General features: G+C 41.9%; 1 protein-coding gene and 1 long non-coding RNA gene across 6 annotated transcripts; one reads left to right on the plus strand and one right to left on the minus strand.

Annotated features, from left to right (window-relative positions):
• Window positions 1-75,760: 75,760 nt before the first annotated feature.
• Window positions 75,761-82,775, minus strand: LOC138763762 (uncharacterized). Its single transcript, XR_011357771.1, has 2 exons — window positions 82,554-82,775; window positions 75,761-78,837 (listed from the first exon to the last, which is right to left on the minus strand). It is a non-coding gene; the product is annotated as an uncharacterized lncRNA (long non-coding RNA).
• tent2 (terminal nucleotidyltransferase 2) lies at window positions 82,542-197,732 on the plus strand. Of its 5 annotated transcripts, none has more exons than XR_011357758.1 (16): window positions 82,546-82,773; window positions 113,480-113,611; window positions 115,779-115,892; window positions 120,726-120,918; window positions 131,928-132,042; window positions 142,302-142,393; window positions 142,495-142,558; window positions 143,515-143,581; window positions 150,703-150,779; window positions 160,296-160,424; window positions 163,439-163,482; window positions 173,652-173,788; window positions 179,618-179,709; window positions 192,460-192,539; window positions 195,445-195,833; window positions 197,177-197,731. XR_011357758.1 is itself a non-coding variant. In XM_069938458.1 (15 exons), exons 2-14 carry the CDS (start codon window positions 113,517-113,519, stop codon window positions 181,928-181,930), a joined length of 1,257 nt encoding a protein of 418 aa, XP_069794559.1. In that variant the 5' UTR covers window positions 82,542-82,773; window positions 113,480-113,516; the 3' UTR covers window positions 181,931-181,962; window positions 192,460-192,539. The 5 variants fall into 5 exon arrangements, 2 of the variants coding, with proteins under 2 accessions (XP_069794559.1, XP_069794553.1); XR_011357763.1 differs by lacking the exon at window positions 82,546-82,773 and adding an exon at window positions 86,303-86,423; XM_069938458.1 differs by lacking the exons at window positions 195,445-195,833; window positions 197,177-197,731 and adding an exon at window positions 181,893-181,962 and having other exon boundaries at window positions 82,542-82,773.
• Window positions 197,733-209,280: the final 11,548 nt, after the last annotated feature.

Raw genomic sequence — 209,280 nt, forward strand, 5'->3', positions numbered from 1 at the left:
CCAGGCTTTGGTGTTTGAAAGGTAAATGGTTATTGGTCAGGAAGGTTTTTGTCAGTTTTCAGAGAGAGATTTATTGTTCCAGGATACGCACAACTGATTTACTTCCATCAGCCACTTCAGTGTCTTGCTGATGAAAAACGTTCCCCCTCAAGGTTCTCCAGTTGATAACCTCTTTCTTTTAGATCACCACAGAGAGCCTTTTTGTTTCTCTTATTCCAAGTGAAACATTAGACAGCCAGTCCTCTCCTCTTGCATGGACCACAAGGGCTTTGACCAGGCTGAACTAAGCACTCACAACCCATCTTCCAAATGGGGTTTTCCACAAGCTTTCCAGCTTGTCCTGTCCCTGTTCCAGTTGCTCCTGCTGACTGTAAAACTGTAGAACTGATCTCTGTGTATGTGTGTCTGTGTGCGTCTCTCTCTGAGAGAAAAACCTGTTTGACTCTCTCTGCTTGCAAAACCACATGACCCTCTTAGAACAGCAAGTTCCTCTCCAGACTGTCTGTGACAAGCTCTTTTATGTGTTGCCTTTTTGTGAACAACAAGCCATTAGTGAAGTCACTTAGGCACTCTCCAAAGCTTTTGCAAAGGCTCTGAGGCCCTGACATGTCTAGCATGAGCAGAGCTCCAGTATTTTAAATAAATTCTGTTTTAAAGTGTTTGTATGTGACCTACACTAACAAACCTTGACCCAAAAACATATCTATATTTTGTCACACTACCATCAGGAAAAAGATACAGGAGTCGAAAGGCAAGCACTCAATGGCACAAGGACAGCTTCTTTATGCACTATTTTTAAAAATCTATTGCCACAAGGTAGTTTATATGTACGTTTGAACTATGACGCTGCCGCAAAGCACTGAATTTCGTGACAATAAATTCTGATTCTGATTCTGAACTTTGAACACTTGCAATTACAAAATGATACTGAAACAATTTTAAAACAAAACCGTTGAAAACAGAATGATGCCACTATATCTGTGGGGGAGAAAAGAAGGGAGTTTACCTGAAATTTCAACTTTCTAGAACATCAACGTTGCCAGTCTTTCATTGCATGCTGGAAAACTGTGCACAACTTCCCACCAGCCCACACTGCCATGGATGTGGATCTCATCCCCTTCTTCCCTCAATCTGCCATCAATTCTGAGATGGCTTTCAGTTTTGTTGAGCCCTTGTTTATTCTGTTGCTGGAAAAAAAATTATTTAACTATTTCACACACTCTTGGATATTTTTGACATATTTTGGAAAGCCAGAAAATTTAACAATGGTAAATGAAGAATAATAATATCAACGTCGCTCATAATTTTGTCAACTTCTATGAAGTCTACCCTCAGCCTCGGATACTCCAGAGAAAACAAGCCAAATTTATCCAGCTTTTCCCCATTACTCACATTGTTTAATCCAGGCAACATCCTGGTAAATTTCTTCAGTAGCCTTTCCAAATCCTCCACATCCTTCCTATAATGGTGCAGCCAGAATTGCACACGTTCTCCAATTGTGGTCCAAGCCAAGTTTAATATTGCAGCAGCATGAAGTCCTTACTTTGAATCTTGATTCAATTATCCCTTTAATCAACTTGAAATTATAAAAATGAACCTAATTTGCTATTCCTCAGACCTTATTTATGAATTTTCTTTTAATCTGATATTACAGCTACACATTGTGACTCACCAACCTTGAGGTTATATAATGGCCTGATGGCATCTCAAGAGATGAGTATGTTTGCAAAATTTCCTGATGCAGTTATAAAAAATGTCAAAAATGTGTTTTACTAGTAGGCGATGCAATTAAGCACAAATCCATTCCAAGCAGTTGCTGATACTCTGCTACTTACTGACTGGGACAAAGAAAACGTAGAGTTCTCAACCCTTATGCTGGCATTTTCATAAGAACAGTATTAGTCAACCTGGAGAGCTGCCAAGAAGCAGCTTTGCCTGACATTAATACATGTTACATTTTCAGCATCGATCTGTTAAATGACATACCTCCACACCCTGCATGCCAAAATAGATTACCCTGTGAGTATGCATTAATCTTCCATTCCCACCAAAGTGTTTTGAATGTTCAGGCTCAGGGTTGTTCACCAGAAATAAGATATACCCACTGAATATAGGGCTTCAGATACTCTATTTGAGAATTGATAATGCGGCTCAGAAAAGAAACAATGTACACAGTTGTGCCAAGCTTTGGAATGGAAGTTGATGTATTGAAGATGCATTCCTTGTTCCTGAATTAGTCCAGTGGAACCCTGCAATACTCACTCAGTGATAACCAGCATAGCTGTGATCTGTTGCATGCTGCAAAACTTCATACTCCAAAAATATCAGAGCTTTGGCTAAGTTGAAGAGATCCATGCTGTACTGTTTGGTGTAATGACCAACTGTGATGGTCATGGGAGGCAGGAGGATGTAACAACAGCACCTAGAATGGCCAGAGAGTGTTTGATAGTTGAGGATTTCAGATACTATGCATTGGTTCTGACGCACACAAGGCCCAGCCTAATGCAGGAAAACTGATCATTGCTGAGAGAAATATAATGCTTAATATTTGAATTTATTTGTAATGTTTATTGAGGAATAAACACTTCTACGATTGAAAATATGCAGATGCCATATAAATATACCTTTCGTGGCCCCTTTTTTATTATATCTGAATGGATCTGGAATTTTGATTGGAAATAGATGTTATTTTATGTACAAATGAAAGCAACTTGTCATAATGAACAGTTTAATGGACCTTTGTTGTGCATCCTTTATTGTCAAATGTAAATATAAAGTTTTTAAAAATGACTAATTTTAGAAAATGCTGAGCTAAGGATAACTTTCCAAACTTTCATGTTTTCTCTTTCCCTTCTTTTATAAGTAATGAGTTTACATTTGTTGTCCTCTCGCCCTTGTAATTTTGGAAAACGATAGTCAATGCTTTCTGTTAAATAGTTTTCCAATTTTTGGAAGCAGCTTTGTGGCCAAGTTTGCAGATGATACGAAGGTAGAGCAGGTGGTGTTGAGGAAACAGGGAGGTTGCAGAAGGATTTAGACTAATTAGGAGAATGGACAGAAAAGTGGCAAATGAAATATAATGTCAAAAAATGTACGGTTATGCACTTTGATGGAAAAAAATGGGCAGAACATTTTCTAAATGGGGAGAAAATTCAAAATACTCAGATGCAAAGTGGCCTGGGAGTCCTTGTGCAGGATAGCCTGAAGATAAACTTGCAGGTTGAGTCAGTGGTAAAGAAAACAAATGCAATGCTGGCATTCATTTCAAGAGGAATAGAATACAACAGCAGGGACATGATGTTGAGGCTTTATAAAGCACTAGTGAGACCTCACTTGAAGTATTGTCAGCAGTTTTGGGCTCCTCATTTAAGAAAGGATGTCTGACATTGGAGCGGGTTCAGAGGAGGTTAACAAGAATTCCAAGAATTAAATGGTTATTATTATTAGATTCCACATGGAAGGTTGGTAAAGAAAGTTCAGGCACTAGGTATTATTGTTGAGATAGTCAGATGGGTTCAACAGTGGCTAAAGGGTAGATCTCAAAGAGTCATGGTGGATAACTGTCTCAGGATGGAGGCTGGACGAGCGATGTGCCTCCGGGATCAGTGCTGTCATTTACATTAATGATTTGGATGATGGAGTGGTAAATTGGGTTAGTAAATATGTGGATGATACAAAAATAGGGGGAGTGGTGGATAGTGAAGATGGTTTTCAGAGACTGCAGAGGATTTGGACGCCTAGAAGAGTGGGCTGAGAGATGGCAGATGGAGTTTAATATTAATGTTTGAAGTGCATAATTTTAGGAAGAATAATCAAAACAGGACATAGGCAGTGAAGGGGAGGGCATCGAGGAATGCAGAGGAACAGAGAGATCTTGGAATAGCGGTTCATCATTCTTTGAAAGTGGAATCTCATGTGGATAGAGTGGTAAAGAAGGCTTTTGGTATGCTGGCCTTTATAAATCAAAACATAGAATATAGGAGTTCGGAAGTGATGTTGAGACTATTCAAGGCATTGGTGAGGCCAAATGTGGGATATCAATAAGTTAGAGAGGGTGCAGAGAAGATTTACTAAAATGTTGCCTGGATTACAGTATCAAAAATACAAAGAAAGATTGATTAGACTGGATCTTTATTTATTGGAACGTAGAAGGTTCAGGGGTAATTTGATAGAGGTATTTAAAATTATCAGGGGGATGGATAGAGTAGATGTGAATAGGCTCTTCCCCTGAGGGTAGGTGAGATTGGAACAGGGGTCATGAGTTAAGGGTTAGGGGCAAAAGTTTAGAAGTAGCATGAGAGGGAGCTTCTTCACTCAGAGAGTGGTGGCTGAGTGAAATGACCTTCCGGAAGAGGTGGTTGCAGCAAGGTCAATTTTGTCATTTAAGAAAAAGTTGGATAGGTGCATAGATGTGAGAGGATTGGAAGCAGGTACAATTGTTTTTTAAAATTGGATAGCTATACGGATGGAAATGGTATGGAGGGTTATGGGCAGAGTAGAGTGCAGGTCAGTAAGACTAGGAGAGTGTAAGAGTTTTGGCACAGACCAGAAGGGCCTTAATGGCCTGTTTCCATGCTGTAATTGTTATATGGTTATATTGTCCCATTCCAAAATTGTTTTTCAATCTTCTTATTTGACAGCTCAAATCTCTTCATTCCTATATTCTTGAAAATTCATTGATTATTTTCTGAGACATAAACCCTCAACATCACTGGGTAAATAATTGAATATTTAAAATTTTTGGAATGCTGTTGTCTCTTTACCTCATCAAATTCTTTTCTTTGACCAAGGCAGGGATAAAGTTCTGAAAAAACATTACTTTTTCATTGTCCACTACTAATGAGCTATTGTTATTTTATGCTGCTCTTAAGATTGCATCTCTCTCCCGGTAACTTAAAAGCCTTACCAGGACTGGTCGTGATCACTGTTCGCCAATTCTTCTGGGTCCAAGGGGCCAGTGAGCCCTTTCAATTTGCAGCTTTGCATTTAACTTGTTTTGTCCCAGCATTTGTAGGATCCATGTTTCAAAGAAACTCACCGAGTCTTTTCCCTCGATTCTTTCTCTCAGTCCAATGATTCTTACATTATTACGTCTGCTGAAATTTTCCATGTGATCGATCTTGTCCATCAGTCCTTTTCTGTCTATGTCCCATGTTTTTGCTTTTTCTTCTAGAGCCTTCAGCCTGTCTTTTGTCTAGCTCAGCCTCCACTTGAGTCATTTGTTTCATTAAATCTTCCACAATTTCCGATGTCTCTTATAGCTGATTCAACACTTGTAAAATGAATGCACAAAGTTTCCATCTTATTCGGGATGTTGGCTATATATTGGGCGAATCCCCTAGCTCTGCTGGATTCACCTGATCCCAAGGCCCTTCCTGTGCCGCATCTCATCGGGCTTTCACTCAATGTTCCTGGCTAAGCTGTGGCTTCTTCAGTTTTAGTTTTGGTTGCCTTGGTCATTTAGCACTAGTTTTATCCATTTTTGATGATGGAATTCTGATTTTTGTGTTTTCAAACTGTTTTTTTATTACTTTTTTATGGAGAGCTCTTTCAAAACACATCTGCTCAGATCCTCTGCATGGCCACGCTCCCTCCAATCAAAGTTAATTAATGCCAACATTGTGCTGTTCTACTTAGTGAAAGAATTCTGTCGGGGCTGTAAATACTTTAAGAGAAGTGAGGGGCCCCATGACATTAGTTGCTGGGCAATCCCAGCCGAGCAAGTTAATTTCCAACAGCCTGGAGTTCTCCAGATCAGGTGACTTGCAAGAACAATGCCCAAGGAAAGGGGGAACCTGGTTTCGTGATTGTTTCACAAAATGGCTCAATTTACAGATGAATAATGTGTAACTCAATGATGATCGGGTATTGCTTGTCACATGGGAGAAGACTGTTTTGTCATTGGTTAAGTCAGATTGAGGCGATGTATACAAACCAATGCATTCGTATGTTCAGGGAAATCCTTGATCCCCTACAGTGGTGATGGACCTCCCGCCAAGCTTATGTGTGTAATAAAGGAGTACAGAACTGGGAAACTTAAGTGGCTGAGTTCTCCATTCATTATGGTACATTTGATGAAGAAATAAACACCAGCCTGGACCTGGACATCAGGGGTTGAAAAGTGACCATCTAAGGGTAAGAGCACACTGTCTGACTGTTAGCATAGCGTAGGGAGGGAAGTAGGGAGGCACTGTCTTGGGAAAGGGTGATATCTCTGCTTGTATGTGAATATGGGGTAGAGTGTGACCTTGTGCCTGAAGTCATAATGTTGCAGTTAAAGCAATTATATATTAGTAACAAATGTTGTTGAGGGCTCTAATCTACATATTTCTGGTGAGGTCATGATATTTTGTCCTGCATGGCTTTCTCAGGCACAAAGGACTATTTCCTTGTTTGGATCACTTTTAGTTATATTTCAAGATTTTGCTCAGGAAAGCACAAAGCTTTCTCCCTCCCCTTTTGCCTTTCTCGCTGTCATTTGTACAAATGCAGCATTAACAGGACAGTATTGCAGGATCTAGAATTCACAGCTGCAATGCTGTTACCCAATCTCCATCTGGATGCACCTAACACAGAAAATTAGCACGCTGGTACGATTTTTAATAATAGACAAATTAATGCACGTCATTATTACAACGGAGTGCACATGTATTGAATGCCAGCTGCAACTACATGGGTTGTTGAGACCACACCAGGAATGCAATGTACAGCTTTGGTTTTCTTGTTCAGGAGGGCTATACTTGGGCGGCAATTCAGAGAGTGCTAACTTGCTGGATTCCTGTGATGAAGTAATCATCAAAAGGAGAACAATTTTGCTGGTTGAGTCTTGACTCATTTCAACAATGAATTTGGTAGAATGAGAGGTAACTTATCGAAACATATAAGCTTTCTTAGGTGCTGAAAGGATGTTTTTCCCTCATGGGGGAATTAAGAATCAAAAGGTATTGTTTCAGAATAAGGGGGTCAACTATTTAACACAGATAATGGCAAATTTCTCTTCTCAAGGGCCATGAATCTTTGGAATTCTCCATTACAGAGAGTTGTGGAGTTTGAGTCACTGAAATGCTAGATTTTTGGACTATAAGGATTTAAAAGGGTTTGGACGAGAAAGAATTACAGTTGAATATATTCAAAGTGGAACAGTCAGGACCTTATGAATGATGGAACAAGTTCCTACTTTGTATATTCTCACAGATATGCTGATCCTGACGTTAGAAAACCTGTTCTACTCTCAAACCTTCATTTTCTGACTTGGTGCCAGAAATGCTATCACCAAACCAAAGGCTCATTCAGTCAAAGTTCTTTAAGTAATCAAATAAAGCCTATCAATAGTGAGACTGTGCTCCAAATGCATAACACCTGTTAACCTTGGCTCAGAGGCAACATTCTTACCTCGGATTTTGAAGGTCACAACTACCGGCTCTATTCACAATACTTCATTCTGTAAGCAAATGGTGAAATACAACACTCTTAGAACTTTGAAATAAAAACCACAAAAAAAAGTTGATAACATACTCATCAAACTTGGGAATATCTGTGTAGAATAAGGGTAACGTTAACATTTTATGTCAAATGATCAGAATCTCGGTCAGACTAGCATATGGTTACCTATTTTAACTTACTGTTCCACTTTGAACTTCTGGATTTTGTCCTTCAACACCCTCCCAGTGGAGCTCAACATAAACCCAAATGACAGTGCAGGTACCTTGCAGCCTTCAGGGTTTTAGCATTGACTTTAACAACCCATGACTCACATATTTTTCTGACACAACAACAGCTAGTTATTTAGGTTAGGTACATCAGGTCACTGGCTGGGGTGGCGGGGTGGAGAGATGTAAGCTGGTGTTTCGGAGGTGGATCACATAATGGTACACAGCTCATGAAGTTGTTTCCATCACTGTCTATTTGGTTTTCTTCCATCACATTCTTGAGTAAATTGAGAGTTCATCTCACAATATGTTTATTCTCTTTCCTCATTACAATTATGTTACGAGTTGAGGATTCCAACGATTTTGAATAATGACCTGGAGATATGAATTTAAATATCATCGGAATTAATTGGGACTTCAAATTCAATTTGATAAATAATAGGAAACAATCCAATTATTAGTAGAAGTGATAGAAATATTTACAATAAGAGTTCATCTGTTTCATGATTGTCTAGACATTCACAAACATGCCTTTTTTTTTGTTCAGTATTCTGTTTCTAAAAATGTTATTTCCGGAGAAGAGCATGATTGTAATGAATTCCATGTTAAATTATAACACTTTAAAAATCAATAAAACTATCCTGTTTCTCTTGGTGTTTAGAATGGAAATCCCTTAATGGTACACAGCTGACTAAGTCATCTATGTGATGCTCTGCAGTGCGAACAAGCAGGCTCCAACCACAAAGGCTGTACTACAGGCTTTAATTAGCTTAAAATTGGCACTCAAGTTTCAGTATCTCTTCTGGCTCTATGTGCTCTACTTCTTACACAAGGGCTAGTGTGAGCCTTTATATTGGGGTGGTGATTGGCAGGGAGCAGGTGGAGCCAGCCTCCCAGATTACCTCCTTGCAGGTACGGTGGGTTTCCCCCTCAGTAGGCAGGCAGGAATGCAGACAGGAACAGACAGTCACAATCACCCCATTCACCACATTCACCTCCTTCTTAAAATGAGTACCTGGGTGGGGGAGAGAAATAGTGTCCGCCAACATCATCATGCCAAATATCCGCCAGATACAGAGTAGTTGGGGGAGGAAAAACATATTTACAGATTTACAAATTCAGGCAATCTGGTAATCACCATTGCCTTTGGGACTGTCACAGGACAGGTTCCTGGTCAATGGTCAATGGGGACAGGGCCTCATGATTTTTTTCTGGGTCAGGGGTGGTCAGCATTGCCGGGGGTGTGGGCAGATTGGTGGATGGCAGTGAGGGGGTATAGGTCTGGGGTGGGTCAGTGGGCAGTGCGGTCCTGTGATTGATTGTGGGTGGGGAGAAGATGTTGGCCTCAGGAGGGTTCCAGAGGTGCAAGGGGTAGGGGACGGCTGGATTGGGGGGGGGGGCTGGGCTCCTGCTGGTGCCAGGTTCCGAGTCAAATGGAGTGTTTTTTTCCACGGCATACATCATCACTTTGGTGATATCCTTTCTGGCATGGGTAAAGGCTGCTAGTGCCTCGGCGGGGAGTGGAAAGGTGGTGGTTTGGGCCAGTGGGCGGGCCTTGTCTGAGAACCGGGGACCCACTGGGAATAGTAAGAAAACAGCCCAGGCACCTGTGCAGGGCCTTGAACGTGTTGGGGAGGGGAAGTTCCATCAGGTGGTGCATCCATTCAGGATCAGGATCGATGACACCATGTTCCATGATGCACCCAAGGATGGCAAGGTGGGTGGTGCTGAACACGCCCTTCTCCCTATTGTAGGTGAGATTTAATCTCTCTGCCATCTGGAGGAACTTCTCCAGGTTAGTATTGTAGTCATGGCCGCAGATGGTGACATTGTCCAGGCATGGGAAGGTCCCTCTTGGATAATGTTGGTCTATCATATGATCCATCTCCCTCTGGAACACAGAGATGCTATTTGTGACCCTGAAAGGGACCCGGGAGAACTGATAAAGACTTCCATCAGCCTTGAAGGCGGTATAGGGCTTATCCCGGGCACAGATGAGGATCTGGGGTTAGGCCGACTTCAGGTCAGTGGCTGAGAAGACCCTGTACTGGGCTATCTCGTTGACCATAGAGGCAATACGGGGTAGTTGGTAGGCATCCAGCTGGGTGTACCAGTTGATGGTCTGAATTGATGACCTCAGCCTGAGTGTGGAGGACTGTCCTGATCGCATGCTTCCAGATCTCAAAGTGGGCTGGAGCTTCCAGGTGTTGGGGGTCGATGTCCAGTTTTACCATGCTGAGAAACCTTTCCACGGTTCTTTAAAATTAAGCTAATTAAATTGTGATGCACTGCAGTGCAAACAAACATGCTCAAACTACAAAGGCTGTACTACAGGCTTAAATTGGCTTAAAATTGGCACTCAAGGTTCAGTATCTCTTCTGACTCCATGTGCTCTACTGCCTACCGAAGGGACAGTGTGAGCCTTTATATGGCTCTGGTGATTGGCAGGGAGTAGGTGGAGCCAGCCTCCCAGCTTACCTTCCTGCAGGTACAGTGGGTTGCCCCCTGCAGTAGGCAGGCAGGAATGCGGAAAGGCGCAGGCAGTCGCAGACTGTCTAGTGGTTGTATCACCATAGTTTACATTACTATTACCTACCCTTCTGCTCTTCCATCATATTCCTGGATACAGAAGAGCATAACAACTCACTACTGACCTGCTAGTGCTAAGACCTTATCCTTATAATTTCAGATTTCCTGCATGTACAGTATAAATAGTAGCGAACAACATCAGAAATGGCCTAGCAAACCACTTAGTTGTACCAACACTGCAGAACATCATAACAATAAAAGGAATAAATTGGATGAACCACTTTGTATTGAGCTAGAAACACAAAACAACAATATGGCCTTCAGCGTTGTAATCCTATGTTTAGTTTAGTTTATTTATATAGTTTAGCAGCTACTTCTGTACAGCTACTAAAGCAATACACACACACCAGGTTAGTCAACACAAGACTACTTTATTCAGACTTTTCAGACTTCTTTTATATACCTCAGATCCGGGTTCCAAGGGACGAGCTGGGACATCATGATGAGCTTGTTGCTGATCCATGGGAACGGCAGGTTTAAATTAAGCCCTGTGGGTGTCCCGCACCTTCCGACAGGAGACTCCGTTAACCAATGTACCCTTAGTCGGCGTGCAGCGCCGCGTGCGTGCGGTCCATTAAATGGGTGAGTACCCAGCTGTCTGTCTTATGGGCGTAGATAACTTTGTCAAGGTCTTTCAGTGACAGGAATAATTTAATTTTGGCAAATAGTGTGGAGCAGGAAAAAGCTAGCTTTTACTACTGCATTGACTTGTTTGCCAAACTTGAAGGTGAAATCGACTATCACACCAAGGGATATGACGTGCGGTTTAATGAGTGTTGTTTACAAAAAGGCAACAGATGAAAGAACTTGTCGGAGCTGCAGACTGTCTGGAGGGGAACTTGCTGTTCTAAGAGGGTCATATGGTTTTGCAAATAGCGAGAAAAACAGGCTTTCCCTATGTGTGTGTGTGTGTGTGAGAGAGAGAGACAGAAATCAGTTTTACAGTCAGCAGCAGCAGCTGGGACTGGAACAGGACAAGCTGGAAAGCTTGTGGAAAACCCCATTTGGAAGATGGGTTGTGAGTGCTTGATTCAGCCTGGTCAAAATCCTTATAGTTCATGCAAGAGGAGAGGACTAGCTGTCTAATGTTTTACTTGAAATAAGAAAAACAAAAAGGAACTCTGTGGTGACCTGGAAGAAAGAGGATATCACCTGGAGAACCCTGAGGGGGCAGGTCTCTTCGGTAAGACACTGAAGTGGCTGATTAAAAAGGAATCAGTTGCGGATGCCCAGCGTACAACAAATCTCTCTTTGAAAACGAACAAGACCCTTCCTGAGCAGTAACTATTTACCTTTCAAGCACCAAAACGTAAATGTTAAATTCTGTGCACAGAACAAGAATTGCCTACAACCAGTGCACTTGGAGGAGTGAGAAGTGAGATTGGACTGTGAATCAAATAATTTTTCTGAACTTACACACACATTACATACACGTACACTTAGAATTAGAAGGGGGTTAAGTTAGGTTAGTTAAGTCAATAGTGATAAGTTAAAGTGTGATTCTGTTTTCATGTTTAAAGATAATTAAAAGCAACTTTTGTTTAAGTAACCATTTGTCTTGGTGAATATCTATTGCTGCTGGGTTTTGGGGTCCTCTGGGCTCATAATACTACAGCTTGGGAATAACAACCTGAGGGAATAGTTCTGACTCCAGATGAGGTGGCGTAAGTAGCTTGGTTAAAAGGGGGAAGTACACAGCCTCTAATGCTTAACCAGTGGAGGTCTGTGGCTGCTCTGCTGGTGACCACCCGGTTGGTGGTGACACCCTGGACAGTGTGGAGGATTTTTATCCCTTATCTATGTTTCCCTCCAGATGGCATCCAGCTGTAGTGACAGTGACCCAGACTGAGTGCAGGAGTTGACCACAAGGCAGAGAGAGCGAGGACAATGGGGGCTGTGGTTTAAATAACCCGTGCTGTGAGAAACAGAGGCTCCCATTGTATGGGGCCTAGCCAAATGCCAGTGCATGCTCTGGCTGGTGGGCAGGTATGCAACTGGTTGGCCAGGTGGAGAGGTTAGATGGTGCTTGACAGTTTTGTGTGGCTTCTGAACTCCAGCAGGCTGCAAATGCCAGCATAACATCTACAAAGTTTTCTCACAAAATCAGAGCACAAAAGTGAAAGGGTTGCACAATAGACTGGTCAAACTGCAGCCTAAGAGTTGACCACATCTCAGATTTCTCCACACAGAAGCAAGGGATCCTGCTGATTTCCAACTAATGTCTGCTCTGGACCGATGACTTCGTAATTCTCAATGTTATATAGAAGTGCAGCAAAAGAAAAGGCACAAATGGTTGCAAAGCCAGAGATTTACATTTACAGGTATGACGAAGAGCCCAGGTATGACGAAGGGCCCAGGTATGACGAAGGATCCAGGTATGACGAAGGGCCCAGGTATGACGAAGAGCCCAGGTATGACGAAGGGCCCAGGTATGACGAAGGGCCCAGGTATGACGAAGGGCCCAGGTATGACGAAGGGCCCAGGTATGACGAAGGATCCAGGTATGACGAAGGGCCCAGGTATGACGAAGGATCCAGGTATGACGAAGGGCCCAGGTATGACGAAGGATCCAGGTATGACGAAGTTCCCAGGTATGACGAAGGATCCAGGTATGACGAAGGGCCCAGGTATGACGAAGGGCCCAGGTATGACGAAGGATCCAGGTATGACGAAGGATCCAGGTATGACGAAGGGCCCAGGCCCAAAACATTCAGAGTCAGAATCAGAATTTATTGTCATGAACATGTCATGAAATTTGTTGTTTTTCTTCAGCATCATGGGTGTAAATATTGCTATCAATTCCATGAGAAAACGTGCAAAAAGAAGTTAATGTGTCTGTGATTCATTGTCCGTTCAGAAATCTGATAGCAGACGGGAAAGAAGCTGTTTTTGTACAGTTGGGTGTTTGTCTTCAGGCTCCTGTACCTCCTTCCAGATGGTAGCAGTGGAACCATGCCTCGGTGGTGGGGGCCCTTGAGGATAGAAACTGCTTTCTTGAGACATCTCCTCTTGTAGATGTCCTCATTGGAGTGAAGACTGATGCCCGTGATGGTGCTGGCCGAGTTCACAACTCTGTTGTCTTTTCCTGTCCTGTGCATTGGCACCTCCATACCAGACAGTGATGTAACCAGTCAGAAAGCTTTCCACAGTACAACTGAAGAAATTTGTAAGTCTTTCGTGACATTAGTTACCTTTTAATTTATATATATACTGGGGGTTGCTGAGTTTCTCCAGCACATTTGTGTATTAATTCTCTCCAGTGGCTGGATTTATACATGAGTGATTGTAATTGTGCAGGGAAATCATCTGGGTATTCCAATAAATTCATGGGAAGCATTTCACATGAATGTCTTCAGCTCACTAGTATTCAGCAAGTTCATCAATAATCTGTCCTCAATTAAAATGTTTGTTAATGATTTCAAATGTTCAATTCATTTATAAACCCCTGAGAAATGAAGGATTCTGTATGTATGCGTATCAAGGCTAGGAAAACAGACAGCATTGATACCTGGAAGTTTTTGTTTATGCCTATATGTGCCAAACAATTCTAATTTTGCCCAAAGGAGTATCTAAACACTTTCACTTGGCCAAAAAAAAAACAAGAGCAATAAATGAGTCTGTAGTGTGGATTGTAGAGGGTCACGTAACCCATCTGTCTGGGAATATGGATTGCAGAAGGGCATGTGACCTCTCCATCTGGAACCTGATTGGAAGTCACATAACCTTCCAATCAAGCTCCAGCCTTGCCCAAAGGTCAATGGCCTAGTCACACCTAGTCAATGGCCCCTTTAATTGGCTTATCAATACCTGGGCTAGCCTTCTAGCTGGTGATAATATAAAGTCCACTGCACACAAGCCATCTTCCTCTTCTTCTGGGATGAATCGGAGCTCCAGTACACTTCTGTTCAATCAGCTGCATTCAGACTCATTATCCTTGGACCCATCAAACCAGTCTTACACACATAACAGTAACACAATAAACATCTTTTATCATAATTGACCAGGAACTTGCATGGACAAAAATACTTGAGTCTTGCTGGACAAGGAGGCCAGGAACTGGATGGTCTTCATGAACATTTCCACTATTTGCAAAGCATAAGTCAGTAATATGAAGGAATATTCTGTATTGACCTAAGTGAATGTTGCTCCAGAAATATAATGTATCCTGAATGGAACTCCACTCAACACTATTCACACTTCCTTCACTTCAAGCCCACCAGTTTGTGCAATCAGTATGATATCAAGCAGCAGCTCCTCAGGGTAGCTTTGCTAACTTCTCCAAAGCCACCACCTTTATCACCAGGAAGGAAAAAGACACCAGTTATACTGGAACTTCATGATCTCCAACTTCTCCTCCTTGTCATGCGACAACGTGACTCGGAGATATATCACTGCCCTGTCAATGTTGTTTCGTCAGAACTCTAGATAGCTCTACTATAAGGCAGCAGCTTCAATTAATACAAAAAAAATCTAATTATGTAATGTCACTAAAGACTCTCATAAATTTCTACAAGTGTACCATGATGAAGAGCATTCTGCTGGTTGCATCACTGCCTGGTATGGAGGCGCCAACTCTCAGGACAAGAATAAACTCCAGAAAGTTGTTAACTCAGCCTGTGACATCACAGGCACCAGACTTCACTCCTTCAAGGACATCTACATGAGGCGGTTCTTAAAAAAGCAGCCTCTATCCTCAAAGACCCCCCCACCACCTAGATTATGCCCTCTTCACTCAGCTACCATCAGGAGAAAGGTACAGGAACCTAAAGACGAACACTCAACAGCCCAAGGACAGCTTCTTCCCCGCTGCCATCAGATTCTTGAATAATCAATAAACCAAGGACACTGCCTTACTTTTTCTGGACTTTTAAAAATTTTTTATAGAACTGTTGTAAGTAATCCTTATGCTCTGTGATCAGTAAGGGATTGCTAAGGTGGTATGTGAGTAGCAAGGGAAGGGAAGAATCACAGCTCTAGACTCAATTGTTGCTGAAATATTTTGCTTGAGAAAAATTGTCATTGGCCCATTTCCTTTGGAGTTCTGAAACCGTGCACATCATGAGTCAATGAGGGATGATTACAAACATGGTTCTCAACCTTTTTCTTTCCACCCATGTCCCACCTGAAGCAATTCCTTACTATTCACAGAGCACCTATGGCACAGGGCTTACTTAAAGTGGAATGTGAGTGGAACGGAAAAGGGTGAGAACTACTGGGTTAGAAAATGTCAAAAAAAAAGGACATAGATCATTTTGAAGAAAAGCTTGGGCAAAATTAAATGAACGTGTGTATTTTTATAAAGGCAAGTGTAAGGAACATGTAAGGAACAAATAAAAGGAACATCTGTATTTTTACAAAGGCAAGTGTAAGAATTAATATGAAAAGATCAAATGAAAGAAGAGGTTTTTTTTACATTCTGGAATGGAAAGAAAGATATCAAAGGAAAGACTATTAGAAGCCTGTGTTGCCTTTATTTTGAAACAGAAGACCTTTATAATTCTAAATGAAAACTTAGCATTTGATTTATTGCGATCATTGACATTAAAGAGTATGTAACGTAGTGCAAATGCTAAGATTTTAGATCGAGAACGTACTTAAATAGATCTTTAAAAGCAGGGGAGGAAGAAGCATGGGTTTTAAGCATAATTTTCCAATGCTCTTTGGCTGTTGATTTGAAGAGACATAGATTAATAAATACATGCAGTTGGGTCTCCATGGATTGGTACAATACAGCTTATTTCTATATTAATGACTTGATGCAAATCTATAGGTCATGATAAAGAGGTTTGCGAATTATTTTGAAAATGGTGGTATGGTTGAAATTGAGGAAGAGACGTCTTAGTTGGACGACCAATGAACTGATCAAGGATCTTCACCCACCACGTGCTCTGTTCTCACTGTTACCATCAGGAAAGAGGTCTAGGTGCCACAAGACTTGTACCTCCGGGTTCAGGAACAGCTGCTACCCCTCCAACATCATACTCCTCAACAACAAATTCAATCAGGGACTTATTTAAGAACACCGAAATGCTGGAGAAGCTCAGTCTGTCTCTTCAGCATTTACAAGAGACAAAAGATTTATTGCTAACATTTTGGGCCTGAGCCCTTCTCCAAGGAATAAGCCAGAAGCAGGAAATCTCAGAAAGTCTCAGAATTCCGACAATGCTGGCTGGGGAGGAATCCAGTGAGGTGCTCAACAAAGCGATCTCCCAGTCTGCGACCAGACTCTCTAATGTAGTGGAGAGCACAATGGGAGCACCGGATGCAGTAGATCATTCATGCATCACAACAGGAGCATCAGATGGCCCCTCACGGATCAAGGACAGGGTTTCTTTGGTCCTCCCCTACCATCCCACCAGCCTCCGCATCCAACGCATCCATTTCCACCACCTACTACAAGATCCTACCACTAGACACATATTCCCCTCTCCTCCTTCCACAGGGATTGCTCCCTCTGTGACTCCCTTGTCTACTCTTCCCTCCCCATCAATCATTCCCTAGGGACCTACCCCTCTGACTGCAGGAGATGTTTCACACGCCATACCTCCTCCCTCACCACTATTTGGGGCCCCAAACAGTCCTTCCAAAAGAAGCAACATTTCACTTGTGAATCTGTAGGGGACATCTTCCCATTGTGATCTCTTCTACATTGGAGAGACTGGATGCAGACTAGGAGATCATTTTGTTGAGCACCTCGACTCTGTCTTTTGCCGCAATAGCATGGCTTGCCCAGTGGCCATGCATTTCAATTCTCCATCCCATTCCCTTGCTGTCATGTCTGTCCATGGTCTCATTCACTGCCAGACTGAGACCACCTGCAAATTGGAGGAACAACACCTCATCTTCTGACTGGAAACCCTCCAAACTTATAGCATTAATATTGATTTCTCTGCTTTTGTTAAACCTCGCTCCCTTCCCCGTCACCTTTTCCTATCTCTCTCTCTCCATTCCATCTCCTTTTGCACAAACAAGACAAATTCCTACCTTATCCCTTATCGTATCCAATTAACACATTTTGTTGGTCTGGATTCTTCCCCAACTAGCATTGTCTGAATTCTGAGATTTCCAGCTTCTGGCTTATTCCTTGAAGAAGGGCTCAGGCCCAAAATGTTAGCCATATATGTTTGTCTCCTATAGATGCTGAAAAGACCAGCTGAGTTCCTCTAGCATTTCGATGTGTTTTTACTCATTTAAGGTCTTTTACTTTTGCACTTTATTGATTTTACTTTCTCTCTGCATTGTACAGTCAGTTTGTTTACATTTCCTTATATGTTTACACGTGTATGCATTTTCTTGCATACATTTTTTTTCATGACCACTAAGTGGTAATTCTGTCTTGCCTGCAGGATAAAGAATCTCAGGCTTGAGTGTGATGTCATGTGTGTACTCTGATAATCTGATTAGGTAGCCACATAAATGCCACATAAATTCCAAATGGAATTAAATCCAGGAAACTGTGAAGGAAAGGCTTTGAGGAAGGGAAAAAGTCAAGGAATTACATGATAAACTTTAAGATGCCCACCAAGAGACCAGGAACAGAAAGATCTTGGAATATGTTAGGATTAGTGTAGATGAATGCTTGTTAGATGACGCACACACCAGGGAGAAGGGCCTGTTTGTCTGCTGTATAAAACCCTGGATAGGGTACAGCTAGTATGCAAAGTGTGGTTCCAGTCATCTCATTGATAAAATAATATAATTACACTAGAATGGGTGCAAAGCATTTCTTGAGAAGACAGAAGCAGGCAAGGCTACCATTTGCCCTCATGTCATCCTTCTGCAGGAGCTCCATCGAGAGTGTCCTGGCCGACTGCATCACAGTGAGGTACAGTTGCTGCAGATAAATGAATCGGAGATCAATCCACAGGACCATAGGAGTGGCAGGGAGGATCACTGGACTGTCCCTCCCCCCATATCAACATGATCTACCGGGATTGATGTCTGAGGAGGGTGCAAAAATCATTGGGGACTCCTTCCATCCCACACACAGTATCTTTAAGCTGCTCCCGTTGGGGAAGAGATACAGCAGTATCAGAGCCAACACCACCAGGCCGAGGAACAACTTCTTTCCACAGGCAGTGAGAATTCTGAACGACCAAAGGAACTGCTCACACTAACATCTGAGACTCTCATACTGATGAAACAATATTTATTTATTTATGTATGAATGCTTGTCTTGCATATATATTGTACGTCTAGCTATCTGCCTGTATGCTTTGCATCGAAGACTGGAGGATGCTGTTTGGTCAGGTTGTGCTTGTGCAATCAGATGACAACAAATTTGAATTGACTTCTTTGAAGTCATCAGAGCCCCCCAAAAAACGTTGTGATTGTGAGCCCTGGGTATCGGTGCTCCTGACTGAAGTATGAGTCGCTGGTTAGTGCAGCAATTAATTGATCAGAAGTCCAGACAGCAGTAGTTGATCTTAATGCAGCAGTAACCAATTTAACAACAAAATTAATGCAAGAAAGGAAACACTGATCTGCCAAATAATTGAAAAGGCTGGATGCACAAAGGAGGCTTGAACACAGCTGTCATTCTAATGAGTCTAAACACAATTTAGACATAAAGCATGGTTGCAGGTCATTTTGACCCATGAGTCTGTTCCGCCCAATTTACAGCCAATTAACCTACAACCCCACTACGTTTTGAATGGTGGAAGGAATCCAGAGCCCACGGGGAAAACCCTCGCAACCACAGGGAGAATGTACAAACTCCTGAAAGAAAGCGTGGGATTGGAACCCTGGTCCCAATCGCTGGTGCTGTAAAGGTATGGTGCTGACTGCTGCGCCGACCGCGCCACCCCAGTGAAAAAGATTGTGGCTGAAGGTCAGACAAGTTATATTGCACAGAAACAGACCCCCCTGGCCTAATGAGTATTCATGGACTGGCAAACAACCATTTACGATAATCCCATGTTATTCTCATCACATTCCCATTAACTCCTGGCAGTTTCTACCACGACACTCGGGGTAATTTATTGTGACAAATTAACTACCAATCCAAACAGATTTTGGAGGAATCAACCTTGATTACAAGGTTTTAGAATAATTCACTTCTTAACTAAGGAGTACAGAAATTAATTTCATAGCCAATGGTATTCCAGAGACGGTGGTCATTGAGAATGCAGACACTGCTGTGAGAGAATGAAAGAAGTCGATTTTAAACAGCCAAGTCAATTTTGCACAGATACTAACTGAACATCTCTATAGAAAGCTCGACATTCTCTTTGAAGAGATAGTATTGAAAGCAGTACCAATGTTTCAAAAGTGCATATTCTCTTGTCAGTTTGAAATAGTGGAGATGCATTGAAATGATGTTTTCAATCAGAAAATGTGAGAAACATGAATGGTCCAACCAGGGCACTGCAACTTGTTGCTGTGGATTTCCGGATCACAGCCATTGATATTGCTCAGACAACTCGGCAAGATTACACCTGAAGCAAGCCTAGAACATGCTCGGAGTGGATGGGTCAGCCTGCTCAGCTGTTCAAATAGTCTGTCAGCCATTCAACGGTAAACTGGAGGAGGTGCACACCACAGAAAATTTACCAGGATGTTTCCAGGACCAGAGCATTTGAGTTATAGGGAGAAGTTGAATAGGGTAGGTCTTTATTCTCTTGAATTCAAGAGCTTGAGGGCTGATCTTATAGAAGTTTATAAAATCATGAAGGGCATGGATAAAGAGAATGCTCATTGTTTTTTTTTCCCCCAAGGTAGATGATTTTAGAGGGCATGTTTAAGGAAAGAGGGGAGAAATCTAAGGGGCACCTGAGGGGCAATCTTTTCACTCAGGAGGAGGTCTGTATCTAGAACGAGCCACCAGAGAAAGTTATAGAAATGAGTACAATCATGTCATAGAAAAGTCATTTAAACAGATACACAGATAGGGAGGGCTTAGAAGAACATGGACCAAATGCAGATAAGTGGGATGAGTGAAAATGAAGGTCTGCAGACACTGCGGTTGAAGTAAAAAAACACAATGCTGGAGAAATTCAGAAGGTCAAACAGTGTGCCTTATGGAGCAAAGATAAAGATACATGATCAACGTTTCAGGCTTGAACACTTCATAAAGGTATGGAAAATGTCGGCAGGCATCTGAACAAAAAGGTAGGGGTTAGGTGTGTGGGTCGGGGAGCATGGTCCCAAAGGCAGGAGGTAATAGGTGGAGAAGGGAGGGAGGTCACAGCAGCAAGTAGGGTGAGGAGGGATGGCTTGGTAATTAGAGAGGGAAGGGGGTGGAGAGCTGAGGGAAAGAAGACAGGGGAAAGGGAAGAGAGGAAAAATGGAGAGTAGGTTAGCAGAAACCAGTGAAGTCAATGTAAACACCATCCAACTGCAGGGTGGCCCAGATGGAAAATCAAGTGTTGTTCCTCCAATTTACAAATGGTCTTGGAGGGATAGAACATGAGACCATGGACAGACATATGAGTATGGGAGTGGGATGCAGAATTGAAGTGGTTGGTCACTGGGAGATCTCTGTCACTGATGTGGATAGGGCAAAGATGCTCAGAGAACCGATCTCCCAATCTGTGCTCAGTCTCTCCGATGTAGAGATGACCACAAAGTGAGCACCGCGGGCAGTAGATACAAAAGTGAAGTGTTACTTCACTTGAAAGGCCTGTTTGGGGCCCCGAACTGTGGTGAGGGAGGAGGTGTGGGTGCAAATGTTGCAATTCCTGCATCCACAGGGGAAGAGCAAGAATGTCAACTTGGCCAGTGTGATGAGTTAGGACAAAGGCTCAGTTCTATGTTGCATGATTCTATGAAATGGGAGGTCAGACAACATCTGGGAAAAGAAAAATTTTACAATTGATCTTTCATTGGAACTTGGAAAATTAGAAATCAAAGATGTTTTAAGTTATATTGAAGGAGAAGGTTGAGGATAATAAAGGAAACATCTATGAATAGAATGGAGATCAAGAGCATCGGAATGATACTTGGAGTAGTGATACTCACTGAGAAAGTGTGGTGAATGCTTTTTAGATCTGTCAAAAAGGTGAGATGAGGTGAATGAGAACATAGAAAAGAGAGAGAAAAAAAACAATGTTGTTGCTGTATGTATGATTTCTAACTTTTCTGAGGAAAGTCATCAACTTAAAGCATTAACTACCTTTCTCCATCCAAAAATTGCTGCCAGGGGATTGCAGTTTTTACTGCTTTGGTTTATTTTAGTTTCTAGCACCTACAGTTTTTTGTTTTTTGCCTGAAACCATGGGAATTCCTGACTTTCCAAAGAGTGTCAAAAAATAAACAATAATTTCCTCTTGAGCAGACAAAGAAATTTGCTAGAGGAACACAGCAGGTCACAGCATCCATGGATAGAAATGGTCAGTCAGTGTTTCAAGACTAGAGGGAAGGGGACGATATAGCCTATATCAGTGGTTCCCAACCTTTTTTATGCCCCGCACCCCTAAAAAATTTTAATGCGTTCTCGCACCCCTTAAAGTCATAATTTATTTAAGAATAAAGGTGAAGGTGACCAAAACAAATTTGTATAATCAATTTTTAATAATATATAAACAAAAATGAAACATATGGAAAAGAAAAAATATTACAATAAATTAAAAGTTGCATAAACCCTTCAAAAAAATTAAATTTTCATCCATGCATGAAATTTCTTTAAAAAAAATTAAACTAATGTTCATAAGCCAATTTAAATTGTTCTTTTGTTCCTGTTCATTGCTCAGAGTTTTTCAAAACGTGGCACTTTGTTGCTGACAGCAATCCGCGTGTCTGCCTGTGCACCCAAGCGATTTCTAGATTTTGTCTTGATTAACAAAAGGGCCCTAAATCCAGACTCGCATAAGTATGTCATCACGAATGGGATGAGCACAGTTAGTGCTTTTTCACAAAGTCTTGGAAACATGTCCACCGGCTGCGTCGTCACGTCACCACCAATGCAGGGGCGGGACTTGATGGCTGCCTTATAAGGCACAGCGCGGGCTTTTTGAAACAAAAAAAACTGTTGGAAATGAAACTGACTCCAGTGTGCAGTTCTGTCCTTGTTTCCTCCTGGTAGCTACCACTATACCATGGCCATTTCCAGTAGCAGAGAAGGTTTAAAAAAAATCATATATCTAATCCTGTTTTTATGTTAGTGTTTATACATTCTTGGCTGATATCCAACTGCTCTGATTTGAATTGTGTTAAGTCAAGCCCTCTCTGGTGTCTAAGCTTTTGTACTGTGGTAAACCATTGCAATATATAATCTGGTCAAGCACACCTATTAGCTGATTGTACCTGTGGCCCCTCCCCACAGGCTCCTGTATAAAGGTGACTGCTCTACAGCTCCCTGCAACTCAGTGCAGGACATTTGAACAGTAGGGATATGCTAATATTCTCAAGTGAATTAAAACCTATTGATTTATCCGCAATAGTCTCCTGAGTGATTGATGGTGTATCATGTACTATTTGAAAAAAAATCAAGAAAGTACCTTCAGGATCCTAGCCAAAATGTATCCATCAGCTACAATCACAAAGTGTATTTGATCTTTTTTTTTAATCACTGTTTTGGAATTCTATTGCACACAAACAGGTATTTTAATTGATGTTACTTCAAAAATAGTTTTCAAAAAAAGTGGCACAGTTGAATGCCTTGTCCCAGGTCAATGTAGCCACTTCAGACTTGCAAATGGTCCCAGGAATTAACAGCCAATCGGCCTAAAAAGGATCTTGTGTGGAATGAAAATCTTCTCAATGCAAGTGTCAGATGATGTCTTCTCATGCCAGGGCTAGACTGTCTCGACCCTTAGTACAAGTGTAGAATGGGCAATTGCATTCTGGGTTAGAAACGACCCAAGTTTTTGCATGAGTGCAGGAATGTAAATAAAGAATTTTTTAAAAACTTTGCCATGGGAAATTCTCAGTGGGAGAAAGGGAGGAAATAAATACCAATAGCAAACAATTTTTAAACGGCGTGGGAAAGTTTGTAATGCTATAGCACACAATTTATAAAGACAGTGGAGAAAGCGATGGTGGACCTGACTTCCCAGAATGCCATGTGGAAGAGAAACCCCTTTATGAGTGCTCCAGGCATTCAACCATGCATACAGACCTTTCTCTGCTGCACAGAATTCTGGGAGGACAGGTCTGCTATTGCTTTTTCCCACAGTATTTATAAATTATACACGATAGCGTTTCCAACTTTCCCATGCTGTATAAATTGTATGTGATAGCCCTACCAATTTTCACAGACTGTTTATAAATTGGTATTTATTGCTAGTACTTTCCCTCGATCTCTTATAAAGGTTTATATAGGTCAGCAAAATAACAACATGGCCTGAAGGGCTCATTCTGTGCTGTACATAAAGCTTAATTATGTTACAATTAATTTTGTTCAAATACAAGATCATTAATACATTGAGGGTTGGTGCAAGAACGCAGCCTTGCTTCACGCCATTGTTAAGGGAGAAGGGTTCAGAGAGCTCAATGCTGTATCTGACCCGACCTTGTTGGTTTTCGTGCAGTTGGATAACCATGCTGAGGAACTTTGGGGGGCATCCGAGGCGCTCTAGTATTTGCCAAAGCCCTTTCCTGCTCACGGTGTCGAAGGCTTTGGTGAGGTCAACAAAGGTGATGTTGAAACAAGCCATGAAAGACCTCAAAAATGAAGACATTGTTTACATCCGGTACCACACGGATGGCAGTCTCTTTAATCTGAGGCGCCTGCAAGCTCACACCAAGACACAAGAGCAACTTGTCCGTGAACTACTCTTTGCAGACGATGCCACTTTAGTTGCCCATTCAGAGCCAGCTCTTCAGCGCTTGACGTCCTGTTTTGCGGAAACTGCCAAAATGTTTGGCCTGGAAGTCAGCCTGAAGAAAACTGAGGTCCTCCATTAGCCAGCTCCCCACCATGACTACCAGCACCCCCACATCTCCATCGGGCACACAAAACTCAAAACGGTCAACCAGTTTACCTATCTCGGTTGCACCATTTCATTGGATGCAAGGATCGACAATGAGATAGACAACAGACTCGCCAAGGCAAATAGCGCCTTAGGAAGACTACACAAAAGAGTCTGGAAAAATAACCAACTGAAAAACCTCACAAAGATTAGCATATACAGAGCCGTTGTCATACCCACACTCCTGTTCGGCTCCGAATCATGGGTCCTCTACCGGCATCACCTATGGCTCCTAGAACGCTTCCACCAGCGTTGTCTCCACTCCATCCTCAACATTCATTGGAGCGACTTCATCCCTAACATCGAAGTACTCGAGATGGCAGAGGCCGACAGCATCGAATCCACGCTGCTGAAGATCCAACTGCGCTGGGTAGGTCACGTCTCCAGAATGGAGGACCATCGCCTTCCCAAGATCGTTTTATATGGCAAGCTCTCCACTGGCCACCATGACAGAGGTGCACCAAAGAAGAGGTACAAGGACTGCCTAAAGAAATCTCTTGGTGCCTGCCACATTGACCACCGCCAGTGGGCTGATAACGCCTCAAACCGTGCATCTTGGCGCCTCACAGTTCAGCGGGCAGCAACCTCCTTTGAAGAAGACCGCAGAGCCCACCTCACTGACAAAAGATAAAGGAGGAAAAACCCAACACCCAACCCCAACCCACCAATTTTCCCTTGCAACCGCTGCAACCATGTCTGCCTGTCCCGCATCGGCTTGTCAGCCACAAACGAGCCTGCAGCTGACCTGGACATTACCCCTCCATAAATCTTCGTCCGCGAAGCCAAGCCAAAGAAAGAAAGAATACATTGATCAGGATTTAGAGCAGGTCCATCATTGCTCAATGTGTCATGACATCACCAGTAGAAGGTAGAATAATCCTAACCCTGGGAATGGCTCCTTGCAAATGTGAATGTGTGCTGTGTCCCAGTTAAGAGTGGTCAAGTGTGAACAGCAGAAACGACATTTCTATCCTGAGACCCTGAATGGCTAATTTAGTGGGACGCAAGTGTAAAAGGGGCTTGTGAGCAGGGTCTGAACCTAGTGTACACAGGTACTGCCCTATGCATATTGGCACTTTATCCCAGTAATTAACAGCCAGTCTACCAGTTAACATGCCAATGTGAACACTCGCATATCTGCACATAGGCATCAGATAACTCTGGGGATGGACTGCCTAGGTAAGTTGTGTCATTGCTGGGGCGATCTGATGCCTGCATACCGGTTAGCCTAGTGTGAAAGGGTCTTGGGGTATCATGGAAGAAATTAGTGACACGTTGACGATGTATTTGAGGGAGTGCATGTGATAGCATGGTGAATCAGTCTGCTGGAGTCACTGGAGGAGGTACAGGCAGGCCCAACCTCTCCCATTCCTGCACTATAATAAATTTGGTGTTACTACATAAAACATGGTCTCAAACTGGGGGGATAGGGAGGTGCGGGAGCTCCTCTCACTATGGGTTCAGGAGGCCTGCCTCGGGCCATTTTACAAAAGGATTTCAGCCAGGCTCAAAGACATGGGGTTTGCTAGGGACAAGCCCAGATGATCAATAAATTGGACTCTTCGGAGGAAGTTTCTTCAGATTGTTGATCATAATGGCAGGAGTGAGACGGACTGGCTGTACTGCCATATTACGTCCTGGCCTACAATATCTGGGGCACCAACCACTCACCAAGCCCCATGTCTCTGATTGTTTCCCAGACTCACCTGAATCCAGTTTGTGACTGCAGAAGGAGGAGTTAGAGGATATAAATGCCCCCAGTCCCTCATCCACCCCCAGTCCCTCATTCACCCCCAGTCCCTCATCTGCCCTCAGTCCCTCATCCATTCCAGTACCTTAAATGCCCCCAGAACCTCAGCTTCCCCCAGGACCTCCACTGCCCAAGGACAGCAAGTGGCCCCAGCACATTATCTGATGCTACACCAGAAGCAGGTAAGAACTGCTTTTTTGATCTGTCCAATTAATCTAATGTGTTTTGTGTGTTCCTTCCCATTATGTCCCATCTTTCTAATCTCCTATGTGTTCCATTGCTCTCCAGGAACCAAGGGGAGGAGGTAAAGGAGGAAGCCTACAAACAGGAACAGGAGGCTGACCAGCAGGAGTGCCAGGTAAACACCATGAATAATCATGGACATACATCAGGAGATGCAGGCCTGATGAAGGACCTCATCTTCTCGCTTGGCATTCCATGCCTCCAGCCTTCGTTCTCCACCCTCCAGCCTTCGCCCTTCAGCCTCATTCTTCCTCCCTGCAGCCTCATTCCTCCAGCCTCCTCCCTCCTCCATCAGCCTTCCTCCTTCCATTCTCCTCATTCCTACTGGCGCCATCAGTTTTCACCCCTTCCAGCCTCCTTCCTCCACCCCAAACATCAGTCCTTCACCCTCCAGGATCAACTCACCCTCCCCTCCAACCTCGTCTCTCCCCCATCCACTATCCGCCCTCCTCCCACCACCATCTACCCACCCCAATGGACCACCCCACTTACATTCTTATTCCAAAAACTCCCTCAGCACCTGGACACTCATCACTGGGGAGTGGCAATCCTCCTGTGTTTACTGATAATTTTTATTAAATACTTTGTACATAGTTTTGGAAGAAGAACAGGTTTATTTTGAAAATATGTATTTTTAGCAGTTGTACATTGTTTGATTTATTAAAGTTAACAGTTAAGAGGTTTTTAAAATGTTATGCAACCCCACCCCCCCCCAATATTCATTCCAAAACATTAAAAATTTAAAAATGCATTACTGTGTGCAATGTGCAATAAACTTTTTATTGAATTTTCAGTTAAAGGCTTGAGTTGTTTGCTTGATGGGCACATATTAGCCTCATTATAAGTCTGGTGACTCCGCGCTGTTGCACCCCGATAAGGAACTCTATCTGGCAGAGGGAGATCTGTCACCTTGGTCATCCACTCTTCCAAGAAGTGCTCCTTGTTAATCTCACTTATATTATGCAGGACACAACAGGCAACAACAACCTCAGATACAAAGGTGGTACTAATATCCAGTCGTTTGGCAAGGCGCCTCCAACAACCTTTGAGACATCCAAAAGTATTCTACCAGCTCAGCTGGTAGTTGAATTTGTGCTTCCATTGATCGAACACATGGTGTTTTGTGAACCCCTTCATCAGCCAATTCCTGAGTGGGTAAGCAGGGTCCCTGATCAAATGTCCAGGGATTTCCACTCAGTTAACAATCTTGGATACCCCTGGGCAAAGCAATGCAGAAGTATAGGTTTCTCATACAACCTCTGACAGCACATATAAACATAGAAATACATATAAATATTAATATATGTAACTGCATATACATACATAAAATATAAATATGCACACACACATATATATACATACATAGATACTGAACATGTTGGAAGCATCAGAATGAGGCATATTCATTTACTTCATGCGGGAATAGATAACTGCCTACATCCTCAGCCTTTCTGTAAATTGGTGGGTTGGCAAGAATTCGAGCATCATGGGTGCATTAAGGCCAAGCCACATACACATCTGTGAAGCTGGAACCACAAAAGCCCAATGTATTGACTGGCATTTGGAAGCACTGATAGGTGAAGACAAATGATTGTAACTCAGGCCATGATCCTTACCAGCCGTTGTGGTCAACAACAGCCTGAAGAACAATGGAGTGCCACCCTTTCAATTGTAGTCAGTTGAAGCATCATTATGTGGGGCAATGATGGGAATATGTGTGGCAGTGATGGCACCAGCATACATTGGACAGTCAAAGATTTTGAGTGATGGATGGTATAGATCCTCAATAATTCTTTCTAGCCTATTTAAGCAAAGCTCCTGGTGAATGTTGTCAGAGGAAATGGAGTCCCAAGTAATCTTCTCGAACATTTTAATGATCCTCTCTATGACTTTTGGACTAATGTTTTGCAGCTGCCATGGTACACAATAATATAGCCAGATTGGACACTCTCAATGGCATTCCTGTAAAATATTCTCAAGATGGGGGTCACCAAAACTAATACTGACGCAAAATCAGTTAATCCCTTTTACAATAGATAACCTTTCCTTTAGAGAATGGGAGAAAAAAGGGATCAAAAGAATAGAAAATTGTTTTTCAAGAAATAGATTATTATCCTTTGAACAAATGAAAGAGAAATACAATATAACTCAAGATACAGTGCTGGCATATTACCAATTGAGATCCTATTTGAAGGACAAATTAGTAAGCAGTCTGAGTTTACCAGAGAGAAGTAACTTTGAATATGTGATTACAGATACAATGATAATCAAAAGATTTATAACAAATATGTATGTTAAACTGCAAGAAAAGGAGAATGAGGAAACAAATGGTAAAACTAAACAAAAATGGGAACAAGATTTAAATATGAAGATAAAAAAGGAAACATGGGAGAAGTTATGTTCTGGAACGATGAGAAATACAATAAATAAGAGGTTACGTATGATACAATATAACTGGATACACAGGCTATACATTACACCTCAAAAGTTAAATAAATGGGACCCAACAGTATCTGATAGATGTTTTCGATGTAAAAAAGAAATGGGAATAACAATTCATGCAATCTGGACATGTGAGAAAGTAGAAAAATTTTGGGAAGATCTAAACCAAATATTAAATAAAATTACAGAAAACAATATACCAAAGAATCCAGAGATCTTCCTCCTAAGTAACATAAAAAACAAAGAATTTGGAATTGATTTGGAGGATGCACAAAAAAGATTTGTTCAGATAGCTCTAGCCATAGCAAAAAAATGTATTATGTCAACCTGGAAATCGGAAGATAATTTGAAAATACTACAATGGTATATAGAAATGAATAAATGTATTCCATTAGAAAAAATAACATATAGTTTAAGAAATAATATTGAAATATTTGAACAAATATGGGAGCCTTACATGAAACACAATAGCGAAAACCTACCGGGGACATTCACTACCTAAATTAACGAAAGGAGAAGGAAATGAAAAGAATTGACTCAGTGGAATTTCTTGTTTATTTTTATTGAATGACAACATTGTTTGACTGGTTTAATGTATCCTAGATTTTGTACTTTAAATGGACGGGAGGGGGGAGGTAGGGAGGGTGGGATGGGAGGGGGGGGGGAGAAAATGGCACTGTATATATTTGAAAAGGAAAAAGTATGTATCATGGTTAATGTGGTTTATGGTGTGAAAAATAAAAAAAATTTAAAAAAAAGATGGGGGTCAATAGCCTCATCCACCTCTTTAGGAAGTGTAGGAGCTGCTGTGCTTTCCTGACTAATGAGAAGGCATTGTGGGTCTAGGATAGGTCATCCATTATATGCACACCATGAAACTTCAATCAAGCCATTGATGTGGAGAGTGGTTGACCTTCTGTAGTGTGGGTTGTTGAGGGTCATGTGGTCTCTCCGTCTGGAACCTGGTGTGAAGGTGGATTGTGAAGTCATGTGATTTCTCCATCTGGAAACTAGTTGGAAGTTGCCCACTCATTGGTACACATATGACCATTGGGCCCCTTTAATCACTTTGTGGTTACCTTGGCCAGACCCTCCAGATGTGTTTGTATGAGTGTAAGAATTTGCTGGTGTAGGTAACATTAAGTCCAATGTGACTGATTATACTGGGCTTTGTGATTGAGAACATCAGTGTGTCATATCCCTGTTGTGTACCCCCTTACATATATTTAAATAAAGATCCTTCCTGTGTTCAGTCTGTGTCCAGACTCATTGCTCTTTCATTGAACTTTTCCCTTTCCCACACACCTTCGTTCCCCTTATGCCCAAAATCATCTCCTTTCTCTCATTTACATTGAAATTCAGATGGTTCTTTACGCACCATTTGAGGAGCTGCCCAACCTTCTCTCGTTGATGCCGATGAAGCAGATTTTACTGTTGTAAAATCTGCATATTTGATGATTCTGTTTAAACTGTATTTGGCTGTCCAGTCATGAGCCGGCTACATAAGCAGTATTGGGCTGAGCACACAGGCCTGAGGTTTTATCAGTGTTTAGCGTGATAGGACTTGAGAGGTTTTTTTTAAATTTTTTTATTTTTCACACTATGAACCATACTAACCAAAATACACACAAACATTTCCCTCTTGAATATACACAGTGTCATTTTCTCCCCTTTTTCCCCTTCCCTTCCCTCCCTCCTTTACTCCCCCTCCCCTGCATTCACTCAACATTCAACCTATATGATACATTTAACCCATTAAACAATGTCATCACACAATGAAAATAAACAAGAAATTTGTGTCTTCTACTTTTACATACTGGGTCAGTTCATTTCGTCTTCTTCTCTTTCTGTCATTTTAGGGGGTGGAGGTCCGCGGTAGGACTTCTCTGTTATGTTCCATGTACGATTCCCAAATTTGTTTGAATACTGTGATGTTATTTCTTAAATTATATGTTATTTTTTCCAATGGAATACATTTATTCATTTCTATGTACCATTGCTGTATTCTCAGGCTATCTTCTAATTTCCAGATTGACATAATACATTTTTTTGCTACAGCTAAGAGTTTGATGCAAATCCACACTGACTGCTGTCTTCCCACAGCAAGTCCAGGATCCAGTTGCAGAGAGTGGTGTTGAGTCCTAGTAATGACATTTTATCCACCAGCCTCATAAAACTCTGGAAAAACTGAGCTTTTCCTTGTATCTTTGTACACTTGACATGAACAATTTCAATAGTCCTTTGGTTCTGAAGAAATTTGGTGTATGTGAAAACCAAAATGTTTTTTTTCTTTTCAGGTGATGGCAGAATAAAAGAATGTAAAATTCTGGTATAGTTCACCTGTAATTTAGGCTGTTTAGAGGGAAAATTATGATTTAAGCCAATTGAAGAGGTTGAGGAATGCAGAGAAATGTTAATTTTCTCATATTACTATTATTGGGCTCTACAATTGTAGCAGGAAGCTCTTTAACCTCAACATAAAATGTGAAGAGCAGGCATTAATGTTTCGGTTATTGTGCATAATTTCAAGATTTAGTGCTGGATTTTTAAAAATAATTTGGATTTATAGAATTTTCAGGACTAGCAAATTGGAAATGTGTTCAGAAATTCTGGAGTCTCCAGGTGGCGCTCATGGAGTGAACACGTTTTGGTTTTTGCTCCATAAAATATACTATTTTTAACCTGTATCCACCTTTGAACTAACTTCACAGAAGTCAGAAAGATCTTTATTATTTCTCTAATTATACTTGAGTCTGAAAATTTTGAAGAAATGACTGAAGGAAAAGCTACACGAGCTAAAACCCGGGCAGAAGAAGGTGACGGCCGAGAGAAGAAACATCCAGACATTAAACTAAGTGAGAAATTCTGGCTGTAGTAGAAAGATGCCCATTGGCATATTTTTACTAACTCATTTGAAGACTATAATGATATTCCAATGAATGACAAGTCTTCAGAAATGTTAAGGCAATTCATCAGGAGAGATACAAAGTATCACATAAAATATCACATTTGCAAAAAAAATATATCACAGCATGTTCTCTTAGTATTTAGCCAATAACACCTTTCAGTGAGAATTAACATCTAAATGAAAGTTCTATCGCTTTCTCCTAGGGGGAAAAATACTTCTGTAAAATGCCACTAATGGATAACCTTCTTGGAATTGAACATACACATTTTGTCAAAAATATAATCTTTAGATTCAGAAAAATTTTGGAATGTGGTTCCCTCCAACAATATAGTATCTCATGAGAATTTGACCAATGCAAACTAGAGATTCTATATTTGAGTCTGTGCCTATGTTGAGTTAGTTGACCTCTATTAGCTAATTCATTGTTGGGGTCTTTCATGGCTTGGTTCAGCATCATGCTGAAGAAGATTGAAAAGAGGGTTGGTGCGAGAACACAGCCTTGCTTCACGCCATTGTAATGGAGAAGGGTTCAGAGAGCTCATTGCTGTATCTGACCCGACCTTGTTGATTTTCGTGCAGTTGGATAATCATTTTCCCCTGCAGCCGCTGCAACCGTGTCTGCCTGTCCCGCATCGGACTTGTCAGCCACAAACGAGCCTGCAGCTGACGTGGACTTTTACCCCCTCCATAAATCTTCGTCCGCGAAGCCAAGCCAAAGAAGAAAGAAGAAGATTAGCTAATTGAAGCAATGCAAAAAATTGAGTCCAGTTGCCAAAGGCTGTGGAGAAAAAAAATTAACTACTTCTCCCACTTTTGATTGTTATTCAGCAAGACATTCTGAAAGTAGCTGCCCGAGACTCGCTGATTAAAATCAGTTGTCAATAATGATGTACAAAAAACTTCTGAAGGGCAACATGACACACCTATCCCCTGGTCAAAGTTAGTGGATGTGCAACCTTGTGAGATGAATGTTACATTTTCCAGCCACAATTGCTTTGCAATTGGATGAATAAGTTACTTATATCAATTCTGTCACACTGTAAGCTCTTAAATGTTGTGGTTACGTTCACATTCCATTCCATATTTCTCATACCACTGAGCATCCAAAAAAATCTTTATCCAAATAATACCACAATGCATCCTTATTGATCAACCATCTTTGAATTTTTTTTTCCCAGCAGAAGCCTTAGAAGCACAATGTAAAGATCCACACAATAGTGAAGAAATAGTGAGTCTCAGATAGCTGATTACAACATTGAATAATTCATCCAGGGTGTTAATTGTGTTACAAGATCAAACCAGCAACCAGAAAGAAGATGACCGCAGAGCCCACCTCACTGACAAAAGACAAAGGGGGAAAAAATCCAACACCCAACCCCAACCAACCAATTTTCCCTTGCAACCGCTGCAACCGTGTCTGCCTGTCCCGCATCGGACTTGTCAGCCACAAACGAGCCTGCAGCTGACCTGGACATTACCCCTCCATAAATCTTCGTCCGTGAAGCCAAGCCAAAGAAAGAAAAGAAAGAGGAACAATTACTTTATTAACAAAAATTTACCGTCAAACTTTAATTCAAAATCCCCCCTTTTATAACAATGTCCACTGGTTACTATGCAAATTTCTATAACAGTGTAAAACTAATAAGTTCCCCAGCCTAAATATAACATGCGATTAAAGTCTAAGTTATATTTCCAACCAGCCCACAGAAAAACTTAGACACAAAACACACAAGACTCACAAAATTTAGATCTCAACCAAAGAAAAGATCAAAAATAAAATTCAGATCTTTGAGAGAGAGAGAGAGAGAGCACAAAATTCAAAGTTGTCTTGTGTTACTTGCAGAGAGAGGAACCACTGGCTTGGGATCCTTCTGGCTGCCTTTGGAATGTTCATCCTTTTTGAAATCCCAACATTCTAAACTGTCCTCCAGACCATGACTCATGCTCTGGGCCTTCTTCCACTCCACAGCACCCCCAGAGGTGGTTTAGCGTCCAAGTCCAGAAATTTTTAGATCATTTTCTGCACATGCCAAGTCCATCTCCCATTCTCTCAGCAGTCCACCTTCACCTTGGCTCTTAAAGGCAAACTATCACTTTTAACATAAAATCAGACAACACATAGATCAACAGACAACACAAAATGCTGTAACACCTCACCTGCTTAAAATAAGAACAGATTTTTAACAATTAATGGAAGCATTACATAAATAAAATAAACACTCAATTTTTTACAATAAGTATGTGATTAGATTCAAATCTACCCAGATTAACATCTTGACAAATAATCTGCTATTACATTATCGGTACCTTTATGTGTGTAATAATTAAATCATACTCTTGTAACATTAAGCTCCAGTTCGCTAATAGTCTGTTTTTATTTTTCATTTTAGACAGAAAAACTAATGGATTATGATTAGTATATATTATTAACAGTTTTTGAGCAGTACAAATATACACATCAAAATGTTGCAATGCTAAAACAAGCGTTAATAACTCCTTCTCAATGGTCGAGTAATTTCGTTAATGGTTGTTAAACTTTTTTGAGAAATACGAAATAGGATGTTCTACTCCATCACCATCCTTCTTCTGTAACAGTACAGCACCAACCGCTTCATCATTGGCGTCCACGGCAAAAGAGAATAGCTTTTTAAAGTTAGGGGACACAAGTACAGGCTGATGGCATAAAATGGCCTTTAACCTCAGAAAAGTGTCCTGGCATGCATCTGACCAGATAAATTTTTCTTTCTTTCCAAGTAGTTTTGTTAATGGGAGTGCAATTTCTGCAAAGTCATTACAAAATCTACGATAGTAGCCAATCCAGTGTGATTTGGATAAATTGGGGGACTGGGCAGATATATGGCAAATGCACTACAATGTCGATAAATGTGAGGTTATCCACTTTGGTAATACAAACTGGAGGGCAGATTACTATTTGAATGGAAATAGATTGGGAGATGGGGATTGCAGAGAGACCTAGGGGTTCTTGTGCACCAGTCACTGAAGGCGAGCATGCAGGTGCAGTAGGCAGTTAAAAGGCAAATGGTATGTTGGCCTTCATATCAAGAGGGTTTGAGTATAGGAATAAGGATACCTTACTGCAGCTGTAGAGAGCCTTGGGGAGATCCCACCTGGAGTATTGTGTGCAGTTTTGGTCACCTTATCTAAGGAAGGATGTTCTTGCAATGGAGGGAGTGCAGAGGTGATTCACCAGGCTGATACCTGGAATGGCAGGAATGACTTATGAGGAAAGATTGTGCAATTTGGGATTTTACTCTCTGGAGTTTAGAAGATTGAGAGGGGATCTCATAGAGACATATAAAATTCTGGCAGGACTGGACAGAATGGATGCGGAAGGGATGTTTCCAATGGTGGGGAGTCCAGAACTCGGGGCCATGGTTCGAGGATAATAGGCAAACCATTTAGGACCGAGATGAGGAGGAATTTCACTACCCAGAGGGTGGTGAATCTGTGGAATTCATTGCCACAGAGGGTAGAAGAAGCAGGTTCATTGAATACATTTAAGAGGGAATTCGATATATTTCTTCAGTATAAGGGAATTAGGGGTTATGGAGAGAAGGCAGGGGCGGGGTACTGAACTTTAAGATCAGCCATGATCTCATTGAATGGCGGAGCAGGCTCGAAGGACCGAATGACCTACTCCTGCTTCTATCTTCTATGTTTCTATGTTTTATCCATTGTTCCTTCAACAATAGTAATGGACCCCTGACTTCATGACCAAACACCAACTCAACTGGACTAAAGCCAAGAGACTCCTGAGTTGCCTCTCTAACAGCAAACAATAAAAAAATGGATTCCTTCATCCCAATCCTTTTTATTTTCCATGCAATAAGCCCTCATCATATTTTTCACAGTTAAATGGAACCTTTCCAAGGCCCCTTGACTTTCAGGATGATAGGCAGATGACACAATTTGATGGGCTCCCAATTTATACACTACCTGTTGAAATATTCCAGACATAAAATTACTCCCTTGGTCCAAATGAATTTTCCTTGAGAGGCCAAACAGTGTGAAAAATTTTAGCAAATACAATCGTCTTTACTTTAATGTTTCTCAGGAGAATAGCCTCTGGAAACCTTGAAGCTGTGCACATGAGTGTTAACAAATATTTATTTCCTGCTTTGGTTTTTGACAATGGACCAACACAATCAACTATCACTTTTGAGAAGGGCTCCCCAGAAGCAGGGATGGGTTGTAAAGGTACCACTGGTGGTCTTTGATTAGGCTTGCCTACCAGATGACAAGTGTGACAGGTTCTACAAAAGTTCACAACATCCTTTCTTAATTTTGGCCAATAAAACTGTTTCCTTATCTTTTCTACCATCTTCTTCACTCCAAGATGACCTCCTAAAGGTGTACTATGAGCCAACTTTAATATTTCATTCCTGTAAGTTTTGGGAATTACAATTTGCCTTATTCCTGCCCAGTTTTCACTGGTAGGGATCACTTGTGGTCTCCACTTTCTCATCAATATTCCATCCTGAACAAAGTAACCTACTGGCACAGTTTCAATTTCTTGGTTAGACAGAATCTTATCTCTTATCCCAGCAAGATGAGGATCATGCTTTTGTCTAGCTATTAATTCTTCTCTTGACAACAGCAAAGCTGGATCCTTCGGTTTGTCCTCAATGCTTGCCTCCTCTACAGGATCATCACAAACTTTATCTACTTCTACCTTTTTTTCTAGACATGGCTCTAGTAATGGCACTCGCAGGGTAGATTTCCAAATCCTTTTCAGACTCGTAAACCAATGGCTTACTTGTGAGTTTCACTGCAGGTATGACTTTACCCTCTGCTAAATCATTCCCTAACAAAAGAGAAACTCCATCCATCGACAGACTTGATCTTATCCCTATTGTAACCGGGCCATTAACTAAGTCTGATTTCATCACTATTCTATGCAAAGGTATAGGCTCTGCTTCATCACCAATGCCTTTAATTAAATTCACATCTCCAGTGTCGGTCTCCTCACCAAAATTCAAAACGTTACTTAATACAAGCGATTGGGCTGCTCCAGTATCCCGCAGGATTTTAACTGGCACTTGATTGGATCCTTCTTTAACCAAAATGAAACCTTCAGTCACAAATGGTTTAAAAATATCCCTAACTTTTTCACTCTGAACACAGGCAGTTGGTACCACCCCTTACTCTTTCTTCCTTTTCAGTACAGGACAATTTGCTATTATGAGCCCTGCCTTCTTACAATAGTGGCAAATATATAACCCTTTAAATTTTTCCTTCACCCATTTCTCTTCCTCTCTTCCTTTAACCTCACTTCTAGGTTTACTTTCTACTCTACTTGGATTATCAGCAGTATTCCTTTGAAAGGTTTTCCCTGGTGTCCACTTAGGCTTGTGGGTTAAAGCATATTCCTCTGCAAATTTAGCCAATTCTTGCCAAGTACACGTGAATATCGTCAGGAACACAATTTTTAATCTCCTCAATCAGAATGATTTCCCTCAATAAATCAAATTTATTTTCTACTTCCATTGCGACACACCACCGATCAAAATACACAACCTTCCTATAAGTAAAATCCAGGTAAGATTGGGCTGCTGCTTTTTTTAAACTCCTGAACTTTTGTCTATAAGCCTCTGCAACTAGTTCATAACATCGGACAAATTCGTAATCAGCTGCTTGTTGTACCGTGAGACATGAATACACCTTGTTGGGTTTTCCTTTTAAGAACACTTTGTAGCCAGAGTGACCACTGGTCTGGTGGCCATTTAAAATTTACAGCTACTTTCTCAAAATGCTGAAAATACTGGTCTATTTCAGCTTCTTCAAATGGAGGAATTAACCTCACTTCTCTACTGACCAGAAACCTTTCCTCCTGACCAGCAGGTGTGTTTTGGGCTTCTCCCTTTCCTAGCGTTAGGATCAGTTTTAATTTAGCTAGTTTTAGCTCATGCTTTTGCTCTTTCTCTCTCTCCTCCATTTCTGCCTGCCTTACTGGTTCCCGTTCGGCTTTCCTTTCTGCCTCTCTTTTTTTCCTCTAACTCGAGTTTTCTCAAAGCCAAATTTACTTCTTCTGAAGTTTTCTCCTTTGGAAACTGTTCTAATGCAGCTTCTTCAAATACCCCCTTTGGGGGGGAGTCACGTGATGGAGTAGTGGCCGGACGGTGAACTCCAGCCCTCTCCAGAAAAGTCGGAAAAAACAAAGGAAAACACAAAGGCACAGAAATAAAAGTTAAAGAAAAGTGAGTATAAAGGTGGAAAGAAGATGGCGACAAAAAGAGAAAAATCGAAAGCAACGGTAAGAAGAGAGGAAGAGAAGACAACGGAGGAAGAAGGAGAAGGCCTTACCTGTTCGAAGAGGCCCGCGGTGGAGAGAGAAACCCGCTCCCTCAGGTCGGTAGAAATTGGACTACAAAAATGGCTCGCTGAGCCGAGTAAAAGTGCGCAACCACGCATGAAAAAAAACACACCGACGGGAGGGGGGACCAGCTGGGGAGTCGATCTCCACAGCCGGCAACGACAGCTGCAGAACACCTGCAGCAAGAAGAGAACACAGAAGACAATGGAAACAAGAAAGAAGAGAAGAAAAGGGCAACAAAGAAACAACAGATGGCCAACCCAGAGGAAGAAGAAGAGGAAGAGGAAGAGTACAGTGAAATAGAAGAAGGGAAAGGCAAGATAAAGGATATACTTTCTCTTATTAAAGAATACATGGAGTCATTTAAAGAATGGCAAACACAGGAATTTAATGATTTAAGAAGAAGAATAAACAACACTGAAGAGAAAATGAAAAAAAATAGATATGACCTTAACAGAAATGGGAAAGAAAATGGACAAGATGGAAGAGCGGGCAGTAGCAGTAGAAATGGAGGTAGAGGACTTAAAAAAGAAATTAGAGGAATCTAATAAAAAAGTTAAAGAGACACAAGAACTGTTAGCTCAGAAAATAGATATAATGGAAAATTATAACAGAAGAAATAACATAAAGATAGTGGGCCTTAAGGAAGATGAAGAAGGCAAGAATATGAGGGAGTTTATAAAAGATTGGATCCCTAGGATCTTAGGATGTCCAGAACTACAGCAAGAAATGGAAATAGAAAGGGCACATAGAGCATTGGCCTCTAAACCACAACCACAACAAAAACCAAGATCTATTTTAGTAAAATTCCTAAGATATACTACAAGAGAAAAGGTACTGGAGAAGACAATGGAAAAAGTAAGAGAGGGCAACAAGCCACTGGAGTACAAAGGGCAAAAAATCTTCATTTATCCAGATATAAGTTTTGAACTCCTAAAGAAGAGAAAGGAGTTAAATACAGCAAAGGCGATTTTATGGAAGAAAGGGTATAAATTTATACTAAAGCATCCAGCAGTATTGAAAATATTTATTCCAGGACAACAAAACAGACTATTCTCGGATCCAGAAGAAGTACGAAAATTTGCAGAACAATTACAAAATAGACTGAGGGATGAAGACGTGTAATGAGAGTAAAAATGACCACGATTTATATGTATGTGGGTAAAGAGGTATAAGTGTGTATATGTATAATGTGCATACGTGAATGTATCCATATTTAGAGGAAAATATAGATAGTATAGACAAGAATTAATAAGGGAAGGAAATGGAATAGAGGGAATAAGGAGGGAACTAAAAGAGTGACCTTTGTTACATATGAAAAGTTAAATCTTTTCTGGGGGGGACTGGGTGGGGAGGAGTTGCGGTCACTGCAAAATCAGCTGACGCTTGCGAGTGAATTCGCAAACCCAAATGGAGAGGGGAGATGTAGTTGTCCGACAAGGGATAAAGGACAACTCAGGAGGGGAAGGGGAGATTGGGGCTAAAGAAGTTTTAAATAGGAGAGTAAGGAAAATGTTTGATGTTTTAGGAATGTTGTCTTATAAAGGGTTTAAAACAAGAAAACAGAAATGGATAAGAAGGAAAGGTAATGATGGAGAAACGGAAAGGGAAGATAAACAAAGTATAAAATGGCTACGTTGAACTATATGACTTTAAATATTAATGGAATACATAACCAAATTAAAAGGAAGAAACTGCTAAATTTACTGAAAAAAGAAAAAATTGATATAGCATTTGTGCAAGAAACACACTTAACTGAATTGGAACACAAGAAATTAAAGAGAGATTGGGTAGGACATGTAACAGCAGCTTCGTATAATTCAAAAGCAAGAGGAGTGGCTATATTAATTAGTAAAAATGTGCCATTTAAAATAGAAGAGGAAATAATAGATCCAGCAGGGAAATATGTAATGATAAAATGTCAGATATATTCGGAGTTTTGGAATCTACTCAATGTATATTCACCTAACGAAGAAGATCAAAAGTTTATGCAAGATATCTTTTTGAAGGTAGCAAATACGCAAGGGAACATATTAATAGGAGGGGATTTAAACCTGAATTTGGATTCAAATATGAATAAAACTGGGAAAAAAATTAACAGAAAGAACAAAGTAACCAAATTTATAATTAAATAAATGGAAGAAATGCAACTTTTGGACATATGGAGGAAACAACACCCAAAAGAAAAGGAATATTCATATTACTCGGCTAGACATAAAACATACTCAAGAATGGACCTATTTTTGTTATCAGCTAGTATGCAGGATAGAGTAAGAAAAACAGAATATAAAGCTAGAATACTATCGGACCATTCACCCTTAATATTGACAGTAAAGCTAGAGGACATCCCTCCAAGAATGTATAGATGGAGATTAAACCCCATGTTACTTAAAAGGCAGGATTTTAGAGAATTTATTGAAAAACAAATAAAAATGTATTTTGAAATAAATACGGAATCAGTGGAAGATAAGTTTATACTATGGGATGCAATGAAAGCATTCATTAGAGGGCAAATAATAAGTTATGTAACCAAGATGAAGAAGGACTATAATCAGGAAACAGAGCAGTTGGAAAGGGAAATAGTAAATATAGAAAAAAAATTAGCAATGAAGGAAGATACAACTAAAAGAAGAGAATTGGTGGATAAAAAAATAAAATATGAAACACTACAAACATATAAGGTGGAGAAGAATATAATGAAGACAAAACAGAAATATTATGAACTGGGTGAAAAAACGCACAAAACCCTAGCATGGCAGCTTAAGACAGAACAAGCTAAGAAAATGGTATTGGCATCAAGGAAAAAAGACAACCAAATTACATATAATCCAAAAGAAATTAAGGAAAACTTTAGAGAATTCTATGAACAATTATACCGAACTGAAAACGAAGGGAAAGAAGGGAAAATAGATGAATTTCTGACTAAAATTGAACTACCAAAACTACAAATAGAGAAACAAAATAAATTAACAGAACCATTTGGAATAGTAGAAATACAAGAGATAATAAAAAAATTACCAAATAATAAGACACCAGGAGAGGACGGATTTCCAATAGAATTCTACAAAACATTTAAAGACTTATTAATTCCGCCCCTCCTGGATGTAATTAACCAGATTGATGAAACACAAAGCTTACCAGATTCATGTAAAACAGCAATAATTACAGTAATACTAAAGCAAGGGAAAGATCCACTCTTACCAGCGTCATATAGACCAATATCTTTACTAAACACAGATTATAAGATAATAGCTAAACTATTAGCAAACAGATTAGCAGAGCATGTACCGAAAATGATAAATTTAGACCAAACTGGATTTATCAAAAAAAGACGCACAACAGACAATATTTGTAAATTTATTAACTTATTTCATGCAGTAGAAGGAAATAAAGCACCTACAGTAGCAGTTGCTTTAGACGCAGAGAAGGCCTTTGACAGAGTAGAATGGAATTATTTGTTCAAAGTATTGCAAAAATTCAGTTTACCGGAGAAGTATATTAATTGGATTAAAGCATTATATAAGGGACCGTTAGCGAAAGTGACAATAAAAGAACATGTATCAAAGCAATTTAACTTAAGCAGGTCAACGCGGCAGGGATGCCCACTATCACCTTTATTGTTTGCGTTAGCTATAGAACCACTAGCAGAATTGATAAGAATAGATAATAATATTAAAGGAATAAAAATAAAAGACAAGGAATATAAAATCAGTTTATTTGCGGATGATGTTATAGTGTACTTAACAGAACCAGAACTATCAATAAAAGAATTATATAAGAAATTGAAGGAATATGGAGAAGTGTCGGGTTACAAGATAAATGTAAATAAAAGTGAAGCAATGCCTATGAATAATGCGGATTTCTCAAAATTTAAGAAGGAATCTCCATTTAGATGGCAAATGCAGGCAATAAGATACCTAGGTGTACAAATAAACAAAAATCTTGGCCAACTATATAAACTCAATTATTATCCACTAATGAAAAAATTACAGGACGATTTAGAGCATTGGAAAGATTTACCACTAACACTAATAGGAAGGATAAACTGTATTAAAATGAACATTTTTCCAAGGATATTATATTTATTTCAGGCATTGCCAATACAACTGACAGAAAAATTCTTCAAGGAGTTAAAGAAAATAATAAGGAAATTTTTATGGAGAGGGGGGAAACCGAGGATAGCACTAGATAAATTAACAGAATGGTATAAACAAGGAGGCTTACAACTGCCAAACTTTAAAAATTATTATAGAGCCGCACAATTAAGATACCTATCAGATTTTTATCAAACAAGGGAAAAACCAGACTGGACGAGATTAAAATTAGATAAAATAGGGGAAAAGATACCTGAACACATATTATATAAATGGGATGAAAAATTGGTACAACATAGAAGTTCTCCAGTATTACATCATCTCCTCAATATTTGGAAGAAGATTCATGTAGAAAGAAATAAAACAAATTATCAATTACCAAAACTAATATTGACGCAAAACAAGTTACTCCCTTTTACAATAGATAACCTTTCCTTTAGAGAATGGGAAAAAAAGGGATTAAAAGAATAGAAAATTGTTTTTCAGGAAATAGATTCTTATCCTTTGAACAAATGAAAGATAAGTACAATATAACTGGAGATACAGCGCTGGCATATTACCAATTGAGATCCTACTTGAGGGATAAATTAGGAAGCAGTTTGAGTTTGCCAGAGGCAAGTAACCTTGAATATGTGATTACAGATACAATGATAATCAAAAGATTTATAACAAATATGTATATTAAACTGCAAGAAAAGGAGAATGAGGAAACAAATGGTAAAACTAAGCAAAAATGGGAACAAGATTTATTTATAAAGATAAAAAAGGAAACATGGGAGAAATTATGTTCTGGAATGATGAGAAATACAATAAATACGAGGCTACGTATGATACAATATAACTGGATACACAGACTATACATTACACCTCAAAAGTTAAATAAATGGGACCCAACAGTATCTGATAGATGTTTTCGATGTAAAAAAGAAATGGGAACAACAATTCATGCAATCTGGACATGTGAGAAAGTAGAAAAATTTTGGGAAGATCTCAACCAGATATTAAATAAAATAACAGAAAACAATATACCAAAGAATCCAGAGATCTTTCTCCTAAGTAACATAAAAAACAAAGAATTTGGAATTGATTTGGAGGATGCACAAAAAAGATTTGTTAAGATAGCTCTAGCAGTAGCAAAAAAATGTATTATGTCAACCTGGAAATTGGAAGATAATTTGAAAATACAACAATGGTATATAGAAATGAATAAATGTATTCCATTAGAAAAAATAACATATAGTTTAAGAAATAATATTGAAATATTTGAACAAATATGGGAGCCTTACATTAAATACAATAGCGAAAACCTACCGGGAACAATCATTACCTAAGTTGATGGAAGGAGAAGGAAAGAAAAGAATGGACTCAGTAGAATTTCTGGTGTTTTTTTTTTGTTGAGTGACAACATTGTCTGACTGGTTTAATGTATCCTAGATTGTATACCTTAAATGGATGGGAGGGGGGGTGGGGTGGGGGGGGGGTGGGTTGGGAGGTGGGAGTGGGGGGGGGAGAAAATGTCACTGTATATGTGTGAAAAGGAAAAAGTGTGTATCATGGCTAATGTGATTTATGGTGCGAAAAATAAAAAATTTAAAAAAAAAAAATACCCCCTTTCCTACATAGTGCTTAACAATTTTTTGAGCAATTCCCTTCTTTTTCATCCCAGTTCTTACTGTAAGAAGTTTTAACTTGCCAACTATAACCATCAGTTCTGACTTTTTAGCCATTTTTAAATTAACCACTGAAGGGTTAGCTATGAACTGGTCAATATTCATAGTTGTTGGTTTTTCTGTTGGTGATTTATAGACTCACCTTTTATTTTTAATTTGAAGCTGGTGGTTGAGTGAAACTCAGACGACTGATAACTAAGCACAAGTCAATCGCCCCTAAAGCTTTCAAATTGTTTTGATCCTGGACGATTCCCCCAAATTATGTTACAAGATCAAACCAGCAACCAGAAAGAAGGCATATCACACAGGGGTAAAGATGAACAATTACTTTATTAACAAAATTCACCTTCAAACTTTAATTCAAAATCCCCCCTTTTATAACAATGCCCACTGGTTACTATGCAAATTTCTATAACAGTGTAAAACTAATAAATTCCCCAGCCTAAATATAACATATGCAATTAAAGTCTAAGTTATATTTCCAACCAGCCCACAGGTCCGGATCCTTCTGGCTGCCTTCGGAATGTTCATCCTTTTTGAAATCCCAACATTCTAAACTGTCCTCCAGACCATGACTCATGCTCTGGGCCTTCTCCACAGCATCCCCAGTGGGGGTTTATCGTCCAAGTCCAGAAATTTTTAAATCATTTTCTGCACATGCTCAGTCTGTCTCCCATTCTCTCAGTAGTCCACCTTCACCTTGGCTCTTAAAGGCAAACTGTCACTTTTTAACATAAAACCACACAACACATAGGTCAATACACAAGACAGAACTCTGTAACAATTGTAAAATCTTTTTTTTACTGTGACTAAGCAGTAAATGACGAATTGAATATCAAAAATTAGCAGATGTAGGAAGCATGAAATGAAAATATAAGGTGCTGGAAAACACTCAGCATGTTAGGCAGCATATATGTAGGGAGAGAAACAGAGTTAATTTTTCAGTTTGGAGATACAGGAGGTTGCAGATACTGGAATCTGGAGCAAAACAAAACAAAGTATGTGTGGGAGGAGGGGAATTGCTGACATTTCAGCTCAGAACTGAGACTGCAGAGGCAATATAGCTAATATAAAGAGTAGAGGGGGAGGAGTGAGGCAGAAGCCAGTAGGTGATTGATGGACAGGTGAAGGATGATGGGCAGATTGAACCAAATGGCGTGTGGCGAGGAGTGGAGTTTGGAGACAGGTGGAAACAAAGAGAAAAAAAAGAGCAGATGAAGCTAAGCTTAATTTTTCAATTAAGAGTAGGGGAGATTCAAACTAGAGGGCATGGTTTAAGATTGAAGGGGGAAAATTAGAAGGGGAACATGAGGGGAAATTTCTTTACGCAAAGGGTGGTGGGGATGTGGAATGAGCTTCCGACAGACGTGGTCGAGGCGGGATCATTGGTTACATTTAAGCAAAGACTGGATAGTTACATGGAGAGGAAGGACTGGAGGGGTATGGACCGGGTGCTGGTCAATGGGACTAGGAGGGTGGGGATTTGTTATGGCATGGACTAGTAGGGCCGAACTGGCCTGTTCTGTGCTGTAAGTGGTTATATGGTTATACGGAGAAGGCTAGTGTGATGGATAGTGGAGACAACTTTTGGAAGGTCATAATTGTGTAAGCAAAGACTACCTGTGCTGGAATTTGAAATGTAAGGAAGGTGTTAAAGGGAACCATTGGGGGAGAGGTGAAGGGTACATAAATCTGTCTGTGGGAGGTGACCCAATGGGTGAAATGTGTGATCCAATGGGTGAAATGTGTGACTACAAAAAGACAGGCATAGCATCAGAATGGATATGAGGACCAGAGAACTCTATCTCTATTTTGTTTAGATTGAAGATGACAGTGAAAGTCTGAGAAATGAAGGAAATGTACGAGAAGGTTCTATGGATCATGATAGAAGGGAAACCACTTTTCCTGAAATAGGGCATTTCAGATGTCTTGGAATGGAACCTCACATTTTGAAAGCAGATGTAGCAGAGACCGAGAAACAGGAAGAAAGGGACAAAGTCTTTACAAGAGACAGGGTGGAAAGAGGTGTAGCCTATTTGGCCATGTGAGTCAGTGGGCTAAAAGTAAATATCAGTGGATAATTTGTCCCTTGAGATGGAGACAAAGAGATCCGGAAAAGGGAAAGGTCAGAATAGGTCCAAATGAACTTGAAAGCAGGATGGAAGTTAGTAGCATAGGTGAAAAAATGGATGTTTCGCATGGGCCATCAGAGAAAGAATTAGGCAGTGGTACCAGAGAAAGGTTGGATCAAAGACTGTTCTGCATAGTCAATGAAAAAAAACCAGGTAGATTGATGACCCTTCCTTCACAGAACTTGTAGAAGTGAGAATTGCAGAGAGGGGAGGGGTGAAGAGAAAAAAGGGAAACAGGTATCTATGGAGACCATAGATATTCAGATCACATAATGCTCTTTTCAAAGTTAACAGATGAATAAGCGTAATTAAAAGACAACAAAACATAAACATACTGGGCACTGGGAGAGGTTGAAGAGAGAAGCTGTGGAAAATCCACATCAAAATTGCCCAAGGTCTGTCAGTGCTGAAATTGGAAACGGGAAACAAAAACAGGAGGCTGAAAGAGAAACCAATTAATGTTTCAGGTCAGGAGCCCTTCCTTGGAGCTGGGGGGGGGGAAGGAATGCAGGAATTGTAAGTCAAATCTCTATGTATCTCTTATCACCCATTTGTCGGCAATGCATTTTAAAGAATGGCATGAGAAAGCCATAATGACCAACAATGAGAAAGCAGTTTATCTGATGAATTGTCCTGACCTTGAAACATTCTCATCTCAGCTGTTGTTCAACTTGGTGAGTTCCTCCAGCAGTTCGTAACCAATGACAAATTCTGCTTATATTTGACATTCTGTGTTCAACTTCCTGTCAAGCCTGTTACCAGGGAGACAATAATGAGAAACTTCTCACCATATGTCGAAGATTGAGACTGCCCAAATATCTACCTAGACTCTTATAGTACCTGCTTTCCAGAAATTGCTCTCAAATCAAAACAAGGCAGAACTGTTTTATATTTATAAAATTTAGCACTTACACAATGGTCAATGGTTGCCATTTTTGTAATCTCAGAGCACTTCTGCTTAGATTATTATCCATCATGTCCATACGAAGGAATCAACCAGAATTTATTTATTTATGTGTGATAGTTCCTGTTTTGTTATTTTATTCCAATCCATTTGTTCTGTGGGTATTTTGGACATATCTGCTCTTGTACAGGAATCATGAGAAATTGATATGCAGTTTCTCACAGTATAGAAACAGGCCCAACAGCCACTGTGTTTGTTGATGACCATGCCTACTGATATGAATTCAATTTGCTTGCATTAATTATGTATCCCTTTATCATTCAAGTACCTGCCAAGATGCCTCTTAAATATTGTTACTGTTCCTGCCTCCACCACCTCCTTTGACAGCTCATTCCAGATGCCAACAACCTTTTTTTGTGAAATATTGATCTGTAAGATTATGATCGACCCTCCTAACTTTCACCTTAAAGTGATGCCTTCTATTTTCTGACGTCCCTCCCATGGAACCATGCACTGGATATCTACTCTATTAGTGCTTCTCATTAACTTGTATATATCTCTATCTCATGCCACCTGTCAACTTCCTTTGCTCCTGTGATAACAGTCCCAGCTTATCCAATCTCTCCTATTAACTTAAGCCCTCTAATTCAGACAATATCCTTGTGAATCCTTTTTGCACATACTCTAGCTTAATCATGTCCTTCCTGGAGTGTAGCTGCAGAACTGCACGTAATACTCCAACCATGCTTTAAGTCACTCTTTGCACAACTCTGATGTCAGAAATAAAACTTCTCACACATGAGTCTCTTTAAAACTGATGACACGACAAGCTTTATTTACAAGTCTGCAGAGTTGGACTCAACTGGCTTCTCACCAGTTAAGCCCCGAGACATACAGTGCATTGATTTTTATACCCTTGTTGTTTGCCCTTCCCCTTCTTATTAATACTGTTTTAATTGGTTAGTATTGCAAAAGCATTCTAAGTATAACTGCATTTTTAATTATCACGTTCGTTACGTACGCTGCGAACTCTACATACACTAAATTCTGTTTCTCACCCTTCTTATCAATCTTTTGTCTCCTGCATGTCTCTCACTATGACCATGAAAAGATATGTTTTAAAAAAACATATCCAGCTGAACCTTTTGTCCTTGGCTGCTAGTAAGCTCCCTGTCCGTTCTGGCTTCCCTTTTTATGATTAATCATCACATTTTAACTTAAGTCATTTTAACCTAAATTCTCTATATAACATCTGACATAATGTTGCAATTATTATACGCAATGTCTTGGCCAATCAAGACAGGCATGCTCTATGCCTTCCTCACCATCTTGCCCCCTTTGGTATTGGTTTTCAGGGAACCACACATCTCTACCCTGTACACCTGTATCTCTGTTGGCAATTACGGTCTCCAGATGCCTGCCCTGATTTAACTTCCTAAAATGCATCACTTTGTATGTATCCCTTGCCTACTTTCCCAGATGATCTATATCCAGTTATAACCCTAGACAACCTTTTTCACTGTCCACTATGTCATGTGATATCTGCAAACTCACAAATCATGTCATCCATGTTTTCATCCAAATGATGAGAATATAGGTAGTAAACAAAGAAATTCAGAAAACCTATAAAACTATACAGGCCCTTTAGCCCTCAAAGTTGTGCCAAACATTGTCCCTACCTTAGAAATTACTAGGCTTTCCCATAGCCCTCTATTTTTCTAACCTCCATGTACCTATCAAAAAGCCTCTTAAAGGACCCTAATCTATCCACCTCCACTATTGTTGCCGACAGCCCATTTCACGCACCCACCAACCTCCATATAAAAAACACCCCTGACATCTCCTCTGTACCTTCTCCCCAGGACCTTAAACCCATGTTCTCTCATGGTAACCATTCAACCCTGGCAAAAAAAGCCTCTGACTATCTGCACGATAGTTTAAAATAGTCATTTTAAACTATCTGCACGATAGTTTAAAATAGTCATTTTAAACACCTGTATCAGGTCACCTCTCATCCTCTACTGCTCCAAGGAGAAAAGGCTGAGTTCACTCAGCCTGTTTTCATAAGGAATGCTCCCCAAACCAGGCAACATCCTTGTAAATCTCCTCTGCACCCTTTCTGTGGCTTTCACATCCTTCCAATAGTGAGGTGACCAGAACTGTGCACAGTACTCCAAGTGGAGTCTGACCAGGGTCCTATATACTGTAGCTGCAACATTACCTCTTGGCTCCTAAATTCAATTCCGTGATTAATGAAGGCCAATACTAATATACCTTCTTAATCACAGCATCAACTTGAGCAGTGTAGTATTTATTGAATACTTTGCTTCACTGTTCATCAGGGGGAGCGACCTTGATGGAAGTGATGTGCTGGGACATGTCAAGGTTAATAAAGAGGCAGTACTGGACCTTCTGAAAAACCTTTGGATAGATGTCCTCGGGGCCTGAGAACTGGGGGAAATGAGGCAGGGGAAGGAGAGAGAGCTGGAGGAAAGAAGACATAAGGATAGGATAGATGAGGGTGGGGGAGGGTGGCTAATAGAAATCAGAGATATCGATGTTAATGCCATCTAGTTGGAGGGTGCCCAGACAAAATATGAGATGTTTCTCCAATGTGCAGGCAGCCTCAGTCCAGCAGTGTGTGAGACCATGGACAGACATGTCGACAAGGGAACGGGATGGCGAATTGAAATGGGTGTCCACCAGGAGATTCCTGCCATTGCAGCGGACAGTCCTCTAGCTCTGTCTCTCTTTCCTCCTGTCATCTTTCCCCAGCTCCAACTTCAACAGAGCCAAACCCAGCCCCCTTCCCCAATCAATTCTCATCTTTTCTCTTTCCTGTTCTTCTATCCATATTCAAATAACAGCTTTTGTCTATTGATCTTGACATCTCCTCCAGCCCATTCTTTTCTCCTCCCCAGCCTTTTAATTCAGGTGCCTGCTTGCTTTTTACTCATACCTTGAAAAAGGGATATTGCAAGACCTGCTGAGTTCCTCCAGCATTTCTGTATTTTGACTACAATCACAGTACCTGCAGACTTTAGTGTTTCACCCCGGAGGAGATGTACCCCAGGTAACTATTGGGAAGCAAGCAAATAGATTTCTGGGGTATTGATGATGATCCCTGGATACAGGAGTGGTACTAGAGGATTGGAGGAATGCAAGTGCTTTTATTTTAGAAAGGTAACAGAAATTCCTCGGTATTATAGACCAGTGAGTCTTGTATCAATGGAGGGCAAACTACTGGAGAAGATTCTTAGTGTGAGAAACAGAAGAACCTTCACAGATTTCGCTTGAGACAAAAATTGAGATCAAAGAACATTTATTGTACAACAGTGCAACGTTGGGTGCTTCCCCTTACCCTGGGAATACACACACATACTGGGGCTCACCCAACTTTTATACAGTTCATTTCAGTGTAGAGGTACCTGTCACATTTGTGGCCCGAAATGTGAAGTTAATAAAACATTAAACACAAGTTTTATCAGGTAAACTTCTCCGAGTCTTTTTATTTTCCAGTTTCCCTTTGTTCTCCTGCTTGTGTTCTTATCTCCCTCTCATACCACGTGACTTCCGGTATATCTCATACATATTCATTATCATGACAGTACCCTCCCCCCCTAACATTCTTCTGCCTCCTGGATTGGTTTGGCATTTTGTAATTCTGTCTGCCTACATGCAGTTTCTGTAAACTTGAAAGACCATGGGGTGGGGTATCCTGTCTGGGTCCCATCATGTCATTGTCCTTATTCATGAATCTGCCTTTGTCCTTATTCACACATCTCAACCCCCAGGGCTATACAGAACTTGCTAATTCTTTCTATCACTATAAGACCCTTATCCTTATACTTGTGTAACCCTTCCTCACACTCTTATCAGAATTCATCCCTACTCAGCACTTACTTAACTTCCTCTAGTCCAGTCCAGTATTCCTTATTTCATTCATATTAGCTTTACTTCCTATATTCTATTATCTCTCACAATCCATCGCACTCCCTGCACTGACTGAGTGCCCGACGACAGGGGTAGGTGCACCCCGGCTGATTCAGCTGGACTCCCGGACGATGGGTGACTGGTCAGTGGATGAAGCGAGTGATATCCGAGAAGAGGCATTGAGAACAAACGACGGGAGAACGTTAAAGAAGCGCGCTAGGAATAGCTACTGGATCCCGGTAAGAGGAATTTTAATTACCTGCTAGTATGGGAGGAGTAAGTAGCAAGGGAAACAGTCCTAAAGAAGGATGGGAAGATCAGATACCTAAACATAGTCCGTTAGGATTAATGTTATCTGATTGGGGTGCGGGGAAAACCCATGGGAAAGATAAACAGACCACGGTCAGGTATTGCTGTCAGGAATGGGTTAAGAATCCGATAAAAGGGAGTTCAGTATATTGGCCAAAGTTCGGATCCGACGAGGACTGGAGGTGTCAGGCATTGAACATCTGGCTCTACCAAAATCAAGGCGGTAATACCGAGAGCAGAGAATATGCAGCCTGTTGGCTCAGTGTATCGTTTGATCAAATGATTTTGAGCGAAAAGGAATGTAAGAACAAGAAGGATGAGGAACCTTCTGCCCCTGAAACACAAGGATGGGATGTGTTACTTTCCCTTCCTCCACCTTATGTTCCCCCTGTGCCAGCTCCTATCTCCCCCCTCTCACCTATGCTTTACCTTTCTTTACCTTCCCCTCCTCCTCCACAGTTAGAGAAAGAAGAAGAAAGTAGGGGTGGTATGATGACCCGCTCACAGAGTACAAGATTACCGCCTCAATTGACACGAGAGGGAGGAGACTTTGATTATGAGGGTCATTCAGAACAGTGTGAGACCCTTCGGGAGGGAAGGGCAGAACCCTTGGCAGTCAAGGAAGTTGTGGAGGGACAGCAGAGAAATGTTAGGAGCTGTGTGCCAGCTCCTGGACGTTGGGAGGAGTGCCAGGAGTGGGGAAGTAGAGACCAGAGCAGAGGCAGCGGTAGAGGAGAATTCCGGGGACGACGACCATTCCCAGGACCCCGTGGAGACCCTGGTAGAAATTGGGAAACAGGAGCATTAGTTTGCTATTATTGTAAAAAGGAGGGACACTTTGAGGGAATGCCCAATGCGAGCCAGGGAGATGTGATCTTATGCATTGATGGAGGCAGATTATGAATAGGGGGGTCATGGTTCTCAGTCAATACGCACCGTGGGGCTGCACGAAGAACCACTGGTAAATTTAAGCATAGGACCCCACGGTGACGAGATGACTTTTCTAGTAGATTCTGGGGCAGCCCGGTCTAGTATTTTACAACGGCCCGAGGGTGTTAAAACAGAAGGGACAGTGATGATTTCGGGAGTGGGAGGACGAGATTTTATGGTCCCTATACTAAAGAATGTAAGGATACAAATGGGAGAAAAGATATTAACAGAGGAGGATCGGGAACTAATAAATCCTACAGTATGGGCAAAAAGAGGCAATAGAGGAGGGTTAGATGTTCCTCCCCTGCAAGTTACTTTAAAAGACCCTGACCAAGTAATTAGATGAAAACAGTATCCAATTCCTATGGCTGGCCGAAAGGGGCTGCAGCCAGTAATTGACCAATTGGTGAAAGATGCTATACTCGAACCTTGTATGTCACCTTTTAATACCCCAATTTTACCTGTCCAAAAACCAGACGGTACCTATCGATTAGTGCAGGATTTGAGGGAGTTAAACAAAATTATTCTCACCCGTTATCTGGTTTTACCTAACCCCTATACGATAATGGGTAAAATTGATCCCCATAGTAAGTGGTTTAGTGTAATTGACCTCAAAGATGCCTTCTGGACCTGTCTGTTGGCAATAGACAGTAGGGACATGTTTGCATTTGAGTGGGAGAATCCTTTTACAGGATGGAAAAATCAATACCGGTGGACGGTCCTTCCCCAGGTTTAAGAGGGAAAGGTGGGCACAATCTATTCCGACTCAAAGTATGCTTTTGGTGTAGTGCACACCTTTGGAAAGATTTGGAAAGAGCAGGGATTGATAACTGGGAAAGGACAAAAGTTGATCCATGAAAACTTAATTGTTCAATCCTTTGATGCTCTTATGTTACCTGAGGAGATAGCTGTAGTTCATGTACGTGGCCATCAAATTATTGACAGTCCTGAAGCACAGGGGAACAGATGGGCAGATGAAGCTGCCAAACAGGCTGCACTCACAGAAAAAATAGACATGCAGCTGTTACTCCCCACCCCACATGAGGTTAAAAAGACTCCCATCTTTTCGCGGGAAGAGGAGGTTTATATGAAAGACCAGGGAATGTGTCAAACTGCCGATGGGTTGTGGTGGACGGCAGAGGGACACCAAGTACTAAACAAAGCCTTGGCTCATCAGATTATTGATCAGCTCCACCAGCAGACACATTGGGGAACACAGGCACTTGTTGATGCTTTTGTACGGTCCTTTAATTGCTCTGGAATATACACCATAGCCAAGCAAAGTACTCGGGGGTGCCCAATCTGTCAGCGAGTGAATAAGAAAGTCATGCGCCAGGTAATGCCTGGCGGTCGCGATATAGCCGTACGCCCGTTTCAACGAATACAGATTGACATCACGGAATTACCTAAGACAGGGACTTATAAATACCTCCTGGTGATGGTGGATCATTTTACTCGATGGGTTGAGGCCTTCCCGACCCCTAATGATCGTGCTAGCACCATTATCCGGATATTACTAGAGTCTGTTATTCCACGTTATGGCATTATTCAAACCACTAACTCAAATTGAGGTACACATTTTATCTCTCAGGTACTCCAGGGTGTCTGTAAAATCCTGGAAATAGATTGGCAGTTACATACCCCATGCCACCCCCAGAGTTCAGGCCATGTTGAACGGATGAATCAGACCCTGAAAAATCAACTCACTCAACTTCATGAGGAAACTGACCTCTTCTGGATTAAATGCTTACCCTTAGCTTTAATTAGGACTCGCACAGCTCCTCATAAGGACCTTGCTGTCTCACCATATGAAATGATGTTTGGTCTTCCTTACATGGGATTCCACACTGATACCCCTATCCCTGAGGCTAATGACCAGTACATATCTAAATATTTACAGGGACTTTCTACTTCTCTGTATGACTTAAGACAGAAGGGTTTATTAGCTCAAAACCCACCCTTGGACTATCCTATTCATTCTGTTAAACCTGGTGATTGGGTATATGTAAAAACGTGGCAAGACCATAAACTAAAACCGATATGGGACGGCCCTTATTGTGTACTTCTGATTACAGACACTGCAGTGCAAACAAAAGAAAAGGGGTGGACTCACATACAACGCATTAAACAAGCTAATCCATGAACTAAAGACGTTGATAATATACCCTCCACCTGGCGTGCAGTCTCGCATCCTTCTGGTCTGAAAGTTACGCTACGCCAGGAAAAAGTGCTGTAATGTTATTTTTATTATTTCCTGTATTGTTTTTCTGCTGGTTCCCAATTTTTGGGAAACCACCCAATTGTACACAATGTATTAAGTCCTCCTGGAATAGGGGCAGCAGAGGTGATAAGTACTTTGAGAAATAGACGTTTACCTTTAGAATGCAGACAGGGCACAGGTATAGAGTGTATTCATAGTGGGGTACCTTATTTAGTATGGTTTTATTTAGGATCCCAACATGGACCAGGGAAACAGAACTGCCCTAGGGGAGTGGATTGGGTTTGCGTCCCGGCCTCTACAGATATTAAAGAGATGAGTGCTAAAAATATGGTACAAAGAAGATGGTGGGAAAATGATAGGCAGAACATTAGTCAGGGCTATACCTGGAGTAGGGATAAAGGGGGTGTATATGCTAATGCTCGCAGACAAGCTGCTACTCACAGGTTAGGTAACAATAAACGCCCCCCAACTTGGCATCTTGTAAATCATCCTTTGGGTCACAAATACATTCGGAAGGCTAAAGGCCATCATTATAAGGGGGATTCCAGTTGTAAACGGCTCAAGCTGCTCCAGAGTACCACAGCTGTTTGGCATTTAAACCGTTTAATCAGACTCCAGGCAGTTTTGGAGATTATCACCAAACAGACAGTGACGGCCTTGGATTTATTGGCTGAAGAACAACGACAGATACAAGCTACAGCTTATCAAAATCGCCTGGCTCTCGATTACTTGTTGGCTGCTGAGGGCGGCGTTTGTGGAAGATCGATTGATGACAACGGTCACAATGGTCAGGCGGTTGAACTTTTTACTGGTGACTTATAGCAGTTGGACTCGTTATTTTAGCCATCATGATACTTCCCTGCCTAATGACTTGTGTGCAGTGTTTAATTCAACGGACCCTTCGTCAGATCACTAAAACCCAAAGGATGTATGTTTCCCAAGCTCTGTCTGATGATGCTGAGATTGCAGTTCATATGCTGACTCGCTGGGAAAAAGACCAAGCTTCCAGTTGAGAATTTACTAAGCGTAGCTAAAGAAAAAGTGTGGATTGTGAGAGATAATAGAATATAGGAAGTAAAGCTAATATGAATGAAATAAGGAATACTGGACTGGACTAGAGGAAGTTAAGTAAGTGCTGAGTAGGGATGAATTCCGATAAGAGTGTGAGGAAGGATTACGCAAGTATAATAGAATAAGGGTCTTATAGTGATAGAAAGAATTAGCAAGTTCTGTATATAGTAAGTCCTGGGGGCTTGAGATGTGTGAATAAGTACAAAGGCAGATTCATGAATAAGGACAATGACATGATGGGACCCAGACAGGATTCCCCACCCCATGGTCTTTCAAGTTTACAGAAACTGCACGTAGGCAGACAGAATTACCAAATGCCAAATCAATCCAGGAGGCAGAAGAATGTTAGGGGGGGAGGGTACCTCTACACTGAAATGAACTGTATAAAAGTTGGGTGAGCCCCAGTATGTGTGTGTATTCCCAGGGTAAGGGGAAGCACCCAACTTTGCACTGTTGCACAATAAATGTTCTTTGTTCTCAATTTTTGTCTCGAGCGAAATCTGTGAAGGTACTTCTGTTTCTCACATTAGGGACAGAATTTCTAACCATTTGAAGAAGCAAAGTCTTATTAGGGATAATTAGCATAGCTTTGTGAAGGGTAACTAAAATGTTATGAGCCCAAAGGACCCCAAAACCCAGCAGCAATAGACATTCACCAAGACAAGGGGTTTTTAAAACAAAAGTTATTTTTAATCAACTTTAAACATGAAAATAGAATCAAACTTTAACTTAACTCTATACTCATACTTAACTATTCTCTATACTAACCCAACTTAACTCCCTTCTAATTCTAAGTGCACGTGTATGCAATGTGTGTGCAAATTCAAGAAAAGTTATTTGGTTCACAGTTTAATCTCACTTCTTCCAAGTTCTCTGGATGCAGGCACAGAATTTAACATGTATAAAGTTCAGCAGGCTTTGGTGCTTGAAAGGTTAATGTTTATCACTCAGGAAGGTTCTTGTCGGGTTTGCAGAGAGAAATATTTGTTGTTCCAGGATTTCCACAACTGAGGTACCACCATTAGTCACCTCAAGGTCTCGCTGATGAAACTTGCCCCATCAGGGTTTTCCAGATGGTAACCTCTTCTTCTAGGCCACCACAAAGCTCCACTCTGTTCTTATTCCAAGAGAAATATCAGTCAGATAGCACTTCCAGCCATCCACTGCTTTGGAACTTTTCATCAGTTCTTCCTGGATCGCACTGTTCAGTGTCAAACACACACACTGACTGAGAGAGTTTGTTACCTCTCTCATTCTCTTTCTCTCTCCAACTGGCTTCCAGAAAGCCCATGTGACTCATTTGCAAAACCCCCACCTTCTTCAGCAAACAACAGGAGTTCTCTTCTGCTCAAGCTGTTGTTAGATAAATAAAACCCAGGAGTAACCTCTCTGTGAGCACTTTGCAGAAAGGGTTATAGACAGCCTGACTCCAGCAAGACAATGGTCAAGCATTTTATGAGCCATTAACACCTACTGGTGAAATAACAGAGATCCTGCAATGTCAATTCTTCAGTCTTTCAAATAAGATCTGCTTAAAAATGTGTGTATGTGTGTAACCTACTCTAAATTTTACCAAATTCCCCAAATATTATAATTATTACAGTACCTCATGAGCTAATTAACTTTTTAGAGAAGGTGATAAAAAGAAATTGATGAATGTGGAGCTGTGGATGTGGTGTATATGGATTTTAGTCAGGTGTTTGACATTTTACAGAATGTCATCAGATATGGGATGCATGGAAACTTTGTTGCATGGAATCAGTTTTCCCACAGAAGGTGGGAGATAGAGCGCTTTCCACCTGAAGATCATTGACTAGTGGCAGTCCTCAGGGATTTGTTCTGGAACTCCTGCTCTTTGTAATTTTCATAAATGACTTGGATGAAGAAGTAGAGGCATGAGCCAGTAAATTTGCAGATGACATGAAGATTGGAGGTGTTGTGGATAGTGTAGAAGGTTATTGTAAGTTATAATTTAATGTAGATAGAATGCAGAGTTGGGCAGGGAAGTGGCAGGGAAGAGTTGAATCTGGAAAAGTGTAATGGGATACACTTAGGATGATCAAACTTGAAGAACAAGTGTATGGTTAATGGCAGGATTCTTAGCAGTGTGAAGGAGCAGAGGGATTTTGAGGTCCACTTTCATAGATCCCTCAAGGTTGTTGCCCGTTATTAGTTGGGGGATTGAGTTCAAGAGTCGTGAGGTAACTTTGCAGCTCTATAAAACTAGTTAGACTGGTGAGAATATTGTGTTCAGTTCTGGTTGCCTTATTACTGGAAGAATGTGGAAGTTTTAGTGAGGAGATTTACCAGGATGCTGCCTCAGTTGGAGAACATATCTGATGAAGAATGGTTGAGCAAGCAAGGGATTTTCTCTTTGGGAGCAACAAAGGAGATGTGACTTAAAAGAAATGGATAAGATACTGAGAGGCATAGATCAGGCTAACAGCCAGCAACTTTTCCCAGGATGGCAATGGTCAATACCAGAGGACATCTGTTTAAAGTGAGTGGAGGAAACTTTTGAGAGATGTTAGAGGTAGGTTTTTTTTAAACACAGACAGTGGTAGGTGCCTCTTAATGGGGTTGGTGCTGAAGGCTGATTCAATGGGAACATTTAAAAGATTCTTAGATAGGCACAAAGATGAATGAGAAAAAGAGGGTAGGTAAAGGCTGGGAGGGAGGAAATTATTAGATTAATGTTGAGTAGTTTATATAGGTTGGTCAATATTGAGGGCTCCATACAGTACTGCTCCATTCTATGTTCAAACCATTTATATACATGACAAACAATTGAGGATCCTGCACCATTACCTGTGGCACAATACTGATCACAGGGCTCCAGTCTTAAAACTAACTCTCCATTAGGGTTATCAATCAAACATGACCTGTACATCCGAATAGATCTAATGTGGTGACCTCAACTTTTATTAGGCATTGGCTTTCATCAACCAATGTGAGCACGTTGAACAGTGAAAACATAGAGCATAAAAGGTGACATATTTATAAAGAGTAATCTTGTAAGTTTGACTTTCTAGTTATATTGAAAATACAACCTATGAATTTGATTACAACTGCAAATGCATTTGTGAGGGTACATATACAGGTACATTTACTGCTGGTTGTCAGTCATCCAGCCAGCATTATCCAAGAGATGTAATGGAGCCATATCAATTCAAATTTTTGACATCATTGGGTGGGAAATTGTTCTCTCAGATATCCCTGCAATTAAATTAATTATTTCTCAAGCATATTGAAGCAGTCCAGTACCAGCATAGATTTGATCCCAGAGATCAGCATAATTTGTGGAATACAGAAAAGGTCTAGAGGTTAACCACCAACTAATCTGTACAAAGGGGATGAGTTCTCTAGATTAGATGTTTATTGACAATTAACACCAACAGTTGTTAAACAAGTATGAATCCAACCATTTTAAGCAAAAATATAATTAGCAGTGTGAGAAAGGAAAATCTGCTGTGCCCTAGAGCAGAAATGTAATATCATTCTGTCATAACCAAATGTCATAACTAGGTTCTGGGGAAGATTAATTTCACATAAGCATCCTATGCTAGCAGTAGTATCCTTTATTTAAAGTTATAATCAGAGCTTTTGCCTTGGATACCCAATTAAGAATCCTATCAATATGATGGCTGGTGAACTTCTAGCCTGGAATAGGTTCCAGATGATGGGGGCACGGCAGTGGCTTCTCTGAACCTGATGTTACCGCAACGGTTAAGTAAGGTGCATGCAACAATTCTTAATTGATGAACATTGGATGGTAGAGCACTGTGGAGATGTGGAGCTGTGGAAATGTGTGAACTGCGAAGTAAGGAACCGACCTTTGGACGAAAGTTGCAGGACTGTGCAACCTGGTCTGCTGTGGTGATTGGGCTTCTGTTGTGGGGTTGAGCCCTCTAGACTTTGACATTATTTGCTGCCAGTAGCTGAGGAGGAGACAAAGTGGCTTGTTTTGCAGAGATGTGCTGGAACAGGCTGCGTTATGTGCCTGGCTGGGAGGATCTGAAGGTCTGCGTGTTCTGTGATGGAAGTGTTGAGGAGCTTGGCCCAGATGTTCTAGAGGCTGTGCCGTCTTGGAGAACGGGGCCCTGTGGCAGATGGTGGGTTGACAAGGAGGTCATTGGGTCTCTCTATCACTATTGCGCTAAAGCTTGCAGGCTCATATAGATATGTGAACTGTGTGGCAGTTGTTCACTTCAAGTTACTAGACTTTTTAAAATCTAAGTCTACGAAAATGTATCTGGTCTCCGCTGTGACCACTGTCTAGTTTTTTTTTTCATTTTATTGTTTGCACTCTTTCCTTTAATCACTGTGCAGGTCTGTTCCAGTCTCATGTAGGTATTTTCCTTTTGTTTCTCTGGTGTAGGAATGGCGTAGTCTTGTGTTGTCTACATTGTTTTTGAGTAATCTCGTGATGTGTATGTAGCGTTATGCTTTGGAGCAATGTTATTTTGTTTATTACTGTGTACTGTTTTACAGTCTGGTCTTAAATGACAATAAAAGTATCGTATCCTAAGCCTAGGCACATGAATTGGTAAGTTAAATATTTTGATGAAGCTACATTTTTCACTGCCAATTTAAATTTGACCTCTGTTCGATGAGCATGATGGACTTATCTTTGTCCTTAAGATGGAAGGAAGGTCACTGAGAAACCACTTGAAGCCATTTTCAAAAGCTTTACTAAAGTCCATAGTATAAAACATTCACTGCCTAACCTCATCAATCAGAATCAGATTTATTATCATGACCATGGGTCATGAAATTTGTTGTTTTGCAGCAGTATTGTGCAAAATTTCCAAAAATTACAATTCCGTAAATACAAGATTTTAAATAATCAATTAGCAGAAAAAGAGCGAGAATAATGAGGTAGTGTCTGTGGCTCATTCTCCATTCAGAAATCTGATAGAAGGGAAGAAGCGGATATATGTCTTCAAGCTCCTGTACCTCCTTCCTGATGGTAGCAGTGAGAAAAAGGCTTGGGCCTAGGTGGTGAGGGTCCTTGATAATAGAGGATGTCCTTAATGGCACTGGTTGTGTTTACAACCCTTTGTGGCCTTTTCTTATTTGGCACCTCCATCCCAGACAGTGATGCAACCAGACAGAATGCTCTCCACGGTACACCTGTAGAAGTTTGCAAGTCTTTTGGTAACATAGCTTATCTACTCAAATGAAATGTAGCCATTGGCAAGCCTTCTTCATGATACATTGACATCGAGGCCCCAGGATAGATCTTCAGAGATGTTTACACCCAGAAATTTGAAGTTTTTTATCCTCTCCACTACTGACCCCTTGATGTGGACTGGTTTATGTTCTCTTGGTTTCCCCTTTCTGAAGTCAACATTGTCACCTCCTCAAAATGTGGCAGAACTGTAGAGTTCTGAATTTATTAGTTGGTTGTGAGATTGCCTGGCTCTGTCCTTTGCATGCTCTTTTTGCTGAGTAGCATGTATATTGTCACCAGGTATTTCTGGGTGTGCCTTCTATTGCTCAGAGCATGCCTTTCTGCATGTCTTTTTTTTTTAAATACTTTATTCTTTTCATAATATTCATAGTCTTTAAACTTTTATACATTTCAAATATATATTATATATTTACAAACAAAAGAAAACAGAAAAAAATCCCCCTTTTTTCCTTCCTCTCCCCCACTCCCTTCAATATAAGAATATAACTTTGTACCATTTCTTCCATAATTTTTTTTTTCTGGGATATCACATCTTTACATACCTTGAAGGGTCGGGTTTATGGTTGCCACACCTTAATGAAAGTGTCATTATTTTTAAAGTTATAGATGATTTTCTCCTTGGGTATACAACTATACATCTCCCCGGCCCATCAAGCAATAAGTAAGGGTGAGTTGGACTTCCAAGTGATTGCTATATACTTCTTGGTCACAACTTTAAAAAAACAGATTTGAAATTTAAAAAATTTGTTGCTCTTGTCCATAAGGATGCCCAGAAGGTATAACTCCGGATTGCATGTGAAAGTCACTCCTGTTATTTTTGTTAGTGTTTCAGTGATATCATGTCAGAATGGTTTTACCTTCACACATGACTATGTACAATGAATAGAGGCTCCAAATTCGATGCCACATCTAAAGTACATTTAAGATATTTCAGGTTTTGATTTATGTCATTTTTTATGGTGCAAGGTATAATTGATGTAGAAAATTATATTGAACCAATCCATATCTTGCATTAATCGTTGATGTCATACTGTCCATACACCAGTCAGACCAGCATTCCCCTGGTATTGGAACACCTAGATCCTACTCCCACCTCTCCCTCAACCTTTGTAGGCCTGGCTTAACACTTTCACCTTGGAGAGCATAATACATCCTAGTTTTAAATTTAGCTCTGTTTCCAGTTGAAGCATCCCCTCCGCTTCATTACTTGAGGGCGGGGTCATTGTGGGACCCCATCTCTCTCACAAGGACCTCAACTGAAGAAAGCAGTAGAAGGTTCCAGTTGACAGATTATATTTCTGTTTTAATTGTTTAAAGGACATAAGAAGCCCTTCTTCATAGCAATCTTCAATGTGTTTAATTCCTTTCTCATGCCAAATATTTAAAATTCTATTGCCCAAGTTCATGGGCAATAGTTCATTTTGGCACAATGGTGCTTTTGGTGATATCCCCACTTTTTTCCAATACTCCTATTAATCTCATGCCAAATTTTAATCATGTGTATTAGATTGGGGTAATCTGTCTTATTTGTTATTAATTTGATATTCAGTTTATAAATGAAATCCTTTAATGCATTCTCTCTCATAGTATGTAGTCCCATTTGGATGGATGAGGGAGAATTCCCTCACCTGGGCTGCTAAATAATATTTTTAAATATCTGGTAAGCTTAATCCTCCCAACCTATATTTCCACGTCAATTTTTCCATGGTGATCCTAGGCACTTTGTTATTCCATAGAAATTGTCTTATACGATCATTAAGTATCTTTAAAAAGGTTTTAGGCAAAGAAATCGGCAACGATTGAAAGAGGTATTGCAATCTTGGCATCACTTTCATTTTCACACAATTAACCCCATGTGGCAGCATGCCACTAGGCAGGCGAACCGGCCCCGCTTGTAATCCACACGGTGGGGCAGCCAGCCAAAATGGCGCCGTCGGGGGGGGGGGTTTCCCCTTCTTCTCAGCACTGGGCTCAGAAGCCCACGCTGGGGGACCATGTGATGCCTGAGTGACGTCGGCACCCCCCAGCGCGGTTCTCAGCCAGGTCCGGGCTAGGAGTATAAGACCAGCCCGGCAGCCAGCAAAGGACCAGTTTTCTGTTCATTGAGCTCAACCCATCTGGTCGTGTGTTCTTTCAGAAGCAGTATAGCTGCCGCTACAATTGGTGACTCCAACTGGTTCAAGCGTCTTTGAACGAACCTGGGTGCTATAGCCGTCAAGCTGCCTGATTTCTGGGTTCAGGAGATGGAGACCTGGTTCGGCTACGCAGAGGCACAGTTTCACCTCCGCCAGATTTCGTCCGACGTGACCAAATTCTAACATGTGGTCGCTGCCCTGGACCAGGCCACCTCCAAACGTGTGCTGCACCTCGTTCAGCACCCACCTGCTGAAGACAAATATGGGACCATCAAGCGAGTGCTCACCAGATCCCTCGGACTATCCCGACGTCAATGTGCCGCTCGGATGCTGCACCTTGACGCCTTGGGGGACAGGTCCCCAGTGGAGCTGATGGACAAAATGCTCGTGCTCATGGGTGATCACACCAACTGCCCACTCTTTGAGCGAATTTTCCTCGACCATCTGCCCGATGACATCTGGCTGTTACTAGCCCGAGAGCTTTACTGACCCGAGGAAGAATGCTCAGAAGGCCCAAGTGCTAAGGCTCGAGCGATTCCTGGAGAGCTCGGCGGTCCAGCAAGTCACGAGGCATGGGCATGACCATGCCAAGCCTGCCCCTAGTGCTGCAGTAGAACACCCGGCCCCTGCAGGTGTCAGCGGCACGGCATCCACGCCGGGCTTCTGCTTCTACCACTAGTGCTGGGGAGCCAAGATTCAGAAGTGTCGTCAGCCCTGCTCGTTCCAGGGAAACGAGCAGGCTGGCCGCCATTAATGGCTGCTGCGGCTGGCCAAGGACGCAGCCTCCTCTACCTGTGGGACCCAGTCAGCGGCCGGTGCTTCCTCATCGACACTGGGGCCCAGATCAGCATCATCCAGGCCACAGCCATCGAGTCCAGGAACCGACCTTGAGGACCTCCCCTCCGAATGGCCAACGCAACAGAGATCCGGATGTATGGGCACAAGACAGTCTACTTCCAGATTGGCTGGTGAAATTTCTCGTGGAGGTTCACCATCTTGTCCCTTCCAACCACATTCCTGGGTGCTGACTTCCTCCTCACCCATGTCCGCCTGTTGGACATTCGAGGTAGGCGACTGGTAGATGCCCGGACTTTCCAGGCCATTCACCTCGACGCCTCCCACTCAGAGCAGCCTCAGATGGCCACGATCAGCATGCCCAGAGACGAGTTCCAGCGAATCCTGGACGAGTTCCTGACACTCCTCAGGCCACAGTTCTCCACTGCCTCACCGCGCCATGGGGTGTTCCACCACATCCCCACCCAGGGTCCACCAATTCATGCCAAGGCACGCCGGCTCCCGCCTGACAAGCTCCAGGTGGCGAAGGAAGAGTTTTCTCATCAGCTGGAGCTGGGGATCACTCGGTGCTCTGACAGCCCATGGGCCTCGCCGCTCCATCTGGTCCCGAAAACCTCCAGCAGCTGGTGCCCCTGCAGAGACAGCTCAACGAGGCAATAGTTCCTGACCGCTACCCCATCCCTCACATCCAGGACTTTACTGCCAACCTGCATGGTGCAAGGGTTTTCTCCAAGGTTGACCTGGTGCGCGGGTATCACCAAATTCTGGTGCACCCTGAGGATATACCCAAGACGACCATCATCACCCCCTTCAGCTTGTTTGAATTCCTTCGCATGCCATTCAGGCTAAAGAACACCACTCAGACCTTTCAGCGCCTTATGGACTCAGTGGGCAGAGACCTGGATTTCGTCTTCATTTACATGGACGACATCCTCGTTGCCAGCAGGGATCGGGCGTAACACAAGGCCTACCTGCGCACCCTCTTCTCCCGGCTGCCCAACTTCGGCCTCACCATCAACCCAGCCAAGGGCCAGTTCGGGAAAGAGTCCATGCAGTTCCTGAGCCATACCTTCATGGCTGAAGGAGCCACGTCCGCCGCTACGAAGGTCGCCGCTATCAAGGAGTTCACGCCTGGACAACTTCAAAGGGCTGCAGGAGTTCCCGGGGATGGTCAACTTCTATAACTGATTCATCCCAGGAGCCACGTGCATCATGCAGCCGCTATTCGCCCTCATCATAGCCAAACACAAAATTCTCACCTGGACCCCAGAGTGCTCATGTAATGGAGGATTTAGACCAGCTTATGCAAGAAGGGATGCAGTTGAATAGGAAGATATAATCTAATTTACACCATGAGGCCCAGGATGCATATGAATTAGTAAACACATCTAAATTCCACCAAGAGGCCCAGAGATGCAGTTGCCTTTTGTTGGTCGCAAACTGTCAGGAGACCTTGAATCATTTATTCAAAGGGATAATATGAGTAAACAATTTTTTTGGGTAATATAAGCCATGGTCCCACTGCTGAGTGGAGACTCTCTGAGGGGTTGAAATGTCTCTCAGCAAGAAGAACTTCTAGAGTTCAGCCAACGTCCCGGTCGGGGGAGGTGGAGAAGCTGCTACTGGCGCCCCAACAACCTACTACAAGTGTGCGGTCATTGCCTCGCTTCGGCAGCTGGGACCAGTCCAAGCGTTGATAAGTATAATTGGGAAGGGCTTGCATATTGTAGTTTGAAATCAGCTTTTGAATTTGTAATAAACATTTGTAAAAACTGAACTGCTCTCGGTGTGGGTGTCTATTTTCTTTCGGTAGCTCGAACACTGTGACCAATCTAAAACGAACAAAGTGAGAGGTACAAGTTTACCCAGGACAGCTCTCCATCGATGCCTCTGCCACAGCCGTCGGCGCCGTCTTGGAGCAGCAGGTGAATGGACAATGGAAGCCTCTGGCATTCTTCAGTCGGCATTTCCACCCACAGAGTGCAAGTATGGCGCCTTCGACCGTGAGTTACTAGGCATGTACCTGGTGGTGCGGCATTTCCACTATTTCTTGGAGGGGAGGACTTTTACCATCTTCACTGACCATAAACCCCTCACTCAAGCGCTTGCAATGGCAAAGGATCCCTGGACGGCCCACCAGCAGCTTCACTTCTCCTTCATGTCGGAGTTTACCACTGACATCCGGCACAAGGAGGGGAAGGACAACGTGGTTGCCGATGCACTCTCACGATTGGCCATCTGCGTGCTGACACCCGGTCTCGACTTCGATCAGCTTGCCCAGGACCAGAAGTCCAATGAGGAGACACAAGCCTTCAGGACTGCCATCACGGGCCTGCGGTTCCGAGACCTCCCGACTCCTAGTGGCGAAGGCACCGCCCTGTGCGATGTCTCCATGGGCACTCCGCAGCCAGAAGTTCCCCAGCAGTGGCGCAGGCAAGTCTTCCATCACATCCACAACCTTTCGCACCTGTCCATCAGGTCCACGGTCCGTATGGTGTCAGAGCGGTTCGTCTGGCATGGGCTGCCGAAGCAGATCGTGGGCTGGGCCAGAACATGCACCCATTGCCAGATGTCCAAGGTGCACAGGCACACCAGGGTGCCCGTGCAAGAGTTCGAGCACATCCAGGAACAGTTCAACCACATTCATGTGGACATAGTCGGGCCCTTACCAGTTTCCCGGGGTGGTAGACCACACCACTCGTTGGTCTGAGGCGATCCCAATGCCGGACACCTCTGTGGATTCCAGCTCCCGAGTGCTATTGCACGGTTGGGTCACCCGGTTTGGTGTTCCGAATCACCTCACCAGCAATCGGGGCTCCCAGTTCACCTCTGCGCTCTGGGCACAGCTCGCCAACAGGTTGGGGATAAAGCTACACTGCACCACGGCCTATCACCAGCTGGCCAATGGGCTGATCGAGCGTCTGCACCACCACCTTAAGTCGGCACTTATGTCCTGACTCACCAGTCCTGACTAGGTGGATGAACTGCCTTGGGTGCTCCTGGGCATCCACTCCATGCCCAAGGAGGATCTGCAGGCGTCATCAGCTAAGCTGGTCTACGGCGCACCATTGAGTTCATCGGTGAGTTCATCAATGCACCTCACAACCCCCAGCGGTTGCTGCACGAACTACTTCCCCACTTCCGGGCCCACTTGGACTCCTTCGCACCCCCACCACCACCCAGACACGGCACACGGACATCTTACGTCCTCAGCGAGCTGCACTCCGCAGAGTACAGTTTTATTCAGCGGGGCTCGCCCACGGCACCTCTGCAGAGACCTTACAAGGGGCCGTATAGGGTTATCGAGCATTCCGGGTCTACGTTCAAGCTGGATATCGGCGGCAGGAGGGAGCTGTTTACTGTGGACAGGCCAGCTCAGCTCGACCCCACCGAACCAGTGATTGTGGCCCAGCCCAAGAAGCGAGGCCGCCCAGCTAAAAAGGACATTGACACCGGTTCTGAGGGGGCTGGGGCTGTGTGGCGGCATGCCACTAGGCAGGCAATCCGGCCCCGCTTGTAATCCATGCGGTGGGGCAGCCGGCCAAAACGGCGCCGTCGGGGGTTTCCCCTTCTTCTCAGCACCGGGCTCAGAAGCCCAGGCTGGAGGACCATGCGACGCCCGAGTGACGTTGCCACCCCCAAGCGCGGTTCTATGCCAGGTCCGGGCTGGGAGTATAAGTCCAGCCCGGCAGCCAGCAATAAACCAGTTTTCTGCTCACTGAGCTCAACCCGTATGGTTGTGTGTTCTTTCAGTATCAGTGTAGCTGCTGCTACAACTACTAATTAAAGTAATAGGCAGATCTCTCCGTCTATTTTTCCAAGCAAGGGGAGAAAGTTAAGTTTGTATAAATTTTGTAAATTATTATCTACCATTATTCCTAAATATTTAATTCCATCCATTTTCCATTTAAACCGACTTCCTTTTGGTATCTTTCATAGTCAAAATTTGTTAATGGCATAATTTCACTCTTTCCAAATTAATTTTATATCCTGAAACTCTCCCATATTTTTCCAGTGTGATCTGTAGGTTGGTAATGACTCAGCTGGGTCTCATAAGTATAGCATCTCATCATCTGCAAATAAATTGATTTTATTCTCTTCCAGGTCAACTCTGAATCCCTTTATATCCAGATCTCTCCTTACAATTTCTGCTAATGGTTCCATTGCCAAGACAGAGAGGCCTGGAGACAGTGCGTTCTCTGTCTACTGGATCCACTCAAAGGAAAAATTGACGACATTTGACCATTAGTTATAATTTTGGCTTGTGATTCATGATATAGAGTTTTTATCCAATCAATAAATGTTTGGCTCATTCCATACTTTTCTAGCACTTTGAATAGGAATGGTCACTCTAATCGGTCGAATTCCTTTTCTGCATCTAGCGATACAATTATACTTGGATTTTCTTTAGACTTAGTCAAATGAATTATATTAAATACTCTGCTCAGATTGCCTTTCTTTTTTACAAAGCCCACTTGGTCTGAATTTTTCAGTTTAGGTAAATATTCCCCATGTCGATTGGCTAGTGCTTTTGCCAAAATTTAATAATCCGCATTTAACAAGGAGATAGGTCTGTATGAAGACGGGTTTTGCGGGTCTGTTTTTTTTTCTGGTAGGACCGTAATGATAGCTGTTAAGAAAGATTCCAGAAGAGTCTTAGTTTCCACCACCTCCATAATGAGAGGTATCAAAAGATCTTTAAATTGTCTATAAAACTTGGATGGGAAACCATACTCTCCTGGTGACTTATTTGCTTGTAATGTATTCAAGGCTTTTTCGATCTCTTCTTTAGTAAAGGGGGCATCTAATTCCATCTGATCTCTGTCTTTCAATTTTGGCACTTCAATCATTGAGAGAAATTCATCTATTTCAGTAGTCTCCTCTCAAGTTTGATTCATATAGTATTGTTTAAAAGTACCCGTGGACAATAGACAATAGGAGCTGGAGTAGGCCCTTGGGCCCGTCGAGCCAGCACCGCCATTTTACAGATCATGGCTGATCTCCACCATCAGTACCCCTTTCCAGCCTTATCCCCATAACCTTAACTCCTTTGCCCACTAAAGCCTTATCTAACTCTCTTTTTAACATAATCAGCGAATCTGCCTCTACCACCCTCTGTGGCAGAGCATTCCACAGATTCACACTTCTCTGGGTAAAAAAATGTTTTCTCATCTCTGTCCTAAAGGGCCTACCCTGTATTCTTAAACTATGCCCTTTCGTCCTCGTCTCCTCCATCATTGGGAACAAGTAATCCGACTTCACCCTGTCTATCCCCCTGATAATTTTGTATACCTCAATCATGTCCCCCCTCATCCTTCTAAACTCCATCGGATACAAGTCCAGTTTTTCTAGCCTTTCAGCATATGTCAATCCCGCCATCCCTGGAACTAACCTTGTAAATCTGCGCTGCACACCCTCTATAGCTAGTATGTCCTTCCTCAAAATTGGAGACCAGAACTGGATGCAATACTCCAGGTGGGGTCTCACCAGGGCCCTGTACAACTGCAGAAGGGCGTCTCTGTTCCTATACTCCAATCCCCTCTTTATGAAAGCCAACATGCCATTTGGAAGCTGTGGGTTGCTGGAAACTGCTGTTGGGAGACTCGCGCCGAGCTGCGACTGCTGAAGACTGGTTCAAACTGGCTTGAGGGGTACCAGGTATCGGAACTGAGATGTGAGGAAGTGCCGAGGGCACTTGAAGGTCCCTGACCATGTTGGAGGTTCAGATCTGGTCTTTGTGTGGCTGCGAGGGCTGCAGAAGAAGCACTGGAGGCAAATCTACGGACATTCGGTGACTCGGGTGGAACTCTCTTTTGCTTCTCTCTCTCTCTGACTGTAGGTCTGACTGTAAGAGGCACTTAGGCAATTCCTGTCGGTGGTGAATCTGTCTGCCTTGCAGCAGGCAAAAATAAATTTCATGCAATTTGTCCAGCTCTTTTTAAATTGCATTGATTATCCTTGATGTCTCCTCTGCTTTTAATTGCCATGACAAAACTTTATGTGCTCCATCTCCCAATTCATAATACTTCTTTTTTGACTTTAAAATAATTTTTTTCCTATTCTATATGTTTGTAAAGTATTATATTTTAATTTTTTTTGTTTACCAAATTTTATTTTTTCTTTGACCCCCTTCTCTGGTATTCTTTTCCCAATTCTGTTATTTCTTCCTCCAGGCCCTTGACCTCTGCCATATATTCCTTTTTTTTGTATATGAAATTATCTGTCCCCTCAAGTAAGCTTTTATTGTATCCCATATTAAGAAACTGCCATTAGTAGAGGGTTTGTTTGTTTCACAAAATAATTCTATTTGTTCCCTGATAAAATTATAGTTTGTCCTTCTCAACAGTGTAGGATTAAGACACCATCTGTACATATTCCTTGCTTCTCAGGTGTTATCGTTAAAGTCCAAGGACAGAGTGGTGAGAGGGTAGTTTAGTTAAGTATTCTGTTTCAACTACACTATATTTCAATCATGCAGATATTAAGAGCTATTCTTAATATTCTTGAATAGGAGTCATGAACCTTTGAGTAGAATGAGTGATATCTCGTTGTCGTGGTGTGTAACTGTCTCCATATATCTATCAAGTTTAAATCTTTCATGAAAGATAGAGTGACTTTCACAGGTTTTGTCTTTGTCACTCTCCTTGCTGCTTCATCAAGGATGGGATTCAAGCAAAAATCAAAATCTCCTCCAATCAGTACATTTTATCTACCCTCTACTGTTTTTAAGAAGACATTTTATATAAAGGATTCATCATTAAAATTTGAGGCATAAATATTCATAAGCGTCCAGGATTCTGCATATATCTGACAATGTGCCATTACAAAGCTTTCTGCTGGCTCAATGGATGTGTCTTCGACCAACACTGGTATATTCTTGTTTATTAAACTTGCTACTTCCCTTGCTTTGGTGTTAAAAGAGGAGAATATGACTTGTCCCACCCAGTCCATTTTTAACTTATTACATTCCAATTTTGTAAGGTGTGTTTCTTGTAGGAAAACTATATCTGCCTTTAATTTTTTAAGTGTGCCAAAACTCTTTCTCTTTATGGGTCCATTTATCAAATTAATATTGTAACTGATCATTTTTAACATTCTATTTATATTTACATTTGTATGTATTCAGTTCTATCATAAGACTATTTTGATTAATTATGCAGTAAAGTGATTTTCCCCTTTTAACAAATCCATATATTTCCCCTGGTCTGACAGTGACATAATCAAGAAACTCTGGAAGCCCACGAAAAAAAAGCCCATGGTCCTATCTGAAGAAGAACCCCTCCCCTTAGCTTTGGTGCCATTTAAAAAAAAATTCTCCCTCTCCGGCACCATTAACCCCCTTAAATTGGAATCTCCACCTTGCTACTATTTTGCTAAATATTTACTCTGTTGAGCTCTCTGTAAACCTTTAAATATTATTTTAAATAGCTAATCATATATAGTTCAAAATATAACTATTGTTTTACTTTTTATCAATTTTTAACATTTACAGTTCACTTTGTCTTTGTTCAGACATCTCTAATGTTCCCCCACACCTTGATGAAGGGCTCAAGCCTGGAATAGTGATGTATCTTCACCTTTGCTACATAAAGGCATTGTTTGACCTGCTGAGTTTCTCCAGCATTTGTGTGTTTTTTTCACTTAACCACAGTGTCTACAGAATCCTGTGTTTTACCTGATTACTATTGATTACTGGTGAAAGCTCTCCAAGGGATGTCTACCCTGAGGATGTTTGTTTGCCTTTGCTCTCTGCAGGGAGCTTTGTGGGATTCTCTCTCACTGCTCCCCATATGTCACCGCTGCTCTCAAGCTCTACGAACATGTACTCACCCAGACTCGATTCCACAGCTACGTTTCCTTCCTCTCTACTTGCCTCCACCACCAGCTCATGCCTCGTGGGTTCCAGCTACAATTCTAGGCCTCAGTTCGGCCCATGCCAGGACCTCAGGTAATTGTACCACATTGACCGCTGCTTGCTCTGCTTCTCCCAATGACTCCTACGCATCACCCTCACCTCAATGTATAGATACGAGCTGCAACTCACCCTCTTGAAGCCACAGCTCCGGACCTCGCTGGCCATGGTCTGCAGCAGTCCCCTCCTGTACTACATCTGCCGCCAGATCCACGCATTCAACCACCAGTTCCACATTCACCTGGCGCCCAACAAAGATGATAAGCTTGTCTCCCTGGAGACTGCAGCCTCTGCGACCCTCTACGTGGATCCCCATCTCAGCCCTAGTGGCCTGCCCTCCAGAGCTCCTACCACTACGGCCACCAACCCGGACTCAGACCCTGGCCTCCTACACTACGGAGCTCCCACCATCATGGCCACCCACACCACCATCCTACTCACTGGAGCTGCAGATGCCACCTCCCACCGGTATCGGGGCTTCACTGAGCCGATGAGCCCCCATCGCCGCCCACCTTATCCCAGGCTCCGACCCCCCACTCACTGCAGCTCCTGACGCCACTGCTGCCGACTCCAGCAAAGGATCTGCAGAAGATGCTGGACATTTCCTCACTGTCTCGTCCTATGTGGCTACTGATCACTCTATTGGATCCCACTTTACTAACCCCCCCACTCCTCCTACCCCAAACTTTCTACTCCACCCCTATTACCCGCTCTGCCCCCCTACCCTCTAACCACCTATCCTCTTTCTCCCCTCCCTCCTTGAGGATACTTCTCTTATCCTTCCCTCCCCATCCTCCCCCCACACACTTCCCTATCCCCCTCCTCCCCCTGCCAATTCCCCCCCAACAATCCTCCCCCCTCCATTCTCCATCCTCAGACCTTTCCAACACTTCCCCTCCCCCCAACACCCTCCTCCACACTGACTCCCACTCTGACCCTTGCCTGGTTTTTACCATCCTCTCTGATCTTCCCCTCTTGGAGGTGGAGTGTTCTATCCTCAGCAGAGGTCTAACCATCCCCCTCTGACAACAGCTCAACGAGTTCCACGCATGCCTCAATGCTGAACTCTTCTTCCATCGCCTCTGTCTCCCACAACTACCTGGACTACTCGTCCTCACACCCTGTTTCCTGCAAGGACTCCATCTCCTTCTCCATCTCCACCACCATCTGCTCCCAAGATGAGGTCTTCCAGTCTAGAGCCTCTGAAATACCTGCCTTCTTCCACACACCTGGCTTCCCTTCCACCACTATTAACTCAGCCCTCACCCGTATCTCCTCCATTCCCCGCTCATCTGCCCCAGCCACCCCTGCCCCTAGAAACAATAAACACAGAATCCCCCTCATCGTCGTTCTCACCTACCATCCCATCAGCCTCCGCATCCAACATATTATCTGCTGGAATTTCCGTCACTGACTACAGAACCTCACCAGCAGACACATTTTTCCTTCTCCTTATCTCTTAGCCTTCCTTCAAGACTGCTCCCTCCATGACTCCCTGGTGCACTCTTCCCTCCCCACCCATCGCCCACCCGGTACCTTCCACTGTGGTTGTAAGAGGTGTAATACCTACACACACACCTTCTCCCTCACCATGGTCCGAAGTTCCAAAAAGCAACACTTCACCTTCAAATAACTCATTTACTGCATCCGGTGCACCCTCTGTGGACTTTTCTACATCGGAGAGACCAGTCGCAGATTAGGAGATCACTTCGCCCAGTACCTCCTCTCCGTCCACAACTAAAGGAACCTCCCCATAGCCAATCATTTCAATTTTGAGACACACTCTAAAGTTCGCATGTCTGTCAATGGCCTTTCACACTAACCCATCCCTGAACACCCACAGATTGTAGGAACAACACCTCATTTTTCGTCTGGGCACTCTCCAACACCAGGGCATAAACATTGAGTTCACTGCATTCCACTAATCAGCTTGCATTTTCTCCCCTCCCCCCACCTTTTACTAGTTATTCCAGTTCCTACTTCCTTTCTCTCTCCACCTAGCCTAGACTTCTCCCCTCCTGCAGTGTTTCTCCTCCTTCTCCACCTATCATCTCCCACCCTCACCACCCCCTTCCCCCTTTTGTTCAGACATCTCTCATGTCCCCCCACGCCTTGATGAAGGGCTCAAGCCCGAAACATTGGTGATGTATCTTCACCTTTGCTACATAAAGGTACTGTTTGATCTGCTGAGCTTCTCCAGCATTTGTGTTTTTTCACTTAACCACTTGTGTCTAAAATACTGTATTTTACCCAGTCTTTGTTCTTGGTCTTCATTTCTTCATTCCGGCATCTATTTTTGGGCCCCCTTTACAGTTCTTGCAGCAATCTCTCTACTTCCTTTACTGTTTCATAAAATCTTCGGGGTCCCTCTGTTACACTGATCCTAAGCGTCACATTGCATATTTTATATTCTGCGTTCTTAATTGTCTTTTACCATCGTCAAATTATTTTCTTTGTTTTACTAAATTAGACTTAAGTCTTGAAAGAATAGTACCTTTCCTCCTTCCTCCTCGACATACTCCACTGCTGCTCTATTGCACCATATCTCACCAGGACTGCTTGTGGTCTTAGGTCATCCACTCTCCTGAGGATCTGTTGAATTCTCTCTATTAGTAGTTTTTCCCTGATTTTTTTTTCCACTCTCAGCAGTTGTAGAGTCCACTCTTCAAAGAAATTCATCAGATCTTTCCCCTCGGTCCTCTCTCTCAGCCCGATGTTTTGCACATTATTTCTTCTGCTGAAATTTTCCATGCGATCAAATTTTGTCCAGCAGGAGCTGTTTATCTACTTTCCACTTTGCATTTTCCTCCAGGGTTTTCAATTGTTCTTGAGTCATTATCAGGTTGTTTTCAACGTGGCCCATCGAGTAGTCGGCTCTTCAGTCGCTGTCGCCATTGCTGTTATTTTTCCTGCCACTTCTCTTAGCACATTTTCCACCTTGGAGAATCGTTCACTCAGAACTTCCATCGATTTTTATCATTGTTTGGAAATCCTGTGTCGATCTCCCATTTCCTTGGGTTTGTGCCAACATCGAGGCTGCTCCTTCTTCACCACTTCCGTGTGCACTTACTGTCGACGATCTCAGTGATTTTTGAGCTTCTTCTGTTTTATTTTTCTGGGTCTTGTTTTTCTTACCCATCAATCCTTTTTGTTTAATAAAATCTTCGGGGTCCCTCTGTTACACTGATCCTAAGCGTCACAATGCATATTTTATATTCTGCGTTCTTAATTGTCTTTTACCATCGTCAAATTATTTTCTTTGTTTTACTAAATTAGACTTAAGTCTTGAAAGAATAGTACCTTTCCTCCTTCCTCCTCAACTGGGCCACTGTATTCCCCTGGCATACTCCACTGCTGCTCTATTGCACCATATCTCACCAGGACTGCTTGTGGTCTTAGGTCATCCACTCTCCTGAGGATCTGTTGAATTCTCTCTATTAGCAGTTTTTCCCTGAGTTTTTCCACTCCCAGCAGTTGTAGAGTTCACTCTTCAAAGAAATTCATCAGATCTTTCCCCTCGGTCCTTTTTCTCAGCCCGATGTTTTGGACATTATTTCTTCTGCTGAAATTTCTGCTCCAGTTTCCCCAATGTAGAGGACATCCTCTCTCTAAAGAAATTTTAAAAATTTTGATGACTTTAAATTGGTCTTTTAATCAATCTTCATGGAGAGCTCTTCCAACCTATGCCTGTCTAAGTCCTCAGCATGGCCACACCACCCCCCCCCCCCCCACCTCTGCATTTCTCTTTGAAATAGTGATTTGCTAAATCATCTTTATCCTGTGGTATAAACATTCTGTGAATTATAGTGCCATACAACATAATGTACTTCTTAAGGATCAACTTTAAGAATTATTATAGAGTAGCACAATTAAGATACCGATCAGATTTTTATCAAACAAGGGAAAAACCAGACTGGACCAGATTAGAGCTAGATAAAATAGGGGAGAAGGTACCTGAACATATACTATATAAATGGGATGAAAAGCTGGTGCAACATAGGAATTCACCAGTACTGCACCATCTGTTCAACATTTGGAAGAAGATTCACATAGAAAAGAAAAAGCCTTCCTTACTCTGTAATCAAACTAAAGGCTAAGTAATTGTAAAGTCTTAGTGGAAATGCTGCTGGAATATCAAGTACGGTTTGGTCATCTTCCCTAAGAATTGATGTATTCAACCAAGAGGGAGTTTAGTGAAGATTTACCAGACTGGCGAAAAACAATAAAGCTAAGGATTCTGCAAATGTAGACAGCAGAACACAACACAGAAACAGAAACTTTGGCTCAGCCAATCCTTGACAAACTCCCATTGACCTGCACCTTGACCATAGCTTCCTACCCATGTACTTATCCAGAAAAAAGAAACTGCTAGAAAAACTCAGCAGGTCAGACAACATCTGTGGTAAAAGAAACAGAATGAATTCATAAAGGAAATTGGCCCAAATCATTTTGTTTCTCTTTCTACAAATGTCTGTCATGATGAGGGTTTCCAATATTTTGGAGTAGATTAGTTCTGTACTCATTGTATTTCAGAAGGATGAAAAGATCTCTTTTACAAAATTGTAAAGGGCTCTATAGATGACATAAAGAGAAGGTGTTTCCACTGCCAAAGGATTCAAGGATTCAGACTGAGAATAATTAGTAGCAGTAGTTTATTTATATAGTGCATTTAATACAACACACATTGATCCAAAGTGCTGAACATACAATTAGGAATAAACTGGTTACTATCTAAATGACAACAGGTAGCCAATATACACCAGCGCAGCCTTCTTTTTACATAGACTATCCAACTTAGAACATTAATTATTTAAACTCTAACCCGTTCCTCTCTATTGCAGCAATGAACAACTTCCCAATTTCAAATGAAAACACCAGAATTCAAAGAACAAGTGGTGAACACAAATAAGCCCAGGGGCCATTCCATTTGGCTGTTACAAAAAGTCCAACCGCCGGCATCTTAGGGCTGGTTTACTGTCTGCCAGCTTCAAAGGCGATACTACCAACCAAGTCACAGAGCAACAGTTTGCTTCAAAGCCTCCCCGAACCTCGGACGATCCGAAAGCCTCAGATCAATATTGACCACGACCATCACACCCTTCTGGATTTCTCAGAGCTAACACTGCTCTTCTACTCCAGTCATATCGAGACACCACCTCCATCTCTGTCTCATTGCAATGTTTCCCCCACCATCGAAGCAGGCACCACTGGAAGGCTGAGGCCACATCACCACGCTACCCCGCAGCTCACTCTCTTCAGTGGGCTTCACTCCATGACTGTCAAGCTGCAAACTTTGTGGCTTTGTCTCAGCAACCCGCTCGTTGTTTGGCGACCCTGGGTCTAGTTCTAGACTCACTGCGCTCGTGCACAGCGCGTCTACTTGTTAGTTTCAGCAGTCCTGGCATCCAGAGCAGCTGCTGGTGTGACTGCAGTAAGGACCGAAATTTAAACGAGATTAACTGTATGACGTAATTAATTTACATTGCAAGGACCGTTCCTCAGCCTGGAGTGAAGCAGAGTGGTCCCTCATGGATGGCACAATAATGGGGAGAAATTTCTTCGCAGAGAGGATGGTAATCTTTTGGACCCTTCTCAGCTCAGTCATTAGGTTCATTCAACCCAGAAATCAGGGGATACGAGGATATTGCAATACACAAAAGTGCTGGAAAAATTCACCAGTCGTGCAGCATCCATAGGAAGTAAAAGACATTTAACGTTTCAGTCCTGAGCCCTTCGTCAGGAATCTTGTAAAACAAGTAGACACCTGAATAAACAGGTGATGGGAAGAGGAGAACAGAGGAGGGAGGAAGAGGCACAGGCTAACAGGTGGAGGAAATAGGTGTGAAGGTCAAAGAGAGAGAAGCTGTGAAGTGATAAGGGGAGAAAGCAGAAGGCTAACACTATGATAGGAAAAGGGGGTGGGGAGTTGAAGGAAAGAAAAGGAGTCAGAGGTTCAGGGAAAGAGATTCCAAGGGAAGGGATTAACAAAAATTTAAAAAGTCATTATAGATGCTGTCTGGTTGGAGACTGCCAAGGTGTTATTCCTCCAATTTGCGTCTGTTCTCAATTTGGCAGTACATGAGACCAAGGACAGACATGCGAGGGTGCAAATGACATGTGGAATTAAAATGATTGGCCACTGGGAGGTACTTGCTGTTATAGCACAGTGTGAAGGTGCTCAATGAAACCGTCTCTCAATCTGCATCCAGTTTCCCCAATGTAGAGGCCATCACACTGGGAGCACCAATCGGAGTAAATGACTCCTACAGATTCACAAATGGAGTTACTTCCAGGTGAAGTGTTCACATTTTTGTCTTGCACTGTAGTCATTCCACAACAGATGCAATCTCAGTGGCTCTCCACTCAGCCCTAGATCACCTGGACAACAGCAACACGTACATCATGCTACTTTTCATCGCTTACAGCTCAGCTTTGAACACCATCATCCCTCTGTACTTGTCAACAAGCTCCACACTCTGGGCCTCTGTACCCTCCTCTGCAATTGGATCCTTCTTTATTGGAAGACCAGCCAGCATGAATCAAAAACATCTCCTCTCTGACAATCAACAGAGGCGCACCTCAAGAATGCCTTCTTAGACCACTGCTCTGTTCTCTCTACCACCATGACTGTGTGGCTGGGCACAATTCAAATGCTATCGACAAATTTGCCAACGCCACCATAGTTGTCAGCCGAATCACAGACAGCAATGAGGAATCGTACAGGAATAAGACAGATCAGTTGGTTGAGTGGTTTCACAAAAACCTTTCACTCAATTTTAGCAAATTTAAGGAAATTATTGTGGATTTCAGGAGGGAGAAATCAGAACAAAGACAGTCATCGAGAAGCTAACAGTGGAAAGGGTCAATAACTTCAAATACATGGATGTCAACATCTCTGAAGATCTATGTTGATGCAATCATGAAGAAGGCTCACCAGCGTTTTTACTTCATGAGGAGTTTGAGATTTGGTACTATTGCAAATTTCTACAAGTAAACCATGGAGAGCATTCTGACTGGTTGCATCAATGACTGGTATGGGGATGTTCCATTTCACAGGACAGGAAAAGACGACAGAGTTGTTAATGACAGCAACATCATGGGCATCAGTCTTCACTTCATTAAAGACATCTACAAGGGGCGGTGTCTCATGAAAGCAGCCTCTATCCTCAGGGACCACCATCATCCAGGCCATGCTCTCTTCTCACTGCTGCCATTAAGAAGGAGGCACAGGAGCCTGAAAACGAACACTTCACAGTACAAAAACAACTTCTTCCCCTCTGCCATCAGATTTCTAAATTGACAATAAACCACAGACACTACCTCACTTTCTCTTCTTTTCCACTAATTTTTTTTAAAAGCATTCATTTATAACAATTTTGCATCTGTAATGCTGTCACAAAACAATTAATTTTGTGACATGTTCATGACAATAAATTATGATTATTTTTAATTTATGTTAATATATGATTTGTTTTTTTTTACTTAGTACCTGTTTGACTGCAGCAAGTAACAATTTCAGTGCATATGTACATTGTATATAATAAACTTATTATTCACAACCACATCCACAAATTCTTCAGACACCCAGACGTCTTCTGGCAATCTGCAAGTGGAATCAGGTAAATTCCAGTTAGGGTGGATTGTCCAAAGCATTCCCAACTGTGATAGAGGTCCAGGAATCATCTTTGTGTACAAGGGCTTGCAATTAACATCTGCAGGCATAGAAGAGTTGACAAGTTTCATTTAAACCATGGCAGATAAGGACACCTTGTACCATCACAGAATTAATAGAAGTGCTTTATGACCAACTACCACCCTTAAGAATTCCTTTCAGTGGTTCTTGGAGGAATAACTACAAAATAAGTTATTATTTCAACCTTTGGGGAACTGGAAGTGTGCTCTGCTTACCACAGAATCCTGGACCACAAATCAATTTTTGTGTATTACACGTTCAGGTTGGAGAAATTCTACGGGCAGAATTGCATTCATTCTCACAAAAGACAGTCAATTGAAGTCTGATACCTTGTGGGAAAGTTTGGTCAGCAGTTTGCAATTAGCAAGAGTTTGCTCTCTGGATGAAAACCTTCATGGTCTCAAAGGGTAGTATTTCAGAAGTAGAAAAAGATGCAAATTCAGTTTACAGCCATGATGACCACCAGAAAGAGGGAAGAGGAGGCAGTTGTTCAGCACAACATCCTTAAGTTATTTCTATATAGTACGGTTTGTGCCCGGTCCGGGCAGAAGTGAGGGGGAGGCGGCGGCCCCGGCCTCAGTAGAGTGAAGCAGTCGGAGGCCCCAGTCCGGGCAGAAGCGAGGGGGAGGCGGCGGCCCCGGCCTCGGTAGAGTGAAGCAGGCGGAGGCCCCGGTCCGGGCAGAAGGGAGGGGGAGGCGGTGGCCCCGGCCTCGGCAGAGCGAAGCAGGCGGAGGCCCCGGTCCGGGCAGAAAGAAGGAGGCAGCGGCCCTGGTCCGGGCACAGGGAAGGCAGCGGCAGCCCCGATCCGGGCAAAAGCGAGGGGGAGGCGGCGGCGGTCCCGGCCTCGGAAGAGTGAAGCAGGCGGAGGCCCCGGTCCGGGCAGAAGTGAGGGGGAGGCGGTGGCCCCGGCCTCGGCAAAGTGAAGCAGGCGAAGGCCCCGAGAAGCAGGCGGAGGCCAACAGGTTGGATTGCGACCAGGTATGGTTCGACCTAGGAGGGGAGGCAGGCCCCTCTAGCCCGGGTAAGAAACCTGCATAGGAGAAGGCCACTCCGATATAAAACCTATGACCCAAGGACCTCGCTGCCACGTCCCAGCTTGCTTGGCCACGGCACACGAACCATGGGTGTAAAGGGTGGGGCCAGTACTGCGCACACTGCACTCCACCTAAAAGCTCCTTTGCGTAGGCCCGAGGACATGTCCACGTCCTCCCCCTCCCCCCTCATATAGATGTCCTTTTGAGAGATAAATTGGGAAAGGTTTGTTAGAGTAGATCACATACAAACACTTTAAAACAGATCTTATTTAAAATACTGGAGCTCTGCTAATGCTAGACATGTCGGGGCCTCAGAGCCTTTGCAAAAGCTTTGGAGAGTGCCCAACAGACTTCACTAATTGATTGTGGTTTTCAACAAGGCAACAGATGAAAGATCTTGTCAGAGCTGCAGATTGTCTGGAGCTGTTTTAAGTGTGCCATGTGGTTTGGCAAGCAGAGAGAGTCAAACAGGCTTTTTCTCTCAGAGAGAGAGAGAGAGACAGAGATTACTTCTACAGTATAAAAATTGCCTGCAACCAGTGAACTTGGAGGAATGAGAAGTGAACCAAATAACTTTTCTGAACTTACACACACTTTACATACATGTGCACTTAGAATTAGAAAGGGCTTAAGTAAGTCAAATAGTGATAAATTAAAGTTTTATTCTGTTTTCGTGTCTAAAAATAATGAAAAGGAACTTTTGTTTAAGTAACCATTTATCTTGGTGAATATCTATTGCTGCTGGGTTTATGGGTCCTCTGGGTTCGTAACATGTTTAATACAGCAATTACACAAAAAGTAAAGAAGGGTTGGCCAAACTAGTGGCAACTTGCACCCAAATAATTGCTGTGTTTGATTACAATGTATCTGAAGTCTTTTCACAATTCTTAAAGGTATGAAAATTTACAGTAGAAACTGCACAAAGTCTTTCAAGCTGGTGATGAAATCTAACAAAGGATGAGGCCTTCTGGAACAAGAGAGAATGCCTTAAAAATATAAGAGCATCTGCGTAATCGCAACTAGCCCCGAGTATGCGCAAAGAAAAAAAGACCTCACAAAATCAATGTGGAGTTCTTCAGCTTTCAGACATCGCCTTTGCAAAAAAAAACACCATCATCAATGGCAAAATTAAATACAAAAACCTGGGGGAAAATGTGCACGTTATGTGGCAAAGATCAAGTTACATAATCGACGTTTCGGGCTTGAGCCCCTCATCAAGGCCTTGAACAAAACGCAGGTGGGCGCCCAAAAGTTCATGTTTCGCTCTCATCAGTGGCAAAACTTCGACTGTGTTTAAATAAAAACTTTTATTCCCCCTCCCCCCACCTCCCCCTCCCCCCTCCCTCCCCCCACCTCCCCCTCCCCCCTCCCTCCCCCTCCCCCTCCCCCCCCTCCCGCCCTGCCCCTCCCCCTCCCCCTCCCCCCTCCCCCATCCCCCCTCCCTCCCTCTCCCCTTCCTCCCCCTCCCCCCCTCCCCCTCCCCCTCCTCCCCCTCCCCCTCCCCCCCTTCCCCCCTCCCCTTCCCCCCCTCCCCTTCCTCCCCCTCCCCTTCCTCCCCCTCCCCTTCCTCCCCCTCCCCTTCCTCCCCTTCCTTCCCCTCCCCTTCCTCCCCTCCCCTTCCTCCCCCTCCCCTTCCTCCCCTCCCCTTCCTCCCCTTCCCCCTCTTCTTCCTCCCTCCTTTCGTCCCCCTCCCCTTCCTCCCCCCACTTCCTCCCCTCCCCTTCCTCCCCTCCCTCCCCTCCCCCCTCCCTCCCCCCTCCCTCCCCCTCCCCCTCCCCCCCCTCCCGCCCTGCCCCTCCCCCTCCCCCTCCCCCCTCCCTCCCTCTCCCCTCCCCCCCTCCCCCTCCCCCCCTTCCCCCCCTCCCCTTCCCCCCCTCCCCTTCCCCCCTCCCCTTCCCCCCTCCCCTTCCTCCCCTTCCTTCCCCTCCCCTTCCTCCCCCTCCCCTTCCTCCCCCTCCCCTTCCTCCCCCTCCCCTTCCTCCCCTCCCCTTCCTCCCCTTCCCCCTCTTCTTCCTCCCTCCTTTCGTCCCCCTCCCCTTCCTCCCCCCACTTCCTCCCCTCCGCTTCCTCCCCCTCCCTCCCCCCACTTCCTCCCCTCCCTCCCCTCCCCCTCTTCTCCCTCCCTCCTTTCGTCCCCCTCTCCTTCCTCCCCTCCCTTTCCTCTCCCTCCCTCCTTTCGTCCCCCTCCCCTTCCTCCCCCTCCCCCTCCTCCCCCTCCCCCTCCCCCTCTTCTCCCTCCCTCCTTTCGTCCCCCTCCCCTTCCTCCCCCCACTTCCTCCCCTCCCCTTCCTCCCCTCCCCTTCCTCCCCTCCCCTTCCTCCCCCTCCCCCTCTTCTCCCTCCCTCCTTTCGTCCCCCTCCCCTTCCTCCCCCCACTTCCTCCCCTCCCCTTCCTCCCCTCCCCTTCCTCCCCCTCCCCCTCTTCTCCCTCCCCCTCTTCTCCCTCCCTCCTTTCGTCCCCCTCCCCTTCCTCCCCCCACTTCCTCCCCTCCCTCCCCCTCCCCCTCCCCCTCCCCCTCTTCTCCCTCCCTCCTTTCGTCCCCCTCCCTCTTCCTCCCCCTCCCTCTTCCTCTCCCTCTTCCTCCCTCTTCCCCTCCCTCTTCCTCTCCCTCCCCCTTCCTCTCCCTCCCCCTTCCTCTCCCTCCCCCTCCTCTCCCTCCCCTTCCCTCTTCCTCCCCCCTTCCCCCCCTTATTTAACAAACCCCGTTGGTCGAGTCCTGAGGTGTGAAAGCAGCCTCGACGACGCCTCGTTGGAGGTGACGTCAGAATGGGGAGACGGTTCCGCGCCACCGGCAGCCTCCGCCCGGACCGGAAACGGGAGGCATTTAAACTCTGACTCGGAAGTGGTCGCCCTGAGGTCGTGTGATGGCGCTGGCGTAAAGGAAGATGAAGACGCGGAGAGAAGCAAGGACAGAACGCTCGGTAAGAAAATAGAGTTAGAAGAGCGGGTTCCGTGAAGAGAAACGGGCCGGGGCGAAGTGAAAGGTGCAGGCTGGCCCCGGTTTGGAGCATGGACGACCTGGCCTCCAGCCGCCCTCGCCAGGCACTTCTGCAAATGGGAAGTTTTTTTAACCCCCCCCGCCCTCAGATTATTTTCGCTTTGGAGTTAGCGTCGCTGTCCGCCGAAACGGAGAGGGGCGAAGCCTGTTTGCTGGGAGTGGGAAGGGGGAAAAGTGCTGGCGGCTTTGTGGGGGCCGAGCCCCGCTGCTCACTGGTTCAAGTGGCTCAACTCGTTCGTGTCCCTCTATTCCACCTTCGCTCTTTTCTATACCCCTGTTGAAAGACCACAATGGTCTGACAAATAGACCTGTGGGGGGGGGGGGGGGGGGGGCGTTGGATCAGAATCATGTGGACGATGAACATTTTAATCAATATATTGGAGCTTGGGCATCATCATTGGGGAGAAACCGTGAACTTTTAAGGTTCATATTCCTAGGTCAAAATGGAGCAGTAAGTACTATGGCTATTTTGTGGCTCACGAGACTGCTCCCAATTTGATTGTGGAAGATGTCTCATACACCAGAACCCTCTTCACCTGGATGCTCAGTGTCAGAAAATCTGCATTCTATGGACTGGTTTGAAATCTGAAGTCCATTCAGTGGAGATGGATATATTGAGATGAATATCTTATTCGAAACTGGATATTTCTTCTAGGTTCAAATTTCAAAATATGTACTTTGGGGAAATGCATCAAAAAGTGTGTTGTTAGTGAATAACTACCAGTAATCTTTGAGAAGATGTGTTGAAGCTTCTGATAACAATCTGTAGTTGATTTTTGTTTTAATGATGTTGAAGGATAGAACATAAAATGGCAATGCAACATGGTACACAGGCTCTTGTGCTGTCCCATATATTCTTAACTTTAAAAAAAGTACTAAGCCCAACCTACCCCATAACCCTCTAAGTAACTCTCTTAAATGCCCCCAATGTTTTAGCCTCCATCACCATCCCTGGTAAGGTATTCCATGCACCCACAATTCTCTTTTTCTTAAAAAAAAACAGCCTGATGTCTTCCCTAAACTTCCCTCCCTGAACTTTGTACTATTGAAAGGGAGGACACTGCAGAAATAGGAAGAGAGCTATCACTGTACTGGGAGTAGACTATAGACCTTCAGAACACCAAGGATCAGATAAGCAGACTTCTGGAATGGTACATTCTCCCAAATGTACCGTGGTAGAGCGGGGTTCACGATGTAATGTATCAAAGACCTTCACGCCTAATTTATGACCGTGATCGTGGGGTAGAAGGAAAAATTCTGGGCGGATTATTCCTAGGAAACAAGTTCCACTCCACTGTGAGGGAAGACGAGTATAAGCTTTATTACCACATACCCAGAATAATCCATTTGGGGATACTCCATACCCCCTTTCCCAAACTCTTTTAAGAACAGGATTTGATTGGTATGGTCCTGTGATGGTGGAAGTGGTACAATTCCAAAACTGAATACTGCTATTAGATAGGGGTAGGCAATTAGTTTTAAAAACAGTGGATAAGAACCAAGTCTGAGGTTTAGGAAACCAAGTGAAAACACCAGGTGAAATGCGAATCCATACAGCCTTGCAGGGACTTTCTCCTACTGGGTATTTGCCGGCTCGTGAGAGACAATAAAAACCAGAGGGGACGTTAGAGAGAGACCAGGTTTCTCTTGATCTCGTTCGGTTAGTTGTCCAAATGCGGGAAGTCATGGTCAATGAATTGAGAGGTTCTCCCCACCAAGGCCATTGTTCTGACATCCGTGGACCCCCGCAGACCCAACAATTAGTTACATTAAAAGTTCCTGCAATTTTAGTTGCCAGATCTACAAAAAGGTTATCTCCCCCAATTGCATTACCGAAACTTACATGGTTATTTGGATGGACTCGAACTAAGTCCGGCTGTCTTAAAGGGACAGGCAATTTCAAGTGTGGAGTGTAACTTTTCATTGGAACAGTACGTTGGTGTATGCAAAACCAGAGTCCATCAGGGCATGGTGGGCTTGAGTCACCTTTCCAACCGTTAAGAGGGAAAGGAGTGGTATTAGGAATCTGTATATAATGACCCATATTATTTCCTTCTTTTTCCACACAAGGGGTATATGGATGTTGGGTGGTATTTTCTGCCCAACATTTCTCAGGAACTGAGGTATGGGAAATGAAATTACCTTCCTTTCTTCCCCAAATGTGGTCCTGAAACAGGACCACTGTATCTCTGCATTTCTTACATTTCACACCTGATAAAGACATAGGCAAACTAAGAAAAATCAAAGAACATAACAATAACATTGTGAATTAAGTCTTTTTGCGAAATCGTAAGGTAGGAGGTTTTTCTCCAGGAATACAAGTCCAATCTGAGTTCGTATCAGGGTCCTGTGGCGCCTCTACAGGTCCCTTAAATCTGGATGCGTGTGTCCACCCCTTCTCTCTTGTTCGTGCTGCAGCTTCTGTAGTTAAGAGAACTTGGTATGGACCTTCCCACTGGGGCTGGAGTTTTTCAGTCTTCCAGGTCTTGATAAGAATCCAGTCTCCTGGTTCCACTTTGTGTAAAGAAAAGTCTAGAGGCGGTGTTTGTGCCAATAGTCCTCTCTTTCGTAAATCTGTAAGAGAGCGTGACAGTGCCTGTAAATAGTTCCTAACAAATATATCCCCTTCCCCCAAGGTGGGACACCCCTCAACTGTACTCCAGAAGGGAAGCCCAAACATCATTTCATAAGGGGACAGCCCTACATCTTTTCGTGGGGCAGTACGAATTCTCAATAAGGCTAGGGGCAGACACTTTATCCAAGGCATTTTAGTTTCCACCATTAACTTTGTCAATTGGATTTTTAGTGTTCCATTCATACGTTCGACCTTCCCTGAGCTTTGTGGATGCCAAGGGGTATGTAATTTCCAAGAGACCTGTAATGCATCACAAATCAATTGCTGGATTTTTGAAGAAAAATGTGGACCCCTGTCTGAGTCTATAGAATCCATTATACCATATCTGGGGATTATCTGCTCGAGGAGGAGGCGAGCTACTGTAGAGGCTGTAGTATTTATTGTTGGGAAGGCTTCTACCCATCGGGTAAAGTGATCTATTATCACCAACAGATATTTCCATCTTTGAACTTGAGGTAACTCTGTGAAGTCGATCTGGATACGTTGAAAAGGGCGTATGGCTAATGGTTGACCTCCCATGGTCCCTGTCCTCATTATCTTCTTATTAATTTTTGTGCATAGGTAACAATTTTGCACCTCTTGTTGGGCCAAGGTGTAGATTCCCTTACACACATATTCTCGAAGCACTGTGTCACATAAGGCTTGAGTGCCCCAGTGGCTCTGTTGATGCAGGTGTTTTAAAATGTTGCGAGTTATTTCTTTATTTAGAACAGTTCTTCCATCTGGTGTTTTCCATGTTCCATCAGGTAATTGGCTTGCGCCCAGCTGATCCATGTTCTTTTCTTCCTTAGCAGTGAAAATGGGAGCTGTCTTTATGCCTTGCCTTATTGGGATTAAAGTCAGCAAACGGACTTCTTGTTGCATGGCTGCTCTTTTGGCTTCTTCATCAGCCAGTCTGTTTCCAATTGCTGTCGGGTTATCTCCCCTTTGATGGCTTGGTATGTAGACCACTGCTATTTCTTGGGGTAATGTTAAGGCTTCTAAAGTCAGAGTAATCATCTGTTCGTGTGCCAATTCCTTTCCTCTTGATGTAATTAGACCACGCTCCTTCCAGATCCTACCAAAGGTATGCACTACCCCGTATGCGTATTTGGAATCTGTGTAAATTGTTCCAATTTTCTTTGCCAGTATTCTGAGGGCTCTCTGCAAGGCATATAGTTCACAGGATTGTGCTGACCAGCTTCCGGGTAGTCTCGTGGATTCTACTACTTTCCAAGTATTTCCTTCTATTATAGCATACCCATTTCTTCTCATTCCGTCAACACATCTGGCGGAGCCGTCAATGTAGAATTCATATCCTTCTCCCAGCGGAGTATCGCAAAGGTCTTCTCGGGTCTTGGTCTGAAGATCTGTCAACTCGACACAGTCATGCTCCACCTCTTTCTCTGTTTCACTGCCGTATAAAAACTGAGCTGGGTTGCAGCTATTAATTTTTGCAAACTGTAAATCTTCTCCAACCATTAAAATGGTTTCATACTTTAATATGCGAGAATCAGTCAGCCATCGATGGGCAGTTTGTGTTAATAAAACACTCACAGAATGGGAGGTGTACACAGTCATCTTTCCTCCAAAAGTAAGTTTACGTGCTTCCTCTACCAACAGAGCAGCAGCCGCTACTCCCTGGATACACGTCGGCCATCCGCGAGACACTGGGTCCATCATTTTGGAAAGGAAAGCTACTGGGTGTCGCTGACCGCCTTTTTCTTGTGTTAAAACTCCCACAGCTGTTCCTTGGTTATGAGTGACAAATAGCTGGAAGGGCTGTTTTAAAGAGGGCAGAGTGAGCACTGGGGCTCGTGTTAGGCGATGTTTCAAGTCCTCGAACCATCCCTCCTCCTCCTGGGTCCATTTCAATGGATAGTCATTTTCATTTGTCAGTTTATCATACATAAACTTCACCAAAGCTGAGTAGTCCTCTATCCATAACCTACAGTATCCTAAGAGTCCCAAGAATTGTCTTATTTCCTTCTTATTACGGGGTAAAGGCATTCTAGTGATTCCCGCAATTCGTTCAGGGGTAATCCGTTTCTGTCCTTTACTTATCTGGTGTCCCAGATATATCACAGTTTTCTCAACAAACTGTAACTTGTTTCTGGACACTCGTAGACCCTTTTTCCCCAGATAATTCAAGAGTCTAATGGTCTCTCTCCTCATTTCTTGTTCCTTGGGTCCTGATAATAGTAAATCATCCACATACTGCATTAGTTGGGAATCATCAGATTGTGGATAGTCCATCAGGATTTGTTCTAGCATTTGTCCAAACAGGTTTGGAGATTCAGTGAACCCTTGGGGCAATACAGTCCACCGAAACTGTCTCCGTCTACCTGTCCATGGATTTTTCCATTCAAACGCAAACATATCTCTACTTTCCTCTTCTAACGGACAAGTCCAGAAGGCATCCTTCAAGTCGATAACACTAAACCACTCATGGTCTGGGGGAATCCGACTCATAATAGTATAGGGATTAGGCACCACTGGGTGGCGGGTCTGAACAATAGCATTCAAACTTCTTAGATCCTGAACTAGGCGATAGGATCCATCTGACTTTTTTACTGGGAGTATAGGGGTGTTATAAGGTGACATGCATTCTTCTAATAGTCGTCTCGTATTAAAGTCTCAATTACCGGCTGTAGCCCTTTTCTCCCTTCCAAAGAAATAGGATACTGACGTTTCCTTACCGGCTGATGACCTGGTATTAATGTGACATGTAAAGGTGGGATGTCCAGACCTCCTCGATTTCCCTCCTTATACCAGACTCTCTCGTCAATCTGCCGTTCATCCTCTTCCTTTAAAGCGCAGAGGTGGACTCGCACTTCTCCGTCCACAGGGAGAGCACCCAAACCTAGGAGAGCCTGTAAGTCCCTTCCTAGGAGGTTAAATCCAGCCGAAGGTAATAACAAGAGGTCTTGTACCCCTTCTCTTTCTTCCAGTTTCACTGTTACTTGGGGAATTATTGATACCATTCTGGGAGCTCCTTCTATCCCAGAAATTGTCAAATTACTTTTTATAGGCTCAGTTTCGATTGGCACAGTTATTACACTACTTCGTTCCGCTCCTGTGTCCACCATAAACACCACCTCTTCTCCCTTGGGACCAATTTTTAGTTTTACCAGGGGTTCCCTCTTATATTTGGTCCCTAACATTTGGAACCCCTGACACCCCTAATCTTCTTCCATAAGTTCGAGGGCACGCAATTCCCTCTTGTATCGGGGGCATTCCCTCTTAAAGTGTCCTTCCTCATTGCAGTAATAGCATTTAACAAATCTCCGGGGTCTTCCCTCTCTTGGATATTTTGGATTGTTTAGAGGAAGGTTTTGTTTTCTTTCCCCTCTGGATTCAGCATTCATCTGTCGGATAGTCTGTACCATAACCTTTGTCGCCTTCTTTTGATCTTCTTCTTCTCTCTGCACATATACTTTTTGTGCCTTTTTTAACAGTTCACTTAGGGGTTTTTCACTCCAGTCCTCCTCCTTTTCTAGTTTCTTTCTAATGTCTTGCCATGATTTGGAAACAAATTCAATTCGAATAAGCTGTTCACCCATTGGTGTACTAGGGTCCACACCAGCATACTGTTGGACATTCTTTCTCACCCTCTCCAAAAAATCAGTAGGGGACTCGTCTTTCCCCTGGTGGTTCCCAAATGCCTTGGTAAAATTGTGACCCTTTGGCACAGCCTCCCGTATCCCTTTAATTGTCCACTCTCTATATTGTCTCATACTTGCCAATCCCTCGGGTGTTCGTTTGTCCCACCTGGGTTCATTTAAGGGATATTTTTGTTCATGGGGTCTAGGGTCCCCAGGTTGTTCATATTCCCACATGAGGAGGGCAGCCCGTCGAATCATCTGCCTCTCCTGGGGTGAAAATAATGTTCCCATTATTGCCTGCATCTCTTCCCACGTATATGTGTTTGGTCCCAAGAATTGGTCAAGCTGTTCAGCCAGTCCTATAGGATCTTCCAATAACTTTTTCATTTCTTTCTTAAATCCCCGCACCTCTGTACTAGTTAGGGGAACATTCACATATCCCGTTCCCCCTCCCGGTCCTCCCATAGGAACTTCTCTCAGGGGATTTAGGTTTATTGAAAACTTTGATGGTCCTGGACCAGTCTGGGATCTTGTCCAGGGTCGGTTTACCGGTGGAAGTTTAGGGTCCGACTCCCTTAATTCATCCTTTTTATCCCGGCCCCCTTCGGGGCAATCAGATTCATCACCTTTCCCCTCCGGTAATAAGCTTTCCTCGGGCGCAGTAGGCACCGGGGGAATATAAGGAGGGGGAAGGTTGTCCAGAGGTTCCCATTTCTTTTCTCCTGCCACTCTCAATTTAAAACATTCTGTTAAGGATCCTGGCCAGGGAACCCAACAAAATGCATATGCTGACTCTTCTTGATTCACCTTTGGTCTCGAATTTACATATATGTTTAATGCTTGTCTAACCCAATCCTCATCAGATCCAAATTTCGGCCACCAGACCGAGGAACCTTTAATAGGTTGTTTTGACCAAAGGAGACAATATTGGACCATCTTTTTCTTGTTTTTGTCCCGATATCTTTTACTATCCCAATTTTCAAACATTCTCCCCAAAGGGCTGTCAAGGGGTACTCCCAGGAATTGTCCTGAATTTTCAGACGAGCCCTTAGATTTTGATCCTCCCATTTTCCCACCTAGATCTGTTTATCGTTGCTGAGGACCCTCTCGCTCTGGACCCTACTCCCTTCCTCTCAGACGCCTCGTCGGAGGTGCTGTCCCTCCTTCGGTTACCGCTGAGGTTTTCCTGGGGTTGACCCCTCTCTTCTCGGCACTTCGTCGGAGGTGCTGTCCCTCCTTCGGTTACCGCCGAGGTTTCCCTGGGGTCTATCCTAGAGTCCCGCGACAGGGTTCTCACACAACGACAAAAGATCTATACTTAATCTATTCCGTTAGGTTTTTATCCAAACAGGTGTATCCCGTTACACCTGTTACCCAATCCCCACACCACAATCGTAAGTCGTCACTTACCGGTGTCTTCCCGGGGATTGAACCGTCACCCTTCTCCTCTCCGTCTTGTCGTGTCACCCTGTCCGGATACCACTCGCTCAAGCCGCCCGAAGCGACGAGCAAGGGACTAGGAGCCGCTGAACTCAGCGGGGTGCACCGCCTCCGATGTCCCTCTTCTCGCCTCCCCTCACGGCCGGAGTGTAGATCCCGGACGAGCCCCCATTTGTCAGAAATAAAACTTCTCACACATGAGTCTCTTTAAAACTGATGACACGACAAGCTTTATTTACAAGTCTGCAGAGTTGGACTCAACTGGTTTCTCACCAGTTAAGCCCCGATACATACAGTGCATTGATTTTTATACCTTTATTATTTGCCCTTCCCCTTCTTATTAATACTGTTTTAATTGGTTAGTATTACAAAAACATTCTAAGTATAACTGCATTATTAATTATCACGTTCGTTACGTACGCTGTGAACTCTACATTCACTGAATTCTGTTTCTCACACTTCTTATCAATCCTTTGTCTCCTGCATGTCTCTCACTATGACCATGAAAAGATAGGTTTAAAAAAACATATTCAGCAGCTCCTTCTGTCCTTGACTGCTAGTAAACTCTCTGTCCATTCTGGCTTCCCTGTTTATGATTAATCATCACATTTTAACTTAAGTCTTTTTAACCTAAATTCTCTATATCACAGTCAACGTGGCTTTGTGAAGGGAAGATCTTGCCTCATGACTCTAATTGAGTTTTTTGAAGAGGTAAATAAAGAAATTGTTATAGTGGTAGATGTGGTCTACATGGATTTTAGCAAGGCATTTGATGAAGACCTGCACAAAAGAGACATCCAGAAATCATAAAGCACGGGATCAGTGGAACCTTGGCTGTATGGATGAAAAAATTGGATTGTAGGAAGAAAGCAGAGAGAAGTAGTGAAAGGAAAGTATTTTGCCTGGAGGTCGGTGACTAGTGGAGTGCTTCAGGGATCTTGTTCTGGGGCCTCTACTGTTGTGATTTCTGTAAATGACCTGGATGAAGAGGCAGAGGATGATCGTCAGTAGATTTGCAGATGACACTAAGGTTGGAGGAGTTGTGGATGGAGCTGAGGGTAGTCGACGTGGCAGATGGATTTCAATCTGGGTAAATGTGAGGTAATGCATTTTGGAAGGACGGACCAGAAGGCAGAGTACCGGGTTAATGGTTGGTTACTTAAGAGTGTGGAAGAGCAGAAGGACCTTGGGGTCCAAATCCATACATCCCTCAGGGTCACTGCACAGGTTGATAGGATAGTTTAAAAAGTTAGCCTATTGGATACTGGGATTCATTAATGGGAGATTGAATTCAATAGTAGAGAGGTCATGTTACAACTTTACAAATCTTTGGTAAGACCACGCTTAGAGTATTTTGTTCAGTCTAGTCACCTCATTATATGAAGGATGCGGAGAGGGTGCAGGATGCTGCCTGGATTGGGAAACAAATCTTACAAGGTGAGGTTAGCAGAGCTGAGACTTTTCACTTTGGGAAAGGATGAGAGGAGACTTGATAGAGGTCTACAAGATTGAGAGGCATAGATAGGGTGGGCAGCCAGCACCTGTTTCCCAGGGCAGGCTCAGCAAACACCAGATGACGTGTACAAAGTTAAGGGAGGGAAGTTTAGGGGAGACATCAGGGGTAGGTTTTGATGTGAATTGGTTTTTCAGGCAGGAATGAAGGTTATGATAAATAGTTATCTGAATTGGAGGAAGATGTGCAACTGTGTTGTCTAGGGCCAGTACTTGGAGCATTGTTTTTTTTTTATTAATTATAGGGACTTGTGTACAGAGTGCTGTTTCAAAATTTGTAGATGATGCAAAACTTAGTGATTTTAAAAAGGCAGACTCATGGAATAGCAGATGAAATTTAATGTAAAAAGATGTCTCCCACAAGTTTTACAGTGGGACAACTGGCTCCATTTGCCTGTTCTTTTTATTGTACACTAACAGGATACCAGGTGTTGCCTGGGAAATAAAACATACTTCTGATATGGAGCCAATTGTGACTATATTAATGGAAGAATACTCAATGTCAACTGAGTAATTGAATGCAGTGTTTCGCAGGTTGGGTGTAGTAAATGGTACTGCCCTTTGGCTGATGGCTTTTGTTCATATTGCTTGGAGTCTTGCTTGTTCTTCTTTAGCAGACCTGGCGGCGTCAGCACTGAGGCAGGCTTGGTGTTATTCCTCAGTTTCCTGTTGCCTGCTTCTTGTTTGTGTGGAGGCTGAGGTGGGCCTGATGTTGCTGTTCTGTTTCCTGCTGTCTGCTCCATGCCTGTCTAGTGCCCTGAGCTGCTATTCTGTTTCCAGCTGCCTGCTCCTTAACTGATATTCCTCTGCTGTCTCCTTTTACTGATTCTACGGGCTTGTGAGGAGCTTCTGCCATTGTTGCTTTGCTCTTTTGGGCCCATATTGAACTGGGTTTGGACACTTGTTTTATTCTGAATGTATACTGATGCACAGCACTGCTGCAAGTTCCATTTTTTTTGAACTTTTGAACTTCATATGACCTTAATGTTTAAATTCAATGTGGTCATGACATTCAGCATCAAATATTACCCCTGCTTGAACATTTCTAGAGTGCTCCATATTGATTTGCAAACAGACAGACGTGCCCAAATATATATTAGATTCTGTTCCTTTGGAACAAATCTCTTTAACACCCACTCTTTCACAATGTTGATTTTCAATGTGGTTCCTTAATAATCCAAAATCCCTTGTTCTGGGGATAATTTTATTAATTCATTTTGCAAGCCTTCTCATTTCAAATTTCTTCTCGCTTCAAATCTAGAATTGTGGATTGCTCCAATATGGTATTTTCAGTGTTTTGTAAAGGTTCATCTTAAAATCGATGTTTTTGTATTTTGTCCCAATATATGTAACAAAGATTCTTTTTAAAATCTGCTTTGACTTTTTAAATAATTGATATGCAAAGATCTCCAAATCCATGTCCCTTTTGAATTCTCTAAATTGTGTTGCCTCTTCCTTTGATGGTCATCACACCTTTCAAGACAAATTAACGGCAAAAAAAGAGAGGGCTATGGGAAAGCCGAGTAATTAATTAATTAATTAACAACTCTGCTGCCAAAGAGCCTGTAAGTGCTCATTTCCAGTCTCAGGAGACTTGAGCCAGCATAGTTGACTTGTACATCTGGATCAGATAAATTTGAGCATGATAAGCTTAACCTACAACCAAACCAAATCCAGTGCAGTAGGATACAGCAAAGCTTCACTCTCAGATAAGCTCAATACTTTTATCTCTGATTTGACCACTGTGCACCCCCATTTCCCCCTTAAGATCCTCTTCTGTCAGTATCCAAAGATGATGTGTGGGCTGCTTTCTGAAGAGTGAATTTGAGGAAAGCAACCGGTCCAGACAGAGTACCCAGCCGAGTACTGAAACCTGTGTTGACCAACCGGCCAATGTATTCATGGATATCTTCAGCATCTCACTCTGACAGGCCATGGTATGAACCTATTTCAAATGGGCCTCAGGTGTACCAATGACCAAGAAGAAGATGGTAATCTGCCAAAATGACTACTGTTATAAGCCCAGAAGACTCCAAAAACCAACAGAAATTTACCAGGACACTGAATTTTCTTCATACATAATAATATAATCAATATTTAACTTAACCCTCTTCTAATTCTAAGTGCACTTGTATGTAATGTGTATGTGTTCAGGAAAGTTCTTTGTTTCACTGTCCAATCATTCACTTTTCACTTCTCCAAGTTCACCTATATCAGGCAATTTTCATACTATGCACAGAATTTAACATTTATGATCTTCACAGGCTCTGGTGCTTTAACTTAAATTGTTGCAGCAAAGGAAGATCTTTGTTGGTTTCACAGAGTGATATTCGTTGTTTGTTGGACACCCACACAAACTGATCTCCTTCAATCAGCCACTTCAATCTCTTGCCAAAGAAACTTTTTTCCAAAAGATAACTTCTTCTTTCAGGTTACCACAGAGTTCTTTTTTTCCCCCCATTTCCAGAGAAACACATTAACTAACCACTTCCCCTTGTAATTGACTACAAGGGTTTAGAATAGGTAGAACTCAAAACCCATCTTCAAATGGGGTCTTGTAGCAGGAGTGCAAAACTTGAAGCCTCCAACACCAACTCCTGCTGTAAACTGACCTCCCAAGAGAAGAACATGTTTGTTTATCCTCTGTTTGCAAATACCATATGACCTCTCTTAGAACAGCAAACTTCAAGCAGACTTAACTCCTGGCACACCAGCTGGACTCCTTTTAGAGATAATTAACCCATTTCAATTCCACCAACACCAGTCCAATTATCTACTTGTGAAGTCCTTCTCCAAGCAGTTCCATTGTCTCTGCAAAATCACTGTAGACTTGTAGGCTCCACCTTGGGCATAGCTTTTGCATTTTAAATAAGATGTCTTTTGTGAAACATTAATGCTGTGCGTGAAGTGTGCCTAAACTAAACCCCCACAATCTATACCTTTTTTAGATTTTTTAAATCACCATTTTATTAACCCAGTCCCTAACACAGTGACGAAATGTTTTGACATACAGCATGGTATCAGGCCATTTCAGCTCAAGAGCCTGTGCTGCCCAATTAACCTACACCCCTGGTATGTTTTGAACAGTGGGAGGTTACTGGAGCCCCTGGGGGAAAACCCATACAGACACAGGGAGAACATACAAACTCCTTACAGTCAGCTTGGGAGTCAAACCCTTTGTCCCAGTCGTTGGCACTGTAAAGGCATTGCATTAACTGCTACACCAACCATGTTGTGGTATATCAACTCCTGTCTGAGCAATGACATGTCTGTCTCATTTCCATACCACAGCAGCAGATCTACGGCGGTTGCCATCTTGATGGCTCTACACAAAACCCTGGAACACCTTGTCAGCAAAGATACATGCATCAGGATGCTCTTTCATGACTGCAGTTTAGCATTCAATGCCATTATCCCCTCAAAAGTCAAGTTTATTGTCATCTGATTATACAAATACAACCCAATGAAACTGTTCTTCAGTCCTAGGTGCAAAAACATGCAGATACACAACCAGACATAACACACATATAGACAAATATTACATATGCAGGACAAGTATTCTATCTACAAAAATAAATAAATATTGTTTTGTATAAATGAGAATCTTGGATGGTTAGGGAAATGATACAGACAAGTGGTAAGGTTATGAATGATACAGATTAAAGAGGAGAAGGTGCTTGCTGCTTTAAAGATAATAAAGTTGGATAAATCCCAAGGGCCTGACAAAGTATTTCCTTGGACCTTGAGGGAGGGAAATGGAAGATGCATTTAAAAGGTACTTAGCTACAGATAAGGGGCTGGAAGATTGGAGGGTAACTTGTATTGTTCCGTTGCTTTAATAACCCAGGAAATTATAGGCCAGTGTGCCTGACGTTAGTAATAGGTAAGGTATTGGAAGGAGTTCTAAGAAATTGGATATACAGTATCTGTACAAGTATTTGGATAGTCCGAAACTGATTAGGGGTAGCCAACATGGTGTAGGTTGTGTTTAATCTTAAGAGTTTTTTTTGGGGAGATTACCAGGAAAGATGATGGATGTTGTCGGCATGGACTTTAGTCAGGCTTTTGACAAGGTCCCACATGAGAGGTTAGGCAGGAAGGTTCAGTTGCTCAATATTCAGGTTCACTTGGTAAACAAATTAAACATGTGCTTTGTGGGAGAAGCCAGAGAGTGGTTGATAGTGGAGGATTGTCTCTTTTATTGGAGGCCTGTGACTGGTTGTGTGCCTTAAGGATCTAAGCTGTGTCTTTTGTTCTTTATCAAGTTCATGTGAGCTCTCCAGTCCTCTGTTCAATAGCACACATCCATACATTTCACATGTACAGATGAATTGTACATATGCAGTACATAGATACATGCATAAAAATTGATAATTACTTTTTAATAAATAGTTTTGGAGTGTTTGCATGAGCAGTTCAGTTGTTCAGCAGTCTCACTGCCCATGGGAAGTTGTTTCTCAGACTGGGAATAGATGAAAGATGCTGTGTATTGGAAGATCAGGATCTTCAATGATTTATGCAAGCACAAATATCAATATCTAGATTTATGGACGAGTTCAGATGCCTTTTCAACTCTTGTACCCCCCCATTCAATTCTTGTAAAAATGTTAATAGACATTTGGCATTTTTACATGATATATTGATGTAATATAAAACAAGATAAACATTACTTAACTTAATAAGATGTATGAATCTTTTTTGATTTTGCCAAGCTTTTAATGTTTAGAGTTATTGTAAATTAGTTACTGAAAGCAGCAGAGAATTCTTCAAATTTGAATCAGTCATTCACAATCTCGTTTTGTTTTTAATCAATTTCATGGCTGAAAATGCTTGTTCACATCTCCATGTTGTTCCAAAATGATATATAAAACTCTGGGCAAATTTTCTACATTCTGGAAAATGTTCACAGGGTAATGATCACCAGAAATTAATCATATCAGAAACATTTGGGACTAAGGGAAGCTCATCAAATTTCATGTTCAATAATGAATTTGTTATGAAGTCAATAAGTTCCATTTTTATGTTACTAGACATCTTCATGAGTTTTTTCGTTCAATAAGTGAAAATGGGTTTATAAATGCAAGTATGCAGTCTTCTTTAGCAAGTATGCAGTCTTCTTTAGCAAGTATGCAGTCTTCTTTAGCAAGTATGCAGTCTTCTTTAGCAAGTATGCGGTCTTTAGCAAGTATGCGGTCTTCTTTAGTAAGTATGCGGTCTTCTTTAGCAAGTATGCGGTCTTCTTTAGCAAGCATGCGGTCTTCTTTAGCAAGCATGCGGTCTTCTTTAGCAAGCATGCGGTCTTCTTTAGCAAGCATGCGGTCTTCTTTAGCAAGCATGCGGTCTTCTTTAGCAAGCATGCGGTCTTCTTTAGCAAGCATGCGGTCTTCTTTAGCAAGCATGCGGTCTTCTTTAGCAAGCATGCGGTCTTCTTTAGCAAGCATGCGGTCTTCTTTAGCAAGCATGCGGTCTTCTTTAGCAAGCATGCGGTCTTCTTTAGCAAGCATGCGGTCTTCTTTAGCAAGCATGCGGTCTTCTTTAGCAAGCATGCGGTCTTCTTTAGCAAGCATGCGGTCTTCTTTAGCAAGCATGCGGTCTTCTTTAGCAAGCATGCGGTCTTCTTTAGCAAGCATGCGGTCTTCTTTAGCAAGCATGCGGTCTTCTTTAGCAAGCATGCGGTCTTCTTTAGCAAGCATGCGGTCTTCTTTAGCAAGCATGCGGTCTTCTTTAGCAAGCATGCGGTCTTCTTTAGCAAGCATGCGGTCTTCTTTAGCAAGCATGCGGTCTTCTTTAGCAAGCATGCGGTCTTCTTTAGCAAGCATGCGGTCGTCTTTAGCAAGCATGCGGTCGTCTTTAGCAAGCATGCGGTCGTCTTTAGCAAGCATGCGGTCGTCTTTAGCAAGCATGCGGTCGTCTTTAGCAAGCATGCGGTCGTCTTTAGCAAGCATGCGGTCGTCTTTAGCAAGCATGCGGTCGTCTTTAGCAAGCATGCGGTCGTCTTTAGCAAGCATGCGGTCGTCTTTAGCAAGCATGCGGTCGTCTTTAGCAAGCATGCGGTCGTCTTTAGCAAGCATGCGGTCGTCTTTAGCAAGCATGCGGTCGTCTTTAGCAAGCATGCGGTCGTCTTTAGCAAGCATGCGGTCGTCTTTAGCAAGCATGCGGTCGTCTTTAGCAAGCATGCGGTCGTCTTTAGCAAGCATGCGGTCGTCTTTAGCAAGCATGCGGTCGTCTTTAGCAAGCATGCGGTCGTCTTTAGCAAGCATGCGGTCGTCTTTAGCAAGCATGCGGTCGTCTTTAGCAAGCATGCGGTCGTCTTTAGCAAGCATGCGGTCGTCTTTAGCAAGCATGCGGTCGTCTTTAGCAAGCATGCGGTCGTCTTTAGCAAGCATGCGGTCGTCTTTAGCAAGCATGCGGTCGTCTTTAGCAAGCATGCGGTCGTCTTTAGCAAGCATGCGGTCGTCTTTAGCAAGCATGCGGTCGTCTTTAGCAAGCATGCGGTCGTCTTTAGCAAGCATGCGGTCGTCTTTAGCAAGCATGCGGTCGTCTTTAGCAAGCATGCGGTCGTCTTTAGCAAGCATGCGGTCGTCTTTAGCAAGCATGCGGTCGTCTTTAGCAAGCATGCGGTCGTCTTTAGCAAGCATGCGGTCGTCTTTAGCAAGCATGCGGTCGTCTTTAGCAAGCATGCGGTCGTCTTTAGCAAGCATGCGGTCGTCTTTAGCAAGCATGCGGTCGTCTTTAGCAAGCATGCGGTCGTCTTTAGCAAGCATGCGGTCGTCTTTAGCAAGCATGCGGTCGTCTTTAGCAAGCATGCGGTCGTCTTTAGCAAGCATGCGGTCGTCTTTAGCAAGCATGCGGTCGTCTTTAGCAAGCATGCGGTCGTCTTTAGCAAGCATGCGGTCGTCTTTAGCAAGCATGCGGTCGTCTTTAGCAAGCATGCGGTCGTCTTTAGCAAGCATGCGGTCGTCTTTAGCAAGCATGCGGTCGTCTTTAGCAAGCATGCGGTCGTCTTTAGCAAGCATGCGGTCGTCTTTAGCAAGCATGCGGTCGTCTTTAGCAAGCATGCGGTCGTCTTTAGCAAGCATGCGGTCGTCTTTAGCAAGCATGCGGTCGTCTTTAGCAAGCATGCGGTCGTCTTTAGCAAGCATGCGGTCGTCTTTAGCAAGCATGCGGTCGTCTTTAGCAAGCATGCGGTCGTCTTTAGCAAGCATGCGGTCGTCTTTAGCAAGCATGCGGTCGTCTTTAGCAAGCATGCGGTCGTCTTTAGCAAGCATGCGGTCGTCTTTAGCAAGCATGCGGTCGTCTTTAGCAAGCATGCGGTCGTCTTTAGCAAGCATGCGGTCGTCTTTAGCAAGCATGCGGTCGTCTTTAGCAAGCATGCGGTCGTCTTTAGCAAGCATGCGGTCGTCTTTAGCAAGCATGCGGTCGTCTTTAGCAAGCATGCGGTCGTCTTTAGCAAGCATGCGGTCGTCTTTAGCAAGCATGCGGTCGTCTTTAGCAAGCATGCGGTCGTCTTTAGCAAGCATGCGGTCGTCTTTAGCAAGCATGCGGTCGTCTTTAGCAAGCATGCGGTCGTCTTTAGCAAGCATGCGGTCGTCTTTAGCAAGCATGCGGTCGTCTTTAGCAAGCATGCGGTCGTCTTTAGCAAGCATGCGGTCGTCTTTAGCAAGCATGCGGTCGTCTTTAGCAAGCATGCGGTCGTCTTTAGCAAGCATGCGGTCGTCTTTAGCAAGCATGCGGTCGTCTTTAGCAAGCATGCGGTCGTCTTTAGCAAGCATGCGGTCGTCTTTAGCAAGCATGCGGTCGTCTTTAGCAAGCATGCGGTCGTCTTTAGCAAGCATGCGGTCGTCTTTAGCAAGCATGCGGTCGTCTTTAGCAAGCATGCGGTCGTCTTTAGCAAGCATGCGGTCGTCTTTAGCAAGCATGCGGTCGTCTTTAGCAAGCACGCGGTCGTCTTTAGCAAGCACGCGGTCGTCTTTAGCAAGCACGCGGTCGTCTTTAGCAAGCACGCGGTCGTCTTTAGCAAGCACGCGGTCGTCTTTAGCAAGCACGCGGTCGTCTTTAGCAAGCACGCGGTCGTCTTTAGCAAGCACGCGGTCGTCTTTAGCAAGCACGCGGTCGTCTTTAGCAAGCACGCGGTCGTCTTTAGCAAGCACGCGGTCGTCTTTAGCAAGCACGCGGTCGTCTTTAGCAAGCACGCGGTCGTCTTTAGCAAGCACGCGGTCGTCTTTAGCAAGCACGCGGTCGTCTTTAGCAAGCACGCGGTCGTCTTTAGCAAGCACGCGGTCGTCTTTAGCAAGCACGCGGTCGTCTTTAGCAAGCACGCGGTCGTCTTTAGCAAGCACGCGGTCGTCTTTAGCAAGCACGCGGTCGTCTTTAGCAAGCACGCGGTCGTCTTTAGCAAGCACGCGGTCGTCTTTAGCAAGCACGCGGTCGTCTTTAGCAAGCACGCGGTCGTCTTTAGCAAGCACGCGGTCGCCTTTAGCAAGCACGCGGTCGCCTCTAGCAAGCACGCGGTCGCCTCTAGCAAGCACGCGGTCGCCTCTAGCAAGCACGCGGTCGCCTCTAGCAAGCACGCGGTCGCCTCTAGCAAGCACGCGGTCGCCTCTAGCAAGCACGCGGTCGCCTCTAGCAAGCACGCGGTCGCCTCTAGCAAGCACGCGGTCGCCTCTAGCAAGCACGCGGTCGCCTCTAGCAAGCACGCGGTCGCCTCTAGCAAGCACGCGGTCGCCTCTAGCAAGCACGCGGTCGCCTCTAGCAAAATCACAAAAATGACTTGCAATAATCTGATTTTTATTTTCAATATATTTTGTAAAATTTCCATTATCTTCAGCATATTCATTGCGGAAACTGGCTCAAATCGTTATTTTATAACTGAAGTGAATAGTTTTAACTTCACCTTGAATGCATTGGTATTTATAAAGCTAAGAAACTATTTGTTACTGCCTTAGAATTTCAAATTTAGATTGTTGAGATGGCTGGTAACATCAACTAAAAATGCTAAATGAAATAGCAAATTGTTATTTGAGAAAAGGGCTTTTTCCTCCGACAGCTCCTATTTCTCTTCTAGAAAATTATATATAAACAACATTTTTTAGTTTCCAAAATTTACTCAAACCTGTCCTCTAGAAACAAGATTGCCATATTCCAAATCTAACATTTCACAATATTCTCTGAATTCTCATCTGCTTAATTCTCTTCCTCTAATTTTATATACACATTTCACAAACAGTAACATGGCATGTTGGAAATTTAAAGTTTTTCCATACAGTGACCTTTGGTGTATAATGAAGAGATATTTTCAAAAACACTAAAATTATCATCAATTCCTCTTATAAAAATGCTTAACTGGGCTACATAACGTCAGCAGATTCGTCCAAAGCTAAAGAAAAGAAAATACAAGCATGAACAAAGCCTTTCAATGGCTCAGATGCATCATGAGAGAGTTATTTGGTGCATCTCGTAACTGTTTGACAGCAATTTTGTCTACTTTCCTTTCGATATTTTTATCACCAAGACATCTTGCAAATATTTGGAGACAAAGCTTAACAATTTCTTCTCCATTAGAGAAAGACTTCTGTTTATTTTGGCCAACACTAAAGCAATTTTGTAGGACGCTTCTTGTATCGCCACAATTTCACACCTTTTAACAAATATATTTTGTCTTTTGATTTCTTCCTTTTTCTAAATTATATTCTTTTCACAACTCACTTTCTACTTTTCTTATGCTTATTTTCTTTTGCACTGTGATGGGGAACTGAATGTAAAAACAAGGCTTAATTTGTGAAAAAGTACAAAACTGCAAATGGTCACAAAGGACGAACATAGCACAACTCCGTGGTGCATGAATATCAATTGTAAACTGACTGGCAAAGACCTGCGATGCACCACTGGTGCGGACGCATGGCGCCTCAGAATCAACTGAAATAAGATTAAGTTTTTATTTCAAATTACTTTACCCAGTTTAAATGATCAGGAACAGAAAGATTTGAATTTATTATTTACAGCAAAGGAAATTAGTGAGGTAATGAGTTCAATGCAAAATAATAAATAGCCAGGAGAAGATGGATTTCCTGTAGAATTTTAAAGACATTTAAAGATCTTTATAATACCTTCATTTATGGAGGTGTTAAATTCTGATATGAAGATATATTCACTGCTGGATTAATTTTTAATTGCAATTATTGCAGTAATTCTGAAAAAAAATAAAAATCTAATGAAACCAGCATATTGTAGCCAATTTCATTATTAAATGTTGATTATATAACATTAGCAAAAAGATAGAATTAATACATATGGATCAAAATGGATTTGTTATGGGTCAGAAATCTGCAGATAATATAGCGAGGCTTATTAGTTTGATTCATTTGGTTCAAAAAAGGGAAGACCTGAGTGTGGCAGTGACTGGATGCTGAAAAGGCTTTTGATAGGTAGTTCTGGAGAAGTGTAGATTGGGTTATATAAACAAACCTATTGCAAAAATAGTGACTAATGGACAGATTTTAATATCTTTTGAATTAACAAGGTCAGGTAGACAAAGTTTCCCATTGTTACCAGCTTTATTTGTTTTAGCAATAGAACCGTTAGCTGAATTAATAAAACAAGATTCAAAGATTGTGGGCATTAAGGTGAAGCAACAGGAATAAAAAATAAATATATTTGCAGGTGATATTTTGCTTTATTTAACAGATCCTTTAAATTTTTTGCAACAACATATAATTAGAATAAAAGAATATGGAGATTTCTGGTTATAAAATTAATTGGGATAAAAGTGAAATTATGTTTTTAGTTAATGGGGACTGAGAAATGTAAGGAAATAATGGAATCTAGATAACCAGATCTTGGAATAAAATATTTAGATATTCGTATGCTATCAGATTTGATAAAATTATTTATATTGTAGTGGCCCATGGACACAGCAAATTGCTGTCGAACACGATGATCAGGTAGACAGCACATGGGATGAAAGGCCTGCACCCATAGGCCGCAGGAATAGCAGTCAAATTGACCAATCACCACCAGTGGATCGCAGGGAGCCCATACGGGCCCGCGTTTCTGGGACAGCCAATCAGCAGCTGTCTCAAGCCATGACCTGGTGGTGACATGGCTGGCTGCCTATAAAAGGCAGAGCTGCAGCCCAATAAAGCCAGTGTTGATGACACTCCCTTGGCATATGAGTCGTCGTCTTTCAGCCTCGATCTATAACCATAGCGACCCTGCTACAATATTAAATTATTTATCTTTATTAAAGAGGATTTTGAAAGATGGAATGTGTTACCTATTACTTTAATACGTAGAGTAAATTGTTAAGATGAATGTTTTTCTTTGAGTACAATATTTATTTCAATTGATTTCAATTCCCACAAGTTTTTTAAGGAATTAAAGATTTGTGTTAGAAAATTTTCAAAGAAAAGGAAAATGGCTAGGGTTTCTTTAGAGAAATTGATGTTGAAATATGATTTAGGAGGTTAAAGCTCCTCAATTTTATAAATTATTTGTGCCAATAGTCCCCTCTTTCGTAAATCTGTAAGAGAGCGTGACAGTGCCTGTAAATAGTTCCTAACAAAAATATCCCCTTCCCCCAAGGTGGGACACCCCTCAACTTTGCTCCAGAAGGGAAGCCCAAACATCATCTCATAAGGGGATACCCCCACATCCCTATGTGGGGCAGTACGAATTCTCAATAAGGCCAGGGGCAAACACTTTATCCAAGGCATTTTAGTCTCCACCATTAATTTTGTCAATTGCGTCTTTAGGGTTCCATTCATACGTTCAACCCTCCCTGAGCTTCGTGGATGCCAAGGGGTATGCAATTTCCAAGAGACCTGCAATGCATCATAAATCAATTGCTGGACTTTGGAGCAAAAATATGGACCCCTGTCCGAGTCTATAGAATCCATTATGCCATATCTGGGGATCACCTGCTCTAGGAGGAGGCGAGCTACTGTGGAGGCTGTAGCATTTACTGTTGGGAAGGCTTCCACCCATCGGGTAAAGTGATCTATCACCACCAACAGATACTTCCATCTTTGGACTTGAGGTAACTCCGTGAAGTCAATCTGGATTCTTTGGAAGGGGCGTATGGCCAACGGTTGACCTCCCACGGTACTCGTCCTCATTACCTTCTTATTAATTCTTGTGCAGATGTGGCAGTTCTGCACCTCCTGTTGGGCCAAGGTGTAGATCCCCTTGCACACATATTCTCGAAGCACTGTGTCGCACAAGGCCTGGGTGCCCCAGTGGCTCTGATGATGCAGGTGTTTTAAAATATTGCGAGTTATTTCCTTATTTAGAACCATTCTTCCATCCGGTGTCTTCCATGTTCCATCAGGCAGCTGGCTTGCGCCCAGCTGAGCCATGTCCTTTTCTTCCTTAGCAGTGAAAATGGGAGCTTTTTTTATACCTTGTCTTATTGGGATTAAGGTCAGCAAACGGACTTCCTGTTGCATGGCCGCCCTTTTGGCCTCTTCATCAGCCAGTCTGTTCCCAATTGCGGTCGGGGTATCTTCCCTCTGATGGCCTGGTATGTAGACCACTGCTATTTCCCGGGGTAATGTCAGGGCTTCCAAAGTCAGAGTAATCATCTGTTCGTGTGCTAATTCCTTTCCTCTTGATGTAATCAGAACGCGCTCCTTCCAGATCTTACCAAAGGTATGCACTACCCTGTATGCGTATTTGGAGTCAGTGTAAATTGTTCCAGTTTTCTCTGCCAGTACTCTGAGGGCTCTCTGCAAGGCATATAGTTCGCAGGACTGTGCCGACCAGCTTCCGGGTAGCCTCGCGGATTCTACCACTTCCCAAGCATCTCCTTCTATTATGGCATACCCGCTTCTCCTCATTCTGTCAACACATCTGGCGGAGCCGTCAATGTAGAATTCATATCCCTCTCCCAGGGGAGTATCGCAAAGGTCCTCTCGGGTCTTGGTCTGGAGATCCGTCAACTCGACACAGTCGTGCTCCACTTCTTCCCCTGTTTCACTGCCGTATAAAAACTGAGCTGGGTTGCAACTATTATTCTTAGCAAACTATAGGTCTTCTCCGACCATCAAAATGGTCTCGTACTTTAATATGCGGGAATCAGTCAGCCATCGATGGGCGGTTTGTGCTAATAGAACACTCACAGAATGGGAGGTGTACACAGTCATCCTTCCTCCAAAAGTGAGTTTGCGTGCCTCCTCCACCAACAGAGCAGCAGCCGCTACTCCCTGGATACACGTTGGCCATCCGCGAGACACTGGGTCCATCATTTTGGACAGGAAAGCCACTGGGTGTCGCTGACCGCCTTTTTCCTGCATCAAAACTCCCACAGCTGTTCCTTGGTTATGAGTGACACATAGCTGGAAGGGTTGTTTTAAAGAGGGCAGAGTGAGTACCGGGGCCCGCGTCAGGCGATGCTTCAAGTCCTCAAACCATTCCTTCTCCTCCTGGGTCCATTTCAATGGATATTCATCTTCATTTGTCAGCTTTTCATACATAAACTTCACCAACGCTGAGTAGTCCTCTATCCATAACCTACAGTAACCTAAGAGCCCCAGGAATTGTCTTATTTCCTTCTTATTATGGGGTAACGGCATTCTGGTGATTCCCACAATCCTTTCAGGGGTAATCCGTTTCTGTCCTTTACTTATCTGGTGCCCCAGGTACACCACAGTCCTCTCAACGAACTGTAACTTGTTCTTGGACACTCGCAGACCCTTTTTCCCTAGATAGTTCAAGAGTCTAATTGTATCTCCCCTCATTTCTTGTTCCTTGGGCCCTGATAACAGCAGATCATCCACATACTGTATCAATTGGGAGTCATCGGACCGTGGATAGTCCGCCAAGATCTGTTCTAGCATTTGTCCAAACAGGTTCGGAGATTCAGTGAACCCTTGGGGCAATACGGTCCACCGAAGCTGCCTCCGTCTACCTGTCCATGGATTCTCCCATTCAAACGCGAACATATCTCTACTTCCCTCTTCTAGTGGGCACGTCCAGAAGGCATCCTTCAGGTCGATGACACTAAACCACTCATGGTCTGGGGGAATCCGACTCATGATAGTATAGGGATTGGGCACCACCGGGTGGTGGGTTTGAACAATAGCATTCAAACTTCTCAGATCCTGAACTAGACGATAGGATCCATCCGGCTTCTTTACTGGGAGTATAGGGGTGTTATAGGGTGACATGCATTCCTCCAAAAGTCCGTCTCGTATTAGGGTCTCAATTACCGGCTGTAGCCCCTTCTTCCCTTCCAAAGAAATAGGATACTGACGTTTCCTTACCGGCTGATGACCTGGTATTAATGTGACATGTAAAGGTGGGATGTCCAGACCTCCTCGATTTCCCTTCTTATACCAGACTCTCTTGTCAATCTGCCGTTCATCCTCCTCCTTCAGAGCACAGAGGTGGACTCGCACTTCTCCGTCCACGGGGAGAGCACCCAAACCTAGGAGAGCCTGTAAATCTCTTCCTAGGAGGTTAAATCCGGCCGACGGTAACAACAAGAGGTCCTGTACCCCTTCTCTCCCTTCCAGCTTCACTGTCACTTGGGGAATTATCGATACCGTTCTGGGAGCCCCTTCTATCTCAGAAATTTTCAAATTGCTTTTTACAGGCTCGGTCCCAATCGGCACAGTTATTACACTACTTCGTTCCGCTCCCATGTCCACCATAAACACCACCTCTTCTCCCTGGGGACCAATTTTCAGTTTTACCAAGGGTTCCCTCTTATACTTGGTCCCCAACACCCGGAACCCCTGACCCCCCTAATCTTCTTCCATGAGTTCGAAGGTCCACACTTCCCTCTTATATCGGGAGCATTCCCTCTTGAAGTGTCCTTCCTCGTTACAGTAATAGCACTTAGCGGGTCTCCCCACTCTTGGATATCTTGGGTTGCTTAGAGGAGGGTTTTGTTTCCTTTCCCCTCTGGACTCGGCATTTATCTGTCGGATAGTCTGTACCATAATCTTTACTGCCCTCTTTTGACCTTCCTCTTCCCTCTGCACATATACTCTTTGCGCCTTTTTCAACAGGTCGCTCAAGGGTTTTTCATTCCAGCCCTCCTCCTTTTCTAGTTTCTTCCTAATGTCCTGCCACGATTTGGACACAAATTCAATTCGAATAAGCTGTTCACCCATTGGTGTACTAGGGTCCACACCCGCATACTGTTGGACATTCTTTCTCACCCTTTCCAAGAAATCAGTAGGGGACTCATCTTTCCCCTGGTGGTTCCCAAATGCCTTGGCGAAATTGTGACCCTTTGGCACAGCCTCCCGTATTCCTTTAATCGTCCACTCTCTGTATTGTCTCATACTTGCCAATCCCTCGGGTGTTTGTTTGTCCCACCTGGGTTCATTCAGGGGATATTTTTGTTCATGGGGTCTGGGGTCCCCAGGTTGTTCACGTTCCCACATGAGGAGGGCAGCTTGTCGAATCATCTGCCTCTCCTGGGGTGAGAATAATGTTCCCATTTTTGCGTGCATCTCTTCCCAGGTATATGTGTTTGGTCCCAGGAACTGGTCGAACTGTTCGGCCAGTCCCATGGGATCTTCCAATAGACTTTTCATTTCCTTCTTAAATCCCCACACCTCAGTACTGGTTAGGGGAACGTTTACATATCCCGTTCCCCCTCCCGGTCCTCCCATAGGAACTTCCCTCAGGGGATTTAGGCTTACTGGAGCCTTCGATGGTCCTGGACCAGTCTGGGATCTGGTCCAGGGTCGGTTTACCGGTGAAAGTTTAGGGTCCGACTCCCTTAATTCATCCCTTCGTTCCCGGCCCCTTCCGGGACAATCAGATTCATCACCTTTCCCCTCCAGCAGCGAGCTTCCCTCGGGCGCAGTGGGCACCGGGGGAACATAAGGAGGGGGGAGGTTGTCCAAAGGTTCCCACTTCTTTTCTCCCGCTACCCTCAATTTAAAACATTTTGTTAAGGATCCTGGCCAGGGAACCCAACAAAATGCATTCGCCGACTCTTCTTGATTCACCTTTTGTCTCGAGTTTACATATATGTTTAATGCTTGTCTAACCCAATCCTCATCAGATCCAAATTTCGGCCACCAGACCGAAGAACCTTTGATAGGCTGTTTCGACCAAAGAAGACAATATTGAACCATCTTTTTCTTGTCTTTGTCTCGATATCGTTTACTATCCCAATTTTCAAACATTCTCCCCAAAGGGCTGTCAAGGGGAACCCCCGGGAAAAGTCCTGATCTTTCAGACGAGCCCTTAGATTTTGATCCTCCCATTTTTCCCGCCTAGATCCGTTTATCGTTGCTGAGGACCCCCCCGTTCGGGACCCTACTCCCTTTCGTCTCGGACGCCTCGTCGGAGGTACTATCCCTCCGCCGGTTCCCGCTGAGGTTTCCCTGGGGTCTATCCTAAGGTCCCACGACAGGGTCCTCACACCACGACAAAGGCTCTACACCTCATTTATCGTTTTATATTTTTTTATTCCGTCATGACCGTTACCTGGGTGGTCTCGTCCGTCAATCCCCACACCACAATCGTAAGTCGTCACTTATCGGTGTCTTCCTGGGGATTGAACTGTCACCCCTCTCCTTTTCATCTTGTCGTGTCACCTTGTCCGGATACCACTCGCTCAAGCCGCCCGAGGCGACGAGCAAGGGACTAGGAGCCGCTGAACTCAGCAGGGTGCACCACCTCCGATGTCCCCCTTTCTCGCCTCCTCCTACGGCTGGAGTGTAGATCCCGGACGAGTCCCCAGTTGTCAGAAGTACAAATTCTCACACATGAGTCTCTTTAAAGTCGGTGACACGACAAGCTTTATTTACAAATCTGCAGAGTTGGACTCAACTGGCTTCTCGCCAAGTCAAGCCCCGATACATACAGTGCATTGATTTTTATACCTTTTTTGCTTGTCCTTCCCCTCCTCTTTAACACTGTTTTAATTGGTTAGTTTGTGCAAAATCATTCTAAGTACACTTGCATTTGTAATGATCATGTTAGTCACGTACACTACGAACTCTGCACACACTAAATTCTGTTTTTCACTCTTTTATCAATCTTTGGCTCCTACATGTCTCTTTGTGACCATGAAAGATCTCTGTTTGTTATAACATTGTCCAGCTGAACTTTTATGTTAAGCTCCCTGTCTATTCTGGCTTCCCCTTTTATGATTAATCATCACATTTTAACTTAAGCCCTTTTTAACCTAAATTCTCTATCTATAACACAGCCCATTTCAGATTTATTAATGCACTGCATGATTTGCCGTAAATATGCGTGTACAATGCAAAATATTTTGTACCAAAATTCGAGCTCAAAGTAGGGGGTCACATTTTACGCACATATTTACAGCAGTGCGAATTGGATGGGTGAGGGGGAAGAGAGATGGCAGTGCAAATCGGCCAGGCAAGGGAGAAGAGAGACAGCAGCGCAAATCGGGCGGGTGAGGGGAGGGGATCGTATTATACACGAGGGTAAAATTTTTCTCCTCAAAAATGGGGGGGGTCGAAATGCATTATACACAACGTTTATAGTAAATAATGTTCAAGCATGGGTTAGTATAGATCTTGATAAAATAGGAGAAACAGATGCACATCATTTTATTTATAAATCAAATAAAAGATTATTAATAGCAAATAGAGAAACCCCTATGCTGAAATATTTAATTGGACTTTGGAATAAAGTTGCTAAAGAGATTGGAGGAGGAGGTTTAATGTCTGGAAAAACTCCTTTATTTCAAAATAGTCTTTTTCCATTTTCTATGGAAAATACATTTTTAAGGATTTGGCAAAATAGTGGTATTAAGAAAATTAAAGAGTGAGTGAAGCCAGGAAATTTATTACTTTTCGAAGAATGAAGGAAAAGTTTAAGATATTAGAAAATACAAAATATTGTTATTGTCAAATCAAGAGACTTTTTGTGAAAATTTTGGTCAAGATTTAGTATTGCTGGTGGAGATAAGAGCAGCATTATTATGTACTAGAGATATAAAAAAAATTATTACAAAAGAAAGCTCGAAAGAAAGGAGTTCATAAATTAAGACATAAATGGGAGGAAGATTTAAATAAGCAAATAGATGAACATAAATGGATTCAGATATGTAGAGAAAGTGTGAAAAGTACAATAAACGTGAGATATAGGTTAAGTTCAATATAATTTTATTCATCAGTTATACTTAACGCTATAAAAGTTGCATAATATGACCTATACTTGGATTTATGTTTTAAATGTGGACTAGTTGGTGCTTTTTTAGCATTCAACTTGGCAGTGTTCCATAATTAAACCTTTGGCTTGAAATGAGTAATTTATTACAACCAGTAGTAACTGGAGTAAAGTTCCCATAGGATCCAATGTTATTTTTATAGGAGATATTAGAGGGATTAAATCTAAATTAAAACTGAATATGTATCAAGTAAAATTTGTTCACATTGCTTTGGCAATAGCTAGAAAATATATTGCTATAACTTGGAAGTTTGATATTGATTTGGGAATGAATAGATGGCATGCAGAAGTTTGGAGCTGTATTCCACTTGAGAAAATTACATAAATTAAGAGACAAAAATCATATATTTTGGAAAATATTGGACCCATATTTACAAAGCAATATTAAAATGTAAATGAATCTCAAACATTTCCTTTCTCTTATCCATATCTATCTATCCATCTACTCCTGTGTGGCTCTCTTGTTTTTTTTCTTTTTTATTGAGTTTGTAGGGGGTTGGGGGGAATTAATAGGAGGTTTTTCTTTTTTTAATTTCTTTTTATTTTCTTTTTTATTAAAATATCACATGTATTTGGATTGTTTGAAATATTGTAATATGTTTGCTTCATGGGTTTATGTTAAATAAATTTTTAAAATGTATTGAATAGTTATGGAATGACTGCAGAACAAGGCCTTCTTTTCTTGTTTGACTCACTGAACATTTTTTAATCAAAAACTTATTAATGTGAAAGAAGATAACATTCACCAAAAACAATGTGTACAAAATAATAAAATCACTAAAAATAATTGCTAAGTTTTAGATTTATTCTTAGTAAAACCCATTTCTAGATTTAAGCTACTTGAATTCCTGTTATAGATTTATTTTCTACAAATCAGTTTTTGGTTAATACTTTTTGCATGAGTAGGCTTACTTTTATTATCATCTCTGGGGTGCAATGCACCACTTCTAAGCACCCAATGCGCCACTTTTGGGACATGTGCCACTTGATGATTGCTGCTGCCCTCCGCTGGCAGGGCAGCATAGACTCAAAAATGGGGAGATTCTGACTGTAATGCCCTGGGCTGTTTCCACTACCTTTTTCAGGGCTTTATGCTCAGGGGTATTGGTGTTCCTATACCAGACCATGATACAGCTGGTCAGCACACTTTCCACCACACATCTGTAGAAATTTGCCAATGTTTCTGATGTCATACCAAACCTCTGCAAATTCCTGAGGAAGTAGAGACGCTGATGCGCTTTCTTCATGATGCCATTGGTATGTTGGGTCCAGGAAAGATCCTCCGAGATGCTGACTCACAAGAACTTTTTTAAAAAATTTTTTATTTTTCACACCATAAATCACATTAGCCATGATGTACACTTTTTCTTTTTCACACATATACAGTGACTTTTTCTCCCCCCCCCTCCCTCCTCCCAAGCCACCCCCCCACCCCCCCCTCTCATCCATTTTAGGTATACAATCTAGGTTGCATTAAGCCAGGACTCACAAGAACTTAATGTATTTTTTTCTTAATTGGAAGAGTATGTTCCAGTAATGGTCTGTTCTCCAGTGATTCCATATCTTTTCTGAAAGATAACCTTGATAAGAGGGAAGGGATTAAATTAGTTTTTAGTTTTTTTAAATTATTATTTTAATACAACAGTTTAATAAATGGGTTTGACAAGGATGCATATATTATCTATTTCTAGATTCAGTTATAAGAAACTATTAATGTAGTTATGCATATTTTATTTAACCATTATTTTGTTTTTTCTCTCCCTTTGGTATGTATTTAACTGTATTCAATTGATTAATTATGTAATCAACATTTATTATGCATGCTTATTATGTTAAATTCAATAAAAATATAAAAAAGAAAAAAGAACCTAAATTTGCTCACCCTCTTGACCTCTGATCAATGATCACTGGATTGTATACCTCTGGCTTCCTTTTCCTGAAATCAACAAACAGCCCCTTGGTTTTCGTGACATTGAGTGCAAGATTGTTGTTGGTGCACCATTCAGTCAAGGTTTCAATCTCCATCCTGTATGCAGACTCATCTCCATCCTTTGTACAACTCACTACTGTGGTATCGGTGGCAAATTTGTAGGTGGTGTTATTGTCATACCGAGCTATACAGTCGTAGATGTAAAGTAAGTAGACTGGGGTGGGGGGGGGGGGGGAGGTAAAGAACACAGCCCTATCTATGGTGCTCCGGTACTGATAGAGATTGTGGACAAGTTCTTAACAATCTTCACTCATTGTGGTCTGGAGGTGAGGAAATCCACTTTCCAATTACACAGTGAGGTGTTAACTCCCAAATCTTGGAGTTTGCCGATCAGTTTTGAGGGGATGATGGTGTTAAGTGCCAATATGTAGTCGATAAAGAACATTTTGATGTATGCATCTTTGCTGTCCAAATGTTCCAGGGCTTGTGTGGGCCAGTGAAATGGCTGCCACGATAGGCAAACTGGAAAGGATCCATGACACCACTCGGACAGGAGCTGATATGCTTCATCACCAGCCTTTCAAAACACTTCATCACTATTGGTAGTCCTTAAGGCAGGTTACTGCACTCTTCTTGGGCACTGGAATGATTGACGTCTGTTTGTAACAGATGGGTGGCACGCCCTGCTGGAGTGAGTTCTTGAAGATCATCACAGATCTTTAGTAGTTGGCCAGGAAGTCCATCTGGGCCAGATGCTTTCCTTGGATTCACTCTCCTGAAGGCAGCATGACATCATCCTCTGATACGGACAGGATGGGTTCATCGGGGACGTGGGCACGAGGAGGGGTGGCTCTTCATTGTTACTGTCATCAAATCAGGCATAGAAGGTGTTGAATTCCTCTGGGAGAGAGGTTTTGCCGTCAACTCTTGTTTCTTCTGTTTCCAGTTTGCAATCTTCCTCCTGTGCTAATGAAATTTTTATTATCTTGTAGATTTAATTCTCAAATGTTCCTCACTGACCCAGACTCGTACAGGTTTCTGAAATTACCATCTCTTGACTTGTCAGTCAATGCTACATCTTCATGAAGTTCTAATTTCTATCTGTGCAGCAGAATATCAGTTTGGGGATCCAAATCTGTTTTCAGGAATTGTCAGATTTCACTTTCTATCTTTTAAAAATTCTTTGAATTATAGATGACTTCTTGTTTTGCCTTTTAAGAAGTGAATAATTTATCCTTGCCTCATTAAGCCACATTGCTTTGCCATTTTTTTCACCCCCCCCCCCCTTCCTATATTCTACTCTCCCAAAATTTCCAAAGAGCTTTATTTGACATAACGCTTCATTATTCTGTTTCTTTTCTAGATGAAGGGGTAAATGTTCACCTCAAATAAAGGAGAGCATGTTCCCTAATTCCAATCTGGGTCGTCCACCCTTCTCTCCAGCCCTCTTTTCACAGCAACAGTTTATTAATACTCACAACTTCAGGAATGTAACGTAAGTGCTGCAGGATTCTACTGATATCTTAATGGCTGGTGCATATATTTTAATTCCTTTATTGCATTATATTATTTTGTATTACAGAATAATGATTTGTATTACTTTGTATTATGGAATAATGATATAAACTATCAGACCGTAAAATCTTTAGGGTAATGACAACAGATTGCATTGAAATTGTGTATTTTGTTGCTAATCCGTAGGTTTATCAGTCACTTGGATTTTTGATTTTTAAAAAAAAAACAGAGTACATCTCTCAACTGGACAATCAAAACTTAACTCATTTTATTTGGTTACTGTAGATATACAAGAATAAAATTTGGTGAACCTAGATACCAGTCCAGCTTGGGCTGATAAGTGGCAGGTGTTATTTGTACTACAAAAAGTGTCTGGGAGCAACTCTCAAGAGTCTAACCCAGTGGTTCTCAACCTTTTTCTTTCCAGTCACATACTATTATAAGTAATCCCTATGTCATTGGTGCTCTATGATCAGTAAGGGATTGCTCAAGGTGGTATGTGAGTGGAAAGGGAAGGTTGAGAATCACTGCTCTAGACTCAATTGTTAATGAAATATTTTGCTTGAGAAAAATTGTCATTGGCCCATTTCCTTTGGCATTATAAAACCACATAATGAGCCAATTGGGTACGATTAAAACAGAGGTTTTCAAACTTTTTCTTTACACCACATACTAACTTAAACAATCCCTTACTAATCACAGAGCACCTATGACATAGGGAATACTTAAAGTGGTATGCGAGTGGAAAGAAAAAGGTTGAGAACCACTGGTCTAATCCTTGATGTTAAATAGCAATATAATCATGAATCTCCTCTGTCTCACATTCTCAATTGACCTGAAATCCAAATGGACCAGACACATAAACACTGTAGCTATACATGCATGTCAGAGACTGGATAGCTCACTTTGCACCCAAAGCCTTCAAAAGAAGCTCAAATCAGGAACCCAGTGGAATACCCTTTATTGCCCTGATGAGTGTGACTCAAATTGCATGCAAGAAAATTGAAACCATCCTGTGCAAAATTATTGTATTTAATTTGTGGCTTATTTTAACAAACAAGGCATTTATTTCCTCTACCACTGTTGTACTGCAGTATTTCAAGATGCAAGTAAAAGAGCAGCTATTTTGGCTCTGCAGACTCTAGAGCAGTGATTCAAATTTTTTTGGACTAAGGCCCACCTAGCTTCCAGCCTAACATGTCATGGCCCACTAGTGGCAATGACAACAATATTTTCAAGTCAAAGGCAGCTATATAAGAAATGCATAATTTATCTAATTTAAAGTATTTTATTTAACATTTTTTAAAGACACACGTGGAAACATGTTATGGCTCACTGGTGGCTGCATAACTCGATATGCACAGGTCTCTGAGTTTAAAAAAGTTCAGAACATTTAGAATCCTTTCAGTGAAAGAGCATCTTACTGATTTTATGACCTAAATGCCCAATGTCTTGAGATTTTGCCCCAAAATTCTCTACTCACTGGCTGTAAGAGCAACCTCTCAGTATTTACCCTTAATCAGCTTCTATTTTTTAAGACTGTTCCACCCAAATTTTATTCTGTGCATTTTTAAAAACTCTTAATCTTGTCCAAGTTGAGCCTGACTCAACATTCAATTTTTCTGATGTTTGGGGATTTTCTATCAAGTTGGTTGAAACATTGGGTTCTACCTCTGAATTTCTTTTCTATATTCTAGAAATACGAATTTACTATATTTCCATCTTCACTTTAATATCCACATGTTTATCATACAGCCTGATCTGACCTCCAATGTTAGTTCAGTGTTACATGCACCTCCTTCGAAAATAATCTGCTGGCAGTTTGAGTAGCATCAATGGGAGAAAGAGTGATCAACATTTCTGGCTAGTACCCTTTATCAAGATTTCATTAATGCTCTGTCTTGAAGGATTCCAACCCAAAATGTTGACCACTCTTTCTCCCACTGATGCTACTCGATCTGCTGAGTTCCTACAGCAGATTGCTTTTTATTTCAGATTCCAGTTTCTCCAGTCTCTTGTATCCCTAGGTTAGTGTAGACCAGAGAAAATGTATATGCTATTTATCCAATTTTAAGACATTCTTAAAGTCTATGAATAAATATAAGCAATTTTGTTCCAATTTTTATTTTAAATCACTTTATTTGCAGCCTTTCAGGTACCATCCTGGCAGGAGTAGTTACGCCACAATCAACTTGCGTGTGGCCCTTCAGTAATGTGTGTACTACCTTTACACCGGCACTGCCTAGTATTCTTGGCAGGAAGTAAGTCTTGTTTAGTCTATATTTTAAGAATTTTATATATATTAAAAAAAAAAAATAATTTTTTTTTGAAAAGTTCATCATCATAACCGTATCTGCAGATGAGGAATCGTGAATGTAAGAGCATTTGGGTCAGAGCAGTAGAGTCTGAGGGTATGTCTCAGACTTGAAATAAAAGAGCTGAAGCATCAGAGAAGGAGATTAGTACGGAATCCTTGTAAGAGAAAGGACTAACGAGTGAAAGCTTATCTTCCTCACCCTGTCCTCACCTACACCGCACAAGCTTCCGCATCCAACATATCATCCTCCACCATTTCTGCCACCTACTACATGATCCCACCACCATACATATCTTCCCTTCTCCTCCTTGCTCCTTCCATGATCCTTCGTCGACTCCTCCCTTCCTGCCAATTGCCTCCTTGGCACCTACTCCCGTGACCATAAGAAATGCTACACCTGCACCCAAATCTCTTCCCACATGAACATTTGGGGCATTTTTTGTCAGTATCTAGGATAAATCAGGTTTATTTCCATTAATTTAGCAGTTTAATAACTAGCTGACATTCAGGTAACTTGAAGCATATCTGAGAACTTCAAAATTTTTGTTCAGGTCATTTCATCAGGTGGAGCACTTTGAACCATGACTTTGTCACAATATTTTCTTTCAATACTATCCAATGAAAGGAGGAAAAATACTTGCAGGAGCCTCAATTAAGCTGAATTGATTTGAATAAGAATGACAGATTTTATACTGAGGGTGTGGAGGCGGGAGACTACTGAATCAGAGGGTAACATTGTTTATGAAATATTGTTTACAGGATTTTGGATGTCAAGTAGTAATTGTGTAATACATTGGTAAGGCCCATTTTGAAGTATTTGGTGCAGTTTTGGTCCCCTTTTGCAGAAAAGATATCAGTAAGATTGAAAGAGTGCATAAAAAATAATTACAAGGGTGTTGCTGGGACTTGAGCTGACTTATAGGGAAAGGTTGAATAAGTTGATACTATTTCCTGGACTGTCAGAAAACGAGGAGAGAATTAATAGAGTTATACAAAAAAATTCAGGTAAATGCAAGCAGGCTTTTTCCACTGAGGCTGGTTGAGACAAGAACGTGAGACCTGGGGTTAAAGGTGAAAGCTGAAATTTTAAGGGAAAGATTGGGGGAGCTGCTTCCTTCAGATGGGTGGCAAGAATGTGGAATTACCTGCCAGCAGAAGGTGGGTGCATTTACAATATTGAAGAGAAGTTTGGATGTGTACATGGATGGGAGGGATATAGAGGGCTGTGGTGAAGGTCCCGGTCAATGGGTCTCGGCGGGAAAAGTAGTTTGGCATCGATTAACTGGGGTGAAGTGCTTGTTTTTGTGTTATTGTGTTCTATGTTTTATTATGGAAATATATAGAGGGATAATCTTTCCTTATTTATTCTTTTGCCACAATAAATTACGTCTTTTAGGGTTCCCCTTTTTCTTGTCTGCTGGGGGTAACGTAGTCCTTTTTTTACCTTTTGTATTTCTGGCAGGCATTGGTGTTGCATGCTTTTAGCTGGTGCTTTATTGATGATTTAGAGTTAAATGAATGGGAATTGTTAAAAGGTTTGCAAATGATACAGAAATCATTACATAGCTAATGATTTAAAAAAAAAGAGGCTGTAGCTTGCAGGATGATTGCAATAGTCTAGTCTGCAGAAATGTTATATGGAATTTAATCCAGAGAGTTGCAACAGATGTGTAAATGGAAGGCAAACAAATAAATGAAAGCAGACTGGAGGATATGAAGCATTGAAGAGATTATGGAATATATATCTACAGATCTCTGAAAGTGTTATGGCAGACAGGTAACTTTGCTAGGAAAACAAACTGGATCCTTCACTGGAAGGAGAACCAGGAGGTTCTGCTTGAACAGTATTAAATGGTAGTTGAGCATGACTACTGCTATGTGTAGTTGCATTCACATGGTTGAAGAAAGGATGTGAAACCATCAAGAATGATTTGTAGGCTGGAGAAATTGAGTTATGAAAGAAGATTAGATAATTTGGAATGGCTTGCTTTGCAATGGAGGAATGTAACAGGTATAAAATTTGGGGGGGGGGGAAAAGTTAATGGAAATGCTGGAGAAACTCAGCAGATCTCACAACATCCATAGGAGGTAAAGATGTGTAACTAATGTTTCGGGCCTGAGCCTTTTTCCAAGGAATGAGCAAAAAGCAGGTAGTTGCCTGAATTAAAAGGCTGGTGGAAGGGAAGAATGGGCAGGGGAGGAGCACAGATGAAAGAGAGGAAAGGTGAAATTGACTGAGGCAAGGGGAGTTGTTTTTGGCTTTATGTAAGCAGAGCTAGAGGAAAGGAGAGAGAGCTGGAGGAAAGGAGATATGGGGAAAAAGGGAGGAGGAAGGGCTAACAGAAATTGGACAAGTCAGTCATGCCACCTGGTTTAACGGTGCACATTTGGAATATAAGGTATGTGGTGAAACACCACTGTATACTGTTATTTGGTTACCTGGCATTGTGTATTGTTCATGTGGCTGACCCTCCTTCCCTCAGTGTCTCCATCCCCTGGAATCCCCTAATAAAGGCAGAAAGCCAAGTCCCTCCCTCAGTATGAGTCCTGGGATCATGCCAGGACAGGAGCATGACCCAAATCTCCAGTCTTTTGGTATTATTGATAGTGTATCAAAGTATTGTTCTTCCAGTTTGTGGGTGGCCTCAGTCTGGCAGCATGATACCCTCTGCTCAAGCATGCTGGCAAGGGAATGGGGTGGGGAATTAAAATGGGTAGCCACTGGGAGATCCACTGTATTGCAACAGGGAGAACAGAGATGTTCAATGTCCAATCTCTCCAATGTAGAGGAATCCTCAAAGGGAACACCAGGTACATTAGATGACCTTTGGAGATTCACAAGTGAAGTCTTACTTTGAAGGACCTTTTGGGGCCCTAAATGTTCATGTGGGAAGAGGTTTGGGTGCAGGTGTAGCATTTCTTATGGTCACGGGAGTAGGTCCCAAGGAGGCGATTGGCAGGAAGGGAGGAGTAGATGAAGGATCATGGAAGGAGCAGTCCCTGCAGAAGGCAGAGCGGGGAGGAGAAGGGAAGATGTGTATGATGGTGGGATCATGTAGTAAGTGGCAGAAATGGTGGAGGATGATGTGTTGGATGTGGAAGCTAGTGCGGTGTAGGTGAGGACAGGGTGAATTCTGCCCTCGTTGCACATAGGGCTGGTGTGGCCCAGGGCAGATGTGCAGGTAATGGAGGAGAGTGCTGAATTGATGGGATTAGAAGGGAAGCACTTTTTTTTTTAAGTTGAAGAAGGACATCTCTGATGATCTGGCAGAGAAGACCTTGTCCTGGCAGCAGATGAGATGAAGGAATTGAGAGAAAGGATTGGAATCCTTACAGGGGATAGGGTAAGAGGAGATTTGAGAAAGGGGACTGTTGCTAGAGTTAGACCAAGTGAATTTGAGGTCAGGGTGAATGTTAGGAGTAAAGTTGATAAAAGTCGACGAACTCATTATGGGTCCATGAGGACACACCAAAGTAGTTATGGATATAGTTGTGGAAGCATAGGTAGGTGTGTAGGTGTAACATGGATTGCTCCATGCAGCCAACAAAAAGACATGCATAGCTGGGGCGCATGGCTACCACTTTGACCTGGAGAAAGTGGGATGAGTCAAAGTAGAAGTAATTGAGAATGAGGACAAGTTCTGTCAACTGGAGGAGGGTGATGGTAGAGGGGGACTGGTTGGGTCTATTGTTGAGAAAGAAACAAAGGGGGTTGAGGCCTTTGGTATGGGGGATGGAGCTGTCTTGTGATTGCATGTCAATGGTAAAGAAGAGGCAGTTGAGTTCAAGGAACTGGATGTTGAAGTGATGGAGGGTATGTGAAGTATCATGAATGTAGGTGGGGAGGGACTGAACTGGGTTGACAAAGTGGGGTTGAGGCAAGCAGTTTGGTTGGGCAAGTGCAGAATGAAACCCAATTGTCCTATCGGACCCATTTTTTGGGTCTGATGGGACCATTGGGTTGTGAATCTTGGGTAAGAGGTAGAAGATGAAATGTGGGGTCTTGATGGAGTGTTTTCCATAACAGATTGATGACTATGCAAGGATCACAATTCTAATGGAAATGTTAAAGCTGAGATGAAAGGGGAAACAATTCTCCTTGAACTTGCAATCAGAATGTTTGGTGGAGATGGAGACCATTATTTAATTTTATGTAAATGCGCTATTCAATCATGTAGGGAAAAATTGTTGGAAATTGAATGTAGCTCATTTGATCTTTAGCATTCTGCTCCAAATTACTTCCTGTAAACAAAAATTTTATGATTTCTGAGACCAGCTTTTCAGTTTATCAACAAAATTTTGGTGTATCTGCTCTTAAAATAATACAATTTACCAATAGATTGCTCTCTATCATGCCCAACTGTTCCCAGCCAAGTGTCGAAAGATTATGAATTAATCATCAAATGAATTGTTGGCAAGAGAAAACAGCATGGGGGGAAATAGTTGAGGCATGGGGGCAAAGCAGAGTGAGTATTAGTATGTTTTGGTTATTCTTTGCAAAGTAACTTGGTGATGAAGTTACAATCCTGATTTTAAAAATTGTACAGTAGCTGCTGTAATTTTCTGTGGCATAAGAGAAATGTTGAATATGATTTTAAAAAAATAGTTCATTTGCATTAGTTGCTGATTACAAATTAAATTTCAATACACTTGAATTACTACACTTTCTGATGTTCTTTTCAATACTGGTGGAACTATAAACATAATTGCCCTAGATTTAATTTGAAATGTCAATTTTTATAATTTAATGCCCGATTAATCTATCTTGAATTTACAGACGAAGGAGTGATGACCAGAGTAGTCCTTATGAAGTTAAGCGCCAACGGTTTCAGTCACCACCTTCTCAGCCATCTGGCAGATCAGTGCCTTTTTCAGTTGAACACAGGAATTCTGCACCTTCACCTGGAATTTCATCTATGCTTCCACTCGTAGATTATCCACAGAATTCTCTCAAAGGGGTTGGAGATAAGGTATTGAATTACTGATCAATATTTTAATGAGATGCTATTTAATCCACAGAATTCTTTCAAAGGGGTTGGAGATAAGGTATTGATTTACTGATCAATATTTTAATGAGATGCTATTTAATACTATACCTCATTGCACTAGAAAAGATTGGAAAACACTGGCACATCTTGAAAAATTGAATTTGGCATCTTATAAATGGAATCTTGGATGCACAGGAAAAATATATGATGTATCTGGTAAATAATTAACTAGATTAATTCTAATCTATTCATTTTACTCTAAAGGTAATAAAAATAAATGTTTCTGGAAATGTTCAAATCAGGCATTGTGTGTGGACATAGAAAATCATGTTTACTGCTTCCAATAATTCTTAGTAAAAGCAAAAAAAATTAGATATAAATCAAGTTTTGAGATGCGAAGAAAGAAAATAACAAATGGAGCCTCTGTAGGGTTGGACATTAAAGACAATGGGGACTTTGGCATAAATAATAGGGGAAGTAAAGAACCAAAGGACAAGAAATGCAAGTGAGAAAAGCAGGATCATTATCTGAAATTGTTGAGTCCAGAGGGTCTAACTAGGAGCTTGTACTGAGTTTTGTTGGAACAATGTAGAAGGATGATAACAGAGATTAGAGAGGGAGTTTGCTTGTTTGGCAAGAAACCCAGAAACTACTGGAGATGAAAGTTAATAAAAGCATAATGATAGATATTTAGAAGGACTCAAAGTTGTTGATGCAAGAAATAGGGAAAAGTTTTTTTTAAACATTGTAAAATTCCCCCATCTTTTGTGACTAAATATGAACTTTGATGAGCTTCACCATAAGGCTAAATACAAGGTTAATAAGAAATGTCTACTTCCATGCCCAACTTTGAAAATATTAAGGTTCATGAGGTTAACGATCGTATTTGTTTTCCTTAAGTGATTTGAATAAGGAAGTATTAAAATAAGTACTTGTGTTGCTTGTATCTTTCTTTTGGGAATGTTTTTATTAAATTTTCTTCCATTATCAAGGAATTGGCATCCATAAAATAAAACTTTCTCGTTCTCAGATGATCAAATATTTTAATTTAAATTGTTTTTAAAAATTTGGATAGAGAGCACTGTAATAGACCATTCTGTCCCATAAGCCCTTGCCACCCAATCTACAATCCTCGTACATTTTGGAGGGTGGAAGGAAACCAAACACCCAGAGGAAGCCCACGCTGACACTGGGAAAACAGATTCTAACCCAATTAGTTGGCGCCTTAATAGTCTTTTTAGTCTTGTGTGCACAAAACCTTCTATTTAGTCTATCAAATATGAATCTGATATATTGCCATTAACCTTCCCTGAGGAGTGTTCCTTCAGGAAATTCGTTTTGTCATTTCAGTATATTTCTATTTGTAAATTCAGATTGTTTTTTCATTTGCAAGAGAAAATGCTTTTGTCCCATTACAATTTTTGTTTTACATCAGTGGTTCTCAATCTTATTCTTTCCATTCACATACCACTTTAAGTATTTATTCTGCCATAGGTTCTCTGCTGCTTTCAAGTGCCTTCTCTGCCTTGAGGGCGGCTGCAGGAGCAGATCCCAACCTGAAGACTCACCTTTCAGGTAGCAGCCCTAAAAGGCTGCTACAGCATTGCCTGATCCACCTGAAATAGCCTTTTGATATCTAGAGGTGCCTCATAGCGCCTCCGCGTCTGATGGAGGCAGGGTGATTGGTGCCGCAGTGCCACCCATCATAAAAAATGCAGCATAGCAATGACGGTCTTCCCTACCCATAATCTCCCACGCAGGCGGAACCGCTCTGTGTTTTCCACATAGTTCCAGCTGCGTGGGGTAAGGAAGACCGCCATTACTATGCTGCATTTTGAACAGTAGAGAGCGGACCTGGGGCAGGTGTGGCCAGCCTGCACCGGCCACCCCTGCCCCGACGTACCACTGACCTCCCCTCCCTGTCGGGCAGCGGGGAGGGGGGCTTTGGGCAGCAGGGCAGGGGAACGTCAGGGCAGGGGAACGTCAGGGCAGGGGAACGTCAGGGCAGGGGAACGTCAGGGCAGGGGAACGTCAGGGCAGGGGAACGTCAGGGCAGGGGAACGTCAGGGCAGGGGAACGTCAGGGCAGGGGAACGTCAGGGCAGGGGAACGTCAGGGCAGGGGAACGTCAGGGCAGGGGAACGTCAGGGCAGGGGAACGTCAGGGCAGGGGAACGTCAGGGCAGGGGAACGTCAGGGCAGGGGAACGTCAGGGCAGGGGAACGTCAGGGCAGGGGAACGTCAGGGCAGGGGAACGTCAGGGCAGGGGAACGTCAGGGCAGGGGAACGTCAGGGCAGGGGAACGTCAGGGCAGGGGAACGTCAGGGCAGGGGAACGTCAGGGCAGGGGAACGTCAGGGCAGGGGAACGTCAGGGCAGGGGAACGTCAGGGCAGGGGAACGTCAGGGCAGGGGAACGTCAGGGCAGGGGAACGTCAGGGCAGGGGAACGTCAGGGCAGGGGAACGTCAGGGCAGGGGAACGTCAGGGCAGGGGAACGTCAGGGCAGGGGAACGTCAGGGCAGGGGAACGTCAGGGCAGGGGAACGTCAGGGCAGGGGAACGTCAGGGCAGGGGAACGTCAGGGCAGGGGAACGTCAGGGCAGGGGAACGTCAGGGCAGGGGAACGTCAGGGCAGGGGAACGTCAGGGCAGGGGAACGTCAGGGCAGGGGAACGTCAGGGCAGGGGAACGTCAGGGCAGGGGAACGTCAGGGCAGGGGAACGTCAGGGCAGGGGAACGTCAGGGCAGGGGAACGTCAGGGCAGGGGAACGTCAGGGCAGGGGAACGTCAGGGCAGGGGAACGTCAGGGCAGGGGAACGTCAGGGCAGGGGAACGTCAGGGCAGGGGAACGTCAGGGCAGGGGAACGTCAGGGCAGGGGAACGTCAGGGCAGGGGAACGTCAGGGCAGGGGAACGTCAGGGCAGGGGAACGTCAGGGCAGGGGAACGTCAGGGCAGGGGAACGTCAGGGCAGGGGAACGTCAGGGCAGGGGAACGTCAGGGCAGGGGAACGTCAGGGCAGGGGAACGTCAGGGCAGGGGAACGTCAGGGCAGGGGAACGTCAGGGCAGGGGAACGTCAGGGCAGGGGAACGTCAGGGCAGGGGAACGTCAGGGCAGGGGAACGTCAGGGCAGGGGAACGTCAGGGCAGGGGAACGTCAGGGCAGGGGAACGTCAGGGCAGGGGAACGTCAGGGCAGGGGAACGTCAGGGCAGGGGAACGTCAGGGCAGGGGAACGTCAGGGCAGGGGAACGTCAGGGCAGGGGAACGTCAGGGCAGGGGAACGTCAGGGCAGGGGAACGTCAGGGCAGGGGAACGTCAGGGCAGGGGAACGTCAGGGCAGGGGAACGTCAGGGCAGGGGAACGTCAGGGCAGGGGAACGTCAGGGCAGGGGAACGTCAGGGCAGGGGAACGTCAGGGCAGGGGAACGTCAGGGCAGGGGAACGTCAGGGCAGGGGAACGTCAGGGCAGGGGAACGTCAGGGCAGGGGAACGTCAGGGCAGGGGAACGTCAGGGCAGGGGAACGTCAGGGCAGGGGAACGTCAGGGCAGGGGAACGTCAGGGCAGGGGAACGTCAGGGCAGGGGAACGTCAGGGCAGGGGAACGTCAGGGCAGGGGAACGTCAGGGCAGGGGAACGTCAGGGCAGGGGAACGTCAGGGCAGGGGAACGTCAGGGCAGGGGAACGTCAGGGCAGGGGAACGTCAGGGCAGGGGAACGTCAGGGCAGGGGAACGTCAGGGCAGGGGAACGTCAGGGCAGGGGAACGTCAGGGCAGGGGAACGTCAGGGCAGGGGAACGTCAGGGCAGGGGAACGTCAGGGCAGGGGAACGTCAGGGCAGGGGAACGTCAGGGCAGGGGAACGTCAGGGCAGGGGAACGTCAGGGCAGGGGAACGTCAGGGCAGGGGAACGTCAGGGCAGGGGAACGTCAGGGCAGGGGAACGTCAGGGCAGGGGAACGTCAGGGCAGGGGAACGTCAGGGCAGGGGAACGTCAGGGCAGGGGAACGTCAGGGCAGGGGAACGTCAGGGCAGGGGAACGTCAGGGCAGGGGAACGTCAGGGCAGGGGAACGTCAGGGCAGGGGAACGTCAGGGCAGGGGAACGTCAGGGCAGGGGAACGTCAGGGCAGGGGAACGTCAGGGCAGGGGAACGTCAGGGCAGGGGAACGTCAGGGCAGGGGAACGTCAGGGCAGGGGAACGTCAGGGCAGGGGAACGTCAGGGCAGGGGAACGTCAGGGCAGGGGAACGTCAGGGCAGGGGAACGTCAGGGCAGGGGAACGTCAGGGCAGGGGAACGTCAGGGCAGGGGAACGTCAGGGCAGGGGAACGTCAGGGCAGGGGAACGTCAGGGCAGGGGAACGTCAGGGCAGGGGAACGTCAGGGCAGGGGAACGTCAGGGCAGGGGAACGTCAGGGCAGGGGAACGTCAGGGCAGGGGAACGTCAGGGCAGGGGAACGTCAGGGCAGGGGAACGTCAGGGCAGGGGAACGTCAGGGCAGGGGAACGTCAGGGCAGGGGAACGTCAGGGCAGGGGAACGTCAGGGCAGGGGAACGTCAGGGCAGGGGAACGTCAGGGCAGGGGAACGTCAGGGCAGGGGAACGTCAGGGCAGGGGAACGTCAGGGCAGGGGAACGTCAGGGCAGGGGAACGTCAGGGCAGGGGAACGTCAGGGCAGGGGAACGTCAGGGCAGGGGAACGTCAGGGCAGGGGAACGTCAGGGCAGGGGAACGTCAGGGCAGGGGAACGTCAGGGCAGGGGAACGTCAGGGCAGGGGAACGTCAGGGCAGGGGAACGTCAGGGCAGGGGAACGTCAGGGCAGGGGAACGTCAGGGCAGGGGAACGTCAGGGCAGGGGAACGTCAGGGCAGGGGAACGTCAGGGCAGGGGAACGTCAGGGCAGGGGAACGTCAGGGCAGGGGAACGTCAGGGCAGGGGAACGTCAGGGCAGGGGAACGTCAGGGCAGGGGAACGTCAGGGCAGGGGAACGTCAGGGCAGGGGAACGTCAGGGCAGGGGAACGTCAGGGCAGGGGAACGTCAGGGCAGGGGAACGTCAGGGCAGGGGAACGTCAGGGCAGGGGAACGTCAGGGCAGGGGAACGTCAGGGCAGGGGAACGTCAGGGCAGGGGAACGTCAGGGCAGGGGAACGTCAGGGCAGGGGAACGTCAGGGCAGGGGAACGTCAGGGCAGGGGAACGTCAGGGCAGGGGAACGTCAGGGCAGGGGAACGTCAGGGCAGGGGAACGTCAGGGCAGGGGAACGTCAGGGCAGGGGAACGTCAGGGCAGGGGAACGTCAGGGCAGGGGAACGTCAGGGCAGGGGAACGTCAGGGCAGGGGAACGTCAGGGCAGGGGAACGTCAGGGCAGGGGAACGTCAGGGCAGGGGAACGTCAGGGCAGGGGAACGTCAGGGCAGGGGAACGTCAGGGCAGGGGAACGTCAGGGCAGGGGAACGTCAGGGCAGGGGAACGTCAGGGCAGGGGAACGTCAGGGCAGGGGAACGTCAGGGCAGGGGAACGTCAGGGCAGGGGAACGTCAGGGCAGGGGAACGTCAGGGCAGGGGAACGTCAGGGCAGGGGAACGTCAGGGCAGGGGAACGTCAGGGCAGGGGAACGTCAGGGCAGGGGAACGTCAGGGCAGGGGAACGTCAGGGCAGGGGAACGTCAGGGCAGGGGAACGTCAGGGCAGGGGAACGTCAGGGCAGGGGAACGTCAGGGCAGCAGGTAGTTGGGTTGCCGGCTAATAGTCATCAGCCCGCCCCCAGGCAGCCGCTTAAAGCAGTTGCACATTTAGGTGCCTTGGCGGAACCCAGCAATTCGCCGATTATCCCTCCCGGAGGAGTGTTAGTGTCAGCACCTCGAAGGCGCATTCAGGTGGGTACATCATCAGCCGTATAGGGGTAGAATACGCGACTTTACATTTTGCCACCTGAAAGAGCCTTGTTGATTAGTAAGGGATTGCTTTAGGTGGTATATGGGTGGAAAAAAAAGTTTGAAAACCACTGATTTTAATCGTACCTAATTGACTTGTTATGTTTACAGTTTCATAACTCCAAAAGGAAACAGGCCAATGACAATTTTTCTCATGCAAAATATTTCATTAACAGTGATTCTCAACCTTCTCTTCCCACTCGCATACTACCTTAAGCAACCCCTTACTTAAAGTGGTATGTGAGTGGAAAGAGGTTGAGAACCACTATTTTACATAATCCTTTCCATTTTGTTTTCCGCTAACTGTCTTAAAGACATCACAAATGAAACTCTTAAAAGTTCTCATCTTGTTTTCATGCATTTTAAAAAAAAAAAATCAACTACCACACATAGAGTGGCTTCTATATTTGACTAAAAGCTAGTGCCATCAGTTTGTGTTAACTGCTGTTTTAAACAAGTACCATTCATGAGGCCTATTTTTCTTGACACTATTATTATGGAATTTTTTAAACTGAAGATTTCTTAAGATCCCTTGTAGATGTCAACATGCTAAATTTATTTAATCCTACTTAAAACAATAACCTAACTGGGTTACATCACAGAAAAGGACACCATTTGTAGATTGAATCAGCTAAAACTCTGAAGATTGATCAAGATGTTCTTTGTATTGTAATGGATATAGAATTAAAATTACAGATTGGATTTACGAAGGACACAGTTGGTGACCAAGTAAATTAATTTAGAACTGCAACTGGGGAAAGGATATAAAATTATTGGATAAAGATGGGAAAGACAATTGTAGTGAAGAGGACAGGGAATAATGATAATAGGCAAATAATATGATTAGTAGCTTTGATTAGGGTCATTTTAGTCCTGTGGAAGCATTATAATTCTATTTGGAATATTTGGACAGAGATGTGTAGGAGTCGTGTAGATATGAGAAATAACTGCGTTTCAGATTGGCAAAAGGAAAAAGATAATATGGTGAATCACCGTGATATCCTTTGCGGGTAAAAATTGTTTTTATTCCATGTTTGTTTTGGATATCTCCATTGTCACAGCTTTTTTTCTTAAAACTCAGAAGAAGAAAAATCTACTTTATAGTTAGCTAGAAATTTGTAGAGAACGTTTAAAGCTACCATATTAAAGAGAAGTTTCAGAAATGATGTACAGTATCTCAAATTAACATAACATATAACAATTACAGCACGGAAACAGGCCATTAGGCCCTTCTAGTCCGCACTGAACCAAACACCCCTTTCTAATCCCACCTCCCTGCACAATGCCCATAACCCTCCATCTTCTTCTCATCCATATACCTGTCCAACCTTTTCTTAAATAATACAATTGACTCCGCCGCCACTATTTCTCCCGGAAGATCATTCCACACAGCTACCACTCTCTGAGTAAAGAAGTTCCCCGTCATGTTACCTCTAAACCTCTGCCCCTTAATTCTTAACTCATGTCCTCTTGTTTTAAACTTTCCTCCTCTTAACGGAAATAGTCTATCCACATCCATTCTGTCTATCCCTTTCATAATCTTAAATACTTCTATCAAATCCCCTCTCAACCTTCTACGCTCCAAAGAATAAAGACCCAATCTGTCCAATCTCTCCCCATACTCCAGATGCTTAAACCCAGGCAACATTCTGGTAAACCTTCTCTGCACTCTCTCCACTCTGTTTATATCCTTCCTATAATTAGGCGACCAGAACTGCACACAGAACTCCAAATTAGGCCGCACCAACGTCTTATACAATCTCAACATCACCTCCCAACTCCTATATTCCATGCAATGATTGATAAAGGCCAGCATACTAAAAGCCTTCTTCACCACCCTATTCACGTGAGTTTCTACCTTCAGGGAACGATGTACCGTCACTCCTAAATCTTTCTGCTCTTCTGTATTCCTCAATGCTCTCCCATTTACCACATATGTCCTATTCTGATTCTTCTTACCAAAATGAAGCACCTCACACTTATCAGCATTAAATTCCATCTGCCATTTTTCAGCCCACTTTTCTAAGCAGCCCAAATCCCTCTGCAATCCTTGAAAACCTTCTTCATTATCCACTATTCCACCTATCTTAGTATCGTCTGCATATTTACTAATCCAATTCACCACCCCATCATCTAGATCATTAATGTATATAACGAACAACAATGGGCCCAATACAGATCCTTGAGGCACACCACTGGTCACCGGCCTCCAACCTGACAGACAATTATCCACTACCACTCTCTGGCCTCTCCCTTTAAGCCAATGTTCAATCCATTTGACTATCTCAAAATTTATACCTAAAGACTGCACCTTCCTAACTAACCTTCCATGTGGTACCTTATCGAAGGCCTTACTGAAGTCCATATAGACAACATCCACTGCACTACCCTCATCCACATTCCTAGTCACCTCTTCAAAAAATTCAATCAGATTGGTCAAACATGACCTTCCTCCCACAAATCCATGTTGAGTGCTCCTGATCAGACCCTGTCTATCCAGATGTTTATAAGTACTATCTCTAAGAATTTTCTCCATTAATTTACCTACCACAGACGTCAAACTTACAGGCCGATAGTTGCCAGGCTTCCTCCTTGAACCCTTTTTAAATAACGGAACCACATGCGCAATGCGCCAATCCTCCGGCACTATCCCCATATCTAATGACATTTGAAAAATTACCGCCAGAGCCTCTGCTATTTCCTCCTTCACTTCTCTCAATGTCCTGGGGAAGATCCCGTCTGGTCCCGGAGACTTATCCACCTTTATATTCTTCAAAAGCCTTAAAACTACACCTTTTGTAATCTCTATATTCCCCATATTTACCCAATTTGCTTTTTTTATCCCACATCTCCCAATATCCTTCTCCTTAGTGAATACCGAAGAAAAGAAACTGTTCAATATCTCCCCCATTTCTCTAGGTTCCACACACAGTTTTCCACTCTGATTTTCTAAGGGACCAATTTTGTCTCTAGCTTTCCTCTTACCATTAACATATTTGTAGAACTCTTTTGGATTAGTTTTCACCCTGCTTGCCATAGTTTTCTCGTACCTTCTTTTAGCTTTCCTAATTCCTCTCTTAAGATTCCTCTTACATTCAATGTATCTTTCAAACATCTCCTTAACTCCATGCTTCTTATATCTAATGTACGCCTCCCTTTTTCTTCGAACCAAGTTTCCAATATTCCTTGAAAACCACGGCTCTCTCAAACCTTTTGCCCCTCCTTTTAACCTAACAGGAACATAAAGCTTTTGCACTCTCAAAATCTGATCTTTAAAAGACTTCCATCTCTACTACATCCTGCCCATAAAACAAATTGTCCCAATGCACACCCTGCAAGTCCTTTCGCATCTCCTCAAATCTAGCTTTTCCCCAATCAAAAACCTCAGCCCTGATTTCTCTCTTTCCATAATGACATTGAAGCTGATGGCATTATGATCACTGGACCCGAAGTGCTCGCCAACACTAACCTCCGTCACTTGACCCATCCCATTTGCCAACAGTAGATCTAACACTGCTCCTTCTCTGGTCGGCACCTCTACATATTGTTGTAAAAAACTATCTTGCACACATTTCACAAACTCTAACCCATCCATTCCTTTCACAGAATGTGTTTCCCAATCTATATGTGGAAAATTAAAATCTCCCATAATTACAACCCTGTGCTTATCACAAATATCTACTATCTCCCTACATATTTGCTCCTCTAGGTCTCGGTCCCCTCCGGGTGGTCTATAATACACCCCTACAAGTGTAACCTCTCCTTTCCTACTCCTCAGTTCCACCCAAATAGCCTCCGTGGATGTGCCCTCTAATCTATTCTTCCTAGGTACCGCTGTAATATTTTCCCTGACAAGCAATGCAACCCCACCTCCTCTTGCCCCTCCGACTCTATCACACCTAAAACAACGAAACCCAGGGATATTCAGTTGCCAATCACATCCCTCCTGCAACCATGTCTCACTAATCGCTACCACATCATACTTCCAAGTATCAATCCACACCTTCAGCTCATCCACCTTTTTTTACAATACTCCTGGCATTAAAATATATGAATTTCAGGGATTTCCCATTTTTTAATCCCTGTTTTCCCTCATCTTTAAGAACAACATTATTTACTTTTCCTGCCAATTGCCCTTCATCTTCTTCCAGAGCATTTCCCTTCTCTATCACCTGCCCATCCATATTCAAATACTTACTACAAACTTTCATTGTTTGCATTCTAACCTTCTCCTTACTGCTCTGTACTATTTTGTTCCCTCCCCCCAACCATTCTAGTTTAAAGGATCCTGAGTAGCCCTAGCAAATACCTCTGCCAGGATTCTGGTCCCCCTGGGATTTAAGTGTAACCCGTCCTTACTGTACAGGTCACATCTCCCCCAAAAAAGGTCCCAGTTATCCAGAAACTTAAAACCCTGCCCCTTACTCCACCCCTTCAGCCACGTGTTAATCCTCCACCTCATTCTATTTCTATTCACACTGTCACGTGGCACAGGGAGTAATCCAGAGATTACCCCCTTTGCGGTCCTTCTTTTTAACTCCCTACCTAACTGCCTGTACTCACTTTTTAGGACCTCTTCTCTAATTCTCCCTATGTCATTGGTACCTACATGTACCACGACCTCTGGCTCCTGTCCCTCCCACTTTAGGATATCTGGGACACGAGCAGCAACATCTCGGACCCTGGCACCAGGGAGGCAAACCATCATCCGGTTCTCCTTGCTGCGTCCACAGAATCCCCTATCCGTCCTCTTAACTATGGAGTCTCCTACCACAATTGCCCTCCTCTTCCTTTCCCTCCCTTTCTGAGCTACAGGGGCCGACCTCGTGCCGGAGGCACAGCCACTGTCACTTCCCCCAACCTTGATGTCCCCCTCAACAGTGCTCAAAGGGGCGTACTTATTGCTGAGGGTTACATTCACAGGGCTCGTCTCTGGCACCTTACGTTTAATTAATTAAAGAGGAGATGGGATAACAAACAAATTCAAAAGAAAATCCTTGGAATAAGTAGAATTTAAAGTTAAAAGTCTTTACGGTTATTTGGATGTGCGATTCAATATCTTGATGTTTGTTTGCAGCTGAGTGAACAAATTTTGGACCTCTTCTGTAACTGTCAACAACAGACGATTGATCTAGAAAGAAAGGATTTCTGCCGCACACAGATCCAGAGAGAGATCCAACGAATTTTTCCACGTAAGTTAGGCTACTGACTGCTAGTTTATTTACCTGGAATTTCATTGAGGTACTGGGAGTGCTATTTTTTTTGATTAGAAAACTAAATTCAAAATTAAAATAATACATCTGTAATTTCTTATTTCCATGTAGTCAGGCTGATTGATGGGTTGAAGATTTTTTTTGGGGGTCTTGACGTATATAGGTAAACTGTTTCAAAGAGCAGTAGGTCAAGTGAGGTTGGGGATAGAGCAGGAAATGTGAAAACAAAGTGGGAGGAAGCAGGTGAAGGAGGGAGGCAGGGGTGATCGATTAAATTTATTTTCCTTTGAGCACCCAAGTAGCAGTAGTACTTAGATATCAGATGCAGACAGATCATGGGATTGTTTTGGACTGTGCAATGAATGCCCTTTGTGGGTGGTTTGACAATCCAGTGAAAGTGTTCTTTTCTCCTGATGATCAGTTTTTTTCAAGGCTATTATGTAATGGATTTAGGTCTTTTTTTAAATTTAAATTTAATTTAATTTTTAAAAATTTAGTCATACAGCATGGTAACTCAATATTCCAAGTGGGGTATAATTAAATCTTGTATAGCTATAACATTATTTCACAGCTATTGAAGACTAAATCACCATACATTTTCTGAACAACTCTATCAACCTGTGCAGCAGCTTTGAGCGTCCTAAGGACAGGGACCCCACACTTCCACTTCCTCATTCAGGTAATTTATAAAATCACAAAGAAGAGGGGTTCTAGAACATATCCCTGTGAAACACCACTTAACCTCCATGCAGAATACGGACTATCTACAACCAGTTTCTGCCTTTTTTGGGCTGACCTATCTATCCACAAAGCAAGGCCTCCTTGGATTCCATGCCTCCTTACTTTCTGAATGAGCCTTTCATGGGGAGCCTTGTCAGATGCCTTACTGAGATCCATACACCCTACATCCACTGCTCTACTTTCTTCAATGTTCTTTGTTACATCTTCAAAGTATTCAATCAGGCTTGTGAGACACAAGTTCCCCTGATGAAGGGCAGGCTATTTAGATTATTCCTTTCTTAATAAATGCTTGCAAATCCTGCCTCCCAGGACCTTGATCAACAGCTTGTCTACCACTGAAATAAAGCTCACTGGTCTATAATTTCCAGGTAACCTCTACTCCCTTTCTTGAACAGGGGAACATTTGCAATTCTCCGGTGCTTCTGTCCCCAATGATGAAGTGAAGATCATTGCCAGTGGCTCAGCAAACTCCTCCCTCACTTTCCATCGTAGGCTTGAGTAAATCTCATCTGGTCCTGGTGACTCATCCAGCTTTATGCTTTTCAAAAGCTCCAGCCTCTTTATGTTAACATAAAGGCATCCTTTAAATTTCTTTAAAAATCCTTTAAAAATCCTTTAAAAAAAGGATGCTTTAAGGCATCCTTGAAATTTCCAAGGTCCATTTCTCTGGTGAATACTGAACAAAAGTATTCATTAAGGACCTCCACTACCTTTTCTAACTCCATTCATATATTTCAACTATCACCCCTGATGGGTCCTATCCTCACATGACTCATCATCTTGTTCTTCACATACTGGTAGAACCTCTTGGAATTTCCTTAATCCCACTTGCCAGGGCCTTCTCATGGCCCCTTCTAGCTCGCCTGTCTTTTAAGATCCTTCCTGCAATCTCATAATTCTGTAAAGCTCTATCTTTTCCTATTTTCTTAAAACTCTTGTAAGCTTCTCTTCCTAATTGCATTTTCTAAATGCCTCATTCCATGGTTCTTTCACCTTGTCATCCTTTCCCTAAATGGAATTTACTTGTGCAGAGCATAATGCAAATGTTCTCTGAATATTTACCACATTTCTGCTGTACTTTTTCTTGAGTACATCTGCTTCCAATTTGTGCTTCCAAGCTTCTGCCTAATAGCATCACATTTTCCCCCTCCCCAATTTAATGTTTTCCCAAATTATTTATTCCTATCGCCAGCACTTTGGAAAATGAGAGAGAAATGTTCACCCACTGAAAAATCTGATATCTGACCTGGTTCATTTCTCAATATCAAGACAAGTAGAGCCTCCTCTAATTTGCCTACCTATGTATTGTCAGGAAACCTTCCTGAATGCACCTAACAAAATGCACTCCATTCAAACCCTTCACTCCAAGGTAGTGCCAATCAATATTAGGCAAGTTAAAATTGCCCTTGCCTTTCAAGAATCTGCCTCCCTATCTGATTCTCAATGTCTCTGTGACTACCCTAATATATACCTAGTAAGGTTATTGTTCATGTTCCTGACTTCCACCCACACTTGACAATACCTCCACTACTTCCCCCTTTTCTGCAGCCATGATTGTATTCCTGATCAACGATGTCACTGCCCACCTCTTGCTTTTCTTTTTTTGAAATATCTAAAGTCCAGCACATCAGCAGTCATTATTGCCCCAAAGACAGGTGTCTCTGTAATATCCACAATGTCAGTTCCTTGTATTGATATATGCTTTGAGTTCCTCTGCACTATTCCTAATACTCCTTGCATTAAAGAACACACATTTCAACCCATTCAGTATATGCAGATCTACCATTTCACCATCTGCTCCATCATCTGACTGAACCCTCTGCTTCCCATCCCCCTGCTTGGCTAATTTAAACCCTCTCCAGCAGTTCTATCAAGCCAGTCTAGTTCATGTGCAACCCGTCCTTTTACTACAGGTTATACCTTCCTCAGAGGAAATTCCAATGATTCACAAACCTGAACCCCTATCTTCTGCACCAACTCCTCAGCATTCACCTGCCAATTTGTAGTAAGATGGTTTATAATAAGCTTGTTTCCACTGTGATGTTGCTGCAACACACCGAATTTCATGACTTGTTCATGATGATAAATTCTGAACTTTTTATTCTTGACCTTGCTAGCATGTGCACAGGAGAGCAATTGAGAGATTACCACGCTTGAGGTCCTATTTGTGAGCTTCCTTCCTAATTCCCTTCAGGACCTCCTCACTTATCTATGTCATTGATACCAGCATCTGTCAAGAATTCTATGGACTCGATCAGAGGCATCTCTGACTCTGGCACCTTGAAGGCAACATCCCATCTGAGAGGGATGTGGAGATTCTCTTCCACAGAATCTCCTTTTGAGTCTTCTCACCAATGCATCTCCTATCACTAATGCTATCCTCCTTTCTTCTCTTCCCTTCTGTGCCACAGAATCAAATTCCTGTTACGGATTTTTAACTTCTGATTTGGGATTTCAGATTTATCACAATTGTTTTCTCCCACATCAATCAGTAAATGTGCTATTAACAAAATTTCCATACTGTGGTTTTCAGCTTTTGACCAATTAATTTTTTTAAACAGATGAATATCAAGATTGATACTTCCTATACATTGGAATAAAAATTTAATCATCTGATATAATTACTTGGCCATATGTTTAAATTGGGACGTGGCAGCGAGATCCTTGGGTCGTAGGTTTTATATCGGAGTGACCTTCTCCTATGCAGGTTGCTTAACCGGGCTGAAGAGGCCTGCCTCCCCTTTTAGGCCGAACCACTTTTGGAGATCTACGACCGCTGTCCCCGGTTATGGAGTGATGCGCCCTGGAATCGGCCTGCGTGCGTTTAGTAAAGGGGATGCAGCATTGGTTGAGGATCAGAAAGAAAAGTTCTAGTAGAAAATTTTTTAAGACTGGAGAGAACTCTGCAATGGGGTTCACAGTTGTTGGTGTTTAGACTAATGGTTTTTGAAGTGTGTATTAAACTCTGAAATACACTAAACAGTTCTCATTGACTGCTCCCGGCCCGGGGCTCGGCTGCCAACAGTCGGGCTGTGTGGGCTGCCGGGGTTTGCCTGGCGACAGTGGCCTGTGTTCAGTGCTCGGGCAGTGGTGCGGGCAGGCCCAGTCTCGGCTGGCTGTCCCTCCCCGAGATGCGGCCGTTACCTCCGGCGGACTCAGGCAGGACCTCGGGCCCCCCCGGGTGGCAGCGGGTCCTCGGGCCTCTGGCGGCGGCAGCAATAGGACCTCAGGGCCCCCCAGGCGGCAGGAGGACCTCGGGCCTCCGGCGGCGGCAGCAACAGGACCTCGGGCCTGCTGAAGACCCAACTACGCTGGGTGGGTCATATCTCCAGAATGGAGGACCATCGCCTTCCCAAGATCGTGTTCTATGGCGAGCTCTCCACTGGCCACTGAGACAGAGGTGCACCAAAGAAGAGGTACAAGGACTGCTTAAAGAAATCTCTTGGTGCCTGCTACATTGACCACTGCCAGTGGGCTGATCTCGTCTCCAACCGTGCATCTTGGCACCTCACCGTTCGACGGGCAGCAACCTCCTTTGAAGAAGATCGCAGAGCCCACCTCACTGACAAAAGACCAAGGAGGAAAAACCCAACACCCAACCCCAACCCACCAATTTTCCCTTGCAACCGCTGCAACCGTGCATGCCTGTCCCACATCGGACTTGTCAGTCACCAACGAGCCTGCAGCAGACGTGGACATTACCCCTCCATAAATCTTCGTCCGCGAAGCCAAGCCAAAGAAAGAATGTTTAAATTATGGGATTAACAGCCCAGAATTTTGACTTCTTCTGAAAACAAGAAGCTAAGTTTAAAAAAAAAATGTGGAACTGAATAATTCTGCTTTCCGTTCAATAAGGAAACAGGTCCTTGGCCCAACTTGTCCATGCTTTCTGTTGCGTATCTGAGGTACTCCTATTTGTCTGCATTCACCCCATATCCCTCTCAACCTTCCCTATCTATGTACCTGTGCAAATGTCTTTTCAATGTTGTAATTGTACCTGTCTTTACCACTTCCTCTGGCAGCTTGTTCCATATATGCACTAAATCTGTGCTGGAAAACTTGCTTCTTCGGACCCTTTAATATTTAAAAAAAAAACAAAAAAAAAAACTCTCCCCTCTCAGCATAGATCTGAACTTTCTACTCTTGGGGAAAATACTTTGACTATTCAACTTGTCTATGCCCCTCATAACTTTATGTTCACAGGTTGCAACTTGACCACCTATGCTCCACGGGAAAAAAGTTCCAGCATATCCAGCCACTCCTTGTAACTGAAACCCTCCAGTCCTGATAATATTTCGCAAATCTCTTTTGCAACCTTTCCAGCTTAATGATGTCCTTCCTATGGCAAGGTGATGTGAACTGCATACAGTATTCTAACTAGCCTTCCCACATCTTGTACAACTATATCATGAACCAACTCCTGCACACAGTGCCATGTCCAAACACTACCGTCACAACCCCCCTCTGTTCAACAAAATTCCCCAGGGCCCTACCATTTACAGAGCAAGTCCTGCTGAGACTTTGTTGTTGAAACCCATCCAGTTATTCATGATCTGATATTACCAATGGTGTTCATGTTCTGTGAGAATATGTGCAATGTGTGAATTAATATAAATAGTAACCTAGGTGATATTTCTTTTTTATTTTGCAAAATTTAATTAGATTTTTGTATATTTTTGACCTTCGAACACCACAAAATTTATGTGACCAATAAAGTACTTTCTGATTTGATTATCGAGAAATAAATGGGGCATCCAGTTTGCGATTGCTGCAAATGCCAGATGTGAATCTGTGATTGAAGAATAAATGGTAGCCCTTTCAGAGTCTAAATCGTCCTGCTCATCATCTATTTTGTTTTATAGGGTTCTGTACCCAGAATGACATATGTTCTTGGTTTAATATCATGACTGAAAGGTTTGTGAGCAATTGAATCAAGGCTCCAACTTTGAGTGAAACACAAAGGTCTTCAGACACACTGATTGCTCCAACTTTGGTGCTGAAGGAATTACATTAGTGATGGCTGAAATATTAAAAAACAAATTCTCTTTTTTAAAAAAGTTATCTGGTAGTTTAAAATGTTGATTTTTTTTTTCCCCCCCTTTCTGTTTGAGAAGCTATGCTTTGAATAACTGTAAAATCAAAATACTCTAGGATGAAAAAATGAAACAATTAATGCTTGGAGCTTTCAACAATCCAGTCATAATATTTGGAAAAAAACAGTTAATGCTTCTGCTTGATACTTTCATCATTCGATTTTGATGAAAGTTTGTTGGCCTAAACATAGACAAATAATGTTTATCTCTAATTCTTCATGACTATTTTTCAATCAATGTTTGCTTTTATTTCTTAACTAATCAAGGTATGATCAGAATGTAGGTAGGCTGAATAAAATGGCAGGAGAGGGGCAGAGGGAGAATCTCAGGTCCACAGGCATGAGGCTGTAGGTAGATATGGGAGGGAGGGTGTTGGGGGTCAAGATTGACCAACAAAAAAAACTTGAATTTGGCTAAGATATCTGCCATGTGATTACCTTTTGGGTGTAAGGCAAAATGCATTGTTTTGGTTCCCCCGCCTCAAATTTTGGTTTTTTTTTGTTTAAACAAAAAAATAACCCTGTTAGATGATGGAATCCTTTGATCTTAAACTTCATCTGTGCAAAATTAAGTTGCATTGTTCTGAGTACTGAAGATCCTCTTGGTTTCTGAAGTGTTTTCCTACCACCTTTCCTGGCGTGGGTTTTTTCAGGCTATAGAAAATGAGCCTTGATGTCTGGTCTGATTTATTTAGCTGTGGAATCTTGAGTGGTACATTAGCAAGAGGATCATTTTCCCTACTGAGGCTGTGCTAGGCCTTTGAAAGGCAGTCCAGTTTGATGCACTCCCCTTTGCTATCTCCATAACACTTTTTTTCCATCAGATTCTGATCCAATTTTATGTGGTGCCTATAGTCTATATCCACCCAATTAGGGAATGCATTCTAAGTCTTTCTACTTAATCTACTAAAATAAAAATGATTGTTTTTGCTCTAGTTTTGTGTCACTCAGCAATAATCCTGGTTATTGATCCTTCAGCTATTGAAAATAGTTCATCTCAACATAAATCTTTCATAATTTTAAGTATCTGTTACTTTATAATCCCTGCATTACATGGAATAACACCGCAGGATACCCAACCAGTATATGCCTGTAATCTCATAATGCTTGCCATATTATTTGCGTGTAGAATGAGGAAATGACGGTTGTTTTGACTGTTGTAGTTGGCTATGAGAGATTATTTGGGAATGTTATGGCATTACTGATTTTTTTTTTTAATGTCTTGGGTATTTGCTGTTAATCACAGAATGCCATTTTCAATGGTGTCTTAATCTGGAAGTTGTATCTGAAAATCCATCATTTGCATGTGTGTTTTGATTTACAGAAACAGGGGAGATCATAACTAGTCATAAGGAAGTGTGAATTGGGACCCCCGAAACTTAACTTCTGAAAATAAAGTTTTTAAACTTCAATTAATACACATTGGCACATCATGTTTCAGCATGTGTGAAAGCGTTTTCATTTTTAATGATTGTGTGGCGGCACACATCCTCATGGCAAACCGGCCCTGCTTGTATTGCCAGCATCCCTTCCAGCCCGCACCCTGGGCAGCGATTATGATGTCACAATGCACCAGGTGACTGAGCTCCTGCTGCCTTAAAGGGGCACACTGAATTTGAATAAAATCAGTTGTTAATAACCCTCAATGTGGTGGCTGTGTTTCTTCCACTGCTCACACTGCCACAGTGGTGACCCCGACGAGCCCAGACGTATTTCTGGACTCAAAACAGCATGGATTCAGCAGAAGTTAACGCTGTCTCCATTAAGTTTCCCCCCTTTTGGACTCACCGACCGATAATGTGGTTTGGGCAGGTGGAAGCAAAATTTCAACTCCACAATGTCTCAGACGCCATGATGTTTTATCATATCGTGAGCGCTCTGGACCAAGATTCGGCAGTGAGGGTGGACAACATCTTCCACCACCCCCCAGCTACGGGCAAATACACCGCCCTCAAAGACCTGCTGCTTGGAACTTTCGGGCTAATTCCCTAGCAATGGGCTTCCAGGCTCCTTCACCTTGATGGGCTTGGGGACCGTAGTCCATCGGCGCTGATGGACGAAATGCTGGCCCTAGCGGAAGACCACAGCCTTGATTTCTTTTCTGCCAGATATTCCTGAACAGATGCCGGAGGACATCCAGCTGTTCCTCACAGATGAAGACATCTCGAACCCGAGGAGAGCAGCAGCCTGTGCAGATGCCCTCTGGCGCACGAAGAGGGAAAACAAGGCAGCCCTCAACCAGATGGAACGACTAGGAGCCAGACAACTGCAAGCCGCTCTCGAGACCAAGCCAGAGGAGGGCCAGTCAACCTGATGTTTCTACCACCAGCGCTGGGGAGTACAAGCCATAAGTGCCGCCAGCCCTGTAAGTTTCAGGGAAATGACCAGGCCAGCTGCCGTTGATGGTTGTGATGGCTGGCCACACAAACAGCCTCCTTCATGTGACGCACAGATCCACCAGCCACAGATTCCTGGTGGACAGGGGCTGAGCTCAGTCCTTCTCCCCCCTACCACAGCATTAGAGACTCGCACAGTATCTCGAGGCCCAACCCTGTGGGTGGCCAACGGTTCCACTGTCAGGATCTACGGCACCCGCAGGGCACAGATCTAGATCGGTAAGGAGAAGTTCCACTGTCCCGCAACCTGGACACTTTGCTCTGCAAAGTCTCAACAGGCACACCGCGCCTGGTGGTCCCGCCACAACGGAGGCCGAAGGTCTTCAGTCTGATCCACAACCTTGCTCACCCAGTGGTAAAGACAACCGTGCAGATGGTCGCGGAGTGGTTTGTGTGGCATGGGCTGAAGAAGGAGGTGGCAGAACTGTATCAGGTGCCAGACCTCCAAGGTCCAGCAATACACGCAAGCCCCCATCCAGAACTTCGACCCGGCGGTTTGCAGATTCCGACACATCCAAGTTGATGTCGTCGGGCCCCTGCTGGTGTCCAGGGAGTGTCGTTACCTCCTCACAGTAGTGGATTGGGCAACAAGGTGGCTGGAGGCCATCCCAATTAAGGAGGTATCCACGGAGACGTGCGCCAGGACTCTGGTCAGCCAATGGATCGCCCGTTTCGGAGTCCCGGAGCACATCACTTGCGATAGAAGGGCACAGTTCACGTCTGCCCTTTGGACTCAGATGGCGAAGCTCCTGGGAAGTTGAGCTCCACATCACAGCATACCACCCGCAGTCCAATGGGTTGGTGGAGAGGCTCCACAGGCATCTGAAGGCATCGCTTATGGCCAGGTTCTCCAGACCAGACTGGACGGACGAACGATCCCGAGTCCTCCTCGGGATAAGGACGGTACCCAAGGAGGACCTGCAGGCTTCAGTAGCGGAGATGGTCTATGACGCACCATTTTCCCTGCCGGGTGAGTTTTTCGGCCCAGACTCTGTCACCACTGCCACCGTGACAAAAACCTGCTGGCGGACCTATGCAGGCGACTGGCCTTCCTAGCTCCCCCATCCCAGGCACACCACGGCATCCAGCTGTTTCATCTCCCCAAAGAACTTGACTTAGTCCAGTTCGTTTTCATGCAGAGGGGACCACAAGGTGCACCACTACAGTGACTGTACGAGGAGCCATACAAAGTCTTGCACTGGTCCAGTGGAACCTTCACCCTGGATGTTGGGGGGTGGTGGGGGGGGTGAAGAGGAACTTTTTACGGTGGACCACCTGAAGGCGGCCCATCTGGACTTATCATAGCCGGTGCAGCTGCGCCCAAGCGCCAGGACCGGCCGCCAAAGCAACAGGATACGTAGCCGGTTCTGGGGTGGTGTTGTGTGGCGGCGCACATCCTCGTGGTGAACCGGCCATGCTTGTATTGCCATGTGGCGGGGCAGCCATGGGGAAATGGCGTCGTCAGAGTTTCTCTCTGAGTCCAGCATCCCTTCCAGCGCACACCCTGGACAGCGATTATGACGTCACAATGCACCAGGTGACTGAGCTCATGCTGCCCTTTAAAGGGGCGCGCTGAATTGGAATAAAAACATTCGTTAATGACCCTCAACGTGGTGGCTGTGTTTCTTCCACTGCTCACACCCCGACGATTCCACATTTTAAAAAAAAAAGTAGATATGCAACATGGTAACAGGCCCTTCCAACAAGCCCTCACTGTCCAATTATACCCATGTGACCAATTAATCCACTGATGCCTATGTATAAACTCCTTACAGAAGGTGCTGGATTTGAACCGGAGTTGTTGACAATGTAATAGCATGGCACTAACTGCTACACTATCCGTGCTGCCCTGCATGTGAATGATATTTTTCTTTAATTTTGTGGTTTAATGGAAATTACTGCAAATGGAAAGTCTTAAAAAATAAAATCTTAAGCATAATTGAAAAAAGTGTATGGCAGGTCTTTTTGGAGACATTTTTTTAATTGTATTGTTCCTTTCCTCACTTCAGAGACAAGGTTATATTTGGTTGGTTCATCGCTGAATGGCTTCGGTACTCGATACAGTGATGCGGATCTGTGCCTCGTGTTGAAGGAAGTGCCAGTATGTTTGCTTAATGTTTTAGTTTTAGCCAGCCATTGTTCTGGTAATTATTCTTTCATCTTGCTACTTGCTATACTGAAAGGGTATTCTTTATATTGTAGATGAACCAAAGGAGTGAAGCTTGTCACATACTTGGTTTAATCCAACAACTTTTCTACAGACTCTGTAAGTCACTTGTTTAGAGGTGTTATGTTCTTGCAGTGCACTGTTTAGAGGTGCCTTTTTATATAAAAAAAAAACACCTGTGGCTACAAAATGAATAGGTAGTTTGGATTGGGACAAATGTAACTAAAATGGGCTGCTTGGATTTATTGACTCTCATCTTTATGATTTGTAAGTATTTGTGATCTAATGGAATAATTTTGTTTTGTACTGATACTGTGTTTCTTAATGTTGCCTTTCACCCAGACATATGGTATGAATTTGTTTAAACAAGAAAGTCTGCAGATGTTGGGGTTGAGAAAAGTGCTGGAAAAGCTCAATAGACCATGCAGCATCCTTAGGAGTGGAATACTAATGCTTTGGGCCTGGTCCCTTCATCAGGTAGAAACAAAAAAGGTCCAGGCCTGAAACATTGATTACCCTTCACTCCTAAAGATGTTGTGTGACCTGCTGAGTTTCTCCAGTATGTTTTCGTATGGATATGATTGTATTGTTTGTATTGCATTTTCTTAATTTGCTTAATTACTTTGGTTATGGATATGACAAAAGGCAATAGATGTTAGGTGCTTAATTGTAATTTAATTAAACCACAATGTTCGTGCAGTGTCTGGGTCAACCATTGTTCATTTTCGTCTCCTTCATTTCACATCAACCATCAGAGTATTTTTTGATACCTTACATGATCTCAAAAGGCACAAAATTGGTATTTGAACAGTAAATAATTATAAAGCAAAAATCTGCTGGAGGAATACAGTGGGTCAAACAGCATGAGTGGCAGGAAAAGAATGGTCAACCTTTTTTGGTTTGAATCCCTCAAGTCCCAAACATATTTCTTTACCCTCTGAGGACCTCCAACAGATTTTTTTTGTTTAAGATTCCAGTATCTGCAGCCTCATGTGTGTCAATAGTAATTATAAATATTCTCTTGCACTTTCTTTCAATCATTTTTCTTCAACCAGCTTACATTGACAGACCTCAACTGATCCGAGCAAAAGTGCCAATAGTGAAATTCAGGGATAAAGTCAGGTAGGTGATTTGAGTAACTTGTGTTGAGAACTAATTAAAAAATTGCATTTTGTGTTCAAGATTTGTTCTCTGACTACCATAATGAATTGTGGCATATTTAACTTTTGGGTTGATATAAAATTCTGTCATTTTATTTTTAAACATTTTTTGCAGTTTAAATTTATTTGAAAATGGCTTTTTTTAAATAAAAAGCAAAGTGTAGTCCTTTTGAGCTTTTGTTTCATTGATAGGGACATAATATTGGTTGACTTTTGCAAAGCAGCTTAAAAGTTTTGTCCTCTAATGAGTAGTGACTCACTAATTTTGATCACTGAAACCTGAACATAGACAAACTTTGCAAAACATTACAATAAGGGCATTGAGTTAGTCTAACTACTTGTATTTAAGAATCTAATTTGAACCTATTGTGTTAAATTTAAAGTAAATTTTAAATTTGGACATACAGCACAGTAACAGGCCATTTCGGCCCACGAGTCCATGCTGCCCAATTTATACCTCATTAACCTACCCTGGTACTTTGAATGGTGGGAAGAAACCGGAGCCCCTAGGGAAAACCCACATGGACATGGGGAGAATGTACAAACTCCTTGCAGACAGCGTGGGATTCAAAATCAGGTCCTGTCCCAATTGCTGGTACTGTAAAGGTGTTGCACTAACTGCTATGCCAACCATACCACCCCTATGTTTAAGTAAAATATTTTGTACCTGTAGTTTTAAAATCAGAATTATATCTTCCAGTTCTAATGGTTCCCAATGCCAAGACCTTAACCTTTCAAAGCTTTATCAAAGATGTACATGTATCTGTTTTATTTAAAACTCAACCAATGGAAGTCAAATATGGTCATTGCATTTTGATTATTTGGCCTGCTGCAGCATAATTCAGGAATACCTGAGGCTCAAAGCATTGGACCTTATTGAATTATTCTTGCATGCCATTTCAAAATGTGTAAAGTAATATTTTGATAGATTGGAATGTGCTCTGGGGATGAGCGATGGACAAGTTCATGGGGTGGGGAGGTCAGGGTCAAAATGAGCCCTGTTGGGGTTTTGATTTGGGACCACAGTTGTGCAGAGAGTGGTTTGGGAGCTAAGGGCAATGTAGAATAGGGGAGTGACATTAAAGGACTGGTGCCAAGAAATCAGATTGCTGGGTTGGAGTGTTTCTTTTTTATCTAATTATTTATTTAGACACAACATTGTAACAGGCCCTTTTGGCCCATGAGTCTGTGCCTTCTAGTTATACCTAATTGACCTACAATCTCCCATTATGTTTTGAATGGTGGGAGGAAACCAGAGCACCCAGAGTAAACCCACGCAGATACGGGGAGAGCATAAATACAAACTTCATACAGACAGTGCGGGATTCAAACCCAAGTCCTGATTGCTGGCGCTATAACAGCATTGTGCTATTACAGTAACCGTGCTGCCCATTTGTTTGTGGCATGCAGCAGGTGATGCAGGCTGGTAAAATACTGCAAGAAGGAGAAGTGATATGAAGGAGAGGATATTGGGAAATAAACCTACTTAAAATAAAGTTACTAGCCCTACCCTGGTAGCAGTCTTATTTAATTGTTCTTCAATGTAGTTGCATTTCAGAAAGGCTTGACTAAACTTCCTCAGCAACACAATAAAAGAGGGTCACCTTGGAATTATTTCACTTAATTTATGGAATTTACATCGATGTGCAGTGAACTGGTGGTGTGTTGTACTGATGGCTGGCTCCACCCCCATCTACCCATACATAACCCTGGTTTCCTGCCTAAACCCTGATTCCCTTCTGAAGACCACTGTAAGACGCTATCCTCAGTTATAAGCTAATAAAAGCATATGTTCTCCTTCCAGTCATGAGAGCTTTTATTCGCGCTACAATTTTATTAGCTTATTCCCTAGATGATGGAAGTGCTGCTCAAGCCAGGGGTGCTGCTGATAGACCCTCTGTCCCCTGACGCGGCTGAGGAATTCGCATACTGGCTAGAATGCTTCCAAGCCTACCTGAACGCGACCAGAGACATCTTTCACACTGATGAACTCAGGGGGTCTGCACTCGTTTCCAGGGTAGGAACAAAAGGGTATGCAGTCATCAGGGACTGCACTACATATGACATTGTCATCGAGGCTTTGAAGTCGCAAAACAAGGTCCTAGTGAGGCACCGACTCGTTCTACGTCACCAACGGCCAGGAGAGAGTATTGACGATTACCTGCTGGATCTGTGGAAACTTGCCATGAAGTGCAGATACAGCTACAGGCAGTGTTTGTGAGGAAGAACAGATCCGGGACACTCTAGTTGCAGGGTGGGGGGGGAGGGGGGGGTCCGCGCGAGGTACATGATCCAGTGACTCCTCAAGTCAGGTAAGACGGACCTGGCTAGCATTGTTGAACTGGCCAAGTTGCTGGAACAGCCCAAGCTCAAGAACAACTATCTCGAAGCAAGCAAACTTGCCCACCCAAGTGACCCCCTCCAATGTCCGGCTACCCTAGCCCTAACGGCTGCCGCTTCCTGTGATAGGGAGTGCTCCTGTGTTAGGGAGTGCTTTTTCTACGGCAAGAGCCAGCACCCCTAATCTCATTGCCTGGCTAAAGCCTTGGTTTGCTCCAGCTGTGGCATAAAGAACAATGGGCAAAGGGAAGCCCGGGGAAGTCCATGGCCTGCACTGCTCCTGGATTTGATTCCAGACTCAATCCATCTGCCCTGAATTCACCTGAACCCACTTGCTGTGCTACATGCTGTAGGAGGGTGGCTGGTAACTCAGGACAGTGGGGGTCACTCGAGTGAGGAGTACAGAGTCTCCAGAGTCCTAGCCTTTATGTTTCTAGATCAAGACAGACCTCACCAGCTTAGCAACTCCATAGTGACTGTGAAGGTAAACGGATATTCCACTAAATGCCTAATAGACATAGGCTCCTTCTGAAAGCTTCATGGACTGTATAAGAATTCAACCTTAAGGTGTATCCTTCCAATTATTGTATATTCCCTGCATCTCATTTGCGCACTACCCGTATTCAAGAACATTGTATAGTACACTTGTTGTTTGAGGGGAATTTTGTAAAATATGCCTGTATGTACTTTATGAATGTGTGCTCCAGTGCTGTTGGGTCTGAACTATCTGTGTCACCTTAAAAGTATGACCTTGGAGTATTCTTGTCCACTCCCACCTATAACAGTTTGGAACGGAGGGCCTCTAAAATCAGAACCTACATGCAGCCTCTCCACACTGAATATCAACCTATTGCTATCAAGAGCAGGAGGTACAGCACAACAGATCGAGACTTCATAAAGTCTGAAACACGTCTACTCAATATTATTGATCCTAGCACCAGCCCGTGGAGAATGCAAGTGGTGGTGGTAAAAGCAGAAAACGAGTGCAGGCTAGTAATTGACTACAGCTGAACTATTAATCAATACACACTCAGATATGGTGAATGATATTGCGCAGTATCATGTCTATTTGACCATCGACCTGAAAGCTGCTTATCACCAGCTGCCAATCCATTCCAAGGACCGTCCATATACTGCATTTGAGGCTAACGGTCATCTATATCAATTCTGGAGGGTCCATTTTGGTATCACAAATGAGGTTTCTATCTTCCAGAGGCAGATGAACAGAATGGTTGATGAGCATGGGTTGAAGGCTACCTTCCCCTACCTTGTTAACGTCACCATCTGTGCCCATACTCTGGAGTACCATGACGCCAACCTTCAGAGTTTTCTCTGTGCAGTGAAAGCCCTGAACCTCGCTTATAATGCTAGCAAGTGTGTGTTCAGGACTAAATGGCTGGCTGTCCTTGGCTACGTGTTGGAGAATGACATCATTGGCCCTGACCTCGATAGGATGTGCCCCCTGTTGGAGCTTCCTGTTCCCAGGACCATGAGGCTTTGAGGAGATGCCTGGGGTTTTTCTCATATTACGCCCAGTGGATCACTTAATATGCTGATAAGGTTTGCCCTCTGTTCCCCTCTTGGCTGAAGCCCAAATGGCTTTTAATTACTTCCGAAACCACATTGCAAAAGCCGCCATGCATGTGGTGGACAAGAATGTCTTTTTCCAGGTGGAAAGTGATGCTTTAGATGTAGCCCTGGCGGCTACACTTAACCAGGTGGTCCGGCCGGTTGCATTTTTTTTCTCAAGACATTGCAAGGCCACGAGCTCCGAAACGGTGGAAAAGGAAGCTCAAGCCATTGTAGAAGCTTTGAGGCCCTAGAGGCACTACCTAGCTGGTAGGAAATTTACCCTCCTCGCTGACCAGCACTTGGTTGCATTCATGTTTAATAACATCAAGAGGGGTAAAGTCAAAAATGACAAAATTGCTAGGTGGAGGATTGAGCTCTCCACCTACAATTATGACATCGCTTATTGGCCGGGAGCCCTTCATTTCCCTTCAGATGCCTTATCCAGAGCAAGATGTGCCTCTGCATGCACCGGTCAACTGCAGTGTCTACAAAATGAGCTCTGCCTTTCAGGGGTTACCCGTATGGGTCATTTTGTCAAGGCGCACAATCTGCCCTACTCCACGGAAGATGTCATGGAAATGACCAGGTTTTGCCAGGTCTGTGCAAGCTGCATTTCTACTGTTATGAGCCCAAAGGACCCCAAAACCCAGCAGCAATAGATATTCACCAAGACGAGTAGTTTTTAAAACAAAAGTTGTTTTTAATCAACTTTAAACATGAAAATAGAATCAAACTTTAACTTATCTACTAACCCAAATTAACCCCTTTCTAATTGTAAGCGCACGTATATGATGTGTGTGTAAATTTAAGAAAAGTTCTTTGGTTCACAGTTCAATCTCACTTCTTCCAAGTTCTCTGGATGCAGGCAATTTTTATACTGTGCACAGAATTTAACCTGTATAAAGTTCACCAGGCTTTGGTGCTCGAAAGGTAAATGTGTACTGCTCAGGAAGGTTCTTGTGGAGTTTGCAGAGAGATTTTTGTTATTCCAGGATTTCCACAACTGAGGTACCACCATTAGTCACCTCAATGTCTCGCTGATGAAACTTGTCTCATCAGAGTTTTCCAGATGGTAATCTCTTTCTTCAGGCCACCAGAGACTTGCTTTCTGTCCCACTTGTTCCAAGAGAAACAGATAGCACTTCCAGCCATCCACTGCTTTGGAACTTTGTTTCCAACCAGCTCTTGCTTGTTTCAGCCATGACTTTTCAGAATCACACACACGAGCTGAGAGAGCTTGTTAACTTCTCTCGCTCTCTCTCCCCAACTTCCAAATCCAGATAGTCCATGTGACTCTCACTTGCAAAACCCCCACCTTCTGCAATAAACAACAGGAGTTCTTTTACTTTGTCAAGATGTTGTCTTAGATCATCAAAACCCAGGAGTGACCTTTCTGTGAGATCTTTGCAGAAAGGTACTTGTAGCCAGTTTGACTCCTCCAAAACAATGGTCTTTCATTTCACCTACTTGTGAAATGTGCATCACATTCTCCAGATATCCTGCAATGTTACTGAATATGAATTCTTCAGTCTTTCAAATAAGATCTGTTTTAAAATGTGTGTATGTAACCCACTAATCTTACCAAAATCCTCCCAATATTATAATCCATTACACTACCGCCTTGCAAAGGTGCGCCTGATTAAGTCATCCAGGCCCTTCAAATGGCTCAGTGTCTTATTTTTAAGGGACCTCTCCCCTCCACAAACAGAAACAGTTTCTTCCTCTATCATTGAGTACTCCCGCTTCCCATTCACCACCCCATGTCCAGATATGTCCACTTCATCAGTCATAAAGGCCCTAGATTCCCTGTTTTGCCCTGTTCTGGTATCCCAGCTATATACATAGCAACAGGGGCTCATCTTTTATGTGAAGAGCTATGTCAGAACCTACTGGCAAGGGGCATCACATCCAGCAGAACTACAACTCCTGGGGAATGGGCAGGTTGAAAAGGAAAACACCATGATCTGGAAAACTGTCAAACTGGCCCTCGTCAAGTGGCCTTCCAGACTCACGCTGGCAGTAAGTTCTTCCTATGGCACTCCATTCCATCCGGTCGCTACTATGTACAGCAACCAACACTATTCCTCATGAGCTCCTATTCAATTTCAAGAGAAAATCAGCATCAGGAACTACACTCCCAACCTGGTTTACCACTCCTGGTCCGGTCCTTCTCAAGAAGCGTGTGAGGAGAAGCAAGACTGATGCCCTGGTGGAAAGGGTGAAACTGCTCCACGCCAATCCCATGTATGCCTATTTGGAGTACCTGGATGGCAGGGAGGACACCATTTCCATCAGGGACGTGGAACCCGGTCCGTTGCCTCAAGTGCCCTATGAGCCATGGAGCTCATTCTCACCACCCCCAGTCAAGGCCTCAGTTAAATCCAGTTCAGGAGGAAAGTGCATCCCCTTCCACTGTAGAGCCAGAGACCCCGCTTGCCACTACTCCCTCACAAGGGGACAGGAGACCCTCCTGTGCTTAGGTACTCCACCAGGATCTTCAGACCCCCAGATCACTTAAATTTGTAATTAACTATTTTTTAAATTTTTTTCTGAATCAGTGTTCTCTGCCTTCATTCACAGACCCTAAATTCTGCAGCAAGGGATGAATGCAGTGAACTGAGATTCACTGGTGGTGTGTTGTACTGATGGCTGGCTCTGCTCTCACCTACCCATGTATAGTTTCCTGCCTAAGCCCTTCTGAAGATCACTACCCACAGTTATAAGCTAATAAAAGTGTGTGTTCTCCTTCCAGTCATGAGAGCTTTTATTCACGCTACACACTGATTCACATGATTCACTTCTGGAGATGCCTGATAAAATTTAGTGTTAGGATTTGACCTGGAAATTATTGCAATCCAGCCTCACACTTGAAGTCATTGGAACAGTGCCTGGCATTCACTTCTCCTCACGGGCAATGAATAGTTCAACAGGCCATGCATTATGAAAAGTTAACTTGCAAGTATCCCTCAAATAACTTGTATTTTATACAAAACTGACCAGAAAAACTTATCTTTTTTAAAAAAAATATAGCTTGAAGTTGCTATAGAGTTTCATTTTTAATGTGATTTGTCAGAATTAAAGCTCTGACTTCCAATTCTTGGGCATCTCCTGAATCCAGCATTTTTTAATGTTGAAACTAAATTATCTTTTTTATTCTTAATTTTATTTTAGTGGTGTGGAATTTGACTTGAATGTAAACAATATCGTAGGAATAAGAAATACATTCCTGCTGAGGAGCTATGCATCTAGTAAGTACTCTACATGTACATCCGTATAGATTATATAATTTTATCTGCCTCTTAGGCAACAAACATATGTGGCATTCTGCAAAATATTCTTGAAAATCCTGGGAGCCCAGTCAAATTGGCAGCTAAGTTTTTGCTCTTGACATGAAGTGAATTTGGGGCTAAAATTAGTTTTTGTAAAATCAATTCAAAATGTGATGCATTATTAAAAAAAGTGCTTTTGAAACTTCATGCAGGTTATTGAATCTTTTAAATTGCAATGAGTTGTTACTTTTTTTGTGTAACGCTGCCTTGAATGTTGGAGTGAATCACTTGAGGGTGTAGTAGTTGCAATGATTGTTTCTCTCTATTCCTTGCAAACTTTAGATGAAAAATTCTAGCAACAAGCCCTCAGTAGTTTTCTTTGGAAGATGGCGAAAATGGAGAGCTTGCACATCCTTTTAAAACTAAATAAGATAAATGTGAACTGACAATTACGTCAGGTTGTTGGCTTCTTTCAGTGATTTATGGGAGAATGTGACTGCCTGCAGTCAAAAGTTGGCCTGACCTGATTTTGGCTGTGTAAACAATTTTTAACATGAGTGATCTCTGAGAGACAAGCGTTGGATGTTTTTGACAGATTCCACTTCAACTGTTGTTAGTCAGACTTAAAGTTGTGAATATTTAAGGACCTTTTTGGAAGGGGTAAAAAAATATACAAATATTTTTGATCAGTGGTTTTCAAACTGCCCCTTAAATTCTCATTCCACTGTATGCAATCTCTATCCCATAAGTATTTTGTGATTAGTAAGGGATTACCTAAGGTGGTATGTGAGTGGAAAGAAAGTTTGAAAACCATTGCTTTAATTGTACCTAATTGAATTGTTTTGTGCACAGTTTCATAACTCCAACGGAAATGGGCCAATGACAATTTTTCTCAAGCAAAATATTTCACTAACAATTGGGTCTCGAGCAGTGATTCTCAACAAACATGTATGTGTGTATCACCCAAACAATAACAGCTTGGGCACAATTCTGAAAAGTCCATTCAAAGTTAAATCTTAGAAATCTTGTCTTGTAACTCAGATCTTTAAACTGATGTTTAGATGTAATTATGGAGTAGGTGAGACACAGAACTCTCATTCTTGGCAAGTTGCTTTTAGAGAAAAGTTTCTTCATATAAATGATTTTTTCATAATTCCACTATTCCTCGCATAGAGGTTACAGAACTTGTGACTTCAATATTTTCATGAACCCAGGCAAGGGTTAGACGAAATAATAATCAAAATGGTTATAATCAAAATGCAAGAATGATCTTGCTTTCTTTACTCAGATAAAGTTTTCATTGATCTCTGTTGGGGTTATATGTAATTTGTTTGTCCTTTTTCCTTGATGCCAATACAGTTCTTTTAGCTTGTTCTGTTTTAAGTTGCCAGGCTAGTATTTTGTGAATTTTTTCTCCTAGCTCATAATACTTCTGCTATGTTCTTCTCCACCTTGTATGTTTGTAATGTTTCGTATTTTATTTTTTTGTCCACCAATTATTTTTTTTGTTGTATCTTCCCTTGTTGCTAGTCCTTTTTCTGTACTTACTATTTCCCTTTCCAACTGTTCTATTTCCCAATTGTAGTCCTTTTTCATCTTCGATACATAACTTATTATCTGCCATCTAATGAAGGCTTTCATTGCATCCCATAATATAAATTTGTCTTTCACTGATTCCGTATTTATTTCAAAGTACATTTTAATTTGGCTTTCAATAAATTCTCTAAATTCCTGTCTTTTAAGTAGCATGGAGTTTAATCTCCGTCTATATGTTCTTGGTTGGATGTCCTCCAGTTCTATTGCTAATAACAGGGGTGAATGATCAGATAACAATCTAGCTTTATATTCCGTTTTCCTAACTTTTCCTTGGACAACAGGAACTTTTGTCAGTCAAAAGTCAGACAAAGAGAAACAGCAGAAGTGCCTGTCTTCCCTGAAGTCACTTTAATTCTCACTCACCAGGTGACTTTGAATTGAAATCCTTTTTTTAAATTTTTTTTTTTTTTTTCACACTATGAACCATATTAACCAAAATACACACAAACATTTCCACTTGAATATACACAGTGTCATTTTCCCCTCTCCCTTCCCTCCCTCCTTCCCACCCCCTCCAAACCCACTAAACGTTTAACATATACAATACAATAAACCCATTAAACAATGTCATCACACAATGAAAATAAACAAGAAAATTGTGTCATCTACTTTTACACACTGGGTCAGTTCATTTCGTCGTCTTCTCATTCTATCATTTTAGGGGATGGAGGTCCGTGGTAGGCCCTCTCTGTTGTGTTCCATGTATGGTTCCCAAATTTGTTTGAATAATATGACTTTATTTTTTAAATTGTTATTTTTTTCCAATGGAATACATTTAGTCATTTCCATGTACCATTGCTGTACTCTCAGGCTCTCTTCTGATTTCCAAGTTGACATTATATATTTTTCTTGAAGTGTTTTAATCATATGACTGGTTTGAGCAATACTGGTTTCAGTTTCAATTTTCCAAATGCCTGAGTCGTATGGCAGATGGCTTCCTATTTGAATAGATGTCACCTTAAGTAAATATTCATTTCTATAGGATTTCAAATGAACAGTAATAGTGCTGTTTACAGCTTTGAACATAGGTGCCTTTGCATCTGTTAAAAAGGTGTCTTTCCCTGATCCAACCCCCAAAGTAACTTTATTAAAATAAACACAAAATAAAGATAAAGAATAAAAGAAGCCTGCAACAATATAAATAACAAGTTGTCCATCAAGCCAGTTCCATTTGCCTGTATTTGGCCCATGGCCTTCCAAAGTGGATTTTCCATGTATGCATCTAATTTGCAAATAAACTGGGAACAATCTGTGTTCATAGAATTCGGAAGGCTAAAGTTGAATCCCAAATTATAATTCTGAGGTGTGACCTGCCTTTACTTGCATAATGTGTTTCTGCTGAAATGGATAATATTTAATGAATTTAATGATCTTAAAATAATTTGAAGTGCAGAAAAGTAAAGATTAGGGAGGCTTCTAAATGTAATCACAAGAAAATAACTTGTCTCCAATCTTCTCTCCTAGATGTGTTCACTGATTGCTGTAAATTCATGTATTAAGATCTCTTTAGAAGTCAGCTTTTATGATTGAGTCCATAGATGAAAATAGTGTTTGTATTTTAAAGTTGATTATGAAATCTAACCTTTTGTCTTTGAGAGCTTTGAATTGAACTTGGTATGGAGTAAAAATGGCATAATTCCCAGTTAGGTCATTTCTTTTCGGGCTGCAGTTTGTTTACTTGAACATATTTTTTTTTAAGTTAAAATAACCTGCTGAGAGCTAACAGTAATTTAATTGCGTCTTTCATTGATTCACAAATGGAGCCCTAGTTTTGGCTTGAAATTGGTTTGCACAATGGCACCCACACAACACTGGCATTTTGAGAGTAGTTCAGCTGGTGGCAAAATTCCAAGTTATTTACAAAATGCCATTGTTCTTGGGAATCTTGACCCTAACTCAGAAGTTGTGATATCACATTGGTCTTCAAGAGCATATAATCGAGGGTGGCAATATGGGGTTGAAAGGAAGGTTATAACGATGGCATAGAGGGAAAATTAAATGCTCCTTTGTCCGAATGCATCCAATTTAAGAGCATATTCATTAAATTTTAAAAATGTGTAATATTTGAAACCAACCAGGAAAAATAAGAGTTGAGGTCTAGTCAAAGATTGAGAAAGGATTAATTAATCTCGTGGTAGAAGATCCTTTGGGATGATTCATTGTACAGGCTGCACCTCTCTAATCCAGTGCTCTGTGGTCTGGCAACTCGCATGGTCGAACATCTTTTGAATCTGCCGCCATGGTGACATTTTTGGCAGCACTAATGCACCAAAATCTGTTTACACTGGAGCTGAGTGTTCTAGTGGTACAATCCTGTTAATTTATATTCAGCTGTATTTTTAGCCCTTCAAGATGTCATCCAAGAAGCCGAAGTGCAGAACATATACTAGTGCTAATATGTACACACACACTCGAAATCAAAGACTGATTCATTGCACTGGCAGCTCTGCTTATACTCCTCACTGCTGATATTGGGAGTGACATCACTGCAGCGCCGATCTCAGACTGGGTGGCGTTCCCACCATTGTTCACTCTTTCCCACCATGTGGGTTGTCACCTGGGGGGAATGTAGTTGGTTCCCTCGTGGTCTGCGCAGTTGTCGGTCATTTTATGTACTGTAGTGAGCTGCTACAGTTCCCTTAGGGGTCAATTTCTGTTTTCCAACATTTTCTGTGGTCCAGTAATGGCCAGGTCCCAATGTCAACAGATTACAGAGGTACAACCTGTTATATAATAAAATGTCATATTCAGTTTGCGTGCAATTGACCTGGGTCTGCAACATGTGTCTTGACTTTAAAGGCATTATTAAGCAATAAAGGCAAAATTGGCTAAAATGAACCCAGAAATTAAAATGAACAGTAGTAGATGCACATTGGCAGACATTAAGGAGATTTGTCATTGGTGTCAACAAATATATTCTGAGACTGGGTAGGGCATGTAGTGGCAGCATCATATAATTCAAAAGCCAGAGGTGTAGCTATATTAATCAATAAAAATGTACCAATCAAAATAGAGAAGGAAATAATAGATCCAGGAGGGAGATATGTAATGATAAAGTGTCAGATATATTCAGAATTCTGGAATTTGGTCAATATATATGCACCTAATGAAGAGGATCAAAAGTTTATGTAAAATTTTTTTTGAAGATTGTAGATACGCAGGGAATATATCGATAGGAGGAGATTTTAACCTTAATTTGGACCCAAAGGTGGATAAAACTGGACAGAAACCTTGCAAAAAGAACAAAGTAGCCAAATTTATTGTTAAATCAATGCAGGAAATGCAACTTTTGGATATATGGAGGAGGCAACACCCAAAGGAGAAGGAATACTCATATTATTCGAGTAGACATAAAACATACTCAAGGATTGACCTGTTCCTGTTGTCAGCCCATATCCAAGGGAAAGTTAGGAAAACGGAATATAAAGCTAGATTGTTATCTGATCATTCACCCCTGTTATTAGCAATAGAACTGGAGGACATCCCACCAAGAACATATAGATGGAGATTAAACTCCATGCTACTTAAAAGACAGGAATTTAGAGAATTTATTGAGCACCAAATTAAAATGTACTTTGAAATAAATACGGAATCAGTGAAAGACCAATTTATATTATGTGATGCAATGAAAGCCTTCATTAGAGGGCAGATAATAAGTTATGTAACGAAGATGAAAAAGGACTACAATTGGGAAATAGAACAGTTGGAAAGGGAAATAGTAAGTACAGAAAAAGAACTAGCAACAAGGGAAGATACAACAAAAAAAATGGTGGACAAAAAAAATAAAATACGAAACATTACAAATGTATAAGGTGGAGAAAAACATAATGAAAATAAAGCAAAAGTATTACGAGCTAGGAGAAAAAAACGCACAAAATACTAGCCTGGCAACTTAAAACAGAACAAGCTAAAAGAACTGTATTGGCATCAAGGAAAACAGACAAACAAATTACATATAACCCAAAAGAGATCAATTAAAACTTTAAGGAATTCTACAAGCAATTATACCGAACTGAGAAGACAAAATAGATGAGTTTTTAGCTAAAATTGAACTACCGAAATTGCAAGAAGAGGAGCAAAACAAATTGATAAAACCATTTGAAATAGAGGAAATACAGGATATATTAAAAAAGCTACCGAACAATAAAACGCCCAGAGAAGATGGACTCCCAATAGAAATCTATGAAACATTTAAAGAGTTATTAATTCCTCCTCTCCTGGAAGTAATGAACCAGATAGAAGAAACATAAAACTTGCCAGATTCATGTAAAACAGCAATAATTACAGTAATACCAAAGACTGGGAAAGATCCACTAACACCAGCATCACATAGACCAATATCTCTACTTAATTCCGATTATAAGATAATAGCAAAACTATTAGCAAACAGATTGGCCGACTGTGTACGAAAAATAGTAAAACAAGATCAAACTGGATTTATTAAGAAAAGACGAACAACAGACAATGTCTGTAAGTTCATTAACTTAATCCATGCAGTACAAGGGAGATAAGATACCAACAGTGGCTGTTGCTTTAGATGCAGAGAAAGCCTTTGACAGGGTAGAATGGAATTATTTATTCCAAGTATTACAGTGGTTCAACCTACCAGAAAAATATATTAATTGGATTAAAGCATTATATAAGGGACCATTGGTGAAGGTGACAGTAAATGGATATGTATCGAACCAATTTCAATTAAGTAGGTCAACTAGGCAGGGATGTCCCCTATCTCCCTCACTGTTCGCTTTAGCAATAGAACCGTTGGCAGAACTGATAAGAACAGAAATTAAAATAAAAGGTATAAAAATAAAGGAGAAGGAATATAAAATCAGTTTATTTGCAGATGACATCATAGTATACTTAACAGAACCAGAATTATCAATAAAAGAACTACATAAGAAATTGAAGGAATATGGAGAAATATCGGGTACAAGATCAATGCAAATAAAAGTGAAGCGATGCCAATTAATAATCCGGATTACACAGAGTTTAAAAAAGAATCACCATTTAAATGGCAAACACAAGCAATCCGATACCTAGGTATTAGATTAGATAATAATTTAGGCCACCTATACAAATTAAATTATCAGCCATTAATGAAGAAATTACAGGATGACTTAGAATATAGGAAAGAATTGCTACTAACATTGATAGGGAGGGTAAATTGAATTAAAATGAATATCTTCCCAAGGATACAATACTTATTTCAATCATTACCAATTCCCTTAACAGAGAAATTCTTCAATGAACGAAAGAGAATAATAAGGAAATTCTTATGGAAAGGGAGGAAACCAAGGATAGCACTAGATAAATTAACAGAATGGTACAAACAAGGTGGTTTGCATCTACCAAACTTTAAAAATTATTATAGAGCAGCACAATTAAGGTATCTATCAGATTTTTTATCAAATAAGGGAAAAACCAGATTGGACCAAGATGAAATAGGGGAGAAGGTACCAGAACATATACTTTATAAGTGGGATGAAAATCAACTATCAAAATTATTATTGACGCAAAATCAACTAATCCCTTTCACAATAGATAACCTTACCTTTAGAGAATGGGAGAGAAAAGGAATTAAAAGAATAGAAAATTGTTTTTTGGGAAATAATTTATCATTTGAACAAATGAAGTACAAATATGGAATAACTCATGGTACAATGTTTGCATACCACCAACTGAAAACCTACTTAAAGAACAAATTGGGAAGCAGACTGAGATTACCAGAAGGAAGCAGCTTTGAATATGTGATTATAGAAACAACGATAATAAAAAGATTTATAACAAACATGTACATCAAGCTGCAAGAGAAGGAAAATGATGAAATAATCTATAAACCCAAACAGAAGTGGGAAAAAGATTTAAACATAAAGATAAAAAATGAAATATGGAAAAAGTTATGCTCTGGAACTATGAAAAATATAATAAACATGAAGTTACACATGATACAATATAATTGGGTACACTGGTTATATATCAAATCCCAAAAGTTAAATAAATGGGATCCTAACATTATCAGATAGATATTTTTGCTGTAAGAAGGAAATGGGAACAACTGTACATGCAATTGAGAAAGTACATGTGAGAAAGTGAAAAAGCTTTGGGAAGATCTAAATCAGGTATTAAATAAAATCACAAAAAGCAACATACCAAAAAATCAAAGACCTTCTTAATATAAGAAGTAAAGAATTAGGCATCAAACTGGATGAAGCACAAAAAAGATTTATTATGATAGCCTTAACTGTAGCAAAAAAATGTATAATGTCAACTTGGAAATCAGAAGAGAGCTTGAGAGTACAGCTATAGTACATGGAAATAAATAAATGTATTCCATTGGAAAAAATAACATATAATTTAAAAAAAGAAAGTCACATTATTTGAACAAATTTGGGAACCGTACATGGAACACAACAGAGAGGGCCTACCTCGGACCTCCACCCCTTAAAATGATAAAATGAGAGGACAAAATGACCTGACCCAGTGTGTAAAAGTAGATGACAGAATTTTCTTCTTTATTTTCATTGTGTGATGACATTGTTTAATGATATTGTTGTATATGTTGAACGTTTAATGGGTATGGAGGGGGGTGGGAAGGGGGGGCAGGGAAGGTAGGGGGGTAAAATGACACTGTATATTTAAGAGGGAAATGTTTGTGTATATTTTGATTGATATGGTTCATAGTGTGAAAAATAAAATTTAAAAAAGAACAAATATATTCTGCAGCCAAAAAAATCTTGAGAATCAGTCTGTGGCTAACGAATGAACATAAAGATAGTATCAAATTGAAGGATAGTTTTCTGTTGTATGCATTGTACTGTGTACATATGCACCAAAATTCTTATTTGCAGCTGAACAGGAGCTTGTTTAAAACAAACTATAATAGTAAACTTAAATGAAATATAAAGACAATAAAAATACAAGAGATATAATAAACATTAACAGTATTCCTCATGCAAATAGTGACTTACAATAGTGCAGGGAGTCCTTTTGTGCTGTTGGTGCGGTCTAGGATTAGTTTAAGGGAGGTTCAAGATTCTGATAGCTGTTGGAAAGAAACTTTTTGAATAAAGGTTGCATGTTTGGCAATCAACAAGAACATAATTAATTATTGTGCAGATTTGCATATTACTTTTGTATTGACCTGCCGCAGACCAATCTGGACATATTGGTTCAAATTATTTCCTCCGGTGCTCTCTGCTTCCATGGCTGTAACATTTCCAAAGAACTGTAATTATTTTTCGAATAATATTGCCCAGGAGAGGTCAGTGTTGTTTCCTTGAACAGGTTTTAGTTGCAGAAGAAATTTTCCAGTCTAAATGAGGAATGTTCCTTTTTTTGTAAGCAATATTAATCATCTATTAACATTTCAGAGAGCATTCTAAGTTGTTTGACTTTTTACTAAGGATGAATTCCTTTTTTAAAAAAAAATAGAATGTTCCTAAAAATAAAAATTGGAGGAAAGAATCAATTTGCGACTGATGCCCTTTTGGTTGGATGAAAATTGGTATAGTGGTATAGTTAGTTACCTATATGCATGGATTTTATATTCCTGGGTGATTCAGCATTGATTGAAATCTCTAGCATTCACACTTTTCTGTTTAGTGCCATAACTGATTGTGTAATTTATGTAGAAATTGATTCAGAATGTTTTAAATATAATTCATTGTCTGCTGTTACATATCTTTTACAAATGCAGGCAAAATGACATTGTGGAATGTTTTAAAATACCATTGCTCTAGTAAGTTTTCCTAAATTTTATACCTTGATGAAGGGCTTAAGCCTGAAATTTCATTTTTTTTAAATCTTTGCTATATAAAGGACACCGTTTGACCTGCTGAGTTTCTCTTGATTTGTGTTTTCACTTTTTCCTAAATTATTGTTAATTTTGTTTTTATTCAGCTGAGAGCCGTGTTCGTCCTCTAGTCCTGGTTGTGAAAAAGTGGGCACGTTACCATGGAATAAATGATGCTAGTCGTGGCACATTGAACAGCTACTCTTTAGTACTGATGGTATTGCACTATCTACAAAGTAAGTAAGTTTAATTGACATTATTAAACGGGAAAGTCTGCAGATGCTCAGATTGTAGTGCAGTACACAAAAGTGCTGGAGAAACTTAGCAGGTCACCAGATGGTATCAACACCAGTTTCCATTTCTGTCCCTCCCCATTTCTCTTTCCCTCTGTCTCCTTTCCTCTGGCTGTCTATCCCTTCTCCATTTGGAATGCTAGCCACAATCCCTATCCTTTGTCAGTACTTTTCTCTTCTGCCCTCCCACCCATATTCAATATATGAATACTTAGTAGCCTGTGCTCCTCCCCCTGCCCCATCGTCCCTCCTCTCTACTCCTTGTGATTTTATTCAGGTGCTTGCCTGAATTTTGCTCGTACCTTGATGAAGGTTGATGAATTTTGCTCGTACCTTGATGAAGGTTGTTCGTTATATACATTAATGATCTAGATGATGGGGTGGTGAATTGGATTAGTAAATATGCAGACGATACTAAGATAGGTGGAATAGTGGATAATGAAGAAGGTTTTCAAGGATTGCAGAGGGATTTGGGCTGCTTAGAAAAGTGGGCTGAAAAATGGCAGATGGAATTTAATGTTGATAAGTGTGAGGTGCTTCATTTTGGTAAGAAGAATCAGAACAGGACATACGTAGTAAATGGGAGAGCATTGATGAATACAGAAGAGCAGAAGGATTTAGGAGTAACGGTACATCATTCTCTGAAGTTAGAAACTCACGTGAATAGGGTGGTGAAGAAGGCTTTTGGTATGCTGGCCTTTATCAATCATTGCATGGAATATAGGAGTTGGGAAGTGATGTTGAGATTGTATAAGGCGTTGGTGCGGCCTAATTTAGAGTTCTGTGTGCAGTTCTCGTCGCCTAATTATAGGAAGGATATAAACAGAGTGGAGAGAGTGCAGAGAAGATTTACCAGAATGTTACCTGGTTTAAGCATCTCGAGTACAGGGAGAGATTGGGCAGATTAGGTCTTTATTCTTTGGAGCGTAGAAGGTTGAGAGGGGATTTGATAGAGGTATTTAAGATTATGAAAGGGATAGACAGAATGGATGTGGATAGACTATTTTCGTTAAGAGTAGGAGAAATTGAAACAAGAGGACATGAGTTAAGAGTTAAGGGGCAGAGGTTTAGAGGTAACATGAGGGGGAACTTCTTTACTCAGAGAGTGGTAGCGGTGTTGAATGAGCTTCCGGGAGAAATAGTGGCGACAGAGTCAATTTTATTATTTAAGAAAAAGCTGGACAGGTATATGGATGAGAAGAAGGTGGAGGGTTATGGTCATAGTGCAGGTAGGTGGGACTAGAGAGGAGTGTTTGGTTCGGTGCGGACTAGAAGGGCCTAATGGCCTGTTTCCGTGCTGTAATTGTTATGTTAAGGGCTCAGGCCTGAAATATGACCTTTTGGTTCCTATGGATGGTGCAGGACCTGCTCTGTTAAATTAATATTATAATCCTTTTCCAATATAACTCCATGAATTTCTGCATTTGTGTGTTTGGCTTGCCTTTTGTTGATGATTAGTTCTTAAAATTTTGATTCATCAGAAAGTTTTTTCCAATTTTAGTTGGCCTATATATTGCCTTCCATCAGATCCCTACCTCTAAGACAGTAAAAATACATTTTTAAGGAATATATTTGAAGTACCTATTAAATGATAAGGGCCTTGATGAGAAAACACCTGGATCATTGTGCCCACTTTGGTCTCCTTGCCTAAAATAGTGGAAATATTAGCCCTTGGCAGAATGTGGCAAAGATGTAGGTTGACAAAGGACACAGGTTGGTTCCTATTATTCCTTTGCAGCATAATCATCTGAGTTTCTTCAGCACTTTTGTGTATTGCACTACAATCACAGTGTCTGCAAACTTCCTATTTGACTCACTCAAAGCTATACCAGACTGGATCCTGTCATAAAAGGAAAATGGAGTCAATTAAGCCTCCTCTTTTCACATTGACTCATTGAAGTGCACAAAATTCATAGCAGGTGCAACAGGATTGGAGAGAGAATACTTCCTCTGATGAAGGAGTCTAGAACCAAAATACATTATATAAAATGAATATAAATAGTGAATCATTTAAAACTTAGATGAGAAATAGTTTCACTTGGAGGGTGGAGGATCTTTACAATTTTCTCTCCTAAATTCCATGCAGAACAGATTGTGAGACAGGAAAATAATTGAGGTAGAGGATCAGCCATTATCTTTTTAAATTGTGATGCAGACTTGAGAGATCAAATGTTGCCTTGCTGCTAAAGAAAAGGTTCCTAGATTTTAATCCTGTAATAATTTCCAGATCAGGATGGTGCAAATTCGGAGGGAAACCCTAGAGTTTGGTATTCCAATCCTCTTGTACAGCTCATATTGTCAGAATAGCCCAGGCTGGCTACCATAGGATTCCAACACCAGTTGAATCTGTTTCTCTCCACCACTTTACACTTTCTAAATGTTTTAAAAATTAAATTTAAATTTAGATATACAGCATGGGAACAAGCCTTTTTGGCCTGAGCTGTCCAATTACACCCAATTGACCTGCACCCAGCGGAAACCCATGCAGACATGGGGAGAACATACAAACTCCTTAAAGTGTGGGATTTGAACCCCAGGCCCGATCGCTAGCGCTGCAATATTGTTGCGCTTCTCGTGCTGCCCCACTGCGCGGACTACTCCTTCTGTGGAAAATAGATACAAGATTTAAAGTACATATTTGGTAAATTCATTAAAGTTTTCATTTTATTAATCCTTGGGAGAATATTTTGCTGCTAATTCTAATATAGTCAAATATAAATGTTACTTCGTTTCCATTTTTGGCATTACAATTCACTGATAAAACTGACTTGTGAATAATATCTAGCAGTTTCATAGGTGCATAAATAAATATGAAGTATAATATGGACATTTTTAAAAATCAATTAAAAAAAAATATTTCCTGCAGCACTTCTGAGATTTCACCATTTAATATACAACTAAAATCGTGTTTTGGTTGTAACTTGTTTTTCCATTTTTTTTTTTTCTTTGCTTTTAAGCTTTACCTGAACCTGTCATTCCATCTCTCCAGAAGGATTATCCAGTAAGTACCATTCTTTGTATTGATTAGGATGTTTTAGCGTAAGAAAAGTTTGACTACTGTATTCTGATCCAAAGGTAGTTTTAACTTAAATGTAACACAAAGGGATTTGATGTCCACGTACACACAAATTACAAATGTACTGGTGCATTAAATAGCACATTCTACCTTCCCTCTAGAATTCATATTTGTACCAAACCTATCCTTGGTGAGGGGCAGAGTGGTCATGACCAAACCAAAATTGAGAGCAAGTCCCCTTAATGCACAAAGGAAATTGTATTTTTTTTTAAAAAGCCTCCTAAATCTTTTATTTTTTAATTAGGATTATAGTCTAAGATAGTGAGAAGTATCTAATCACTTTTTAAGATATGAGCTATTATGGAATTATTTTTAAGAAAAAATGTTTAAGCTTTAGGTTTATTTATTTGTCACACCTGGCACAATGAGAAGAGTTCATCTGTGAGCAGTCCAACAGAACAACTTTAAAATTCATACAGCTGTATACAGGAAAAAGAACAAAAGCACAATGACAGATTATAAACTTACAATGTAAAGAAAGGATCAATTAATCCAAAACAAGGGCACCATGATAGGCGTTCATTCTGGAGCCTGATGGCTGTCTTTAAGCCAGTTGATGCATGAACTCACGCTTTTGTGTCTTTTCCCTGATGGGAGGAGGGACAAGAGAGTGTATCAGTGGTATGATAAGTCCTTGGCTATGTTGGATCTCTTCTAGGCAGTGGGAGATGTTGATGGAGTTCACAGATGGATGGAAGTTGTGTTCTAAGCTACATTTACCACTTTCAGAAACTTCTACCCTTGAGCAGAGCAGCTGTCATTTACCACACTGTGATGGATCCAGCAAGTTTACTTTTGATGGTACACCTGTAGAGCTTGTTCGGGGACATGATGAACTAACTTGATCTTCTCAGAAAGTAGTGGCATTGGTGTGCTTTCTAGATCATAGTGTCACTGTGGTTGGTCCAAATCGGGTCATTGGAAAATTTACTCCTTAAAAAAGTTGAAGTTATGCACTTGATCCATGTCAGTGCCATTGATGTGGACGGGGCTGTTGTCTCTGCTCCTTCGGAAGTCTTTAAACATCCCTTTTGTCTTATTAATGTTTAGAAAGAGTTTGTCATGTACAAAAGTTAAAAGACCTGTCATTCTCCTTGAATATACATAAATGACAGATGAAAAAGTAGGTGGGTGGGTTAGTAAATATGCAGATAATAATGGAGTTGTGGACAGTGTAGAACATTAATAAAGAATACAACAGGACATAAATCTGTTACTGTTATGAGCAGAAAAATGGCAGATGGAGTTTAATCTTGGCAAGCTTATGGTGCTACGCTTTGGGAAGTCAAGTATAAGGCGAATGTATAGAGTTAATAGTAGATCAAAAGAATTGATGTGCAGAGGGATATGGAGTGTAGTCCATCACTCCTTGAAAGTGGCCATGCAAGTTGATAGGATGGCAAAGAAGATGTATGCTATGCTTTGCTTCATTGGGCAGGGCATAGAGTATAAAAGTAAGGAGGTCCTGTTGGAGCTGTATAAAACTTTTAAGCCATACTTGGAATATTGTATGTAATTCTGGCTGCCACCTTGCTGGGAGAATGTTGAGGCTTTAGAATTTTACCAGGATATTGCCTGGATTTGACTTTGTGTAATGCGAGAGATTAGATAAACTTGATATTTTTTCTGGCATGTAGAAGGCTGAGGGGAGACCTGATAGAGGTGTTAATAGATAATCAACAGTCAGAATCTTTTCTCCAGGACAATTGTAACATTTAAAAGGCTTCTGGTGAGATTCATGAGCATGAAGGGGTTAGAGTTGTCTATCAAGTGCAAGCAGCAGTTTTTTTTTGGCATCAAGTTTGGCACAGACACATGGACTGAAGATTTTGTTCCTGTACTGTATTCTGTGTCTTTGATCTATCTCCTTTAAACTTCTCTACTCTATTATGGAGCCACAGGAGCTGGGCAAGGAATGTTTTTTTACTGTAGAGGTCAGGGAAGTAGGGAATTCAGGTAAGAAAATTCAATTGATACCATGAAACATATACATTACAAAATGAAGTGCTGGCAACTTAAATCACCAAGGCTTGATTAAGTGCATCCAAGAGCATTCTGGGAGGCTAGGGAAGAAATTGCTCAGACCCTGACAGAGATCATTTGTTTCATGATTAGACATGGGTGAAGTAACTGAAGTTTGGAGGGTAGCTAATTCTGTATCTTATTTAAGAGGGAGGCAAGGGCAGTCCAGGAGCTACAGCCAGTGAACATAACATCGATGGTGGGATAATTGCTCGAGGGGACTCTGAGGGACTGATTCAGGATGGTTAGCATGGGTTTGTGTATGGGCAATTGACTTAATTTTAATTGAGATTTTTATTTTGAAGAGGTGACCAAGAGAATTGATGAAGTCTTGGTGATAAACATTGTAGATTGGCCCAGAATGTGACCAAGGATAAGCTAAGCAATTGACACATAGTTGGCTTGATGATAGGAATCAGAGGGTAGTAGTGGAGGGATGGTTCTCAGATTGAGACATGACCAGCGCTTTGCTGCAGTGACCAGTGCTGGATTCCCTATTATTTGTAGAACCTTTTTTTTGTTGTTGTTGCCTGGTCTGTATTGTATACCTCTCCCATCCATGTCCCTGTCCAATTTCTTAAAATGTTAAAATTGAACCCTCATTCACACTTCAGCTGGCAGCTCGTTCCAAACTCCCACCTTCTCTGTGTGAAGAAGTTCCCCCTCATGTTTTCCCCCTAAACGTTTCTCCTTTCACTCTTGACCCATGTTCTCTGGTTTGTATCTCACTCCCCTCAGTGGACAAAGCCTATCTACATTTACTCTGTCTACCCCCCTCATAATTTTAAATACCTCTATCAAATCTCCCCTCATTCTTCTACACTCCAGGGAATAGCGTCCTTACCTGTTTAACCTTTCCTTGTAACTCAGTTCCTAAAGTCTAGGCAACATCCTAGTAAATCTTCTGTGCACTCTTTCTATCTTCCTGATATTTGACCTGTAGTTAGATGTCCAAAACTACACACAATACTCCAAATTTGGTCTCACCAATGTCTTGTACAGTTTTACCATTACATCCCAACTCCTGTACTTAATATTTTGATTCATGAAGTCCAATATGGCAAAAGCTCTCTTTACAACCCTACCCACCTCTTACACCACTTTCAGGGAATTATGTACAGGTTTCTGTCACTATCCGAAAGTAGAGCGTTCCTATGAAACCTTTCATAAGCCGAAATGGTGTAAAGTGAAGAAGCAATTACCCTTAATTTATATAGGAAAAGTTTTTGACTGTTCCCATACCCATAAAATAACCTACTAAATCATACAACGTAACACATAAAACCTAAAATAACACTAACATATAGTAAAAGTAGGAATTATATGATAAATATGCAGCCTATATAAAGTAGAAATAATGTATCTACAGTGTAGTTTCACTTACCAAAATTGGGAAGACATTGAGCACAATGGATGGCTGAGAGGTGGCGGTGGTGATGATGGCATGTTAGGCTGAGTCAATGGAGGTTGGTGTGGTGGAAGGCACAAGAGAGTGAGGAAGAGGGTCATTTACTGTTTAACATGAGGGCAGGCAGGTCACTAACGTCTACACTACCTTCTTCTGTCTGTGCCTCGATGTCAAAAGTCTGAGTGTAGTTCCTGGGAAGGAGCTTGGTGGTGCCACTCTTGCTGCTCGGGATGTGCGCTGCCTCTATAATGGCTCACTACAAAACAAATGCTGAATGCTCTTTTCGCTTTTTTTCCATAAAAACGCAAATCCTCTTTGGATTTTTAGTTAGTGAAAACAGGTACTAATGTAGGTCTTTCATCAAAACAAAGTACTGTAAAGTGAACTTTTGAAAAGTGGGGATACCTTTATCTGTATCCCCATGTTCCCATGACTTCTGCACTCCTCAGTGCCCTACCATTGACCCTGTATGTCCTTTTTTGGTTTGTCCTTCCACTTGACTGAATTAAATTCCATCTGCCATTTATCAGCCCATTTTTCTAGCTGGTCCAGATCCATCTGCAAGCTTTGAAAGCCTTCTTTGTTGTCCATAACACTTCCAATCTTGATGTCATCTGCAAACTTGCTGATCCATTTTACTGCATTATCATCAAGATCATTGATTATAGATGATAAACAACGATGGTCCCAGCACCAATCTCTGAGGCACATCTCTAGTCACAGGCCTCCAGTCTGAGAAGCAATCATCCACCACTACTCTGGCTTCTCCTGTCTAGCTATTATCGAATCCAGTTCACTACTTCACTGTGAATACCTAGCATCTGAACCTTCCTGACTCGTCTCCCATGTGGGACCTTCTCAAAGTCCTTTCTAAAGTCTTTGAAAACAACATCCACAGCCTTTCCTTCATCAACTTTTCTGGTAACCTCTTAAAAATTCTGCAAGATTGGTTAAACACGACCTACCATGTTCAAAGCCAACTTAACTACCCCTGGCTCTCTAAATAATGGTATATCTGATCTCTTCGAAAACCTTCCAGTAATTTACCTCCTACTGACATCAGGCTCACCAGCCTATAATTTCGAGGGTTACTTTTGGAGCCTTTTTTAAACAACTGAACAACACGAGCTCCCCTCCAATCTTCCTGCTCCACACCCATGGCTAAGGACATTTTAAATATTTCTGCCAGACCCCCTGCAATTTCTACTACACTAGCCTCCCTCAAGATCCAAGGGAATATCTTATCAGGCCTTGGGGATTTAGTCACGCCTATTTGCTTTATGGCAGCAAAAACTTCCTCTTTTTAATCTGTAAAGGTTCCATGACTTCACTGCTTGCTTACTTCCCACAGCTCTTGCTTGTTTCCTGAGTGAATACTGATGATTAAAAAAACATACACGATCTCTCCCATTTCTTTTGGCTCCATGCAAAATCGACCACTCTCATCTTCAAAGGGAACAACTTATGTTCCTTCCTATCCTTTTTCTCTTAATATATGTGTAAAAACTCGTAGGATTTTCCTACATATTGTCTGCCAAAGCAACCTTGTTTTTTGCCTTCCTGAGTTTTTTCTTGCATTTTTTTATATGCTTCCAGCTCCTCATTTGCTCCATGTTGCCTATATCTGCTATACATCTCTCTTCCTCCAAACCAGATCCCCAATATCCCTCAAAGGTTCCCTATGCCTGCTAACTTTTACCTTTAATCCTGATAGGAGCATATAATCTCTGTACTCTCCAAATTTCACCTTTGAAGGTCCTCCACTTACCTCACACGTCCTTGCCTGAAAACAACTTATCCTGATCCACACATTCTAGATCCTTTCTCATTTCCTCAAAATTTGCCTTTATTCAATTTGGAATCTCAACCCGAGGCCCAAACTTGTCTTTCTCCATAATTATCTTGAAGCTAATGGCATTATGACCACTGGACCCAAAATGTTCCCCTACATCTACTTGTCCTGTCTCGTTCCCTAATAGGAGATTCGGTATTGCATTCTCTCTAATTGGTACTCCTATATATTGATTTTGAAAACTTTCCTGAACACAGTTGACAAACTCCAAGCCATCCAGCCCTTTTAAAGTATGGGAATCCCAGTCAATATAGGGAAAATTAAAAACCCCTATTATCCCTTGTGTTTCCTTTAGATGTCTGCTCCTCCAATCCTCGTTGACTTGGGCGGTCTATAATACATCTTCATGAGTGTAGTCATATTTTTTCTGTTCCTCAGCTCCACCTATATAACCTCAGTAGACAAATCCTCTGGTCTGTCCTTCCTGAGCATAGCTATATTTTCCCTGAAGAGCAATGCCACTTCTCCCCCTTTCATTTCCTTCCCCCTGTTCTATTGCATCTAAAGGTATTATTGTCATAATACCTTTATTGTCATGTAATACTACAGTTAGAATGTAATATGCATGAAATTTTTCAACTTTATCTACCCTAAAGAAGACAAAGTTGCCACTTTGTCAGAGCGTGCAAAGAAAGCCCAGAATATTGAGCTGCCAGTCCTATTCCTCCAGCAACCGTTTCATTAATAGCCTTTTCCCTCTTCTGACTGTTACCAACCTACCTCCTCCTGCCTCTAGGTGTGATAGTGTCCCTGTAACTCCTATCACCCCCTCTGCCTCCCAAATGCCTCATCCAACTCCAGCTCCAATTCCTTAACTCGGCTTGTCAGGAGCTGCAGCTGGATGCACTTCTCACAGATGAAGTCAGGGATACTGCTGGCTTTCCTGACGACCCACATTCTGCAAGAGGAAGATTCCCTTGCCTTGTCTGCCTTTTCCACTGTTTATGAATAGAACAAAATATTTGATGTCTAAAACCTGCCCTTACCTGTGGCTACCTGCTGAATCTTTTTTGTTGTTTCTTGTAAAGGGGTGGCCCTTTTTTACTTCAACTCCTATTATCCTTCGCTTCTTACCTGTTCTCGCCAAAGCCTTACCACTCTGACGATGACCACTCCGTTGCACAGTCCCTCACTTTTATAGTGAAGCTCAGCTTCTTCTTCCAATCAGCTTCTAGCTGCTGCCTCACTCCTTTTTAAAGTCTCACTGTGCTGCTCCTCATGTCACCTGATCTCTCTTGCTCCAATCAGATTCTTCCTCCAGTCATAGATTTTGATAATTTGGATGTGAATGTAGTTGGCACAATAAATATGCAGATGATGATACAATTGGTGGTAGAGGGACAGTGAAGAATGTTGTCTAGGGTTACCACAGGATCTAGATCAACTGGGGAAGTGGCCTAAGGAATGCCAGATGGTATTTTAACATGGACAAAGAAGTTAAACCAGAGCAGGACATGTGTTTGGCAGGGCTCTGGGGAGTGTTGTAAAATAAAGAGACCAAGAGGTACAGTACATAATTTCATGAATATGCTAACACATTTAGACAAGGTGGTGAAGAAGGTGTGGTGACATTAGCTAGGGCATAAAGTACAAGAGTTGAGACATCATGTTACTGATGTACTGTACATAATGTTGAAGAAATTGCCCTTGGAGTATTGAGTGTAGTTCTGGTCATACTACAGAAAGGATGCAATTAAGATGGAAAGGGTGCAGAGAAGATTTGCAAGGATGGCATCAGGACTGGAGAGCTTGAGTTATAAGGAAAGACTGGATAGGCTGGGCCAGTTTTCCTTGGAGCGAAGGAAGCTGAAAGATAACCTAATTGAATAAAATCACATGCAGCATCCTAGGGCAGGGTAGTCTTAAACAAGAAGGCATTGATTTAAGTTGAGAGGGGATAAATTTAAAGGGAGCCTGAGGGTACTTGGAACAAGCTGCAAGAAGTTGTAGAGGTGAGTAGAATTTGTATGATCGTTGCACACAAATGAGATGCCAGAAGACTAATGTGCATTTAGTAAAATAATGCTGTAAGGACAAGCCATAGGCAACCAGTGAGCCTAACATCAGTAGTAAGTAAGTTATTGGAGGGAATTCTGAGGATTTGGATCTGCATGCATTTGGAAGGACAGGTGGTGAGTGGCTTTGTTCAAGGAGAAATCGTTTGCTTGATTTTTTGTTTGTTTTTGAAAAGGTGAAGGTTGACAATGGCTGGGTGATAGATTATCTACATAGATATTAGGGCCTTTGACAGGGTTCTATATGGTTGCCCATTCAGAGCCAGCTCTTCAGCGCTTGATGTCCTGCTTTGCGGAAACTGCCAAAATGTTTGGCCTGGAAGTCAGCCTGAAGAAAACTGAGGTCCTCCATCAGCCAGCTCCCCACCATGACTACCAGCCCCCCCACATCTCCATCGGGCACACAAAACTCAAAACGGTCAACCAGTTTACCTATCTCGGCTGCACCATTTCATCAGATGCAAGGATCGACAATGAGATAGACAACAGACTCGCCAAGGCAAATAGCGCCTTTGGAAGACTACACAAAAGAGTCTGGAAAAACAACCAACTGAAAAACCTCATAAAGATAAGCGTATACAGAGCCGTTGTCATACCCACACTCCTGTTCGGCTCCGAATCATGGGTCCTCTACCGGCACCACCTACGGCTCCTAGAACGCTTCCACCAGCTTTGTCTCCGCTCCATCCTCAACATCCATTGGAGCGCTTACACCCCTAACGTCGAAGTACTCGAGATGGCAGAGGTCGACAGCATCGAGTCCACGCTGCTGAAGATCCAGCTGCGCTGGATGGGTCACGTCTCCAGAATGGAGGACCATCGCCTTCCCAAGATCGTGTTATATGGCGAGCTCTCCACTGGCCACCGTGACAGAGGTGCACCAAAGAAAAGGTACAAGGACTGCCTAAAGAAATCTCTTGGTGCCTGCCACATTGACCACCGCCAGTGGGCTGATAACGCCTCAAACCGTGCATCTTGGCGCCTCACAGTTTGGCGGGCAGCAACCTCCTTTGAAGAAGACCGCAGAGCCCACCTCACTGACAAAAGGCAAAGGAGGAAAAACCCAACACCCAACCCCAACCAACCAATTTTCCCCTGCAACCGCTGCAATCGTGTCTGCCTGTCCCGCATCGGACTTGTCAGCCACAAACGAGCCTGCAGCTGACGTGGACTTTTTACCCCCTCCATAAATCTTCGTCCGCGAAGCCAAGCCAAAGAAGAAAAATATGGTAGGCTTGACTGAAAATCAGATTTTATGGTACCAGGTTTATTGGTCAATCGGACACAGAATTGTTGTGGTGGGTGGGTGTCAGCGGGTGGTAGTTAAGGATTGTTAACAGAAGGCCTGTAACCTGTGGATGGTGCTGGGACCACTGTTGTTGATCATTGATGTTCATGACTTGGCTGGCATTGTGATTAGAGTGGTTAGTGATTTTACAGATGGCACCAAAATTGGTGGTAAACTGGACAGTGAAGAAGGTTATCTAAATGACAGCAGAGTATGGATGAACTGGGAAAGTGGGCCAAGCAATGTTTAGCTCAAACTGGTTTTGAAATGTTGTAATATGGTAGGTTAAGCCAGAGCAGGACTTGAATAGAGAATGGTTGGGCCTTGAGAAGTGTTGCTTACTGAGGAGTGGCCACACAGGTAGACAGGGTCCTGAGGGTGGTAGGCATATGTAGGAAGTGGAGACAATTTTAATGTTTAAAAGACATTAAGTCAAATGAACAGGAACGATTTAGGGAGATGTGAGCTGAATGCAGGCAAATTAACTAAATTGAGTAGATACCTTGATCAGCCAGAATTGGCCTGAAGGGCTTATTTCCATGATTTAAAACTTTGACTCATCTGCTGGATGTTGTGATGGATTGCGCAGCAATTAATAAGTGCTTTCCAGAAAAAAATTGAGGGTAACCACTTTTGCCCAACTTCATTTTCCGCAGGGATCACTCCACAAATTCTCTCCTCACTAATCGTGCTGCCTGGCAATTATCCCTGCAACTGCATCAGGTGCTACACTTCCACTGACATCTCCTCCCTCACTACCATTCAGGGCCCTAGACTGTTCTCTCAACTCAGTCATGCACTATTTCACATGTGGATCTGAAACCGTAATTTATTACATCGTGTTCTCCCAGTGTGGCCTCTACATCGGGGACACTAGACACAGATTGGGGTGATCACTACATTGAGCATTTTGCTGCAACAACCAGGATCTCCCAGTAGCTTTCCTTCTATTTCCCATTTCCCTCCCCACCAAAAAAGTCTCTTGTTTGCCTCTATTGAACTTGCTATTGCAAAAAACTGCAGAGTTGTGAATGCAGCTCAGATCATCACAAAAAAAATCTTTCCCTCAATTACCTCCATCTCTTCCTTGCTTTCTTGAAAATGCAGCTAACATGGTCAAACCCTGGACATACTCTCTTCTCCCTCCTCCAATCAGGAAGAAGATTCATGAATGTGAGTTCATGCACTACCAGATTCAGACTTTTAAATAGTACACAAGTAAAATTGTGCTGCCTTCCTCTGTACAAACTGATTTCTCCCTATATTTGCACTTCTGTACTCTGTTTTGAGTTGCTGTCTTTAGTGTGTAATGTCTTGCTGGACTACTTGCAAAACAACTTTCTCACTGCACCATGGTACATGAGACAGTAAAGTTGAAATGTAATTTTAATGTTATGCAGAAATCTTTATATGCATAATTCTTGTATTTGTAGTTTTCTTGATAGTTAAATTAAGTTTAATAATTTTAAACAGCATTTTATTTATTTGTAAATAATTCACTGTCTTTAGGAATGCTTTGAGCCCACAATGCAGCTGCAGTTTGTGCACCGAAGAGGAAGTAACATTAGTCCATACAGTTCACTAAATAACTCTAATTTGGGAGACCTGCTCCTGGGGTTTCTGAGATACTATGCTACAGAATTTAAGTAAGTAGTTCTTTTAAAGATGGAACATGCATGGTCCCTGTTATTTTCAAGTAACCCACATAACTGAGGTGCAGACCTTTTTTGAAGTTTTAAATTTAGACATACAAAAGGGTAACAGGCCTTTTCGGCTGCCCAATTACACCCGATTGACCTATGCCCCCGTACGTTTTGAACAGCGAGGGAAACAAAACACACGCAGACATGGAGAATGTGCAAACTCCTTACAGACAGCGTGGAATTTGAACCCTGATCACTGGCGTTGTTACAGAGTTACGCAAACGGCTATGCTAACTGTGCATTCCCTAACATTTCCCCTGCCATTTTCCTCTCGTGTATCCTCCATTATCTTGACCATCTCAACCATGCTTCTCAAACTTTTGCTGTTCCTTGGCAAGACCCCTAAACTCTACACTTCGTGATCTTCTTTCTAATTATGTTGGTATCTATACATTGGATTTAAAATTCTCATCTTTGGGCAAAAATTCTTGGACTCTCATTCATATTGATGCAACCTCCTCTAATCCAGCAGCAGCACCTTTTGTTGTGTTGGCCTTTCCTGTGCCTCTTTTCACTCCAAATATTAACCACTCTGCTTTAAAAGACTGTCTATGAGGATCCAGGCAGTGTAAACAGACACAGGCACCTTTATTTCTTGCTGTCATCACTAACGTACCCTGCCTTTGACTCCTCTTGCCCTCGATCCTCACCATCCTTGAATCTCCTTAATTGTTTACTCCCTTCTGATCCCTCTTCCTCCAATCTATGATCCCTCTTCCTCCAATCTATGATCCCTCTTCCTCCAATCTATGATCCCTCTTCCTCCAATCTATGATCCCTCTTCCTCCAATCTATGATCCCTCTACCTCCAATCTATGATCCCTCTTCTTCTCGTCTGCCTCCTGTTGCTGAATTTTTATTTCCTTCTCTGCACCAACCATTTGCCCCACCGGATCTCTGCTCCTCTCGCCTCTGCCCCTGATGTTCCCCAACACCACAGAGAATCTCCAGGAATTGTCTGGTGCTCCCATTGTGGACCCTCCTCATCAGAGGGTCTGAGCTCAAGCTGAGAGATTGCTTCATTGAGCACCTTCAGTCTGTCTGGTGCAATAACAGTGACCTGCCAGTGGCAACCCATTTTAATTCCCTGCCCCATTCCCATGTCACTATGTTTGACTGTGATCACATGTACTGCCAGACTGAGACAACCTGCAAATTGGAGGAATAACCTCTTATCTGTCTGTTATTTCTGTCTGAGCACCCTCCAAACAGATGGCATTATTTTGCTCATACCTTAATGAAGGGCTCAATCTTTTCAATATAAAGAAAACTGTTTGACCTGTTGAGTTTCTCCAGCATTGTGTTTCTACTTCAATCAGTGCCTGCAGACTTTTGTGTTATACTCCTGGAATTGTCATCGTCCTCTCTGGTTTCTATTAGCCCCCACCCCATCTACTCTTCCACTATCCTATGTCTCCTTTCCTCTAGCTCTGCCTTTATCTGTTTCCCTTTCCCTCTGTCTCCTTTACTCTGGCTCTGCATTCACAGAAGTGCCCTCTTCCAATCAGTTCTTGCCTTTCCTGTCCTATCCTCCTATGCACGTTCAATTATGGTCTTTTGCCTGTTGACTCGTGCTCCTTCTGCCCTTTTTTCCCCCTCCTCCTACAACCTTTTAATTCAGACACCTACCTGCTTTTGCTCATACTTGAAGAAGGGCTAAACATTGGTTATATATCAATATCCTATTGGCTTTTCAGTGCCAACCGCTCAGTCTAAGATTCCGCCCTGCTCCAGCTCCCTCAACAGCCCCTAAGGCTAGAGCTGGATGAGGTCCTCACCCGGGAAGAGACATATAAGGCAATTGAACAATGAAAAGTGGCAAAGCAGCAGGTATGGATGGAATCCCCCCAGAAGTCTGGAAGGCTGGCGGCAAAACTCTGCATACCAAACTGCGTGAGTTTTTCAAGCTTGCTGGGACCAAGGAAAACTGCCTCAGGACCTTCGTGATGCCATCATCATCACCCTGTACAAAAACAAAGGCGAGAAATCAGACTGCTCAAACTACAGGGGAATCACGCTGCTCTCCATTGCAGGCAAAATCTTCGCTAGGATTCTCTTAAATAGAATAATACCTAGTGTCGCCGAGAATGTTGTGCCAGAATCACAGTGCGCCTTTCGCGTAAACAGAGGAACTACTGACGTGGTCTTTGCCCTCAGACAGCTCCAAAAAAAGTGCAGAGAGCAAAAGACTCTACATCACCTTTGTTGACCTCACCAAAGCCTTCGACACCATGAGCAGGAAAGTGCCTCGGATGCCCCCCAAAGTTCCTCAACATGGTTATCCAAATGCACGAAAACCAACAAGGTCGGGTCAGATACAGCAATGAGCTCTCTGAACCCTTCTCCATTAACAATGGCATGAAGCAAGGCTGCGTTCTTGCACCAACCCTCTTTTCAATCTTCTTCAGCATGATGCTGAACCAAGCCATGAAAGACCTCAACAATGAAGACGCTGTTTACATCCGGTACCGCACGGATGGCAGTCTCTTCAATCTGAGGCGCCTGCAAGCTCACACCAAGACACAAGAGCAACTTGTCCGTGAACTACTCTTTGCAGACGATGCCGCTTTAGTTGCCCATTCAGAGCCAGCTCTTTAGCACTTGATGTCCTGTTTTGCGGAAACTGCCAAAATGTTTGGCCTGGAAGTCAGCCTGAAGAAAACTGAGGTCCTCCATCAGCCAGCTCCCCACCATGACTACCAGCCCCCCCCCACATCTCCATCGGGCACACAAAACTCAATACGGTCAACCAGTTTACCTATCTCGCTGCACCATTTTATCGGATGCAAGGATCGACAATGAGATAGACAACAGACTCGCCAAGGCAAATAGCGCCTTTGGAAGACTACACAAAAGAGTCTGGAAAAACAACCAACTGAAAAACCTCACAAAGATAAGCGTATACAGAGCCGTTGTCATACCCACACTCCTGTTCGGCTCCGAATCATGGGTCCTCTACCGGCATCACCAACGGCTCCTAGAACGCTTCCACTAGCGTTGTCTCCGCTCCATCCTCAACATTCATTGGAGCGACTCCATCCCTAACATCGAAGTACTTGAGATGGCAGAGGTCGACAGCATCGAATCCACGCTGCTGAAGATCCAACTGCGCTGGGTAGGTCACGTCTCCAGAATGGAGGACCATCGCCTTCCCAAGATCGTGTTATATGGCGAGCTCTCCACTGGCCACCGAGACAGAGGTGCACCAAAGAAGAGGTACAAGGTCTGCCTAAAGAAATCTCTTGGTGCCTGCCACATTGACCACTGCCAGTGGGCTGATATCGCCTCAAACCGTGCATCTTGGCGCCTCACAGTTCGGCGGGCAGCAACCTCCTTTAAAGAAGACCGCAGAGCCCACCTCACTGACAAAAGACAAAGAAGGAAAAACCCAACACCCACCCCAACCAACCAATTTTCCGCTGCAACCGTGTCTGCCTGTCCCGCATCGGACTTGTCAGCCACAAACGAGCCTGCAGCTGACGTGGACATTTACCCCTCCATAAATGTTCATCAGCGAAGCCAAGCCAAAGCAATGGGCGCTACATCTGCCTCCTTCCAAATTACCAGTAATCCACTTACTCCAATCTTCAGAATCACATCTTCCCCCCACCCCCACCCCCCACCTTCCCAAAATTTAAGAAAGAAAATTCCTGAATAATTTCAGTGACTGGCTTTGAAACCCAGGGTGTGGAGAGCAGTATAGCAGAGAGCAGTTCCTAGCTAATCCAACAAGGTAATGACAAGGTAATAATCAGACAATGGCCATCATCAAGTGAAAATCTCATCTCCCTCTGAAATTCATTGACCTTAGCATTGTCAAATAATCCCCATCCTGAAACCTAATTGAGCCACTCACTTAGATACTGTGAACACAAAAGCATATTGGAAGATGTTTATCTTCAAAATTTCTTGTGTTCAGTCATTTTACCAGTTACTCAGCACAAGTAAAGCGTGTAATCAAATACAGCCCATTTGCTTGGATTAATAATGCTCCAGTAGTACTTGATTAGTACATCATTCAATCACTATCCACTACTGGCTACAGACTGTATAATCCTCCATATTACTTCATAGGAACTCCCCAGCCTTGTGAACACTGTCACCAAAAGTATGCTACAATGTGATGGTCAAGAAAGTGCACACATGCCTCTACTTTCTTAGTTTGGCATGTTCCCCATAGCAACTTCTACGGTGCACCTTTGAAAGCATACTTGCTAGATGCTTCACAGCATTTTATGGGAGCTTTTCTGCGCAAGATTAGAAGAAGCTATGAAAGGTAGTGAATGCACCTCTGAACATCATGTAAACATCCCTCCTGCCCATGAGCTTCATCTACATTTCCTGCTGCCTTTGAAAGGGAGCCAACATGGGCATGCTCTCTTCCCTCCTCTTGTTGGGATGAAGGCTTCCGAGTATGAAAGCATGCACCAACAGGTTTAAAGAAAGTTTTCTGAACTGATCCCATAAAAGTGCTGAGATGCTGCCAATACTTGGTCATGATTAATCTTTTTATTTGTTGTAGTCTTGTGCTCTGTACTCTTTACATGGCTGTATGAATGTTAGTGATAACATAGAAACATAGAAGATAGGAGCAGGAGTAGGTCATTCGACCCTTTGAGCCTGCTCCGCCATTCAACGAGATCATGGCTGATCTTAAAGTTCAGTACCCCGTCCCCGCCTTCTCTCCGTAACCTTTAATACCTTTTAATAACATGTTAGTCTGCTTGTAGGAGAACTTTTTTCAGTGTGAAAGGTGTAATGTAGCACCAATTTGACTTGGAATTACCCCTCTGCCTTCATTTTCAAAGGATTTGTATCCTGGAACTTGTAACACCATGACATTCTAGAAATACTTCACCATAAGGATAATTGTAGTTTATGAAGGTGGCTTGCCATTAGTGTGTTTAGACAAAATCTATAGTATTGACCTGATAACAGCATCCATGTATCAATAAAGAAAATCTGTGATTTGAGTTCTTTTGTGAACCGAATCATGAAATCAAGACTGTTTTTAGCCTAAAGTAAAATCTTGGTAACTGTTTTGCTGCATTGATTTTCTGGTTTCAGATTTCAGAAAATGAGTGAAAGGAGCAGGTGCAAGTTGGACACATATCAATCTTGGAGCCAGAAATGCAAGCTTTAATGTTCAGCTGTTCTACTGCAGACTGTTTAAATGCTTGCCAAAGGGAGAAGTTCATTACTGGAGAAAGTTGCAGCTTACTTTACTTGCATACTGTCTAGCAGTGCGGATTAGTGATTTGCATGGACCTAGTGTTCAATGGACATTTTAAGAGTTTGTCAGCACTACTTTCTTTGGACACTGGATGTGCATTTTATGCAAACTTGATGTTCTATGTAAAATATGGAAATGAGATTTGGGAATATGGGGCAGTTTTTCAACAGAGTTAAATGAAGTGAAGACAGACTGAATCAGATGTGAACAAACTTTTGATTCTGGACCCTCCAAGTTATGAAAAGGGAAGATAATTTTTTTGTGTGGTCTGCGGTAGAACTTCTCTATTCTGACTTCCCCCTGCCTGGGGAAGGTATAGAATAATGTGACACAAATAGTTTCACACCCATTTGAAAAAAATATGCATCTTTGTGTGAGAAACAAAGTACGCAGTGAAGCATTTATTCATGATTTTAATGGAAATTACATAAGAAAGATTTTAGACATGAAATGAGAAGGTTGCAGTATATATATTAAAGTATTTGTTTTTAGTGGTTCAATCTTTGATATTAATGCATTTTTTTTACTTCACCTTTCAGCTGGAATAACTCAATAATTTCAGTTCGTGAAGCCAAAGTGATTCCCAAAACCAATGAAAAAGAATGGAAGAATAAATATATTTGTGTTGAAGGTTCGTATATAAGAACTCTGCAGAAATTAATAACCTTGAATATTTTCAACTCAAAAGAAATGTTTAAAATTTAATTGCAGAACACTGTACACTAGTGTGATCATGAAAATCTCAGGCTTGGAGTTGTTAAAATTTTGAAAAAGTGACTTAATCTAAATATAATACATGCTTAACTAACTCTCAATACATGTCATGCATAGGCCGGTGAGCCTGGCATCAGTAGTAGGTAAATTATTGGATGATGTTCCAAGAGATCAGATATACAATTATTTAGAGAGCCAGGAGCTGATTAGGGATAGTCAACATGGTGTTATAGTAGGTCGTGTTTAACCAATATTATAGAGTTTTTCAAGGACGTTACCAGGAAAGGCTGTGGATGTTGTCAACATGGACTCTAGAAAGGCCTTTGACAAGGTCTCACATGGGTGATTAGTCAGGAACGTTTGGATGATAGGTATTTATTGTGAAGTAGTGAGCTGAATTAAACAATGGCTGGATAGGAGAAGCCAGAGAGTAGTGATGGATGATTGCCTCTCAGACTGTAGGCCTGTGACTAGTGGTGAGCCTCAGGGATCGGTGCTGAGACCATTGTTGTTTGTCATCTATATCAACGATTTGGATGATAATGTGGTGAATTGGATCAGTGAGTTTGCAGATACAACTAAGTTTGGAAGGTGTTGTTGTCAGCGAAGAAGATTTTCTAAGCTTGCAGAGGGATCTGGACCAGCTGGAAAAAAATGGGCTGAAAGATGGCGGATAGAATTTAATGCAGACAAGTGTGAGATGTTGCATTTTGGAAGGACAAACCAAGGTAGGATGTGGATGGTAAATGGTAAGACATTGAGGAATGTGATAAAACAGAGGGATCTGGGAACATGGGTACAAAATTCCATTAAAGTGGAAGATAGGATTGTAAGACCTTTTGGCATATTGCCTTTCATAGATCAAAGTATTGAGTATAGGAGTGGGGATGTTTTGCTAAAGTTTCATAAGACATTGGTGAGGCTACATTTGGAGTATTGTGTGCAGTTTTGGACACCTAACTATAGGAAATACATAAACAAGATTGAAAGGGTGCAGAGAAGATTTACTAGGATGGATATATTGTGTTCAGTTCTTGGGCACCATTACAGGAAATGTGTAGAAAGCTTTGGGGAGAGTGCATAGAAGATTACTAGAATGTTGCCTGGATTAGAGAATATGTCTTATGAGGGGTAAGGTTAACAGAGTTAGGGCTTTTCTCTTTGGATTGATGAAGGATGAGAGGTGACTTAATAAAGGTCTAGAAGATTATGAGAGGCATAGATAGGCTTCAGAGCCAGCAACTTTTTCCCCGGGGCAGGAGTAGCAAATACCAGAGGGCATCTGTCTAAAGTAAGTGGAGGAAAGTTCAGGGGAGATGTCAAGATTACGTTTTTTTTAATATACACGGAGGCTGGTACAAAAGGGGATTTTAAAAGACTCTTAGACAAGCATATGAATGCAAGAAAAATAGAGGGTTATGAGTGTGAGATACAGAAGATTTGTTGAATTGGCACAATATTGTGGGCTGATAGTCCTGTACCGTGCTATAATTCTGTATGTATGTATGTTGTCGGGACTTCAGGAACTGAGTTGAGTGAAAAGTTAAACAGGTTAGGACTTTATTTCTTGGAGTATATAAGAATGAGGGGAAATTTACTCGAGGTATACAGAATTGAAGGATGTCATCAGAGTAAATACAAGTCAGCTTTTTCCACTGAGGTTAGGTGAGGTTCGAACCAGAGGACGTGGGTTAAGGGGGAAAGGAGAAACATTTAGGGGGAGCATTAGGTGGAACTTCTTCCCACTGAGAGTAGTGGGAGTGTGGAACGAACTGCCAGCTGCAGTGGTGAATGCGGGCTCTGTTTTCACATTTAAGAAGAATTTGGACAGGTACATGGATGGGATGGGTATGGACAGCAGGTCAGTGGGACTAGGGAGAATAATAGTTTGGCACAGACTAGAAGGGCCTGTTTTCTGGTCTGTAATGTTCTATGGTTCATTGGTTGTGACCCAGATTCAGACAATCACTACTCTTGTAGGTATTTTTTTGACAAAATCTGTCAATTATTTACTACAACTTGGTGCAGTTCAAAGAAAACCACAATTCTAACGTGGGAGGATATTGAGCTTATTCCATCTTGTATTTTTGTGACTTCCAGATGTGAAGAAAAACAAAACACTGCAAATTACTCTTTAGTTTATGGTTAACGTGAACCAAAAGTAAACCAGGTACATTAAGAGGATTTACATTGGATGCTATTTTAAGGAAGTGTGGATGAAAGTTTAATTAAAAACTTGATGAGCAGTTAATTGTACCTTTAATAAAAAAAATTTAAAAATTCAAGCAAGATCTACATTTCACTGGAAAATTATGGACAAAGCTAGCCTACATGAGAGGTTCATAATGTGCTTTTGTGTATGTTTCATTGAACACCATTGTTATGACATAGACCTGCAGCAATAGAAATTCACCAAGATAATGGTCCTTCAAAACAATAATTTTTATCAATAGCTATAAATAATATAAAATCTTACTTAACTCTAAACTTAACCCCACTCTACACAAATGTATATATGTATGAGGCATGTCCCAAACCATTACATTTTAGGCATAATTCTGAAGAGATGATTGAGATTTAAAGTTCAATTTCAGAAATCTTTTGTGTTGAAACTAAGTATTTAAACTGCTGTTCAAAAGTTCTCAAACTCACAAATTCTTGTAGATTTGCTTTCAAAGAAATAATTCTTCATTCGACAGACTTTTTCACACATTCCCCTCTCTTGCATGGAGGTTTCGGAACTTGTGTTTTACACGATGATTTACCAACCCAAGCAAGGGTAAAATAAAGTGGCCATTCCAAATGGACATGCAGAACTGCCCTCTCTTGACAAAGAGACAGTCAAAGTAATCCTTTCCTTTGAAGCCACTAATTCTGTGTTCCTTCCCTGTCAAAGGTAGAACACACACAGTACCTCTCTCTGAAGGTTACTGCATCTCTGACTTAGATGAAGCATGGTTCAATATTAAAGATGGTTTCTTGAAGTGTCCCAGTCACATGATATGACATCACCATTGGCCCTTAGGTTTAAAAACCTAACTCATGGCAGTGGTCTCTGACTTGTCTCCACAGGCCATGGACTTTCATTTACACAGTTGTTTCTCCAGCAAATATTCATTGTCTTCAGTATTTCTGTGGAACAATCCCTCGGGTTTTATGGCTTTTAACTGAACAGTGATTAGAATTTGAAGGCTTCTGCTTGACTTTGAATTAGCAGACACTTTGTCTCTGGAAGACCTTATTTGCTAACATGAACGTGTCTTTCCCTGTCCAAATCCACTCAGTAACTTGACTAATAAATATACCTTTTATCATAAAGATTAATAATAATATAATTCTGTAGCAACCATATTTCTCGAGCCAAACAGAGCAAGCACAATTACTGAACCTGGAATTGTGCAATGAGATAGGATTAATGACCTCATTGTAAAGGCATTCTTGTGTAATTATATAACTGAATTGTATTTTTATTTTTTTTATTTTTTAAATTTTTTATTTTTCACACCATAAATCACATTGACCATGGTACACACTTTTTCCTTTTCACACATATACAGTGCCATTTTCTCACCCCCGCCTCCCTCCTCCCATCCCACCCTCCCTACCTCCCCCCTCCCGTCCATTTAAGGTATACAATCTAGGATACATTAAACCAGTCAGACAATGTTGTCATTCAATAAAAATACACCAGAAATTCTACTGAGTCCATTCTTTTCATTTCCTTTTCCTTCCGTTAACTTAGGTAATGATTGTCCCTGGTAGGTTTGCGCTATTGTATTTAATGTAAGGCTCCCATATTTGTTTGAATATTTCAATATTATTTCTTAAACTATATGTTATTTTTTCTAATGGAATACATTTATTAATTTCTATATACCATTGTTGTATTTTCAAATTATCTTCCAATTTCCAGGTTGACATAATACATTTTTTTGCTATGGCTAGAGCTATCTTAACAAATCTGTTTTGTGCATCCTCCAAATCAATTCCAAATTCTTTGTTTTTTATGTTACTTAGGAGGAAGATCTCTGGATTCTTTGGTATATTGTTTTCTGTTATTTTATTTAATATCTGATTTAGATCTTCCCAAAATTTTTTTACTTTCTCACATGTCCAGATTGCATGAATTGTTGTTCCCATTTCTTTTTTACATCGAAAACATCTATCAGATACTGTTGGGTCCCATTTATTTAACTTTTGAGGTGTAATGTATAGCCTGTGTATCCAGTTATATTGTATCATACGTAACCTCGTATTTATTGTATTTCTCATCGTTCCGGAGCATAACTTCTCCCATGTTTCCTTTTTTGTCTTTATATTTAAATCTTGTTCCCATTTTTGTTTAGTTTTACCATTTGTTTCCTCATTCTCCTTTTCTTGCAGTTTAATATACATATTTGTTATAAATCTTTTGATTATCATTGTATCTGTAATCACATATTCAAGGTTACTTCCCTCTGGCAAACTCAAGCTGTTTCCTAATTTATCCTTCAAGTAGGATCTCAATTGGTAATATGCCAGCACTGTATCTTGAGTTATATTGTACTTATCTTTCATTTGTTCAAAGGATAAGAATCTATTTCCTGAAAAACAATTTTCTATTCTTTTAATCCCTTTTTTTCCCATTCTCTAAAGGAAAGGTTATCTATTGTAAAAGGGAGTAACTTGTTTTGCGTCAATATTAGTTTTGGTAATTGATAATTTGTTTTATTTCTTTCTACATGAATCTTCTTCCAAATATTGAGGAGATGATGTAATACTGGAGAACTTCAATGTTGTACCAATTTTTCATCCCATTTATATAATATGTGTTCAGGTATCTTTTCCCCTATTTTATCTAATTCTAATCTCGTCCAATTTGGCTTTTCCCTTGTTTGATAAAAATCTGATAGGTATCTTAATTGTGCGGCTCTATAATAATTTTTTAAGTTTGGCAGTTGTAAGCCTCCTTGTTTATACCATTCTGTTAATTTATCTAGTGCTATCCTCGGTTTCCCCCCTCTCCATAAAAATTTCCTTATTATTTTCTTTAACTCCTTGAAGAATTTCTCTGTCAGTTGTATTGGCAATGCCTGAAATAAGTATAATATCCTTGGAAAATTGTTCATTTTAATACAGTTTATCCTTCCTATTAGTGTTAGTGGTAAATCTTTCCAATGCTCTAAATCGTCCTGTAATTTTTTCATTAGTGGATAATAATTGAGTTTATATAGTTGGCCGAGATTTTTGTTTATTTGTACACCTCGGTATCTTATTGCTTGCATTTGCCATCTAAATGGTGATTCCTTCTTAAATTTTGAGAAATCCGCATTATTCAATTGTATATTATTTTTGAGGGATAAGAACTGTGATGTGAAAATGAAATTATCCCAAGTGATTACCTTAATGAAGGGTTCAAGCCCGAAATGTTTGACCTGCTGAGTTTCTCCAGCATTTTTTTAAATTGCCAAATTGGGTAACTGATCAGACAGTTGAGATGGAGTGACAGATCTTTGAGGAGATCTTTAGTAATGCGTGGAATGGATATATTCCAATAAGAAGACAAATTTGCATGATTCATGGCATTTTTTTTTGGTTTAAAAAATGGTATCAAAGAAAAGGAACAGTGACGCAACTGATGATGTTGACCACCAGCTCCAGTGACCTGGATTCAAAGTTGATCACTGGTGGAGTTTGTCTATTTTCCCTGTGACTGTGTGAGTTAGGAATCTTCAGGTCTCCTCCCACATGGCGAATAGTAGTAGTAGCCTTTATTGTCATTTAAAGTCAGTATACAGATATCGCCTCCAACCGTGCATCTTGGCGCCTCACAGTTCGGCGGGCAGCAACCTCCTTTGAAGAAGACCGCAGAGCCCACCTCACTGACAAAAGACAAAGGAGGAAAAACCCAACACCCAACCCCAACCAACCAATTTTCCCTTGCAACCGCTGCAACTGTGCCTGCCTGTCCCGCATCAGACTTGTCAGCCACAAACGAGCCTGCAGCTGACGTGGACTTTTTACCCCCTCCATAAATCTTCGTCCGCGAAGCCAAGCCAAAGAAAGACAGTTGAAAACAAAATTGCGTCCTCCAGAAACCACAATGCTATCCACATAACCGTGATTATACATCACACAAGACGAAAGATTAAAAACTACATAAGACTAAAACACACCTACACAAAACTGCATAATGAGTTTTTTTTTTAAAAGCAGTGCTAACAATACAGTAAAAGATGAAAAACTAGACAATGGAGACAAACACATTTCTGAGACTGATTTTTTTTTTTAAATCCAGTGGCCTGAAAAGAAGAACCACCACACAGTTCACAAGTCCATACAGGCCCGTCAGCTTTGGCACTGTAACAGCAGAGACACCCCCATGGCCTCTTCTCCGACCCCACCATCTGCTGCAGGGCCCTGCACTCCAAGATGGCACAAGCTCCTGAACCTCCAGGCCAGGCACACAACATGGCCACTCCAGGCTCCCAGACACTACCTCTGCAGAACATCCAGCCTGGCGTACACCACCCGCTCCAGACACCCCAACGCAGACCCGCCATGGCTTCTCCTCTTCAGCCACCGGCACAACCTGACATCCAGTAGCCCCGTCCCCACAGCAGAGGCCCGACCACAGCGGACCAGGCACTGAGCATGGCACTCCGCTTAGACCATTTTGGCACTATCATGGTCTGGAGAGGCCACTGCTGCTATGCTGTGTCACCATCATCCAGAATAGGTTGGTTGGCCACACTAGATTGCTCCTAGTATGTAGATAAATGGTAGAATTTAAGGATGAAGGGCAGAGGGAGGGAGTTGATTTAAAAACGTGAGCAAAATAAGGATTACCGGAGTGTAAAAATGAGTGGTTGATGGTCAGTGTAGACTGTACTTGGGTATAGAAAATTGGACAATATAAACAGCACTAATAAACACCTAACAGATTAATAAGCAAGGTAAATTTAGAATTAGCAATTAAATCTAACTATCAAGTTAACAGTAAAAATTCCCAGGGATGTTTTTTTTTTAAAAAGTGTTAAAAGGAACAATTGATTTGTATATATAAAGTCTAGAGAATTAATGATGGAAAGTAAGAATAGGCAAATAAAATGAGCAGGTTTTTGGAACAGTCTTTGCTATAGGCAAAGTAACATGGCAGAAAAAGCTATAAATTAAGAGTAGGAAATGGATGAAAATTAAAATCACTAGGCTGGTGGAAGTGAACAAATTGTTGAAGGTGCAAGCTAATATATCTATGGATCCTGATGAACTTCATTCTCTGGTCATAAAAATGAGTGGCAAGTGTCCATTGGTTTGAAATTTTCAAAATGCATACTTGATTCATAAGGAAGATGGACAACTATCTAGCTTATCCTCAATCGCAAGGAAAATATTAGATGCTTTTATTAAAGACATTATGGTGGGGTACTTGGAAAAATTATAATTTTACACAAAGTTACTCATGAATTATTTTATTTTTTGAACTAATGTGAATACAGATAAATGGCAGATGAATTACTTGGATTTCCAGAAATATTGCAGAAAATAAAGTTTGTGGTGTATTGGTGTGAGTAGGAGATTGGCTGGTTAATAGGAAACAGTGAATGTATGCAGACAGGTCTTTTTGTAGCCACCAAGATGTACAAGCAGTCTGTTGTAATTGATGGTGGGGCCTCAACTTTTTACAGTTTGCATAAACAAATTTGATGACAACATTGAAAGTATGGTTCCTAAATTTAAAGATGATACCAAGACCAGAGAAAAATAAATTGAGAAGAAAACCCAGTAGGTTAAATTAATGGGCACAGATCTGGAAAATGAAAAGTGATGTGGGGAAATGTGTAATTATTGATTTTGGGAGGAATGTGCGGCTCGGTTGGTGTAGCGGTTAGCACAATGCTATTACAGCGCCAGCAACCTGGATTTTAATCCAATGCTGTCTGTAAGGAGTTTGCATATTCTCCCTGTGTTTTCTCCAGGTGTTCTGGTTTCCTCCCACTCTTCAAAAAGTTTGGGATTGTAGGTGAATTGGAGTATTTGAGCGGAATGGGTTCATGGGCCAGAAGGGCCTGTTACAGTGCTGTATGTTTAAAAGTTTCTTTTGTAAAAGAAAAAGAAACCTGTAAATAGTGAGAGATAACGGAGCTCTGAGAATCCAAGGTATCTTCATGTTCTTGTACGTGATTTGCAGATGGCTAGTATATAGGTATTGTAAGTAATGAGAAAATGGACAGAATAATACTTTTCCTGGAGGAATTTAATGCATATTGGTAAATAGAGACATTATACTTCATTTATATTGGGGCATTGATGAAACCGGATCTGGAGTATAATCTTGGTTTCTTGATTGAATAAAAAGGGTTAATGCAATGCAATCAGTGCAGAAAAATATTTCCCAATGGACTGGCAGGATGGATGTGGATTACCTAAACAGTAGCAACAAGCACACCAGATAACTTTTAATTAATTATAGCTCAGCTTTCAACATCATCATGCCGTCAGGACTGGTCAACAAGCTCCAAGACCTAGGCCTCTGCACCCCACACTGCATCTGGATCCTTGACTTCCTCATCAGAAGACCACTTCAGTCAGTACGAATTGGAAACAATGTCTCCGCCTCTGACAGACACACCTCGAGGATGCGTGCTTGGCTCACTGCTCTACTTGTTCTACACCCATGACTGTGTGGCTAGGGACAATTCAAATCCTATCTACAAATTTGCCAATGGCACCATGGTCGTCGGCAGAAGGGTACTATAATGAGATGGATCAGCTAGTTGAGTGGTGTCACAACAACCTTGCACTCAGCTTTAGCAAAACTAAGGAACTGATTGTGACTTTGGTGGTGGTTGGGGTGGGGTTTGGAAATTAGAAGAATTCAAACCAGTTCTCATTGAGGGGTCAGCAGTAGAAAGGGTTAAGAACTTCAGAATCCTGGTGTCAACATCTCTGAAGATCTATTGATGCAATCAAAAAGAAGGTTCACCAGTGGTTATACTTCGTGAAGAGTTTGAGGAGATTTGGTATGTCACCAAAAACTTGCAGATTTCTACAAGTGTACTGTAGAGAGCATTCTGACTGATCACTATCTGGTATGAGAAGGAGCCAAGCACCATCACGGGCATCAGTCTTCACTCTATTGAAGATATCTACAAGAGGCAGTGTCTTAAGAAAGCAGCCTCTATTGTCAAGGACCCCCACCACCTAGGCCATACCCTCTTCACTCTGCTGCAGTCAGGAAGGAGGTACAGCAGCCTGTAGATGCACAAAAGCCACCTCTTTTGCTATCAGATTTCTGAATGGACAATGAACCACAAGCATGACCGTGCTTTTTCTTTTGCACCAATTTATTTAATTTTTTGTAATGTAAAATTCTAGCAATATTTTAAATTGTAATGCTTCCACAAAATAGTCAATTGTGGGGCATGTTAATGATTCTAGAGAGGCTATTTTCTCTTGTGGGAAAATAGAACTTGAGAAGTAGTACTTGTGAATTCTTGAAAGGATACTGCATGAATAAGAAAGTCTGCAGATACTGGGGTCTAGTGCAGTACATAAAAAGTGTGTTCAGCAGGACACAGACAGCATCCATAGGAAGTAAAAGGCTGTCAATTCTGGCCTGGGCACTTAATTGGAAATGTCAAAAATGTTGACACCAAAATAAAAAGGTAGGGGGAGGAGTTTGTGCTAACAGATGGCAGTGGATACAGGTGAGAGGGTGAGAGAAAGAAGGTGAAGGCTAAAAAGGATAGCTCTGATGGGTAAAGGAAAGGGTTAGTGAACTGAAGGAAGGGAGGGATTGAGAGAATGGGAAAGAAGGTTAATGGAAATTGGAGAAGTTGCTATTGATGCAGCTGTGATCTGTTTAAATGCTGTGGAATGTTATGGGGCTGAATTGTTGATTTGCAAAATGGACTTTGGGCCTCATAAGGAAATGTTGCAGCTCATGACTAAAATTTTAGTTAAAATTGTAGCTTTCAAGACTGACTGAAGGTAGAAAAACTAGAGGCTTGAGGAATGAAATTCCTGATTTGGGAACCTGAAAGCATGGCCACCAATGAAGATGAAATTAAATTTTAGGAGCCAGATATCTTGGAGGCATTTAGAGCTTGAGGATATAACTATTCCACAAAGATATGAATATGTAAAGATATGAAAGCAAATTTTCATTTGCTGCATTGTTTAAGCAGAGGTTAATGTGGATCTGTAAGTTGAGGGATGAATGAGAAGGTGCATGTCAGGCACAGATAGTGAAGGTTTGAATGACGTGGTGCTTTACAGAGAATGAAAAGTCAGGGGAGGTGGGTTTGTAGCAACAGCAATCAATTTAGTATCCATCTTTCCAAATAGTTAAAATTTAAAATTTAAGTTGATTTCCATGGAAGGGAACATAAATTATCCATGACACGATGAACTTGTACTTGGTTTCATGTTGTTAAACAATCGTGGAAGTGCTGGGCAATGAGAACTTTATGTGAGTTGAGAAATTGATACATATTTAAGAGGTAATTTGATTGACCTCAGAAAGTGATTGGCTTTGCATTAATAGAAAAGGTAATCTTTGGTGGTCCATTGTTTTCATTTTCTGTTTTTAATTAGAAATGGTTGTTTTTTTTTTCAAATTGTGTCTTGCTTTAAATTTAAATTTAGACATACAGCACAGTAACAGGCCATTTCTGCTCATGAGCCCATGCCGCCCAATTATACCCGATTGACCTATTCAGCCAGCGGAGTGCCTTGGTCGTGCTTTGCTTGTAACTTTTTTTTTAAATTTTTAAATTTTTCACACTATGAACTATACTGACCAAAATACACACAAACATTTCCCTCTTGAATATACACAGTGTCATTTTCTCCCCTTTTCCCCCCTCCCTTCCCTCCCTCCTTCACCCCCCCTCCCCACCCATTCAACGTTCAACATATATGATACATTAAACCCATTAAACAGTGTCATCACACAATGAAATTAAACAAGAAAATTGTGTCATCTACTTTTACATACTGGGTCAGTTCATTTCGTCGTCTTCTCCTTCTGTCATTTTAGGTGGTGGAGGTCCGCGGTAGGACTTCTCTGTTGTGTTCCATGTACGGTTCCCAAATTTGTTTGTATACTGTGATGTTATTTCTTAAATTATATGTTATTGCTTGTAACTGTTTCACACAATATTTGTTAAAACAACGAGGTGATGTCCAGGTTGAAGTGCTGGTTAATGCTGCTCACCATTGCGGTGTTTCCTTATCTCTGCTGTGCAAGAATCACCCTGGTCAGAGGCTTTATCCATAAACTTGGGGGAATGGTGAGAGGAAACCATAGCCACCAGGGGAAACCCATGCAGACATGGGTAGAAGGTACAAATTCCTTATAGACAGCATGGGATTTGAACCCTGGTCCCAATCGCTAGCGCTGTAACAGCATGGCAGTAATCACTACACTAACTGTTCCACCCCAAAGATATTTCTAAGATATTGGAAACCTTTTGAAGCAGCTTTTGCATTACCTAGGTAAAGCCCCAGTATCTGGCACCTATAGGGATTAGTAGATGCCAGTATTTTCTGGTTGCTTGAGACTTATTCTTGCAATGCCTAACTAATATACCTGTATTAAGAATAAAAGATAAAACTACTATATTGTACTTAAACTGAATACATTTCACACATGAATATATAACCTTAAAGCTTATTACTTTATTTTCAGTCACATTCTTTGAAAAGGTTTAACCATTGCTGTATCAGCATGTTCCTCACCCTCCATCTGAAAGACAAACAATAACATTACAGATAATTAATCCCCCATTCCCCCAAGTTTATGGATAAAGCCTCTGACCAGGGTGGTTCTTGCATAGCAGAGATAAGAAAACACCGCAATGGTGGAGCAGCATCAACCAGCACTTCAACCTGGACGTCACCTCGTTGTAACTGAAACAGTTATGAATATTTGTTCCCATCTTATCCAGGTTTATGTTACTTCAGAAAACATTTAAAGTTTTAAAATTGCATTTTTTACCTCGTATTCTTTTTTATTTTTTTAAATTCTTATTTATTTTCTTTGTTTTTTTTTGCTGTTTGCTGGGGCTGCCAGATACTTGAATTCCAAATACCAGGGGTTTACTGTTTTTAAATACCTATCTTTGCTTGCTTTCTCAAAGGGGGAACATTCTTCCATCATATTACTGAGTAAATGTTTTAAATGTACAGGAAAATATTCTATGTTATCAGTGATTCCTGAAAATTGAAATGGAGTGGCTAAATGCATACAAGATCTAAAAGAGGCACAAATGTATGCATTTGTTTTTGAAATTAATGATTTCTACCACAATCTCCAATATTTTTGCCTGGTTTTACTCATTTATAAATCCGACCTGACTGAATGTCATAGGCTCGTGACATTTCTATTGCATCTACTCAAGCAAATACTTCTCAGATCATGATATATTCAATTGCGAAATATTGAAGACCTTGGAAATCTGAAATTAAATGAGAAAGTTCTGAAAATTGTTGGGTCAGAGAGCATTTAATGAAAGAGAAACTAATAATTGATGAAAGATCAGCATCTGTTCAGTAGTTTTAATAATCAATGTTCTCCACCACACGGGTAAAGTCTTGTATTTCAACATAGCATATGTTCAATATGTTTTTTGTAAAATTGAAAATGTAAAAATTGTCATTGACATCATATTTCATACTGTAGAACCCTTTGACAGAACAAACACAGCTCGTGCTGTACATGATAAATGCAAGTTTGACACGATCAAAAAGGAATTTGTGCAGGTAAAAATCTGAAACTTTTTTTATATAAGCAACATTATTTACCTATTATCTTGAGAATGAATCCTGATTTACTGTATGTGTTCTAATTCAGAAGGGTATCTTTAAATAAACCCTCCTGAATACTAAATGCATTTCAGATACAATCATTCTTTTCCATACCAGAAAGCAAGGAACTCTGTGGCCATTTACATTAGTCACATTATTTTTTCAGATAATAACTTTTCAAAACAACTAGAAAAGTGGGAGCAAATTTAAAGATGGTGAAAATGTAGCGAGTTGAGGCAAGAACATTGAGGATAATCCAGATGTGATGAAATCCAAATAAATTAAATGCAAAAAGAAGTGGTCCAGTCCAGATGAGCAGAATCTTTTTTGAAATTGGTGCTTATCTGAAAGATAGGCTCTATTCCTTGAACTGTTGGTGTCCTTCATTGGGACAACATGAATGCCAAGGATTGGAGGGAAAACAGTTTAAAGTTTGCTAACTCATGATAAACCCCTTATTTAACTGTTGTATAGAAAAAATGCATTAGTGAGCTTTTAAAATAATTCTGTTTTTAACATGTTTTAACAATAATGTGCTACCACTTATACGTAGAGCAAAAAAAACTGTACTGAACGGTTGTAAACAAAGAAATGTAAACACACTGTGTAATAGAGTGTGGGTAAACAAAAACAATAAAAGTGCAAAGGTAAGAGACCTTAAATGAGTCCCTGATTGAGTTTGTTGTTGAGGAGTCTGATGGTGGAGGGGTAGCAGCTGTTCCTGAACTTGGTGGTGTGACTCTTGTGGCAGCTGTAATACAGCTTTCCCTATGGTAGCAGTGAGTATAGATCATGTGCCAGGTGATATTGATCCTTGATGATTGCTGCTGCTCTCATAGAAACATAGAAAATAGGTGCAGGAGTAGGCCATTTGATCCTTCAAGCCTACACCGCCATTCATTTTGATCATGACTGATCATCTACTCAGTACCCAGTACCTGCCTTCTCCCCATACCTCCTTAGCCACAAGGGCCAAATCTAACTTGCTCTTAAATATAGATAAAGAACCGGCTTCAACCACTTCCTGCGGCAAAGGATTCCACAAATTCACCACTCTGAGAGAACTTTTTTTTTCTCATCTCAGTCCTAAAAGACTTCCCCCTTGATAATCTGTGACCCCTGGTTCTGGTCTTCCCCAAACAACCTTCCTGCTTCTAAACTATCCAATCCCTGAAGAATTTTATACATTTCTCTAAGATTTCCCTCCTTAATCTTCTAAATTCCAGCGAGTATAAGCCTAGTTAATCCAGCCTTTCTTCATATTTAAATCCCTGATATAAATCTCGTGAACCTTCTTTGCACTCCCTCTATGGGAAGGATAAGGACACCAAAACTGTACATAATACTCCAGATGTGGTCTCACCAAGGCCCTGTTCAGCTGCAGTAGAATCTCTCCACTCCTGTACTCGAATCCTCTTGCTATGAATGCCAACCTACCATTTGCTTTCTTTACTGCCTGCTGTACCTACATGCCCACTTTCAATGACTGCTGCACAGCGGCACCCAGGTCTCGTTGCATCTCTCCTTTTCCTAATCGGACCTCATTTAGGTAATAATCTTCTCTCCTGTTCTTGCCTCCAAAGTGGATAACCTGACATTTATCCATATTATATTGCATCTGCCATGCATTAACCCACTCACCTAACTTGTCCAAGTCATCCTGCATCCTCTACACAGCTAACCCTGCCACCCAGCTTCGTGTCATCTGCAAACTTGGAGATGCTGCTTTCTATTCCCTCATCTAAGTCATTGATATATATTGTAAATAACTAGCCTTGTGGTACCCCACGAGTTACTGCCTGTCATTCTGAAAAGAACCTGTTTATTCCTACTCTTTGCTTCCTGTCTGTCCACCAATTCTCTATCCACCTCAATGCCATACCTCCTATACAGTGCGTTTTAAGTTTGTACACTAATCTCAATGGCAACATTTCCTGGAGATGTTCTCAGTGGAGGGGAGGGTTTTTCCTGTGACATACTGGGCTGTGTCCATTACCTTTTGCAGGACTTTAGAATAAAATACTGTTGGTATCACTGCCACATCTGTTATCGCGAGTCGTGCCTTCAAGCTTTTGAGCTCTATTACTTTATCTTTGTAATTGCTGAGATAAAATCATGGAGCTTCCCATCTAATAGCATCAAGTTCAAAGAGGCTTAAACTACAGGAGAGTTTTTAAAAAAAAAAAACATCTTTAATATCATCATGAAGAAACTGTCTCCATTTGTTACTCTGGTCTGATTTACAAGTGATTCCAAATTCACACCATATAGTTCAGTATCCTCTGAAATGTTCCAGCAAAGCACTCAGTTCAAGGACAATCAGAGATGGGTAGTAAATGCTGAATTTGGTAACTTCTGCATCTTCTATTGAATATGCTTTTTAAAACTTATCTTATTTAATTGTATCAATAGAAAATTCAACCAATAAATAAATATTCCTTTTACATGTTTTCATTTGTCTTCAAGTAGATTTGATTTGCAAATAATGCATTTGACTTTGCATTTAAAGGCAATTACATTACAACTCATTATTGTCTTGGGTTGAATCAAATGTACGTTCTCTATTTGACAAAAAATGCCATCAAAACACTTTAGATTGGGGTGGATGAAACTATTCCTTGTATAAAGCTTCACACAATCCCGTCATTTTAAAGCCACTTTTCTGGTGCCACAACATTTTCTTGCCAGAATTTTAAAATTTTAATTCTGCCTCTTTTTCTGGGATTTGAAATGCCAGCCATCATTTTGTAACCCTGTTGCATTGTCGTATCCAGGTTGGTCAGATATATGGTTATGTTCTTAATATTAGTAGATAGTAAATGTTGTCGCTAATTCAATTAGAATTTCATTTTTTCTTTAGTCATGGCACAAACTTAAAGAGAAAAGAGATTTGTTCAGCATTCTGCCGGAAGCTGCTGCATCCGAGTGCAGGAGAAGATGATGAACTGGCCTGACTTCTAGATGCACTGGTAAAGGACATTGACATCTGAAACCCTGTTACAAACAAACATCAATGAGAGGGATTCATCTGACAACAATAACAGTTAAAATATCTTGACTTATTAAGATTTTTTTTGTCCCACATGGCAACAAAAACTATGGATCTTTTTTGCTTTCTTGCATTTTTTCACAACAAGCTGGCACTGGAGCCTTCGTATTAAGAACACTGAAGAATAGAATCCTAGAATTAAGGACAGATGATTAATAAAACAAAATCTTCTTTTGAAAGATTCTGCTGAATCCTTTAAGGTAAAAAATTTACTTACTATTTTAATGGATTTGCTGCAAAATTTGGTCTGTGCAATGTGGTAATGAGTAGGGTGCCCAAAGGATAGAGAAATAATCAATTATAAAATATTTAGCATATGCGCCTTCTCAGTTGCACAAAGTTGAATGATGGCAGGTCTATTGTTTGCAATATAATAACTGTCAGGAACTTGCAATTTTTTTTGTTGAAAGTAGGGGTCCTGTTTTATTATAACAATGATTACAGCCTCCATTTTCAGATTAAGAATGACATATTAATCAATTATCCCTCGGTTTATAACCTATGCTGAGCAAATACATTATTTCACATTTCAGTCTTTTACAACCAAAACCTCAAATAAAACTTTATTCAAGTATGATAATACAATCTGTTATCCTTCATAAAAATAAAAATTAGAAAATACCGTAGAATGCTGAGCAAAATATCGGTAAAAGGTGAGGTATTTGTTTTCAGTTTATTTATTAAACCATTCTAGAGGCCAAATTCTAAAAAGTGCTATCTTTTTAAGTAATTAATTTGTTACTTTTATGTTTACGGATGTCTTTATTGTATTAAATATGGAATTTTTTTTTTGCAATGCTCTACATTATTTTTTTTCCTGGAAATTCCCTTTTGTATTTTGTATATCATCTAAATTTAAATAAAGTTTGCATATGAAATAAACCTTTCTGAATTAAGCTTTTACAGTGAAATATTGTGGTACTGTCATACTGTTGGTGAATTGAGATCTGTTGCAAATCACACTAGTTTCATCAATTACACTGTAATTTTAAAATGTCAATTGCATTTTTAAACTGTGCTTGCATACAGTCAGGCACAACCTTGCATCATGCTATAAATAGAACAAACATTCTTAGCTTGGTGCAAGGAGTGATTTTGAATTATTTAAATATTTGCACAGCCACAATTAAAATACTTTGCTATAGAGTAGTTCATTGGTTTACTTCGTAACCGTCATGTGAAGCAACTTTGCCTTTTATATGCAATTTTTAAAAAAGGTAGATACTGGAAATATGAAATAAAGAGCACAGCTTGCCTTGTACCTTCTGTGAATCTTCAGATCTAAAGGAGGGTCTAGGACCTGAACTGATAATGCTGTTTCTCTTTGCATTGATGTTATCTGAGTTTTTCCAATACTTTCTGGTTTTATTTGTTTTTTACATTTCCTTGTCCAAGTTGAAATGATTGCAAAATCAATCTAATGCTGAATTAATAAATGCTATTTAAATGGATCAAATGTTTTCTTTCACTTCAGGATCATTTTACCAGTTTGGATTCCTAAACTAAAGAAATATTTTCAATTAATTGTTTTTGTATTTTGCAGAGGGAACGGGTAAATGGAGAGGCCAAGTCATCTGCACATTGATTCCAACCAAGGCTATAAGTTATAAGATAATTATTGTTACAAGTTTCTGCTTCCCCACTTCACCCCCCTTTCAAAAAAAGTTATCTGCTAATAACTTAGACAACAATGCAACAGTGCCTAAGATACTATTTACAAACTTGCTTTTAGTTGAAGGCAATGAAAATAGCATGTAAAAGGTAATTTTCACTTTTTAGGGAAAAACTTAGCCCTTTCAGTTAAATAAAACAATTTGTTTTAAGAAAATTATAATCCAAAATCACTGGCCTATATTTTTAAACCCCACATTCCAAGTACACAAATGTATTTTGTCAAATTCTATCTTTATAGATGTTTTGTATATTTGTTTATATGGAAATATATTATACCTAATTAGCAAAGCACATTTTACACAATTATTTACCATATTCATGTGAATATCATTTAAGGTTGATTAATTGGTGGGTTTATTAAGCCTCTCCTTATTTACTTGAATGAATCAAGTGATTTCTATAAAATGGCATGAATTATATTGTAAATAAAAATATTTGTTACACTGTTTAAGTGTTATTAATTGGATGATTCACTTTGCTTTTTTATAAGGATTATAACAATGTTTTGTAATATCCAAAGCAAAATTGCATTTCTGAAGATGACTTCTGAAGTATGATATTTGTTGAGATGCACTATAATTAACACATAATATTGCTTGGGTGGGCAGTGAAACTTTATAGTAACTAAATTGGGTAGGGAAGGTGTGTTCCTACACCTCTGGCCAGTCTAATTAGGGAATCGTGGCACAAAAGTCAGCTGATTAAGTCTGTGCCAGTTCTGAAAGCAAAACTATAATTTCCATTCTCCCACTCTTTTCCGGTATCTCTGCAAATTGTATGCCCATGAGTGCCAATCCAATTTCCTTTTGACAACCCTAATGATTCTGTTATTCATATGGACAATGAATTCAAAAGCTTTTTTTTAACCCCCTTCATAAATTAAAAAATTTGGAGAAAGCATTCAAGTTATTTGTTATAAAATGCCTAGTACAGAGAGAAGGGTTCTTCTGCAAGCAGACAAACATTCATACACCTATATAAAGAGTACAATTCACCGAGCATAGGATTACAACACAAAGGAAGATCAATTTTGCACCAAGCAAGGGTAGTGTGATAGCACTGTTATGGGATTCATTCAGGACCCTGATGGCCGAGGGGGGGTGGGGGGGGGGGGGTGTGCACGGGTGTGGACTCTCTGTAAGCCTATCAGCAATCTCTTCACATTCTCCAATGAGAGAAGAGTGTGTGTCTAGGGTGTGATAGGTCCTGCAGTATAGTATGTTGGTTGATTTGTCTTTCTGAGAGGAGCTCAGTTTATGTTCTGAGCTGCATTCACTACCTTCTGATTTTTGAGCAGAGTTGCACCCAATTCCACACTATTGCATCCAGTTTCTGATGGTAAAGTTGTTGGACAAATTGGACATACTGAACTTCCTTAGTCCTCTAAGGAAGTAGAGGCATCGGTGTGTTCTCTTAACCATCTTGTCTTGACTTGGGACAAGCATGTTATCATTGGAGATATTTATTCCTAAAAACTTGAAGCTGAGAATCAGAATTTATCGTGGTGAAATTTGTTGCTTTGCAGCAAATATTGCTATAATTTGCATTTTAAAAATAAGTTCAAAAGAAGAGGTGAGGTAGTAACCATGGTTGATTCTGCCATCAGATTTCTGAATGGATAGGGAAAGAGGCTACATTTTGACTTCATTGCCACTAATATGTTCAGAGCTGTGGACTCTGCCCCGCACCTTAAATTGATGATAATCTTTGTCTTATTAATGTTGAAAGAGGCTGGTTATCCTTTTTAATCCACAACTTTAAAAAAAAATCTCGGCCTTCTGCATCCAGGTCCTACGATAACAGCTGAAACTTGCAAACTAATTATAAAGAGCACATGAAATGCAACAGAAAAATATAGTCAAGCAATACTTGCTTCATCAAGTTTAAAACTTGCAATGCTCTGACAATAAATTCCTTCACAAACACATTTTGCCCTGTGTTATTTCATTATTTACCTAAAAATGTTGGGAAAACAATGGAACAGTTTTTTAGAAATCATGGACCTTGTTAGTATGCCTCTGAGTGTGTGAAATGAGGCAATTTGCACACTGAGTAGGAGGGCTTTAGGTGGGGTGAGGTACCAAAGAAATCATGCAATGATTGGCATGTGGCTACCTCCAATACAACTGAAAATGGCCTGCCTCAAGTTGCTGCAAAAGACAGTTTAAAGTTGCTGCAATGGTTCCAATGTTCATTATGAAAATATGAATCATGTTCACAATATATTCAACACTACTTTGAATTCAGTGAAAGAAAAATTAAACAATAAATATATTTAGAAGTCACTGCATAAGTAATCAATGCTCCTTTTTAATTTTAACCAATGGCAAACATCAAGCACTAGGGATAAAATGGCTTCCAGTTTATTTCAGCAAACCAAATAAAGTTGGCAGAGCTCACAATCTGTGTTGTGTATTGAAAAGTATACAGAAGTTGAGAGATTCTACATTGATTTAAATTGAAGTCTTTAAGCAGCCCTCTGGGATTGAGAATGAGTTGCTTCCTTTCCAGTTTTGCTAATTCTGAGTGGCGAATGAGGCCAAAGTGGGAACAACATCTATTCCACTGAAGAATTAAATGATGGGGTGGGTAGGGAGTTTATTTGTGAGATGGTGTGCTCTTAATGCTGTTTCACTGGGCTTCTGTATGTTCCTGATGCCCCCACTCTTAATACATCTCAAATTCTCCTGAGAAGTCTTGGACTAGAGATGCTCAGGAATCCACTGCATTTCTTTACTATTTCTACAGAATCTGCAAAATTTACAGGAAGGATGAGCAAATCAATATCAGTATCTTTCATTTTTAAAATTTTTATTTAAAAGTTTTCCATGTAAATGTAGGCATACAAAATACAATAATCAAATATTAATATTGAATCCATTACATAATGATATAAACCCCAACTAAACAAACTCCAAGAAAGGAAGAAAAGAATGAAATAAAAAAAACCCAAAAAGAATAAAGGAAAGAAGGAAAACAATAGAAATCTGGTTGCCGGAAGGCCCACCTCACCACACGACATTAGTCATTTGTATCTTTTAATATGTCCAAGAAGATAATTGATATTCGAAGGTTAAGAAAAAGGTCTATAAATGAATTCCCTCAATTTGTAAATATGGGCACCAAATTTTCAAAAATACATCCTACTTTCTAGATTATAAATGATCTCCAAAGGAACACAGCTATGCATCTCTGTGTTCCATTGCTCCATACCCAGGTGGATATCCAATTTCCATGTTACTGCTAATAATGTTCATGCTACTGCTAAGGCAATCTTTAGAAATTCTTTTTGGTATATAGTTAATTTTAATTTGCGTCTTATTCTTTCAATATTACCTAATAAAAATAACATTGGGTTTTGTGGAAATTTAATTCTTATGACCCGTTTTAAATAAATCACCAAGTTTGACCAAAAAGATTTAACTTTGGGGCAAGATCAAGTAGAATGTGATAAAAAAGTACTTATCTCCTGAGCACATCTAAAACATTGATCTAATACATCGACTTCAATTTATTTAACTTTTGTGGTGTAAGGTATAATTGATTTTTTTTAAAAATTGAACTAATGTATATCTGACATTTATAGTATTTGTAATACTATTTCAGCGCAGATCTGACCAATTTAGTTTATCAATATTAGTATTTAGATCTGTCTCCTAATGTTGCCTGGACTTAATATCAGTACCTTTCAAGCTAACATTTCCAGTATTAAGGTCCTAATTATACTCAGCCAGCCACATTGTTCACATGTCCTATGATATACTCTGGGCTCAAACACTTCATTCTGAGTCTGTCATTGAAAGAAATTAAATTATAGTGCAACAACAAAAGAAGCAGGAAATGACAATAGAGAGAGTGACTTGAACATAAAGTGCATCATATTATCCTGAGATGCATCAAATCTGGATAGTTATTTGTGGTTTGATTTGACTCTGGATGGAGTCAGATATATTTGACAAGCTCTGACAATGTTTTGAGTTGAGAGAATTATTAGGTATTGGTCATTGCCAAGATGTAGATAGAGATAAGAGGGTTATCAATGCGATGTGGGCATATTGGAAAAGGAACAGCAAGGCTCAAAACATTCAGGCTTTGGACAAAGGTCCCAGGAGTGAGAATGAGGATGTTCCAAATTCAAAGAGCTTGAAGTGTGATGTCTGAGCACTTTCCAGACCACATTGGTAATTGGAGAATGGTTCTGATTTCATTGGGTAAGAATGTTCTGCAGTCCTGGGAAGGAACATGATCAGCCACCACTGGAAAAATGGTGGTGCAGAACTTGGATCAAGTAACAATGGAGGATCCAGCACAATCTCAACTGAACTGTTGTGAATTTTTTGAACTCTTCTTGTTTTAAGGCTGTTAGTTAACCCTTGGTCTTGAGTTGGAAAATGTGATCAAATGGTAAACTGAATGATTGGTTATTGAATGCCTTGATCATACAAAGTAAAGAACATTTTTAATTGCATGCTTTTTTTTCTGTTTGCTGTACATCTTGGCAGAAAACGTAGTAAAATATGTATTTTTGATTAACTGGAAACTATCTGTAATTATATTTTTAATGTTACATTTCATGATTTAATTTTAGCCTGCTAATTTAAGTCTAATACATAGTGCATATTGCATGTGAGCCTTAAAACAAGCAAGAGTTTAAAAAAATTCACAACATTTCAGTTGAGGTTGTGCTGGGTCCTCCATTGTTACTTGATCCAAGTTCTGCACCACCATTTTTCCAGTGGTGGCTGATCATGTTCCTTCCCAGGACTGCAGAACATTCTTACCCAATGAAATCAGAACCATTCTCCAATTACCAATGTGGTCTGGAAAGTGCTCAGACATCACACTTCAAGCTCTTTGAATTTGGAACATCCACATTCTCACTCCTGGGACCTTTGTCCAAAGGCTGAATGTTTTGAGCCTTGCTGTTCCTTTTCCAATATGCCCACATCTCATTGATAACCCTCTTATCTCTATCTACATCTTGGCAATGACCAATACCTAATAATTCTCTCAACTCAAAACATTGTCAGAGCTTGTCAAATATATCTAACTCCATCCAGAGTCAAATCAAACCACAAATAACTATCCAGATTTGATGCATCTCAGGATAATATGATGCACTTTATGTTCAAGCCACTCTCTCTATTGTCATTCCCTGCTTCTTTTGTTGTTGCACTATAATTTAATTTCTTTCAATGACAGACTCAGAATGAAGTGTTTGAGCCCAGAGTATATCATAGGACACGTGAACAATGTGGCTGGCTGAGTATAATTAGGACCTTAATACTGGAAACGTTAGCTTGAAAGATACTGATATTAGGTCCAGGCAAAATTGGGAGACACATCTAAATACTAATATTGATAAACTAAATTGGTCAGATCTGCACTGATATAGTATGACAAATACTATATCGAAGTACTCGAGCTGGCAGAGTCCGCAAGCATCGAATCCATGCTGCTGAAGACCAAACTGTGCTGGGTGGGTCACGTCTCCAGAATGGAGGACCATCACCTTCCCAAGATCGTGTTCTATGGAGAGCTCTCCACTGGCCACTGAGACAGAGGTGCACCAAAGAAGAGGTACAAGGACTGCTTAAAGAAATCTCTTGGTGCCTGCCCCATTGACCACCGCCAGTGGGCTGATCTCGCCTCCAACCGTGCATCTTGGTGCCTCAGTTTGGTGGGCAGCAACCTTTGAAGAAGGCCGCAGAACCCACCTCACTGACAAAAGACAAAGGAGGAAAAACCCAACATCCAACCCCAACCAACCAATTTTCCCTTGCAACCGCTGCAACCATGCCTGCCTGTCCCACATCGGACTTGTCAGTGACCAACAAGCCTGGAGCAGACGTGGACATACCCCTCCATAAATCTTCACCCACGAAGCCAAGCCAAAGAAAATTACATTGTTTAATTAACCATTTTGCAGATGAAAAGTTATCAATGCAGGCATCCCAGATGTAATCTGAAGAATAGCAAATTGACCTCTTCCCAGAGTAAACATTTCCATTAACTGATATAATCTCAACAGATAAGTCTTTTGTCCTGGGTTTTGACCTAAAACTTCAATGATCCATTTCCCTCCACAGATGCTGCCCGTCACACTGAGCTCCTCCAGCAATTTGTTTGTTGCTCTAATTACCACTGTACACTCTCTTGTATCTGTTATCATTTTATTGCTAAATCTTGCTCTTAAATTACCTTCTGCATTTGGTTCGTTGGTAGTGTAGTTGCTGCTCTTGAATAATGACTTTCAAACTCTCAAGAATATGTACTGCAATGCACTATTTGAATACAGATTATCTAAATAGGATGGAATTACACAGCTTTGATGTGTAGCGAGACCTAGATAACATAATGCATGATTGGCAAGTGGCGAGTGAGCATCTATAACAAGGGATTAGGAAGGATAATGAAAATGATTGCTTATTGCTAGAGAAACTATGAAAAAAATTAAAGAGGTAGGCAATGCTGAGACTACATAGGGTACGATGTATATGTCTCTTAGGATTTTAATCCATTAGATGCAGTTCAGAGAAGCTTCACTAGACTAAAACCTGGATTTGTGGGTTATGTGGAAAGGTTGGATAGGCTGGGTTGTATCTTAAATTTAAATGTACAACCCCTGTACATTTTTGAAGGGTGGATGGAAACCAGAGCACCTGAAGGAAATCCATGCAGTCATGGGGTGAACTTAGAAACTTTTTACAGACATCCCCAGCTATGAACCCGAATCGCTGGCACTGTGCTAACTGCTACGTTAATGATGCCCCACCCCCCCCCCCCCCAAATCTGCTGGAATCTAAAAGAATGAAAAGGGATTTAATAAACATGCAAGTTCTTCAGGAATCTTGACAGGTAGATGTAGAGAGGATATTTCCTTGAGGGGATGATCTAGAAAAGGGGTCACTGTTTAAAAATATGAGGTCACCCTTTAAAGCATGATCAAAGGCATGAAATGATAACATGTAACTGGAATTGTGAATCAAATCAGTCATGATCTTATGGAATTGCAAAGTGGATTTGAGGGTCTGGGTGTCTTGTAATTCATATTTAATGTTTCCTTTGCTTGTTTACTATTTTGCACCCTAAATAGAGAATCATGTAGTCATGTATGGTTTTGTAGGGCATATTGGCAAAAGAAGACAAGAAATAAGTTCTAAATTAACATCCCTTCTTTCGCCATGCTCTAAAAAAAATAACAAAAGATGATCCTACACCCTTGTACTCATGAAAACATGACACAGGAAACTGCAGAAGCTGACACAATTTTGGTGTTCAAGAGACATTTAAGGAAGATAGATGGAGAGAAAGGCTTTAGAAGAGTCTGAACCAAATGCAGGAAAATGAGACTAAGCCCAGAATTCCAAATTGATTGGCATGTACAAGTTAGGCCGAAGGGCTTGTTCTGTGCTGTAGGATATGAAAAAATTGGTAAGCATGATAGGCCCTAACAATAGTTTTCAAAAGATCGAGGAAGTACCATCTCTCATGCAAATGGGGATAGGTTTTTGTTTAAGCTTAATTGTATAAAACCTGACTTCAACAGTCTTGGTGAATAAACACAAATATTATCATGAGTATAAAAGATAAACTGGGTTGTTGCCAATGTCTTTTAAAAGATCAGACTTGATAGACTTAAAACATGACATTACTGCTGACTCAAGATGGACAACCCACCTCTCACAAAATTCCCCCACAGCATTTATGTGAAGGTTGCATATTTACCATCAAATGTTTAGATTGCAGCAGGTCCACTAAATAGCAAGTAAAAACACATAACTGGAGAAACGCAGCAGGTCAAACAGTGTTCTTTATATAGCAAAAGTAAAAATACATAACCGACATTTCGGGCTAGAGCTCGTCATCAAGATGCCAAAATGTTGGTTTTGTTTTTTTACCTTTGCTATATAAAAGACACTGCTTGACCTGCTGCGTTTCTCCAGTTTTGTGTTTTTACTTCAACCACGGTGTCTACAGGTTTTTGTGTTTTACTTCCACTAAATGTCAAAACTGCTGGATACCAGATTAAGCCATTGATGAAAGACAGCATAAGATGAAAAGTGGAAAGGCTGGTGATCTGAAGTTGAATTTAATGTTAAGTCCTGATCCTGTCACATGCCTAGTTAGAAGATCAGAAGCTGTTCCTTGAGCTTATCTTGGGCTGTGTTGCAATGGTGTGAAGAGGCATCAGAATGGAAATGCGATGGAGAATTAAAGTGACACTCAGAATCACCCATGTCGACGGGTATTCAGCAAAGCAGCCATTCACTGTGTTTGCTTTCCCCAATGTGCTTCCCCAATGCAGAAGAGACGATTGCCATGAAAACATATTTGTTCTCGGTACTGTGCTTTTTAAAAAGCTTTTAGTGGGCAAATATAACAAATAATTCAAGGATTAGGGAACACATTTAAAATTGAGAACAAAAGATGCAAGGAAGTACATGCAGCTCGTCGAGTTGCTGCCTGGCAGCTGCAACCATCCAGGTTCAATCTAGATATAACTCTGGATCCCCGTGAAGGCCACTCCTATTATCCTGGTTAATTTTTCTGACATTTCTTGCTAAAATGGCATCATTTTCACGCACGAACACGTGGTATGGAGAAAAGTTCCTTTTTCAATCCCACATCTGAACCACATCTCTGAAATTTTGGCTTTTGATCTGTGTACCTTTTGTGGGGTAAGATGTAAATTGTGTAAAAAATATTGCCGAACCAGTCTATATCTTGAATTTATAATTAATGTCATACTGTACATACACCAATCCGACCAGCTTTCTGAAATCATCACACCCAAGTCAGACTCCCATCTTTCCCTTGACTTCTGCAACCCTGGTTTTGCACTTGGCTCTGAAAGCATAATACATTATTGTTATAAACTTGGATGTATTCCCCATCCAGACCATTCTTTCAGTTTCACTAATTTCAGGTGGGGTCAACGCTGGTTCCCATCTTTTTCTTAAGAATGATTTAAGCTGGAGAAAACAGAAGAAGGTCCCATTGGCTACTCCATATTTGTGTTTAAATTGTTGAAAGGACACAAGAGTTCCTTCCACGTAACAGTCTTTAATATATCTTATTCCTTTGTCATACCACAAATTTAATATTCTATTACCCATGTTCATAGGCAGTAAAACATTTTTTTTACACAAAATGGGGCTTTTATTGATATCCCTTTTTTTCCTTATACATTCATTAATTTCTTGCCATGTTCTAATCATACATATTAATCTTTTTCTTTAGTGATTTGAAACCATTTATTGATAAAATCCTTTGCTTCCTCCTCCTTCATTGAGTATATTCCCATTTGAACCCAAGACAAGGATTTGTCTTCAGTGAAGAAGTAATATTTTTTGAAATCTGGTAGTCTAAGTCCTCCCAGCCTGTAGTCCTCAGTCAGTTTTTCCAATCCAATTCTTGGTACCTTATTATTCCATTGGAACTGACTAATCTGGTTTTCTAGTAACTTAAAAAGGTATTTAGGTAACAGAATAGGCAGTGATTGGAAAAAGGTATTGCAGTTTTGGCATCACTTTCATTTTTATGCAGTTAACCCTTCCCACTAAAGTAATTGATAGGTCTCTCCATTTCTGTAGGTCTCTTTCTATCTTCCCAAGAAGAGGAACATAATTTAGTTTGTACAGATTTTGCAAGTTATTGTCAGTTGCTATTCCAAGATATTTTATTCCATCCATTTTCCATTTAAATTTTACTTCCTTTTTGGTATATTTCATATTCAAAATTTGTTAATGGCATTAACTCACTTTTATCCATGTTTATTTTGTAGCCTGATATTCTTCCATATTTTTCTAGCATTTTTCCAACAATTTACCTGGTTCTGAAAGGTACAATAGCACATCATTGGCAAATAGACTGATTTTGTGTTTTTCTTGCCCGACTTTGAAACCCTTTATGTTCAGGTCCCTTTTTATCATCTCTGCCCGCGGTTCAATCACCAAAATAAAAAGCACTGGGGCATGGGGCATCCCTGTCTGCTCCATCTACTTGAGAGGAACACCGCCAACATCTGATTATTTGTTATAATTTTAGCTTGTGGTTTATGGTATAAAGTTTTTATCCAATTTATAAATGTTTAGCCTATTACCAGATTTTTCCTGTGTTTTAAATAAAAAGGGCCATTCCAAATAGTTGAATGCTTTTTCCACGTCTAGGGAGACTCTAATACTTGGGTTTTGTTCAGATTTAGCCATGTGTATAATATTAAATAATCTTCCTAGACTATTGAGGAATGCCTTCCTTTAACAAATCCTGCTTAGTCCTTTTGTATCAGCTTTTGAAAGTATTGTCCTAACGTATTAGCCAATGCTTCTGCTAGTATCTTATAATCAGCATTTAACAGGGATATTTATAAATGTAAATTTTTCTCCATAAATTTTACAATGTGCCATTACATACCTTCTGGCTTGATCAATATAAGTGCCTTTTATTAACACTGTTGTATTGGTATGTATGATGAAGTTTTTTGTCAATCCCTATTTTTTTGGTAACACTAATAATGGCAGTTGAGAATGACTCCAGAAGGGTCTGTGTTTCCACAGCTTGGTCCAGGACATCCATTAGCAAAGGCATTAATAATTCTTTGAATTGTCTATAAAACTCAGATGGAAATCCATCCTCTCCTGATGATTTATTAGCCTGTAGGGTGCCCAGGGCCTTTTCGATATCTTCCCTTGTGAAGGGAGTATCTGATTCTATCCTTTCTCTCACTTTTAGCCTTGGAAGTTTAACATTCAACAAAAATTCTTCCATTTCATTCCCATCTCCTAGTAATTCTGATTTGTATAGTTTTGTGTGTAATATTGTCTAAAAGTGTTGTTCATTTCTTTTTGCTTCTATACTAGAGTGTCTGTTTCTTTTTTTATTTCAATTATCATTCTTGATGACTCCTCTGTTTTAATCTAAAACTTTGTGAGCCCATTTGCCCAACTCCTGTATCATTGTTTTATTTTTAATACAGCTTTTTCTTTCCTGCATTTTGTATTGTATTGTATCTTAGTTGTTTATTCAGACAGCTCCAAGAAAAGTGCAGAGAACAAAACAAAGGACTCTACATCACCTTTGTTGACCTCACCAAAGCCTTCGACACCATGAGCAGGAAAGGGCTTTGGCAAATACTAGAGCGCATCGGATGTCCCCCAAAGTTCCTCAACATGATTATCCAACTGCACGAAAACCAACAAGGTCGGGTCAGATACAGAAATGAGCTCTCTGAACCCTTCTCCATTAACAATGGCGTGAAGCAAGGCTGTGTTCTCGCACCAACCCTCTTTTCAATCTTCTTCAGCATGATGCTGAACCAAGCCATGAAAGACCCCAACAATGAAGACGCTGTTTACATCCGGTACCGCACGGATGGCAGTCTCTTCAATCTGAGGCGCCTGCAAGCTCACACCAAGACACAAGAGAAACTTGTCCGTGAACTACTCTTTGCAGACGATGCCGCTTTAGTTGCCCATTCAGAGCCAGCTCTTCAGCGCTTGACGTCCTGCTTTGCGGAAACTGCCAAAATGTTTGGCCTGGAAGTCAGCCTGAAGAAAACTGAGGTCCTCCATCAGCCAGCTCCCCACCATGACTACCAGCCCCCCCACATCTCCATCAGGCACACAAAACTCAAAACGGTCAACCAGTTTACCTATCTCGGCTGCACCATTTCATCAGATGCAAGGATCGACAATGAGATAGACAACAGACTCGCCAAGGCAAATAGCGCCTTTGGAAGACTACACAAAAGAGTCTGGAAAAACAACCAACTGAAAAACCTCACAAAGATAAGCGTATACAGAGCCGTTGTCATACCCACACTCCTGTTCGGCTCCGAATCATGGGTCCTCTACCGGCATCACCTATGGCTCCTAGAATGCTTCGACCAGCGTTGTCTCCGCTCCATCCTCAACATCCATCGGAGCGCTTTCATCCCTAATGTCGAAGTACTCGAGATGGCAGAGGTCGACA

This window comes from Narcine bancroftii, chromosome 1, assembly GCF_036971445.1.
Source record: "Narcine bancroftii isolate sNarBan1 chromosome 1, sNarBan1.hap1, whole genome shotgun sequence".
NCBI classification, from domain to species: Eukaryota; Metazoa; Chordata; class Chondrichthyes; order Torpediniformes; family Narcinidae; genus Narcine; species Narcine bancroftii.

Bases quoted from the DNA above. Each gene is read 5' to 3' on its own strand.
- tent2 (XM_069938452.1), top strand. From the start codon at position 113,517: ATGTTCCCTAATTCCAATCTGGGTCGTCCACCCTTCTCTCCAGCCCTC. The intron at 142,394-142,494 runs GTATGTTTGCTT...TTTATATTGTAG, and splicing joins TCGTGTTGAAGGAAGTGCCA to ATGAACCAAAGGAGTGAAGC. The intron at 142,559-143,514 runs GTAAGTCACTTG...TTCTTCAACCAG, and splicing joins ACAACTTTTCTACAGACTCT to CTTACATTGACAGACCTCAA.